The sequence below is a fragment of the Mesoplodon mirus genome (genome assembly GCF_964341445.2).
Source record: "Mesoplodon mirus genome assembly, chromosome: 14".
NCBI classification, from domain to species: domain Eukaryota; kingdom Metazoa; phylum Chordata; class Mammalia; order Artiodactyla; family Ziphiidae; genus Mesoplodon; species Mesoplodon mirus.
In genome coordinates this window covers 53,964,895-54,219,418 of record NC_138990.1, presented here as the reverse complement: position 1 = coordinate 54,219,418, position 254,524 = coordinate 53,964,895, and the positions used below count along the sequence as shown (strand labels likewise).

The window sequence follows — 254,524 nt, the reverse complement described above, 5'->3', positions numbered from 1 at the left end:
CTGAAATTATCCACATGGCGTTGGGTCTGTCCAAATGAATGTTGGTTTGTTGGCTGAAATGACAGGAAAGGATGTGACTATAATTCCAAGAAGATATACTTTGTTTTATCTGTTAATATAATGTTACAATTTTTTAAATGAAAAAAGTAACTATCAGTTTTATCCAACTATATAAGCTCCAATATTTTATATATGTATTTATATTCATAAAAATCATAATTCAGTTTCTAGATGAAGAACTGAGGCCCAGAAGTTAACTATGTTTTCAAGCTCTGCTGCATTTTATTTTTATTTATTTATTTATTTGATTGCATGGGATCTTAGTTGAGGCAGGCAGCCTCCTTAGTTGTGGCATGTGAACTCTCAGTTGCGGCATGTGTGTGTTATCTAGTTCCCTGTCCAGGGCTCTAACCCCGGGCCCCTGTATTGGGAGCATGGAGTCTTATCCACTGCGCCACGAGGAAGTCCCTCTGCTGCATTTTAGAATCAAGGGTAGTGATACACAGGCCACAGTGACCAATTACATCAGAATCTCTGGAGGTGGGACCTTTGTAATATCATTTTTTTTTTTAAAGCTCCCCAAGTTAGACTTGAGAACAAGTGAACTAGGTCACATTAGGTCGGAGGCTAATACGACTCATACTATTGATTATCTTAATTTGGGCAAGTGTAGGTTAGCTTCTGCTATGTTGTCAGGTATGCTGTTTATAATAAAAAGAAGAGACTGATGTCTTGCTCAATGCTACTGAAAGGTGAGCTGTAAAACTGTACAGATGAGGTCACAACTTGATCCAAAGAACAGTCATGCTCTAGTTTAACCTAGAGCACTAGTTCTCATCCACAGGTGAAAATCAGACACATTCTTAGAACTTTAAAATAAATAGATATCCAGAAACTATCCTAGACTAGCTGAATCAGGTCGCTAAGGGTGGCACCTGAGCTTGTGAACTTTAAAAAAGTTCATGATTTTGATGCCCAAACTTAGATGGAGCTCTCTAGAGGTGTGCCACATGGTATGTCTTTAGCTATATCTGGTTAAATTATAGGGAAGCAGAATCCAGCTTAAGACAGAAAAATAACTTTAAAAATGACTTAGAGCTACCCAGCAATGCAATGGTCCATTTTAAGGCAGTGAGCTCTCTGTGGCTGGAGGAATAAAGGCAGAGGTTGGATTACCACCTGCTAGGAATGTTGTCAAAGGGATTAAGAAGTTGGATCACCTGATATTTAAGGTTACTCCTAATTATTGTTTCTTTAGCCAAAATGGGCAATTGTTCACTTATAATGGATATACACATTGCTATGAAAACTCACGATTTTACGGAATATCATAACTACTTTGTTTCTAAAACTGATTAGAATTAAGTACTATTGATGGAACCTTGCCTGACATGACTCGTATTGAGGGGAATACTTTTCCCCTCCTTCTCATGCTTGCATGAAGGGAACTTCTTGCTCCGTGGAAGAGAGAAGTGTGGGAACAAGCTCTGTGAACCTGTATTCATTCCGTCTCAACAGAGAGGTGTCTCATCTGATGAGTGATTTTGGGAAAAGGAACTGAGCATGTATGGCCTCACCCCTGAGGGGTTGGTTCTCTCACCTTGAAAGCTAATGGTCTCCTAATGCAAAGGTGGGCTCTGTCCCTCCGAGGCAAGGTCGGCAGTTCTCTCTAACCAGGGAGATCTCGCAGGGAGCGTGACTGGAGAACAAGTCAACTAGCTCTTTATTCCATTGATAATAAAGCTGATATTTTGATCTCTAACTCCCATGTCTTATTTCTCAATTTGCTCCAAAGTGAAGAAGGGAATAAGAGAGTTGGTGTCCTTAAATCCCATAAACGTCACAAAAGAGTCATAAATTATAACTGCCCATGTCTATAATACTTGTGCTCTGAAATGGCTTTCCATTATGTTTTTGAAGCCAGTGAACAATTATATTCTAAAGTACAAAGTACTTCTAATGTACAAAAACAATGAAACATATAAAGGCCCTCTTTCTTTACTGGTATCAAAAATTTGGAAATTCTAACTGCTCAACTGTCTATCTTTAGGAAACAATAACATTTGCCAAGCTTCTACTTTATTGAGAATAATCTTAGTCATGATCTGCAGAAGTTGGTCCCGGGCAATTTGAAGACAGGTCTTCTTTATCTGTAATTTATGTGAGGAAAAGGAACAATTAATACAAATTGCATAGTATACTAGTCTAGAAAATTATTTCAGCATGACATGTATTTTGTAGCTGTGTTTGCTTCTTACTCTGCTAAACAAACCAGGAAAAAGATACAACAATAACCCCAAATTCTTCACCTCTCATGTACAAAGTCCTTAAATTCAAGTTAGCAAAGCTGACTTGGGCAAGTGTGTTAGAAGAGAAAGCACTTGTATCTGTTAAGACATCTGACACATTTTAAACCATTTCTTTCCTTACAATGAAAAAACAATGGAGTGGATTTCAACATTCTGATTTTTATGGTTCAGGGATAGTATTCTACCTAAATACAGAAAAATTAGTTCTAAAAATTTACTATATTTTTCAGGTAGCTGAAGAGTCATGAAAAATAAAGCATGAAAAAAATTCAACATCCTCAAGTGATTAAAAACACTATTTCTTTTGAAATAGAAGACTGAAAAATTCCCTTCTGCACATTCAGTTTCTGAAAAGTTAAAAGCACCTTTAATCAACCCTCAATTATTTCTCTGTCCACTACTTCTTTAAAGCATTCATCCAACATGGCCATTTGGATGGAATAAAAAAATTTCCATTGTCTATGGGAAATGTGACTTTCATAAAAAATCAAAGCTAAAATCAAAGAGTGTTTGTATTCAATATTTTTAAAAAGTATGAAGTATCTTCTTACCTTCATAGGCTGTTCCACACCAAATACAATACAGATGTTCTTCTCTTAAATAACTAGTCAATATTTGTAATTTTTCCAGTACCTAGATATAGGATACAAGCATATTAATAGTTCACATTGAACAGAACCTTGGTTTTCGGGTCTCTTAGATCATGCTGAATTACCCTAAGGCCCTAAATCTTTAACTAAACGCTCAACCAGTTAGGAGAGGTGTCAAGGGCAGAATATATTAGAACATGTCCCAGTTTACTAGTTACCCTATTTTCACATCTGTCAGACACAACAGAGACCCCTTGTTAACATTTCAACAATAGATCTTGGCTGGCTCTATTAGAATCAGCATCCTTTAAAGACCCCTTCTACTTTCAACAAATCTGGGTGAAACTGTCTCTCTCTACCACTAAAGTTCTCATCGATGGTCTCCCAGTTAAGTGGAACACATGGTTTTCAAATTGTGAACATCTCCTACATACTCTTTTATACAAAGTAACCATAGAAATGTGTATTCTTTTCTTGAATAATCTCTACTTCCTTTGAATTGTGTTTTTTTGCTTTGTTTTGTTTGTGGGTGGGGGAGGGAGGTACTCAGAATCACTTCCAGGAGTTTAGCAGGAAACAAGGTAGAAATTAACATAAGTTACATTTGCAGCTAATCCATCATCCAAACTAAAACTGAGGTGAGAGGGTAGACTGAAGCTAAAGGGGAAAATTATATTAAGTTTTGCTTTGGGGTTCATGAAATAAACCTGTAACGCAGTGGTTCTCAAGGGGTGACTTTTTCCCCTCCGGGGAAAATGTAGTAATGTCTGAAGACATTTTCCATTCTCACACGGGGGAAGTGCAATGGACATCTGGTGGGTGGAGGCCACAGATGCTCCCAGATATCTCACAATGCACAGAACGCCCCCCCCCCCCGACAACAAACAACTGCCCAGTTCAAAATGTTAATTGTGCCAAGGCTGAGACAGCCGGCTTACAGAACTGGTGCCAACACATACACTTAAGTCTTCACTCTCATATTCATCTTCATCTTGTTCTTTTTCTTCCTCTTCCTCTTCTTCAGTTTCCTCTTCAAGCCTCAACCAGTACCATGCCTCCCTGGGAAACTGAATATTCTGAAAATGTAGAATTATTCCCAATTAAACATAGCTAAACATAATTCTATCACAAGTATGTTCCTGTCAACATGAATTCACTCTCTCAATTAAATATTCACTGAGTGCTGCTTTAAGAGTAAAGCACTATGAACTATGGGGATGCAAAACCCAGTTAGAATACTGCCACCCAGTTGCTGACAATCTAGTAGGGAAAAGAAGCTATGGGTATAAGTAGCTTAATGGGTATAAAATGATACATATCAGCGAGGAAATCTTAAGTATCACGACACATATTCAAAACAATGTGCTATGGAAATAGAGAAAAGAGAGATCACTTCCAGCAATCTATTTACATATGAAGGAAATTTTACAAACATTTTTGAGACATTTTTTTTAATTGAAGGAAACTTTTTTATTCTTTTTTTTAAATTTTATTTTATTTATTTTTTTGGCTGCATTGGGTCTTCGTTGCTGCAAGTGGGCTTTCTCTAGTTGTGGTGAGCGGGGGCTCTCTTCATTGCGGTGCGAGGGCTTCTCACTGCGGTGGCTTCGCTTGTTGAGGAGCACGGGCTCTAGGCACGCGGGCTTCAGTAGTTGTGGCTTGCGGGCTCTAGAGCACAGGCTTAGTAATTGTGGCGCATGGGCTTAGTTGCTCCGCAGCATGTGGAATCTTCCTGGACCAGGGATTGAACCCATGTCCCCTGCAATGGCAGGCAGATTCTTAATCATTGCACCACCAGGGAAGTCCCCATTTTTGAGACTTTATTTTATTTATTTATTTTTAAAATAAATAAATAAATAAATAAATAAATAAATAAATAAATAAATTTATTTTTGGCTGCGTTGGGTCTTCGTTGCTGCGGGCGGGCTTTCTCTAGTTGCGGCGAGCGGGGCTACTCTTCATTGTGGTGCGTGGGTTTCTCATTGCAGTGGCTTCTCTTGTTGAGGAGCACGGACTCTAGGCACACGGGCTTCAGTAGTTGTGGCATGTGGGCTCAGTAGTTGTGGCTTGCAGGCTGCAGAGCGCAGGCTCAGTAGTTGCGGCGCACAGGCTTAGTTGCTCTGCGGCATGTGGGTCTTCCCAGACCAGGGCTCGAACCCATGTCCCCTGCATTGGCAGGTGGATTCTTTTTTTTTTTTTTTTTTTTTCTTTTTGCGGTATGCGGGCCTCTCACTGTTGTGGCCTCCCCCGTCGCGGAGCACAGGCTCCGGATGCGCAGGCCCAGCGGCCATGGCTCACGGGCCCAGCCGCTCCGCGGCATATGGGATCCTCCCAGACCGGGGCACGAACCCGTATCCCCTGCATCGGCAGGCGGACTCTCAACCACTGCGCCACCAGGGAGGCCCGGCAGGTGGATTCTTAACCACTGTGCCACCAGGGAAGCCCCCCACTTTTATCTATCTATCTATCTATTTATTTATTTATGGCTGTGTTGGGTCTTGTTGTTGCGGATGGGCTTTCTCTAGTTGCGGTGAGCAGGGCTACTCTTCATTGTGGTGCGCGGGCTTCTCATTGCGGTAGCTTCTCTTTGTTGTGGAGCATGGGCCCTAGAGTGCGCGGGCTTCAGTAGTTGTAGCACACAGGCTCAGTGGTTGTGGCTCACGGGCTCTAGAGCACAGGCTCAGTAGTTGTGGCGCACGGGCTTAGTTGCTCTGCGGCATGTGGGATCTTCCCGGACCAGGGCTCGAAACTGTGTCCCCTGCATTGGCAGGCGGTTTCTTAACTACTGCACCACCAGGGAAGTCCAAAGCCCACCATTTTTGAGACTTTAAATGAAGTTATTTTATTTTGATGGTAATTGAACCATCGAAATAAAAAAGAAATGAAATCAAATCAAAAACTGAATTTTAAGAACCATTCAAATCTGAAATACATAGTAGTCTACCATGATTTTACTAGTTAGAGACACATACGGTATTGGACTGAAAATAGGCTATTCTGGTTAACCAAATATCCTGGTGAACAGAATTTCCACACATAATAGTCCTGAGTAATCAATATTCAAATAAGTGGAGAACAGTTAAGTGTAAAAATGGTATTTTACCCTTAGAGGATAATTCAGACTACTCAGGTTCCTGCAGTAAACAAGTCATTATTATGAGTATCAGTTATCATAGATCAATAGTGCATCTTAAATGAAAGCTTTAGTGGGTAGGTACACCAGGCTTGGAGTTCTCTCTTTCTCTCTCTCTTTTTAACAATAAAAATACACAGCAAATCACACTGGGTACCAAAACACTTTACCAAACTGAAAGCAGGTAAAAAGGCTTACCTTCTGAGTATCCAATTGTTGACAGGCTCTCTGGCTTCTTCTAAGATCTCCTTCTAGCTTCATTTCATCTTGCTTATTTTTAAGTCGCATTCTGATTCAAAGAAAAAAATAGTACACTAGAGGTCTGTGCTCTCTTTATCCATTTTATATGTCCAAGTACCAGAAAACATACCACAATAAAGAAAAGGTGAAACTATAAACAGCTAAAATACCGAAACTGTTCTGCAGCTCTTTCTTCAACTTCTTTTTTCATGTGAATCTTTCTTCTGTAGCTTTCCAATTTTTCCTCTGCTTTCCGTTTTAGTAATGCCTCATGACCAATGCCACTTTTTCCTGCTCAAACAGGACACACCGATGAGAAATGTACTGGCTTTATATTTCAAAACATGACAACTTAAAATTTCTTTTTCTGGCCACACCTTGTAGCTTGTGGGATCCTAGTTCCCCAACCAGAGATTGAACCCGAGCCCTAGGCAGTGAAAGTGCCAAGTCCTAACCGTTGGACTGCCAGGGAATTCCCTAAATACTTACAGATTAAATGCAATACTAATTTGAGTACAATCACTCAAAATCATTTGATAAGGATGGGAGAAAACACTAGAGATTTTTTTTTAACCCAAACACATAATTTGATTTTTACAAAGATAATTGATCTGATCTAATAAGATGTTAATACTATACACATTTTTTCAAATTGGGAAAACAGTATCAACTGTCATACTTACATATAAATATGATGAACAAATAAAGTATATATTTTTTTCTCTTTAATTTGTCCAAAGTATTAAGAAAAACATTTAATGGATACATCTATCTCAGGATACTTTTAAGACACTCAGTGGACAAAAATAGCTTTGTGTTTTTAATGATTACAACACTTTTTCCCCGGTATTTTTATGATTAAAATTTTATTTTATACTGACTAAAACTTTTATTTTTAGTTTAAAAGGTCTAGAAGTTTAACTAAGAAACATTTTACTGAGGGTGTCTTATGATAAGAACTGTAATAGTACCACCATAAAAAGGTATTTATTAAGCAAATATATGTGCTAAATTTAAGTGTAAGTTGTTATTACTGGTAAATAGCCTCAAAAAAAATTACATACCTGTTTTGACATTGAGAGGAATTGGTTCAACAATACCGTCTCCTAAAAAGAAAAAAAGAGAACAAAACACAAACTACTTTAGAAATTCTTCCTCAAACTACAGGTAGGTGCAGTATGCAACTTTATAATGTTCTATACTTATCCCCTTCAGTTTCAATGATACACAGAACTGAAACTGAACATCAGAAGGATTTTAAGAAGTGAAAACACTGATATATATCCAGGAGGGTGGGAGCCACAAGAGAGAGCAAAGCCTTGCGAGGTGAAGGTCAAAGCAATGACAATAAAGGAGAGGAGAGGAGAAAAACAGCTTACGGAAGCTACTATACGTATATGGCCTCTATCTCTTAATAAGCAATCTCATTCCTAAAAGAGAGGTGAGAACTGGGCTTCTCCAGCTGAGTGGTCACTCAGGCAGCTGCCACAGGTACAGAGCAAGCAGGGCAGAGTCCTGCCATCATCTCCGATGTTGCTTCACTGTCCTCTGGGCCACTGTACTTCTTAACCCTTCTCTTGTCACCATTCTTAGCTGCTGCCTCCATTGTAAGCCTCGTCCATCCCACTTGTTAGCGCCTTTGAGGCTGAGCTGGGCAGATAAGCAGCTCTTGATGGCACATGTCTAAAGTGGATGTGGGAGGATCGAAGTTCTCCATAAGCTTGCCAGCAACATAAGAGCCTAGGAAGCTTAAGTTGTTTCAATTTCTGTGTAGAGGGACAGAGATTAAAGAGTCATCACTGATACTCATCAATAAATTACAGCTGTTTATTTCTGGCTGTGACTCACCACTTTTGCCGAGCGCCTGACCACTTTTATATCCCATCTTCTGGAGCAAAGCAAACCCTTTGTTTTCACAGCCTAGTGCATTCTTCAATCCAATGTCACGTCTCTCTTGTTCTTCTTCTTTTAAACTCTTCTGCTTACTTTTCAAATTAGCTTCCTGTTGCTTTTCTTCTTTTCGATGGGCTTCTCGGATTTGCCTCAGCATTGGCAAGCCTGGTCTGACATCTTCTCTGAAGAATGAGGGAAAAGGTTATTTTGGACCAGTACATGAAAGTTTCTCATAGCTTTGCCAGTTACTCACTTGACACTACTTAATATTTCAGTGCTACCTCTAGGAGCATCTTTGTTGTCACCACTGTTAGAACATAACCAATGTCCTTTGAGAATGGCTGTGTTAGTTAAAATGATGAAGGCTGGTACCATATTGTGAGAAACTAAAAGTACAGAGTTGAAGAAATTAGTAGGTTCAGACTAATTTTTCTAAGAGGTTGGCTATAATAAGAAGCAAAGCTGGACAGCAGGTATTAAGAGGCGATGAGATGAAATGAAGTAAAACAGTAAATATCCTTGGAAGAGGGGAATAAAAAGAATCAAGGGCAGGAAAAAAACACATAGCATTAAAAAGGAAGAAGAGATTTCTAGTATCTTTGTACTATAGACATGTAGGAAGTATTTCCATGAAGCAATAAGACTAACTTCCAACCTCACCTTTAAAATCAGTGGCATTGCTTAGGGCTTCCCTGGTGGTGCAGTGGTTGGGAGTCTGCCTGCCAATGCAGGGGACATGGGTTTGAGCCCTGGTCCGGTTGGATCCCACACGCCACGGAACAACTGGGCCTGTGCACCACAGCTGCTGGGCCTACGCTCTGGAGCTTGCATGCCACAACTACTGAACCCCGCTCACCTGGAGCCCGTGCTCCGAAACGGGAGAGGCCACGGCAATGAGAGGCCCACAAACTGCAGTGAGTAGTGGCCCCTCCTTACTGTAGCTGGAAGGGGGCTGCGCAGCAGCGAGGACCCAACGCAGCCAAAAATAAATAAATAAAATAAATAGATTTATAAAAAATAAAAATATATAAAATCAATGGCATTGCTGAAAAATCTCCACTAATGTCTTACACATATCATTTCATGGGGTGTGCACATTTACTTACTGGACATTAATGAAGGAATCAGACATATAGTCCTCTTCTTCTGCCATGTTCTGCTTCATATGGCAAAACCATCTACAAATCAAATAGGATAAAGTAACGATTACTAATTTTCAGTTTACCAAAATGGAAATCAACCTGTACGCATCCCCAGCCGTGACCTTTCTCTAGAGACTACTCCATATTCAAGTGTCCTTCTGACACCCTTCTGGGTGGAGCTCTCAAACTCAACGATCCAAACAACTCATTCTCTTCCCCCTCCCAAGACCTCCTTCATCCCTGTATTTCCAAATTAACGTCACCACCATCTCCCCCTTCCTGACCTCTGATAAACCTCTGTCAACTCTTCCTCCGTATTATCCCCCATAGGCATTTTTTCCTATAGTCGTGACCACTGCTTTCGTTCAGGCATTTTTTTCTCACCTGAACTATTACAACTGCTTCCTAATTGGTCTCATTGCCTTTGGCCTCTCCTCCTCCAACCCATCCTCTAGAACCTCTCCAGAGTGGTTTTTTAAAAACATAAGTCAGGCCATGTTACTTGCCAGTTTCAAACCCTTCCGTAAACGTTACCCTGTGGGTAGGGGAGGAACCATCATTTTCACATGGTAGCCGGAGAGATCCTTCCTAATCTGACCTCTGACTCTCCTCTAGGACTCATTAGTCACGCCACACGGTCTCTCTCATTGCCCTCTGAACACACCAGACAGTTCCCTCTTCCTAGGCCTAGGCTACCCTCCTTCACAAAAGCCCGTCCTGACCACTTCAGGCCTCTCTCCACAGCACTTTATGTTCACGCTGTTCATTTGTAACTTGATAAAGTTAACACTTCACTTATGTGGAAACACTTTTGAGGACAGTTTCTATCCAAAGTAGTTAAGATCATGTAATTATAAAGTACACTTCAAACTTTACTGTGTATATGCATTGCCCTGGGATCTTCTTAAAATGCAGAGTCTGATTCTGAGCTGGAGCTTGAGGTCCTGCATTTCTAACAGGCGCCCAGGTGCTGTCAATGCTGCTGGTCCAGTTGCTGGATACAAAAGCGGAGTCACCTGTTGCAGTGCACATATGCTGTTTTGGCCTGCTCACCATCCTTCCCTTTGGAAACCCGGCCCTCTGCCCTCCTTGTGGTTCTAGTGAAGGGTGGCAATCTTAGTACCATATACTCTCTTGGGCACAAGATGGCCAGTTATAGTATCTTACGTCCTAGCAAAGGCGAGGGGATGACCTAAACAGGGCAAGTAAGCATCTCTTTCCCTAATGATACGAATATATGGATCGCAGGGAAAAGAAGCTCTCTTTGTTGGGGTTTCTAAACTGGAAGTATGTGAAGCTGGGCTGTGGATGGCCATCTTCTTGGCCATTCAAAGAGATCCTGTTCTGCAGAATGAAGCCAGATAGAGACAGGCCTAAAGGCAATGAGTCTCCAACCCTAGTTCCCAAGGCCCTGATTCCTACAGCTCTTTCTTTAATGCTATGACCTACCATTCTTCCCAGCTACATAGGCTGATAAGTTTCCTCTTTAACCTTGTTTGAACAGGGGTTCTGTCAACTGTAACCAAGAGTCTGGACAATTACATTGGATGAAAACAGTATTACTGTACTGGTTTTTATATTTTTAATGTATATCTTCCCAACTAGGCTGTAAACCATAAAGATAAGTCCCCTGTATACCCACTGCCTACCACTGTGTCCCAAACATCATAAATCCTCAGTGTCTAGCTATGATGAGGATAAGAAGGGTCTTTAATTATATTTCTTATTTTGTAGTAACGGAATACTTTCTTCCTGTGTCGCCATGTCTTATTTTTTAAAAATCTTCTTGTAAATCTATCAATACAGAAAACTGCATAAAATAAACGTGTAGCTTAGCGCATTTTTATGAGGCAGACACTCTTGTAACCATGTGGTAGCCTCCAAGATGGCCCCCAGTGATTTTTACCTCTTGGTTTTCAACATCCTTCCACAGTGAACGGGTTGACTTATGTAACCAACAGAATATTGTAGAAATGGTGGAGTGTGACTTCTTGGTCATAAAAGACACTACAGCTCTTAGATCACTCTAACTCTGAAGTTAGTTAGATCACTCCCCTCTGAAGGAAATCAGCTGTTATATAGTAAGGATATTTAAGCAGATCTATGGAGAAGTCCACACAGGAAGAACAGAGGCCTCCTGTTGACAACCAGCACAAACCTGGGAGTGACATGAGTGAGTCACCTTGGAAATGGATCCTCCAGCCCCAGTCAAGCCTTCAGATGCTCACTGTGGGCTGGCATCTTCCTTACAACTTCTTTTTTTAATTTTAATTTTTTGATTATTTATTTATTATTTTTTGGCCATGTGGTGCGGCATGTGGGAGCTTAGTTCCCCAAGCAGGGATCAAACCCACGCCCCCTGCACTGGAAGCACGAGTCATAACCACTGGACCACCAGGGGAAGTCCCCATTATAACTTCTTAAATTCCAAGTTAAGTTAAACCACTAACAAACTCCTGACCCACAGAAACTGTGAGATAATAAATGATTATAGTTATTTCAAGCTGCTAAACTTTAGAATAATTTGTTCTACAGCAAAAGATAATAGAAATCATCACCCATATCAGCAGATAGAACCCTGTCAGCCCCCCAGAAGCCCTCCCTGTCCCCTACCCTATCGCACCCCTTCCAGTCACTTCCTTTTCCTTATGGTTTCACCATCCACACATGCATCCTTAAACATTACAGCTTAGTTTTGCCTAATTTTCCTTTTATTATAATACAATAAGTTAAAAGTATGTAAGATTATATCCAGCACTTGTGGTAATTCACCCACTGTCTCTAAACCTCAGATTCTTCATTTGTAATAATAGTATTTTTATACATAATGATCTAGCACCTACCGAGTGTATCAAACATTTTTATCCCATTTAATTACCATTAACAACTCTGTAAGGTACGGACAGTTAGTCCTGCTTTAATTAAGACTCAGTATGGCTAAATGACTTGCTCAACACCACAAAAAAATCTACGTCTCAGAGCTCTTTCTACTGCAAATAGGATTCGATTATTTTTAAGGGAACTACTTAGCTCTAAAGTGCTATGCAGAGGGGTTACAGGTTTTTTAAACCCCCTTTTTATGGGTACTCTATACTTTAGCATCATCTGTTCCCATAAGGATAAGGATAAACTTCACAAGGCGATAATCCTAGCAGAATGACGGTGGCTTGGATCACAGTGACAGCAGTGTAAGTGGTGAGAAATGATCAGATTCTGGGTATATTCTTTAGATAGAGGTAACGGGATTTGCTGCTGGATTGGCGGTGGTGTGGGAAAGATGGATGTCAAGGATTACTTCAAGGCTTTTGGTCTGAATACCTGGAGGAATGGAGTTACCAGTTTTTGAGAGCGGTTAGACTGTAGCATCAGGTTTTGTTTTTGTTTTGTTTTTTGGCAGATAGTGGGCAGGGAGGTGGCAATAAGAGTGCTGCCTCACATGTACTGAGAGTCCCATTACACATCCAAGTGGAGAGACGGACTAAGTAGTTGGATGTACAGTAGAAAGGTGACAAGAAGCGTGTCAGACCCAAACACTCCTCTCAGGGGCCGCTGATCCCTTCCCTGTCGCGCCCCTCCCAGGTGCAAGCGTGCCACAGACGCGACCACTCACGGGTGGGAACATTGGTGATGGTGTGATGGGTAGTCACAGCCAGTGCACAGATCACCGCCCGTCATCATTCCACCAGGCGCCCACATCTCCTTACCTGGCAGCTCTACTCTCCCCAGGCCAGCTCGCGGAAGCTAGCGCTGCGCAGACGCTCACCAACCTGCGCAGGACCTCTGGGCCTTCGCTCCCACCTGAGTTTCCGCGGCCAGTGTCAATTGGAAACAGGAGGCAGGCGGGGCCAGGCGGACGTGGTTAAGTGCGCTTGCGCAGGATCAGCCTTCCGCGCACGCGCTCTCCTCGCGCTTCCGGCTGGCAGAAGTGCGGGAGGCGGGGCATCCGAGTCCTTTGGCTGCTGTTTCTAGCCTCGGAGCTCAGCTCGTCTGCCTGTGCCGGACTAGGAGGTGAGGCCGACCCGTCCGCCGCCGTAGCGTGCACGTCGACACACACACGCACACACAAACACACACACGCACACACAAACACGCACACGCACACGCACACACACACACACACACCCCCCAAGGCCCCCACTAGGTTGTCAGAGGTCTGGGGACGGAATTCGAGTTCGTAATGAACATTTGCCCTTTTCAGGCGCCGGACTTGGTTCCGAGTCGCCGCCTCCTGGGGTTGACAGCCCGGGTGACCCGGTCGAGGCCTGAGTCGGCCTCGGGCCCGGCGCTGCGCTGCCTTCCTCCAAATAGCCGGGTTTACCCGGACCTGCAGCGCGCGCGGCCTCTGCCAGCTGCGTTCCTGGACCGCCCGGCGTTGTCGCTGAAGCTTCGGCCGCGGGGACCTGGCCTCCCGCCGCCACCTCACCCCCGTAGGAAGGCTCTCGGAGCCTTCCAGTGTGGGATCTGTGTGCTGGGACGTTTTGACCTCCTCCTGGGGCAGGTGCAGCAGGGTAAGCGGAAGGGTGCTGTGCACCGAGCAGTGGAAGAGGAAAAAGGAGGATGGGTTGTCAGGCTCGGCTGGTGTTTGATTTCGGTGCTTCGGTTTTCCCGTTTATGGAATGGGTTAATGACGTGTTTTGCTAGGCATTTTCCTTCTGGAATAATGCCTTATTTGCAATATTTATTTTAATTTTCCTTTGAACCCATTATTCATTCTTCCTCACCAAGCATGACTTTCCTTTGTTTTTGTTTGCACGCTTATCCTTTAAAATTAGGTTCTCAGGTTTTGCCTCAAGGAAGTTATGTAAGTTTCCTCCAAATGAAATGAGAAGTAAAGCCTTATTTTTCATTTCTTAGTGATTACATTTGTTAAGTTTGACTTTTAATATTAACAAGTTCTTACAAGTATTTTAAAATTGTTTATTTAAGGTGTGAAATTAAAACTTCAGTAATGGAGTTAGCCCACAGTTTATTGCTGAATGAAGAAGCTTTGGCTCAAATCACTGAAGCGAAGAGACCAGTTTTTATCTTTGAATGGTTGCGATTTCTTGATAAAGTCGTGGTTGCTGCCAACAAGGTATGGTATTACTTTTTTTCTAGCTGGGTTAACATATATAAAGACTATTATGTGTACCTGATTTGTAAGCAAACACATTATGTTTTGGAGGTTGTGGGTCATTTGTGGAACTTGACAATATTACACTGTACTGTAGTTAGGATTTGTCTGTCCTTTTCTATCCTGTGGCAAAGCCCAAACCTCGTTTAAATCCAGCTTATTGCCTGGATAGAGACTTCATGTTTCTACCTGGACATCTGAATGTGAGTGGAGAAAAACATGATTATATGATTGCTGTCACTTCTTTTTTTTAAATAAATTTATTTATTTTTAATTTTTATTTTTGGTTGCATTGGGTCTTGCGCGGGCTTCTTATTGTGGTGGCTTTTCTTGTTGCAGAGCACAGGCTCTAGGTGCACGGGCTTCAGTAGTTGTGACACGCGAGCTCTAGAGCTCAGGCTCAGTAGTAGTGGCACTCGGGGTCAGTAGTTGTGGCTTGCGGGCTCTAGAGCACAGGCTCAGTAGTTGTGGTGCACGGGCTTGGTTGCTCCACGGCATGTGGGATCTTCCCGGACCAGGGCTTGAACCTGTGTCCCCTGCATTGGCAGGCAGATTCTTCACCACTGTGCCACCAGGGAAGCCCTGACTGCTGTCACTTTAAATTCATTATCTACAACATCAAGTGGTCCCTCAGTGCTGTGTAGCAATTCCAATACCTTCACTTGTCTCTCTGAAGAGTTAATAATAGGCTTTTCTTTCTTTTTCCTTCTTGCTTCACAATCTTTTCACCCAAGTTTTCATTATTTGTGTGTTTATTTTCTGTCTTTAAAATTAGATGCTGTCTTTAAAATTAGGTGCTTTCCTCAAACATCTGAGGAAAATTTGGCCATCTGCTCAAATTTTAGAGTGAGTAGTAAAAGTTTTCTGGTCAGGGTGAAGTGTGCTTCGCCATAGACTAGTCCAATTCTTTGAGGAACCCCTTTAGGTTTTTCTGAGCTAGTCATTCCCTATAAGAGACTTTTTTACTCTAGTGTCCTTGGGTATATGACTAGGTGCCTAGGTTCTAGGATTTGGGGGAGAAGGCTGGGGACTTCAACATTCAGTGTCTAAACTTTTACTTAATCCCCCTGTTTTCAGTGCAGTTTTCCCAGCCCACAGCTGTGCCCGAGCTCACTAAGTTCAGGATGGAGGAGAGAGATGCGGGAGTCTTACAGCTTCTTAAATAGATTCTCAACCATTCCTTCCATTTCTAGGCACAACTTTACTGTCTCTTCCGTAAGCATTTGGGGCCTCAAAACAAGAGCAACAACGAACAAACATGAGCTTTTCAGGGGTCCTCTGTTGGAAGTTGGGGCTCTTCTGAACTTTCCATATTGGGGATACCTGGCTTCTATATTTTGCATTGATTCTTTTTCTGTTTTCTTTGCCCTTTTATATTGGTGCTTTTTTTTTTTTTTTTTTTTTGGTTGCCCTTTAGTATACTTTTAGTTTCTGGAGAGACAGAGTTAATGCATGGATTCATTTCCAGTCTTTAACTAGAAGTTTCTGTTTTCTCTTAAACCCACTCCAGCTGGATATTTGTTGCCTCCATTACACTGAAACAGATCTTGTATTGCCCAAACCAACAGTCAGTATTCTGTTTTAATGGAGCCGTCAGCAGCTTTTGACATATCTGATCCTCTACCTTAAAGCACATATCTAATCCTCTATCTTAGGCACAAAATATCTTTTTTTGTTGTGAAGTTGAAACATACAAAAGAGTACATAAAAAGTATATCCAAATTATGAAGCATAATAATATGGACACCTGTACACCCTTCACCCAAATTAAAACATAAATTGTTATCATTACTGTTGCTGCTCAGTTGGTGTGGAGTTTTTCCTATTTGTGGTTCCCAAGACACTATTTGCTTTTAATTCTACTTCTGCTTCACTAGTTACTCCTCATTCTCTTTTGCTGGCTCTTTCTCAGTCCTGGGCACTCTTTTTTTATTTTTATTTAAAAAAAAAACACATCTTACTCCTTCAGTGATATCATCTAATCTCATGATTTTTACTGCCATCTATGTAGTAATGATTCCCAGTTATCCAACTAGCTACTCCACCTCTTTCTCTTGAATATCTAAGTAGCATCTCAAAGTTAACATATTTAAAACTAAGTTCTTGATTTCACTGTCTCAAACCTGTCCTTTCCCCAGTGCTTTCTATCTCAGGAAATGACCGTATAATCCTTCTGGTTGCTCAGGTCATAAATCTTAGAGCCATTCTTCACTTCCTTCTTTTTCTCAAACTCCACATCATATTTATCAGCAAATCATATTGGTTCTCTCCCCTAAATATATCCAGAATTCAGTTACTTCGCATTATTTCCATTGTTACCACCCTCATTTCTTGTCGGATTATTGCCACAACTTCTTAAGTGCTCACTGTGCTTCCAGCCATGTACCTTGTAGAGTATCCTCAGCTCAATAGTCAGAAAGACCCTGTTAAAGCATTTAATCGTGTCCCTCCTCTGCCTCAGACTCTCACTGGGAATAAAATACAAAGTTCTTACAATGGTGTATGAGGCATTGCATGACCTGCCCCCTTCTGTCATTCTGACTTCATCTCCTGCTACTTCCTCTGTCTTATTTTGCTCCGGCCACACTGGCTTCTTGCTGTCCTCAAGCATGCTGAGTATGCTCCCACCTCAAGGCCCTTGTACTTGTTCCCTGCCTGGAATGTTCTTCTCCCAGATATCTGCATAACTCACATCTTCACTTCTTTTCAGAGATGCCTTTTTCTTACTAATCTGTATAAAACAGGAAGAACTCACAGTATTCATTTGTTTATTTGGTAAACTCTGTTTCTCCCCACTAGAATGTAAACTTCATGAGGGCAGAGACTGTCTATTGTAATCACTCTTGCATTTGCACCCCAGTACCTAGAATAGTGCATGGCACATAAGTGCACAATAAGTATTTCATTAATGGATGGATGAATTCTCAGCATTGATTACGTAGATCTGAATATTTCTTCTGTTGCCTAGAGCTCTTCAGAGTTTCTTTTGGTTTCCTTTACTGACCTATAACTTTATGAACTACTGACTTTGCTTTTACAGGGGACCCTAGCTGAGTTCTAAGATGTCAATTGTCCATACACCCAATATTTTACATCCTTTGACTGACTGTTGGTTTTATTTTTTAGTAAGTCAGCATAGAAACTTTTTGGATATAGAGTAGTCACTTTTATTGGCAGCTAACTTTGTGGAATTGGAGGAGAATGAGGAGAATATTTAATCTAGGAAAGAATGGTTCATTTTTTTACTGAACTCTTCCTTATCTTGAAAATTCTTATTTATGATTTTATGCCTAATGTAATATAGATTTTAATTATTAGAGTGCCTTAACTGTTAAGTATTTTTAAATTTTCACTAAAAGGTAACAAAATTATATATAAGAAAAAAACTGATGATGTTCTTTATTTTTTATATAACAGACTGATGTAAAGGAAAAACAGAAAAAACTTGTTGAACAATTAACTGGATTAATAAGTAGTTCACCTGGACCACCTACGCGAAAATTGTTAGCTAAAAATCTTGCAGCCCTTTATAGCATTGGAGATACTTTCACTGTTTTTCAAACACTTGATAAATGTAATGACATTATCAGAAATAAAGATGACACTGCAGCCTACTTACCAACAAAATTGTAAGTACTTACTTTGAGATTGACCCTTGAAACTTGTTTTTTCAGAGTAATTTATCTTAATAAGGGCCTGCTGATCATAAAGACCCCTGTGTAGATGGAACCTGAGACATGCTGCTGACAGTAAAAGCTCTGAGTAGGTCTGGGAAAGGGGTTCTATTTCAACATATGCTCCATTGCCCCTGGGACTTTTAGCAAACTACAGAGAATTGGTATGATGTCAGCAATTTGCACAGGGGTTTTTGGTAATTTTGGGAGGAGATAATATTCTTGGCTGGGATGGAAAGAAAAGTAAAGATTTTCTAGGTGATGAGATTGAGGCAGGAATGGGCAAACTATAGCCCAAAGGCCAAATCCAGCTTGCCACCTATTTTGTAAATAAAGTTTATTAGAATACAGACATGCTCCTTCATTTAGGCGGTGGCTGCTTTCACGCGTAAATGGCAGAACTGAGTACCTGAGACAGAGACCATTTTGCCTGCAAGTTTGCTGACTCCTAAATTAAGGGCTTGACCCAATTTCAAGCCCATACCTGTGGTCTGGGTCAACGGCAGACATTTTCAGAGCAAGTCTTGAGGATAATGGCGTAGGGATACATCCTGTGAAAAAGTCAAATAAGAAAATCAGGAGTTATTATAGTACAGTGAGGAGTGTTGTGGGCGGGAAAGTAACACCTGAGTAAACTTAGCTGTGGTGTGATGGGAGAGCAGTGTCAACAAAGCCTTCTCAAAGAAGCATCAGCCAAAGAAGATCAACCATCCAGGAAGGAAATATGGAAATGAGTCAAGTAAGGGGTTAAGATGGGAAAAGGGGAAGATGGATGTGACAGTTCATGGACTGGCAAATTTTATGGAAAGGGCCAGATAGTAAATAGTTTTGGCTTTGTGGGGTATCATCTCTGTTGCAACTACTCAACTCTGCCATAGATGGTATGTAAATAAATGAGTACAGCTGCGTACCAATAAAACTATTTACGACAACAGGTGGCAGGCTGGATGATGGGCCACATTTGGTCTGCAGGATGTGGTTTGCTAACCTATTTTCTAGACAAAGGAAACTGATAATTGGAAACAAGTGGCTTATTTATAGCTTATTTACAGTGCTTACAGAAAGATACAAAATAGTGGGGGGAGTAAGTTGAGGGGAAAATGATGAGTCCAATTCTGGGCATGCTGAATCTGGAGTCCAAGTGGGAATATCCAAGTGACAGTGTGTAGTAAGCAGTTGGAAATCCTGGTCTGGATTTCAGAGACCTGAGCTGAGAAGGTCATTTTGGTGAGTAGAGAATGAAGATTTTAGAGTAGGCTGAACCCTTTAGTATGGATAAAGTTACCTAGGAAGAGTATTATAATACTGTGTGAGAAGAGAAGATAGCAAGGATACAACTTTAGAACACCAACATTCAAGGAGCCAGGGCCAGTATAATAGCTTAGGGGAAATGAAGAAATTATTCTGAACCCAGACATTGATTTTTAGGTCTGTTTTCAACTTCATAGATATGTTGTGATTAAGTTTTGTATTGTTTGGGATAGATGTAGCTCTCAAAAGTTTTAGAAGAGATTAGAGTGTATTAGTGTTTTCCAGTTTATTTTGGAGTCTGAAGCTATGTTAATAGTTTTGTGATTTAGTTCCCTACCACTTGGCAAATCCACACGTAATTTTATAGTTCTGGCTAAGTAGACTTTATTACATATTACATATTATTCATACATATTTCCAGTGGATTCATGGGTTCTATTTAGGAATCCACTAATATGTTCTGGCATGTGACCTCAGTCATTTTTAGCTTTGTTATCAGCCTATAGAGTATTGAAAAAAGCATGGGATTTGGAGTCAGAGAAGTGAAGGTCGATTCCCTGATTCTACTGTTAATTGCTTGTACGATAGTAAACTATATTTAATCTCTCTCAGCCTCAGAGTAACTTGCTCAGGACACATAGCTATTGTGTGACAGGTTCTAGGATTTAGGTACAGATCTGCCGGACTCCAGAGGATACACCTTTATCCCCAGCTCCTGCCTCTAAGCTAAGCTCAGAGCTATTCACTTATTTACTGTTTACATGAGTGATGGTAGGGTGATTTCCCTACCATGGGACGAGATGGGCTGCTGTTACATTTCTTCTTCTATGTAGTCAGGTGTTCTGTTAAACCCATTTAGATTAAATTTTACAAGTAATTGCTTATTATTATTTATATATTAAGAGGCAGACACTGTGAGCAATACAAAAATGTATAACCTTCTCTGTTTCTGGACTTTACATTTCCATTGGCAGGGCAGGATAAGATATAGACATATAAAATGGTCAAGTTGCAACACAGGAAACGATATAATTTTGTCAGAATGAGTGGTTGACATTTTACGTATAATGAGAGAAGAGAGGGATCATTGTGGGTGGACATAATTTGGAAAGTCCTCAAAAGGAAAGGTTGGGGGCCTCCCTGGTGGCGCAGTGGTTGAGAGTCCGCCTGCCGATGCAGGGGATACGGGTTCGTGCCCCGGTCTGGGAGGATCCCATATGCCGCGGAGCGGCTGGGCCTGTGAGCCATGGCCGCTGAGCCTGCGCATCCGGAGCCTGTGCTCCGCAACGGGAGAGGCCACAACAGTGAGAGGCCCGCGTACGGAAAAAAAAAAAAAAAAAAAAAAAAAAAAAAAAAAAAGGAAAGGTTGGGTTTCTTTCCAAAGGATGGGTATGGTTTGTTATGTAAATATATGTTTATTCTCTTATTTTCCTAACAAAAATACAATTTGATTATCCATAGTATCTGTTACAATTATACAGAATAAACAAGGTATTCTTTAAAAAATTTTTTTTTAATTGAAATATAGTTGATTAATGATATTGTGTTAGTTTCAGGTATACAGCAAAGTGAGTCAGTTTTATATGTATATATAGTTTTCAGATTATCTTCCATTACAGGTTATTACAAGGTATTGAATATAGTTCCCTGTGCTGTACAGTAAATCCTTGTTGCTTATCTATTTTATGTATAGCAGTTTGTATCTGCTAATCCCATACTCCTAATTTATCCCTCCCCCCTTTTCTCCCTTTGGTAACCATAAGTTTGTTTTCTGTGTCTGTGAGTCTGTTTCTGTTTTGTCTATTGGGTTCATTTGTATTATTTTTTAGATTCCATATATAAGTAATATCATATAATATTTATCTTTGTCTGACTTACCTCACTTAGTATGATATTCTCTAGGTTCATCCATGTTATTGCAAATGGCAATATTGCATTCTTTTTTATGGATGAGTGGTATTCCATTGTATATTTACACCACATCTTCTTAAACCAGTCATCTGTTGCTGGGCACTTAGGTTGCTTCCATGTCTTGGCCATTATAAATAGTGCTGCTACGAACATTGGGTGCCTCTGTCTTTTCGAGTTAGAGTTTTCATCTTTTCAGGATATATGCCCAGGAGTGGGATTGCTGGATCATATGGTAGCTATATTTTTAGTTTTTTAAGGAACCTCCATACTGTTTTCCATAGTGGCTACACCAGTTTACATTCCCACCAACAGTGTAGGGGGGTTCCCTTTTCTCCACACCATCTCCAGCATTTATTATTTGTAGACTTTTTGATGATAGCCAAGAATCAACAAGGTGTTCTTGAAAGTTGAAAATTAAGGATTTGTGGCCAAAAGTGTCCTGCACAAATACAAATTGATTTCTGAAAATAAGTAAAATATTATAAAATTATTAATCTGAACAGTGACTGGTGAAAATGTCACTTTTTACAGGGCTGCAGTGGCTTGTGTTGGAGCATTTTATGAAAAAATGGGGAGAATGTTAGGCAGTGCATTTCCAGAAACAGTAAATAATCTTTTGAAATCCCTGAAAAGTGCGGAGGTAAGTTTTACAACAAATATTATTTACATGTTTTGCTTGTGGTGGGAGTTAGATGTTAGTTAAAAATATATGTTGCCTTTTTTCTGTCAGTGTAGTACTTATATTGCTTAGCAAGAGGGTAATTTAAAATTATTACTTGCAAAAAAATATTACGTGCCCCTTGTTTTAATGTACATTACCTCATATTTCAGGGAGAAGGGAAAGAATGCTTTACCTTGACAAAGAATGGGTTTATGTATTATTTAGCCCTAGGGATATTTTTGTACTGCCATATTATTTTTTGTGCCATAGCAAATGTATTAGTTTCCTATGGCTGCCATAATAAATTACCACAGACTGGGTGGCTTAAAATAACAGAAATTTATTGTCTCACAATTCTGGAAGCTAGAAGTCTGAAATCAAGGTATCAGCAGGGCCGTGCTTCCTCTGATAGCTCTTGGGAATAGTCCTTCCAAGGCTTCTTAGCTTCTGGTTGTTGCTGACCATCCTTGGCTTTGGTGGTATTCCTTGGTTTGCAGATGTATCTCTCCAATTTCTGTCTCCATTGTCATATGGTGTACTCCCTATGCATCTGTGTTTTGTGTCCAAATTCTTCTATTATAAGGATACCAGTCTATTATAAGGATACCAAATTCTTCTACTATAAGGATTAGGGTCCACCCTAATATAGTATGACCTCATCTTTACTTGATTTCATCTGCAAAGACCTTATTTCCAAATAAAGTCATGTTCACAGGTAACAGGGCATAGGACTTGAACTCATCTTTTGGCAGGACAGTATTCAATCCACAGCAACTAATATGAAGTAAAAATAGTTCTGTTTTGTCATGTCAGTTTGGTGTTACTTCTGAAAATTCCTTGTTCATTTGGGGTTAACTAAGAATAGACCAAGCACTTGTCTCATAGTCTAATTCTTTGTCTAGGAAAGCTAAAGATTTCTTGGACAACACCTCTTCTGGGAACTCTTTGTCTATTAATTTATTAAGCAAGAATTGAGGACATATTCTCAGGCATTAGGCATATAAAGATGAATAAGATCTACTCCCTGACCTCAAAGAGCTTACAGTCTAGTGAAAGAAATCTATGTTTGAATAAGTATACTATCAGAAATATGAATCAAGCACAATAAGAGTATAAAAACTAGAGTTCAAACTAGTCTCAAGAAGTTGATAGTTTGGAATATATCTGTGAGAAGTTTTTAAAATGTGTTGGATGTTTTCTTCCTCTTTTAGATGGTTTATATTCTTAAGTACTCTTTACTTAACTTTTCACATTCTGAAAGCTTGGATCCTTGAGGTATTAAATTGAAGCTTTTGAATTTGTCATGTTCTCATTATTTGCACTTCAATAGATCATGGAAACATAAGAATATGTTTACTTATTGTAACCTAATTTCTCAAATAATTGTTTTGTTGAAGTTAATAATTATTTTTACCTTTCAGGTACGTTCTAAAATACTTTTTTATTTTTCATTACTTACTATTTACGTTTAGAGGTAAGACCATTAGGCCCAGAGAACTTTTGTCTTTTGGTATGTTCTTATTTAAACGTAGAATTTGCTTTATGTTCTTATCTAGTCTCAAGGGCGAAGTGAAATCTTAATGAGTCTACAGAAAGTTCTAAATGGACTGGGTGGTGCAGCAGCTTCCTGTCATCGTGATATTTATAAGAATGCGAGGTCTCTCTTAACTGACAGGTCAATGGCTGTTCGATGTGCAGTTGCCAAGGTTAGTACTCGGCTGTTTATAATGTTGCTCCTTATCCTGCTTGCTCTGAAACAGTCAATGATTTTTTTTTTTCTTTGAAAGTTTCAAAATAAGATGGCATGATTTTGGTTCCCATGGATTAGTTTCATTTCATTTTCTAGAATTATATATAAAATGGAATCAGGTGGTATGTGCTTTTTTTTTTTCTTTTTGCCTGGCCTCTTTCACGATGGCATAATTATTTTGAGATTTCTCAGTGTTGTTACATGTATCAATAGTTCATTCCTTTTTATTGCTGAGTAGTATTTCGTTGTATGGCTATGCCACAATTGGTGGATTCCTTCGCCTATTATGGACATTTGTGTTGCTTCCAGTTTTGGATATTACAAAAAAAGCAGCTGTGAACATCTGTGTACTAGTTTTTGTTATCGACACATGCTTTCCTTTCACTTGGGTAAATACCTAGGAGTGGAATGGCTGGATCATATTTTAGATTTACATTTAATTTTTGGAGAAATTGCCGCTGTTTTCCAAAGTACTATGAGATTTCCTCATTCTCCATGTCTCACCAACATTTGGTATTGCCAGTCTTTTTAATTTTAGCCATTCTTACAGATATGTATAGGTATCTCATTGTGGCTTTAATTCACATTTCCAGACTAATGATCATATTTTAGGTGCTTATTTACCATCCATATCTTCTTTGATGAAGAGTCCATTCAAAATTTTTGTGCATTGTTTTATTGAGTTACTTGTTTTCTTATTATAGAGGTTTTTTTTGACATCTTTATTAGAGTGTAATTGCTTTACAATGGTATGTTAGTTTCTGCTTTATAACAAAGTGAATCAGTTATACATATACATATGTAGCCATATCTCTTTCCTCTTGCGTCTCCCTCCCTCCCACCCTCCCTATCCCACCCCTCTAGGTGGTCACAAAGCACCGAGCTGATCTCCCTGTGCTATGCGGCTGCTTCCCACTAGCTATCTATTTTATGTTTGGTAGTGTATATATGTCCATGCCACTCTCTCACTTTGTCCCAGCTTACCCTTCCCCCTCCCCATATCCTCAAGTCCATTCTCTAGTAGGTCTGCGTCTTTATTCCCGTCTTGCCCCTAGGTTCTTCATGACCTTTTTTTTTTAATTTAGATTCCATATATATGTGTTAGCATATAGTATTGTTTTTCTCCTTCTGACTTACTTCACTCTGTATGACAGACTCTAGGTCCATCCACCTCACTACAAATAACTCAATTTCATTTCTTTTTATGGCTGAGTAATATTCCATTGTATATATGTGCCACAGTCAGAATGGCCATCATCAAAAAATCTACAAACAATAAATGCTGGAGAGGGTGTGGAGAAAAGGGAACCCTCTTGCACTGTTGGTGGGAATGTAAATTGATACAGCCACTATGGAGAACAGTATGGAGGTTCCTTAAAAAACTAAAAATAAAACTACCATATGACCCAGCAATCCCATTACTGGGCATATACCCTGAGAAAACGATAATTCAAAAAGAGTCATATACCAAAATGTTCATTGCACCTCTATTTACAATAGCCAGGACATGGAAGCAACCTAAGTGTCCATCAACAGATGAATGGGGGCTTCCCTGGTGGTGCAGTGGTTAAGAATCCGCCTGCCAATGCGGGGGACATGGGTTCGAGCCCTGGTCTGGGAGGATCCCACATGCCGTGGAGCAGTTAAGCCCGTGAGCCACAACTACTGAAGCCTGTGCACCTAGAGCCCGTGTTCCACAATGAGAGAAACCACCGTAATGAGAAGCCCACGCACGGCAACGAAGAGTGGCCCCGCTCGCCGCAGCTGGAGAGAGCCCATGCACAGCAACGAAGACCCAACACAGCCAAAAATAAATATATAAAAAATAAATTAAAAAAAAACAAAAAACAAAAAAACCCAGATGAATGGATAAAGAAGACATGGCACATATATTATAGAGTTTTGAGTCTACTTTGTAGGTTCTTTATTTCTATATCAGATACGTGATTTGCAAATATTTTCTCCTACTCTGTGGTCTGTCTTTTCATTCCCTAAATAGTGCCTTTCTAAGAAGAGAAGTTTTGAATTTTGTCAAAGTCCAATTTATCCGTTTTTCTTATATTAATTGTGCTTTTAGTATTGTATCTAAGAAAGCTTTTCCTAGCCCAAACTTTCTCCTATGTTTCCTAGTTTTATAGTTTTACACTTGGATGTATGTTCCATTTTGAGTTAATTTTTGTATATAGTGTGAGGTATGAATCAAAGATTTTTTGTTTTGTTCTTTGCACATGGATATTCACTTGTTCTAGCACCATGTTGAAAAGACTCTTTTCTTCACTAAATTGCCTTTGCACCTTTGTTGAAAATCAGTTGTTCTTATAAATGTGGATCTAGTTTTGAAATCTCTATTCTGTTTCATTGATCTATTTGTCTATCTTGATGTCAATAACACTTTCTTGATTACTGTACCTTTATAATGTCTTAAAATCAGGTAGTGTTAGCCCTCCAACTTTTTTTTTTTCAAAATAGTTTTGGCTATTCTAGGTCCTTTGCATTTCCATATAAATTTTAACTTGTCCGTTTCTACAAAAATAACATGCTGAGATTTTTATTCAGGTTGCATTGAATCTATAGATCAGTTTGGGGATAGTTGCCAGCTTAACATTATTAAGTCCAACTCATGAATGCAATATCTCTACCTCTCATTCATTTAGGTCTTCTTTGATTACTCTTAGCAACATTTTGTGGTTTTCAAATGCACAGATCTTGCACCTCTTTTGTCAGATTTATCCATAAGTATTTCATTTTCTATGCTATTTTAAATAGTATTGATTAAAAGCTTTTTTTTCAATTTCTAATTGTTCATTACTAACATACAGAAATACAACTGATTTTTGTACACTGGTCTTGTATCCACCAACCTTCTTAAACTGCCTTACTAGTTCTATCAGATTTTTTTTTTTGCGGTACACGGGCCTCTCACTGTTGCGGCCTCTCCCGTTGTGGGGCACAGGCTCTGGAGGCGCAGGCTCAGTGGCCATGGCTCACGGGCCCAGCCGCTCCGCGGCATGTGAGATCTTCCCGGACTGGGACACGAACCCGTGTCCCCTGCATCGGCAGGCGGACTCTCAACCACTGCACCACCAGGGAAGCCCTTGCTTTTTAAATAGATCCTATCAGGTATTCTGTGCGGACAATCATGTTGTCTGTGAATAAAGACAGTTTTACTTCTTTTCCAATCTCGATGCTTTTTATTTATTTTTCTTTCTTGCTGCACTGGCTGGTTAGATCCTTCAGTGCAATGTTGAATAGAAAACATGAGAGGTGACATCCTTGTCTTGTTCCTGATCCTTAAGGGGAAAACATCCAGTCCTTCACCATTAAGTATGATGTTAACTGTCAGTTTTCCTTGATGATCTTTATCAAGTTGAGGAAGTGCCCTTATATTTCTAGCCTTCCAAGAAGTTTTTATCAAGAATGGATTTTGTCAAATTTGATTTCTTGTGTCGTTTCTGTTGTTGCTATTTTCTAATTAAGTGTTTTGGGGGTTTTTTGGGTTTTTTTGGCTGCTTTCTGCGGTTTGTGGGATCTTAGTTCCCCAACCAGGGATTGAACCCAGGCCCCTGGCAATGAAAGCGCTGAGTCCTAACCACTGGATCGCCAGGGAATTCCTGTCTAATTAAGCTTTTTTTTTTTTTTTTTTTTTGCGGTACGCAGGCCTCTCACTGTTGCGGCCTCTCCCATTGCGGAGCACAGGCTCCAGACGCGCAGGCTCAGCGGCCATGGCTCACGGGCCCAGCCGCTCCGTGGCATGTGGGATCCTCCCGGACCGGGGCACGAACCTGTGTCCCCTGCATCGGCAGGCGGACTCTCAACCACTGCGCCACCAGAGAAGCCCCAAATTAAGCTTTTTATTTTAGGATAATTGTACGTTTTCCTGTATTTGTGAGAAATAATATACAGAGATCTTTATAAACTTTTACCCAGTTCCCCCCAATGGTAATATCTTGTAAAAGCATAGTACAGTATTACAAGCAGTATAATACAATATTGACATTGACACAATCCACTGATCTTGTTCAGTTTTCCCAAGTTTTACGTATATTCTGTTAAATGTTTTTTCAGCCTCTATTGAGACGAATTGTATGACTTTTCTTTTTCAGCTTACTAATGTAATGAATTACATTGATTAGTTTTAGAATTTTGACCAATCTTTCATTCCTAGGATAAACCCTACATGGTCGTGATATAGTATCCATTTTATATATTGTTGGATTAGAGTTGCTAAAATTTTGTGTATAATTTTTGCATTGTGTTCATGAGGGATATTGGCATGTAGTTTTCTTCTCTTGTAGTGTCTATCAGATTTCAATATCAGGGTAATGTTGGCCTTATAGGATGATTTGGTAAGTGTACCCTTCTCCTCAATTTTCTAGAAGAGTTTCTATAGGATTGGTATTTCTTCCTTAAACATTTGGTTGAATTCAACAGTACATCTCTCTGGGTCTCCAGTTTTCTTTGGGGGAAGATTTTAAACTACACATTCAATTTTTAAAATAGATATTGGGCTATTTAGGTTATCTGTTTCTTCTTGAGTGAGTTGTCTGTTTCATGTAAGTTGTCAAATATATTGTCCTTTTAATATGTATTGAATCTGTAGTGATGTGACTTCTCTCATTCCTAATTTTGGTAGTTTGTGTCTTCTCTCTCTTTGTCTTCATCTGTCTGGCTAAATTTCTATCAAAATGTATTGGTTGTCTCAAAGAAGCAGCTTTTGGCTTCATTTCTGTTTTCCAGTTTGCTGGTTCACTGATTTCCTCTCTTATCTATATTACTTCCTTTTTTTCCTGCTTACTTTGTGTTGAATTTGCTCTATGTCATCTAGTTTCTTAAGGTAGAAGCTGAGGTTGTTGATTTGAGACATTTCTTCTTTTTTTTTTTTTTCCGGCCACGCCATACGGCTTGCGAGATCTCAGTTCCCCCGACCAGGGATTGAACCCAGGCCACGGCAGTGAATGCCCAGAATCCTAACCACTAGGCCACCAGGGAACTCTCCAGAGACCTTTCTTCTTTCTAATACAGGAGTTTAGGGTTACAGTTTCCTCCTAACTGCTGGAAACTCTCTCAAGGCAGTAAGCTGGGACAAATGTAGGGTTCAACTTGCATTTTCCATCTCTTAAGGATTAGCATCCTTCAGTGCCTGATGTCCAGTGTCTTTGAAACTTGTTTCATATATTTTGTCCAATTTTTTAGTTATTTCAGGAGAGAGAGTAAATCTGGTTCTTGTTTATCCATCTCTGGAAGTGGAAGTTCTAATTTACTTTTTTTTTTTTTTAAATTCCAGTGTCTCCTAGAACTACAGAATGAAGCTGTGTTCATGTGGACTGCTGAACTGGAAAATATAGCCACTCTCTGCTTTAAGGCTTTGGAAAATTCAAACTATGGGGTACGGGTGGCAGTGTCTAAACTCTTAGGAACAGTCATGGCTACAGCATTGATGCCAAAACAAGCAACAGGTATCATTGTTTGCCAGCCCCCGATCTAGACTGTAACAGGTATTTGAAGGTATATGGAATGCTTCCTTCTAAATGACTTATTACTTCTAGGCAAGTCACTTTAAAGGCTTTAAATTAGTATCTTTGTCTACTTTTTCATAAAATAGAAGTACCCAAATGGCATTTTCCTTGATATAGTCAGGACTTTTTTTCTTTTTTTTTTTTTTTTTGCCATACCGTGGGGCATGCGGAACTTCCCCAACCAGGGATCGGACCCACGCCCCCTGCAGTGGAAGCACAGAGTCTTAACCACTGGACCACCAGGGAAGTCCCAGTCAAGACATTTTTTATGATGATACTGTGCAACATTACATGCATCAAGTATGTTGGACATATAAGCAAATAAGATTTATGAAATGGTTTTGTATCATGTTCAAGGGACTGGAATCTGGCACTTTACATGCCTTCTTACTTTCAGTCCCTGATGAGTAGATTCCCATTCATAGCATAGTATTATTTTTCTTCTTTTCTTGACCATTATTATAAGCAGAATCAGAGACAGCATTGATTTTCCCAGTGACTTCTACTGTGCCTCACAGTTCCATAGAGATGCTTCAGGGACAGTTCTGAGTAGATGCTGAGTGAGTCCAGCTCTGCTGTTGTCCCTACCCCTATTCCATGTCTGTATTGTAGAAAGAGAATCAGATCTTACAGATTCAAGTCCTAGCTCTTATGTTTATTTGCTGTGAAACCCTTTGAGCTTTGATCTCTTCATTTTTAATCATGATTACTTCAGTGTCTGAATTAGGTAACGATGATGATGATAGGTAACAATTATTAAGTGCTAACTATGTATAAGGCACTGAATTAAGCATGTAACAGAGTTGTTTCATTTAATCCTCTCAAAAGCCCTAGGAATCCTAAGTACTGTTGTTATTCTCATTTTATAAACAAGAAAATTTAGGCTTAGAGCGGTTGTGTCATTTGTGATGTAGTAAGTGTTCTATTAAGTGAAATTAAAACCCAGGCATTCAAATTCCAAAGCCTGCATAGTTAATTGTGAGCTTTATGCCTCTCCTACAGAATTTTTGTGAGGATTATGTTTGCTACTATGTATGAAAGGACTTTATAAAATAGGAAGCTCTTTACTAAGGATGGCAAGTCGGTTGCAGTCCAGTGACGTTTCAGTCCATTGGTAATTGTTGTATAGAAAGCGTGGTCTTGGGAATTGGGAATTCCCTGGCGGTCCAGTGGTTAGGACTCGGCGCTTTCACCGCCGTGGGCTCAGGTTAGATCCCTGGTCGGGGAACTAAGATCCCACGAGCCACGTGCTGTGGCCAAAAAAAAAAAAAAAAGAAGTACGGTGTCCAGCTCAACTGGGAGTGAGGGCTGCAGTCAGTTAGCAGTATCTGCTGTGAATGTGCGTTGTTTTTGTTGTGTTACACATATCAAGGCTAACATAATTGCTAGACTATTTTGGCATAGATATATTGAATTGTTTTAATTTCTAGCTCCTTTTTTTAGCTTTTTTTTGCTTCAAAATTGAATTTAATTTTACAAATATATTGTAAATTTTAAGATCATAAGAAAATAAATGACCCTATCTCCTTTGTAATAGTTTAAGTATCCTTAAAAACAATTACTTGAATTTTAAAGCTAGATTATTAGAAAATATTATTTAACTAATAGCAAAATATATTTGCTTATAAATATATTTTTCTTCCTGAAAGTAATGCGCCAGAATGTGAAGCGAGCAACATTTGATGAAGTCTTAGAACTCATGGCCACAGGATTTCTACGTGGAGGGTCAGGTTTCTTAAAGAGTGGTGGAGAAATGTTAAAAGTTGGAGGGTCTGTTAATCGTGAAGTGAGAGTTGGAGTTACACAGGTTTGTAATATATATGTATAAAAGAATTCTCTTGGTATCACATGTGAAATTTCATGGAAGACTCTTACTAAGTAACAGCACGTACAGAGATTTTTAATACTGTCTAAAATTAAATAATTTTTAAAATGTCTTTCAAAACATTTCTTTTACTAAATGAATGAATTACATTCAAATCTAAATTGCATCTTATATGGAAAGGTAAGCATTTGATGTGTAAAGAAGCCTATGTCTGCTATATCTATCTGTCTATCTTTAACAAAATTTTTCCAAATTTTACTTCGCAGAAAATCAGAAGTAAAGTAATTGAGTTTTAATTGAAATTGTATTCAAGTAGCTTGAGGCATTTAGATTTTAATGTTTTCCAACAACTCTTGTAGGTAAAAATATTGGTTAGTACTTTGGATTTATCATCATTGATTAATCACCAGTGCAATTATGCAGTTAAACCTGACTTGAAATTATAGTTTCAAAATAATAATTAATACCAAATAAGATGTTATGGTTAATAACCTAATAATAATTAACACCTAATAGGATGAAATGCTTTTTTGTGATCTTAGTCAAAATCATCCAATTATACCTTATTCCAGAAACAAGCATAAAATGGAAGTAAACCATTTGTATCTTACAGTCGTAAGCAAATGTTTTGTAGCTCTAGGTCAGCGTTTATTTAGCATATTAGGGTTTTATTACTATAACTTAATCACCTTCATCACCAGGGTGAATTCACCTTTCCTTCCCTCCTGCACCATACTCTCTTTGTGTTCTTCTTGAAGTTATTATCCTGAGAGCTGTTTTTAGTCAAAGATACTTCAACCAGTAATTCCCATGCTAGAAGTACTAAAAAGGTCTCAAGTTTTAAATTTTCTCAATTTTAATCTCAAAGATAATTTATTTTTCATGCTGTCATCAGTTATTTACGTAGTTGCTTTATCTGTAACTTCATTTCATTTATACAAATTTATCTAAAGCATCTTAATCTATTTACAGGCATATGTTGTTTTTGTAACAACATTGGGTGGTCAGTGGTTAGAGCGTAGCTTTGCCACATTCTTGTCTCATGTACTTGATCTGGTTTCCCATCCTCGGGCAACGCAAACACATGTAGAGGCTGTGTACTCCAGACGGTGTGTCTCCTTTATCCTAAGAGCTACTGTGGGCAGTTTGCTAGGTGAAAAAGCCCAGATTGCAGCTGCCAAAGAAATATGCCAAGCGATTGGAAAGCAAATGAAAGCAGTAGGTAAGAATTTAAAAAAAAATAAATTTACTTATTTATTTACTTTTGGCTGTGTTGGGTCTTCATTGCTGTGCACAGGCTTTTCTCTAGTTGTGGCGAGCAGGGGCTACTCTTTGTTGCAGTGCGCGGGCTTCTCATCGTGGTGCTTCTCTTGTGGGGCACGGGCTCTAGGTGTGCGGGCTTCAGTAGTTGTGGCACACGGATTCAGTAGTTGTGGCCCACAGGCTCAGTAGTTGTGGCTCGCGGGCTCTAGAGAGCAGGCTCAGTAGTTGTGGCACACGGGCTTAGTTGCTCTGCAGCATGTTGGATCTTCCCGGACCAGGGCTAGAACCCGTGTCCCCTGCATTGGCAGGCGGATTCTTAACCACTGCACCACCAGGGAAGTCCCAGTAGGTAAGAATTAATGTCATGATCTGTATTGTTGATTACTTTAGTCATTTAGTTCTTTACTGTTATTCTTAATGAATACTAATAGATCTGATTAGTTCATATATCTTTCTGGACTGTGTTTTAATAGTCATTTTTATTGTGTACTCTTATTTGATATTCAAACAACATAATTACAGTGAAGTGGAGTTTTTCAGTATTTAGATAGTGTGTTTGTAAGGTTAGGCTTTCTGTTTTATATCTAGTATCTACTGATTTTATAACTCTCCTGGTATGCTGCAGCACATTGAGGAATCTTTGAAGAATAATCTATTGTGGTTTTTCTTCTTGGAACCTATTGTTTTATAAATACATGTTGTTTTCCCCTCCGTTAATAGGCTTAATGTGAAAATTTAGAGAGAAACAGTTACAGGTGGTTTTTAGCCCACTATAGGATATACTGTGAAACCTCAGTAATTCATAATTAAAAGAAATCCTTTTCTAGGAAGTGTCAATTTTATAAATTTTTCTGTTTAACAAGTAGTTATTGAGTATTTGAGATTGCAAAGCAGTAATTCAGGTTTTGAACAGTGAGTAAGATAAAGTTCCTGCCTTCCTGGAGCTTATAATAATACAAGTAAGGAACTAATGCAAAGTAAAATATAAATACTATAAGATAATTTACTTTTATCACTCTTGGGAATATACATTAACTTTAATCAAGAAAATTATATTGCTTAACAGCGGTCTTTAGAAATAAGAATTTAATGAATAGAAAATATCCAGCACTTTATATTTAGAGAATATATTGAACATCTTATAAAATTAATAAAAATAAATCCACAAATAGTTTATAGTTTTTGTTGTTTGTAATAGCTTACTAGGCAAACCATATTTTAAATGCATGGGACTAACTGAAAGTTAGGAATTGTGAATTAAAGGGTGTTTAAATTAATGAGGTATCATTCTTTAGGTATGTTAAAATAATAACCTGTCCTAGGTTCACAACTTTATAAATATTTGTACATTTATTCCTTGAAGAAATGTTTGAGTATCAAAGACACTGTGCCAAACATTGGGAGTAAAACAGCGAGCCACATGTAGATAGCACCTGTTCAGGGAGCTTAGAGCTTAGTACCTAAAAGAGAGAGTTTGTGCATTTCCAAGTCCAGAAATGTCTAAGAAGAAAAGAGGCATTTAATTTTAATCCATAGTGTATTAATCTATTATATCCTATTATTCTACAACTTATAGCCTGGTAATTCATAATGAATGTAAATAAGAAAGTTTTACTGTCATTTAAGGGTTATTAATCTTAAGGTCACAGATTTTTAAGCCATTAAGCCATTCGATTTTTAAAATGGTAAAAGCAGAATTAAACATAGTGCTATGTATCTGGAATTTATGGACCAGAATATATTCTCAATTAGTAATTTGACAAGGAATTTTTATTTGTTTCATGATTAAATATGTTTCAATTCTATTGGAAGCTAAAAGGTGGGGCCAGGGACCAGCAAGTTAATGGAAATTTTGGGGAACATCCCAGTAAGAAATTCTAAAGTCACTTTCCTTACAGAGCTTCTTTCTGGTCAGTAATTTGACAGTGATGCTACCAGCACACTACAGCTCTTAAAATAGCCGTGACAATAATAAAGTAAGAATAATAGCTGCTAATGTTTACTGAATGTATATTGGGGGTAGCATTGTGCTAAATTCTTTATATTGACTTTTTATCATTGTGGTTTTGATTTGTATTTCCCTAATTGTTAGAGAGGTTCAGCGTACAAACGGAGTTCTTAACAGTCAGGTATCAGCTGGTATAATTTAAAAACATAAATTGTGTAGATCAAAAAATAATATCACAAATTAATTTACCCACATTCATACATAATTTTGTGTTTCCAGAAGCGGTAGTGAATGACACTAGTGGTGAAAACAAATCTGGAGCAGCAGACATTGCAGCAAGCCAGCATGTGATGGTTTGCGCCTTGCAGGAGCTTGGGAGCCTGGTGCAGAGCCTAAATGCCACTGCATCCCCTCTTATTCAGGAAGCATCTATAGGTATGATATTCACTTATATGCTGGAATATTTTTTTCAATATTTTTAGAAGTCATAGGTGTGATTGATATTTAACTTCTGATTGGTTGCTTATCATGGTAATTAGCAGTTTAGATCATTTGTTAAATGTTGGGTTTTATTTAGGATTCACTGTAATAGTGAATCTTGAATTAAATATTGTAATAAAGTTTGGGGAGACAAATCAAAAACAGTCATGGTAGTTTTGTTTCTAAACTTTATTGAGTACTTTACGCCAACATTTATATTTTATTGGATGTAATTGTACTATGTTCTTTGTAGAAAATGTTCCTTAAAGTACTTTCCTGTTTATGAGTTGATATATGTGTTTTTTGGCACAGTTCTAAATGTATCTGTGTAAAACCATAACAATTATGATTTTAATTATTGTGTTACGCATAGTTCTTTTAACTCATGAAATTGTGTGACTTCATTAAGAGTAATTTTTTGAGTATTTTTTAGGCCTTTTGGAGACGGTGACTTCAGTGCTTCTTCACCCAAGCATGGCAGCTCGACTTGCTGCTGCGTGGTGTCTGCGCTGTGTGGCTGTGGCACTGCCTTTCCAGCTGGCACCATTTCTAGACAGGTGTGCAGAACGACTCAACAACCTGAAAACTTCACCAGAAGCTGTTAGTGGATACAGTTTTGCAATGGCTGCTTTGTTAGGTGGAGTTCATCAGTGTCCTTTGGGCATTCCTCATGCCAAGGGAAAGGTATGACAAAGATCCTAAGATTGTAAGTGCTGTCACATGGACTTTAGTCTTTATTGGAACACCTTCTGTGATTGATGTTGAACTGGGTGATGAAACAAAAACAGTTTTACTGTGATAATAAATGATACAGTATTCTGCTAATATGGAGTCGAAAGACCCTAATTAAAATTTGATATTTAATCCTGATACGGGAATAATAGTTTTTTCTGGGTATAGTATCATTTTATAATTTATTTTAGAGAGAGGGAAAAAAAGCCCTTATAGTAATTCTTTAGAAATCAGAGCTTTTCTTTGGGGTTTTAGAAATAAAAATTCACATTGCTATATTCAAAATGTCAAGAGAATGTGCTATTGCTATAGTTAGCATTTTGGTAATACTTAATAAAAATTGAATGGTTTTCATGAATCAGTTACTTTTTTTTCCCTTTCTCCTATACCTTATACTACTATCAAGATTTTCTTCTTAGGAATATTAAGTGTTTATATAAATATTATTTGCAACTTTATATTGGGGCTAGATCTTTTGTTTTTTGTTTTTCTGGTTTTTTTTTTTCCTGGGTTACCAGGCCCATGTCCATTCATTTCTGTGAGTTCCATAGCTGCTACTCAAATCTGGGCTTCCATCTCCCTTTGTCATATGCTTGCCTCCTCACTGATTATCCTTCTTGGAATCTTCTTCTCCCATCTCTTCCACCCCACTTTCGTATTTTATGTTTGCTCAGAGACCCTTAGGAGCTACCCAGGGATCAGAGAATAAAATATAATCACCTTTGTCTGCTAAACTGGTACCTTCATAATTTGCCTTTATTCTGCCCTTTCATTGTAGTTTCTCACTGCTCTAGTCAGACTAGTCATCTTGCTTTCCTTCCGTGCTTTTTTCAGCCTCCACGTCTTTGCTCTTGCTAATCTCTTACATTAGAATTTCGTCCCTCTTCTTGTTCACCTGCACCAAACTTAGCTGCTTTAGAGGCCCAATTCAAGTTCTGTCTCTTCCATGAATTATCTTCAGAGTTACTATGATAGCCTTTCTCTTTGCTGACCACTACACCTGTACTGTTATTTTATCATTTGATTATGTGCTGCTTGTTACTTCCCATTTTTCCTATGTCTTCTCTCTCTAAGACTATAAGCACCATAAGATTAGCTTAATGGCAGATGTATAATAAGAGTTCAACAAATCTTTAAACGTAGGATAACAGTACTACTAATAATAGCATTTACTGTGTGATTACATGGACCAGCGCTGTTCTGAGTACTCTGCTGTATTAATTGATTAATCCTCATAAGAGTGAGGTTGGCACTCCTGTTATTCCTATTTTAGCAGTGAGGGAACTGAGGCAGAGAGATTGAGTTATCCTAAGTCAGAAAGCTAGGAGATGACAAAGCTGGGATATGGACTCAGGCATTCTGGCTCTAGAACTCACTCTTAACCACTGTGTTGTAATGGGTCTTCTCAAAGTCAGCAGAGCAATCAGGATTGATTAGGTATTGATGTTGCCTCTTTAAAAAAAAGGATAACTTCTTTCTTAATGAAGTATACTAGCTGTGTATTTTCTTACCTGATTTTGTTAAAATCCAATTCTAAACTTCTCTTGCAGATGGTAGTTAGTATTGCTGAAGATCTCTTACGAACTGCTGCCCAAAATAGCAGGCTATCTTTACAGCGCACCCAAGCTGGATGGCTCTTACTTGGAGCACTTATGACTTTAGGTACAATTATATTTGAGTAGGATTTTGTCTTATTCTATAACTGTCAGTAGACTGTAAAGAAATTTTAATTTAGAAGTATTCAACTTCACATTCTAGACTTTGAATGAAGTTAAAAAATGGTAATGATGTTTTTCTCATCATTTGGTATTAGATTTCTCTTTTCGGTAATTTCTGTTTATGTACATTTAGTGAGAAAGGTGTTAGCAAAGTTTCCCCTTTGCCATCAGAATAGCCATGGTCTAAATGATTAGCCTAGTATTAATGAAAAGAGATGAGAGTATGGGGCATATTCCATACCCAAAGTAAAGACCAGTGACATGATTTTAGCAGAGTGATAAAGTCACACTTAAACGGCATCTCCCATTGGTGTTGCTTTCTTGGGGTTATCTTTATGCACTTCACTTTCCTAAGTGCTATGACAAATCTGAGGCGCAGGCAAAGTTTAGCACTGTACATAGAACAGAAATATGTTTTATCATTGTGATAAGGTGTGTCCACTTTTTACTCCACATGTTTGGCTTCTGCTATAAAAAGTATGCGTGTGTGTGCTACAAAGTTACTCACTGCTTGATGCATCTACCTTTTGGAAATTAAACCTTGACCTCATTTTCTAAAGAAAATAAAAAGTGGTAACTTTTTTTTCTAGAAATTTATGTTGTGTGGTATGTTAAATGAATTCCTTAGCAATGGAAATATAGGTGCCTAGTTCTAAATATACTACTCCATAGAACTAAATTAACCATATAAATTGCCCTTAAAATGGAGTAGTAAATATATGTATGTGTTTGGGAGTGGGTGTACATGTTTATATACATATATAATATTTATAGAAAAGGTATCATGAAATATGTCCCAGATACGTTTTATCATTGATAGAATGTAATCCATCATTCTGAATATATTTGGGTAATTTCTTTTAGATGACTTTTTGTGGATTTGTTTTATGTTGGATGCTAAAAATATCCATAGTTTTTAGGGGAATTTTATTATGCTTTAATATGTATTTTACTTACTGAATAAGAAACATTTTGAAAATGTTAATATTAGAGACAAAGATACAGTGAAATGATAGATATTGTTAAAGCTTGTTTGGGGCTCTTTTCTTTGACTTTTGTTTGTAATGCTATATATGTGTATGGTTTTGTGTTCTCATTTTCTCTGTCAGGACCATCTGTTGTTCGTTACCATCTGCCCAAGATGTTGTTATTGTGGCGAAATGTTTTCCCTCGTTCATTGAAGGAATTGGAGGCTGAGAAGGCCCGAGGCGATTCTTTTACCTGGCAGGTAACATTGGAAGGTCGTGCTGGAGCTTTATGTGGTAAGAACTGAAAGGACTGCACTTTCAGAATATTATTTTCTTACTAAAATATTTGTGAAGTGAAGGAAAATCATTACTTCAATTTTTTATTTTAATATATAATGATGAATCTGTACACTTTTGGATTTAGAAAGAAACTTTATAAGTAATCTATACCAGTTTACTAAATTTGTAATAAAAATGAAGCTGAGATTCTGAAAAGGAGCTTAGAGTTCATGATCAATTAGGAGCTGGAACAAGCCAGGCATCTTAATTCCCAGTTATTGCATTCTTCCACCTGAAGAAGCACTGGGTCACCAAGTAAAAAAGCCCAGTGCCTACTTAAAGGAAAAAGAAACAAGATTACCAAGGTTACTGAGTTTACAGTTAGGCTTTTCTTAATGGACAGATAGCTGTTTTCTCCCATCAAATCTGCAAAAGTTGATACGTCTTTTTGATACCAGCATTTTAAAAAGTATGAAAGTTGTTTTTGTTTGGGAGTCAGCAACTTACAGGAAAGGCTCAAGTTTTGTTTTATTTGAAAACTAGAATTACACAGAGTGACCCTGTCCTTTTTTGCTTTATCTGAGGGTGAAAAGTCCTTCTTTTTTCAAACTGTGGGAGACAGATGTACACTTAACCATAAGCACCACAGGGCAAAGTGTTAGTTTTGTTCCCACACATCTAAGAGCTGTTTTAGTCTTAGCTCTACTGCTAAAGAGCCAATAAAGCTATGTCCTCTCACTGGGCCATTATGTCCACTGTTGGTTCTGTTCTGAAACAGCTTTTTTTGTAGTTATCTGAATTCATGTGGGGTCATAGACTTCTGAATTCTCACTCACAGAAATCTTTCTAACAGACATCTTCCCTCCCTCCATTTTTGCTGTCCACTCTTCTAGCCTTTTCTAATGAGTTTTCTCTAAAGTTGCAATTGGTTCTTCTTTTGGTTTGACCTTGTTTTAGAACTTTATATTTTGTAATAATTAAAAATTTTAGGTACCTGTATATAATTTTATAAATTTGTTCATCCTCACAAAAGCTGTTTCAAATATGTCTTTTTAAAATTTTTATCTAGCAATGAGGAGTTTTGTTGCACATTGTCCTGAACTCCTAACTGAAGATGTGATTAGAAAATTGATGACCCCTATTGAATGTGCCATGACTATGATGTCACAGTAAGTAGGCAATTAGGACACATTAACATCCAATCTTATATATTTATAAATAGCCATGTTTTGTAATTCCCTATAGTATCATATAGGAAATGTACTAAATTTTATTTGTGTGAAGTGACTTTAAAAATTTTAGTAGCGGTGTGGTTGGAAATAAAATTGTATTTTATTTATTTATTTTAATTATTATTTATTTATTTATTTGGGCTGCGCCGGGTCTTAGTTAAGGCATGTGGGCTTCTTAATTGCAGCATGCAAGCTCTTAGATGCAGCATGCATGCGGGATCTAGTTCTCCGACCAGGGATCAAACCCGGACCCCCTGTATTGTGAGCGTGGAGCCTTACCTACTGGACCACCAGGGAAGTCCCTAAAGTTGTATTTTATAGTGTTTCTGTTACTAACAGTAAAAGTCACAAAATAAACTAAAAGAAAAATGTAATAATTATCAATGTACTTTGACGGTACATTGATACATGGCTGGAAAAAAATGTAAGTAATGCTTATTCTAATAAGCTAATACTAATTATACTTTTGATATTTTAGCATTCCATCTGTAATTAAAGCCCACGGAGCTCATCTGAAAGCTAGTGCTGCAATGGTCCGTTTAAGACTTTATGATATCTTGGCGTTGTTACCTCCAAAAACTTATGAAGGTAAGTAAAATTTGTGGATGTCTAATAAATATTCTTCAGTATACCTTTGCAGTTCTTCACAATATCATAGAGTTCTGACCATGTAAAGGAAGGCAACCATCTTCCTTTTCTTCATACATAGTAGCTAACACTTGTTGAGCACTACTGTGTTCCAGGCCCCATTCTAAGCCCTTAACAGGTATTAGCATCTTTGACTCTAACCACAACCTTATGAGGCTAAAATATAGCTTTCTTTAAAGATGAAGAATCTCAGGTACTTAGAGGTTGTGTAACTTGCACAAGTCTGGGAGGTAGTTAAGTGGCAGAGCTTGGATTCAAACCCAGTTGGTTCATCTTCAGAGTCTATGCTTTTAATGACTATCCCAACTGTTATAATACAGCCAAAATTTAGGAATCTGGAGGGAGAATAGTAATGTACTTTTGCAGAAGTTAAATGTCATATAAAATGTTAATATTCCAGTGCAACCATGCCCAAGAATTTTGATATGCTCTGGTTCAGTGTTTGCACATCGTTAAGTAATTAATAGTAAATAATAATCATCACATTTAATATATTTAAAATAAAAAGTCTTTCCTCTATTTGAGTTTTTGATTACTTTAAATAATTTGGGCTAAAAGGCATAATACAAGAACAAAAAAGGAAGTGCCATTATTGTGTATTAAAACCAGTGTTAAAATATTTAATACTGGTTTTTCTTAAAAGGGAATGGGGACTTAATTATTTTACTCCTGTTGAATATATTGCTGCTCTTGGTGGGCAGTGATTGTCATTTTCTTAAAAAGTATTCTCTTTAATCTGACCTGAAGTTCTGTTTTTTAGGCTCTTTCAATGCACTTCTTAGAGAACTGGTAGCAGAATTCACTTTGACTGACAACTCAGCCAACACAACTACTTCCCTCCTCAGATCCCTCTGCCACTACGATGATAGTGTTCTTCTTGGTTCCTGGCTTCAAGAAACTGATCACAAATCAATTGAAGACCAGGTAGTAAACTATAAAGTGAAATGAAATACTAGCTTGATTGAAAAACAATGGTACTATTACACATTGTCATTTAAAAAGAAAATATTGTAGACTAAGGTTTAATTTTCATTTAGCTTTCTTAGACATTTAAAGATACCTTCCTAGGGGTGGATAAATAGTTTAAAAAGGTAAGCAGCAACAGTTAGAATTTGGCGAACCGTCTTTATTCCATATTCTGTGTATTTAGGTCCCCTTTGGTTGCATTGGCAAAGATCAGTTTTGACTAGCTTTTTGGTTGTTGGTGTTTGTTTTGGTTTAGTTTATTTTGTGACAGGTGAGAGACGAATAGGATTTAGTAGGTTGAAGATTTAGAACCTTTTTTGCCCACTGAATACATTATTTCTTATGTACTTTTTAAGAAGAGTTACTAAAGGCCGCTTTTAAAAAATTTTTTGTGGGTTTAAGTTATTCCTGACATTATTTTGCTTACATATTTTGAGGTGGGTACTGCAAAAATGTTTTAGAATGAACAAAACTTTAAAAAAAAATTGCATGAACTGTTGTGACCTTTTTTAATGGACAAATTATATCTCTCTATTTAAAAATTTTCAGATTTAATCATTCTGTTCTTTCATTGTTACTTTTTCTCCCTCCTCCCCTGTTTTATTTGTCATGCCCAGTACTTGGTAAGTGAATTTCCCAAAGTGGATTTTGAATGATTTTTATGTCCTTCTTTTGCAGCTCCAGCCAAACAGTGCATCTGGAAGTGGGGCTCTGGAGCATGATCCATCCTCCATTTATTTACGAATACCTGCGGGAGAAGCTGTGCCTGGGCCTCTTCCCCTTGGAGTTTCAGTCATTGATGCTTCTGTGGCTCTTTTTGGTGTAGTGTTTCCTCATGTTTCTTTTAAACACCGGTTAGTATAAAGTCAATAAGGTGATTTTAGTTAAATATAAATTATTTTCAAGCAGTACATTTTCCCAACCAAGCTAACTCTTCAATAAGAAGAGTTTTGGGCTTCCCTGGTGGCACAGTGGTTGAGAGTCCGCCTGCCGATGCAGGGGACACGGGTTCGTGCCCTGGTCCGGGAGGATCCCACGTGCCGCGGAGCGGCTGGGATGGCCGCTGGGCCTGCGCGTCCGGAGCCTGTGCTCCACAATGGGAGAGGCCACAACAGTGAGAGGCCCACATACCACAAAAAAAAAAAAAAAAGAGTTTGAACAATAGTCTCCTAAATGTAATAACATAAGTGGCACATAATAAATTGCATGCAAACTCCACATAATTTGAAACTGTTTTTAAAGTTTGACCCCATGTACTAGCATATGATATCCACTGTATTGTGGACTCAGTCTTAAACAACAAAATTTTCATTATAGTAGTTTGTTTGCCAGTTTATAAGTAGGTTTGCCTGTATCTTTAATTAGGTACACCAGTTTTCCAAGTCTTGTTACTGAGGAATTAAATGAGTGAGAAGTCTACTCCCTAATATGACATTTGTCAGATGGTTAAAGTCTGGAACTTGGAACACTAAAGTAACTGATTCTTTTTTTAATAGGAGCATTTTAGTTTGCTATACTTTATGTCCACAGACACCATACTTAACTTAGTAAGCATTTTATATACTTACAGTGATTTTCCCAAAAGAAGGAGTAAAAATGAATTAATGCAAGACCTTCACAGATAGTTCAGGTTTTACAAACTATGCCTTAAAAACATTGTTGTATTTGCATAGAAAAGATAGCATATCTTTACATATGTAGGTTAGTTGATTAATTGGTTTTTAATTTGAGGGGAAATTTTTAAATATGAAATTTTACTTTATCCAGATATCTTTAAGAACATTTGGTTGCCACATAAATGTTAAAGACCGTTAAAGGTGAAAGAATCTTATAAGGCATCTACTTTAATGTCCTTGTTTTAAATCTAAAGGAATCTAGGTCTAAGAGTTCGTGGTTTGTCAGAAATTATACAGCTAGTTATGAGACCCGTAACTAGAATCCAGGATTATCTTAACTTTTTTAAAAAATAAATGTATTTATTTATTTATGGCTGCATTGGGTCTTCATTGCTGTGTGCGGGCTCTCTAGTTGACGCGAGCGGGGGCCACTCTTTGTTGTGGTACGCAAGCTTCTTGTTGCGGTGGCTTCTCTTGTTGCGGAGCACAGGCTCTAGGCACGCGGTCTTCAGTAGTTGTGGCTCACGGGCTCTAGAGCACAGGCTCAGTAGTTGTGGCGCACGGACTTAGTTGCTCTGTGGCATGTGGGATCTTCCCAGACCAGGGCTCAAACCCGTGTCTCCTGCGTTGGCAGACAGATTCTTAACCACTGTGCCACCAGGGAAGTCCTCTTAACTTTACTAAATCACTTTTGTGGAACCAGATGCAGTAAAAATAGATAAGTTCTATTAAAATATGTAACATAAATATCCAGGGATGGAGGAATCAGTGAATAAATTATGGAAAGTTGATGGACTGGAATACATTTTATAAGAGACACTGTTTTGATATCAGAAAATGCTTATTATATATTGTTAAATGAAGAAGGTAAAAGGCAAGAAGTGATCCCAGTTTGATATTTTAAAATATGCGAAAATGTTCAATGGTTATTTCTAGGTAGTAACTTTTTGTTAATATTTTTCAAATTAAAAGAAATATAGTAAGGAAAAAAATTTGTTTAAGTTATGTATTTGAGGTCAGTTATAGGCACATGATGTTTGATGGCCATGTTGGAGACCATGTGTGTCTTTTCAGGTGTGTGCTTAAAAGCAGTGTGGACAGTGCCCTGCTTCTTCAGCATAGATGTGGGTCTGTGTCAGACAAGGGTACAAGTGTCAGCTTTAGCCCCAAGTACCTCTAACTGGAGTTCCTGCTGGAGGCTGGATGGTTCCTTCCTATGTGATTTTTGAAGAATGCTTTGACCTGAGACCCATGGCCTTTTATAATTGAGCATAAATCCTCCCAGTGAAATTTCCCTAGATTCCTTTGCCCCACCTCTATTCTTTTTAGAAGAATCTGATATGACCTCATTCTCTTTAATCAGAATAGTCTCAAATGGCTGTGATTTGGGGAAGAGGGATAACTGTCTCAGTTTAAAAATTTGAAACAAGAAAACAACCAATTCACCTCTGATTTTTCACATTTAACAAAACTGACCAAAGCTAAATCTTTTTTTAAAAATCTCCCAATTAGCTTCTAAAGATAGGACACGAGGTACTATTTTCTTCTATGTGTGAGAGTATTTTTTAAAAAGAAAAAAATTATGCCACATTTTAAGATTTCCAACTTAAAAATCTTCCACAGAGATGCACAATTAATGATTGTTATTCAAGAAACCTTGAGCACCTACTTTATGCCAGGGGCTTTGTTGCACGCTGAAGACCACTGAAATTATGACATTATTTTGCTGATTGAAACTTAATATTAGTCCCTTGTGTTGTGCCAGTTAGTAGTTCATGTCCGTATATTAATTCAGAAGTAGGAGATCCGGTTTAGACCAGGGAATGAAGTGAAAAGAGATAGCATGGGGCATTATTTGTTAAACAATCAGCTTATACCCTTCTTCTTCTTTGTTTTTTGGGCCAGGTTTGAATAAAAAGTATTGCTAATGTGATCTTTTCTATTTTTTACAGATTACAGATGTTGGATCACTTTGCCGAATGTGTTAAACAAGCCAAAGGTGTTCGCCAGCAGGCTGTGCAGCTTAATATCTTTACAGCTGTTCTTAGTGCACTAAAGGTATTTACTTTTAAAACATAGCAAATATTCTGAACTAAGATTTTAATTAATACCTTTAATATAGTAATTCAGACATAACTAGACTATTACGTTTATATGTATAGCTCTGGATAACTGTGCTTTTATATTATTTCATTTAAATTACTAGAAACTTTATATTAGGCTCATTGTAATTAAATAAGCTTTTATATTTTAGTAATATTAAAATTCATATTTTGATTTGATACCACAAATTTTACAAGGGCTGGTACATTCGGAATTTTCAAACATGTCTGACTAATGAAGTTTGGTATTCTATTGAAGGCTAACTAGATAAAGCTTAAGCTTGATTTGTGGTTTAGACCATAAAGCAGGAGAGGCTATGTTTGTTACGTAGTTAAAAGAGTGCTGCATTTAGAGACTGTGTTCTGGTTTAGCTACTCAATAGGTTTCTGTCTTGTGTAGTTCCTTTAGCCTTTTTTTAAACCTCAAATTCTACATGTATGAAGTGAAATAACAAATATTTTGCTTATCTCTCAGAGTTCATGTACTGTACTATGCAGCTTATAGCCTCTCATGATGTATTTGAAAAGTCATATTATTCAGCACTAAGCTTATTATAAGATATCACTGCTTTAAAAGGGCAACGAGTACAAGTGTTTAAATGGACATGAATTAAATTACATTTTGTAAACTTTGGGGAAAAGGGATGTAGGCATTGGTTATACAAATAAAGGCTTGTACCATTTATATAATCATTAGTATATGCCCTTTTTAGAGATGACCAGCTACCAACATCTGAGTTTTTTAAGAAAGGAGTGGGGTGGTCATGGTTTCCCTCAGTGGTTGGAAGGTTGGTTAACAGCTGTAATATTGCTGTACAGTATGCGTTTCTTCGTATATGTGCTAATGCCTCTGCTGTAGTTAACATTTTCCCTAGCTACCATGACTTATATTTTTGGTCTCAAGTAAGTAATTTAAGTTCCAGGACAGTAAGTGTAACTAGAAGAGAGATATTAACATCTAGTACGATGAACATTCATACTGATTGAGTTCAACATTCAATTACTAATTATTCTTACCTCATTTTGTCTTTAGGTATGTATGGGATATACTGTTTATGACATAATTATCATCTCTGGCATTTTTATATAAATGTATCAAAGTTTCATGTTCATGAGGCCTTTTCCTTCCTTAAAGTTATAATGATAAATTTCAGTCAGTCAAATAACAGTTGATTTAATAATACAGTGTCCTTTATGTATAAAAACAACTTTTAAGTATTTGTCTACAGATAGAGACATTCCCAAGGATTGTTGGTTTTAGGGCTGATTCAACTATAACTGTGTTATGTATCATGTTGTGAAATCCTGTTTAGGAAAGTGATTACTGTCAGTCTAACATGTATTAATTCTAGGCATAGTATATGCATGGGAAAGTTGGCTGAAGAAAATAATGTGTGAAGATATATGCATATTTACAAAGATTGCAGTCCTTTTTTTTTTTTTTTTTTTTAAATAACCATAGGGCCTGGCTGAAAACAAAAGTACTTTAGGACCTGAGGAAGTTCGTAAATCTGCTCTGACACTAGTTATGGGGGCCCTTGACAACCCAAACCCCATCTTACGATGTGCAGCAGGGGAAGCTCTTGGAAGAATGGCTCAGGTAGTTGGAGAAGCAACTTTCATTGCTAGAATGGCCCAATATAGCTTTGACAAGTAAGTGGATCTCTTTATCAACAAGTAATTTTCTCTCATAGGCAAAGATGTCTTTTAAGTTATCAGTAATTATTAACTGGACTGTATATTTTCCACATGGTAGATACTTTCAGTGTGGTGCAGGTTTCTGTTTCAGCTCTTGAATGTTACATAACGGAATCAAGAGGATTGTTAGTGATGGCGTCTCTCAGTTATATGTAGTTTGCTCTGAAATCCTTTTATCTTATCTCTGCCCTCCCACACCCCCCACCATTATTCTTTCTGTTAATTTTCACTTTTTGGGATAAGCCATTCTTTTTCTAACTACTACCAAGTTTATCATTTCTTAAATTATCCCTGAAACGGGGGATACATTTAGCATTAGCTTTTAAGAATTTCTTGGCAATATTAATTTAAAAGAGTGATCTCAGAGATCCAAATAAGTATGTTTAAGATGATAAATGCAGGGCTTCCCTGGTGGCGCAGTGGTTGAGAGTCCTCCTGCCGGTGCAGGGGACGCGGGTTCGTGCCCCGGTCGGGGAGGATCCCACGTGCCGTGGAGCGGCTGGGCCCGTGAGCCATGGCCGCTGGGCCTGCGCATCCGGAGCCTGTGCTCTGCAACAGGAGAGGTCCCAACAGTGAGAGGCCCGCATACTGCAAAAAAAAAAAGATGATAAATGCAGCTATTAGTGACTGTTGATTGTTAATCAAGTACTTGAAGTAGAGCAGTTGAAAATCAAGAGTGGTCAAGAATTAACACTTGAGTTATGTAAATTAATCATTCTTAAGTATTGTGTATTTTGAGGATTAATTATACCAAACTATATCATAATTAACAAGAGAGAAGTTGGGAGAAGCAGTGGTTGTGAAGTAGTGGTTCGGAAGAAATATTTTCTGAATTCTTGCGTATCTGAGGACGGCTGTCCTTGTCTTCACACACAGTGGCAGTTTGGCTGGTTTAGGATGATGCCCCAGTGTATTGTTTGACTCACTAAGGATAATACGAGCAGGCAGAATGTAGCTAAACTATTCCCAGACACTTAATCTTCTGCAGGATGACTTTGCTTATTTTCTAGCAATAGATTAACTTTGCCTTTTCCAAGTGTCTCTCATTAATCCTGAAATCAACTCTTGTTAAAGATTTTTTAAAAGTTAGAACCAGTCTTAGCTACCTGTTTCATGGTTTGTGCTCTGTTAATAATAGGTAAAATAAGAGTGTATTTCTTTGGGGCTTCCCTGGTGGCACAGTGGTTGAGAGTCCGCCTGCCGATGCAGGGGACGTGGGTTCGTGCCCCGGTCCGGGAGGATCCCACGTGCCGCGGAGCGGCTGGGCCCGTGAGCCATGGCCGCTGGGCCTGCGCGTCCGGAGCCTGTGCTCCGAAATGGGAGAGGCCACAGCAGTGAGAGGCCCGCGTACCGCAAAAAAAAAAAAAAAAAAAAAAAAAGAGTGTATTTCTTTGGAAAACTCTCGACTGGTTAATTTTTCTTTAGTTACAAGTGGTTTTAATTTATAAGTGCTTCAATACCTGTAGGAGTATTTATACTTATTCTGGTAAAACATAAGGACATTTCATTCATATTCATACCTGTCTGGTTAATGGTTTGCAAGTGTTCTCAGTGCTTAGTTTCATTAACTTTTCTAAATAATTTATTATGATCTGAAATTAATTATTACACAGATTTTGTTACCTGTTTTTTCACATTTTAAGTTATCTGAAATTGGGATTTGTCTTAAAATCTGTAAAAAATGTCATAATTATTTGGCAGCACTTTTTTCTTTTATACTGTTATATAAAATAATGGTACATTAAGAAAAATCTGTGGTATCTTAGATTTGACAAAATCTGGTTCTATTTTGAAAAAGCTTCAATATCCTGCAACTTCATTATATCAGACTGTTTTTTATCAACACTATCTCTTGCTGATATAATATCCAACTATGAAAAGCCAAATCACCTATACATACAGATCTGTCAGCTGTTTTTGCATGTTAAAATCATATGCCATCTTAGCATTAAGACTGGAATCATTCCTATAAACCGTTCTCAGTTAATAGGGAGTCACTCAATTGCTTAAGACCCAGTTCAGAAAAAAATAAAAACCATTACTGGTTAAATTAGTTCCCATTCAAATTGAAAATCACTCTGAGACCCCTGGGAAAGTATATATATGATATATTCTTATATCTTAGATTACTTACTTACTTTATTTATTTATTTAGTTTTTACTTACTTTATTGAATAGATGACTCACTGAGAAAATTGGCTCAGCTTTTCTTTAGCTCACTGAAATGAACTCTGAAAAGTAGCAATACGAAGGAAGCTTTCTAGTCTGTGTAAGGCTTTTTAGAATTCACAGGTTGCATTCATTCTTCTTTCATTCCTCAAAACAACTGCTATATAGGAGTAATGATAATGTTCATTTTACAGATGGAGAAACTGAGGCATAGAGAGAGATCACTTATCCAAGGATATAGTATATTAGAAATACTGCTAAGGATGGACTTAGTTCACTTCCTTCATTACTACATTTCTTAATGTCTGTTCCATCGTGACAGCACTTAGAATTTTTCTTTCTTTGCCATAGGCAAACTGACCAGCCAGAGTCTTGGTGATGGTTTTTCATATCTTGGCTTTATTTCATTTTTATGAGTTTGTGACAGAAGTTTGATCATGGATGGCTTATTGAGAGTTATAATACAGTTTTGAAAATGCAACCAAAGTTGCTTTCTAGCCTCCTTTGTTATTTTAGGAGTTTTGTTCTTAGTGGTATTTTAATGTTTTCTAATAGTAACTGACTATGTTGGTGCGTGATTATAAGTCATAGTCTTTTTGTCTTATTTGTCTTTTATTTAAAACACCAATGGTAAAAATACATTTCAAATGGCTCTTGTCTTTTCAAGGAATAATTAATATTAAAAGCTGTGAAGTTGTAGGTCCTCTTTCATATTTCTCTAAAGGTAGGCTTTCTTCAGTGAAATGTATGACTTTTAACCAGTTTAAAGTAAATCTCTAACTCTTGTTAGTGAGTAGAGAAAGAAGTAATGAAGATTGTAATCTTTTCTGATTTCCAGAATAAATCCCTTTTATTGTGTGATTCATAAGCTTGTTATTGCCATAGGGAAATAGAAAAAACAATCCCTGAAGCATAACTCTTTTCCAGATTGAAATCAGCTCGAGATGTTGTATCCAGAACTGGCCATTCTTTGGCTCTGGGCTGTTTGCATCGTTATGTTGGTGGTATCGGCTCAGGACAACATCTGAAGACCAGCGTCAGCATTTTATTGGCTCTAGCACAGGATGGGACATCCTCTGAAGTCCAGGTATAATATGGATTTGTTTATTATGAAATTTTTTTGATAAATTTATTTATTTGTTTATTTATTTATTTAGGCTGTGTTGGGTCTTCATTGCTGCACGCAGGCTTTCTCTAGTTGTGGCGAGCAGGGGCTACTCTTCGTTGCGGTGTGTGGGTTTCTCATTGCAGTGGCTTCTCTTGTTGCAGAGCATGGCCTCTGGGTGCACAGGCTTCAGTAGTTGTGGTGCGCAGGCTTCAATAGTTGTGGCGCATGGGCTTAGTTCTTCCGCGGCATGTGGGATCTTCCCGGACCAGGGCTCAAACCCACGTCCCCTGCATTGGCAGGCAGATTCTTAACCACTGCACCACCAAGGAAGCCCTATTATGAAATTTTGAAATATTATTTTTAGGAAAATTATTTGTAAAAATAGTATTGATTCTTATGGGCTGTTAGGAAAAATGTCTTAGAGTCTTTCTCTGTCATTTTGCTTTATGAGTGTATGAAAGGATTTTGTATCTGAACCTAATCCTAAAGTCTTTCTTATTCTGGGAGTTTAACCCATTCACAACATTCCTTGAAACATGGTTTCTTTTTATTATTTATTATCCTTTGTACATGTTTCCTCTTCTTTGTATTTCCTTACATTTGTTGGATGATCAAATTTCTTTTAATAACAGTCTTCTCTCTCTTCTCTAATAACCTAACCCAGGTACAGTGTTGTTGGCTGAATCTTCAGGTGTACTCCTTGAATTTCTTTTTTCTCTCTCCTTAAATATTTTATACAAAATAGGTATAACTACAATAAGAGGCAAGAACTTCACATGTGTGAAAATATCCTATACTCTTGATTTGCCATTTCCCAGTGATGCACCTAAAAATATTGAGTATATGAAACCAATAGCATTCAAGTATCCAGCTTCATATTGGGACTCAGAAGCTGGAAGAGACAAGTTTGATTGCCATTACTGCCTGTCATTAGTTTGTTAATAAATGGGTTCCTTCACCATAAGAAAAGAATGCAAAATCCACCAGAGACTTCTTAGTCCACAGGCTTAGTTTGCCTTTGACTTCTTGGTAAAGGTTTCCAGCTGTGTAAAGCACAAAAGACCCAAAAGGACTAAAATCAAAAATGAAGTAATGTTGCTCCTAAAGAGGTGCTTTGCTGCTTTTTTTTTTTTTTTAACGCTGTTTCCACAGTAATCTGGAAGAAAAGAACACAACTATGAAATTATTTTACCTAAGAAGTTGCTGCTTTCTTCTTTTATGTCAACGAGTAGGTGCTAGTTTTCTTTCCTTTGTCTTCACCTTTTTCTCAGCCCTCTCTTGCTTTAATTTCTTAAAACCACACTCCTGTAAGTGACTGCTTCACATGATTCTTTTTCTATGACATGACATCTTACTGTAATGTGGACCACTTATATTCCCTCAGAGCTTCTGTTTCAGCTCACATCTGCACAAGAATAGTATGGTAGCATTCTTCAGTTTGCTCCAAAGTCTCTTCTGTTATAAGAATCCTAACTCAAAAATTATACTTCGCAGTCAAATTATTATATACATGTATTTAGTTGTAATTACTAGAGATTTAGTCTTCAATAATGTTTTCTTTTTTGTATCCTCAACTCCTGTCTTGAGATCTTTGTTCTTATTTTATTTTTACTTGATAGGAAAACTTCCTTTAGCAATAATAATCTTAGAAAGGGTCGTTGACTGGTGTGCTTTTTGATTCCTTGCATATATATAAAAAAAAAGGCTTTATTCTGTCTTCAAATTTGAATGATATTTGGGTTGGGTATACTGTTCCTGGCACACAGTCCTTTTTCTCATTATTCGTAAATGTTTCAGTATCTTTTGTGTTGCATGTAAGAGGCTAATAGTGGCTTAATTTTTTGAGTTAAATTTCCATAAATATTAACATCTCAATTTTTCATCAGCTATCTACAAAAACTTTCAAATATGTTCTTTAAGAAGTAAAAGATAACATATAAACCAATAATCAAAACAACTGATGTGCAGCTACTCTATTTAAAGTTTCTCTGCAGTGTGGCTTTGAATATTCAGATGTAAAACTTTAATGATGAATTCATTTTCTTCTTTTACACAGTGCATATATTTTGCACGCCCAAAAGACATTGGTTTATGTAATAAATTTCTGAATTAATGATACTTATGGACATCATAGCTGTCTTTTTCCCCATCTTTTTATTGCTAAGAAACTTATCTGAAATATGTCTGTATGTTTGTAACCTTATGTTTTGGTTTCACAGTGTGTAAGAATTTTTCTCTCTATCCTTGCAGCTTAGAAATTTCATCAAGTTCTATATAACTTTATCTTTTCTTTTTCTCTTTCTGGTACTTATTGATATATTGAGTTTCTTGTCTTTATCCTCATTATTTAAATTTTTTTGTACTTTCACTGTTGGTTACAGGATAATCTTCCATTTGAACTTCAAGATAATGATTTTGGTATTTAACAGTAATTCTTTTTTTTCCAGTTTTCTACTGAACAAGTTAATATAAATACTGGGTGTTTGTTTTTTAAAAACACTTCTAGAATCTCCTTTGTGGTTTAATTATTTGTCTTAAAAATCTTTATGATAGTTTTATTAAAATACTTTCTTTTGTTTCTTCCATTAATTTTTTTCTCCAGAATGTGTATTCTGGTTTTCCTCCCTCAAGCTGTTATATCCCTATTACTTTTGTCAATAGGTGTGGTTTCTACACATAACTGTCCAACTCAGGTTGCTAAATTCCCTAGGATTGGAGTAGATTGACAGGTAATAGAAATTAAGGTATGGATTTTTTTCTGCCATGTTGGTAAGTTGGGTAACTTCTCTGTTGAGACCTCTCTGTCCTCAGCCCAGTAGTGCAGCTCTCCTTTGGGGCTGCCAACAGCAAAAATAAAAGGTTCGTTCTTTAACAGGTGGATGTGGGCAGCTTAAAGGATTTTGCGTTTTCTTAAGCCTGTGCTGATTACAGTACATTGCTCTGGGTTAGTTTTGCAAATACTATTAGCCACTAAGATTATTTGTGCTTAGTAAACAAAAATTTGGGCCTGAAGTGGTTTGATGCACTCGAGGAACTGTTTTGTGAATGTCATTGCTTGAGAAATAGATCTGAGTGCAGAACATTGTTTTATTTCAGATTGTTTTATTTCAGACTAGTTTCTTAGTAAAACTCCAACAATACAGGCAATAAAGATGTATTTGATGTCCATAGCAACCACTAAATCAAATACTTGTTATATCAGTCATTGTTTTTTGGAAGTATGAAATACATGTACATTATAACAGAAAAATGAGTTCATCAACAAAACTATCTTTCTGACACTCAAAGCCACACTACAGAGAAACTTGAAACATAGCATTTGTACATCAGTGGCTTTGGTTATTATCTACTGGTAGCTTATGTGCTACCTTTTATTTCTTAAGGAATATATTTCTAGATTATTGATTAAACACTACGATGTTGACCAAAAAAACTACGATGTTGGTGTTTATGAAAATTTAAGTTAAATATCAATTCAGTATACTCTATTACTTACAATAAAATAAAATCATATTTTATTCCAGACTTGGTCCCTTCATTCACTTGCTCTGATAGTGGATTCTAGTGGCCCAATGTATCGTGGATATGTGGAGCCAACATTATCTCTAGTTCTTACCTTGCTGTTGACAGTTCCACCCTCCCATACAGAAGTTCATCAGTGTTTGGGGAGATGTTTGGGTGCTATAATAACTACTGTTGGCCCTGAACTACAAGGTGAGTAAATTCATCTTAAACTAAAGGGACTAGACAGATAATTACTGTCTTTCAACTTCCTGAATGTCACCATAACGTTGCCTAAAGAAATCTTATAACAATAATAATAATTACTATGTATTGAATGCTTGCAATTTACTGAACACCTGGAACTCTGCTTTTTACGTGTGCTATTTTATTTAATCCATGCAACAAACCTGTGATGTGAAGGTGATTTTTGAAGTTATGAGCAGAGAAAACATCTAAGTGAAATGTTACCTGGAGCCCCTTGAAGTCAAAGATAAAAGTGGAGTTCCTTTGGCCTGGAGTGCCATACAATTGTCTTCATGGACTTTAGCTTCACTTTTTTTTTTTTTTTTTAACTCTAAGGAAGATAATATTATCTAGTTTTTCTCTGAGGAAGTAAGCTCAGAGAAGATAAGTAACTCAGCTAAGGAGTAGCAGATTTGTGATCCTAAGGCCCATATTCTTACTATGCACTTCCACAGAAATAATTTTACTAATGGTTAAATTAAACACTCAGGTAAGAAAATTACTGTGAATTTATGCAAAATATATAAGCCACTTTCAGAGCCACTTTTTCCCCCTACCATTTATTAAATCTTCCAATGGATCAAGCTTTTTATTTATATTACCTCACTTAATTCTGACAGCAATCCTGATAAAGGTATATCTCTCTGTTTTACAGATGAAATACTGAGGCTGAGAGAGGTCCAAGGTTTTATATATTTATATATGTGTGTGTGTGTGTGTGTGTGTGTGTGTATAGCCAATGAGTAGTTGGAATCAGAGGTGAAGCTCAGATAAATTTACTTTGCCTGTGTTCTTAATCACTATGCTATATGTTGCCTCCATTTGGACAGATATTAAAAAAAAAAGACAGAAGTGAAAAAAGAAAAAGATGAATGGTAGGAATTGAAAAAATGTGATTTAGACATGTCTCTCTCTTGGACTCAGTGTCCTCTTTGAGAAAAGTTGATAGTTCTTTCTTCCAGTGAATATCACAAGGATGTAGAGAGTATAAATATGTGCCTTTGATTAAGTGTAGGTGTTTACCAAGTACTTTCTGATGAGGCAGTATGTATTTCAGACTAGAATGTGACTCTTTTTTTTTTTACTACTATTTTTTTATTAGTTTCTGCTTTATAACAGAGTGAATCAGTCATACATATACATCTGTTACCACATCCCTTCCCTCTTGCTAGAATGTGACTCTTGTGTGAGTCGATGATTTCCTCGTTTGGTCTCTGTTGTATATAAAATTATTTTGCATTAGTAAAAATTTTAAATCACTTATATTTGGCAATTAAGACATTGTAATCTAGACAGTATATAATACTGCAATTTATTTTTCCTACCTTTGTAAAAATTGCCATTAATTTTTTTTTAAGAAGTAAAACTTTATTCAGGGATGAGCCATTAATCTTGTTAGGAAAATAGGATTTGTCGTTATTATATAATAGATGTGGTATTATTGTTTGAACAGAGAATCAAATACAACGATGGGTTTAAAAGAGAATATAGTTTATCAGGGGATAAATGTAAAGCTAGCTAAATCTAAGAGAGATGCATTATCATCATTCATAAGCAGTTGTGTTTTGAAATCATTTGTATGGATTTTGCAGAATTTGTGTTTTCAAAACAGTCTGAATAGTAATCAGAAATATTTATTTATCTTAAAAGTGACTCCTTTTTTATTTTGATGAAGTATAGTTGACATGCAATATTATATTCGTTTCAGGTGTACAACTGACATTTATATATATTATGAATTGATCACCATATTACGTCTAATAACCATCTGTCATTGTGTAAAGTTATTATATTATTCACTGTATTCCCTATGCTGTACATTACATCCTTTAAAAAGTGACTTCCTGGGGAATTCCCTGGTGGTCCAGAGGTTGTTAGGACTCCTAGCTCTCACTGCTAGGGGCCCGGGTTGGATCCCTGGGCAGGGAACTAAGATCCTGCAAGCCGCGCAGCGTGGCCAAAAAAATAGAATAGAATAAAATAAAATTTTCCTTTTTTGAGGTTGGCTTTCAAGGAAAGGAATTTCTGGGATGACTTTCTTATAACAGGGGATAGGCAGGATAGGCAAATTAACTATGGCCCATGGGCCGAATCTGCTCAGATGCCTGGTTTTTGGTCCTTTTTTTTTTTTTAACAGCCCATGCGGTAAGAATGGTTTTAACATTTTTTAATGGTTATATAGGCACTTACATAATAGAGTAGTGTGGATTTTGCCTCTTGGCTAGCATTGTAAAAAATATTTACTTCTGGCCCTTTAAAGAAAAGTTTGCTGACTCCTGTTCTGTAGGATTTTATTTGCTTGATAAAATGTAAGCTGTCAAAGTGTAAGGGGAAAAAAATTAAGGGCATTTCTTATAGTGATTATTGGTTTAACAATTGCAGTACCAAACCTAACCATAGAGCAAACATACTAGTTAATGTTAATTCAACAGTTATTCTTTTTTTAAATTGAAGTACAGTTGATTTACAGTGTTGTATTAATTTCAGGTGTACTTTTTTGTTTGTTTGTTTAGAAAGAGGGGTTATTTAGAAGATAATTATCTTCTAGGGATATTTTTGGTGTTACTAATAAAAACATTGTACTTTATGTTCTCTTTGACTTTGCTTCTAGGGAATGGAGCAACAATATCCACAATCCGTTCTTCTTGTTTGGTGGGTTGTGCAATAACCCAGGACCATTCAGATTCTCTCGTTCAGGCAGCTGCCATATCTTGCCTTCAGCAGCTTCACATGTTTGCACCACGACATGTCAATCTATCTAGTCTCGTTCCTAGTCTTTGTGTAAGTATAAAGCTATTTCATTCATTGATTTAATTAGGGAGCCCCGAATTTGTTTCCCAAAAGATCAGACTAGGCCAAAACAAAAAAACATGTTTCCTGGGCTATGCATTCTAGAGTTTCAGCTTAGTAGTCATTTTATGACTATTCATTTTACTCACTGATTTTCTCTTTTACCCTTTAAGAAATATTTTAATGAACTGTTCATTTCTTGGCTAAGAATGTATCATATTTTCAGTCTTTCCCACTCAGAATTTTTTTTCCTAAAGTTTGCTTGTTAACTTCTGAGGATCTGTTACTATCATCACAGTTGTTAATTGATTCACTGAACAAATATTTATTGAGAGGTTGCTATATGTCAGGAACTGTGCAAAGTACTAGGGATACATTTGTGGATGAAACAAGATGACACCTCTGTCATAATGGAGTTTATAGTTTAAAGGGAATATGGTCAACAATGATTATTTACAAATAAGTGCTAGAAGAGGCTACAGGAGAGCATATAACAGGGGAGCCTATCATAACCCAGGCATTCAGAAAAGATTTCCCTGAAAAAATGATATGTAAGGTGTGAACCGTAGGTAGGATAAATAGGAGTTAGTTTGGGGAAAAGCGTGACGTTAGAGTAATAGCACTTATGTTTAGGCAGAGGGAAAAATATGTGAAAGGCCCTGAGATGAGAAGGAGGGGACGCATTTAAGGAACCTTTTAGTCAGTGTGGTTAAGGCTAAGAGAGAAGAGGGGGAGGTGGGTCATAGGGTCACAAGATGAAGCTGGACAATTAGCCAGGTGACACATCTTGCAGACTTTCTAGATATGTTAAAACTTTGGACTTTATTCTGCAAGTGATTGGGAACGATTAGAAGGAATTCCACAGGGGAGTAACATGATCAGATTTGCACTTTTTACATTTCATTCTTGCTGCATAGTGGCGAGTGGACTCTGCAGGGTAGGAATTATGGTGGTCTAGGGATGGAGAGGAAAATGACTTTTCCAAGTTAGTAGCAATGGGAATGGGGAAAAATAGATGGATTTGGGTGATACTTAGCATAAAGGATTGATAGAATTTGTTGATTAATTAGGGGATAGAGGAAGGATGTGACCCAGGTTTCTGACTTGAGCAAAGTAATATAACTTCCTGAGATTGGCAACACTGGAATAGGAGAAGGTCTGAAAGAGTGGATATCATTAATTCAGTTTTAGACATTTGAATAGTTACATGGACCTGGAGCTCGGAAAAGAGAAGTCCGGTTGGAGAGGTTCACTTGGGAGGCATGAGCATTTAGATGGTAAAGACATAGGAGTAGATGAGATCGCCAGGGAGAGAGTGCTGGATGAGGAACCCAGTATATAAAATCCAGGAAAGGAAGAAGAGTCAGCAAAAAACATGAAAGAGCAGTCAGAGAGTTAAAAAGGAAGATAGAGGTGGTGGTGTTCACAGAGGCCAGGTGGAGAAGCAGAGTGGTCAGCCATATCAAATCTTGTCAAGAGATCAAATGAGATGACGGCTACAGTGTGTCCTTTGACTTGTGTCACATGGTGTCCTTAGCAAGAGCTCATCTGGTAGAGTGGTACAAACAGAAGCCCAAATATACCGGGTTACATATGGAATATGAACGGGAACTTCTTTCCAGAAGTTTGACTGTAAAGGAGAGGACAGAGGATAGACAATAGGTCAAGTGGGTGATGGGGTCAAAAGAGATGCTTTTACTTCTACAGTAGTGAGAAGAGTGAACGTGTTTATATGTTGACAAGATGGAGCCAGTAGGTTGGGGGAGTTAAAGGTGTAGGACAGAGAGGGAATAGTTAATCCTCCAAGGTTTCCAGTGACATAGTTTCCAGGACACAAGTAGGGGGGTATCTCTTCCAGTGCAAAATGAAGAAAGGAGGAGAGGATGAGTGTAGACACGGAGAGGGTGAGTGTAGACACAGGTGGGTTTTGGATTTGGTGACTGGAAGTTGAGGGAGTTATATAATGACTGGTACTTTCTTAATCAAGTAATAGGGAAGATCAGGTTCTGTGAATGAGGGAGCAAAGAGGAGGATCAGAAGTTTGAGGAGAATGGGGTGTGGGAGATTGAAGTAACTGCAGAAATAAAAGATTCTGTTATCACAGAATCTTCCAAGGGTTCAGTAGAGGTTAGTGACCCTCTTCAGCTCCGTCGTGTGATTTATGATGGTACCAGTGCATCTAGTTGTGAGATTTTTCTCCAACAGCTGTAAACATCTTAGGTGCAGGCATTGAGCAGATATGTTGATACATTCATAGTTGGACTTTGGCCAAGCAGATTCACTTAAATGACAGCAGGATGGAGGAGGGAAGGATATTAACAAGACAGTGCTGAAATGATGAGTTATGGAATCTCATTTGGGTGAGGGAGGAAGGTAAAGACAAGAGGAGCAAAAAGGGCACCATAGTGGTAACCGTGGGAGAATATAGTTGAGGAAAGGGAAGAGAAGGTTATCCAGGAGGAGGTGAAGGAACTGAAAGGCCAAGATCTTAGCCATTAGATCTGGTGTGGTATATTTAGCTTTACTCAACAAGATTTGCTCCTTTTCACCATAGACCGGAGGGAACTGAATCAGTCCCAGACCGTCAAGGAGTGTGCTGCAGGGTGGAAACCAGATGCACATGAAATGTTTACAGAGAACATCCACAAAGAAAATAGTCAACTAATAGTATACACTAGATTGCATTCTGCAACCAGATATGTACCATCCTGCCAAAAGCCATGGCCTAATGCCAAGTTCTGAGGGCACAGATGGCATCTCTTGAGCAAGGTGAACTTGTTACATTATACAGCTCTGATAGGCAACTGATAAACGTAATGAAGATGCAGACACACACTCCTCAAGTTGTCTGCTTCCTCTCTCCATTTTTTTCCTCCTTAAATGTAATTATTCTGTGAAAGTTGACCTTATGAGATGGAACACATTTAAGAGGATCTGGTCAAGTAATAACATGAATTTCTTTATCTCAGTGGAGGTTATCAGTAAGCTGTAGGGAACACAATGAGTTTCCTATGTGTTAACGCAGATAATGTTTCCAAAATGATTTCCGTAGCACATCAAGGGTTTTATTACAAGACATGTTGGAGTACTTTCCTGAACCTCTTCCAAAAAACTGGTGGGAAGGAGATGGCATGGCAGATAAAGATGAGACGGAGGGCCACTCAAGTGGCTAACTTGTTTGCACGTTGCCAAATGCCCTTCGAGCTGTATTCATTACCAAATCTTTGACACTCTCTAAAAATCAGTCCACACATGGATTCATCCAAATTAGTGAAATCAGTGATGATTTTTATCAATTTCTACTCCATCATTGCCACCAGAAATGGCCATATCATGTGATACCACGTGTAATACCTAACACAAATGAAATACGATTTTTTTCAGCAAATGTATTAAGAGGTAAGTTTCACCATAGTAATCTTTATTAAATGATCTAAAAGTATTAAAATGTATCTAATGATAGAACTGTTCAACATGTGTTTTTGAAAGAACAACCACCACTCTGAATTAGTGTTATTTCCCTCCTGTCAAGTGGGTGCTTTTTATACCATGTGACCAGTCATTCTCCTGTGCAGATTTATTCCACACATGGCATTTACGTCACCTGGGAAAATTATAGATGTCAGTGAGAGGAAGACTTGAGCTGAATGCCCACGTCGTCAGTGACAGAGCAGGGATATCCAGTTGACCATGATATAAGTATATGGCAGGCACAGAAGGGATAAGATAGCAAGGTGACATAAAGTTTAAATAACAGAGCTTTTTATAGGAAGGTAGAGGTCTTAATTAGGAGCAAGCAGCACACAAATTCCTAAGGTTTGTGGAATGTAAGGGGAAAAAAAAGCTTCTTTGGAAAACAATGAGGCACAATCTACAAAAAGTTGAAAGTGTGCATACAGTATAACCCAGCAACTCCACTCTAAAGTAAATACCTGACAGAAATGCATGCACATGTGTGCCAAAAAACATGTACAGGAATGTTCATTGTTTGGTTATTCATACTAGCCAAAACCCAGAAACAACCTAAGTGTCCACCAATCAGCAGAGTGGATAAATAGTGATATAATTCTTCAATAAAATATTACACAACAATAAAAATGAATGAACTGTTACATGGAATCACATGGATGAATCTCACAGACATACTGCTAAAAAGAAACCAGACACAGAAGAGAACAGACTTCATGGTTCCATTTATATAAAATTCAAGAGCAAAGCTAAACCAAGCTATACTGATGGATGTCACAGTAGATTGTGATTATATCTAAGCAGCTAGGAAGTCTGCACGAAGCCATATATTTTTATCAAATTTAATATGGTTTATTCCTGACGTTTTGTGGATTTTACCAGGAAGTGTCAAGGGGAAAGTTTTCAAACAAATACAACTTTATTGTTACCTGGTTTACAGTGGCTGCAAGACACCATTAATGATCATTTGCATCTCTAATATCAGAGATGTTAAAATGGGGTGGGAGAGTACACCTCAGAATCGTTGAAATTGAGTTTTGAAAACACTTTGTTTACAAAGTGTAAATGTTAAAATGTTTTATTTCTTTCACTTTGATTCTGCTAGTCAGCATTTGTTGAGTGTATTTTCTTAGCTATAATTCTATTTAGTTGTAATTAAAGGTATGGTGTTCTGCTTCATATATATTTAATCCTTTGATCTTACCACAGTTGTGTAAGATAGAGGTAAGGTGGACATTGTCCCCATTGTACAGATAAAAAGACAGAAACTCTGAGATACTTGTTCTTCCCATCTCATATGATCATGCTTAACTTTTCTAATTATAGGATATTTGCAAGTTCCAAAATGTCTTTATTTTCAGGAAGAGACGTGAAAAAAAAAATTCTGTTGAAAAAAATCTGATCTGTCAGGTTTTCTCAGTTATATTTTCTTCTTTTAATACTTGGCATAATTTCATGGGCTGTGAGTTTTACACAAAAATAAGTTACAAATGCTATATTAAGAGCATAAAAAATATATTATCTAGCATTGTGAAGGAGTTATGTATTCCACATCACTTATTTATTATTTTATTTCCCCCCCCATCATTTCTGGATGAGGTTCTTTCTAAAATACATTACTTACTTCCTTGCTTAAAAAGCAGCATATGGAACATAATTTAATATTTTCTCAATGAGTCAGATTTATAGTAATAGTGATAATAGCTAACATTTATTGGGCAATTACCATGTGTCATCCACTGTTCTAAGTAAAATACTTATTTTAACTTATTTTCACTATATTCCTGTGAAGAATTACTATCCCCATTTCACATATGGACAGACAAGGCAGAGAGAGGTTAAGTAACTTGTCTAACGTCTCATCACACAGGGGTAAGTGCAGAGCCAAGATTCAAATCCAGTCTGGCACCTGGGGCCTGAGCTCTTAATTATTATGCAGCACTGCCTCTTATACTTTACTTCATGTATTAGAGTGTACTGTATTTATTCTTTCACTAACTTGTGAGATTTAAAAAAATGCTATACCAGAAGGATCCATTTTGCAGTTCTTTTCAGATATTTATGTTTGCTTGATTTTGGTTTTTTATTTTACTATACACCCCCCTTTGCTTTCAATTCTTACTATGTGTTCTGCCCCCTAACTGTTCATTCACTACAGTTAATCTCTGTGCACTTAAAAAATTTCATTGACAGAATTTAGTACGACCATGTGTAAAATAAGATGTGAAAAAGATCTTTTTTTTTTTTTTTTTTTTTTTTGCGGTACGCGGGCCTCCCACTGTTGTGGCCTCTCCCATTGCAGAGGCTCCGGACACGCAGGCTCAGCGGCCATGGCCCACGGGCCCAGCCACTCCATGGCTCGTGGGATCCTCCCGGACCCGGGCACGAACCCGTGTCCCCTGCGTCGGCAGGCGGACTCTCAACCACTGTGCCACCAGGGAAGCCCTCTGGATTTTAATCTAAGTATATTTTGTGATCTTTAGTGCCCAAGTCTTGGGGCAGTTATTTTATAGGCTACTAAAATATTCTTCATATATTTTATTGGTATTACTATTTTTTGAAAAGGCCATTATTTGGCTATATCTTAAACAACTGAGGTGGTAAAATGAAGAGCCTCTTCACAAGTAAGGTGTTCATATATATTCATTAGGCAAATGATATTACAGCTTTTTTTAAGAAAAGTCTAAAACTGTTGTGGTTTACAGGTTCACTTATGTAGTTCCCATTTGTTACTTCGACGAGCAGCTGTGGCATGTCTCCGGCAGCTTGCACAAAGAGAAGCAGCTGAAGTATGCGAATATGCCATGAGCCTAGCAAACAATGCGGGGGACAAAGAGAGCAGTGGTGCTAGTAAGTTATATTATTGGTGAATATTCTTTTTGTTTAAGTATTTTAACATTTCAAATGAGTATTACTTATTAAATAATATTTTTGCATTGAAATATGGTCAATTTTCTTATTCTTTTAGGTAAAATAAAACTTATCACTTTTAAAATTCCCATATAGTTTTCTTGGTAACTTTACATTTTTACCTTTTTTAAAATTTCATAGCTTAAAAATTTTTTTTGTAGCATTTAGTATCAGGACACTTCTGCCATCCCTTGAGAATGTTTTAGCTGTATAAGGGATGACTAACTCTAAGGATATTGCCTTGTATCATTAGTAGGCTTCTGAAAAGAGAAATTATCTATTTTACGGTTACCTGAAAGCTTCCAGTCTTTGACAGTAGCTAACCTTTTGTGATGTAACTTTTCCTTGAAGAAGGTAAGACCAAAGTAACCAGTATAACTGTGAAATGTCAGTAGATGTTTGGGTAACGGAAGGTGGATCTTTGCTTTCTTCAGTTCTTTTTGCTTTGGGGAGAGTTTTGGGGGTTTTTTTTGTTTTTTTTTTTTGAGGTACGCGGGCCTATCACTGTTGTGGCCTCTCCTGTTGCAGAGCACAGGCTCTGGACGTGCAGGCTCAGTGGCCATGGCTCATGGGCCTAGCCGCTCCGCAGCATGTGGGATCTTCCTGGACCGGGGCACGAACCCATGTCCCCTGCATTGGCAGGTGGACTCTCAACCACTGCGCCACCAGGGAAGCCCTTGGGAGAGTTTTAAGTATAGCTTGAATTTGTAGCTGGTCTTCTGATTCTAGGGGTAGGTGGTTTGGGAACTTTTTCAGAGCTTGACAGAGATTTCCCCTATTGTGAGAGAAAAGTTTTACTTATAAGAGCTTCCTAATGCATAGAAGTTGCTTGGATACTAAGAAGCAACATACCAAAATAGCTTCAGTTTTAGCATAGTGTAATAAGAGCTCTATTAACAAGCATACTGTACTGTAGAATGTAAAAGAAGTTTATTATAAAAGTCTAACAGTAAACATTACTGCTTTTGGAGAGAAAACATAGCGCCAAAAGTAGTTACAGAATTCTCCTGAATGCGTGTAAAATTTCAAAACTTCTAGATGTCAGTCACCATAATCAAAACCGAAAGAGGCAAACTAAGAGAGGGAAAGTAGTTTCAAAATATGCTTATTGTATTAAAATGTGCACATGTATATTTTAATATTTTTAAAGCTTTTACAAATTAGTGTGCCAGGGGGCCTAAGACCACCCCTCAGGTTTGGTGATTTGCTAGGACTCAGCATATAGTCACGCTTATGGCTGTGATTTATTACAGCAAAAGGATACAAGGCAAAATCGGCAAAGGGAGAGAATAAATGGAGCGAAGTCTAGAGCAAACCAGGCACAAGCTTCCAAGAGTCCACTCCCCATGGAGTCACACAGCAAGGAGTTGTGACAACACATGTGAAATGCTGTCTGCTAGCGAATCTTGCTAGATACTCAGTGCACAAGATTTTTATTGGGGACTGGTCAAATAGGCATGGTCTGCCTAGCACATACCAAAAGTTCAGACTCTCAGAAGGAAAGCAGATGTTCAGCATAAACTATATTGTTGGTACAGATGATTTAGGCACAGTAAGCCACTTTTATCAGGAAATGATGGGAACCCTCCTGAAACCCAATTCCCGTAATATCAGGCCTTAATAGGGTAGTCTCGGACCTGCTATGGTAACTCTTCTATGCATCTGTAAAAATCATGAGGCACACAAAAGAGGTGTTTTATCAAAGGAGAAATATCAACATATGAAATACCTTTAACCTCTAGTGATTGAATAGTTGCACGTTAATACAATCATAAGATAGCATTTTTCTTCTATAAAACTGACTGATAATAAAATAATGATTTTAACCAGTGTTGGGGGAGATATGAATAAGAGAAATTTCTTATACTGCTGATAGAAATGTGAAGTCATACAGCTTTTCTGGAGGATTTTCTTGTCAGTGTATCCTCAAAGTTTTCAAACTGCTTACCCTTTGACCTAGCAATTCCTTTTTTTTTTTTTTAATTTGGAGAGATCTTTATCAGTCAAGCAAGAGAAGCTACAGATAAGTGGGTACAGAAATTAAGTAATTTTGCTGGATATCAGACCGATATAAGAGCAAATTATTTCTATATGCTAGTAGTAATGTACAAAACCTATTTGGGATCTTAGAAGTATAAAACACAGAATCTTTAAAACTACAAACTTTTCCAGGACAAGAGAAATATATTAAAAGAATATAAGAAGAATGGAAAACAGTTGGCTCTTTTGGGAAAATACCACCCCAAACCCAGCAATAAAGTTAAACCATTTGCCAACCTGCTCATTCAAAAAGAGGAGGGCGCCTGATCATTGTTCCCCATCCTGTGTTCTGGATCCAACAAAGATTTGTCCACATACAACTACTGGCTAGATTCCCCCAAAGGGGCCAGAGCTGCCATCCAAAAGAGGTCAAACTGGGTAGAGGGTTGTTGTAAACTAGTATGGACACTAGGTCCAAAACCCTGTAAACAAAACAAATTTAGCAATTACTCTATTAAGGGGGTTGTGGGGAACAAGGGTATGGGCAGTGGTAGGGTGCCCGGAAAAGGATGGCTTTTTAGAGAAAAGTGCTGGCGCTTAGGTTCGAAGCGAATGGGAGGGGGGTAGAGCTGCTTAAGGGTGCCCTGCTTAGAGAAAATCTAAGGAGCAGTCTGGCTGTCGGAAAGCAGAGTGTATTTCAAGCGGCTTTTCTTTGCCCGGGTGAGCTTCCTTTCAGGTGTTTTAGTCAGTCACTGATCAAAATTCTGCAGTGCAGCCTGCATCCATAAAGCATCTGTTCGTATGATTCTTACGGTGTGTGCAAGGTACACACAGCCAATGTCAGAAGACTCTTTCCTGGTCCCCGTTGAGTTGGCCAGGAATTGTGGGAGGCAGTTGGTTCAGGGAACAGGCATTTCCGGGTCTTGCGTGGAGGACCATGAGGGCGTTGGGGCCGCTGGTGAGGACCCGGACTTGGAGAGGGAGGTAGAGGTTGGAGTGGTGAGTCAGGGAAGGGCTCTGGAAGGTGCAAGTCCAGGTTGTCGTCGTGGTGAGGAGAGCATCTCTCTGGAGTAGTGTTGGGGGCCCGAGGGGACGGCTCTGAGGCTTGGCCCAACAGGTCGAAGCCAGACATACATCCCGCCGAGGGGCGGAGCCCAGCGACTGAGACTGCAGCAGCATCCGTCCCAGCCGGCAGGAAGTCGGCGTCAGCGTCTGCGTCTTCCTCGTTGACCTCTTCTTGGCAGGAGATCTCTGGGACGGCTGCGCAGAAGAATCCCGGCTCCAGGGCCACGTACTCCCCGGGAGCGCTCAGGAAAGCACCCCGTCCCAGGCCCTGTACCCACGGGCCTTCCACACCCGAGCCCAGGAGGGCCTCGGGGACCAGCATGAGGATGCGATCTCCAAGAGACACTTGCCTCACGGACGTTGGCTCGGGCTCCAGCAGCAGGTCGACGTCGTCCAGGGGCACGTGCAGGGCACAGCCGGTGGGCAGGACCACCACGAAGATGAGCGTGTCCGCGGTCGGGGGCCAGGTCAGCTTGTCCAGGCTGGGCGCCGCCCTGGACTTGGACTCGGGGCCCGCGGGCTCCTCCGTTTGCCGGCGCTTGGCGGGGCCCCGTCCTCTGGGTTGCGGTCCCCACCGGCCCGCAGGGGAGGCGCTGGGGCTGCGGGGTCGGCTGCCCATCTTCTCAGTGTCGCAGCCGGCCTGGGGCCTGGGAGAAGGCGAGGAAGGGCTGGGTCCTGCAGGCTGTGACAGATAGGTTCGACAGGTGAGGCCGAAGCAGGGCGGTGGGGCGCAGGACTGCGGGACGAGGGAGGAGCCTTCGGAGCTCTGGGGGCGCCTCTCGGGATCCCTCAGTCCTGGCTTCTAGGGGAGCTGCTGGGCTCGGCTTTGCGTGTGTGAATCTTCAGGTCCTCACGAGGACTGGTCTGCGCGGGAGTGCGCCAAGGATGTTGTGAGCGACGCCGGCGGAACCTGAGTCGCAAAGCATCCTCACGCTAAGCTCCGCCCCTTCCTAGGCTACGCAATTCCTTTTTTAGGAATTCATCCTCAATGGTTAATCAGTTAATGTACTCCTAATTCAATGGTTTGCTATGTAGTCGTGAAAATTCACATCGTGGAAGTAAAATTCTTGATACGGGAAAATACTCACTGTATACTGCTAAGTGAAAAATAGGCCTCTGTGCCTAATCTGTCCGTAATGTTCCCTCCTTGGAACCTTCCCTTTCCTACTGTCTTTGAATTCCCCTCACTGTGGCTATTTTCTGCAAACCTCCCCTTATTCTGTCTTTGGAGTGACTCAATTTTAAAAAGCCACTTTTCAGCCCTCATCCCTCTTTATCACTGTCTTCAAGGTTCAGAGGGCTTTGGACTTCTGGGAGCCTAATAGTATTCATTCTTAAAGGCTGCCACTTGTTCTACTCCTACTATTTATAAGAATAAAAAGAGTTTCAGATAAAGCAAGAAATTTAACTACTATTTCATAACAACTTTTGATTGGGCAGGATTTTCCCCATTTTTAAATAAACTTTTAGGATATAATCTATTTATAATTTGTGTTCTAGCTTTATAGATTTGTAAAATCTGAACTAGAAGACTAAATAAGTTTCAATTCGTTCACGCAACATATATAGCAATAATTTTTTCAGACTATTAAATCTATTTAAAAATATGTCTCTTGGGCTTCCCTGGTGGCGCAGTGGTTGAGAGTCCGCCTGCCAGTGCAGGGGACATGGGTTCGTGCCCCGGTCCAGGAATATCCCACATGCCACGGAGCGGCTGGGCCCATGAGCCATGGCCGCTGAGCCTGTGCGTCCGGAGCCTGTGCTCCACAACGGGAGAGGCCACAACAGTGAGAGGCCCGCGTACCACACACACACAAAAAAAGTCTCTTTCCCACACTTTTTGTTGTTAAAATCAAATATATATTTAATGAGCATTCCCTGGAGATTTGTTTAAAATACCACAGAATAATCAGTCTTAAAGATCAGGGTTTTTACCTTTATTGTCAGATAAAATTCTAATTCTAAAACTAAAGATAGGTAAATTGGAGACCATAGTTAAATTGTGTATATAGCTAGCTGGTTTTGTTGTTATTGTGAATTTACATGTAAATCATGGTCTTTAACATAATTGTTACCTGTAGTATACGATAAAATCCTACACAAGTTCATTTGTAAAAATTGTTTTTCAGATGTCAGTCCTTTTGCACCTGGAGTTAGTTCTCGAAGTGATGTCCATTGCCGGCACCAGGGTGTTAATATAACAGAAACTGGTCTTGAGGGACTTCTTTTTGGAATGCTAGACCGGGAGACAGATAGAAAATTATGTTCTGATATTCATGATACTTTGGGACATATGCTGTCATCACTGGCTGTAGAAAAACTTTCCCATTGGCTAATGCTTTGTAAAGATGTCCTAGCAGCTTCTAGTGGTATGTATTTAATATATAAAATATATTCTTAAGATAATGAAAATTATTTAATTTTGATATATATCTATAGATATATACCATGTATAGATATAGATGCATATATAGATATATACCATATATAGATCTATTTAGATATATATATTACATTACAGATATATAGAGCTTACACTTTAAAATACTAATAATTTTTAATCTGTAAATCCTTGTAAAATGTTGAAGATTAAATTATATTACAAACTAATGAACTTTGGTTATTTTTTGACAAATGACTAAGTTCAAACTAATTTTCATATATAAAAATCCCAGGCTACTCTGTCATTTGACATAAGATGTAAAACTAGTGAAATATGTAAAATATTTTTATGTTATTCTTTCCCAGGTTTTTTAATTTCTATTTTTATTTATTTTTAAAATTAAATATATTTATTTTAAGGAGAGACTTTATATGGCTATCATAAACAGAACAACCATCATAGCTTTCATAAAAGTAAAGTCATTGTGAAAGTACATACAATGAATACAAAACAATATTATTGAATTTCAAGTTGAAAACTGATGGCTGCTATCTTTTTAATTTTTCGTTTATTGTAAATTTTTATATAATTTTAAAGATTACTTTCCATTCACAGTTATTACAGAATTATTGGCTCTATTCCGCATGTTGTATAATACATCCTTGAGTCTGTCTTACACCAACTAGTTTGTACCTCCCACTCCCCCTCCTTGGCTTTTTATTGATTGTTTAAAAGAAAAACCTTGCCAATTCTACTGTTTTCTACTGGTTTTAAATTAGATATCATCAAACAGTACTATTTCTAAAGCATCGTCTTTGCTATATGTAAGGTTGTTATAATATGCTTTTATTTTTGTTACAGATATGAGTACTGCAACTCCCTTAAGTAGTGGAAAAGATGAAGAATTTGAAAAGAAAGATGAGATGGATGATGATACCATGTTTACCACACTAGGAGAAGAAGATAAATCAAAGCCCTTTGTGGCACCTCGCTGGGCCACTCGAGTATTTGCTGCTGATTGCCTGTGTCGAATCATCAATCTGTGTGAGAATGCAGACCAGGCTCACTTTGATCTTGCTATGGCACGTTCTGCTAAACTGCGAAACCCTACAAGTAAATTAAAAATCAGTACTTCTTTTCCCCAGAATATTTTTATAGGTTTGAAATATTTTACTGCTTTGTAACATGCTTTAGACTATGCCTTTCATTTATTGTACGTTTTCTTGCCTTTTACCTTTGTTTTCTGTCCTCTCTACATACTGTCCAACTTCTGATCCCTATTGGGAAGATAAGTTGAGGAAAGCGGTCCAAAGTTATATATCTATCTATCTTAAGATATATTAATCATTTGCCCTAAGGATAATGATGGCCCTCAGCATAATGATGGCAATAACTTATGTTTCCTTGGTACCTTATCCTACTTTTAGCAAAAGTTTAAGGTGAATAAATAAAGTGAGTTTTGCAATCCTCAGCCTTTGGGAATGTCAGAATTCATGAATGCCATGGCAGATTTCAAACTCTCAGATTTCAGAACTTCTATTAGGTATATTTGAAAAGGTGAAAACTGTTTATTACTGAAACCTTTTACTTTTTGATCACTTATAAGCTTTTATACCGTATATCCCCTGGATCAGATATTATAGGGAATTTACAAAGAGATCATCAGGCCAGTATCTTCACTTACAAATGAAGAAACCCAGAGAAGCTGAGAGGTGGTAGAGTAACAGACTGTCTTATCTTATGCTTTGTTGTCTCTTCATCATCATGTCATTTTTTTAAATATCTGAAGACACATCGTATATCTTCTCTGTATTGAAGTCTATTTGTTAAAAATGCCTTTCAGTTTACTTTGTTGTGTATAAGAAGCAGTAAAACTCACAAATGGACTAAAAAACAAAAAGTAAAACAGTATTATACTATGTATAAAATTGGAATCTGAATATAGGATACCAGCAAAGCACAATATATTATGAACAGGGTGTCTTTAATCATGTCATTATTCATCAGATATTTACCAAATCTTGTTCTTTACTTCCCATTGGGGATCCAAAGAAGAAAAAAGCATAGTCCTTGCTCTTGAAGAATTTCTAGTCTAGAAGACAAAGAGACAAAGTTATCACTCAAAAATAATCATATATCCCAATAGTGGAAGGATAGAGTACTTTGGGAACATAAAAAACTGCTACTCATTTCCTGAAGTGCCAGGGAAGACCTCACAGAAGGGATCATTTTGAAGCTGGGTTTTAGAGGCAGAGAGAGGGTTTTCCAGGTAGCAGAGGCTGGATGTATTAGTTTTCTATTGTTGCTATAATAAATGACTACAAACTTAGTGGCTTAAAATAACAGAAGTTTATTAACTTATAGTTCTGTGGGCCAGAAGATCCCAGAATGCAATAAACCTCTATCAGTCCCCTAATTTTCTCCCCATTTTGGAGTTTCTGCCCAGTGCCCCTTTCTTCTCCCCCACATTAGGAGTTCATCACCTTGGATTTGGGAAAAAGATAGAGGTCTTGATTTGAGAGAGGGTGTAGGTAGAGACTGTGTAGAGAAGCAATAGCAGTTTCATTCTGGGAACAATTGCCTTGCTTTTAAGCTTTGATAGGACTGATCTAGGGCAGCCTTTACTCTAAGGCTAAAAGGAAAAAGGCTTCCCTTTTCTACATCTTGTCCTTATAAAAATCTTTTCCAGAGTAGAGGTTGGTAAACTACAGCTTGCAGTCCAAATCCAGCCTGCAGTCTGTTTTTATAAATAGTTTTATTGGAGCACAGTGTAACCATTTGTGTACATATGGTCTTTGTACATACTACAACAGCAGAGTTGAGTAGTTATGTTAGAAATTATATGGCCAGCAAAGCCAAAAATATTTACTATCTGTTTCTTTAAAAAAAAAATTTGCCAACCCCCACTGACAAAAAAATTACAAACTCTTTTGGGGAAAATTATGGTAATCAGTTATTTTGCTTCAGATGTCAGTTTACAATGTCGTCAGTGTTATTGTATAAAGGTTTACCAATATTCTTGAGAGATTATGATATGGAAACTTTCTTGAAAGTATCTTTGTTATTTTAAACATGGTGAAATATGTGGATCATAAATGCTTTTTTAAAGAAGTTTATTTCATTCCGTATTTTTATGTGATTACACTTAATTTTGGAAATGTTTTCCTTTTTGCCTTCTATTTTTATTTTTAGATGACCTCTTGGTACTTCATCTCTCTGACCTGATTCGCATGGCATTCATGGCTGCAACCGATCATAGTAACCAGCTGCGGATGGCTGGGCTCCAAGCACTTGAAGACATTATCAAGAAGTTTGCATCTGTGCCTGAGCCAGAATTTCCAGGTCATGTGATTCTGGAGCAGTATCAAGCCAATGTGAGATATTTTATTTGTTTCAAAATTAAAACTGATCTTTTGAAAAGTGAAGATTAAAGAAGTGAAGATCCCCTGGAGAAATGTATTTGGACCTGTAACCTATTTATTCATGTAGAATGCATATCTTTACTCCCATTGCCTGTTACACAGTTTGAATCAATTCACAGTTGAAGAAACAATTGTATAAAACTTGTCACTATTTTTAAGTCATGATGTAGTATTAGTGATAAAACTAGAATAGATGTTCCAGCCTGGCTTTCCAGTCTTATGTTTAGATATTTAGCCATGCCATTTAAAAGATAAAAGGAACATTTAAAGAGTGTTGTGGATTCACTGCTGTTATTTTATATGCCAAGACTTGATAAGCATTTTTAAAAATAAAAAGCAATTGCCTTGGGACTTCCCTGGTGGTCCAGTGGTAAAGAATCTGCCTTCCAATGCAGGGGACGTGGGTTCGATCCCTGGTTGGGGAACTAAGATCCCACATGCTGCAGGGCAAGCAAGCCTACGCACCGCAACTACTGAACTCATGTGCCTCAAGTAGAGAGCCCATGTGCCGCAAGCTGTGAGCCCACGTGCTCTGGAGCCTGCGCACCACAAAGAAGCCTGCACGCCACAATGAAAGATCCCGCATGCCGCAACTAAGATCCCGTGTGTCGCAACTAAGACCCAACACAGCTAAAAATAAATAAATTAATTTTTAAAAAAAAGCAATTGCCTCTTGTATGCTGAAGGATAAATTAACTTTTAATAATAGTGAAAAGTATTACTGAAAGAATTGTATATTTTCAAAAGATTTTTTTATTATATTCTAAACAGAGATATACTTGTTTCCCCTGAAATTTATGCCTATATTTATGTTCTTCAAAAGAGGCACAATAGATGTAATCCTAGTAATGGATTATGTGAAGGCGGAAAAGACTTATGTTAGTAAGAAAAGAACAAACTTTTTTTTTTCATTGTGATTATACCAAAATCTTGACTCTAGACACATCATACTTCATCTAAAATCTATGTTCAAACATACACAAAATTAAAAAGTGAGGATAATGTATAGTCCATTTTTTCCATCATAACTATAGGTAAAGAAGTTACACTTTCTAGGCCAAATGGCTGTAGAAAACCTGTATATAATTATTTACTCCCAAATACCCAACCTATCAGAATGAAGGTCTTTTTTTTTTAATCTTTCTATTTAGAAATAATTTCAAACCTACAGAAATAATTGCAAGAATAGTACAAAAAAACCTGTCTTATACCCTTCATCCTTCATTCATATTTGCCAATTGAGAATTTTGCCTCATTTCCTTTAACATTGATTTTTTTCAACATACATACACACACACTCTCACTCTCTCACTTTTTTTTTCATAAACCATTTAAAAGTAAATTATCTAAATCAGGTATCTTTACCTAGTGTAATGGAAGAAATCTCAAATTAGGAGTTGACTATATATTTAATTCCTTATTCAGCTCCTACATATTAAATGTAATATATCTAAGAATCTGTGACTGATACTGGCTTATTAAAACTAAAGCTCTAAGCAGGCTGGACCTGGTTAGTACTTGGATAAAAAAATTAAAGCTCATATTTCTTCACTTATTACTATGACAACAGTACATTAATATTTCTTGAGCAACCTTCTTTTAAAGCGTCTCTTTTTGAGGTGAAATGAGTTTTAAGGTCTTTTAGTGACTATGTAAATTTTTAGTACTACTCAGTTATTTAAAGAAATTGAGCCTTTAATTTCAGTTATATGAGATTCACCCATGAAGTAAATACTGTTAGAAATATGTTCAGGAATATAGATAGAAAAAAAATAGCAGTTTTCTGTTATCTCTGGGAACATGTGGCTTTGTCAGAAAATCCTATTTACTATTAAAAATAAATGAAAAAAGAAATAAGATTAATTTCCTATTTGGTATAGGATCCTACAGATTTGATAATGATAATCTCCTGGAAATCAAAAGAAGAATGGTATAATTGAGTTTATTGTCACCAAAAAGAGAGAGAAGAAGGAAAGGAACAAAGATGTGTTTTGTGTGTTTTCATCTCCAAAGACACAAGAGGTTTACTACTTATCTTTAAAAATAAAATGCTTGTATTCATTTTTCTAGGTGGGAGCTGCTCTAAGACCAGCCTTTTCACAAGATACTCCATCAGACATAATAGCAAAAGCTTGCCAGGTAAGAAGAAAAATAGAATTTTCTATAGTTATCTTCTATAAATTTATAGATATCTTAGAATTTCACTTCCAAGAGAGAAAAATCAAATAGTATATATATATATTTTTTGCGGTATGTGGGCCTCTCACTGTTGTGGCCTCTCCCGTTGTGGAGCACAGGCTCTGGACGCGCAGGCTTAGCGGTCATGGCTCATGGGCCCAGCTGCCCCACGGCATGTGGGATCTTACCGGACTGGGTCATGAACCCATGTCCCCTGCATCGGCAGGCGGACTCAACCACTGAGCCACCAGGGAAGCCCCAAATAGTATTTATTTTTATCTCAGAAATACAACAGTGACAGTTTCCTTTTTTATTCTGTATGAAATGATGAAGTACTAACTATTAATCACTTTTTTTTTTTTTTTTGCTGTAGCTGAGGACATGACTTTGGAATACATAGCCCTTACATTGTCCAGTAGTCAGTGGAGATGTAAAGTCATAAGAGGGACTAGAATAAAAGTAAAATCTCAAAATCTACAATCATTGAAAAATATATAGTAATAATAAATAGGTAATAAAAGGGTTTTTGACCACAGGTTGTGAAAATTCTACAAGTTTCTGTGTACTAAATTATCCTAAAGACAATTTCACAATATGGAAGTGTTATTGCAAAATTGATTCTAGGGGATTATTCTCATACTATTTTTTCTGAAGAGAGTTAAAAAAGCACCTATGTTCCTACACCTTTAATAAGTTCATCTTTTTCATGCTCCATCCTGAAAAAGGATTTGTGCATTAAGCTCTAATCTTTCAGAAAATCCAATTCTTTGTCTGCTAACCTAAGGATAGAAGAGAAGCAACTCCATCCTTCTCAGTTTTCCGGAGTACAGGGCTGTAGGCCATCTTTATTGCTTAGAATTCATAGTCAAGCTACATGTGTCCTCTATGCAGAGAATGTTCTGCTGTTTGCAATGATAGGTTTGAAATTCTGACTTTGATCACTCTGTGGCTCAATGAGTTGCCTCCTCCTTCTGTTAGAATTTGTTTTTCTGAAGCCTGCTATCTTAATGGTGGCCTTCAGAGAAATGAACTCCTCCCACCAACAGCAGGCCAGAGAGAGAAGAGGAAGCCTTGTTTAAGACAGAAGTCTGTGGATCATGGTACAAACCTTGGAGTTAGAGTAGGTTAAGTCATTTAGATTGGGATACTGGCACACAAACATCAGAAATCACAGTCACATACAATTAAATGTATTGTGGTAGTGTTTCAGATCATAATATTTAAGCAGACAAAACATCCTATAAAGCTCCTGATCATCAGAAAGGCAAAAGCTATTAGAATTTCATCTTGTGAATGAGTAGTATGAAAATTTCCTGTTACTGAATTTGCCTTAAACTTCTTATTTCTTGGACTTCCCTGACAGTCCAGTGGTTAAGACTTTGCCTTCCAATGCAGTGCATGTTCAATCCCTGGTCAGGAAGCTAAGATCCCACATGCCTTGCAGCCAGAAAGTCAAAACATAAAACAGAAGCAATATTGTAACAAATTCAATAAAGACTTTAAAAATGTTCCACATCAAAAAAATCTTAAGAAAAAAAAACACTTCTTATTTCTTATGTGGCCCTACCTGCTTTCTGAAGTTTCTTCTTTTCTAGTGGCAGGCTTAAATTTTTGACCTCCTGTCCTTCTGTTTCTGGGAGGAAACCTGGTTTTGAAATAGCTGGAGCATTGGGTTGCAAGTTTCTTTCTTTAAGGTTACCGAAGGAGTTGGCTTCGGGCAGATCTTGAAACATGGCATCCCAGATTGTTTACTAGAGTAAACATCATGTTGAACCTGAAAATCAAGTAATTCTTAGATATTATAGGAAAACCCTCAAATGTTTTCAACTGAGAACAGTTGGGGACAGTAATCAGTAGGTTAATAAATCATTTAAAGCAACATTGGAATCGTAAGCATAATACATACTTTAGATATTTTATTTCAGTCTAAAATTTGTAAGTGTACATTCATTCACCACTCTTTTGATATAAGGCCAGAGTCTTTTCTCTAAGTATGATTTTGCTGATTCCGTTTTGCTTTGTCTTTCTTCATAAACCAAACCTATAATGCAGTATCTGCAGTTTCTGGTTTCATGTTCTTTAAAGTGGAGAAAGTACTTAGGTTTTTGCAAAGCAAACTTAGCACCAAATTCTCGATTTTGACAGTTTCCCCCAAATTTCAGTTATATTTCTACCAAAATTCACAGAAATATTATCAAATATCTCCAAAATATTGTTATTTTCCTTAGGAATACCAACTCTTTATTTTCACATTCATATTTAATCTCTTTTCACTTTAAATTTCATTATATTTTCAGCATTGTTGTGGCTGGTATTTTTTTTTTGCCATCAGTATTGGTAACAAACAGTTTTTAAATGTCATTATTGAATTTTATTTAATTTAGTTTTGAATTCTTTGAGAATAAGATTATTATAAGAGAATGAAATAGTTTACATATATATTTATTCTCAACTTTTTAAACGTTTCAAATATAGGGACACAATCCATTAACCATGATTCAGTATCCAAATGCTCTGAAAACCAAAAGCTTTTTCATAATTTATTTGGTAACAAAGCCTGAACTGACTATACTCACCTGGCCCTGACATGAAGCTGAGTGAGACAATAGTAATGATTGATTTATTTTTTTTTTAATTATTTATTTAGTTAGTTAGTTAGTTAGTTTTGGCTGGGTTGGGCCTTTGTTGCTGCGCGTGGGCTTTCTCTAGTTGCGGCAAGTAGGGGCTGCTCTTCGTTGCGGTGCATGGGCTTCTCATTGCGGTGACTTCTGTTTGTTGCAGAGCACAGGCTCTAGGTGCGCGGGCTTCAGTAGTTGTGGCACACAGGCTCAGTAGTTGTGACTCACGGGCTCTAGAGCACAGGCTCAGTAGTTTTGGCACACGGGCTTAGTTGCTCCGTGGCATGTGGGTTCTTCCTGGACCAGGGCTCAAACCCATGTCCCCTGCATTGACAGGCGGACTCTTAACCACTGTGCCACCAGGGAAGTCCCTGACTGATTTCTTATAGTGTGATTCGTACTACATTTCATTACGGAAATATCCATTTGTTAATTATGGGGTGCTGCTACACATCTTGCTTCATCCCTTAATTAAGTTCATCTACCTTATTACCTTTTACGAAAATGTTGTGAATTGTGCAACATGTCTTAGCCTAAGGATTTCAGGTAAGAAAGTGAGGACTTGTAACTGTTGAGTAAAGTTGGCACTATCAAATATCTTCTCCCATTCAGTAGGTTGTCTTTTTGTTTTGTCGACAGTTTCCTTTGCTATGCAAACTTTTAAATTTAATTAGGTCCCATTTGTTTATTTTTGTTTTATTTCCTTTGCTTTAGGAGACAGATCCAAAAAAAATATTGCTGCAATTTAGAGTATTCTGCCTATATTTTGCTCTAGGAGTTTTATAGTAACAGGTCTTACATTTAGGTCTTTAATCCATTTTGAGTTTATTTTTGTGTATGGTGTTAGAGAATGTTCTGGTTTCATTCTTTTACATGTAGCCGTCCAGTTTTCCCAGCACCACTTGTTGAAGAGACTGTATTTTCTGCATTGTATATTCTTGCCACCTTTGTCATTAATTAATTGACCATAAGTGTGTGGGCTTATTTCTGAGCTCTCTGTTCTGTTCCATTGATCTCTGTGTATGTTTTTGTGCCAGTACTATACTGTTTTGATGACTGTAGCTTTGTAGTATAGTCTGAAGTCAGGGAGCATGACTCTTCCAGCTCTCTTCTTCTTTCTCAAGATTGTTTTGCTTTTTGGGGTCTTTTTTGTTTCCATACAAATTTTAAAATTATTTGTTCAAGTTCTGTGAAAAATGCCATGGGTAGTTTTTTGTTTTTTGTTTTTTGTTTTTTGTTTTTTGTTTTGTGGTACGTGGGCCTCTCACTGTTGTGGCCTCTCCCGTTGCGGAGCACAGGCTCCGGACGTGCAGGCCCAGCGGCCATGGCTTACGGGCCCAGCCGCTCCGCGGCATGTGGGATCCTCCCGGACCGGGGCACGAACCCGCGCTCCCCACATCGGCAGGCGGACCCTCAACCACTGCGCCACCAGGGAAGCCCTCCATGGGTAGTTTGATAGGGATTGCACTGAATCTAGATTGCCTTCAGTTGTATGGTCATTATAACAATATTAACTCTTCCAAACCAGGAACACAGTATATCTTTCCATCTGTTTGTGTCATCTTCAGTTTCTTTTATCAGTGTCTTATAGTTTTCTGAGTACACGTCTTTTACCTCCTTAGGTAGGTTTATTCCTAGGTATTTTATTCTTTTTGATGCAATGGTCAATGGGATTGTTTCTTCAATTTCTCTTTCTGATAGTTCATTGTTAGTGTATAGAAGTGCAACAGATTTCTATGCATTAATTTTGTATCCTGCAACTTTACTGAATTCATTGATGAGCTCTAGTAGTTTTCTGATAGCATCTTTAGGATTTTCTATGTATAGTATCATGTCATCTGCAAACAATGATAATTTTACTTCTTCCTTTCCAATTTGGAATTCTTTTATTTCCTTTTTTTCTCTGACTGTTGTGGCTAGGACTTCCAAAACTATGTTGAATAAAAGTGGTGAGAGTAGACATCCTTGTCTTGTTCTTAATCTTAGAGGAAATGCTTTCAGGTTTATACCATTGAATATGATGTTAGCTGTGTGTTTGTCATATATGGCCCTTATTGTGTTGAGATATGTTCCCTCTGTGCCCACTTTCTGGAGAGTTTTTATCATAAATGGGTGTTGAACTTAATCAAAAGCTTTTTCTGCATCTATTGAGATGATCATATGGTTTTTATTCTTCATTTTGTTAATGTGGTGTACACACTGATTGATTTGCAGATATTGAAGAATTCTTGTATCCCTGGGATAAATCCCACTTGATCATGATGTATGATCCTTTTAATATGTTGTTGGATTTGGTTTGCTAATATTTTGTTGAGGATTTTTGCCGCTACATTCATCAGTGATATTGGCCTGTAATTTTCTTTTTTTGTGCTATCTTTGTCTGGTTTTGGTATCAGGGTAATGCTGGCCTCATAGAATGAATTTGGAAATGACAGATTTTGGATCAGGTTTTTCCATTAAAAAGTACTGATTTTAAAAACTAATAACTTAAAGCTGCAACACACAAAACAAATGGTAAATAACCTACTGAATGGTAGAAGATATTTGCAAATGATATGACCAATAAGGGGTTAATATCCAACATATATAAACAGCTCATACAACTCGACATCAAAACAAACAACCAGATTAAAAACTGGGCAGAAGAACTGACGAGACATTTTTCCAAAGAGGAAATGCAGATGGCTAATGGGCACATGAAAAGATGCTCACCATCGCTAATCATCAGGGAAATGCAAATCAAAACCACCATTAGCTATCACCTCACACCAGTCAGAATGATTATGTTAAAAAAAAAAAGCATAAATAACAGATGGCGAAGATGTAGAGAAAAGGGAATCCTCGTACACTGTTGGTGAGAATGTAAGTTGGTGCAGCCACTGTGGAAAACAGTATGGAGGTTTCTCAAAAAACTAAAAATAGAGTTACCATATGACCCAGTAATTCCACTCCTGGGTATGTATCCGAGAAAAACAAAAATACTAATTTGAAAAGATACATGCACCTCAATGTTCCTAGCAGCATTATTTACAGTTGCCAAGATATGGAAGCAACCTAAGTGCCCATCAACAGATGAATGAATAAAGAAGATGTGGTATATATACACAATGGAATACTATTCAACCATAAAAAAGAACAAAATTTTACAGCAACATAGATGGACTTGGAAGACATTATGCTAAGTGAAATAAGTCAGAGAAAGACAAATACTGTATGTTATCACATATATGTGGAATCTAAAAAAAGATTACAACAAATTAGTGAATATAACAAAAAAGAAAGAGGTACAGAGAACAAACTTGTGGTTACCAGTGGGGAGAGGAAAGGGGGAGTGGGGCAATGTAGAGATGGGGGGGAAAATGGTTATTATGGGATTATATGAAATCATGTGTGTGAAGATTATAAAGCACAATAGAATTTAAAGAATCATTCAATTTAAAAAAAAGTTGGCACTATCAGACAGCCCCTTCTTTTTTTTAATATAAATTTATTTATTTATTTTTGACTGCGTTGGGTCTTAGTTGCTGCACGCAGGCTTTCTCTAGCTGTGGCAAGCAGGGGCCACTCTTTGCTGTGGTGTGTGGTCCTCTCATTGTGGTGGCTTCTCTTGTTGCGGAGCATGGGCTCTAGGCACGCAGACTTCAGTAGTTGTGGCTCATGGGCTCTAGAGCGCAGGCTCAGTAGTTGTGGCATATGGGCTTCGTTGCTCTGCAGCATGTGGGATCTTCCTGGACCAGGGTTTGAACCCGTGTCCCCTGCATTGGCAGGCGGATTCCTAACCACTGCACCACCAGGGAAGCCCAGTCCCTTCCATCTTGACATTCTTCCTTTGGTTCCAGTATCACCACACTTGCCTGGTTGTCCTATTGCTTTTCTGGTGTTTTCTTTTCAATTTCTTATTCTACTTGTCCCTGAAATATATTTTCCCTGTGTTCTGTCCTTAAGGCTTTTTTTTTTAATACCTCAGTCCTTGAAGAAAGTTACCTAGGACCATCGGTTTAGTGATCATCTTTGTGTGGAGAATTCCTAGATCGACTTAGTTACCTCTGTCTTTGCTCCTGAAGTCCAAACCCACGTTTCCATCTGCCCACTGAATATCTTTCCATGTGTCTCTCGCTGGTACTTTGAACTCAGCATGTCACAAAGTTCACAGTCAAAATCATGCTCTCCAAGTTCTCATCTCCACCAAACTTCCCTTTGTTCTTATGTTATCTCTCTTAAACAGTGGTGTCACCTTCCTTACATTCATCCAGGTTAGAAACTTTGACAGTCAAAATTTGGTAGTGTTTGATTATCGCCTCATACTGTTTACATGTCCGTGCCTTCACCCCCTAAAAATATGTAATTGGTTTCCAAATCCTGTGATTTCTACTTACAAGTCTTTCTCAGATGCCTCTTTCTCTTCATTTGATTCTCAGTTTGATCCGTATCATCTCTGTTCCGTGGTATTATAATAGTCATGTGACTGAACACAGTGCTTACTGTCTAAACACATGCTTTCCTATACTTAGTATTGGAGCAGTTTTCCTAAAGCACAATTCTAATAATATTCCCCTGCTCAGAAGCCTTAGAAACTCATGATTGCCTACAGAACAAGTCTGAATTCAGTTCACGTGGAATTTAAATTGTACTGTAATCTGATCCCAGTTAATTTTCATAATTTTGTCTCTTCCTCCATGAAACTCCCCTGTATCTATACACATAAAATTTCCTGATATCTAAACATTCCCATTTCTCCTTCTAGAATTAATCTCTTCTTTCTCTCTTCTTAAGTGCAGTATGACAGTCATAAAACATTCTCATGTGTTCATTTAATCTGAGTTTACCTACTTGAGGACAGGGACTAGATTTTTTCCCTTTACTTTTTTTTTTTTTAACTCCTCTATAGCACTAAGAATAACCTTTTGCCTATAGTAAACAGAAATGTTGAATTGAAGAATTATTCATAACCAAACCGATTTGGGTGGAAATTCTTTTCTGTTAAAATTTTTGGGAAATTAGATAGTGGAAACATGTTAAGTATATATTGTTTTGTTTTCTACATAGGAGTACAATAAGTTCCATACTTGCTGTTGATATTTTATTAAAAAAATAATATTAAAGCATAGCGTTGAGGTTTTTTTGTTTTGTTTTGTTCATTGGTTTTGTTTGTGTTTCTTCCCCTTGGGAAAAAAATCATATTTACTCCATTCTTTTATATGTTTAATGTTAACTTTTTTTTAAAATTAACTAACATTTTATTTTTTTGGCTGCATTGGGTCTTCGTTGCTGTGCACAGGCTTTCTCTAGTTGCGGCGAGTGGGGGCTACTCTTTGTTGTGCAGTGCGCGGGCCTCTCATTGCAGTGGCTTCTCTTTGTTGCAGAGCATGGGCTCTAGGTGCATGGGCTTCAGTAGTTGTGGCACAGGGCTCAGTAGTTGTGGCTCTCAGTCTCTAGAGTGCAGCATCAGTAGTTGTGGTACATGGGCTTACTTGCTCCGCGGCATGTGGGTTCTTCCCAGACGAGGGCTCGAACCCATGTCTCCTGCATTGGCAGGCGGATTCTTAACTACTGCGCCACCAGGGAAGTCGCTGATGTTAACTTTTTACTATAAAAATAAAAGTTTTTTTTCCTTTGGCTAGGTATGTAGTACATGGATTGGAAGTGGAGTTGTCAGTGATCTCAATGATCTCCGTCGAGTACACAATCTGCTTGTTTCTTCACTGGACAAAGTTCAGGCCGGAAAAGGATCTTCCAGCCAACTCTACCGCGAGAGTGCCACAACCATGGAAAAACTGGCTGTTCTCAAAGCATGGGCAGAGGTAACCATGACCTATTGTTTTTAACCATTTCTCCATCCATGAGAAAATGTTCCCCTACTCCTGTAGGTAAAAAAAATTTTGTTTGATTTTTGTTTAAAACTGACCTGTGATATAGAGTGCTTTTTTTTTTTTTGCGGTACACGGGCCTCTCACTGCTGTGGCCTCTCCTGTTGCGGAGCACAGGCTCCGGACGCGCAGGCTCAGCGGCCATGGCTCACGGGCCCAGCCGCTCCGCGGCATGTGGGATCCTCCCAGACCGCGGCACGAATCCATGTCCCCTGCATCGGCAGGTGGACTCTCAACCACTGTGCCACCAGGGAAGCCCTAGAGTGCTTTTTAAAAAATCTGCTATTTGCTCTTTCTCACTGAAATGCATATACATTTATGTCTCAAAAGAACTCTTATTGAACCTTTGAAAATTATATTTTTAATCAGTGTTTTAAAAACATCTGTGTTGAAGAAGGGCTCTTCTTACTTACTATGGAAAAACTAGGCAGGGAAAACCTACAAATATAAATAAAATAAAAAAAAATTTATGCCAAGGATCTTATTTGATTAAATTTCAGGAGACATGCCACCACCCATTGATACTGAGGCTGTAGGGTTTTTTGGTTGTTGTTTTGTTTTTTTATAGCTGTTTTTACCTCTTTTATTCCCATAGCCACTTTTTAAAAATAATAATACTGTTTTAAATTCACTTTTCTAAATCTCTTCTGCCAGTTGTTTTCAAATACTTATTTGTCTGCACTCAGGTACTTCAAGTAGCTCTTCATTCCTTCCTCTGCCAACCCAGTATCTCACTTACCTATTTCCATGGTATCAGCAGCCTGTGACCACCCAGCAGACAATTGCTGGCTCAAGGCATGCAACATCCAGATGATATAGTTTAGATAAAGGACCTCTGGGTTTTTGTGGATTATTTCTGTCACAGAAGGGGGGGAAAAAAGGAAAATGTAGAGCAATAAGATATTGTATAAATTAGTTTTTCTCTCTGATTTTTAGATCAAGTTGTTTTCATAGAGTATCCCTGAGTGTTCCTTTATTTTCACTCTGCTGCCATCTTTTGGCGTAGAGAAGTAAAATAATATTTGCATTGATAAAATATTTGTTTTTATTGATAAAATTTTAGTTTTTTTCAAATTAATGCAAATCCATAGTTTTAGGTGGAAAGTAGTGTTAGAAAGATACTATAATGTGATTGTTTTCTCACTTTGAAATTCACAGAAATTCTATGTTAATTTTCACATATCTGATTTTTAACTAAAACTTGCTATTACTTTTCTTGTCTGTAGAAATTACATTCTAAATGATTGAATGATTTTTATTTTTAAAAAGGTAGCTTCCAAAATTGTTCTTAATTCTCCAGCCCCATTCATTAATTTCCCAAACATAGAGACAGGTATGTAGTTGGATGATCATAAAACCATTTGCCAGTTAGTTGGTTCTCTGCTGACTTGCATTAACGTGCTTGATTCACCTACTAAGAAGTCTGACATAGTTCAGTATAAAAAGCATTAAATGTTGAATCAGAGGCCCTAGAACAAGTTCTGTCTCTGTAATTCACCATCTTTGTGACTTTGTTCAAGTGATTTGATCTCTCAGATACTCAGTTTTTTCATTATAACATGGAAATTGCAGTAATATCTTCTTCTAAGGTGAGGTATGTAAAAGGACCAAGCATTGTATCTGGCACTGAATGGAAGATAAGTAATTGCTTTTAACAAATTAGATCAAAACCTCACATAACTAAATTATTAATGCACATTTTTTGAGACGCTTTTCTTATTTGGGGGTAACTTGGTTCTATAATTAAATAATTTGCACTTCAAGCCTCAGCCTGTAATATTGTCTAGTAAATCTTTTCCTTGCTTAGCGTCCTTTCCTTCATCCTTTTCCTCAAAGGCCCAATATATTCTAGATTTCTCTACTCAAGATCTATCTTTGCTTCTACTTTTTACTCAAAAAATTGAGGATGTTAGTTTTTCAGCTCCTCAGATTGTTATCTTCAAGTCTTTAGATGAATGTGAGTTGAAAACTCCTTTTACCCATGTGACCTTGGGTGAGTTATTTAACTGCTTCTCTAAACCTCGTTCCTCAACTCTAAAGTGTGGATAATAATTATGCACATTTCACAGAATTACATTTTGAAGTAAATGAGGTAATAATGACTTTGTTCAATCACTACCTTATTTATATGCACAGTGAATGTTACCTGTTGTTATTAATATAATAATTATTATTACTTTAAAGTTTTCCTCTAAGCTAGGATTACCTTTTCTCATTCTCTTACCTCCCACTCTCCGATTCATTCAACGGTGTTACTAAACATCGGCTCTGTGCCAGGCTAGACGTTGAGAATACAGTGGTGCACAATCCAGATGTTCTACGTTTACTGAGAAAAACAAACTAGTGAACGAGTATATGCAGCAAAAATAATGACTGTTATAGGAGAAGTCTAGACTGTGGAAAACACACAGCAGAGGCACCTAAAATAGTCTGAGGGCTCAGAGGAGGCTGCTTGGAGAAAGCGACACTTAAGCTGAGACCTGGAGGATGAGAGTAGATGTTAGTAAACATAAGGCTCAGGAGGGGACTGTTTCAAGCTAAGTGCTGTCACTTACCCCGCCTCTGTATCTCACTTACTCCGCCTCTGTATCTCACTTACCCCGCCTCTGTACCTCACTTACCCCGCCTCTGTATCTCACTTACCCCGCCTCTGTATCCCACTTACCCCGCTTCTGTATCTCACTTACCTCTGCCTCTGTATCCCACTTACCCCGCCTCTGTGTCTCACTTACCCCCACCTCTGTATCTCAGTCACCCCCACCTCTGTATCTCACTTACCCCCATTTCTGTATCTCACCATCACCCTCTACTTGCTTGTCCTCTTCTATTCACTCTCCTCTTCACACCTCTGTTCATTGAACGAGTTTCAGTATCTTCACGTCCTCAGCTAGTCACTCACTTCTCAATCCCCTGCAATCTGGGTTTACTCTCAGCATTCCATTGAAATTATTTCGCTAAAGTTACAAATAATATAATTCTCCAAATTGCTGGACACTTTTCAATCTCTCTCTTACTTAGCCTCTCTATAGCATTTGATATTATCTCCTCTGGAAATTTTGTTTTTCTTGACTTCCATGACACTACTCCCTTGGTTTTCTTCTTTTCTTTTATTGTTCATTCTCAGCATCACTTGCTGGCTTCTCTTTGCCTGCCTGCTCTTTAAATATTGGCATTTTTCTTGTCCCTTTTCTCACTCTTCATACTCTGTGGGTAGCGTCATCTACACCCATACCCAGTAGCTGTTACTTGTATATGAGTTTCTAATTCTACTTTTCTAGCCATACTTCTCTCCTACATTCCAGTCCCATATTTTTAGCTGTTTATTAGACATGTAGTACTGCAGTGTTTACTATTGAAAAAAATCCATGGATAAGTGGGCCTGCACAGTTCAAACGTACGTTGGTTCAAGGGTCAACTGTATTATCAAAGCACTTTCTAAAATTGTACACATTAGTTGACCAATTTATCCTAAGGAATATCAAGGATATACACAAAGATTCTGCTATGAGGATGTTTGCTGCGATGTTGTTTATCATTCTAAAAAAAAAGGCAATATATGAATAATTGTATTTCTTGATCCAAAGATGATGGTATTAAGTGAATAGAAAATTGAGTATAATATTATATGCAAACATAGTTTTTAAAAGACTGAGTATGTATATACAACATGGCTAGAATGTTAACAGTATTACATCTGAGTAGTAGGATTGTATCTGGTTTTATTTTCTTCATTTTACTTATGCTTCTGATTCTTCTATATTTTGTGTGTAATATCTCATAAGAAAAATAAACCCAATTTTTTTTAAAAAACGAGTCTAAATATATTCTCATATTGCAAGTAGCAATGTAAAATACAGAACCCTTTTAGAAAGCATTTGGCAGTATCTCTTCAGAGCCATGGAAGTATTTATAATCACTGATCCAGTAATTCCATTTCTCAAACTTTATCCTAGGGAAAAATATCCAAAATATGAAAAAGAGAGAAATTTACAAAAATGTTTAGTTGGAACCTTACTTATAATGTGAAGAACTGAAAACCTTTGTCTTTGAAAACTATGTCTCGTCTTTCTAAGATTCCCAAGGCTAAAAAGAATCAGAAAAAAATATATAAGTTCAACTACAGGAAAATTGTTAGATGTATAATGTCTTCCATTGCAGCCATTAAGAATAACAGTTATGGGGCTTCCCTGGTGGCGCAGTGGTTGGGAGTCCGCCTGCCGATGCAGGGGACGTGGGTTCGTGCCCTGGTCCAGGAGGATCCTGCATGCCGTGGAGCGGCTGGACCTGTGAGCCGTGGCCGCTGGGCCTGGGCCTCCAGAGCCTGTGCTCTACAACGGGAGAGGCCACAGCGGTGGGAGACCCGCGTACCGCAAAAAAAAAAAAAAAAAAAAAAAAAAAAAGAATAACAGTTATGAAGACTAGTATTCATATGGAAACCCTTATGATATATGAATAGATAAAATTAAATACAAAATTCTCTGTACAACAAAATTATAACTTAGAAAGTTGGAATATGAAAACCTGGAAATTAGAATTATGAGTAATTCTAAAAACTCATTTTTCAAACTATTTATGGTATAATTTTTTAAATTAAAATTTGAGGAAAAATACATACAACTGACCTTTAAATACTGCAGTGACTCCTTCGCTTCCCCATTACCAACAGTCTTCAGCTACTTGTGCCTTATATTCTACGCTCAGTCTAATACCAAACACTTGCAGTTTCCTCAGCATGCCTTGCTAGTTTCTGTCTCTTGTGCTCTTGCTCTTTATATTCCCTCTACCTGGAATTCCCCCTTCCATCTTTGCCTGTGAACAGGTGAACTTTTATCTTTGAATCCAGTCTCACCTTTTCATAGTCCATTAAGATTCTTCCATCCTTGGTGCTTCCTGTGATTCATTCATTCATTCATTACTCAAACCACTGAGTGTTCGTTAGGTGCCAGGCAGTGTACGTAGTCACTGCATGTAGTGAGGTGGGAAGATAGGTCATTTAAAACAAATTTAAGAAAACATCCCTTTCTCTCAGCAATTTTCTCACTTTCCTTTCATTGTATCAGTCTGTGAGTCCATGGAAGGTGAAAACCATGTATTACTTGTCTTTGTTGCCTCAGGCCCTAGCACAATAGTAAATGCAAGGCAAGAGTAAGTACCTAAGAAGGGTTTGATGAGTGAATGGCTGAGTATACTTACAGTGCTTGTTGAGATATTGTTGTATACTTTCTAGTATCTGTACTCACTTTCGATGATTCAGCTGTATAATAACAACTTAGAATATGTCATTTCTTAATATTATGCCTTGTTATTTTCTCCTCCTGAATATCTTACTAGGTATATGTGGTTGCTATGAATATTAAAAAAGAAGCAGAGTCAAAACCAAAAAGAGCAATTAAAAATACTGATGATGATGATGATGATTACAGTACCATAGATGAACTACCACCAGACAGTTTAATAACACTCGTACAACCTGAACTGCCAACACTCAGTCGCCTGTGGTTGGCAGCATTAAAAGACTATGCGCTTTTAACTTTACCAGCTGAATTTGCTAGTCAGCTACCCCCAGATGGTAAGTACTGCATTTAGAGTTTTGCTTTTAATAGAGTTCAAAGTAGTAATTAAACAAAATGGAATTGGTGGAGACTAGCGACAATCGTAATACTAACATTTAAAATTTCTGTGAACTTAAAACTTGACATTCTCTCATTTAGAGCATGTTCTCCATACTGAATTTGTGAATTCATATATGGCATTAAACTTGTTAGCCCAAGCAAAAATGTTCTCACTGTTATAGTAATAACTGTACGAGCTAGGTTACTCTAACTGGGCATAACAAGTCATTATTCATAACCATGAGGAAGCATATTGCTGTGTTGGTCAGTGTGTGTATGCAGGGACAGATGTGGCAGTCCTCAGTTTGATAGAGAAAGCAGGAGGAGGGGAAGAATTGGCAGAAGAGTGAAAAAGAAAGAAGAGACAGAGTTCCCTGGCTATGAGAGAAAGGGAAGGTGATGAGGGTTTTAAGAGTTGCTGGCAACAGTGAAGAGGAAGCCTGAGGAAGAGGACCACGGGTAGGGAAAGGTAGAGGGCATTCAGAGGCATCAGCATTTGCAGCGAAAAGGCTGGAAACCCTAACATCAGCGAGGAAGTAACAGGCACTCCAGGTCAGCAGCTGCAGGAAAGACGTTAGTTTTGATAACTCTGTACAGGAAACCCTTTGCCAAATTGCTCTTTTATGTGTGCTATGATCTAAATATTTGTGTCACCTCAAAATTCTTATGTTGAGACCTAATCCCTATTGTGATGGAATTAGGAGGTGAGGCCTTTGGGAGGTGCTTAGGTCATGAGGGTGGAGCCCCTAGGAGTGGAAGTTGTCCCCTTGTAAAAGAGAACCCACAGAGCTCCCTGGCCCCTTCCACCTTGTGAGGGCACAGCAAGAAGGCACTGGCTATGAATCAGGAAGAGGGCCCTCACCAGACCATGCTGGCACCCTGATCTCGGACCTCCAGCCTCCAGAACTATGAGAAATAAATTTCTGTTGTTTATAATCCACCCAGTCTGTGGTATTTTCTTATACCAGCCCAAATGGACTAAGACAGTATGTAACGGTTATTTTTTAAGGTAGTTGTTCATAAATGAGTATAATAGAAGTAACGTTTTTGATTGCTTTATAGGTGGAGCATTTTATACTCCTGAGACTATTGATACAGCTAGACTTCACTATCGGAATTCCTGGGCCCCAATTCTCCACGCAGTGGCACTTTGGTTAAATAGCACAGGATTTACATGTTCAGAGTCAGCAGAAGCAGCAGCAGTAGCAGGTTTACAAAAACGTTCTACACCCATCAATTTAAACCAAGCATCAGGAGCAACGCCTAGTGCTAAATCTTTGCCAGAAATTAACAAAGACAGAATGCATCTGATTTTAGGTAGGTGAGCCATGTTAATGTATTTCAAGATGTATCACTTCTGAAAATGTGTATCTGTAGGGGAGAAAAAAACTTCTTTCTACCCTCTTAAGATCTGTGACTGGCTTAAGAATAAAACTGACCTAAGACACATTAACAGGAGGAAAGCATACAAATTTATTTAATATTTTTACATGTACACAGGAGTCTATAGAAGGAAAATGAAGACCTGAAGGAGCCGTTAGGTCCAGAAGATTGTATACAGTTTTACACAAACAAGAATAAATTGTAGGGGCTTCCCTGGTGGCACAGTGGTTGAGAGTCCACCTGCCGATGCAGGGGACACGGGTTCGCGCCCCAGTCCGGGAAGATCCCACATGCCACGGAGCGGCTGGGCCCGTGAGCCATGGCCGCTGAGCCTGCGCATCCGGAGCCTGTGCTCTGCAATGGGAGAGGCCACAACAGTGAGAGGCCTGTGTACCGCAAAAAAAAAAAACAAAACCAAAATGATTGTCAAAATAAGCAGCCAAACTTAACACAGGTTGTACCTCTGCAAGGAGGCTAATAATCACATTCCCGGACACGGGGCACGAACCCGTGTCCCTTGCATTGGCAGGCGGACTCTCAGCCACTGCGCCACCAGGGAAGCCCTTGGCAATCATTTTGAACTCACTTTAAGGCATTAATATATGTTAAAAGTAATCTGTAAAAAAAAAATAAGTAGGTGAAAGTGGGAAAAAAATGGTGTCAAAGCAACAAAGTGTTTTATATTAACAAACCTGTGTGTTTATTTTGTACATTGCAGGCGTGAGTATACAGTTCCTTTGTTCCCCAAGACCTGAGGAGCCTGTTGAACATGTTACAGCTTGTCTACAGGCCTTACACACCTTGCTAGATTCTCCTTATGCCCGAATCCATATTGCAGAAGATCAGGTACAGTATATTTCTATAATAGATAATTTATGCTTTGTATACATCATATTTATCTTAAGATAATTTTCTCACATATGAAATAAATATTATATAATAAGCATTCAGGATTTTGGCTTCATCTAAGACCCTATATTGAAAGTTGGATGACCAGGCACAGCTAGACTAGAGATCGTCACTGTACCTTCTTTGATCAGTTCATCAGCAGTCAAGTAAAACTAAAAATTTAAAGGATGTCTTCAGGGACTTCCCTGCTGGCGCAGTGGTTAAGAATCCACCTGTCAATGCAGGGGACACGGGTTCGAGCCCTGGTCCAGGAAGATCCCACATGCTGCGGAGCAACTAAGCCCGTGCACCACAACTACTGAGCCCATGCGCCACAACTACTGAAGCCTGCACGCCTAGAGCCCATGCTCCACAAGAGAAGCCACCGCAATGAGAAGCCTGCGCGCCGCAACAAAACGTAGCCCCTGCTCACAGTAACTAGAGAAAGCCCGCATGCAGCAATGAAAACCCAGTGCAGACAAAAAAATAAATAAATAAAGGATGGCTTCAGTCCCAGTTAATGATTCTACTAATAAAGGGCTGAAGTGATTCATAAGGCTATTAAATAAACTGTCACTTTTAAATGATTAGGTTTTATCTCAATGAAATTTTTATGCGCTGACTCAAGTACTTATTTAGAAAGTTTAATGAATTGCTTTTTCTAATTTATGTATGGAATATTTAGAGGATTTTATTCATGTTACAGAACCAAGTTACCACTGGATTTGTTATTCTTTTTAATTAGGAATTTTATTTTCGTAATAATAACCATTTCTTTGAACACCATACTACCAAGTGGTATCACTTGGGATAATTTTCCATAAAACACAAACAGATAAAGAGCAAAGTTCTCATTATTGTATTATATCAAAATTAGTTTTGCACATGGTGCTGCTCAAAAAAAGAACCCAAATGAAACGAAACAAAGCATGTGCTGTGTGATTACAAGCTTCACTTACTGATGAACTCTTCTTGTACCCCAGCCTTGTAGCCTGAAGCTATGCCTCAGGTAAACTACATATTACTGCAAGAAACTTGACCGTTGTTTTCAAATGGTCAAACCAATAAAATTTAATCTATGAATGAAGGTGTGTGACATATTATGTTAAAACCAAAATAACTGAGTGTTAATGTAGTAGATAGAATGACATGGTTGTGTATTCCAGAAATACAGCAGACATAAATTTGATCACCCCATCAATCTTGTAGTGGTTGATTTTTAAGACATGAAAAGGGAGGAGGGAGGTCAATTATGAGGCCATTTTCATAATTTCAGGGAGATAATGAGTCCACTGGCCTCGGAAAACTGAATAAAGGAAGAAGGAAAGAGGGCCAAGACTGGAACCTTAGGGATAAATAGCAAATAAGGATTGAGATGAGGGGAATAAATCAGCAGTGGAGACTACTAGAGAGGAAGGAGGAGAACCAAAAGAATCCAGAATCCAAGTCTGAGTTAATCACCACTAAGTCCACAGCACGGGGCATAGGACTTAGCATGTTGTTGGTGCTCTGATACTGACTAAATAAAGACCAGATGCCAGTTTAAAAAAAAAAAAGTTATCAAAGATGAGAGAGTTTCAAGGACAGACAACAGTCTCAAAAGGGACAGAACCCAGTAAATAAGGACAGAAAAAGAGTCCCATGGAGGTTATTGGTGACCTCAGGCATAGCGTTTTCTCAGGTGGATCAAGCCAGATTATAGAAGATCGAGGAGTAAATGAGAGTGAAGGAAGTGGCAGCATTCGGTCTGGGAAAGGAAGAAACAAGACAGAGACAGAAGAGAACATGGGGGCAGATGGAAGGATCTGAGAGGTTTTTTGAGGTGTGGGAGGAAATTAGATAGGAAGGACTTGAGCAGGTACTTATCCTGGGGAAGAGGAGCTTAGCTAGAGAGCGAGGTTGACAACATACGGGGTATGATTGATGTCCTTGAAGAATCCTTGGGAAGTCAAACAGGATGGGGTAGCAGGCATATGAGGAAAGATTAATCAGTCTTGGACAGGGGCTGGACACTTGATCTGAAGGAAAAAGGTAAAGGTGGCTTCGGTTGCAGTTAAATTTTTTTCTCCCTCTGAAATTTGAGGTGGGTTCATTGGATGGGTTTGATGTGGAAGATTGTAAGAGACTTTTTAAAGTGAGTAGTAAGTGGTAGAAGTTTGTAATAGTTCTGAGATGAATCTGAGAGGGACTTACCAGAATGCCTAGAATTTCTGGTAGACTACTCTTGGGTACTCAGGTTGGAAATCATAAATTTTACTGGCACTGGTTGCTAGGAATATTGTTTAGTCCTAAAGAGAAAAGAAGTAGGAGAATGACCATTTTTAAATGAAAAAATTATTTAAGTACATAATAAAGTAATTTTTGACTGAAAATATGTTTGGATAAAATATGACTCTTTTTCAAGATTGTTATAATATTTGCTACATAGTCCAATATATTAATTTCAGCTACCAAATTTATTTATTTTTACATGTATATTTTCTTAGATTTAATAATATAAATGTATCCTTTGAAATTAAAATTAATTTCTCTGTATTAATTTATAACAGCTGATTGGTGTTGAGTTGCTGAGTGTTTTACACCGCCTCCTACTGACCTGGAATCCACCATCCGTCCAGCTTCTGGTGACTGGAGTTGTACAACAGATAGTAAGAGCTGCTCAGGATTATTTGCAAGAAAAAAAAAACACACTAAGTAAGCACTAGAAATTACACTAACATTGAAGTAGATTTATTTGTACTCTAATTTTTAAAATATTAATACCAGGAAGTTGTTAATTAAAAAATTTAACCATACATTTAGAAGCTTTGCAATTGATTTTGCTTTCATTAGCATGATGCAAATGGAATTGCTCATATTCAGCTATCTTTCACCTTCAAAAGGGCCAACTTCACGTTTCAGCCTAACATATGTGTTACTCCTATTATGAAATACATTCCTAATAAAAAATACCTAATAAAAATTTTCGAAGTAAAAAATGAATTGTCCGTTACTTTTAAGGAGAGGTAAATAAACAATTCTAGTCAGGCAGGAATTATTCTGAGAAAGACATACAGCATCAGTTAAACATTTAGTTGTAAATTCTTTTGAAAGAATTTATTAAGTATACTTATTGTGTTGTTTCATCTACTGTTTTTTATTTTGTTTGCTGAGAATTTCACCAAATTTTCTTTTACCCAAGATGAAGATGATATGGAAAAAGAGTCCTGTCCTGTATTAGGAGAAGGAGGTGACAGTGGTGGTCTTATTCCTGGAAAATCTCTTGTGTTTGCAACTATGGAGCTGTTGATGTTCATTTTAGTGCGGCACATGCCACATCTCAGTACCAAGATGTCGGACTCTCCAAGTCATGTAGCCACTAAAACTCGACTGTCAGAAGAAAGTGCTCGTCTGGTGGCAGCCACAGTTACCATACTCTCTGACTTACCATCCCTTTGTTCACCTGCTGGTACGGTATTGATCACTATTTGGAAATGTGTTATACTGTATTAGAGATGAGGTTGCCTTTGATTTTAAGTGCTATTATGATTTATTTCCCTCTTAAATCTTAAAGGAGAAGGGTTTTTTTTAAAGGGTTTGTTTACCTTTAGGAGCCTATAAAAAAAGACTGAAGGGCTTCCCTGGTGGTGCAGTGGTTGAGAGTCCGCCTGCCGATGCAGGGGACACGGGTTCGTGCCCCAGTCTGGGAAGATCCCACATGCCGCAGAGCAGCTGGGTCTGTGAGCCATGGCCACTGAGCCTGCGCGTCCGGAGCCTGTGCTCCGCAACGGGAGAGGCCACAATAGTGAGAGGCCCGCGTACCGCAAAAAAAAAAAAAAAAAAAAGACTGAAGATTTAAGAAGTCAAAGACCCAGGATACCCCTTTCAGATACATGTCAAACAAACTTCAGCAAAGAACCACAGTTTGAGGGAAGACATCGAATGTTAGCAGATAGACATAAAGTGGGATTACTAAACCCTTCATTTTCTGATCTGGTTGCTACTCTTGAGCAACACTGACAAACTAACAAATGTCAGAGGAGAGTGACAACCTACTTTAAGGAGCAACTAAAAAAATTATAGCTGAAAAAGTTAGCAGATAGACATAAAGGGGAATTACTAAACCCTTTATTTTCTGATCTGGTTGCTACTCTTGAGCAACACTGACAAACTAACAAATGTCAGAGGAGAGTGACAACCTACTTTAAGGAGCAACTAAAAAAATTATAGCTGAAAAAGATAATAGCTGTCTGCAGACACCTGAAGAACTAGTGGATGGAAAAGTAGACTTTCCCTCTGTTGTATCTAGAAGGTAGAGATGGTATCAGGATATATAAAGGTAAATTTCAGTTCAACACAAGCCTACAGATATGAAAACAATGAATTCTCCATCATTGAAGTTGTGTAGACAGACTACAGTGGCTGCATGTCAGAGTGGTGAAGGGAGTCTTTCATTAAGTGGGTGGTTGATTTGATTATCTTAAAGTTCAGCTACAAATCCTAGGATTCTTTCATCTCTTTTTGGCTTACCTGTATAGTCTTCTTATCTGTTTCCTGACTTGGTTACTATATTGACTGACTTAGTAATAAGGCTCACTTAGTACAATGAGATTGATTACTTGTCTTGGAATTGCTACATGATTCACCAAGTTTCTCAGGTACTTCTCAAAGTATTTGGTAAGGTTTTCCTTGTTTTTCTACCTTCCTTATTTTCATTATGAAGGGCATGATTATTAAATAGGTGAAATACTAGAAGTAATAAAAAACAAGGCAAGCTGGGAAAAGAAAGAAAATATTTCCTTTGAAATAACTTGTGACTGTTTTTCAAACACTGAATTATAGTAATAGTAATGCAGTAAATTTTGTATAAATACAAGGAAAAGAAATAATATTAAACCATAAAAATATAAACAATTGAAATAACTATAATATGGGAACTATTAATTATGAGGCAATCTGATTTGTTTTTATTTCAGGATGTATGACAGTCCTGCCCACAATTCTGTTTTTAATTGCAAGAATATTGAAAGACACAGCGATAAAGTCTGCAGATAATCAGGTTCCTCCACCGGTCAGTGCAGCTCTTCAAGGGATCAAAAGTATTGTGACACTTTCAATGGCCAAAACTGAGGATACTCAAAAACAGTGGACAGCTCTAATTCGTAGCACTCTTGCATGCATCCTAGAATATTCTCAACCAGGTAATCTAATCAGTTTAAAATTTTTTTCAAGTTTATTAGGATATCTGTTCCCTAATAACTAATTGAATGAGCTCATCAGAAAACTGCTATATAACACTCAATCAACTCAGAGAGGTATTTTAGTCCCATCTTTCAGATGTGAACTTTTAGTTCCCCATTCTGGATATTGACTCTGAACGCCCTTGTCTTAGCACTTATATACATTTGGGGAGGTTTCCCCAAAAAGAAAGGATGTATGCATATAAAACTCTTATACATTGTTTTGAACTCCTATATAGTTGTCCATCACTTATATTTATCAACTATTATTCATTCCCCTAACAGTGGATATTTTTGCTATTTCTGATTTTTCCCAATTATAAAAAAATTATCTCAGTGAACATCCTTATAAATTCCTTATGTTCTTTGTGCTGTGAGATTTTCTAGGGCATACCCCTCTAAGTGGAATTGATGACACATTTTAATTTTATCAGACATTGCCAAATTGCTCTCCAAAGTAGCTGTATGAATTTGCACTCTACCAGCAGTGCCTGATCCCCACCAATACATGGTATTTCAGACTCCTAAATTTCATTATCTGATAAGTAAAACGTACTATCTTACTGTTTTAATTGGCATTTCTCATTTTCCTAGTGAGTATAAGCATGTTTCATGTTTGTGTCTAATTTGGGGGGAAATGCTTATTCACATTTTGGTCCATTTTTCTTCTGTGTTTGACTTTTTCTTTCATTTTATTTCTGTTGTAAATGTGAAAGGATTGAAAACAAAGAATAATAATTAAAGACTTGCCATATTGCCTATTAAAACATTTCCACACTATCTAAAACTGTGGAAAGGGCCCAAGAATGAACAGATAGGGCAATGAAACAGAACAGATTGTTTTAAAACAGACATTCATCCACATGAGAATATAATACATGATAAGGGCACATTCATTATTCTTCAAATGGTTTGTGTCAATTAGCCATTTCAGATATCAGTTCCAGTTAGTCTCTCCCCTTATATCATGACTCTAAGTAAATACGAGGTAAGTTAGAATGATAATGTAAAATTTTTTAAACAAGTAAATAAAGAAAATATAGGTGACTCCTTTATGTCAGAATGACAAAGGACTATGTAAGTGTAAGTGAATGGTAAATATCACAGAGGAAAATATCAGTGTATTGGACTATAGAATTTAACATCTACCTGTCAAAAACAACGGCATTAAAAAATGGTGGAGGGCTTCCCTGGTGGCGCAGTGGTTGAGAGTCCGCCTGCCAGTGCAGGGGACACGGGTTCGTGCCCCGGTCCAGGAAGATCCCACATGCCGCAGAGCAGCTGGGCCCATGAGCCATGGCCGCTGAGCCTGTGCATCCAGAGCCTGTGCTCTGCAACGGGAGAGGCCACAACAGTGAGAGGCCCGCGTACCGCAAAAAAAAAAAAAGGTTGATAAATCCTAAAAATTCTTATCAGAAGGAAAAAGATTTTTTTCCTATTTCTTTAATTTTGTATCTATATGAGATGATGTATGTTCGCTAAACTTGTGATAATCATTTCATGATGTATGTAAGTCAAATCATTATACTGTGCACCTTAAACTTATATAGTACTGTGTGTCAATTGTATCTCAATAAAACTGGAAGAAAAAAATTTAAAAAATAAAAGATAACTGAAAAAAATATCAAAAACTGAAAATAATATTTATGTCAGTGTTAATATCATTAATGTACAAAGAAGTCTTTTAAGAAAGAAGGAAAGAGCACGCATTGTTAAAAAGGAAATAGAGATGCCCACCAAGTATGTAAAAAAGTTAGCCACATTATTATATAAGCAAAGAAATACAAACAAAAACAAACTAATATAAATTTTTACCTGTAAAACTGATTTAAAAAAATTGTGAGTATGTACAGGTGGAATTGATACCAGGAGAACATTTTCATACTTTGCTGAAGGGAATTAATACAGTTTAAACTTTCAGGGAATCAATTCTGCAAAATACACACAGAGCCTTTAAGAATTCATACTCTGACCTTATTGATCAAAAACTTGTGTTCAAGGTTAATCACAGTCTATTTTATAATAATGAAAATACAAAAGTGATAAATATAACTATCTGGCAGTGGGAAAAAATATTAAATATATCATGGTATACTCATTTGAATTATATATCCATTATATCTATTAAAAATCATGTTTATAAATAATTATATATAAAAAAACTAACCCAGACCAGAAGAAATTAATCAAAAACCTAGAAATTAAACTATCACTAGATGGTAGTATTACAAGTTTTATTTTCTTTCCCATACACTTGTTATATTTTAAACAAACCATGTACTACTTATATCACCTGAAATTTTTTAGTATTAATATTTGGAAGGGAAAACTTTAACTAGTTTTATTAATGCTACTAAAACTATCTTAGCTTTATCATGAGTTAATATTTTTCTTTTTAGCATAGATTTTTAACAAACTAAAGAAACATTAAATGCCATAATTATATACGAATGTAAATGTATATGTGTGTACATTGATAGAACAAGAAAAAGTAGTTAAGAATTCATTTAAAAGTATAAATATTGGGCTTCCCTGGTGGCGCAGTGGTTGAGAGTCCGCCTGCCGATGCAGGGGACATGGGTTCGTGCCCCGGTCTGGGAAGATCCCACATGCCGCGGAGCAGCTAGGCCCGTGAGCCATGGCTGCTGGACCTGCGCATCCAGAGCCTGTGCTCTGCAACGGGAGAGGCTACAACAGTGAGAGGCCTGCGTACTGCAAAAAAAAAAAAAAAAAAATATATATATATATATATATATATATATATATATATATATATATATATATATATATATATATTGTTTCAGTTTTCATGGGGGTGTCCATAATCAATAATCATGTTTTTTAAATTGTCAATTATAAGAGAAGGTTTTGATACTTTATCCTAGTTCATTCATGTTAGATTAATTTAAAGGTATATGATAAGATAATTAACTTGCCTAAGATAACCTGTCCAGAGCTGAATTCTCAGTAGGCACAGTAAGTATGAAGTAGGGATCAAAGCCATGGGTGTACTTTTATAGTATTTGTAAGCAAGGCAAGCAGAATTTCTTGCTTTACTAGAAGAGTTTTGTAATAGAGAATTTCCTTTATGGAAATCATATTTCTTATTATAAAATCTGAGACTTCCACTTTAAAAAATGTGCCAGTGTATGTGTGTAACACACACATACACACACACACCTCCATGGATGTAATGAATCACTCTTAAGATTGCTATAATATTTTTTTTCATTTTTAAAACATTCAATTGTGAAATAGATTCAAACTTTTAAAAATGTTACAAGAATAATATAGTGAACTTCAGCATACTCTTCTAGATTTCACCAATTGTTAGCATTTTCTGCATGTTTTATTTTTTCTATAATCCATATATTATTATTGTTGATATTATTATTATTAATTTTGCTGAACCATTTGAGAATACATTGAAGGCATCATGACTCTTTACTCCTAAATACTTCACAGATATCCTAAGAACAAGAACAGTCTCTTACATAACCACTGAAGAATTATCAAATTGAGGCAATTTAACATTGATACAGGGCCTCCCTGGTGGCACAATGGTTGAGAATCCGCCTGCCAATGCAGGGGGCACGGGTTCGATCCCTGGTCCCGGAAGATCCCACATGCTGTGGAGCAACTAAGCCCGTGCACCACAACTACTGAGCCTGCGCTCTAGAGCCCGTGAGCCACAACTACTGAGCCTGCGCTTTAGAGCCTGCAAGCCACAACTACTGAAGCCCGTGCGCCTAGAGCCAGTGCTCTGCAACAAGAGAAGCTATCACAATGAGAAGCCTGCGTGCAGCAACGAAGACCCAACACAACCAAAGATAGATAAATAAACAAACTTGTATATATTAAAAAAAAAGTCAGAGAGAGAGGGTTATTGTTCAAGAATGAAAGATTTTTTTTTTTTTTTTTTTGTGGTACGCGGGCCTCTCACTGTTGTGGCCTCTCCTGTTGTAGAGCACAGGCTCCGGACGCACAGGCTCAGCGGCCATGGCTCACAGGCCTGGCCGCTCCGCGGCACGTGGGATCTTCCCAGACCGGGGCACGAACCTGTGTCCCCTGCATCGGCAGGCGCACTCTCAACCACTGCGCCACCAGGGAAGCCCTAGATTTTTTTAAATTTTTGTTTTATATTGGAGTTTAGTTGATTTACAATGTTGTGTTAGTTTCAGGTGTACAGCAAAGTGATTTAGTGTTACATATACATATATTCTTTTTCAGAAGAATTAAATTTCAAAACATTTTAGAAACAGCATATTGCTTTCATTTTTATATGTGTCAATATTTCATTATTCATATATTTCAGAAGATTCTATGCCTGTGCCTGATGAAGTAAGCATGCTAACAGCAATTGCACTCTTCCTGTGGTCTGCTGGCAGTGAAATAATAGGAGTCCAGTCACTGCAGAATGGCTGCATGAACAGATTTAAAAATGCATTAAATTCATGTGACCCATGGGTAAGTTACACTTAAAACATAGTGTTAAACCTTCCACTTCATCAAGAAAATTTCAGATTGATTCATTAAAGTGATACATCAAATGAAAACTTAAGTATTTGCTATATGACTTTTCAACAGAAAACTGGAAAAGGTTTAAGCATTAGGAGAGACATGTATATGTTTATTTATATCTACAGAAATTGCCCAGTATCTAAAATATTTGCTCAACCCTGGCCTATATTGGTAGAGACTTTACGTGCTTCTGTTTTTCACTGTTTACTTAATGACACCATTAAAGGATAAATATATATTATAACATGTTTTAATGGGCCTATTGGAAACTCTGTTTTCTAGAAAATAAGTTTTATTGTTTTACAGTGTTAGTGTCTAAACTACTGATTCTCAAACCTGCTGCACATCAGGAAAAAAAGCAATTTAGTTACATCTACCACTATCTTCCTAAACCAGAGTCTCCAGAAGTGTGGTCCACAGATCTGTATTTTAAAAATATTCCCCAGGCATTTTTTATGTCCAGCAATGTTTGGTAGCTTTTCTTCCACCAAAGCACTGAAACAGTTTCCCCTCAATATTTTTCACGTACGTTGATGTGTTGATGGACCTTCCTTTTTTGTATGTTTGTTTCTTATAACATGAAGTCTTTCTAATCTAAAGTAGAGCCACTGAGACCTTATTTTCTAGGCCTGGAACACTTAAATTGGTTTAAGCAGTCATTTCCAGGGAATCCAAATAGAGTTGAGGTGTCTAAGTAATATATTTTTATAGCTTTATTTGGCATCATTCAAATATTAGCCTTCCATACTAAATATATTAGGTTAAAGTGGGAGAGAGGTTTGTAAATTAAAGAAAGAATTAAAAACACAAATTAGTATTCCTGGTCTCTGATTTCTTATACACTATAGAAATACACAAATTATATTGGCAGTGGTAATTTGGGAGTTAACATATAAGGAATGTTTATTGGATTAATTTCTTTTCAGTTTTATTTAGTTAGCATGTTGGAAGTTTTATTACTCCATTTCTGTAAGTAGAAATGGCATTAATTCTTCCCACATTTCTATTTTCATCCTGCAGTATGCTTGTTTTCAGTATATATTAAGATGCAGTGTGATGGTAGAGCAGATAAGAACTGTCACACATGTAAATTAATAAAATGATTTTCTTGTGTAGGTTCAAGCCAAATGTTACCAGCTTCTCCTCTCAGTCTTTCAGCATTCCAATCGTGCCCTTTCAACCCCCTACATCCATTCATTAGCTCCTATAGTGGTTGAAAAGCTAAAAGCTGTTGAAAGAAACAGACCAGCCAGTAATACAGAACTCTTAGCTGTTCAAGAAGGAATCAAAGTTCTTGAAACATTGGTTGCTCTTGGGGAAGAACATAACAGTAAGTATTTTTCTCTAAAAAGCCACTAGTCTAAAATGAAGATTTGTATTATATATAAATCTTCTTTGCTATTTGACACAGGCCATTGCAACAGTAAGTTTACTAAGGGTGGTTACTATCTGAAAGATTAATGTTTTTGCGCGTGATGCTAACAAAATTGAGTTGATTTATGTTTATTTTTTAAGAGCAAGAGGTTAAACTACCGATGGCATTTGAACCCACAGATTGTTTTATTTTCTAGGAATGTACTCTTTAAGAACCAGGGAAAATATGGCTGCCTAATAGATTTTTTTAAATAATACATTTTGTTGTTCATAATAGAGGTATAAAAAGCTTTTTAGCAGATAGGACAAATAGGACCAGATTAGCATTAATGATGCCAAACATCATTATTAAAATACTTCAAGGGCTTCCCTGGTGGCACAGTGGTTGAGAGTCCGCCTGCCAATGCAGGGGACACGGGTTCGTGCCCCGGTCCGGGAAGATCCCACATGCCGCGGAGCAGCTGGGCCCGTGAGCCGTGGCTGGCCGCTGAGCCTGTGCGTCCAGAGCCTGTGCTCTGCAACAGAAGAGGCCGCAGCAGTGAGAGGCCCGCGTACCGCAAAAAACAAACAAAAAAAACCTCAAAATTTGAAATTTTTAAATTATTGTTTTTTAATTTAATGAAGAACTACCACATACATCCATTTAACCAGAGACTTATGCAGCTTAACACTTACTCCTCTTTATTCCCTGCTAAATCTTAATTTCATCACAATCTAAAATTTATCTTAAAAAATATGACTTATTACAGAAAGACTGTATTTTTTAAACTACTACCTTATGATTGAATGTTAAGCTGTTTCCAGTTTTTCAAGATCATAAATAACTGAGATAAGTATTTTTTTTATATAAATTTATTTTATTTTATTTATTTTTGGCTGTGTTGGATCTTCGTTGCTGAGCACGGGCTTTCTCTAGTTGTGGCTAGCAGGGGTTGCTCTTCATTGTGGTACGCGGGCTTCTTATTTTGGTGGCTTCTGTTGTTGCAGAGCACGAGCTCTAGGCACACGGGCTTCAGTAGTTGTGGCACCGCGGGCTCAGTAGTTGTGGCTCACGGGCTTAGTTGCTCAGTGGCATGTGGGATCTTCCCAGACCAGGGATTGAACCCATGTCCCCTGCATTGGCAGGCAGATTCTTAACCACTGCGCCACCAGGGAAGTCTGAGATGAGTATTCTTGTACAGGTATCTTTGCACACATTTTTAAATTATTTCTATCAGGTAAATTTTTTTAAGTGAAATTACTGGGCCAAAGGGAATGCACATTCTAAAGCTTTTAATATATATTGCTAGATTACTCTCCAGGTAAAAATTACATCAGTTTTTTCTATCATAAAATTGTTCCTCTTCTCTTGAAAGAATTTCACACAAAATTGGAAAGGTAGTGGAGATCTTTTAAAAGCTATTGCTGATAGCTTACGTATAAAATAGTAATCCAGAACTATTACAGTGGAAGAGAAGAATACAGAAACGATTATGAAAAAAAAAAGTTGCTCTGACTTGACGAGTAACTGGTTAGGGGGACAAGAGAAAGAGAAGAGCCAAATATTACTGTGTTACCTGGAAGAAGCATGGAAGCAACGTTAAAACTGGAAAGGTCAGGAAGAAGAGCTGTTTGGAAGGAGTTGATAAGTTTAGTTGAAACTAGATATTAACAGATTATTTGGGTAGAAATGTTATGACTGACATCATGGCCCGTGTTTGGTAACTCAGCATAATTTTATCTTTATTTTTATTTTACTCACTGTAAACTCCATAAGCATGGGCACTAAATCTTATTCATTTTGTAATCTTAACACTGAGCTTATTGACTTTTGCATAGTCAGTATTTAAATATGTTTGAGTTGAGTTGACTCTTGGGATCAGTTCCTGAACAGGTGCCCTAATTTAGGTAGGGAAGAGAGTCTTATACTTTTTCAAATAATTCTCTATTGTTTGAATTCTTTTAACAGCAGAATATATTTATATATTATTCATGAAATTAAATATAGTTTAATAGTTAATTAGACTTCAGTAAGGTTCATTAAATAAATAACCCTTTAATTTTCCATTTAAGAGTCAATTAATTTAAGGTATGAAATAACCAAAGCAGTGTAGCTTCAATTCTCCAACCAATTTCTAGTATTTAGTATTAGTGAATTACATCAACAATAAGCACCATCACGATTTCTTCATTTTTTAAGGGACTGCTTCACTCAGATAACAGATGTTTTGTACTATAACAAGACTTCTAAGAGGTAGAATAAGCAATTGTCATTTTTTAAAAATTAAAACCAAATCTGAGTCTAAGTGCCATGCAAAAACCAAAGGGAGATGGTTGCCATCACATTAATGTATACATACATTCACTCATTCCTTTGATGGTATCCTCCTAATGAATGCTTCAGGTTTCTGTTCCCTATTCCCTCTAATCTCCAACCTCCCTATTCTGGAATACCCTTAAAATTTTCATAATTTTATTCTCAAAATACATTTTACCAGATGACAATTATAAAGTGTTCATTCCTTTTTAACCTTTTAGCCAGTATTTTTTTAATAAAACAAATTAATATAAATGCAAAATATATAATCTTAACAAGAAATCAAACCTGATTTCCTCCCCTAACATGGCTTGGACAGTTAGTAAGTATTCAGTATTAATTATGAATAATTATTGAGGTCTAGGGCTTCCCTGGTGGTGCAGTGGTTGAGAGTCCGCCTGCTGATGCAGGGAACGCGGGTTCTTGCCCCGGTCCGGGAAGATCCCACATGCCGCGGAGCGGCTGGGCCCGTGAGCCATGGCCGCTGAGCCTGTGCGTCCAGAGCCTGTGCTCCGCAATGTGGGAGGCCACAACAGTGAGAGGCCCATGTACTTCAAAAAATAATAATAATTATTATTATTATTATTGAGGTCTAAAATTAGATCGTGAACATTTACTTCTATTTTATTGTAATTCAGACTACCGTAGTAATTGCCTAGTTTTTAAATAAAGGTTTATTGTAATTTTCAGACTTTATCTTTGTTATTTGCAGGAGTCCAATTACTTGCTCTTTTAGTTCCCACTTTGATCTCTTACCTGCTGGATGAAAATTCTTTTGCCTCAGCAAGCACAGCTTCCAAAGATCTTCATGAGTTTGCTCTCCAGAATTTAATGCATATTGGACCTCTGTATCCACATGCTTTCAAGACAGTAATGGGAGCGGCTCCTGAGCTGAAAGTACGTTTGGAAACTGCTGTTCGAGCAAGCCAAGCCAGCAAAGCTAAAGCAGCCGCCAGGCAGCCGGCCCCAGCCGTGCATTCTGCACCAACAATTAAGCTAAAAACAAGTTTCTTTTAATGTGCTGTTTCATTCGTTTTTGTTTATTTTGTCAATTAGCACCTAATTATTGATAGCCACTGTATCATTCCAGTCTATAGGTTCTACTTTATTTGTTTATAGGAATTACATGCTTCCAAGTAGGGTAAGTCAAATAATGCTCACACTGGTTTCTGATTTTGAAGGAATGATTTTTTTTTTATTATGTGGTGAATGTGCTTTCATTTTCTTCCTAATAATGCTTCTCTTTTATTAATTTATTTTTTAAACACTGAGCCATAGCCTTTTAAATTAAATGCAAAAACATTGTATCGTGTAGTTGAGCAGCCTATTGGTATTGTCAGGGGAAAAATAGGTCATATTCAGCATCTGTTATAAAAAAAATTAATTGAAAAGCAAGCTGAATTTAAATTTTGAAGTAATCAAAATAATGTAAAGTGTTGGTTTCGCGGTGTATCTATTAAGAATAAAGTTACATTTTCTTAGCATTTCTCAGAAAGTCCTTACCTTTCAGATAGATCTTTTTACTTTCATATTAGATTACTAAATTATACTTGTGTATATTTTAGTTAGCTAAATTAAAACTCATTTAAACATTCATTAAAATGTTTCAAATGTGGAATAATGTTCTGGGTTTTTTTAATGGCTAAAATTTGGCCTCACTTATGCTTTGTAATTACAGAGCCTTGCGTCTGGCTCTGATGGTTAGTTTCATTCATCAAATATTTATTGACTTCCTACCGTGTATAAGGCATCAAGCTAAGTGCTGCAGGGCATACAAAAATGAATTAGTCATAATTATAGTTATGCCAATCTCTCATGCAATGGGAATTTTACCACGTCAAATAGATAATTGATGACATGAATGTTTGCCACAGTGTTTAGCACACTTTAAACACCAAGTTTTACCACACAGTGTAATATAGACTGAACCTTTCTGAACATTCCAAAGGAATACCTATTCATCATCTGCTACCTCCTACTTATTCTCTCTCATACCCTCACTGATTGGCAGCTAATACAGCCTTGCCTTCCTCATTTAGTCTTTAGATCTCAGATAGGTGCGTTCTCACCTATTTTCTTATTCACTTTTATTTCTGCAGGGTTTTCTTTGTATTTTACACCTGCTTTTCCAAAGTTATTCTCCTTGTTTTTTAGAGTTTTTTTGGTAACACTTATCGAGATACAATTCACATACCATACAATTTGCCCATTTTAAATGTATAATTCAGTAGTTTTTAGTATGTTCACAATGTACTGTAACCATCACCACAGTCAGTTGTGACCACTTTCGTTACCCCAAAAAGAAATCTGGTACCCTTTAGCTGTCGCCCCACAAGCTCTCTGCTTCCCCCCAGCCTTACACTATTGCTGGTCTGCTTTCTGTCTCTATCAATTCTCCTATTATGAACATTTCATATAAATGAAATCATACACTATGTGGTCCTTTGTGGCTGGCTTCTTAACATTTTTAAGGTTTATCCATGTGGTAGCATACATCAGTACTGCATCCCTTTTAATGGCTGAATACTATTCCATTCTATTTATATTATATTTTGTTTATCCATTCATTAGTTGATGGACGTTTGGGTTGTTTTCACTTTTTGCCTATTACAAATAATGCTGCTGTAAACAGTTGTGTACAAGTGTTTGCGTTACCCTGTATTTTCATTTAGCTTGAGTGTATACCTAGGAGTGGAATTGCTGGCTCAATGGGAATTCTGTGTTCAACTTTTTAAGGAACTGCCAGACTGTTTTCCAATCTCCTTGTTTCTTGCACACATAACCACTTTTCACTCATCTATTTATAAAGTATGTTTATTTCTGCCTTGGCTATTTTCTGCTGTTCTTCGAACCCAGGCTTTTCCCATCATTTCCTACTTCAGGATTCATGCAGTAGCAATGGTTTTCTCTCTCTCTCTTTTGCCTTCTCTCCCTCTGTCTCTCTCTTTCTCCCTTTCCTCTCCCCAGTACATCTTTATACTTTAAACTCTTCTGAGCCACTGACAACTTCTAGTTTTCTATAATCATATCTATAAAAGGAATATCTGTTTGAAGAATTATATTTATTAATTTGTTTCACTGCTCAACTTAATATAAGAAAATACCTCTCGTTTCATTTGTGAAACAGAAAAGGGCCTTAATCTTACCTGATGAACATAAAAGCAGAGTCAGAGGCCAAAGGAAAGTCAATTTTATACATTATTATAAATTAATTTTAATTATAAAATTTGCATTTATTAAATTTTGGGGAAAATTACCACAATTCACCACACAGACCAAATTACTGTTGATATTTTAATCTGTTTCCTTCCACATTTGTAGCCATCCTGCAGGTAGGATGTTTTATCCACTTATTTTATAAGCATTTTCCCATAGAATTATTCTAATAATATGGGATAGATTTAGTAACCATCTTTTTCATAGCTACTTAGTAACAAATGTACGATTATTGACTTAGCCATTATCCTATGCTATGGTACTTGGTTTCTAGTTTTTATATTAAAATAAGTAATGCTGCGTTTGACTTTTTAAGAATGAAACTGTAGATTATTTCCTTGGGATAGATTTCTTAAGGGGGTTATAAAAATATGACAGGTTTGGGCCTCCCTGGTGGCGCAGTGGTTGAGAGTCCGCCTGCCGATGCAGGGGATACGGGTTCGTGCCCCGGTCTGGGAGGATCCCATATGCCGCGGAGCGGCTGGGCCCGTGAGCCATGGCCGCTGGGCCTGCGCATCCGGAGCCTGTGCTCCGCAACGGGAGAGGCCACAACAGTGAGAGGCCCGCATACCGCAAAAAGAAAAAAAAAAAAAAAAAAAAAAAAAAAAAAAAAAAAAAATATGACAGGTTTGAATTTTGATACACATTGCTGAATCTTAGAAAGTGACCCTTTTTGAAATAGCAGACATGAAAATGAAACTGGGTCATTGTTTACCAAATTCCTTGGAGTGCCCTTAAATCTCCCCAAATATTTTGATATACCTAAATGTTTTTTAAAATGGCATTTTAGTTGGCTGTGAGTCATTATTAAGTGAATAAGAAGGACTTAATGAAGTTGGGCTGTTTTTAGTAAAACTATACTTGTTAAACAAGGAAGTTGACAGTCCTGCTCTACACACTGTGGGCCCTCAGTGTGTGTGAAGGAGGAGGCCGACTGAGGGAGTTGGAGGATCACCTTCAGATGCCACATGTCAAGGGCAATGACAAACTGGTGTGTATCCAAGCCAAGTGATATAGAGGAACTAAGGGTAAGAAAGGGCAACATGATCATTAACCATCAGATAGGAGGGTCACATAGTGGGCTACACCAGTAAGTCAATGTTTCAAGTAAGTGGTTTGAAATAGAACTTAAAAGAATTTTCTAAGAGACCCGTTGAAAAATGATTGCTTTGTGATAGTGCATTCCTTGACATTGGACACGTACAAGGAGAACTTGAATCCCTGTCTGTCAAAAGATTTTGTGATAAGATTCTGTAATGCTCTCTTATTCATTCATTGGACAGTTATTAATGGGACACTATGATGTGCCAGGCATTGGGAATACAATAGTGAACAGTCAAGCAAAGAATCTACAATGATATGTTTACATTCTGCCTGGGGACAGAGAGAAAATAATCACAGGTTGTGATAACTAGGAAAGAATGGTATGAAGCAAGGTGTGATAGAGGATAATAGGCAAGGATTCCTTCATGGGGTTGTCTGGAGCCCTAGCCTCCCTTCTGCTCTTCAGATTGCATAAGTGACTACCTACCATTGGTTGTCTCAGAAACTCCTCAAACTCAACTAATTTAAAATTGATTTTAAATTTAACTCTTCACCTCCTTATCTAAAACCTGCAACTCATGGTCTCCCAGTAAACCACACAGCTATTTTATCCTGATGAGTAAGCTGTTCATAAATTTTGGTATCATCCCTGGCACTTCCCACTTTCTCCCTCACTATGCTTAGTTCATCACCAAGTTTCCTAAATATCTCCATGTGTCTTTATTGTCTTTATTACCATCCTAATCCAGCACCACATTTGACTGCAGAATAGCAAAGTGGTTGTTGAGGATGGTAGGGTCAGTCTGCCTGGGTTGGAACCTGGCTCTGTCACCTACAAGATGTGTAAACTTGGGCAAGTCACTTGTTCTTACTGTGCCTCAGTTTCTACGTTTGTAAAAAGAGAAGAATTCCTATTTTATAGAGTAGCTGTGGGTTAAATGAGTTAATACTTACAAAGGGCCTTAAAATAGTGCCTGACCCTTAAAAAACAATTTAGAAATGTCAGCTAATATTATATTGCTCAGGCAGGAACTAAAATCATCTTTATATATTCAAATCTGATACCTTGCTGAAAACTCTTCAGTTGGTTGCCTTACCATAAAGACCAATTCCATAAAGTACCCTCAAGCCCCTGCATAATCTGGCCCCTGCCTACTTCATCTCCGCATTTTATTTCATCTGATCCTATAACCATATGCAGTATACCTACGTGTCAAATGAAGATAACCTTGGTACTTCCACATAGGGACATTGTAAGGTTCAAGTTAATGCATATAAAATGCATTATTTTTATTGAGTAAATGCTTAATAAGTACCAGCTGTAAAAAATAGCAATTATTACTTCCTTTGTGTCAGCTATATTGGCCTTCTTTCAACATGTCAAATACACTACAATATTTTTTCATTAGGTGTTTGAATTTTGCTAAAAAGCTCCATTTCACCTTCTTCTAGCTAGTTTATACTCATTGTTCATGTTTTAATCTGGTTACATTCTCATAAAAATGTTGCAGCATTAATTTGATTATTGCCGTATACTAAACACTGTATTATTTAAATTATCTTTTTCTCCTGTAATGAAAATGTATGTATTGGTTCTTTAAGCTTGAATACAATCAGCTCATGGGTTGTAATGTTACACATTTTGAGTGCGTGTGAAAGTGTATACGAGCTGGTTCAAACCACTCCTCTTGTTACTTCATGTCCTGCAGCTGGGGGGAAATCTGGGCCAGGAGATAACATAGATAATGGTAGGATTTTCCATCACAGAGGACAACTGCAAGTGCTAAAATTAACGCATATTGAACAACAGTAGCATATTGAGGGCCTGCAGAGTAGAGGGAGAGATGCATCACACACAAAATAAGTTAAATCTTTTTTGAAAAATCTTAAGGACACATGGTCTTCAAAAATTAGAACACAAATGTACTGAACCTCTTTAACCTCATTCATTTTTCTTATTTTTCTAGCACAATGCCCAGATTTGTCCCCCACATCATGTTTATAAGAAAATAACATACCACATTTAAATTCTTTTGAGAACTGACTTAACGTATGTTAAAGGACTGGACTATCAGATGGTAGTTTGGGGTGGGAGGTGCTGTCCTGAGCAATTCAAGCCTAAATGAAGATTGGGTGTTTCTGCTGAGAAAAGTCTCCACCTGGGAAATGAGTGGTCCCTGTTGCATATTTGGCAGGAATAGCCAGCTTATAAAAATGTCCTTCTCTCCCCACCCCCCCACGGTTATTTTTATGTAATGAAGATTACATTAGTTGTCTGAAATTCAATTCCTGCCTTAGAAATAGGGGCACCATAGTTATTTTTTTCTTAAAAGAAAGAAAAGAAAAAAAATCTGTTGAGTAGAACTTTCATTGGCTGGAAAATTTAAAAAGAGAAGGGTAGAGAAGCAAGGGATGAAGTTGATGGGGAGAAAGGATAGGAATGTGTTTTTAGGAATAGTTTATCTTTGCTTATAGAAATAGAATCTTCAGTTGATCACCATCGATATTCCAAGAGAAGTCTTACTACAGCTTCAGAGCTATATTATCATTTTATTGCCTCCCTGTGTTAGATATTTAGATTTCTTAAAGCAATCCTGAGTTTAGATTTTAAGTATTTATTTCTCTAAATATCAGTCACTACAAATTTAAAACCAATGTTAATTTCAAGATTAATTTTTGTTTAGTTATTTATTAAAATGAAATTTAATTTTGAAATTGAAATTAGGTAACTACTTTCAACCAAAAAAATAATAGTAATAATAATTATAGTAAACAATAGAAGCTATTTCCCCACCCTATCAGAAGACTGTGATGTAGATTTAACTTCTGGACTCCAAGAAAAATTTCAGATAATAGAATTCCTTGTTTCCCAACTTGTGATTGGCTGTTTCCCCAGCCCTGTCTTTACCAGACTTCAAATCTAGGGAGTAAAGTTTGGAGACTCAGGAAAGGTGGAAGCAGGGACTGGCCCCATGAATCAGGCAGAAAGAAGAGGTGAGAGAAATTAGGGAGCAGGCAGATGGTAGAAGAGACATATACAGTGGGCTATTGCATGCCCCTCTGCCCCAAAGTTCTCTTCAGCCTAGCAGAGCCCTCTCTACAGTCAAGTGGTCTACCCTTCTTTTTTTCTGGCCAGAATTTGCAAAGAGCTATCAAGTTCAGTTTGAAGGCTTTTCTTTGAGCCGTTAAATAGAGATCCAAATAACTGGTCATTTTGGATAGTTTTTTTTTTTTAATAGCCACTCATTTCAGTAAAAAAATTTTTTAAGCAGATGAATTATTTGTCATTTTGGGGAACCATAATCCCCACCCCATAAAACACACACATATAAACCAAAAACTAGCAAACACTCCAATTACCTAAATAACCTTTGAGCGTTTCACAATTTCTCTCTTTACACTGGTTATACTAATATATAAATCAACATTTCAGCAGCTGCTCTCTGCTTGGAAAGGAAATCCTACTTTTTGTGTCACAGGCTTTATTAATCACAGGATGAAGTGATCAGAAAACCAGCAGCAACACCCTGAGGTCTGAAGACTTCATGGTTGAGCACAGATGTTACTTTTTTTTAAAGATTATTTTAACTCTGCTGGATTAAAGTTCTGAATAGGGGATGAGAAAAGAAAAAACAATTATTGAGCCCCCAGTAGTCATGATTTTCAGTTAGTCTGTGAACTCGTACTACAGTAAAAACTATCATATTCAGTATATATTATACTGTCAGGCACTATGCTAAGGGATTTACATTTCTTCTCTCATTTAATCTTCACAATAACTTTGTGAGGTAAATACTATTCTCATATTAAAAATGAGAGAACTACCGCTAAAAAAAGTTAAACCATTTGTCCAAGATTTCCAGGTTTTGAAAGTTGTAAAGTGAGGGAAAAGATTTAGATTTAACTCATTACAAATACCATGTCCTTTCTAGTTATTAATGTTTTCAGTATATTTTTTTGAAATTCAAAAACATTTTTGCTGTTGTATCTGAAAATGCACATCCAGAGAGGACTCCAAGAGGTTTGCCATATTCAGTTTCATGTTCTGGGTGGTAGTTGCATGCAATTGTTCAGTTTGTGAAAGTTCCCTGAGATGTTTACTTAGCACTTCTGAGGTTTTCTGTACCTGTGTTATATGCGATAAAACTTTTACTTAAAAAAAGTAATTCCTGCTGAACACAGAAAATGTGACAGACAGGCACAGAGAAAACAAATCACTGGTAAGCTCACTACTCAAAAATTAGCATTTTCAGGAGCGGATTCAGTATAGGAAGAAGTGATGAGATTCATGGTCCTTATTTTCTTAAAGCAATTTAGAGCAAAAGAACTCTAAGGGAAGTTCTTTTAAAAGTAATGATGTTTTGGGGCTTCCCTGGTGGCGCAGTGGTTGAGAGTCCGCCCGACGATGCAGGGGACACGGGTTCGTGCCCCGGTGCGGGAAGATCCCACATGCCGCGGAGCGGCTGGGCCCGTGAGCCATGGCCGCTGAGCCTGTTCGTCGTCCGGAGCCTGTGCTCCGCAACGGGAGAGGCCACAACAGTGAGAGGCCTGCGTACCGCAAAAAAAAAAAAAAAAAAAAAAAAAAAGTAATGATGTTTTCTGTTAAATGACAAAAGAAATATTACCAGATGTGGAAATTTGGGGGGGGGGGGAAGTAAATTTCTTTAATATAGCCACTCTTAATAGTTTGGTGTACTGAGTGAAGGTTTGTAACATGATAGATCATAAATACTATTTTATGTGTAAATAAGTCCTTGAAAGGCAAAAAGGTATTATAATAAGGTCAAACTATGAATTAAAGCAGTGCTGTTGTATATATGTGATAGTCCAAGTTATCTCTATATTTATTTATTTATTACCTTTTGACCCCACTCATCCATTTCTCCTACCCCCCACCACTGACAACCACGAATCTGTTCTTTTTATCTATGAGATTGATTTTTTAGAGTTTTTTGGTGTGTGTGTTTTTAAATATATGTATAAGAGAGATCACATGGTATTTGTCTTTCTCTGACTTATTTCACTTAGCATTGTGCCCTTGAGGTCTATCCATGTTGTTGCAAATGGCAAGATTTCATTCTTTTTTATGGCTGAATAATACTCCATTGTATATATATACACTGCATATTCTTTATCTGTTCATCCTTTGATGGACACTTAGGTTGTTTCCATGTCTTGGCTATTATAGATAATGCTGCAATGAACATGGGAATGCAGATATATCTTTGAGATAGTGATTTCGTTTCTTTCAGATATATACCCAGTAGTGGAATTGCTGGATCACATAGTAGTTTTATTTTTAATGTTTTGAGGAAACTCCATATTGTTTTCCATAGTGGCTGCAACTATTTATATTCCCACCAATAGTTCCCTTTTCTTCACATCCTTCCCAACACTTGTTATTTCTTGTCTTTTTGATTATAGCCATTCTAACAAGTGTGAGGTGATATCTCATCTTAGTTTTTATTTGCATTTCCCTGATGAGTAATGATGTTGAACATCTTTTCCTGTGTCTGTTTTGGCCATCTGTGTGTCTTCTTTGGAAAAATGTCTATTCACATCTGCCCATTTAAAAATCTGATTGTTTTTTACTGTTGAGTTGTATAAGTTCTTTATATATTTTGGACATTAAACCCTTATCAGATATATGATTTGCAAATATTTCTCCCATTTAGTAGGTTGCCTTTTTATTTTGTTGATGGTTTCCTTTGCTGTGCAGAAGCTTTTTAGTTTGATATAGTCCCACTTGTTGATTTTGCTTTACTTGCTTTTACTTTTGGTGTCAGATTAAAATATCATCACCAAGACCTATGTCAAGGAGCTTACCAGTCAGACAGAGAAAAACAAATATCATATGATATCGCTTATATGTGGAATCTAAAAAAAAATATTACAAATGAACCTATTTACAAAACAGAAATAGAGTCACAGATGTAGCAGACAAACTTACGGTTACTAGGGGGCAAAAGGGGGGGGATAAATTGGGAGATTGGGATTGACATATACACACTACCATAGATAAAATAGATAACTAATAAGGACCTGCTGTGTAGCACAGGGAACTCTTCTCAATACACGGTAGTATATGCATATGTATTTGTAAAACTGATTCACTTTGCTGTACAGCAGAAACTAACACAACATTGCAAATCAACTGTAGTCCAATAAAAATTAATTTTAAAAAAGGAGCTTACCACTTATGTTTCTTCTAGTTTTATGGTTTCAGGCCTCCCATTCAAGTCTAACCCTTCTTGAGTTAATTTTTGTGTATGGTATAAATTAGTGGTCCAGTTTCATTCTTTTGCATGTGGCTGTCCAGTTTTCCCACCACTATTTATCAAAGAGACAATCTTTCCCCATTATATATTCTTGGCTCCTTTGTTATAGTTAATTGACCATGTATGTGTGGGTTTATTTCTGGGCTCTCTACTTTGTTTTATTGATCTATGTCTGTATTTATGCCAATACCATACTATTTTAATTACTATAGTTTTGTAATAGAGTTTGAAATCGGGGAGCATAATGCTTCCAGCTTTGTTCTTCTTAGGATTGCATTGACTATTCAGGGTCCTTTGTGGTGTCATACAAATATTAGGAATACTTGTTCTATTTCTGTGAAAAATGCCATTGGAATTTTGATAGGGATTGCGCTGAATCTGTAGATTGCTTTGGGTAGTATTTAACAATATTAGTTCTTCCAAGCCATGGGCATGGAATATCTTTCCATTTATTTGTGTGATCTTCAATTTCTTTCTTTAATATCTTATAGTTTTCAGTGTACAGGTCTTTCACCTCCTTGGTTAAATTTATTCCTAGGTATCGTATGCTTTTTGATGCAAATGTAAATGGGATTCTATTCTTTTTTTTTTTTTTTTTTTTTTTTTGCGGTATGCGGGCCTCTCACTGTTGTGGCCTCCCCCGCTGCGGAGCACAGGCTCCGGATGCGCAGGCCCAGCGGCCATGGCTCACGGGCCCAGCCGCTCCGCGGCATATGGGATCCTCCCAGACCGGGGCACGAACCCGTATCCCCCGCATCGGCAGGCGGACTCTCAACCACTGCGCCACCAGGGAGGCCCGGGATTCTATTCTTAATTTCTCTTTCTGATAGTTTGTTGTTGGCATAGAGAGATACAACTGATTTTTGTATATTGATTTTTTTTTATCCTGCAACACTACTGAATTTGTTTATTGGTACTAACTTTTTTGATGGCATATAGTATTATGTCATCTGCAAAGAGTGACAGTTTTACTTCTTTCCTTCCAATTTGGATGCATTTTATTTTCTTTTCTTACTTAATTGCTCTGGCTAGCACTTCCAATACTATGTTAAATAACAGTAACAAGAGTAAATGTCCTGTCTTATTCCTGATCTTAAGAGGAAAAGCTTTCAGCTTTTCACCATTAGTATGATGTTAGCTGTGGGTCTGTCATAAATGGCCTTTATTATGTTGAGGTACATTCCCTCTATACCTGCTTTGTTGAGAGTTTTTATCATAAATGGATGTTGTACTTTGTCAAATGCTTTTTCTGCATCTATTGAGATGATCATATAATTTTTATTCTTCATTTTGTTAATGTGATGTATCACATTGACTGATTTGCAGATTTTCAATCAGCCTTGCATTCCTGGAATAAATCCCACTTGATCATGGTGAAGGATCCTTTTAATGTATTACTGAATTTTGCTAATATTTTGTTGAGGATTTTTGCACCTATGTTCATCAGGGATATTGGCCTGTAATTTTCTTTTCATGTGGCATCCTTGTCTGGTTTTGGCATCAGAGTAATGCTGGACTCATAAAATGAATTTGGAAGAGTTCCCTCCTCTTCAATATTTTGGAAGGGTTTGAGAAGGATTGGTATTAATTCTTCTTTGAATGTTAGGTAGAATTCACCAGTGAAGCTCTCTGGTCCTGGACTTTTGTTTATTAGGTGGTTTTTGATTACCGATTCACTCTCCTTACTAATAATTGCTTGGTTCAGATTTTCTATTTCTTCCTGATTCAGTCTTAATAGGTTGTATGTTTCTAGGAATTTGTCCATTTCTTCTAGGTTGTCCAATTTGTTGACATATAATTGTGTGTAGTTGTCTCTTATGATTCTTTGTATTTTTGTGGTATCAGTTGTAACATCTCCTCTTTCATTTCTGATTTTATTTATTTGAGTCCTCTTTCTTTTTTCTTGGTGAATCTAGCTAAAGGTGTTATGGGTTCTTAAACAGTTACCATTAAATTTAATCATGTTTTATAGTATGTTATAAATGTATTTAAAGGAATTGTCAGACATGTCTTCTATTAGAGGGGGAAAAAAACTTTTAACATTCAAAACTTGTAAGATTACTTAAATCCTTCAGATGAAAAAATATGCCATTGTTGCATTATTGTCCCCTTGATACTCTGATAGATCTGACAAGTAAGAGAGGAGGCAACCTGTTAACAGAACTAGCAATCAGGAATTCTGGTTTCTAGTTTTGACTGTGCCACTCACTCAAAGCCTCATTGTGAACAAGTTCAACTTCTTTGGACTTTAGTTTCCTAAACTGTAAAATGAGAGGATTGGGTAGTATCTCAGAGGACGCTTACAGCCAAAATAATTTACGACATAGGGAATTTGGTCAGGCCTGGATTAAACTTTTATTACAATAAAGAATGAATTCATAAAGCTGAAAAGTTCAATTACTGGGAGAGAGAGCTAGCCATCTTTGCAACCAGATTAGATACAATGTGTTTCCTGTCCTTTCCACAAGTAGCAATGGGAAGAGGGGGAGGGGGGAGCACAGGGACAGGATGTCCTTCCCTGACATGTCACTCACCAGCCTATATCTTTACATTTTTTCATGGCCATAAGGTCTGATATCCCAGAATTCCATCCCACAAAAAGAAGTACAAAATGACTTGCTATGGGGACAAAATAAGTGGTTAATTTCAAGTTCATTTGTTAAATTTTTTTCAGGTGCCGTCCTTTCATTATCGTTGTAGTGTGAATTTATAGTGACATAACTTCAAAGACTTGGGAGAAGGATAACATTTAGAGAGAAACACTTGAAAGGACTTCGGTGTGCTTTCGGTAGGCTAATACTATCGCCAGTTTGCAAATGAACCGTGGAAGAAACTGGGAACCCGACAAGTGAAAAGGGAGAAGTGCCTGGATACCTAAGATAGCTCTAGGGAGCAGAAAGGGACTTTTGTTTTTTCAGGTAGTTGAACTTTAAGGCACTGTGAGAATTGACTGTATATTTGCCAGTCTCCCTTTGATGACAGAAATGGTGTCATTTATCTTTATATCCCCAGTGACAGATAGCACTTAGAGTCAAATATTTGCTGAAATGACTATAAATTGCCCGGGAATAAGAAAAAATGAGATTGAAGTAACAGAGCCTTGGCTATCCGAAACTTTTACAGGATTTACTGCAAGATTAACTACAAAGGGAAAAGGACTTCAGCGGAGTAGTGTTTCAGATGAAGTGTCAACAAACCAGAATTTGGAATAAGCAGAAAGCTGCTGTATTGAGTCCAGGAGAGAGATGATCAGAGTTCCTTCTAAGTGAAAACTGATCAGGCAACAGGTTTGATTGAACCCTAAGTGTAAAAGAAAGGCAGGAGCGACAGCGATACGGAAATGTACAGAACTCCGGAGTGTCTAGGGTCAGAGAATCACCCAAGTCGGAGTAGAAGGGAGAGGTCTGAATGTGCTGGCTGGAGAACCCCGGTCCAGGCGCCGGACTGGCGAAGCTCGCTTTGAGCTTGTTTCTTAGCAGAACTACCAGGAAGCCCTAAAAGATGTGCAGCTCGGGCTGGCATTGCAGCGCGATAACTTCCGTGTGTGTGTGTGTGCAACAGCGAGCGCCGCCCGAGAACTTCCGCGTGCGAGGGAGACTGCAGCACCACCCGCCAGCGCCCTGCCCCTAGAGTGAGGAAACCCGCGCTCCCCGCCGGGGGGAGGCCCCCTCCGTCGCGGACATGGGCGGGACTGGGGCTGGGGCTGGACCGCGGCCCCGCCCCAGCCGATTGCAACCCCACAGGCCGCCCGGGCCGCGCTCGCCGGCGCCACGCCCCGCGACTACATTTCCCAGCAAGCCCCGGGAAGCCCGCGCGCCGCAGTTGACCCATTTCCCGGCCCGTCCCGGGCTCGGTCGGCCCCCGCGCCCAGGCGGCTGCTCCCTGCTGACTGGGGTGTGGGCGGGGAGCGGCGGAGGGAGGAGGAGGCGCTGCTGGCCGCTGCAGTTGCCTCCGCTGCTGGGCGCCTGGGCAGCTCCCCCGGTTCCCGCGGCCGCCATGGACGAGCAAGCGGGTCCCGGCGTCTTCTTCAGCAACAACCACCCGGGTGCCGGCGGTGCCAAGGGTCTCGGGCCTCTGGCGGAGGCTGCCGCGGCCGGCGACGGGGCGGCTGCGGCGGGGGCGGCCCGAGCCCAGTACAGTCTCCCGGGGATCCTGCACTTCCTGCAGCACGAGTGGGCCCGCTTCGAGGTCGAGAGAGCCCAGTGGGAAGTGGAGCGGGCGGAGCTGCAGGTAAAGACCCTCCCGGCCTGGCCGTCTTCATCCCGCCTCTTCGCTCCCTTCCGCCCCGCCCCGGACCCTTCCCCCTCCCCCTCTCAGCCCTCGCTCGTCCCCTCCCCCTTTGCTCCCGCCCATCCCATCCAGAGCCTTGTCCCCCTCCTCCCTTCACCTTTGCCTTTCGCTGACCCCACTTCCTCGACCCAAGTTCCCACTCCCGCCCGTGATGCGCTGTTTACCCTCCCCGCACCTTTTCATCTGCTCCTTCCCACTCTTAACTCTCAGGCTCATTTCAGCGCTCTTGCCATTCCACATCTTAGGTCTTCCCTTTCAGTTTACCAATTGGGCTGACAGTAGTTTTGCGAGACGAGCAAGTCATCTCCTGTCCTAGTGAGTCCCATCCTAGGTCTAGAGACGGTCCCCGTAAAAGGTATTGACAGTTGGCGCCTGTCTGTAAGGAAGGTGATCAAAGAAGACCAGAAGTTGTGTCCGTGGGGCCTTGACTTTAGCCAAGAAGCTGCTCTTGGGCCAAAGTGTTACTAGGAATGTCAGCTCCCTTTTTATATATGTAAATGTTTCTTCTCTTCCTTCTCCCTCACCCCCTCCCGCGTTTCTTTTAGCTATTTCAGGTTCGTGGATTTTGAATGAAGGACCTAGAGGATCACAGTCAGATGATGGTTCAGGGATGGTTTTCAGTTCTCAGGATCTGAAACTTCCTAAGGGTTAATTTTCTGTTCAAGGTTTTGTGAGATTGACTTGTAATTTAAAAGGAACTAAAAGGGGCTTTAAAGTTGATTACATTTCCTTTCATAATCTGCAATGTAAAGTATTGGGTTGGCCGGAAGGTTCGTTCGGTTAATGAATACGTTGTTCAATAAAGTTCTTGGTGAAAATGAAAAATGTGTCTCTTATTTTTACTGAAAACCGAACGAACTTTTTGGTCAGCCCAGTATATCCAGGGAGGAAGCTATTGTGGGCTCTTAGAAGAATGAAAGTGAGGCAGATATTTTGCAGGCCATTCTGAATTGGTAAGTAGGTTTCAGTGGTTGTTCTTAAAACTTCCAAGGCACTTCCAAGGCATATACCAATTTCACAAAGAACTTAAAGAACTCTGAGTGGCTGTGCCTTTCTGTTTTACTGGCTAATCCTGTATGCTTATGAAATCTGAGTGTAGTTTTGGTTGGTGAAACACTTTAAGTTAAAATGCTACCCACGGTGTCACCGTTTTGGGTAGCATGTATTTTCTTTGGCACTTAAAAAAAAGAAAAGGAGAAATAGAATCATGTGCTGGAACAGGCTGCTTTGGTGGAGTGGAAGTGGTCATGGAAGACGCAAGCAGAAAGGGTTATAATACAAGCTGTGGTTGCTGCCAGCTCTGTGACCTTGAGGAAATCCTTTAAGCTCTTTGAACTTCACTTCCATCATTTATTCAGCATATTCATCGAGTGCTTATACTGTGCCTCTAGGCCCTGGGATTAACAAAACTGACAAAGCCTCTGCCCTCATAGAGCTTATGTTTTAGTTGGGAGGCAAACAGTCAGCAAATGCAACTATATAGTATACTGATCCACAGTGCAGCTGCTATGGGAAAAATAAATCAGGGTACAAGTGTAGAGTGTGATTATAGGGGCAGCTGTTTTAGATGGAGTGGTTAGGGAAAAATTTGTAATTTTTCTCATCATGAACTAACAATGCATTCCATAAGTGAGCTTGTGGATTTCAGACTTAACGGAAGTATTAAAGGCAGGCTTTAACTTTAATGTTGTACAGTTGTGGATAATGATTTTTGTATGCAGCTGCTTAAACTTTAATTTCTTATCCAGTTTAGGGAATGTAAGATAAATCACACTACTTTGTTCAAAAACAAACAACAATTCTTACCTCCTTACCTGGGAAATTTGAGAATTTCCAACCTATCTCAACTCCTTTCCCCCCCACCCCCACATTTAACTTTTCAATTTACCTGTAACTGTAGTTACTCTTTAGTTACGCCCCCTCTATGCCTTCCCCCAATGTATACACACATACACATACTACTTACTGGGTTATTTATCGCAAATCTTAAACTTCTGGTAGGTTTCCCATTGGTGCTCATCATATTAAGGGCACTACATTTTTACAGTATCTTTTGGTTTGTGCTCCAGTTAAATTAAGCATCCATGGAGAAACTTAGAAAATGTGCCATAGTTTTTAAACAAAACAAGTATGTATTTTGGAAGGAGAGAGTTCACAGGAATCTGTGGTCTTTGACCCTCTTATTAGCATAATTGAAAATATATTTTAAAAATCATCTCTTTGCATCAACATCATTAAATTTGACCATGTCCTTTATTTTTCTTTTCCCATTGGAATTTTTCTAGAAAAACAGTAGGAAATAAGAATTGAATGAATGATGATGAAATTTGGATCAGTTGGTATCCTCCTTTTATTTTTAAATCTCTGCTTAAGTCATTAACACCAGAGTCAACAAAAATACCTTTAAGATTAGGTCTAATTTGTCCCTTCAGGAACCTGTCAGTCCTGCTCTTTCAAGTTGCCAGGGCAGAGTTGTGAAAGGCAGTCCAAGCTCTCATCTCCCTGGCCTGCCGGCACCACTTCCTCCTTCCTTCAGATCTTGGGAGTAAGGAACTGGCCACATTGTGCCAAAAACTTATTGGTCATTTTTTGCCCCCTTGCCCATCTAGGTTAATATAAAATTCTCTCTTTACTTTTGGCAATCCCCCTCCTCCCTCACCACCACCATTCATATGAGAATAGGTAATTCATGGGAAAAGAATGGTTAAGGTTATTATTGAGCTTTATATTTGTGAAAGGAATTGGAGATAGAATACAAATCATAACATTTGAGAGAATTTTCTGTGTATGAGACATTGTGCTAGATGATTTCAAAGAAACAGTCTTAATTGGAGTGATAGAAGAAACAAAATGCAGTAGAATCAGTGTTTATCATTTGGGGGCTTTACATTTTCTTAGGCTAGCATAAGAGAGGAGGGCTAGTACTGAATGGGGAGATTAGCAGGAAGAAAGAATTTATGAAGTAATGAGAACCTAAGGCTCAGTATTTGAAAATTACTGACTTCTGGGAAAGAAGCATGTAAGTAAAAAATAGAAGGTATTGTTCCTAGATTTAGAAGTTTGTGTGTGGTCGGGGAGGCTCTGCTCTCTACCTGGAAATGCTGAATTGCACGAAAAAAGGTGATATGATTGAATATTAGGGCACATGGTACGGAGGGTCTGTACTGGAATGTTTATGAGTCTGGGTTTTGGCATTATTGGTTCATATTTTCATTCAACAAATGTTTTCAAGTACCTACTTCATACCAAGTCCTGTTCTAAGGCACTGGAGAAACGATAACAATTAAAACAGATCCTACCTGCATGAAGCTTAAATCGTGGGGGAAGACGGGCAGCAATAAATGAATACATTCATCAAACGTTGGGTGGTAATAAGTGCCATGATAAGGTAGGGTAAGGAGGCTATGGAGCGCTTGAGAGGGTGGAGTGGGGAAGAAAGGCTTTACTATTGATAAGGTGCCATTTAAACAAAGACCTGAAAAGGTGACATCTGAGGAACGAGTGTTCTAGGCAGAGGGAACAGTAGGGGGAAGGGGAAACATGCTCTGAATGTTTACAGTGTAACGAGGCAAGTGTGGCTGGAGTAGAGGAGGAGAATGGAAGAAATGATGTCAGAGGTACTGAGTCTTGCTCATTGTAAGGACTTTATTTTTAAAGCAACTGTTGAAATGTTTTGAGCAAAAGAGTGACACCATCTTTAAATGGAACCCTTTGCAAGGATCCAGAATAGAATTGGAGGGGAGAAAGGGGAGACAAACCAAAGTCTAGTTAGGAGGCTATTTTAATAATCCAAGCCAGAGATGAACTAGGGTAATAGTGACGGGATAAGTGAATAATATTCACACGTGATACATCCTCAAAATATAATGGATCCTGAATACATTTTTGGAGGTAGAACTAGCAAGATATGCCGAAGGATAGGTTGTGAGATTTGAGAAAAAGGGGAGTCAATTATGACTCAATTATTTTGACTGAGCAGCTTCATAGGACTATTGTGAAGGCTTACTGAGCATTTATTTATTTATTTATTTATTTATCTTTGGCTGCTTTTGGGTCTTCGTTGCTGCACGCGGGCTTTTCTCTGGTTGCGACGAGCAGGGGCTACTCTTCGTTGCAGTGTGCAGGCTTCTCATTGCGGTGGCTTCTCTTGTTGTGGAGCACGGGCTCTAGGCACGCGGGCTTCAGTAGTTGTGGCTCGTGGGCCCTAGAGCGCAGGCTCAGTAGTTGTGGTGCATGGGCTTAGTTGTTCCGCGGCATGTGGGATCTTCCGGGAGCAGGGCTCGAACCCATGTCTCCTGCATTGGCAGGCTGATTCTTAACCACTGCGCCACCAGGGGAGCCCTACTGAGCATTTAAATGGACAAAATAAGCACTTAAAATGACAGTTTATTTTTTATTATTATAACTATTATTTCCAATTACAGTGAAAGGCAACATGGCATAGACCTGGATTTAAATCTTTGCTTTAAAACTTACTATTTTATTTCATGCTAAAAATATATGTTTACCGTAATTCTGACCTCTCAGGACCTTAGTGTCCTTATTTGTAAGGTGAGGCTGATAAACTACCTTGTGAGAATTAAATGAGATATTTTAAAATATCTAGCAGAGGTCTGGTACATAACACAAAGTAAGTGCCGAATAAATAAATGGTAGCAAGTGCATGATGTTAAGTTTGTACTCCAGTTTGTCTCCTTGTCCCCAGAGAAAAGCAGAATCTTCAGTCATAAATCTTCTAAGGCTAGAGCATGTTAAGTGTCATCCTGGGACCATGCAGTCTAATACTCTGGGTCTCATCGTGGTGCTCAGGGACATTTATGGAGGAGTGAATTATTGCCATTCCACAGCAATCAGTCTCTCTCCCCGCTGCCCTCGGAGCGCCCAGACAGGTAGCATCAGGGCCACTGTGAGGGGGGACACGGTGAGGGAAGGCCGGGAGGAAGTGGGGGCCACCCTGCGGTATCCTGTCCCCTCCTGAGGCACCATCAGGTGGGATCCAGGGTGGGACTCAGTGTCCAGGAGCCCAGGAGAGGCCACGGGGACCCTCAGGCCAGGAAAGGCAGGCCCGAGGCGGGCTGCCCTGGGGCCCAGGGGAGCAGAGGCAAGATTCCTGGGAGGAGCGGACTCCCCCGGGCAGCCGGCCACCACGCTCCTGGCCTGGTGGGTGGTCACAGCCCATCTTTCTGTTCCCCAAGGGGACTCGCCGAGAGGGGGGGGTGGCCAGCAGTGTGACCCGTCTGTCACGTGAGCTGGGCGCCCAGGCTGGATGTGAGCTCCCTCCAGAGCACGTAACAGGCGGGGTTCACTCACGGGGCTGGCCGCCCCGACCCAGCCCTTCGGCGCCCTCTCGCCTCATCTGTCCGTCAGTCAGCCTCAAAACGTTGACTGTATACTTGAAATGTTCTTGCTTTTCTTTATAATCCACTATGTGTCTGTTGTTTGGAACATATAAATTTCTCTGAATATGTTTGTCTTAATCTTGCGTGACTTTTTGGATAAATTATATACATTTACCAGCCACTCTATAAAACTAATCTTTGGTATTATTTGGCCTTTTTAAACCACTTCCTTTTAACTTGGAACAGGTGAACCCCATTGTGGTATGGTATAATTTTGTAAACAGGTTCGTTTTTCATTCTATTCATATTCTTGACAATTTATAATCTTTAAATATATTTTGGAAAGATTATAGGGGTTTTACTCTTTTAAAGCATATCCTACTGTTTGTCACTTTAGTTCAGTGTTTTTCAACTTTAGCTGCAATCTTAGAATAATCTGGGAAACTTTAAAAAATATTCATTTCCTGGCCTGTACCCCAGATCATTTAAATCAGATAAGAATTAGGGGGGCCATGGCATTAGTATTCTTTTCAGTTTCCTGGTGGCTCTAATATACAGCAAGGATTGAAAACCATTGCTTTAGTTATCCTTTTCTGTTATTATGTATGTTGGTGATTTCAACACTTGTTTTTGTATTCCAGATATGGATGACTTTTTATATAATTTGGGATATAATTTCTGTTATTTTCTATTATTCTTTCTGATGGTACCTAGCATTTTTAGGCAGTAGAATATTATAGTTTGAATCACCTCCTGCTGAATGAGAGATATAATGATATAGTAATCTTTGAGCTGGAATAAACTTTGGAAGTAATCACCTACAACTTTCTTTTAGGGGTAAAGTGAAGCCCAGAGAGGGGTTAAATGACCAAGAATGAAATAGGTTTCATACAAGCCCTGTCACTTAAATCTCCAGATACGTTTATGGTTTTTAAAAAACTTCTCAAATACATTATCTTCCTTGATCCTTACAACCTTCTCAGTTAATCAAAGTCACACTAATGTGACTTATCATTTCCCTTTTTATTTTAAAACAACAAACATGGAGATTTTACTGTGTTCTATATACTGTTCTCTAGCTTATTTTATTAGCTACATTTAAGATTTCCTCTTGACTTTGGTGTTCTGTAGTGTCATTGTGATGTGTCAAGGTATAGATTTCCTTTTATTTTATTTGGGAATTTGTTAGGCTTGAATCTCTAGATTGACATCTCATTAGTTCTGCAGAATTCTTGGTCATTATCTCTTTAGATTTCTCCTCTAATTCTCTTTTCTTTTCCTTTTGGGTCTCTGATTACATGTATCTTAGTCCTTCTTTATCTGCTCTATATTTCCCATTTTTTTATCACTACATGCTTTATTCCAGATAATTTATTCTGATTTATCATCCAGTCCATTAATTTTCTCTCCAGTTGAATCTAGTCTTTTAAGGTCATCCAGTGAGTTTGTGATTTTGGTTATTCTTGAACTTCAGTTTTGGTTCCATTTATAAATCTGCTGCGTCTTTTCTTAGCAGCCTCCTATTCCCTGAAGATATTTTCAGGGTCATCTTTTATTCTTTAAACCTAGTAAGTATAGTTACTTCTTTTTCTTTTGTTTTTAATTAATTTATTTATTTATCTTTGGCTGCATTGCGTCTTCGTTGCTGCATGCGGGCTTTCTCTAGTTGCAGCGAGCGGGGACTACTCTTTGTTGTGGTGCATGGGCTTCTCATTGCGGTGGCTTCTCTTGTCGCGGAGCATGGGCTCTAGGCGCACGGGCTTCAGTAGTTGTGGCAGGTGGGCTCAGTAGTTGTGGCTCGCGGGCTCTAGAGCGCAGGCTCAGTAGTTGTGGCGCGTGGGCTTAGTTGCTCTGCAGAATGTGGGATCTTCCGGGACCAGGGCTGGAACCCGTGTCCCCTGCATTGGCAGGCGGATTCTTAACCACTGTGCCACCAGGGGAGTCCCCAGTTATTTTGAAGTTGGTGTCTCTCTTCTTCCTATGTGTGAAGTCTTGGAGGTCCCTTTCTGTGGTCTGCTGTTTTTGCTGGCTTCTGCTCATGATGACTTGTTTCTTTGTATGCATAGATATCTGTGTGCTGCTCGCTGTCCTTTAAAAAGTATAGGACTAAATCAGGCCTCAAATAAAGGTATCTTCTTCAGAAAGTTTTGCCTTTGTTTCTGGTGGGTTTCTAGAGGCATTACCTAGACTGAACCACTTTAAAGCAAATTCGTTGCTTGAAGTTTTGGACCACCCAAATAGTTGACGCCTATTTTGGTTGTAAATACTTTTGTGGACCAGTATACTTCTGTTTCACCTTTGCCTTGAGGGTATAGGCCCTTTAGGGCCTTAGCTAAATGTATATCTCCTATTAGACTGTATACTCTGGATGGTTCTGGTCTTTGCATTTTGCCTTTTGGGTCCTGCAAAGCTGTCAAAACTGAAGCTCGGATTTGTTCTGATTGGTCATCACCAAAGGGCAAAAGTAGCTTTTGTTCCCTTACCTCATGGGTTCCCATTTTCCCTTCAATTTTGGTTAAATGATTCCTTACTTTCTTACCAGCTTTGCTTTTTAAGATGATTGTAGAAATATTTGATCTAGAATTTTTAGCTCTTTTCAGTAGGAGAGTTGTTTCACGGCGTTGTTACTAGAAATTAAATTCTCTTATATTACTTTCAAAAACTGACAAATAAAAATGGCCCCAATAATTATTTGGGGAGAAATATCGTTGATAGCATTTCTTTATCAAGAGATGTGCCTATTTAGCCCTAAATATTATTTACTATCTAAATTACTTTTCTTTGTATTGGTAGGAGGATACTTACAACTTTTCTCCAAAATTTTGGTAATTTAGGCAGAATTTAAAACAAACCCCTTTACTAATCAGCCTTTGAAAGATGTTTGAAAGTCCAAATAATTGGGACTGGTTTCCCTTTGTCAGCCTACTATGTACTTGATGTCAGCTACACTTTTTTTTTTTTAATACTTTTTTTTTTTTTTTTCTTTTTGCGGTATGCGGGCCTCTCACTGTTGTGGCCTCTCCCGTTGCGGAGCACAGGCTCCGGACGCGCAGGCCCAGCGGCCATGGCTCACGGGCCCAGCCGCTCCGCGGCATATGGGATCCTCCCAGACCGGGGCACAAACCCGTATCCCCTGCATCGGCAGGCGGACTCTCAACCACTGCGCCACCAGGGAGGCCCTTTTTATACTTTTTGATTTATGAAAGTTTTAATTCTGGGCCATTAGAAATAAAATTGCCCTTGGGATCTTTGGAGTTTCTTGCTTTGGTTGCCATTTTTAAATTAAATTAAATTTAATTTAATTTTATTTAATTTTATTTATTTATTTATTTTTTGCTGTACGCGGGCCTCTCACTGTTGTGGCCTCTCCCGTTGCGGAGCACAGGCTCTGGATGCGCAGGCTCAGAGGCCATGGCTCACGGGCCTAGCCGCTCCGCGGCATGTGGGATCTTCCCGGACTGGGGCACGAACCTGTGTCCCCTGCATCGGCAGGTGGACTCTCAACCACTGCACCACCAGGGAAGCCCCTGGTCGCCATTTTGATAAAACAATTTATTGACCATCATAATTTGACAGTGGAAAGTGTGGATCTTCTAGTCAGACAGCTCCATAACTTCTGATTTATAATTTTTTGGACCTCATTTTTATTTATTTTATTTTACCTTTAAAATTTTTATTTATTTAGTTTTTGGCCACGCTGCTTGTGAGATCTTAGTTCCTGACCAGAGATTGAATCTGGGCCCTCGGCAGTGAAAGCACGGAGTCCTAACCACTGGACCACCAGGGAATTCCCTGGACCTCACTTTTATTTGTAAATTGTAGATAACATATCCACCAAGCAGAGTAGTTGTAAGGTTTTTAAAAGATAAACTATGCACAGTACATGGCCCATAATAGGTGTCCAATAAATGGTTTGCTCTTCTTGGTTGAAATTTCTAGGGACAGAATGCATTTGATTGTATTATTTATTTAAATCATGTTTTAGAAGCCATGAACTAGTTTCAGTGATCCATTTGGCATAGTAGCTGCTTACATTCTCTTTGCCCTATTAGTAGTGATTTAAAGGACAATAAATTGACAGTAGTGAAAGCAGGGAGCAGCCCAGAGATGGCAGTAGTAGGCGGTAATAACTTGTAGGCATTGCAGACTGGAGATATAATAGAGGAAAATTGTAGTTTGGGAGAGAAACCTGAGGAAAGAAAGAGAAGTTGAAAAGGGGATAGATGAAAAGAATAGACAGGGAAAGGAGCAGAGAGGTTGAGGGGAACATAGGCAGACAGGAGGCAGAAACTGCACTGCACACATTCACCTGTTCTTAATTCCTAATGGATGTATTTTCTATAGTCTTCATTTTAGCACTTAATTTTAAGGCTGACAGGGATAGACACTAATCATATTTTTACCTCCTGAGGGACCTTAGAACTTAAGCAGTCTCATCCCTTGTTTTATCATTTAGAGCCAGAGAGAGGAAGTGAATTGTCTTAGATCACTCTGTGAGTTGGTGTAGATTGAGGTTGGAACTCAGGAGTCCCAGTACTCAGGCCAGTTCATTGTTCTCCATACCACATTGTCTCCTTTTATTGATCCCTCACCCTGAATGACTGCTTCTGATCTGAAATAGACAAGAGAATTATAATATTTACTTGAAATCACTACTAATAGGGTGAAGAGAATGTAAGGAGCTACTATGCCGAATGGATCACTTAAACTAGTTCGTGGCTTAACTGTTTAGGTATGCTTTGAATAGCTGTCATAATTTAAAGAAAATTCTTATTTATTTTAAGCTTTTCTTCAGGTAAAATAATTTAATGAAACAATTATATTGTAAGGGGCTTAGGAAGAGTCTTCAACAATTTATGTTCCTCAAATGTGTTTAATAATGTATCACTCTAGTTTCTTTTAATACTTTTATTTATTTTTGTGTAGTGAATATTGAAATAAAATGTTTATTTCTTTTTTAAAAATGTCTGCAAATTTGGGACTTTTGCATCTTGCTCTGAGAATAGCCTAATTAAGTTCTGTGTATATTTATTAATATAGTTTGTATTTATTGATCATATGTCAAATTTTGTGTAGTGCTTTAGTTATTAGGTTACTCTTAGCTCACCTACTTTACATATGCTATATTTGAACAGAGTAATATGTCAATAATGTATTTGCTCTTATGCAGTAAGGTATTTGAGGAAATAAAAATCACCTTCTTTGGCAGACTTTAATGCTGTTTAACCTTTATTATAAAGATACCCTATCTGAACAAGATGATGGGATATTAGAAAATACTGTTATGTAAGAAGGAAAATTTGTCATAGAGTTAGTTAGAAGCAGTATGGCCAAAGGAAAATGAGTAGGTATTTTGTTCTGGAGATAAGATAGGGAGAAAAATAAGGGAGCAGAAGCCCTGGAATTCAGGTGAGCTCTGGGAAATATTGAGTAAGGTTGGGTGGAATAGGTATTTTGGGTGTGGTGAATACGTTCTGGCATAACTGCACTACAGGGATCCAAAGAAAGGGTGGGGCCGGGGGGGGGGAGTGTTTCATCACTGTACACACAGGTTTTATTAGCACTCATTTACATGTGACAGAAATTGGATCCAGTACCAGCATATCTAGTTAGGAGAAATAAACACGATGTCAAATTCCACAAGGGTGATACCAGTTTCACCTAATGGAAAATTACAGCCCAGTCTGGGACTTGTTCTCAGTTTTTTTGTTTATACCTCCTAAATGAGAAAGTTAAGCTGTGAGCTAAGGAGCCTAAATGATAGGCACAACTAAAACCTGCTCCTGAGGAATGTGGGTTCCTATCAAGCTGAAAGGAGGGAATAGGAGGAGCCTGGGGATCTGGGTCAGCATACTTACTGAACTTGAAAAAGCAGTCAGTCAGGGAAGATGGTGCCCTGGTCCCAGTAATAGAACCCATACTCCATCTGTTGTTTTCTCTCTTTTGTTTCTTCTTTACCCTCCAAAAATAATAATAGTTTTATTTACTCAGCACTTGCCATGTGCCAAGTATGGTGCTAAACACTTTACATGTATAATCTTTTAATTAATTAATTAATTAATTAATTTATGGCTGCATTGGGTCTTTGTTGTGGTGCACGGGCTTTCTGTAGTTGCGGCGAGCGGGGGCTACTCTTCTTTGTGGTGCCCGGGCTTCTCATTGCAGTGGCTTCTCTTGTTGTGGAGCACGGGCTCTAGGCAAGCAGGCTTCAGTAGTTGTGGTGTGCGGGCTCAGTAGTTGTGGCACGTGGGCTCAGCAGTTGTGGCTTAAGGGCTCTAGAGTGCAGGCTCAGTAGTTGTGGTGCACAGGCTTAGTTGCTCCACAGCATGTGGGATCTTCCCGGATCAGGGCTCGAACCCATGTCCCCCTGCATTGGCAGGCAGATTCTTAACCACTGCGCCACCAGGAAAGTCCCTATAATCTTTTTTAATCCTTGCAAAACTATATGTGGTGGGTATTCATAATTATTCCCTAATTCATAGATGAGAACAGAGGTTAAATAATTTGCCATGAGAAAAGTTTGAGTGATGGCCTGGGCATAGTAAGTAGAAGGAAATATTTTGACATTTTTCTTGTTCTCTCATGCTTCTGAGTCAACGTACAGGCCTGGATATTTTCCTCTCCCTTGTCTGGTGAATTTCTAATCATCTTCCAACATTCATTTTACTTTCTTTGGGAAACCTCTCTAATCTCCAGACACAGTGAAGCTTCATGCTCCCCTAACAGTTTTGTATATATAAGAAAGAAGCTTTGTTATCCAATACCATACAGACTGGTTGGTCAGTAAATCCGAAAAGATGGTTAAAATGACACTTGAAATAATTTAAGTTAAAAATATATAAACATACGGTCATTTGCCAGCATAAGACCAGGCCCACTGACCCTTCACTGTTGTTTTTTAGAATGCTGATCGGAGTTCTGTGTTGTCATTCTTGAACAAGCTACAATTATAATGTATTGTTAATGATTCCTGGTTTTGGTTTTCCTTGAGTAAAGCATAGTGAGTGTAAAACCGTAGATTTTTAATGACCTTTCTCCAGTCTTTTACAGTTGTTTCCCCCACATCTAATTTGACAGCAGTATTTTTTAGGGTGTCTCCTTTACTGTCTTGTCTTTCTGAAGCATTCAACATAGTCTTTGTCTTCATACCCGTATTTTGCTGGTTTATTTAATATTTAATTGAATTATCTAATCAAAGTAACAAGTGCAGCTGACGTAAACAGGTTTGGGAGGAAATCTAGTTGACTCTTGGTCAACCAATGTGTATGAGTAAACTACAGAGAATACCATACTCTAGCTTTGAATGTTTAACATACCTTGGGCTTTGGGCAGTGTTTTACAAAGGGGCTAGAGAATACTGGTTAATCCATAGGGTTGTTTAAGAGAGGATTAGTGGTGAGAACTTCTACTGTATCTTGATTATACCACCTATCTCATACTTTCCTCACTAGATTGTGAGTCACCTTAAGGGTGTTCTTATTTCCCTAAGGTTCAGCCGAATGACTTGCATATAGCAGTTGCTTATTAATATATGGTTCTTGAATGAATCATGTATTAGGTTACATAGTTACATGAATATGTATTAAATATGTGTCTCTATATGTATACCTTGTCTCCCAGCTAAATTGTGTCCTTAAGGGCAAGTCTTGTGTCCTACACTTCTTTGATATTTACAGTGTTTGTCATTGTGATGTACAATGGTTGTCCCTTGGTGTCTGCAAAGCGTTGGTTCCAGGACCCCACCCCCATGGATACCAAAATCCACAGATGCTTCAAGTCCCTCATATAAAATGGTATAGTACGGTAAGCCCTCCATATCCAACTTTATGTTGGTATATAGAGGAACAGTGCATCTGTCTCTTGCTGCTAGCTATGACTTCCACTGGAGGGAGCCTTTTAGAGCAAAGTTGTGTCTGAATTCTGCTGTTTAGAGCATTGCCTGAGCCCTGCCACGTAATTCTGACAGAGCTCATTTTCAGGGATGCCGCTGGCTTCATAATTGCAGCCTGATGTTAGCTGCAGAGAATGGTGCTTGGGTTTTGGTAGTTTTGCCTGTAGGTTTGTTTTCTACTCCCTTTGTGTGTTAAACACTGACTGCCAGGAAGTGTCTTTGGCATCATGTCCTAAGAAGTCTTTACAATCATCAGGATAATGTGACAATTTTTTCTTCTTTTCTACAGTTCATATTCCTTCTAAGTAGATAACAAATGGAATAGTTCTTCTGTGAAGATAAATCTAATTTTAAATAAAATATCTAGTCATCATTACTTTGTATTCTACTTTTCTTCTTGTTTGTAGTTGCATTACCAATATGTTGTGATTTCAAACATTTTTGAACTCTGCTTCTTTAAATAATAAAATAGAAATGCTTCCATTATCCAGAATTCAGAATGAAAAGTTCCGATTTCCTTATCACTAAGCCTGCATCTTTTCATCAGAAATTAAAGTTTAGCCTTTCGGATCCATGTAGCTAGCCAACTAAGTGAGAATGAGCACAAAGAGACTAAAATATGAAAATACCAAAGTTGCCAAAAGCTCATAGAAAATTTGTTGTGGATTAAAAAAAAATTATGCTTTTGCTTGCAAGGTTTTTGGTTGGAACCCTAGGCACTTATTGAATACCTGGCATTCCTCCTACGCTTTGGAGACACCATGGAGAACAGGCAGATATGGTTCCAGCTCACACAGAGCTTATAATCAAGCAGTGATACTTAACTTCAGGTAGAGCTGAGTCCATCATACCTATGGTAATATCCACTTTGCCAATGCCATTTTAGTTTTTCCTATTTAAAAACCAACCAACCAGTAGTAACAACAAAAGGAACCCCCTTCTTAGCTCTTATCCGTTAGTATGGTCCCCCTATCCCTTATTCTCTTTCATTTCTCTGTACAGGCCACATTTACTCCCTTCAGTTTTATACTAATCTCATCTTTCTCTCAGCTTCTTTGTTCTCTTTCTCTTTTTTGGGTTATTCATTTCTCAGTCTCTTATGATCTTGCTTCCCGTTCTCCAGTCAGATAATTGTTCACCAGATTATACTCTTTTTTCCAGTAGTTACACTTTAAAAAAATAATTTTATTTTATTATTATTATTATTTTTCATGCCACGTGGCTTGTGGGATCTTAGTTCCCCGACCAGGGATTGAACTCACACCCTTGGCAGTAAAAGTGTGGTGTCCTAACCACTGGACCGCCAGGGAATTCCCGTCAGTAGTTACACTTTAAGTCCTCTCACTCCAGTTGATTGCTTTTGTTTAGATGGCTCATAAAATTATATCTTTAGTTAGTCCTGGTACTTTACACAGTTACAATTCTACATGTCTAATTTCTTGCTAAAATCTTCACCTGGATGACTTATCACTTGAAACTCAATCGTACTTTCTAAAATCCTTCTCCCAAACCAACTTGACCTTCCTCCCCATACCCAACCTCTCATTTACCTTGTCTAAAAACCTAGATTCAGCTTTCACTGAACATTGTACTCTCTTGTCTTCACTCTCCCAGCCACACATCTGATTTTATAAACTCTGTGTAGTTTTAAATCCATTTAATTAATTAATTTTAAATTTTATTTATTTATTTTGTGTTTGCGCCACACAGCACGCAGGATCTTAGTTCCCTGACCAGTGATCGAACCCGTGCACCTTGCAATCGAAGCCTGGAATCTAAACCACTGGACTGCCAGGGAAATCCCTAAATCCATTTTCAATTATTTAATTCCTAATACTGTTGTTACCCTGGTTCAGACCCTCATCACCTCATATCTGGATGACTGCAGCAAGGGACCTTCCTGATTTTTTACCTCTGGTCTGTCCTTTGGCCAAGGCATTCTGCACAATATTGCCTCTCAAGCTTCTAAAAATATTGATTTGTTCAAGACATTCTTTTTTTATTTTTCATTTTTTCCTGTAGAAGATTTCAAATCTCTCCATAATTAGGCTGTTTATATTTCCTACCTATTTGGTCTTTCCAAACCAAAATAGTGTAATCTTGCTTTGCGCATAAGCCATGTCTACTTTTTCTTTTTTTTTTCTTTAAACCATTGCTCAAAAGGGTTTGCATTCTGGAATGTCCCTCCACCGCCTCATAGTTTGTATTACTCTTTCAGATTTATGGATTCTTTATTCAGATTTAGCTTAAGTCCCATTTCCAACATGAAGAGTTTTTAGATACCCTTAGTTTTTAGTGGTTGTTCCTTTTTTAGTACAGTTGATCCTTGAACAACACGACTTTGAACTGTGTAGGTCTACTTATACGCAGATTTTTTTCAATAGTAAATACTACAGTACTACACCATCCGAGGTTGGCTGAATCCGCTGCTGAGGAACCACGGATGTACAGGAACTGCCAGTATGGAGGGCCAACTATAAGCTATACGAGGATTTTCGATTACACGGAGGGGAGATGCCCCTAACCCCCTGTTGTTCAAGGGTCAAGTGTACTTGCTGTGTCATTTGGCACTTAGGCTGTGTTACCTTATACTGTTTCCTTTTTAAGAATCTGTTCATTTAATTTAACAGATATTTATTGGGTATCTGCAACATGCAAGTGACTTCTGGGGCTTGGGGATATAGCAGTCAATAGCAGAAACAGTACCTTTCCTCTTGGAGCTTTAGCAACTTCCTCTGAACCCAATTAAAAAAAATTTTTTTTTTCTAGCACCTATCACAGTACATGTTAATAATGACGATGTTAGAATTGAGTTCAAATTTGCAGGAAGGAGCTCCTGGACTAATAATGCAGAGCCCCCTTTCCTGCCCCTGCTGCCTTACTACTGACCAAAACACAGATAACTTTAGAGAAGAGGATGATTATTCTGTAGGATGAGGATATCTTTTGGAAGGTGGCTGTTGTCTTGGATTCAATAATAAATTTTAAAAAAATTAGCCAAATTAATACTGCCTTGGAAAACATTAACTCAATTGTATACCATTAGTCTCCCATGAAAAGGATGCAAATAAGTAGAATGCAAGCAAATAGAAATCTTTTTAAAAAGAATTTTCTTCATCTTGGGATCAGTACTTATTCAGTTCTGTTTTTCACACATGTCATCTTTGGTTTTATAGAAGTAAAGAATGTTAAACTGTTTCATTTTATGGTTGATGGAACTGAGGCTCAGAGCAGTTAAATAACTTTAATAAGTTACACAGATTAGTGAGAGAACCAGGAGTAGGAATTTCACATCACATCAGAGAACACTGAAGTTTTGTACCATACAGTTCAATAGTTGATGTATATAGTATGGCCCTGAGTTATCAGGAAAAATTAAGTTATGTTCACTGACTTTTTTGGAAAGTGAAAGCAGGAATTTATTGATCTTTTAGATTCAATATACTTCAAAGCTTAAATGATTTAATTTATATCAAATATTTTTTATATATGTCTATGAGTCTTCCCTATTTTACCTACTTTGTGTTCTCTTTTGTTTGCTTTTCAGACTGAGTAAAGATTGTTACTCTTGACATTTTAACCTAATTTTTTATATTAGTTTTTTGTTGTTGTTTGTTTGTTTTTTGGCCACGCCATGCAGCATGTGGGATATTATTTCTCTGATCAGGGATTGAACCTGTGCCCCCTACAGTAGAAGCACAGAGTCTTAACCATTGGATCACCAGGGAAGTCCCTTATATTCGTTTTTTTAAAATCAGAAAATTAACGTATTATGATCATTGAAAGTCAGGTAGTTGTTAATAAAAGCTTGTTTTAACAAAACTTGACTTCCCTAGTTAAGGAATCTACTTATATTGATTTTTTTTAAGCAATGTTTTTGTAAACTTGCTATAACATGAACTAGAGAAGAGATTTAGAGCATGAAACATTGACTAGAAACAACTAATTTTTTTACAAAAAAGAAACAATTTGAGTCCTTATTTAGAATTCAGAGTTAAATTTAGATTTTATTTTTAGAAACTGTCTAAATTTTACATTTAGCAGTTTTAAAGAAAACCAGAGCTGGACAGCGGTTAAAATGGTAAAAGCAGATTTTGATCAGGAACCATTGAGGTAGAGGGAAAGAGACCTTAATATGGAACTGGGCTCAATCCCGAGTACAACAAGGAAAGGTGGGATATGTGGCCAGTGAGGAGGGTGTGTGTGCGCATGTGTGTTGCGGGGCAGGGTGGGGCGGTAGGTGGACGGAAATTACGAAGAACATCAGGGATCAGGGGGGTTTCTGACTAAACTGACCTGACAGGATTCTTGCTGAAGGCAGGCCAGGGTGATCAGATATCACCCAGGGGATGGTAGGGATGAGGAATTTGATTGATAATGAGGTTGGTCAGATATTGGAGGTGATGGGTTCTTGCTAAACTGATTTAGTAAGATTCTTTTTTTTTAAAATTTTATTTATTTATTTATTTATTTATTTATTTATGGCTGTGTTGGGTCTTCGTTTCTGTGCGAGGGCTTTCTGTAGTTGCGGTGAGTGGGGGCCACTCTTCATCGCGGTGTGTGGGCCTTTCACTGTCGCGGCCTCTCTTGCTGCGGAGCACAGGCTCCAGACGCGCAGGCTCAGTAGTTGTGGCTCACCGGCCTAGTTGCTCCGCGGCATGTGGGATCTTCCCAGACCAGGGCTCAAACCCGTGTCCGCTGCATTGGCAGGCAGACTCTCAACCACTACGCCACCGGGGAAGCCCCGATTTAGTAAGATTTTTGATAAAATTGGGCAACGTAAAGATGGCCATGGAAATCCAAAGATTGGGTCTAATAGAAGAGAGAACTCAGAGAAGCCTGACTAAAGTTTTGTCAAGGAGAGAATCTTTGTCAGAAGAAATGATTTATTTAAAATAAGAAGAGCTAGGGACTTGCCTGGCTGGTGGCGCAGTGGTTAAGAATCTGCCTGCTAATGCAAGGGACACGGGTTCGAGCCCTGGCCCGGGAAGATCCCACATGCCGCGGAGCAACTAAGCCCGTGAGCCACAACTACTGAGCCTGCGCTCTAGAGCCTGTGAGCCACAGCTACTGAAGCCCGTGCGCCTAGAGCCCGTGCTCTGCAACAAGAGAAGCCACCACAGTGAGAAGCCTGCGCACCGCAACCAAGAGTAGCCCCCGCTTGCCACAACTAGAGAAAGCCCGCGCACAGCAACGAGGACCCAACGCAGCCAAAAATAAAATAAGTAAATAAAATTTAAAAAATAAATAAATAAAATAAGAATAGCTGTATATTCAAACCACAAGAAATATATAGAAATATAAAAAGTAGATAGTACTCCTTCCTCTCCAATCCTTGTCACAAATCTGTTTAGACATACATTCTACTAACAATCTAATGTGTGTCCCTCCAGAATTTTATGTATATACACATGTAAACACACACAGTTGGGTTTTTTATTGAACTCGCATTTGCCTTGGCAATAATTGCATCTTTACATTTTAAGTTTTTCCAACTAAGATTTCTCTCTTTCCTTAAGCAGAGATATCCTGTACTTAAAATACCTAGGAATAAACTTAAGAATTTATAGGTTTTATTACTTTTGTGAGTGGGATTCTTTTTCCATTACATTTCTAACTGGTTATTTCCAATATGTGGGAAAGCTGTGCTTATGTGTGCAAAGTCATCTAGTTACCTTGCAGAAACACCTTATTCTTTCTAATGTTTGGTTATTTTAGCTAGAAAAGCCAAGTGTAATTATTTCCAATATTTATTCCTCCTTTTTTCCAGTACTGGTTATCAATCCCAGAACCTTATATTATGATAGTGGTGCTGGAGAGTCTCCTTTTGTTCCTTTAAAAAAAAAACTTAAAAAAAAATTAAATGGAAACTGTGTAACTGTTAAGTTGTGGTATTTGTTAGTGGTTTCTAAAAATTACTATCTAGGGCTTCTCTGGTGGTGCAGTGGTTGAGAATCTGCCTGCCAATGTGGGGGACAGGGGTTCAAGCCCTGGTCTGGGAAGATCCCACATGCCTCAGAGCAGCTAAGCCTGTGTGCCACAGCTACTGAACCTGTGTTCTAGAGCCTGCGAGCCACAACTACTGAGCCCGTGTGCCACAACTACTGAAGCCCGCATGCCTAGAGCCTGTGCTCGGCAACAAGAAGAGCCACTGCAATGAGAAGCCCGCGCACTGCAACAAAGAGTAGCCCCCGCTCACTGCAATTAGAGAAAGCCCGCGTGCAGCAACGAAGACCCAATGCAGCCAAAAATAAATAAATAAATTTATAAAAAATAAAAATTACTATTTAGCATGTTAAGGAAGTTTCTTCTTAGTTTTCTAGGAGTTGTTAACAGAAATAGATAATAAACTCTGTTAATTGATTTTTTGCATCTCCTAAGATAATATGTTATTTTTTCTCACTTATCTTACTAATGGCATAAGCCTGGTTGTGGAGTATTTTTCCTTTTGATATACTGATGTATTTGATTTGTTTATATTTTATTTAGAATTTAGGATTTTTGCTTCTGTATTCTTAAAGTCATTATTTTTGGTAATCTTGCTTTGAACTCAGGTGCAGAGGGTTGAGTTCTCATACTTTTCAATTCGTTGCACATTATTATTGGTCTGTACCCAGTCCCTCTCTTCTTTAATTTACTTGTCCATTTTTATCTCCATTCCTCTCATATTCTCCTTCCATTTTTTTATGTATCTTTGTAAAATATTATTGTTTTTCCTGTGCATGTATTTTTTAATTTACAAAAATCAAATTGTATAATTTTCTCTTACTTTTTAAAAACATCTGTGATATGTTATGGACATGAAAGCCATTACTTTTAACTGTTTGAGAATTTCTGTGACATATTAATGGGTAATGGAATTACTGGTTTGTTGGGTATATGTAGACTTAATTTAAGTAATTTGCTGATTGGTTTCCAGACTGATTGCCCTTGTCTACGTTTCCACTAGCAGTGCATGATCGCACATTGCTGTTAACACTTGGCATTATCTAGAGTTCTAGTTCTTGCTAGTCTGATAAATGTGAAGTTATATCTCCTATTTATATTAATTTGTATTTTTCTGGTTATCACTGAGATTAAGCATCCCTTCCTAAATTTGTTAGCCTTTTGGATTTCCTTTTCTCTAATTTGCTTGTTTATGTTGTTTGTAAGAGCATGGAATGTCCGTCTCTTCATTTATTGAGATTATCTTCTATCTGTAGTCACAAGCAGGATTAGTTTTCTTTTTTCCTATAATTTATTTTTGGTAATTTTTCAGATTAGTGTCACAATTTTAACAGGAAACAGAATGATAGTTTTATTTATTAAAGCTAAATAAATCTAATACTTGTAAAGTAGGCTAAGATGAAGTCATTGGATTTGTATTTATATTAGGAACATCACTTAAAATAACAGGCATTGTTTTATGTAATGGATTTAATTTTAAAAAGCCATCTTTTCTGGATCTTATTTTTAAAAATTAATAAAAGGAATATATATACACACACTCTTATAGCTACTTTAATTGTTTTGGGAAATGTTATGGTTTTGTGTGTATATGAAAACCAAGATTACCAAATATATTTCTAGTCTGGAAACTCCAGCCTTGTGTTACCTACCACCTACATGGAATGCCCACCTTAACAGTAAAATCAGTAACATATAAACTTATATTTCAGTCTTACCCTCCTTCCTTACAAGCTCTTTTCATTATATTCTTATTGCCTTTGTATATTATTTATATATAAGGCAAAATGTCTTAATAAAAACTTAACTCTAGCATCTATGTTTTCTTCAGATCTCTGTTAGTGTACACATTTATGTTTTAAATATGATGGGTTTGTACATAGTTATTTTAACTTTTGTTTTTGTTTGTGTGACAATGAAATGAGTTATAAAACACTTATTCAGAGCAATATAACATAGGAAGAGCTCAATAAAAGTTCGATTTATTAATTTTATATATTTTCATGTGTATAAGTCCCTATACTTATTTTTAGTAATTATGTAGCCAAAACAGATGTTATTTTTGCTTATCTTTCTACTTCTGCATACAGGAAAGTTCAGAAGGGACTTCAGCAAACTGTTCACATTGGTTATCTCTAGGTAATGAAATGGGGGTAAAGGAGTGATCTGTTGGTTGTTCCTGTATATCTTTATATATAGTTTGAATTTTTTTTCCATTTTACAGTATTTTTAATAAGGAGGAATATTTTTAAAAAGCAAACAAGATATAGCTTATCAAACTGATCTCTTTATGAGTTTGGATGGCTTTGTTATAGGACAATGGTCAACATATGGCAAAATGGTCCATATTAATAATTCTCGTCAAAGAAATATACATTAAAGCAATGAGGTACCCTTTTCTGTCTATGAATCTTCCTTCCTTCCTTCCTTCCTTCCTTCCTTTCTTGCTGCATTGGGTCTTCGTTGCTGCGCACAGCCTTTCTCTAGTTGCAGTGTGTGGGCTTCTCATTGCGGTGGCTTGTCTTGTTGCGGAGCATGGGCTCTAGGCATGTGGCCTTCAGTAGTTGTGGCTTGCTGGCTCTAGAGCGCAGGCTCAGTAGTCGTGGTGCACGGGCCTAGTTGCTCCACAGCATGTGGGATCTTCCTGCACCAGTGCTCAAACCCACGTCCCCTGCACTGGCAGGCAGATTCCTAACCACTGTGCGATCAGGAAAGTCCCTGTCTATGAATTTTTTAAAATCAATGATAACACTCAATGCTAGGGAAGATGTATTAAACTTTACTTTCATACATTGTTGTTTGTATTGTCAACTGGTTGGTATCTATAAGGAAACAGTTATACTTTGACCTAGTAATTCTATTTGTCGTAGTCTATCCCAGAGAAGTAAACAAAAAATTACCTTAAAAATGTGTATACATGGGGCTTCCCTGGTGGCGCAGTGGTTGAGAGTCCGCCTACTGATGCAGGGGACACGGGTTCATGCCCCTGTCCGGGAAGATCCCGCATGCTGCGGAGTGGCTGGGCCTGTGAGCCATGGCCACTGAGCCTGCGCGTCTGGAGCCTGTGCTCCACAATGGGAGAGCCACAACAGTGAGAGGCCTGCGTACGGCAAAAAAAAAAAAAAGTGTATACATGAAGATCATCATTGGCAATTTATTTTGTAATAGTGAAAAATTATAATATAAATGTTAAAGTGTAGTGAAATTAGTATCATTTAGGAATGCTTTTGGCTGCGGGTAAACCCTGTTAACAGTGACATAACAACTAAAGATCATGTTTCTCACAAGTCTGGTGGTGGGTAGTCCTTTTATCTGACATAAGCTGGTACAGTTGCTCAGTGAGGACATAAACTTTTTCTCCTCTGCCATCTTTCACCCTCAGGGTGTGGGCTTATTGTCTTCCTTCTTGTTACATTATGATTACAAGAGTGCTATAGTTAGAGACATCAAGACCACAGTGAAAAGCAGCAAAAAGGTTTGTTTGTGGTTTTTTGTTTGTTTGTTTGTTTTGGAGTGAGTCTCCTTTATCAGTGAATGATAAACTTTCCCCAGAAGTACCTTCTTTCCATCCCCAGCAGACATCTCATTGGTTACTTGGATATGCGTGACTATAACAGAATCTAGGAAAGCAGTCATTTGGCTTTCCAGATTCTATAGTGGGAAGTTACAAGCTGGGTAAAAAAGGGATTAGGAATGTGTGTTTTGAATAGCCATTCCACAAGATCTGCTACAATGGTTAAATAAGTTATGGTAAATTTACTTGAAGTTGTATAATAAACCCAATAAAAATGATGGTATAAAGACAGTAATAACACGGAAAGTGTTTTCATGACAAAAAGTAAGCTATAAAATTTTGCACCATGATTCCATCTACGTAGAGAAATGGATTGAAGGGGAAATTAGAAGGAAATAATTCAAATGACATAAATAAAAGCAAAATTAGAGTGTATCTGAATAGCTTTGCACATTACTTTTTGTTTGGACAGTGTGGAGGAAAGGGCTGGTGTTCTTTTGTATATCTAAAAGCAAAATTGCCAAATCATAGAGTATGTGGGTAGCTTTGTCAGCTCCTTTTTGCAAAAGAAATTTAATTAATTTGCATTGCCACCATCCATATAAAGATATATCTGTAATTCATCTGCTTGTGAACATTGGGTTTTAACACTTAATTTACCTTTTTAATTTAACAGGTATATATGGGATACATCAGGGATAAAACTTTTTAAAAAATTTATGGGACAAAACTTAAAAAAAAATTCAAACTTATAGGAAAGTTCCACAAAGAGTACACAAAAATCTTCACCCAGCTTTACCAGTTGTTAATATTTAAAACTGTTATAATTTGTATTTCTTATTACTATTTAGGCTCTTCAGTTTTCCGTGTAGTGATTTATCATCTTTATAAGTCTCATGGCTCTTCATCAGTCTCATTTGTTTTTAAGTTGAATCTGGTTATTGTGTTGATTAATATTGACCTTTCTTTAAAGGTAGATTTTTTTTTTAAGTTATTTCTTTCATTTATATTTTCTATTACTTTTCCTTTGTAGCATATCTTATCACACATATATCATTATGCAAAATGTCTTGCAGTTGAATAGTTTACTACATGTATCTTAACTCTGATTATAATAATTTCTTCAGAAGTTATAAAGGCTTATGCTATATTTATAAGAATAGGGCTTCCCTGGTGGCGCAGTGGTTGAGAGTCCGCCTGCCGATGCAGGGGACACAGGTTCGTGCCCCGGTCCAGGAAGATCCCACGTGCCGCGGAGCGGCTGGGCCCATGAGCCATGGCCGCTGAGCCTGCGCGTCCGGAGCCTGTGCTCCGCAACGGGAGAGGCCACAGCAGTGAGAGGCCCGCGTAACGCAAAAAAAAAAAAAAAAAAAAAGAATATAAAAAACTACTCCTTAAAAAGAACAGTATTTTATGTAGATTATAAGCTCTGTGAAAAAATGGACTATGTCTGTCGTGGACTGTGTCCACCCCAGCACAGTTTCGTTACATGATAAGCACGGAATAAATGGGTGGGTGGATTTTATTTATTTATTTATTTATTTATTTATTTATTTATTGGCTGCGTTGGGTCTTCATTGCTGTGCGCGGGCTTTCTCTAGTTGCGGCGAGCAGGGGCTACTCTTCGTTGTGGTGCAAGGGCTTCTCATTGCGGTGGCTTCTCTTGTTGCAGAGCATGGGCTCTAGGTGCACAGGCTTCAGTAGTTGTGGCATGTGGGCTTCTTTAGTTGTGGTTCGCGGGCTCTAGAGTGCAGGCTCAGTAGTTGTGGTGCACGGGCTTAGTTGCTCTGCGGCATGTGGGATATTCCCGGACCAGGGCTTGAAACCGTGTCCCCTGCAGTGGCAGGCGGATTCTTAACCACTGCGCCACCAGGGAAGCCCCTGTGTTCCTTTTAATCCTCATGTTTTTGTCTCTATATCTTATTGCATGGAGCCTTTTCTCAAATGTCAAGGTTGACCATTTTTAAGAGTGTGGCACTCATAAACTGGTGGGAAGTCCTCTATTTCTAGACTAGCTGTCTGACATGGAGGCTTCACTACAGGATGATCAGGCCTTCACTGAAGGATGATCTGATTTAGGTGAAATGGTTTTTTTGTTGAAAGACCCCTGAATGTCATACTTAAATGGCATTTAAGTTTTTTTCTCTGAGTTTATTCAGTTTTCTAGAAAATGGTATTCTAATCATCTGCCTTGGAGAGAGAGCCTAGCTGCAGAGGTAGATGGAACCTGGCTAGAGAAGTAGATTATAGATCTTACCTTTTAAAGCTTTCACTTAGTCATCCTGTTTTGTTTTGTTCTTTTTGTCACTGCCTCATTCTTGCCCTCTACTATTCCTGGCATTCTGAGTCAAGACCTTTCTGTTTACATTTCTTCAGAGGCTAAATGTCTAGTATCTTGGGGAGGTGGGTTAGAAGTAGTTGTTTTATTTCAGGGAGTAGAGGTGGGTTCCTGTAGGTTTGACTGCACTTCATATACTTTTAACCTTCCCCCCTGTTTTAAGCCCTGTGACACACCTGCCCCATCTGTGAATCTCATACCTCTTAATTTCTGAGCTTTTCAAGGTGCTTTGGGGGAAATCTACTAGCTTCTCATTGAACTCCCTCTGCAGGTACTTAGGTTTCTGAGCTGCTGAGTTAGTACTCTTTCTTCATCTGTTTTCCACCTTCTAAATATTTATCATCCCTTGACCCCTGTTGCCTCTGTATGTTCACTTTGATCTTGTGGTTTTATATCTTTAAAAAAGTTATTTAATGCTCCTTGGCAAGGAGCTATTCTGTCTTGTTATGTTATGTTATGTTATGTTATGTTATGTTATCTATTTATTTATGGCTGCATTGGGTCTGCTGCTAGAGAAAGCCTGCGTGCAGCAACGAAGACCCAACACAGCCAAAATAAATAAATAAAATAAATAAATAATTTAAAAATGTGGTCATAGGGTAGTTTTAAAAAAAGAACCAAATGGAAAGTTTAATTAAAAATACACACACAATTTTTTTTTATAAATTTATTTATATATTTGTTTATTTATTTTTGGCTGTGTTGGGTCTTCACTGCTGCGCGCAGGCTTTCTCTAGTTGCAGCGAGCAGGGGCTACTCTTTGTTGCAGTGAGCAGGCTTCTCATTGCAGTGGCTTGTCTTTGTTGCGGAGCATGGGCTCTAGGTGCGTGGGCTTCAGTCGTTGTGGCACGTGTGCTCAGTAGTTGTGGCTCATGGCTCTAGAGCGCAGGCTCAGTAGTTGTGGTGCACGGGCTTAGTTGCTCCACAGCATGTGGGATCTTCCTGGACCAGGGCTGGAAGCCGTGTCCCCTGCATTGGCAGGCGGATTCTTAACCACTGAGCCACCAGGGAAGCCCCTCTAGGTGATTCTGATGCTGAAGTTTGATGCTGCCAAGTGAAGACACTGTCTTTAGGAGAGAGGGCTAGCTAGAGGCAATGATTGTGTGCCCAGAGAAAAACAACTAGCAGCCTAGATGCAAGAGAATAATGTAATCCAAAGCTTTTCAGAGGAAATAGGTATAGTTTATAGAAGACATTAAGATATAAAGCAGATAATTGAAATTTCACTGTATGCTCTTCTTTAGGTTAAGTAAACTATTTTATTGACTTTTACTTTTCATGGATTTCTCTTGTTATTTGTGAGTTTGTGCTCAATTGACAGAACCTTAAATTAGTTGTTTTCTGGCACTTTATTATAGATCTTTGTAAAAGTGAGTGCTCATTCTCTCCCATAGCAGATGACAGAAAAACAACTGAAAAATATCCAACCCAGACTAACATTTTATGTACTTTTCTTTTTGAATATACTTTTCAGTGATTTTGTTTGTTAGTGTTTTGTTGAGGATTTTTGCATCTATATTCTTCAGTGATATTGGTCTGTAATTTTCTTTTTTTGAAGTATCTTTATCTGGTTTTACTATCAGGGTGATGGTGGCCTCATAGAATGAGTTTGGGAGTTTTCCTTCCTCTGCAATTTTTTGGAAGAGTTTGAGAAGGATGGGTGTTAGCTCTTCTCCAAATGTTTGATAGAATTCACCTGTGAAGCCATCTGGTCCTGGACTTTTGTTTGTTGGAAGATTTTTAATCACAGTTTCAATTTCATTATTTGTGATTGGTCTGTTCATATTTTCTGTTTCTTTGTGGTTCCATCTTGGAAGGTTATACCTTTCTAAGAATTTGTCCCTTTCTTCCAGGTTGTCCATTTTATTGGCATCGAATTGCTTGTAGTAGTCTCTTAGGATGCTTTGTATTTCTGCAGTGTCTGTTGTAACTTCTCCTTTTTCATTTCTAATTTTATTGATTTGAGTCCTCTCCCTCTTTTTCTTGATGAGTCTGGCTAAACGTTTATCAATTTTGCTTATCTTCTCAAAGAAACAGCTTTTAGTTTTATTGATCTTTTCTATTGTTTTCTTTGTTTCTATTTCATTTATTTCTGCTCTGATCTTTATGATTTCTTTCCTTCTGCTAACTTTGAGCTTTGTTTGTTCTTCTTTAGTTCCTTTAGGTGTAATGTTAGATTGTTTATTTGAGATTTTTCTTGTTTCTTGAGGTAGGCTTGTATAGCTATAAACTTCCCTCTTAGAACTGCTTTTGCTGCATCCCAAAGGTTTTGGATTGTCGTGTTTTCATTGTCATTTGTCTCTAGGTATTTTCTGATTTCCTCTTTGATTTCTTCAGTGATCTCTTGGTTATTTAGTAACATACTGTTTAGCCTCTATGTGTTTGTGTTCTTTACGGTTTTTTCCCTGTAATTGATTTCTAATCTCATAGTGTTGTGGTCAGAAAAGATGCTTGATATGATTTCAATTTTCTTAAATTTACTGAGGCTTGATTTGTGACCCAAGATGTGATCTATTCTGGAGAATGTTCCATGCGCACTTGAGAAGAAAGTGTAATCTGCTGTTTTGGGATGGAATGTCCTATAAATATCAATTAAATCTATCTGGTGTCTTATGTCATTTAAAGCTTCTGTTTCCTTATTCATTTTCATTTTGGATGATCTGTCCATTGGTGTAAGTGAGGTGTTAATATCCCCCACTATTATTGTGTTACTGTCGATTTCCTCTTTTATAGCTGTTAGCAGTTGCCTTATGTATTGAGGTGCTCCTATGTTGGGTGCATATATATTTATAATTGTTATATCTTCTTCTTGGATTGATCCCTTGATCATTATGTAGTGTCCTTCCTTGTCTCTTATAACACCTTATTTTAAAGCCTATTTTATCTGATATGAGTATTGCTACTCCAGCTTTCTTTTGATTTCCATTTGCAGGGGATATCTTTATCCATCCCCTCACTTTCAGTCCGTATGTGTCCCTAAGTCTGAAGTGGGTCTCTTGTAGACAGCATATATATGGGTCTTGTTTTTGTGTCCATTCAGCCAGCCTGTGTCTTTTGGTTGGAGCATTTAGTGCATTCATATTTAAGGTAATTGTTGATATGTATGTTCCTATTACCCTTTTCTTAATTGTTTTGGGTTTGTTTTTGTAGGTCCTTTTCTCTCTTTTGTTTCCCACTTAGAGAAGTTCCTTTAGCAATTGTCGTAGAGGTGGTTTGGTGGTGCTGAATTCTCTTAGCTTTTGCTTGTCTGTAAAGCTTTTGATTTCTGCATCAAATCTGAATGAGATCCTTGCTGGGTAGAGTAATCTTGGTTGTAGGTTCTTCCCTTTCATCACTTTAAGTATATCATGCCACTCCCTTCTGGCTTGTAGAATTTCTGCTGAGTAACCAGCTGTTAACATTATGGGAGTTCCCTTATATGTTATTTGTCATTTTTCCCTTGCTTTCAGTAATTTTTCTTTGTCTTTAATTTTTGCCAATTTGATTACCATGTGTTTTGGCGTGTTTCTCCTTGGGTTTATCCTGTATGGGTCTCGCTGCACTTCCTGGATTTGGGTGACTATTTCCTTTCCCATGTTAGGGAAGTTTTTCAACTATAATCTCTTCAAATATTTTCTCAAGTCCTTTCTCTCTCTCTTCTCCTTCTGGGACACCTATAATGTGAATGTTGTTGCGTTTAATATTGTCCTAGAGGTCTCTTAGACTGTCTTCATTTCTTTTCATTCTTTTTTCTTTATTCTGTTCTGCAGCAGTGAATTCCACCATTCTGTCTTCCAGGTCACTTATCTGTTCTGCCTCAGTTATTCTGCTATTGATTCCTTCTAGTGTATATTTCATTTCAGTTATTGTATTGTTCATCTCTGTTTATTTCTTCTTTAATTCTTCTAGGTCTTTGTTAAACATTTCTTGCATCTTCTTGATCTTTGCCTCCATTCTTTTTCCGAGGTCCTGTATCATCTTCACTATCATTATTCTGAATTCTATTATTCTGAATTCTTTTTCTGGAAGATTGCCTAGCTCCATTTCATTTAGTTGTTTTTCTGGGGTTTTATCTTGTTCCTTCATCTGGTATATAGCCCTCTGCCTTTTCATCTTGTCTATCTTTCTGTGAATGTCCTTTTCAGTGATTTTCGTTTAAAATTTTAACCCTTTAAAATTTTAAAGTACAAGATAGTTTAAATGGTTTCAAAAAACTAAATGATACATTTAAAATAATTTAATTATTAGATATTCCCATGTTTGCAGGTAAACCTGCTTAGATATAGCAGACTTATATTCCTTATATATATCCTTTTGATAAGTTAGAATTGAAAATAATAAAGGTAAATAAATTTCCTGTTTACCATGTAGGCTTAAAATGTAAAATATCTAGTTACTATTGTTTTCATCTTTTTTTATTTCTAATGGTTAGGAAATTGGAGGCCTAAATTTAGGTATATAATATAAAAAACTTATGGAATTTTTAACATTTATTTTCCTTGAAGATAATTCCAAACTTTTCTTTTCAAAAATATGTGCCATCACCATTAACTTTACTAGTAGAGATAAATGATGACTTAAAATTTTAAAAATATTTTTTTGTAATACTTAAAAGCTATTTTCATACCTTATCTACTTGATCAGATTGAATCTTTAGTTTTTCTAATTTTTTCTTAAGATTTCAGTTGTATGTCTCAATCTCACTTTTGTTCCTGGAACCCTAGAAAGTTTAGGAGACTTTAATTTGTGAGAATGTTGAGGTGACAGTGTAGGCTGACGCAAGTTTTCTAAAAAGAAGTGGTCAAATTGTAGCTTCATGGAGAAGTATACCAATAAAAGAAAAAAGTAAATAGCTGAATTCATCACTATTCCATATTACTGGTTAATACTGGAGGCTAGGAATATATTTGGTAACTAGAGACCTGTCTGTTTTATTTCAGAAGGAATTTTGTTGTGGTAATGTTCAGGGAGAACTTTTTTTTTTTTTTTTTTTTTTTTTTTGTGGTATGCGGGCCTCTCACTGTTGTGGCCTCCCCCGTTGCGGAGCACAGGCTCCGGACGCGCAGGCCCAGCGGCCATGGCTCACGGGCCCAGCCGCTCCGCGGCATATGGGATCCTCCCAGACCGGGGCACGAACCCGTATCCCCTGCATCGGCAGGCGGACTCTCAACCACTGCGCCACCAGGGAGGCCCAGGGAGAACTTTTAAGGAGCCTTTTCGGCCATGTATTTTCTGTCATGTCCTTGTTGCTAATACCCCCATTACATTGGGTGTGTGCCTTGAGTTTCTAAGTGGTGATTCATTCATGGTCTTGGACTATCACCTTAGTTCACTTGTGAGAATGATGTCCCCTTTAGGGATACACCATTTAATCTCTTGGAGCTTCTTTTTTCTCCCTTGTAGAAATAATGAATTTGGATTGAAACATCCAAGACAGGGTCTACAAACTGGTGGCTTATAGTGCCATATGTGGTGAACGAGTTTTGTTTGGCTTTAAGTCTTTAAATTCTTCAGTTAAGAGACTTTTATGTGTAGCAACATGCCTATGGTACAGCATTCAGCAGGTATAAAGGGCGACATGTACATTTAAAGGTAGATTTAACTCCTGTTCCTCTCCCTCTCAGCCACCCAGTTGCTTTCTTTGGAGACATTCACATTTACTACATACTTCTGAATCATTCCAGAGTTATTACCTATGCACAGAAGCATAATGGTATGTTTACCTTTTTTTTTTCAAAAACTAAATGGTTACAAACTACATGAAATGTCTGTCTTCTTTTTTCACTTAATCTATCTTAAATATCATTATCAATATATTTAGAGCTATCTCCTTTGTAACAACTGCGTAGTATCCCTTTCTGTAGATGTATCCCACTTTTCCTTCTATTTTTCTTCTTTTCTTTCTTTATTTCTATTCTTCTTTCTTCCTACCCTTTTATTCTTCCTTTCAGTCTTTTCTTCCCTTCTGTCCACCCCTCTCCCCTGCCTTTGCAATTAAACAGTCCAATTCAGAAAACAGTATCCTGCCATATTAGGAGAATCTGTACCTGGGACTTAATCTTTATTCTCAAAAAGAAGGATTTATACCAACTACTGTGTTTTAGACTCAGGTTGTTATTTTTTTTAATAGATCTTTATTGGAGTATAATTATTTCACAGTACTGTGTTAGTTTCTGTTGTACACCAAAGTGAATCAGCCATATGCATGCATATGTCCCCATATGCCCTCCGTCTTGAGCTCCCTCCCATCCTCCCTATCCCACCCCTCTAGGTCATCACGAAGCACTGAGCTGATCTCCCTGTTCTATGTTGCTGCTTCCCACTAGCTAACTATTTTACATTCGGTAGTGTATATATGTTGATGCTACTGTCACTTTGCCCCAGCTTCCCCCTCCCACCCCCTGTCCTCAAGTCCATTCTCTATGCCTACATCTTTATTCCTGCCCTGCAACTAGATTCATCAGTACCTTTTTTTTTTTTTTTTTTTTTTAGATTCCATATATATGCATTAGACTATGGTATTTTCAGGTTGTTTCTACAGAAAGAATTAGCTTTCTTCTGTAAGAACATGTGTTTTAAGATGTTTGTTTCTAACTTTCTGAGTAGAGTTTCCGGGGGGGAAAATGTAAAAAATTGACTTTTTCTTCCTCTGTTCTTGTAGGTCTTAGTTAAGGACCTAATGTTTTTCCAATTGTATTTATAATTTATTTAACTAGTTCTCTGTAGGTGGACGTTTAGATTATACATATATTCTTGTCTGTATTTTTTCAGTATATCATTTCACATATGTACAGATATATTTGAAGGATAACAGTGTAGAATTAGAATTGCTGGGTAAAGGGTATATGCATTTACCAAGACTTCCCTGGTGGCACAATGGTTAAGAATCCACCTGCCAATTCAGGGGACACAGGTTTGAGCCCTGGTCCAGGAAGATCCCACATGCTGCGGAGCAACTAAGCCTGTGCACCACAACTACTGAGCCTGCGCTCTGAAGCCTGCGAGCCACAACTACTGAGCCCATGTGCCACAACTACTGAAGCCCATGCACCTAGAGCCTGTGCTCTGCAAGAAGAGAAGCCACTGCAGTAAGAAGCCCGCGCACCTCAACGAAGAGTAATCCCTGCTCACTGCAACTAGAGAAAGCCCGCATGCAGCAGCAAAGACCCAACACAGCCAAAAATAAATAACTAATTAAATAAAAAGAGTATATGCATTTACAAAGTTGATAGATATTGCCAAGTTGTCCACAGTAGTGGTGAAACTGATTAACACCACCACAGCCAACATACGAATACATTTTCTCCAATATATTATCAAATTACTGAACTTTATTAATCTGATGGAAAGGGGGAAATGTGATTACAATTTTAGTTGGCATTTCTCTTGTGAGATTAAACATCTTTTTAATGTGTTTGAGCCTTTTTATTTCCTTTCAGTCAACATGTTCTTAGTGTTTTTTTTCTGTTGAGTTCTTGATCTTTTCCTTATTAATTTGTAGGTGCTCTTTATACATCAAGAAAAGCAAACTTGTGATTTGTGATATGACTGCTTTTCTGATTTTGTTTTGATATTTGTCAAAAAAGAGCTGTCTTATTTCTCATGATAGGTTTTCAGCAACTTTTAAATTACCATGTATAAATATTTTCTTTTTGAGGTGAAATTTATTAGTCTTTTATGACTTTGGGTTTTGTCTTATTTTCAAAAAGACATTCCTAACCCTGAGATTATTAAAAACAAACTCTACCTTTTCTTCTAGTACTTTGGGGTTCCTTCAAATTTTTTGATCCTTTTGGCATTTGGTTTTGATGTGAGAAATAATTTCTAGATGGCTACCCATCAACATTTATTGAATAATTTACATTTTCCCCAATGATGTGCAATGTCACCTTTAGTTTATACTAAATTCCTGTATGTATTTGGGTTTGTTTTTGGATTGTCTGTGCTATAGATAGGTCTGTTTGTACATCAGTACCACTTTTTAAGTGACTATAAATCATAATGTTTTAAAATATTTTAGAGCTTTAAAATAATTTTTTTATTCTTGTTTATTTTTCCATATATACTTTAGACTCATGTATGATTTTTTTTAATGTATGATATTTTCTAAAAACATTGTACTGGTATTTTAATTGGGCTTGCATAATTTTAAAAGATTAATTTAGGGAGAAATAAAATCATTGTAATGCAGAATCTTCTTGTTTAAGAACATGGGTTTGCTTCTCATTTGTTCAAGTCATTTTTTGTGCTCTTTAGTAGCATTTAAAACATTCTTTGTATAGCTCTTATTTTTTTGTTGTAAGGTTTATTCTAATTATCTTATCATTTTTGTTATTATAAATGGGATTGTTTTCTTTCATTATATCATCTAACTAGTTTTTATAGAAGCCATGGGTTTTGATTTATTATTTTTATATGCAGTTACTTTACTAAAATTCCTCTATTTTTGTAATAGTTTATAGTCTATATTTTCTTGGATTTTCCAGATATCTGGTCATATCATTTGCAAATGATATGATTTTATTTTCTCTTTTTTATTTATAAACTTCTTTCTTTTTTTCTTAATTGAAGTATAGTTGATTTACAGTATTATATTGTTTTTAGGTGTACAGCATAGTGATCCAGTGTTTTTACAGATTATACTCCATATAAGTTATTACAAGATAATGCCTATAATTCCTTGTGCTATACAATATGTTCTTGTTGCTTATCTGTTTTATACATAGTTTGTATCTGTTAATCCCAATCCCCTAATCTGTCCCTCTCCACTTCCCTCTCCCCTTTGGTAACCACAAGTTTGCTTTCTATATCTGTGAGTCTGTTTCTGTTTTGCATATATATTCATTTGTATTATTTCTTTAGATTTCACATATAAGTGATATCACACAGTATTTGTCTTCCTCTGTCTGACTTATTTTCCTAAGCATAATATTTTCCAGGTCCATCCATATTGCTGCAAATGGCAGAATGTTGTTCTTTCTTATGGCTGAGTAGTATTCCATTGTATGTATATATATGGAATACTCCTCTCTCTCTCTCTCTCTCTCTCTCTCTCTCTCTCTCTCTATATATATATATATATATATATATATATATACACCACATCTTCTTTATCCATTTATTTGTTGATGGGCAGTTTGGTTCCTTCCACGTCTTGACTGTTGTGAACAGTGTTGCTATGAACATTAAGGTGCATGCATCTTTTTGAATTAGTGTTTTCATTTTTTCCAAACTTAATTCTTTCTTGACTAATGACATTGGCCACCACCTCCAGAGCAATGTTAAATATTTGTGGTAAGAAGTGGAAACATCCTTGTTTTGTTCCTATTGTCATTACTACTCGGGTTTCTCTATTACACATGATACTGGCTTTGAATTGAATTGTTTGTATCTTATCATATTAAGGAAGTTGGCATAGTGTTTTTTTTCAAAAACAAAAATCTTATATTGACAGAAAAGTTGCAAGGGCAGTACAAAGAATTTTTTTTTTCTGAACCATTTGAGGGCAAGGTGCCAGGCAACCTGATGGCCCATTGCCACCCACCAAATACTTTAGTGTTTGTCTCCTATAGACAAGTACTATCCTATGTAACCACATGCAGTTGTCAAAATCAGGAAATTAGCACTGATGTATTACTACCATCTAGTCCTCAGACCCATTCATATTTTGCCATTTGTCCCAATAATATCCTTTTATAGCCAAATCTAGTCCAGAATCATGCATTACATTTGGTTTTCATATCTTTTTAATCTCCTTCAATCTGAAACAGTCTTTCCTTGACTTTTGTGACCTGATGCTTTTGAAGATTACAAGAAAGTTAATGTAAAATGCCCCATAATTTTAGTTTGCCTGATGTTTCCATATGGTTGATTTCATATTATGCATCTGTGACAGAAATGTCACAGAGATATTCTTTGATCACCAAGGAATATCACATATATTTCTATTATTCCTTTTTGTTTGTCTTTTCTAGGCACCTCCATCTTCTTTGTGATTTTTCTCTCCAACAATTCTGGGTCTTTTATTTTTTATTAAATAATTAAGTAGTCCACTGTGTGAATTGATAGGAGGATGGGGAAGCAAGTGTCTTGGAAGTATAAGGAGTAGTTGGTAGGCTGGGGAATGAGTTGCAGTAAAGACTTTTGAATATTATATGCTGAAGTGTCAGAATCACCCAGGACCAATGATGGTGACAGAAATAGAAAGCTAGTCAAAGGGTATAGAAAGGAAGAAATTGATAATTTTATTATTACTTTAGTTATATGATTATACTGATTAAATTATTAAATTATTACAGCCATTTTGAAGCCTGTCTTCTAGGCCAAAACATTGTTTGACCAAACAAGGTGGCCTGTTAATATCCTTTTGACAGGACATTCTTTTTTTTTTTTTTGCGGTACGCTGGCCTCTCACTGTTGTGGCCTCTCCCGTTGCGGAGCACAGGCTCTGGACGCGCAAGCTCAGCAGCCATGGCTCATGGGCCTAGCCGCTCCGCGGCATGTGGGATCTTCCCGCACCGGGGCACGAACTTGTGTCCCCTGCATCGGCAGGCGGACTCTTAACCACTGCGCCACCAGGGAAGCCCAGGACATTAATTTTTGTCAGCTTTTAATGCATGTATTATTAATTCTGCTTATATAAAATAATGATCTCATTGTAGAACATACGATTTCAAAAGGTTATATGATCATTAAATATAGATATTGTAGATATTTGATGCCTTTTCCTCTGTGTATACAACTGAACTATCTTTAGCCTGTTTTTAAATATTTCAATAAGATAAAAATAATCCTTCTTATAATTGCAATATAAATTTTAAGAGCTCATTGAAATGAGAACAAAAACATGACAGTACCTACATTCTAAAAGTTATAAGAAGCTCGGTGAGTTGGATTTTGTGTTTATTATGGTACTGAAAAAAAAAGAAATGAGTGTCATTTAAACCAAATAGAAGTAAGTTTAATGGTTCATTCACTAAACCTTAGTTGGATAATCCACAGTTCCTTAGGGATGTGGTAAGATCATCATTAAATGTAAATTTTTGCTTTCTTAAATGGAAAGCACTGTGGAAATATAAATAACGTTATCTGAGTTAATATAATAGAAATGAGAGGGGAAAGAATGTGAGAATAGTGAAACTGATAGCTATTTTTGAGGGCCCTTAAGTAGATCTCCTCCCACACTCCTAGTGGTGTTATGAGTTACTTTAACAAGTTAGTATTTGCAACATAGTTTTAATTCCTTAAGTGGAAAGTATTATTTCAATTCTAAATGTCTTTTTAATTATTATGGAGAGCTGCTCTTTCCTATCCCCTTTGTCTAACTGAAGACTAGAGTTTTACAGTTTGTTTCATGTTAAAATGTAGGTTTTTTCTTTTTCTCATGTTTGGGAGGGGCCAGGAACTTATAGAGGGCCATTTTCTCTGATTTTCCTTTTCCCAGCTTTCACTTTCTTTCCCCCTGCATATCAAATCTAAATGGGGATGGGGTGAAAGGTGGAGATTGAGAAAAGGCAGCTATTTCTTATTTGAAGGGGAGGTCCAGGATAAAGTCTCTCAAGACAAGGAATCCATCATAAAATTTAAGCAGATGGTGAAACTCAGAGAACTCTTACTTTACAAGGCTTATTATAAGAACTCATGATTCTACTTTACCCCCTTTCCCCATCTTCACTCTTTAAAAAAAATTATGTAAGTTTCAGGTGTACAGCACTATAGTTCAGCATCTGTATAAACTACAAAATGACCACCGCCACAGTCCAGTTACCATCCATCACCATACAATTGACGCCTTAGACCTATGTTGCCTGCCCCCCCCAACCCTTTTCCCCTCTGGTAACCATTAATCTCTTCTTTGTATCTATGAATTTGTTTTTGTTTTGTTTGTTCATCTTTATTTTTTTTAAGATTCCACATGTGAGTGAACTCATACAGTATTTGTCTTTCTCTATCTGACTTATTTTGCTTAGCATAATATCCTTGCGTTCCATCTATGTTGTTGCAAATGACAGGATTTCATTTTTTTTTATGGCTGCATAGTGTTCCGGGGTGTGTGTGTGTGTGTGTGTGTGTGTGTGTGTGTGTGTGTGTGTACACCACATCTTCATTATCCATTCATCCATTGATGGACACTGAACTAGTTTCCATATCTTGGCTATTATAAATAATGCTGCAATGAACATGGGGGTGCATATTAGTGTTTTGAACTAGTGTTTTCATGTTCTTCAGATAAATGCCTAAAAGTGGAATAGTGGGTCATATGGTAGTTCTCCATCTTCACTTTTTATAAAGGAGAATCTCCCTCAATACCTTAAAAGACAAACACTTGAGCAAACTGTACTGTATTTTGTATATGTCTGCACTTATATTGGTTGTTTTAAATTATAGACTCTTAGAGGATATGGACTATGTGTTGTAACATCCCTAGTCTGAAGTGACATGTATATAGATGTCCTTTTTTTAAAAAATAAGTTAAGCATTTCCCCCACTTGCAGTCAGTGCCCTTCTGTATACTTTGTGACAGATCTGTAAAAAGAAATGTTTTTACATCTAATTGTTTTATCTTCCAAAGGTTCTTTCTTCAGCTGAGTTTGAAAAAGTTTATTTCGTCTAAACTGAGTTTTGTCTTTTCCTTACTCAGGCTCAGATTGCCTTCCTTCAGGGGGAAAGGAAAGGTCAAGAAAATTTGAAGAAGGATCTTGTGAGGAGGATCAAGATGCTGGAGTATGCTCTTAAACAGGAAAGGTAATTCAGTGACATGGAAGGTAGTATTCTCTTAAATATTGGAGTGATTTTTCTGTTATTCCTACAACAAATCCACATTGTAATGTGTTCTACTTTTTAATTCAGGAAGTAGTATTTGTAATAAACATTTAGAAATGGTTGTAATATGTTAATTTGTTAATGAATGTTTAGTAATAATGACCAAAAAACTGATTTATATGATTTTTAAGATTTTAGCAACATTTTCCCCCACTCTGTCCTTTCTAAAGAAATGTATGTACTTCCTGAACTGTTGATATCTATTTCTTTATAGAATTGAAATAGTTTTTGAGTTGTAAAGGAAATTTCTATAATACTTACTCTCTTTTCCTTATCATCTAGTGTTATTCAGTTTGGTGTATTTTCTATGGAAGAAACCTACTCTGGCAGACTGTGTTGAGAATCCTTTTATAGACATTTTTGGTATTTTGATCCTTTGCTATCAACTATTCATATCTCTCCAGAAGTGAATCTTACCTTTCTATTCTGCTAGTGTCTAAGATATTCAAGAACTAAACTTGGTTCACAAGTAAAGGACAATAAGTCATGGATGAGAATTTTGGAAGTTTTCATATGAATTAAGTTTGTTTGCTTTAGTGGATGGTCTTTGGAATGTTTTGTCAACAGTATAAGACAGTTCTTTATTTTAGATTATTGAGTACTTGTTAGGTGATATTGAAATTCTCTATTTTGCTTTGTTTTTGATCACATGTCCTTTTCAGTTTTTTGAAGCATCTTCTACCGTTTAGAAGATGCTACTTATGGATATCAAGAAATAGATAAAACTTTATTAGAAGTTGTGTTTACCTCCACGTGGGATCTCTAAACGACACAAGAGGTTGAAAACAGATTGACCTCTTAGTGAAAAATTGGTGATTCTTTTCATTCCTTGAGAGGTTGACTGAAAACTGTATTGCGGAGATGGTGGGGGAAAAATTTTTTTAAGTGTGTAATTTGGGAATATTTGAGATCTTAAGCAATCTAAATGATAGGCATAATCAAAGAGAGAGTGTAATAACATAAATAATGGCAACTATTTATTAACTACCATGTACCAGCCCCTGAGGCTTAAAAACTAAGTAACTTACGTAGAGTTGCAGAGTTACAGTAGAGCTGTGATTCAGATCCCTCCAGTCTGTCTGATTCTGAAACTTGTACTCTTTACCAGTACATTATACTATCTTGTAAGTCAGAAATATTAAAATATACAAATATTAAACTAACCAAGGATACGGTGTATATGTGTGTGTGTATGTGTGTGGGTGTGCGTGTGTGTGCATGCATTCTCATTAACATATTCATTAATCTATCCATCCAACTTAAGTACTGTGCTGGAATTGAGAAGAAGCAAGTCACAAACCTTGTCCCTTCAGGGCCTAGAGTAGTGGGACACAGACTTGGAAACCACAAAAGTACAGTGCAGTAAGTTAGGTGCTGTGGGAGAAGTCAGCACAGGGTACAGTGGGGTCACAGAGAAGGGAGTGGTTGTTTGGATCTGGAGGCAGTGAAAGTAGAAAGGAGGGTGTGATTAGCGGGGCTGAGACTTGAACAGCATCATAAAAAATAAGGTGTTTGGGGTTTCCCTGGTGGTGCAGTGGTTGAGAGTCCGCCTGCCAATGCAGGGGACACGGGTTCGTGCCCTGGTACGGGAAGATCCCACATGCCGTGGAGAGGCTGGGCCCGTGAGCCATGGCCACTGAGCCTGTGCGTCCGGAGCCTGTGCTCCGCAACAGGAGAGCCCACAACAGTGAGAGACCCGCGTACTGCAAAAAAAAAAAAGGTGTTTGCCAGATGAGCAAGGTTCAAGCAGTAGAGAAGATACGTTTGACATGGAACAAAGCATTTTGGTGTGTTCAGAAATTTGTGATTGCTGTGTATGGAGGGTAAGGTTAATTGTGATTTATAAGCAATAATGGTAGCGATGGGCAAGAACCAGATCATGGAGAGCCTAACTAAGGAGTTCAAACTTTAATCTTACACTGCAAGTTTTTAAAAACATTTTCTTCTAAAATAATCTCAAACAAATAGAAGTTGCAGGAACTATATAACCTTCACCCAGATTCACCAGTTGACAACATTTTGCTGTATTTACTTGTATCATGTTCTCTCTGTATACTCATTGTTTTTTTTCCCTGAATCATTTGCTGCTTCTTTGCAGACTTATACCCCTTTGCCCCTAAGTACTTAAGGGACCATCTTCTAAAAGCAAGGACATTCCCTTAAATAATTACAGCTCATTATCAAATTAAGGAAATTTAATGTCTATATAGTTCTGTTATGTAATATAGCCCATATTCATGTGTTCCGCTGATGATCTTTATAGCATTTTTTTCTACCAAATGTCCTAATAATGATCTTTGTAGTATTTTTTTTCCTGGTCCAGGATCCAATCTAGGAATACATATTACATTTAGTTGTCATGCAGTTGAAAGGTTTAAGCATGGAATAGTCTAAAATAGATTTTAGAAAGATCACCCTGACCTCAGTTTAGGGGATGGACTGAAAAGATCTGTCAATAGAGGCAGGAAGATTGTAATAGTTTAGGATGAGAAATGATAACGTAGTAGCTGCTAGAACAGAGGAGTTAGCCACTATGAAACATTTTATTTTAGTTTTTATTTTTATTATTTTTTTTTGGCCGCGCCTCGTGGCTTGCAGGATCTTAGTTCCCCAACCAGGGATCGTGCCCCTGGCAGTGAAAGCCTGGAATCCTAACCACTGGACCTCCAGGGAATTCCCTATGAAACATTTTAAATAGAAAAAAAAATGCATAAAATTTGGAGATGATTTGGTATAGGGGATAAGGAAGAAAGATAATTCAAGAATGAGTCCCAGGTTTCTGGCTTGAGTGAGAAGTTTGAAAATTATCAAGTGAATTAAAGATAAAGAATTAGGGTTGAAAAGCCACTATGGGAGGGGGACTCATGACTAGAGATGTGTAGTTGGGAATCATCAGTATTGTGGGTAAAATTATAAGAACTCTGAAATAAACGGAACAGGTATTGTGGGACAAGAAGAGATTACTAGCGGGAGCCACAGGAAATGGAAATGTTTGAGGAAAAGACAGAGAAAGAAGAGCCAACAAAAGAATGGTAGAGAAGGAAGGAGAGAGCAGTATACTGGAAGCAAGCTAAAGCAGGTGGGAATTTGACAATTGCAGATGCCAAACAAATCGCAAGTAAGTTGTATACTGAAAATAGTCCTGGATTTGCCAGTTAGGCGCTTGTTGGTATCCTTGCCAGAAAGCTTCAGTGAGGTAGCAGGAACATAAACCAGATCACAGAGGACTGAGAGGTGAGAAGGGTAGATAAAGGGGAGACAGATAGAGTTGTTTATTGTTTCAAGTAGTTTGACTTTGGAGAACAGAAAGATAAAGAGAGATAGTGGCTGGGTCTAGGGAAGATTGTTTTTTTGTTTTTTGCTTTTTAACTTAAAGGGATTCTCCTGGAAAAGTGTCCCTGATTTTGTATCTTTGGAAGTCCATGGAATGATTTGAGATTATTCCTGATGTAATGGCACCACTGAAGTGTAATAAATTAAGGAATAAAAAAAAATTCTGTGGATTAGAGCTCTTAAACATTTGAGGTCTTTTCACTGTGAAATTATTTTTAATTAATGCAAAGGAATTTTTTAAAAATTGGAACATTTCAGTTCTTTTGATTCTGAAGTTATTTTTTCTGACACATTAAGCCAATTAAAAAAATTTTTTTTTAATTGAGGAAAATTTGAAACATAGGTGTACAGAGACTAATATCTTTTATATACACCTCCAAGCCTCAACAGTTAACATTTTTTGTCAATCTTGCTTCATCTCAATCTATTTTAGAGCAAATTTCAGACATCTTGTCATTTAACTTGTAAAAACCTAAGTAGGGATCATGGTTTTAAATTGCTGTATTACAGATTTTCTAAGTCATCCCACTTAAAAAGGTCCAAAGTTAAGTAAAACTGAATATTTAACATTAAAGAAGGATTACACACCTAGCAGTGGATTTTTTTTATGCTATTGATTTTTTTTAAATTAATTTATTTTATTTATATTTTTGGCTGCACTGGGTCTTTGTTGCTACGTGCAGGCTTTTCTCTAATTGAGGCGAGCAGGGGCTACCCTTCGTTGGGTTGCGCAGGGCTCTCACCCCAGTGGCCTCTCCTGTTGCAGAGACGGGCTCTAGGCACGTGGGCTTCAGCAGTTGTGGCTCGCGGGCCTCAGAGCGCAGACTCAGTAGTTGTGGCTCGCAGGCTCTAGAGTGCAGGCTCAGTAGCTATGGCGCACGGGCTTCCCAACCACCGTGCCACCAGGGAAGCCCCTAGCAGTGGATTACAAAGCATTCCTTAAAGTGTGATAAAATTTACAAAATGAGAAAATTTACATATAATTTTCCAAGAACACACAGGGTATAACCTAAGGTTTATTCAGGAAGTTCTATATTGAAGAACCTCAAACACTATGTAAAATATAATTCTGAAACATTTCTTCCCTTTGCTCCACGTATCTCTTGTGTCTGCACCACTGTAAAAACCCAACTGTCCTCCTTGCCTCTAATACATTTTCTCATTCTTTAATTTTCCACGTCCATGGAATTCGGTTTCTAAACACAGATGTTATATCCCTGCTTTAAAATATCTAGCTAATTTCAGAGTTCTTCTTAGTAAAACCTTCTACATCCAGGCTCCTTTCTAGTCCTATACAAACACCCACACCACTGTGTACTTTTTTCCACTTTTAAGATGTTCCTTCTGACCAAAATACCCTCTTCATCAGTCCATTTGTCTGATTGTGGAACTATAGGTTTTGAGGTTTAGCTAAAATCTCATGTGTTACCTTCTTTTTGGTAGCTCTCCTTGACTACTGTCAGGACCTTTGACAGAATTAGATAATCCCTTATCTAAATTCATATAACATTTGATATAACTCATAGCTCTTATCCACCATGTGCTAGAGTTATTTATTTACATTTCTGTCTCTTCTTTATCTCCTTGCCTTTATCCTTAACTGACTACAAGCTGCACATTATTCCCACCAGCCAGTACAGTGCCTGGCATGTCATAAGAATTCAATAACAGTTCGTTGGATTTTATCAAATTATTATTATTTTTTTTACATCTTTATTGGAGTATAATTGCTTTACAGTGGTGTGTTAGTTTCTGCTTTATAACAAAGTGAATCAGCTATACATATACATATATCCCCATATCTCTTCCCTCTTGTGTCTCCCTCCCAGCTTCCCTATCCCACACCTTTAGGTGGTCACAGAGCACCGAGCTGATCTCCCTGTGCTATGCGGTTGCTTCCCACTAGCTATCTCTACGTCTGTGTCTTTATTCCTGTCCTGCCCCTAGGTTCTTCGTAACCTTTTTTTTTGTTTTTTTGTTTTTTTTTTAGATTCCATATATATGTGTTAGCATACGGTATTTGTTTTTCTCTTTCTGACTTACTTCACTCTGTATGACAGACTCTAGGTCCATCCATCTCACTACAAATAACTCAATTTCTAATCAAATTATTTTTAAGTATCAACGTTTAAACTGTGATTGGAATTCTGTGTTATATTCCAGGCATATTATATATAATAACTGACTTTGAAAACAAAGCTATAATGGGACTTCTTTAATATATTATAATTATGTAATTTTATGCTGTTTTATCTAGTAAAGACCAGTTGGGAGGCCAGCTATGTATCAAATGTAGAGTTCTTAGGCATGAGATCTGCTATTTAACTTGCAGTCAGTCAGATTTAGACAGAAAAAGCTTAGGGAACAAGAGTATTGCTAACAGTGAGATGAAGTGTTAAAACAATTGGAAGCAATATGAGTGGGAAGGTATTTTAGCATATTGACTTCAAAAGGAATGTTACTAAGTTGAGTTCTGTGAGTAAATTATTTTTCAGTGAACTTAACAATTCACTAGGGAGACCCTGATTCATGGGAGCACAGCTTGTAGCAAACACAGCAGTTCTTTACTTATTTTGTCTTTATCTAATTTTTTATGAAATGTTAGTTCATAGTGTGTTACTACATATGTTGTATAGAATGTTTTCTATTCCCTTTTCTATAAGCTCTGTTGTAGTTTTTCCTAAGACCACTAGAATGCACTATAGTGCAGTATTTTGTGTTTGAAAATGTTTTCCTCATATATCTATGTGTGTGTATATATATGTGTGTGTGTGTGTATATATAAATAAATATGTATATATATGTAAAACAAAAATACATAAGTTAACACCATAAAACTTTATTGCTGCTTTTATTCTGTCCTCAGGCCAGTTACTTTCTTTTTTTTTTTTTTTTTTTGTTCTTTTTTCACTTTTTTTTTGGGCCAGTTACTTTCAATTGCTATTTTGCCTTATAGGAGGTATTGTTAGTTTGTCTTATGGTAGATGAAGTGTGTTTCTAAAAAATCTGAAGATTGACAGTTATACTTAAAAACCATAACACACATATAAAAAACACACAGAGGTGTACACGCGCACACACACACACACAGAGTATTTTGTACCTTGTTTTTTTACTTAAGCTTAAAGATCAATCCCATATCTGCACACAAAGATTCTTTATTCTTTTTAATGGATGCATATTATTACAAAACGTTTATTATATATGCAAAACATATAAAGACTAATATAAAAAATACTCATGTACCTACCACCTACTTTAAGAAACAGAACATCAGCTATCTGTAACTTTCAGAGGTTTTAGGATTCCCCTCTGTATAAAATGTTGATTTTTTTTGTGTTGTAACTGCAAAATAATTATTGCAAAGTAATATGAAGTATTCCAGTATTTTACACATTCGAGCAAATAATTTTCATTTTCTTGAAATATAAAAACTTTAAAGTAAGTGCTCAGTATTTTATAAAGAAAAAAATGACTTTCAAATTTTGGCTATTTGGTTACCCTTTTATGCCTTCTTTATTACTTTGGTTTTTCAAATTATTTTTGTTGTTATTATCCCAGTCTTATTACATTGAATATTTATTGTAATAGCCTCAATATTTTGGGGAAGCAAACAAGTCAAAATATACAAATACATTAAGTATGGCCATTTTTAGTTAACCTTTAAATTTTTTACCTTATCTGGATTATTTTTTTGGTCTCAGATGGTTAAATCTGAGATGGTTAAATTGGATAAACCAGAGATAATAACATCTAGTTAGCTTTTAAAAGAAGATATTCCTGTTCACAGTTCTTCCTGAAAAGGCAAAAGATACCTTGGCTACTAAAAAATATATTTATTCCTACTAGAATGCCTTATTCAACATTGATGATTTAGGCTGGTTCCCCCTCCCTCCTTTGGATTGTTCACTCTAATACATACTTGGCAAAGCATAATTGCCTGACAATGCAGAGTATTATGAATGACCTTTTTATTAAAAAAAAAAAAAAACAACGAAACTCAATTTTGAGAATGATTAGTCTTTCTCAAGTTTATTTCACAATCCAAACTTATCTACTGCTTTTGATAGAATTGTACTCTGGCAGTCATCAAGAAAATTTGAATACTGCAGAAACTAGAATGTTATCTGGTTCATTTGTAACTATAGAAACAAGATTTATGATTCTCAGTGTTATTCCTTTATTTATTATAACAGGACTTGATGGTATAACAACAACAAAATAATAATGGCAAGCACTTTTGTATTAGGACTTTGACACTGTGGAAGTCTTTGAACTGTTGAAAGTCAGGAGTACTGCCTACTGATGACTACTCCTGTTACATATCTTAAAGTTCATTTAAATATGTTTTAAGATGGTTTGTATTTTCTCATTTCTTTGGTAGAGCTAAATACCACAAGTTGAAATATGGAACAGAATTGAATCAGGGAGATATGAAGCCGCCAAGCTATGACTCTGGTAAGCTAATTTTAAAGGAAGTTTAAATGATTAAAAAGAAGTTAATATCTAGTATTTTGTAACAACAGTATTTATAACTGCAAGTTAATTTCTAATTATTTGCATATTAGTTATTTTTTCTGACCTACTTATCTTTGGGCACTAATCACTAAGTGTCATTTAGATCATTTTCTACCACCTTCCTTCTGTTTCCCTCTTCCCCATTCTTTTAGCTCCTCACTTTCTGCTTATGTTCTGCACTTACTGGAAGGATCAGAATTCATGGGCTAACATGCACCAACATAACTGTGTGTTGCTGGGTCCCTCCAGTATTAATGAGAACTTTGAGATGTGTAATACAAAGTACATCTTGCCCTTGAAATCCTGAGAGAAAGGGTAGAAACTATGGAGGTAGGAGATTTCTTCTTTAAGTACAAGAGAATTACTCATCCTTTAAGTCTGATCCCTCAATTTCAGGTGCAAAATTGTTTTAGACTTAACCCACAGGATGTTCTGTAACCAGAACATCTTTTAACTGCTGAAACATTCGTTATCTTTTTGTGCTATTTCTTCTTTTTCCTTCTCCTATATTCCTCATCACCCCATCAAACAATACAAAAATAGTACTTGTAAAGATATTAAGGAATATAATTGACTTATTAGTAGGTGTTAGGAAAAAGTAAGAAAAATTGTTGAAAACTTATCACCATGTTTCAGATGAGTGTGTTTTTGACATGATGTCAGGTTAAATTCCTGGATCAAATGTCTGATATAACTATCACATACTGAAATACCTTTCTTGGTTACTGTGGGCTTTATGTATGTTAACTTTAATTCTTAATATAGTTATTCAATAAAAATAATATTATTTTCATTTTACCTGCATGAAATTTAAACTCAGAGAAGTGGAGAAACTTGCCCAAGGTCGCACAGCTATTAAGTAATGGGAATATGGATCTGAACCCAGGTCCATTGACTCCAAAATTCAAATTCCCCCCATTTTTCCACACTGTTTCTGTGTTTGACAGTGTATGAAAGAAGAAAATTATTCTGAATGTGCCACCAATTTTATAGTTCAATTCAGTGTAGTAATGTAATTAACACGTTTCCACAGCTGAATATTGAATCCTTGACGTTTAGAGCAATACCAATTGATCACTGACATTTTTTTCTTTCTTTTTTTTTTCATTGTTCTATCTTTTACTTTGGCATCTCTTCTTTTAACTTGAGATGCACTTAGATTAAAAAAAATTTTTTTTTCTTGTTTTTAAATCTAGGCTATTTGTTGAAGACTATCCTAAAAGTACATTGTCTGAATCAAAGGAGTGATTTTAATCACTACTTTTACAGAAACATGTTTGTTTTCTAATTTTTAGATATCGATTTAGGAGTATAAAGGCCTAGTTGCAGTATATACAAAATGCTTATAAGTAAAGAATGTGGCTCAGTAGAAAAAGTTTGGGCTTTGAAATTGGATACATGTAAGTCTGACTCTGTCCTAACACTTTAAATACCTGTGATATTACTTAGTCTTTCTGAGGTTGCTCCATTCCTTATCTGTAAACTGGGGAAAATTCTGGAAATAATTCCTAACTTCTAGGTTCATTTTCTTAGTATGTAATACCTGGTATCATTCCATCTGTCCATCTTTCAAACTACTGTTCAACTTTTAAATATGAAATATGTAATGCTTGTGTCAGAGCCAGAATCAAATTCTGTGAATAAAAATATAGTACCCTGTTGGATTTTTACAGGGAAGATGAAAGAAAAAAGGGATTACAATAAAATTATATGGAAAAGTAATAGGTGTTGTGGAGTATAGTAGCAGGAGAACCAAATCTAGTTGTAAGTGATCAAGGAAGCCTTCTTGCAGGAAGTGATATTTGAAGTTGACATTTGAAAGACAAGTAAGAATTAACCAGGGAAAGAGGACCGACTAAATATTTGTTGAATGAGAGGTAGAAGAAAGGCAGAGCATTAGTGGTAAAGTTTCTGAGGGAAGAATTTGCCACATTTGAGAAACAAAATAATTAGTTAGTAGAGGGGGAGAGGGAAAGAGTGTTTCTAGATGCAGCTAGAGGGTTAACCAGGAGGGCAGATTAACTAAGAGTTACGAGAAGGCTTTTGAAGGGTCTTAATCAGGGCTCTTGTGATCAGATTTGCTCTTAGATCATGCTGACAGCAGTGTGGAAGATGGGTTAGAGAGGAGTAAAACTGGAGATGGGGAGACTGGTTAGAGGACTTTGCAGCCACCTGGGTAAATGAGGAAGGTTACCTTGACAAGGATACTAACAATGTAGTTGAAGAGAAGTGGGTGTGTCCAGGAAATATTTAGGAAGTAAAATCTGCAGGAAATTAGTTCTTGTTTAGATGTAGGGGATTTAAAAAGGAGAGAATCAAGGATGACTCCCACACTTCTAGTTTAAAAAACTAGACCAGAAGTACGTTTGGAAGATGGTGGGTTCACTTTTGGATTTACTTGTTAGGGCATCCAGCAGAAATGGCTAGTAGACAGCTGAGCATGTGAGTGTGGAGCTCAAGCCAGAGACATGGGTTTAATATGTAGATTTGAGAGCATATAGCATTTAGTACTAATGACACTCATTGCCACTGGGGTGGAAGAGCTCAGCCAGGGACCTTATGCAGAGTAAGAAGAGGGTCTAAAATGGAGCCCTGAGGAATGGCAACATTTAAAAAACTGGTATGGGCCTCCCTGGTGGCGCAGTGGTTGAGAGTCCGCCTGCCGATGCAGGGGATACGGGTTCGTGCCCCGGTCTGGGAGGATCCCACATGCCGCGGAGCGGCTGGGCCCGTGAGCCATGGCCGCTGAGCCTGCGCGTCCGGAGCCTGTGCTCCGCAACGGGAGAGGCCACAACAGTGAGAGGCCCGCATACCGCAAAAAAAAAAAAAAAAGAAAAAAAAATAAATAAAAAACTGGTAGAAGAATAGAAACCTGAAAAGGAAACTGATGAGGATTATTTTAATGGTAGGAGGAAAATCAGGAGCATGGAGATAAAGAGAAGAGAGGGTTTCCAGAAGGAAGGATCCTTCAGCACTACTGAGTAATGCCCAGGGGTCTGAAGAGTATCTCTAGGATTTAGTGACACACAGCTCACTGGTAACTTTATTGTGAGCAGTCTTAGGAGAGAGTTGAGGGCAGAAACAAAGACTGTGCGTAGAAAGTGAAGACTAAGTGCAGTAAGCTTTAAGGAAGCCTAGATTGTGGAGGTGAAGTTGAAGGATTAGGGGGAAATAGCTGAAAGGACCCATGGGGTCAAGGAAGAGAGAGAATGGGTGTGCGTGTATGTGTGTGTGTGACATGTTTCTTAGAGGAGGAGCAAATAAAAAGGAGAGAGCAGAGATACGATATGAAGGTATCTGAAGAAATGATAGGGATTGGATTCTGAACATAGCTGAGAATGGCAGGAGGAGCATGTCTTTTATTGTTACCAAGAGAGAATATAGGAAGTTAGGTGATAGGTGTGTAGATGTGGGTTTCGGTCTGGTCGTGGGTATTTAATACGATAGCTTTATGTATGAGACTGGATTATCTGCTAAGAATACATCAGAGGTTTAAGAAAAGTGGAGAAGGTTTAAAATAATAATGAACAGAAGAACAAATCTACTAAGAAATAGTAAGATTGAGAAAAGCTAAGGGTCCGATTGAGGTGTGTAATCCTAAGTTTATGTAGAAGTGCTGCTGGTCTGCACAGTTGGCAGCCTAGGTAAAGGATAATAGAATGAAAATAGTTAACAGTTGAATTCATGGAGAGACGAGGGGACATGAAGACACTGTCAAAAGAATGGTTGAATTGATAGACACTGAACTAAAACTAGAGAGGAAAGAAAGTGAAGGCAAAGGGAGGCTAAGGGATCAAAGTAAGGGGATAGGCAACAGTCTAGAGCAGGTCAGAAAGCTCTTTTGTAAAGGGCCAGATAGTAATATTTGGGCTTTGTAGGCCATGTGTTCTCTGTTGAAACTACTCAACTCTGCCATCATAACATGAAAGCAGCCACAACACATAAATGAATGAGTGTGGCAGGCTGGATTTGACCTGCAGGCCAAAATTTGCCAGCCCCTGATCTAAGGTCCCACCTAAATCAAAGTGCCTGGTGAATTAGGGGTATTGAGCCTGAAGGATATGCTCAGAGAGTGAGTTTGCATCAGTGACAGTTCTTCATAATGACATATCTAAGGCATGACAGAGAGGGTGGTGGTTGTGCAGAAGCTGAAGTGGATCACCCACATGAATATTAACTTCACTCAAGATGATGTAAAAGTTTGGTTACAGAGGAAGGATGCCTGGTTTAGAGCGTTATCAAGGGATTTGTAGATGACAGTGATGAGGACAGTGACTAGGAGAGGGTAGAAGGTGGTGTATCCAAATTAAAGAAGCAGGCATTTTTCCTTCTTCATTCTTTTATTCATTTACTATATTTTCCTGAAACTGATAATCCAGATGTTTTCTGAAACGTTTTTCAAAAAAATTCGTTTCCCCTCTGACATTTTTTCTGTTTTGTTCCACTTCCAAACCTTCACATTTCTACTTCAGGAGAACATTACCCTAAGTTACGTTAAAATCTATTTATCTTTCATATTTCAGTTTCTCCTACTTAATATTAGAAGCCAGATACTTATTAAAAATAGAATATCTTTATCCAGAGTAACAAATTCTGCCTTTTAACTGAGATGTTTAGACCATTCACGTTTAATGTGATTATTGATACAGTGAGCTTTAAACCTGTCACCTTTGCTGTTTGGTTTCTATTTGTTAAATCTGTTCTTTGCTCCCTTTTCCTCATTTTTTGATTTCTTTTGGATTAATCTAGTATATATTTTCAAAAATTTATTTATTTTATTCATTTATTTTTGGCTGCATGGGTCTTCGTTGCTACGTGCAGGCTTTCTCTAGTTGCAGTGAGCGGGGGCTACTCTTCATTGCATTGTGTGGGCTTCTCCTTGCAGTGGCTTCTCTTGTTGCAGAGCACGGGCTCTAGGCGCACTGGCTTCAGTAGTTGTTGTGCACGGGCTTAGTTGCTCTGTGGCATGTGGGATCTTCCCAGCCCAGGGCTCGAACCTGTGTCCCCTGCATTGGCAGGCAGATTCTTAACCACTGCGCCACCAGGGAAGCCCCTAATGTAGTATTTTTTATGATTTCTTTTTATCTCTTTTGCTGACTTATTAGCTACAACTCTTATTTTATTGGTTGCTTTAGGATTTATAGTATATGTTTTTAAGTTATTAGAGTTCTGTCTTTAAGTGCTAGTATACCGCTTCATGTGTAGTATGAGAACCTCCTAACAGTGTACTTCCATCTCTACTTTCTGTCTTTGTGCAATTGTTTTCATATATTTTACTTCTCTGTATATATATAAACCATACACTACATTATTATTTTTGTTTCAGCAGTCAGTTCTCTTTCAAAAAGATTTAAATAACATAAAAAGCATATATTTCCAGTGCTCATCATTCCTTTGTGTGCATCCATATTCTCTGGTATCATTTTCCTTCTGTCTTAAGGACTTTCTTTAACATATTTTGTAATACAGGTTGCTGATAATGAATTCTTTGAGCTTTTGTGTGTCTGAAAAAGTCTTTATTTTGCTGCTTGCATTGTTTCTGATGGGATATCTTCTGTCATTCTTATCTTTATTCCTCTGTATATGAGTGACCTTTTTCTCTGGCTGCTTTTAAGGTTTATCTCTCTATCATTGGTTTTAAGCAATTTTATTATGATGTGCTTTGGTGTAGTTCCCCCCCCACCCCAGTGTTTCTTATGCTTGGGATTTGTTGGGTTTCTTGGATCTATGGGTTTATAGTTTTCATGAAATTTGGAACTTTTCAGCCCCTGTTTCTTCAGATATTATTTTTGTTCTCCCTCCCTGTGCTGTGATCGGGAAACTCTATCAAGGCAGTAAGCTGGAACAATCATAGGCTCACCTGTTTGGTTCCCTTTTCTCAGGGATTGCTGCCCTCTGTTGCCTGATGTCCAATGTCTTAACCATTTTGATTTATAGTTGCTTCAAGCAGGAGGGTAAATTGGGTCCCTGTTACTCCAACTTGACTGGAAGTGCCAGTCAGACACTTTTAACATTACCAAGAAATTCAGTTCTTACCCACTTTAAAATCCTCACTTTTGTATAATGTCACTTTTTGAACTTGATAAGGTAAGAATGAATCTGATAGTTGATGAATACTTACTAACCATTGAGATAACTAAGTGTTTAGCCTGGATAAGGAAGTGTGGGGAAAAACAAGTTCACATGTGACCCAGAGAGTCAGATTTTTTTTTTTTAAATAGAGAAAGGAAAATTTACTTTGGAGAAATTTATCCAGAATCAGGATTTCTGTCTTTATAATTACTTTGCAGGCGTTGAAACTTGTTGCTCTTACAGAAGGCTATGCCACTGATTATTTCTCTAAATCAGTGGAAAATAGATTTTGGCAATGTTGAAAATAGATTTTGGCAACGTTGAGTAAAGAGCCTGTTTTATGTTTGTGTAGTTAAATCTATGAATGCAGACGTAATCTTAGATCATTATTTCATACACTAATCTAATAAAAGAATTAAGGTAAGCAGTTTTCCTCAAATCCATTACCAAGGAGATAAGGACTCCTCAAGCTCTATAGGTCTTTGAATCTCTTCATTCTTAGTAAGTGTTGTGACTGGTTATATTTCCATGAGGTTTTGTTTGCTTCCTTGCAATCATCTGGAGCCTAGTCATGATCCAGAGTGGAATAATATAATAAGCAGCAGTCATAGCCTTTCTGTTTTTGTCATATAGCTGGGTTAACTGAGTCAAGACTGAGTGCTTGCTTTCTTTTTCTTTTTCTCTTTTTCTTTCATTGAAGTATAATTGACTTGCAATATTATATTAGTTTCAGGTATACAACATAGTGGTTTGATATTTTAATATATTACAAAATGATCACCCAAGGAGTCGGATTTTATCTCAGTATAAGAATACACTTTTTAAAAAGAGGGTGAGGGTGCATTCTTATTTGATTTGGCTTAATTTATTTTTTATTAAGGTATAATTTACATACAGTGAAATTCACCTTTTTGGTGTTTTCATAAACACATACAGTCTTGTTACTAATACCCTTTGTAGTTAACCCCTCCTTCCCTACTCTAATTCCCTGGCAACCACTAATATGTTTTTTGTTCCTACAGTTTTGCCTTTTTGAGAAAATCATATCAATTCCAGAATCATACAGAATGTAGTCTTTTGAATCTAGGGTCTCCCGTTTAGCATAATGCATTTGAAATTCTTATATGTTGGTGTGTGTCAGTAGTTCATTCCTTGTTCTTGTTGAGTAGTATTCCATTGAATGGATGTACCACTCCTTGGTAACATCACTAGCTGCCAAAGTAGGCAAAGGCAGTTGAGTATATCTGAGGGTGGTGTAGAAAGGATTTAGGCATATTTATTTATTTATTATTTATTATTTTTAGCTGCATTGGGTCTTCATTGCTGCACGCAGGCTTTCTCTAGTTGTGGCAAGTGGGGGCTACTCGTTTCGGTGCATGGGCTTCTCATTGTCGTGGCTTCTCTTGTTGCGGAGCATGGGCTTTAGGTGCGCGGGCTTCAGTAGTTTTGGCACATGGGCTCAGTAGCTGTGGTTTGCGGGCTCTAGGGCGCAGGCTCAGTAGTTGTGGCACACGGGCTTAGTTGCTCCGCAGCATGTGAGATCTTCCTAGACCAGGGCTCGAACCTATGTCCCCTGCATTGGCAGGCAGATTCTTAACCACTGTGCCACCAGGGAAGTCCTTTATCATCTTTTTGAAAGATTCGGCTTCTACCAAATGATGAATTGAAGCTTTACAGGGCCTAGGAGGTTTTCATCTAAAGAATGTCTTAAAAAGAGAATGCTTGAGGTTTTCATTTAATAACTAGTGAAGGAAATAGATTTGGCTTGGGATTATTTCTTTTTTTTTTTTACTTGTTCCTGAAGTAAAAATTCAGTTTATTCATGTTTATGACACATTACTCAGAAGGCAGAGTGTTTCACATCATAGATTTCACTTCCAGCTCCTTGGAATGTTCATTTCTTTGACTGTAAAGAGAGACTAGACCAGAAAGCCACGTAATGCTTGGGCAACTAAACTAAGGATGGAGCAGGTGGGGTGGGCAGTGCTAACATCATCCTCCCAGGGATGGACACAAGGGGGCTGTTAGCCACAAGCTGACTGTGTAGAACTGTTAGCTGGGAGTGCGGAGCAGCTGTCCTGTACCCTCGGGCCATTGTGGGCTTCAGTCATCCCCACCACACAGGTACAGCGGCGCTTTCTGGTAGTCGCCCTTGATGTCTTGCTGAACGTAGTAGTACAGGGACTTGCCATACTTTTTCTTGAATTCAGATCTAATTTTCAACATGTCCACTTCACTGTGGTAGATCATGATTCTAATCAGGACCTTATCACGAGTGCCCTTGCCCTTCATGGAGTCGTACAGTCTGTCAGCAAAATACAGGGGCTTGTTCTGAATGCACTGGACTAGGTTCAGGAAGGCATTTTCCAGGTCTCCTTTGACCTCCTTCTTGATGCTCTCCAGCATGTCATAAGGGCTGTAGCTCTTATACCTTTCAAATACTTTCTGGAGGTGGCACACACTCCACTCGGTCATCATGCTGATCCACTTGGGAACATCAGTTCCTCTCCTCTTCTGCCAGCATCATAGAGATCCCGGGCATCTTGGTCAATCAGTTCATAATCAACGACAGAGCCATCCTCTGCTCTTCGACCCTTCGATAGGGCAACCATCAGCTTGCGGAAGTCACCAGATGTGTCAGAAATGATATCCTTCTCCAGATTGGTCTTGTACATTTCCTTGTCAACTCTGTTGATTTCCTGCAGCTCCTGGTTGGTCCTTGAGCAGATGAACTCAATGAGGGAGTCCTCATCGGTCCCCAGCCCCTTCATAGAGGCTTTCAGCTCGGAAGCATCATACTGAGCAAGTGTTTTCAGTAGGCCCAAAATCACTGTCTTCCAGGTGGCCGGACAAGGCTGACTTCAGTGCTGATGCACGTTCCTTTTTGGTCCTTCTCTCGTAGGCGAAGGCAATATCCTGTCTCTGTTCATTGCTGCGGTTGATCAAAATGTTGATGATGGTGACCTCATCCACACCCTTAGTCTTGATGGCCATTTAAATGTTCAGAGCATCCCGCTCAGCATCAAAGTTGGTGTACGCTTTGACTGACCCGTATGGACTTGGAGGTGTGGAGTGATCACCCTCCAAGCTGAGCTTGTAGAGAATTTCATGAACAGTAGACATTTTGAAAGAAGCTGGGCCGGATGCGGTGCGCTGCGAGCATCGCCAGATGCAGAGCAGGGATTATTTCTTATCTATCTACTCTTTACCAGATTGGCTTTTTTTTTTTTTTTGGAAACATCGTTCCTGGCCATTTTGTTCTAATTCTGATGTGGTGCTTCGTAATACTTTTGACTTGTGTGACTTGATTTGTCCTGAAGGAAAATTCTCAGGTTACCTAAAAATTGGGGAAAAGTCTTTATTTTAGTTCTGAAATTCTCAGGGTAATCTAGTAGCAATAATGAATTTATATTAGAGCTTTGTTATGGAAATTAAACTTAAAAACAGAATTTCCATTGTCCTAAAACATATCTTACAGTGTAGTGTTCTTAATCTTATAAATTTTTATTGGACATTTTTAATTTATTGAGATACCCTCTAATGTATATAACGTCAGTTTTTTTATGATTTAATGTTTTCCAGATGAAGGTAATGAAACAGAGGTGCAGCCACAGCAAAACAGCCAGTTAATGTGGAAACAAGGTCGACAACTACTCAGACAGTAAGTATCTCATGAAAGTATCTGCTGTGAAAAAGCTTCTTTGACTTACTGTTCCTTTTTCATATTAAATACTTTTTCCCTATGGAGGAATTTATTTTTTCATTAAATATTAGTAAGAATTTTTAAGAATAAGTTCTCTCTCCATAATTTTAGATTTATCGGAAGTGTACAGCTTAAAGCTTCTAATTTATATATGCTTAAATTTATAGTTTAAAGAATTCTGTACCCTTAAAGTTACTCTTTTCCTTGTACCTTTTATACATGAATATACATACGTTTTAATATAAGTCTAATCATGTAATTTTTGTGTTATGTTTTTAAACTTTATTTTAAATAGATGGAAGAACTTCTTGGATTTCCCAAGTTTGTAAATTTTATGCTAACATATAGTTTCTCCTATAAAATGTGAACTTCAGAGTATAAAGAGGGATCAAAGCTAGGTTGAGGTTCAGATGTTCAGAGTGGGGTAGACCCACTCACCAGCTCAGTGCCTGACCCTTGCATATCACATTTGAAATTGGTATTTTGATTTGTGCCTCAGTAAAATGAAATTTGCTACCTGGTTTAAACTTTTGCAGTTGCTTGTGAATAGTCTAAACCTGTGGTTTCCAGAGAAGATTGCATGCCAGCCATTTCTTTTGATGATGGGAAGAGAATATTAAAGTGTCTCCTTACATCTATTTTTTATCTCCTCAAAGTGAGAAGGAAATGAGACTTCATTACTATTTATTTATGTTTTAAATTTTATTTATTTATTTTTTATACAGCAGGTTCTTATTATCTATTTTATACATATTAGTGTATATATGTCAATCCCAATCTCCCAATTCACCCCCCCCCCACTTTCCCCCCTTGGTGTCCGTACGTTTGTTCTCTACATCTGTGTCTCTATTTCTGCCTTGCAAACTGGTTCATCTGTACCATTTTTCGAGAATCCACATATATGCGTTAATATATGATATCTGTTTTTCTCTTTCTGACTTACTTCACTCTGTATAACAGTCTCTAGGTCCATCCACGTCTCTACAAATGACTCAATTTCGTTCCTTTTTATGGCTGAGTAATACTCCATTGTATATATGTACCACATCTTCTTTAACTATTCGTCTGTCAGTGGGCATTTAGGTTGCTTCCATGACCTGGCTATTGTAAATAGTGCTGCAGTGAACACTGGGGTGCATGTGTCTTTTTGAATTATGGTTTTCTCTGGGTGTATATGCCCAGTAGTGGGATTGCTGAGTCATATGGTGATTCTATTTTTAGTTTTTTAAGGAATCTCCATACTCTTCTCCATGGTGGCTGTATCAGTTTACATTCCCACCAACAGTGCAAGAGGGTTCCCTTTCTTCCACACCCTCAGCAGCATTTGCTGTTTGTAGATTTTCTGATGATGCTCATTCTAACCAGTGTGAGGTGATACCTCATTGTAGTTGTGATTTGCATTTCTCTAATGATTAGTGATGTTGGGCAGCTTTTCATGTGCCTCTTGGCCATGTGTATGTCTTCTTTGGAGAAATGTCTGTTTAGGTCTTCTGCCCATTTTTGGAATGGGTTGTCTGTTTTTTTAATATTGAGCTGCATGGGCTGTTTATATATTTTGGAGATTAATCCTTTGTTGATTTGTTAGCAAATATTTTCTCCCATTCTGAGGGTTGTCTTTTGGTCTTGTTTATAGTTTCCTTTGCTGTGCAAAAGCTTTAAAGTTTAATTAGGTCCCATTTGTTTATTTTTGTTTTTATTTCCATTACTCTAGGAGGTGGGTCAAAAAAGATCTTGCTGTGATTTATATCAAAGAACATTCTTCCTGTGTTTTCCTGTAGGGGTTTTATAGTGCTGTGTCTTAAATTTAGGTCTTTAATCCATTTTGAGTTGATTTTTGTGTATGGTGTTAGGGAGTGTTCTAATTTCATTCCTTTACATGTAGCTGTCTAGTTTTCCCTGTACCACTTACTGAAGAGACTGTCTTTTCTCCATTGTATATCTTTGCCTCTTTTGTCATACATTAGTTGACCATAGGTGTGTGGGTTTATCTCTGGGCTTTCTATCCTGTTCCATTGATCTATATTTCTGTTTTTGTGCCAGTACCATACTTTCTTGATTACTGTAGCTTTGTAGTTTAGTCTGAAGTCAGGGAGTCTGATTCCTCCAGCTCCATTTTTTTCCCTCAAGATTGCTTTGGCTATTTGAGGTCTTTTGTGTCTCCATACAAATTTTAGATATTTTGTTCCAGTTCTGTAAAAAAAATGCCATTGGTAGTTTGATAGGGATTGCATTGACTCTGTAGATTGCTTTGGGTAGTATAGTCATTTTCACAATATTGATTTTTCCCATCCAAGAACATGGTATATCTCTCCATCTGTTTGTGTCATCTTTGATTTCTTTCATCAATGTCTTATAGTTTTCTGCATACAGGTCTTTTGTCTGCTTAGGTAGGTTTATTCCTAGTTATTTTATTCTTTTTGTTGCAGTGGTGAATAGGATTGTTTCCTTAATTTCTCTTTCTGATATTTCATTGTTGGTGTATAGGAATGCAAGAGATTTCTGTGCATTAATTTTGTATCCTGCAGCTTTACCAAATTTATTGATTAGCTCTAGTAGTTTCCTGGTGGCATCTTTAGGATTCTGTATGTATAGTATCATGTCATCTGCAAACAGTGACAATTTTACTTCTTCTTTTCCAATTTGGATTCCTTTTATTTCTTTTTCTTCTTTGATTGCTGTGGTTAGGACTATGTTGAATAATAGTGGCGAGAGCGGACATCCTTGTCGTGTTCCTGATCTTAGAGGAAATGCTTTCAGTTTTTCACCATTGCGAATGATGTTTGCTGTGGGTTTGTCATAGATGGCCTTTATTATGTTGAGGTAGGTTCCCTCTATGCCCATTTTCTGGAGAGTTTTTATCATAAATGGGTGTTGAATTCTGTCAAAAGCTTTTTCTGCATCTATTGAGATGATCATATGGTTTTTATTCTTCAATTTGTTAATATGGTGTATCACATTGATTGATGTGCGTATATTGAAGAATCCTTGCATCCCTGGGATAAATCCCACTTGATCATGGTGTATGATCCTTTTAATGTGTTGTTGGATTCTGTTTGCTAGTATTTTGTTGGGGATTTTTGTATCTATATTCATCAGTGATATTGGTCTGTAATTTTCTTTTTTTGTAGTATCTTTGTCTGGTTTTGGTATCAGGGTGATGGTGGCCTCATAGAATGAGTTTGGGAGTGTTCCTTCCTCTGCAATTTTTGGAAGAGTTTGAGAAGGATGGGTGTTAGCTCTTCTCTAAATGTTTGATGGAATTCACCTATGAAGCCATCTGGTGCTGGACTTCTGTTTGTTGGAAGATTTTTAATCACAGTTTCAATTTCATTACTTGTGATTGGTCTGTTCATATTTTCTGTTTCTTCCTGGTTCAGTCTTGGAAGGTTATACCTTTCTAAGAATTTGTCTATTTCTTCCAGGTTGTCCATTTTATTGGCATAGAGCTGCTTGTAATAGTCTCTTAAGATGCTTTGTATTTCTGTGGTGTCTGTTGTAACTTCTCCTTTTTCATTTCTAATTTTATTGATTTGAGTCGTCTCCCTCTTTTCCTTGATGAGTCTGGCTAATGATTTGTCAATTTTATCTTCTCAAAGAACCAGCTTTTAATTTTATTGATCTTTCTATTGTTTTCTTTGTTTCTATTTCATTTATTTCTGCTCTGATCTTTATGATTTCTTTCCTTCTGCTAACTTTGGGTTTTGTTTGTTCTTTCTCTAGTTCCTTTAGGTGTAAGTTTAGATTGTTTATTTGAGATTTTTCTTGTTTCTTGAGGTGAGATTGAATTGCTCTACACTTCCCTCTTAGAACTGCTTTTGCTGCATCCCATAGGTTTTGGGATCGTTGTGTTTTTGTTGTCATTTGTCTCTAGGTATTTTTTGATTTAGTCTTTGATTTCTTCGGTGATCTCTTGGTTATTTAGTAACGTATTGTTTGGCCTCTCTGTGTTTGTATTTTTTGCATTTTTTCCCTGTAACTTATTTCTAATCTCATAGCGTTGTGGTCGGAAAAGATGCTTGATATGATTTCAGTTTTCTTAAATTTACCGAGGCTTGATTTGTGACCCAAGATGTGATCTATCCTGGAGAATGTTCCGTGTGCACTTGAGAAGAAAGTGTAATCTGCTGTTTTTGGATGGAATGTCCTATAAATATTAATTAAATCTATCTGATCTACTGTGTCCTTTAAAGCTTGTGTTTCCTTATTAATTTTCTGTCTGGATGATCTGTCCATTGGTGTAAGTGAGGTGTTAAAGTCCCCCAATATTATTGTGTTACTGTCGATTTCCTCTTTTATAACAGTTAGATTTGCCTTATGTATTGAGGTGCTCCTATGTTGGGTGCATATATATTTATAATTGTTATATCTTCTTCTTGGATTGAACCCTTGACCATTATGTAGTGTCCTTCCTTGTCTCTTGTAACATTCTTTATTTTAAATTCTATTTTATCTGATATGAGTATTGCTACTCCAGCTTTCCTTTGATTTCTATTTGCATGGAATATCGTTTTCCATCTCTTCACTTTCAGTCTGTATGTGTCCCTAGGTTGAAGTGGGTCTCTTGTAGACAGCCTATAGATGGGTCTTGTTTTTGTATCCATTCAGCGAGCCTGTGTCTTTGGGTTGGAGCATTTAATCCATTCATATTTAAGGTAATTATCGATATGTATATTCCTCTTACCATTTTCTTAATTGTTTTGGGTTTGTTTTTGTAGGTCCTTTTCTTCTCTTGTGTTTCCCACTTAAAGAAGTTCCTTTAGCATTTGTTGTAGAGGTGGTTTGGTGGGGCTGAATTCTCTTAGCTTTTGCTTGTCTGTAAAGGTTTTGATTTCTCCGTTGAATCTGAATGAGATCCTTGCTGGATGGAGAAATCTTGGTTGTAGTTTCTTCCTTTTCATCACTTTAAGTATATCATGCCACTCCCTTCTGGCTTGTAGAGTTTCTGCTGAGAAATCATCTGTTAACCTTATGGGAGTTCCCTTGTATGTTATTTGTCATTTTTCTCTTGTTGCTTTTAACAATTTTTTTAAGTCTTTAATTTTTATCAGTTTGATTACTATGTGTCTCGGCATGTTTCTTCTTGGGTTTATCCTGCCTGGGGCTCTCTGCACTTCCTGGACTTGGGCGGCTATTTCCTTTCCCATGTTAGGGAAGTTTTTGACTATAATCTCTTCAAATATTTTCTTGAGTCCTTTTTCTCTCTCTTCTCCTTCTGGGGCCCCTATAATGCGAATGTTGGTGCATTTAATGTTGTCCCAGAGGCCTCTTAGGCTGTCTTCATTTCTTTTCATTCTTTTTCTTTACTCTGTTCCACGGCAGTGAATTCTACCATTCTGTCTTCCAGGTCACTTGTCTGTTCTTCTGCCTCAGTTATTCTGCTATTGATTCCTTCTAGTATGTTTTTCATTTCAGTTATTGTAGTGTTCATCTCTGCTTGTTTGTTCTTTAATTCTTCTAGGTGTTTGTCCTTTAATTCTTGTAGGTCTTTGTTAAACTTTTCTTGCATCTTTTTGATCTTTGCCTCCATTCTTTTTCTGAGGTCCTGGATCATCTTCACTATCATTATTCTGAATTCTTTTTCTGGAAGGTTGTGTATCTCCACTTCATTTAATTGTTTTTCTGGGTTTGTATCTTGTTCCTTCATCGGGTACATAGCCCTCTGCGTTTTCATTTTGTCTGTCTTTCTGTGAATGTGGTTTTCGTTCCACAGGCTGCAGGATTGTGGTTTTTCTTGCTTCTGGTGGATGAGGCTGTCTAAGAGGCTCGTGGAAGCTACCTGATGGGAGGGACTGGTTGTGGGTAGAGCTGGGTTTGCTCTGGTGAGAACAACTCAGTAAAACTTTAACCTCCTTGTTTGCTGATGGGTGGGGCTGCTTTCCTCCCTGTTGGTTATTTGGCCTGAGGTGACCCAGCACTGGAGCCTGCCCAGCTCTTTGGTGGGGCTAAAGGTGGACTCTGGAGGGCTCATGCCAAGGAGTACTTCCCAGATCTTTAGCTGCCAGTGTCCTTGTCCTCATGGTGGGACACAGCCACCCCCTGCCTCTGCAGGAGAACCTCCAACACTAGCAGGCAGGTCTGGTTCAGTCTTCTATGGGGTCACTGCTCCTTCCCCCTGGGTACTGACACACACACTACTTTGTGTGTGCCCTCCAAGAGTGGAGTCTCCGTTTCCCCCAGTCCTGTTGAAGTCCTGGAATCAAATCCCGCTAGCCTTTAAAGTCTGATTCTCTGGGAATTCCTCCTCCTGTTGCTGGACCCCCAGGTTGGGAAGCCTTACGTGGGGCTCAGAACCTTCACTCCAGTGAGTGGACTTCTGTGGTATAAGTTTTCTCTGGTCTGTGACTCATCCACCCAGCGGTTGTGGGATTTGATTTTATTGTGATTGCGCCCCTCCCACCATCTCACTGCGGCTTCTCCTTTGTCTTTGGATGTGGGGTATCTTTTTCTGGTGAGTTCCAGTGTCTTCCTTTTGATGACTGTTCAGCAGTTAGTTGGGATTCCGGTGCTCTTTGCAAGAGGGAGTGAGCGCACTTCCTTCTACTCCACCACCTTGAACCAGTCGCTCCTCTGGTCTCAGTTTTTCAAAGTTACTGGATTTTTTTCCAACTTTACTCTACTTTCCTCATAGTAAGTACAGCGGTGAACCATATAATAAAATTTTATAAACTTGAACCACAGTCATCCCAAAGGGCCTCATGAGCTCCAGTCTCCAGTGAGTTCCGTCTCTAGCTGAATTCAGTCTCCAGAGACTTCATTACTATTTAATAAATGGGTTTTCACTTTGGTCTTAAATGTGATTTTTGCATTTTCCTTTTATAAATGAATAATTTCTTAAAGTGCTGCTTTTGTTTTTTTTTGTTTTTTTTAATGACAAGTGGTTATCATAGTGAGCAATCCAAGAAATATCTTTTAAAAGACTCGGGCTTCCCTGGTGGCGCAGTGGTTGAGAGTCCACCTGCCGATGCAGGGGACACGGGTTCGTGCCCCAGTCCGGGAGGATCCCACATGTCGCGGAGTGGCTGGGCCCGTGAGCCATGGCCACTGAGCCTGCGCGTCCGGAGCCTGTGCTCCGCAATGGGAGAGGCCACAACAGTGAGAGGCCCGCGTACCGTAAAAAAATAAAAAAAAAAAGACTCGTAATCTGCCTCTCAAAGGTGACATTTTATTAATGAATAAGGAAGTAACTATTTAGTAAAGCCAACTTATCTATGGAATGAGCAGTTTTGGAAACGGTTATATGTAATGTGATTTTGTTGCCAAAGTGAGTTATGTATCAAGTATTATTTGTTAAAAATAGAAAAGCATAATACCTTTGTGTTTGTTTGCAAGAACCAACTGATTAAAATCAGGAACGTTTGAAATTTACTATCCAAATTTTAATCAAAAATTTTCTATAGGTACTGGATAGGATTGAAAAATGAGTACCTTGACTTGATAGGATACATTTATTCCATTTTGGTCACATATCTTTGTGAGGTATCTCTTTGAGCTATAATAACTCTTAATACCAGATCTTAAAGTGGTCTTAGATCAGACTGGTTATCTTTTTGATCTTTGTTTTCTCTTTCATCTCATAGACTTGATACTTACCTCTAAGTTAGTGCTTATAAGTTAATGGTAGACATTTGTCTATCATGTTTCTTAACGACATTATTAGTGGCATTTGCCTTTTTCATGTTCTTGCCACTACCACTTTTCATCTTTTTTGGTCATCTTTTTTGTTAATAGATACTGAGCACCTTCTATATGCCAGACACTGTTCTAGGTGTGTCTCTTTTAGGAGAAGGAAAACTAAGGTTCAGGAGAATTAATGTTACACAGGAAGAAGGTGGAAGAAATGGGCTTTGAACCCAGGTGTAACTCTCCATACAAAGCCTATTCTCTGTTTTCTATGCTGCTGCCTTTCTGCAGCACACACACCCCTGTGCACCCACTTATCTCACATCCCACAATTGAGTTGTGGTCTATTTTTATTTTAGAGTTGTCGTCAGGATAGAAGCTTCCCTTCTGTGGAAGTGACTCTTTGGAATATACTGTCTTTTTTATGTCATGGAGGAAACCATATATGCTAGAAACTTTGTATGTCATGGAGATATATGCTAGAAACTTTCTCTCTAGATTTCAATTTATCCAATGATAGTTTAATATCAGAAGTGTAAAAAGACTATTGGTTATTATAGTTACTATTATAAAATAGTAACTCAGTAGAATCTGAGAGTGAGTTTACTCCAACCCTGCCTAGAAGAAAGAATGTGCCATTAGGTATATTAAGGAATAGCTTCTTCTTATGATAAATGAATGGTGTATTGTATAGTTCTTTGATTTTTCTCAGTGACCATAGAGGCTGGTACTGCAAGAGACAGCTCCATCTGCAGCTGGAAGATTATTTGTTAGCAAGTCTTACTAGCATAGTACTGTACTGTTAAGTCTTATGCAGGCATAAGAATTTAAAGAAATGTTTTTATTTACATATTCAGCAATAGAATACTGATTCCAATATGACTGAATTGTAAAGATCCTCTTCACACACAGGTATCTACAGGAGGTGGGTTACACAGATACTATTCTAGATGTGAAATCCAAACGAGTGCGAGCTTTGTTGGGCTTTTCAAGTGATGTCACTGACAGGGAAGATGACAAAAATCAGGACTCAGTTATAAATGGCACAGAGGCTGAGGTTAAAGAGACAGCAATGATTGGGTAAGTATTTTGTCTGGAAAGTTGTTTGGCTGTAGTTTTAGTTCTTATTAATGTTTTTGGCTTATGGGTGACACTTGTGATACTTGTACTTTTAGATACTGCTACAGAAGTAATTTAATGATAAAGTTTAATAAAAAAAATTTTATTTGGTAGAAGATAACATTACAGTTATCATTTATGATTACTTTAAGAATATTTTTAAGATTTTTTAATTGCTTGAAATTTATGGATTTAATATAGATTTTAATATCTTGAAGCTCAGTCACTATTAGAACTTCATAAAAGATCTTATTTGGAAATTCACTTCAAATCAGTAAGAGTGAAATTTCATTCCTGGTGACCCAGAGATCATATAAATGCTTAATTCTTTCGATGTAAACCTTTTCTTAGCCATTTGCATGTATCTAATAATGCTGTAACTCATCTTCCCCTTGAAAAGTATCTATTTCAAGTATATATTTTTTAATTGATAGAATAAGTGAAAAATTCAATAGCAGAAATTTTTTTTGCTTTTTGGATTATGTATCATACAATTATATGTAATTCTGCTTAAAATGAATGTGGACAGTTAAATAAGGAGATGCTTCTTTATTGAAAAAAATTGACATGATTCTTAAAGAAATAAAAAGCCAAATTCTTAAAGAAATAAAAAGCCAAAGATTCTTTGAAAGTCTGAGTATGATGTTACTTTATTTTAACTCATGTTTAGGCTGGAAGAATGGTTTTAATTGCGCTCTATACATTTTCTAGTGAGAACATAGTTTCTATTATTTGGAACATAAACTAAAATTATGGGGTTTAGGTAAAGGTTTAAAAATACGACTTTTATAAACAAATGTCACTGGAGCCTTCTTAAGTGTATTCATTAATAGTTAAGGCTATATAACTTGTTTTAATAAATGTAAAATGTAGATTGTTTCTCTGTGTAGAAGTAGACGATGTAGGTATTAATCCTGGTTATATTTTTACCTAATGAATTAGCTCAAATTATTATAAAGACCCTCAGGAAAGACCACTCTAGTTGTCTTGTGTTTTGGCCTTGACCTCTCTTTTGAAACTGATAAAGGTATTATTCTGAATCTGACTTCTATAGGGATGGAGCGTAGTAGGTTGGAAAAAAACAAAAACATAGCTCTGAGCAGATTTGAAATTTAAGATTTATCTGTTTTGAGAATTTTGCCCATAGTTGTGGCTAAATTTTTTCAGGAAAATGTCTTCTTATCTATAACATTTCCTAATGAGAGAAATCATTCTTTTCTGGCTATTAAGAAATTTTTTGTTAAAATTCTTTAGAGAGAACTAAAATAAAATCTTACATATTTGAAAAGTCAATCATTTCAAAAAGGTTTAACCAACAGCATCAAGTTTTGTAGTAATATTAATTTGACTACAATATTGTTTTTAGTAACTTTATGTACACATTTGCTTTTTTGAGCTCTTTAGCTGTTCAGAAATGCAAGATTGCATCAGAGAAAAAATGATGTATTTACTAGTTATTTTCTTAGTTATGGAAACTTCTGTGTCAGAGGAAGAGTTGCAGAGAGGATAAGAAATAGAAAAAAAAAACAGTGGTAGAGATAATAAGAAAAATATTTTTAAAAGAAATGCATTAAGTTTGGCTTAAAAATCAACATAATAGTGAATCAGGAGGGGGAGTTCTTTATATTGGATTGCCATTAATCTAAGTAGTAGGTATGATTACAAAGTACTTTTAAAAGAGTAGGCAGGGCTTCCCTGGTGGCGCAGTGGTTGAGAGTCTGCCTGCCGATGCAGGGGACACAGGTTTGTGCCCCGGTCCGGGAGGATCCCTCATGCTGTGGAGCGGCTAGGCCCGTGAGCCGTGGCCGCTGAGCCTGCGTGTCTGGAGCCTGTGCTCCGCAACAGGAGAGGCCACAACAGTGAGAGGCCTGCGTACCGAAAAAAAAAAAGAGTAGGCACTTCCTTCCTATATTGCTTTTCCAGTTAGAATCCATGGAAATGTAATAGATAAGAATCAATGTAGATCATAATATGATTTGGGGGTGTCATAATACAATATAAACAGAAGTTAGTACTGTATATCATGGATTAATTCTTATGTCGAGTTTAAAAAATTAACTGAGCAAGGTGTATATGTTTTAAACCAGAAAATCTGAGTTAACAGATTCTGCCTCCGTGCTGGATAATTTTAAATTCCTTGAAAGTGCAGCTGCAGATTTCAGTGATGAAGATGAAGATGATGACATTGATGGAAGAGAGAAAAGCATCATTGATACTTCAACGGTGAGTTGAATAACTCAGATATAAATATTTTTAGGGACCATTATGCATACTTTAATCCATACCCTTCAACTTCAACCCTTAACTTTTTTTTTCCATAAAGAAAAAAAAGTCTGGGGAAATTTAATCTAATAAAAGTTTTTGTATTGATTTCAAATTCAAGACTTTGTAGTATAGCAGCTTTTTCTTATAGGCCTTCATTCATTAGCTTTTTGTTAATTCATTAAACATTTCAACATTTTTATAGGGTTAGTGAACGTGGTAAATGTGTGTTATAACAATGCATTGTTATTGGTGCTATACGACAATAGAACTGACAGACCCATTATGGTGCCTGATGGTGACTGGCGTCAACTCTAATCGGTGTGGGTTTTGTTTCTCATGTCAGGGTTGCTTTGGTAGGCAAGTCCTACATGTTTTCAGAACTCTTCCATTAGATTTCTCCAAACTTGTTTAGGGTTATTCTGTGGTTTTGTTTAGATTTTTGCAAGTTTATTGTTTCCATGGTAGAGTCCTGGAATAAGAAGTATCTAAATTCGCCCTTCTCTTCCCTTCTTTATTCTATCCCCTTCCACCCTCTCCCCTTTTTAACCTCTCCCTTCTTTTCTTTCTCTCCTCATATTCCCTCTTCTCCTTCCTTCTCTCTCTTTCTCCTTCTCCTTTTTTTAAGTAAGAGATGAGGGCGTGCTTCTCTTTGTTTAGGAGAGTGTTCACATTTCCTCCTTCACGTTTATTTAAGAAGAGGGAGGAGAAAGTAAGGTAGTGTAAATAAAGCAGACTGGAATGAGTCAAAGCCTTGGGCTAAAGTCCCAGTTCTGTCACTAATTATCTGTGCTTCTTAATCCTTCAGGCTTAGTTTTTCAGTTTGTAAAATGGGGATTATAATAAGTAACCATCTTATCCCCAGAGTATTTTGTGAGGAATAAATGAAACACTATGTATGAAAGTGATGTGTTTAACTATAAAGTGCTTTCTAAGTGTAATTTCTCTGTTCTCTTTATGTCCTCTGCTTTCATCAGAGACTCTCAACTTACTACTTCCAGATTAATGTTTCCCCGGGCCACTATTCAGTAGTACTGTGCTAATACAGCCCTGCCATGGATATTATTTGAACTTCACATAGTTAACTCCCTCTTTTTATTATTCAAACAAGTAGTTATAGCACATGTTTAAATATACTGTAGTAAAAGAAAATGCCGAAACTTGTATGATAACTTTTCTCTGTCCTAATCATTTGGAAATTCTGTGCTGACTTGTGATTTCTATGGGATGATTGTACTGAGATATTATTTTTCCATCAGAATACGTTATTCATAGCTCAGTGGTTAATAACTAATTATGCTTTATGTTTTGTTGTTAGTCATTATATCAGTGTAAATATTAAAAAATCTATAAGCTGTTTATTATAACTATCAAGTGTGGTCTTAATAGAAATTCCTAACTGTAAACTGGTTTCTTTTTAAATAATTGAATTCATAAATATCTTGACCTCCAATTAGTGCAGATAATAGCAATTCTGTGACCAAGCAATGAAGGCACAGCTAATATAAACATACTTAACCCCATTTAAATATTGGACCCAAAATTTTTTCTAGTTTTTCCTTTAGAAAAATATTTCTAAACAAATAATTGGTTTCTTTATAATAGTTTTGCTAATTTTTATTATATATTACATTGATTTTCACAGCTGCAGTATAATAGCTACCTGCCAAAAGACTTTAAAAATCTAACTCTATGTAGCAATGTATAAGCAGGACTTAGAAGATTTATTGCAGTGCTGTATAGAGAGAGAATGGCTGAAAATTATGCTGTTAAAATGTTTAGTAGAACAAGCAGGTTCTTAAAATGTTATTTTATTTCTTTAATCAAAAATAGTTCAATAGATTCAACTAAGAAAATACAGAAACATACGGCTCTTAGTAGCTGTTGGTTGTGTTAAGTCTATTTTCTTCAGGCATTTTCTTCAAAAAGCTACATATGTTCATTGTCCTTTCTTGCTCTTTGCCCTGTATTGGAGTTTGATTTTTCTTTGCATTACACTCTGGGTTATTTTCCTCCTCCCCATCTCCTTCTCTTTTCTCATGTTTGATCTCTTCACCTTATGATTCCAGAGATATTTCTAAATGTATAAAAATGAGACATAATGGCCCTTGTCAGATTCGCTATTAAATCTAGATTATGTCTCTAAAAGATCAATATTTGAAGAAAAATTTGAATATATAGACAATTATTAGAGGAAATTGATGCAAGGTTGGGACAGTAGAAATAATAATGGGCATTGTTCCCCCTGCCCCACAGAATACCTTCTCAGTCTTGTGGCATGCATTTCTGAGTTTGTAGCTTTTGTGATTTTAGCTTTTGTAAGGGAATGATGTACTAGAGTTAAAATTTATCATGGTTATATTCTGAAAAACTCTTACAATGTTTTATGAAGTGTTTCTTTCTTTGGTTAGATTAGAATATCTGCTTGCTGCACAGACTACATCCAAGAAATGTAAGATTTGGTTGTGGTTCTCATAGTACAGTATGTCAGGGACATTTTTCATCTATCTGTAATTTAAATGCATGTCTTATATTCCAGTGTTTTCAATATATGATTCCATTTGTTTATTTAAAACAAACAAGCCATCATTTAACAAAGTTTAAATTACTACTTTAAAATGTATAATGTATATCTTTGTAAAATGACATCTGTGTTTTCTACTGAATTGGATAGGTATTACAGTTATTTAACACAACAAAGATGCAATGAGAAATTGGGTTTTCTCATTCAGTGGTAAAAGGATATTGTCTTCTTTACTTAAATTAATCCCATAATATATCCTAATATTTTAATTGAGCATGTTTTTTTCATTAGATTGTTAGGAAAAAAGTATTGCCTGATAGCAGTGAAGATCGAGATACAAAAGAAGCTCTAAAGGAGTTTGACTTTTTGGTTACATCAGAAGAAGGAGACAATGAATCCAGAAGTGCAGGCGATGGAACAGACTGGGGTAAGAAAGCATACTGGATCCAACTAGAGATGTTATATAAATGAACGAAACTAATATTTTACTAGGAGGGCAACATCTTGAAGAACACTTTAAATCTCTTGTAATGTTGAAATGTTGAACATTCTGTGGACTTTTTTCTATTGTCACCTTTTTTCCAGGGTATGTGTGTGTGTGTTTAAAGGTTGTACAACTAGTTACCTCATCTTTTAACATAAGCAATACAGTATGAAAATAATTTGAATTCATATATAGAATGTTCTCTGTTTTCTGCCTAGACAGTAGAACTTGCAAATCTAGATTTTGTGGAAATTGAGTATGAGAATGTAGTAGAGGATTTTAGCTATCTCATCTTTGGCATTTTCTGTGCAAAAAGAAGTATAAGTTAAAAAGATGTAGTTATTCATTCATTTTAGTCAAGTTTCATTATTTTGTACAAGGCATAGAATTTTTTTGCACAAATGGTTCTAAACAAATTTAATATTTTAAACATCTAATAAGGGTTCAAACAAGTATTTTAGGGCAAACTTCTACAGCACAGATCATTCTAGGCGTTTGGAAATGAATTGTCCTATCAGTAAGGTAGGATTGTGATAAATTCTTCAAAAGTGATCAGTTCTATCAGGTGTGTGTATGTGTGTGTGAGAGAGAGAAGGAGAGAGACAGAGAGAGAGAAGGCATGTAGATACTGAGAATGAGAAAATTTTCTTCTGAGGTTGAAGAATTCCAGGATTCCCTTGGCTTACAGTCTATGTACTTTAAAGACAGATATGGTTAGGGAAACAGTAACTATCTTAATTTTTCCTTGAGGCTTTGCCTTCAGGGACTCTGATAGCGATAATGCCACTACTTTTCCTTTTTTGTGGTAAATATTTGAAGAATTATTTGGGATAATTACTTAGTCATTGAAGAAAATAATGGCTATTTAGTGACTGGCTTTCCCCCCCACCCCAACAGAACAAAGATTGGAAACCAGGGGAAGTTAAAGTGAAACGAATCTCGCTTCTGTCTTATTCCTTACTGAGCTTATGTATCAAGTTATTTATATATTTTAGGCCTCAATTCTTCCAATATAGTTAGATCCACTGTGCTACACTGAGGTCACTCTCTGAGGAGTCACACATCTGTATAAATAATAGTTGGCCTTTTCTTTGCCAATCTTATTACAAGGGTAATTGGGATTCATTTTTCTGCAAAGACAGCTGCATTGTCCCTTCATAACTTCCTTTGCTTTAAGGTGTGAGTCATGGCCTGGAGTATTATGTGATACAGGTCTGTAACCTGCTGTGAATTTACTGGTGAAAATGAGTGACTGTTCCCACATCTGAGCTGTCTCACTCTTTAGTAGTGTCTTGGACATTTCTGTTTATGAGTGTGAGTGAATGGAGTCTTTCAGTTGACTGAAGGTTTCTTTACCAGGAGTTTGGCCTTGTATGTGTTAAGGATTTTATAATTCAAATTCAAGTCATTTCACTTTTAATCAATTAACAAAACTAGATTGCAAATCCTGTTTAGTTGAATGGGCATTTAAATCACTTTAAGGGCTTCCTTTATCTGTTCCCCATACCCCTAAAAAAAGCATTACTGTGCTTATGTTAAGAATCTCCTTAGTTTCTCACAAGCAAACAGATTTTACCACAGTTCTTCCGTGATCTTCCATTACTGTTGTTATCAGTATAACACCTAGTTAAGAGTATGATATAGCTAAATTTTTACTTTAAAAAGCTGAAGACATTCTAGGATCCAAGAGCCAACTCAGTTTAATTTATTATTAAGATGTGATTGATGAAAATTAACATTTTTGATTGTTAGACTTTCTGAAAAAAGTAGACTATTTCTACTATTGTTAGTAGAATATATTGGTAGTTATATCTATAAAAATGTTTAACCTATAAAAACTCAATAAAAATGTTGAGTTTATATTCAGAGACCCAATTATCTGTTTTTTAAACTGTGGATTGAAACTTGTTAAAAATAGATTTCTGTTTATTCTGGTTCATTTTGGTTTATTCCAATCACTGAACAAATATTGATCACGTGCCTTCTATGTGCCAAGTCTTCTAGGTGAAGATCTCTACCCCGGTGGTCCTACATTCTACTAACACGATAGGGCAGTAAGGGACAAACATGATAAATGATATAGTATGTCAGAATATGATAAATGCTATGGGAAATAGAAAAAAATAGAACAGAGTAAGTGGGATAGAGAGTGCTCGGGTCAGGGTGGGGTGGAGGGGAACAGGTTACAATACGAAATAGATTGGTCATGGTAAGGCCCATTGAGAGGGTAACATTTGAACAAAAGACAATATTGATGAGGGAGTTAGCCACATGGTATCCAGGGAAGGAGTGTTCAAGAAGAAAACCAGAGCAAATGCCCTAAGATAGCCGTAGCCCTGGTATGCTTGAGGAATTCAAAGAAGCTAGAGTGGCTGGAGCAGAGTGATTCTGAGGGGAATGTAGTAAGAAATGACCAAATCAAGTGGAGCTATGTAGACCACTGGTGAGATGGGGAACCATGGGAACGATTTGAGCTGGAAAGGTGACATGATCCAGCTTTTGTTTTAAAGCATCACTTTGGCTGCTGTGTTGAGAATAGACTACCCAGGGCAATCAGTGTTGGCAGTAGACTTGGAGGGGAGAGTGGGAAAACATTTGCAGTAATTCTAGCAAGAGCCAGAGGTTAGGGAAGTAGTGGATATGCTGAGAAGTGGTCAGACTCTGGATGTGTTTTAAAGGTAGAGAAAACGGTATTTCCTGAAATATTTGATGTGGGGTTTGGAAGAAAGGGAGATTTTTGGTCTGATCAAATGGAAGTGTGGAATTGCCTTCAAATAAGATGGGTAACCCTGTAGTTGGAACAGATTGGATGGGGAAGATTGGGAGTTTGGTTTTGTATGTTTGGTTTGAATTTTGACTTCCTAATGGAAATATAGAGTAAGCAGTTGGGTATATGTATGAGTCTTGAATTCAAGTGAGTGTTCTAAGCTAACACTTATATAGCATTATATGTATATAGTAAATTATTTTATAGTAAGTATAAAATATATAACATATTTACTCTTTAAATTTTCTACTCCTGAAATAGTGAAAATTACTGATTGAATTTCTTTTTTACTAGAAGCTCAGTTTCCTGATTTAAATATTTTTAAATTAACAGGTCACTTAAATTGTTTTAAATATTGAATGCCAGGTTGATTAATAAGTTTACAAAGTGCTATTTATAAAGCCTATAAAATAAAAATGATCATTTGCTGATAAACCCATGCCAAAAATATACAATTTTTGAAATGAAAAGATCACTGAAGACTATTTTGTACAAATGCTTAATAATCTTCTTTCATTACATAACTTAATAAGAAATGGGTTTTTTTGTGAGTCAATCCTAATCAAATTCAGAAAATGGGATGAAAATGAGGGGTTCTTGAATATAGACTTTTGGGGCTTAATGTACTAAAAGTAGCTCAAATCTTGCAGGGTTTTTTTTTTTTTTCTATGTCTATTTCAAGAGAGATTTAATATTATTACCTAGGAAATTGAATTGATCACTTGTTTCTTGGATATTATATTTTATGTGACATGTATCTATCTAATGAATAAGTAATGACCTTAAAATTAGTGCTACTATGAAGAAAATGGTTGTTATGTCCATCCATTGACATAACAGTGAATTTACTGTTCACTGTTCAATATTTTATTGAATATTGTTCAATATTGTATTGAAAAAGGCTGTTTCATTTGTTTCACTCTGTTTAGAAAAGGAAGACCAGTGTCTCATGCCTGAAGCTTGGAATGTGGACCAGGGAGTAATTACCAAACTCAAGGAACAATACAAAAAGGAGAGAAAGGGGAAAAAGGGGGTGAAGAGTAAGTGGAAAACATTGTATCTGTAAATCATAAATCTTACCTCTTTCATATCCCCCAATTTTTTTCTCCAATGTTTTCCTAAAACTACTTACTCTTTTTCTTTTCTGCTCCTGACCTCTTTCCTTTTCACTTGTTCTCAGGGGTTGAAATTAAATGGTTAGCTGTTTGATTATGAACTTTAAAAAAAAAAAAAGGCTGTGCGTATAATTATGGAATTATAATATATTCCAGTAATAAATCCAGAGTGTCATGAGTATGTGGAACTATGTTTTCAAACATATTGATCACTTGATTTTTAAAATTAGATGTGCTTAATTACAGTAATGATTTTTCACTGTTGACAATTTTAAATCTCGTCTAGTGTGACTGACTCTCTGGCAAGCCACCAAAATTATTACTTATAATTTTAAGTCTTGGAGACAGAAAGAAAGTTAATTTCTACCCCTGAATATTCTATAGTTAATTTCTACCCCTGAATATTCTATGTGTTCATAACACACAGTTCATTTGCTCTCATCACTATATGCTATACAGGGCACAGAGTCAGATACACAACTTTTTTTAAGTATTTATTTTTCTAATTTAAATTTTTGGCCAATTTCATTTGTAATATTACCAATTAGATTTTTTTTTCCAACAAAATGAGTGCCACATCAAAAATGGAAGCTAAAATGAAATTTCTAGCCCTGTGAATTATATCTATATAACTTATTCAAATTATTAATAAAGTTTAACAATAGATCTAGTTAAGTATTTAAAATAGAAATACAAAAGCTTTCAAACATCCCTGAAAACCATCTTAAACACCTTCTTAGGAGAGCAAGCCTGAACTATCTCCTTGTGTTACCACTGTTATTGACAGTATGGACATGGGTTTCCCTTTTATCGCAATAGGAATTTCATCCTTTGGGATATTAAAGTAGTGTAAAGTAGGATTAAAATCCAACTGGAGTGAGGCATGTGTTTAAAGTTGCAAAAGGCTAGAAGGATATGCCTTTTCTTTTTCTCTTTTTATAGTGATGCTAGGGATTATAAAAGGCCAGTCATTCTTTTAAATCTAGTAGTTACCGATAAATACGTAAATTTTTATTTAAAATATCTTAGAATTTACAAGTATTTAGCTTTAATGGATAAAAAGTCAGTGGCCATTATTGACGTTAGTACTGTACCAACCATTATGTAACTGAGAGAGAATGACATTTGATGCCTTCTCAATGTAAATTAAATCCCAATGAGGAAGGTTTAATATTAAAACATAAGAACATTTTATACTTTTTATTAAAAAATAAATGTAAATTGATACAGCCACTATGGAGAACAGTATGGAGGTTCCTTAAAAAAACTAAAAATAGAACTACCATACGACCCAGCAATCCCACTACTGGGCATATACCCTGAGAAAACCATAATTCGAAAAGAGTCATGTACCACAATGTTCATTGCAGCTCCATGTACAATAGCCAGGACATGGAAGCAACCTAAGTATCCATCGACAGATGAATGGATAAAGAAGATATGGCACATATATACAATGGAATATTACTCAGCCATAAAAACGAACGAAATTGAGTTATTTGTAGTGAGGTGGATGGACCTAGAGTCTGTCATACAGAGTGAAGTAAGTCAGAAAGAGAAAAACAAATACCGTATGCTAACACATACATATGGAATCTAAAAAAAAAAAAGGTCATGAAGAACCTAGGGGCAAGACGGGAATAAAGATGCAGACCTACTAGAGAATGGACTTGAGGACACAGGGAGGGGGAAGGGTAAGCTGGGACAAAGTGAGACAGTGGTAGTGTATATCTGGACATACATACACTACCAAATGTGAAATAGATAGCTAGTGGGAAGCAGTCACATAGCACAGGGAGATCAGCTCGGTGCTTTGTGACCAGCTAAAAGGGAGGGTGGGAGGGAGGGAAACGCAAGAGGGAAGAGATATGGGGACATATGTATATGTATAACTGATTCACTTTGTTATAAAGCAGAAACTAACACACCATTGTAAAGCAATTATACTCCAATAAAAATGTTTTTTAAAAAAGGACAAAATAAGCATTCTCAGAAGAACAAAAAAAATACTGATAAAAATTTAATCTTAAACAATAGTGAGACATGGTTTGTTATGGCTTTTCAGAGCCATGATAAAAGCAGTTAAACTGAAATTTTAAGGAATATTTGTCTGTCATACACAAGAAACAAGGAGAATATTTTAATTGTCAGATTGACTTGAAGTTGATATATTTAAGCCATTATGCTACAATAATGAATGTCTTAAAATGTACAAGATCTTTCAGTTGGAAAAGTATCCAGGACTTATGTCCATCTACTATTATATTTATTATTAGGTTCTTGTCAAATAGCAAGGCATCACTATAGTTGGAATTTAGCATTTAAGGTCTAAAACTGCACCATTTGACTGGAACAGTATTCCTGCTAATAGAAGCTATTGGGTTTCCTGGACCTGGGGATTTTGATCACTATTCAGGCATATGGCACATAGCTTTTTAGTATGGTGAAGAAAAATGATTCTTTAGGAGGAGAAATTTTAATGTCTTTCACTGAAGAGAGAGGGACTGTAGACTGAGGTTCAGCACATTTTGTTTATCATCAGTTCAGGTTATCTTGATAAAATGATAGTCTGGGAACGAGTGAAGACAATATAAAAACAGAACTGGAAGACTTAAAATGAAAATAGAACTGAAGGAAAGCTTTGAATTGATATATGGAGCATTAATTTATAAACCACCATGGGTATTTTTAAAATTGAACTGTTACTCATTGGAAGAAGTTGAGTCTTTCTAATATGGTCTAGTAGAAATATTTCCAGTCAAATTGTGTTCTTCAATCATACTGTCTTAGAATATATTTCTAGGTAGTAGTTAAAATTGCTTTAAAATAGTTGTATTCTTTGCTGGTATAGGAAAAAAACCATAATGGACTATGGGTAAGATTTTCCCATTCTTAATTAAACTTATAACAGGAAAAACTACTGAAGATCTGTTTCAGCCTCTATCCTATATAAAACAATCAAAACAGGGATGTGGGAGAATGCAGCATCAAAGTACAGGTAAGTAATTGGCAGGGCATGAGACTTCACCTCGGATACCATAGCTTCAGGACTTAAGGCAATGAATGCAACTTAATATAAACAAACAAAAAAGAATGTGATTGTTTAATTCAATGTACACAGTAGCTTCACAGTCTGTGGTATCTGTCTGCCTTTAGAGCAGTATACAAGGATTATAGAATAATATTATTTTTAATGGTCCAAATTGCACATGAGCATTTTTTCGTGCAAGTAGTGATGTTATTCCATTAGCTTAATCTAAAAAATATATGTAAAACACAATTTTTTCAAGAAATAATAAACTTTTAAAATAATTTGAAAACTTAGAAAATAATTACTTTTTAATATAGTATAGTAGGGTAGTTTTAAAGGTGAATGTTGGCAGATGTGAGTAAGGTTTATGACTCCATTTTGATGCAGTTGGATAATTCTATTTCCTCTTTTTTGTTCTCTCCCTCCCTTTTTGGGGGCTAGGGCCCAATAGGTCAAAACTGCAAGATATGCTTGCTAATTTGAGAGATGTTGATGAACTTCCCTCATTGCAGCCATCTGTGGGTTCACCTTCCAGACCCAGCAGCTCCAGGCTTCCTGAACATGAAATAAATAGGGCAGATGAAGGCAAGTATTTTAGACACTAGAGCACAAAAAGCACTTGGATGTACTTATATAAATTAAGTTATTAGAAAGGGCTCTCTAAGAGAAGAATTTTATTCTACAAATGTTTGAACTACGTAGTACTCCCCATATGTAGGCTTTCTTATATTCAAGGGGGTTTGATTCCAACTGTAATCTCTAAGATTTGAAAAAGGATGCATAAACTTAAAAATCAACTCTAAATTATAGTTTAGCACATCCCCTAGCTCCACAGAAGCCATGTATTTGGTGTGTACACAGGTAATTCTAATTATACCATTCCAACAAAGAGAAAGTTACTTTAAATTATTATTACTATAAATAGTAAATGTTTGAGACTCACGTAAATATTTTTAAATATTTAAGCAATTTATCATTCACAAATGAAAAAGGGAAAAAAGACACCTGAAGGTCTAGTCACATTTTCTACTTTCTGTTTTTCCTTGTTCTCTTTCAGTCCTTGTCTATGTGCATATACTTTTTGCAGAGTTATAGTCACCATGTAGAATAATTCAATTTTATTTATTTATATGAAATCATAAAAATAATCTTTATAATTGTAATTTTAAGATTATTCTATTTTAGACTTTATTCTTAACCATTCCCCCCTTTTTAAATATATATGTGTGTGTGTGTGTGTGTGTGTGTGTATATACACACATTTATTTATTTATTTATTTATTTATTTATTTATTTATTTATTTATTTATTTTTGGCTGCATTGGGTCTTCGTTGCTGTGCACAGGCTTTCTCTAGTTCTGGCGAGTGGGGGCTACTCTTCACTGTGGTGCGCAGGCTTCTCATTGCGGTGACTTCTCTTGTTGCGGAGCACGGGCTCTAGAGGCGCACGGGGTCAGCAGTTGCAGCATGTGGGCTCAGCATTTGTGGCTCGCGGGCTCCAGAGCGCAGGCTCGGTAGTTGTGGCGCACGGGCTTAGTTGCTCCACAGCATGTGGGTTCCTCCCAGACCAGGGCTCGAACCCATGTCCCGTGCATTAGCAAGTGGATTCTTAACCACTGCACCACCAGGGAGGTCCGCCTCTTTTGGATATTTAGGTTGTTCCCAGTTTTTTACAGTACAGTCTTATGGTATATAAATAGAGTTTTCTGTCTTTTAAGTTCTGATATATCTATTTATAAATGTATATGTTTAAATTGATTTTAAAATATATATATTTACATTAGCTGAAAGTCCAGAATGACATAAAAGTAATCTTAATGATTAATGAATATATTTCAAATTTTATTTTTTTTAATTTCCTTGAATTTAAGTATTATAATTATTTGCAGTAGATATGCCTCTTCACATTATTATTTAATGAACAAAACAACCTGGGAAAAAGCCACAGAAAAATCATATGTTTTATTCTTTCTTGGCTTTAAATTCAGCTATGTTTTAGAGAGACATAAACTGACGGGACCTTGATGAATAGAGTTTCATGTTCAGAATACTTTTTCAGTGAACTGTTTGACCATTACATGGTTAGTTATTTGTTAGAGTTAATTACAGTATACTGGGAATTCATTTTCCATACGTTAAATAATGAAAAACCACATGTTAACGCCTTTATATTCTAGGTGAACAATTTATTTGATGTAGACATGTGTCTTTTGAATTAAGATGTGAAGTCATAGGCCTCAATAGGTATGTTTGCTGTTCACTAGGATATTCATTCAGTTGACACTTATAGATGTGAGAATTTTAATCAATTTCATTTATTCTAAGGTCAGGTCTAGATAAGAAGAAAAGTTAGTTTTTCTCTTATTCTAATAACTCCAAAAGAGTTTTATCAGATATTTCATCTTGCAGAATTCTAATAATAGAGGCAGAATATGCACTAAATGACATATGTATAAAAAAGGGTGATATAAAGCAAAGAAAGTGCCCTTGATAGGAAAAAAAATGTTAAGAATCTTAGAACTGAAGCATTGAATATCTAACTTATGATCTGTAGGATTGGTCCTAAGTCTTCCCCCTCAGTGCAGGATTTTCAGAAATAGATAGGGCACTTAAGAAATATGCTGTAGATTTCATTGCCTGTGACTGATGCTTCTTGGTCTCCAGTCCAGTTTCAGAAAAAGTTTCCATAGCTTGTGTGTGCTGTATAAGTTTATTACTTGTACATTTTTCTCTATAGTGAAAAAGAAAGGACAATGGATTTGTTTCATGTTGTACTTTTCTTAGATGATAACTTTATATGGTTAAGATATTTTAAAAAGTAAGCAATTCTTCAGGATTTTCTGCTCACTGAATTTTATTGTGTTTAAAAGCATTTAAAAATAATCAAATGTAGACATGCCCTTATGAGACTAATTGTTGACTATTTACATGTTTTTTTTAATGTTTCTTTTGTCTTTCCCCTTCAGTGGAAGCATTGACGTTTCCTCCTTCTTCTGGAAAGTCATTCATCATGGGAGCAGATGAAGCCCTTGAAAGTGAACTGGGACTTGGAGAATTGGCAGGCCTTACAGTGGCCAATGAAGCAGACTCATTAACTTATGATGTGAGTAGTAGTTTTAGTTTTGTTGTTTTTATTTATTTTTTAAAAATAAAAAAGTTAATTTTATAGAAAAAGTGACGATGGTAAGACTTCTTCACAAGTGTAGAATTTGGTTCAGTTTTAATCACAAACTTTGAAAATATGAATATATTATAAACAATAATACTTTTCACATCATGCAGTGACTAAAATGGGCTTTACCTAAATTCATGAATTAGTATAGCTTATTCATTGGTTTTAGATAAGGGAAAGAATTCCCTTTTCTATCACCAAATTTGGATTTTGTCTTATGTTTTAGGGCACCAGTGATTAGTTGAAATTCTTGCCTGCCTAAAGGCAACATTTGTCTTGCTTCTTTAATACATCATCAGTATCCTGCTGAGAAGTAGTTTTAGCTGTTGTTAGGCAAGGGTGTGTACAGGATGCTTTCCAGATGTTAAGGCTGACCTATCAGTGATTTGGACCAAAATTGGAATCTTTACACCTTTATGCATGCATGCATTTACTTAATCTCAAATACAGTTGTTTTATAATTGTTCATCATAATCATTTATCAGAAAAACAGTTGCTTATTTCATAAAGTAGTCACAGCCTATCTTAGCTCTTCATTAAAATCCTCTCACTTTGATATTCATTATCTTTGTTGGGGAATACAATGTAGCTCCTGCCACATGGAGGATGTAGGATGGATCCCTAAGTGAACCTTGGAAGTGCTCAGAAGAGGAACCCTCGCCACTCACTCCTTCCTGCAAATCAAAAACTCTCTCCCTCTATGCTAAGTCCTTTAGTAAGTCTTTTGGGTTTTACCTCCAAAAACAACTGAAATCCATATAGTACGTCTTTTTACCTCCCCTCCTAGTCCATTTTTTCTTCACCTGGAACTACTACAATAACCTAATCTAAACGGCCCCTTGCACTCCATTCTCCACATATGCGATACAAATTTTGAAAAAAAAAAAGAAATTTCTGTTTTCAGTGTTTTTATATCCTTATATTTTACATGTCTTTTAAAAACACCATTTAGTTGGCTTTTATTTTTTAACCTTTGACAACCTTTTTAAATTAGAAAACATTTAGTCCATTTCTTTTTAAAATAGTTAAGGATATAATCCTTAATTTGGATTTAATCTTGCCATCTATTTGTGGCACCTGTGCTGTTTGTTTTTCTCCTATTTTTGCCTGAGTTGGGGTTGATTATTTTTTATTATTCACCCCTCCCCATTATTTGGAGTTTATGCACTCTTTCATTACTTTTTAGATTAGAGATTACCACACACATCCTTATCAAAATTTTACATGCAAAGATCTTTAGAACACTTTATTTAAAAAACTCTCACCCTGCGTATATGTCATTCTTGTTATATATTTTATTTCTGTATACATTTATGTCCTACAAGCTTCTGTTTTGTACACTCAATAGTCAGTTAGAATTACCCATTTAAATTATCTATTTTGCTTTTTTCCATTCTCCCCTGCATATCTGACTGTCCATCTGGGATCACTTTTCTTTTACTCTAAGAACATAATATTTCTCTTTAGTGAAGATCTACTGGTGCCCAGTTCTCTTAGTTTCTGATTTTCTTAAATTGTCTTTGTCTTTTTTCGCCTGAGTAGGTTAACTGTTATCTCTGATTTTGAATTTCACTTGGCAAAAATTTTTTTAGTGCTTTAAATATATTGTTTCATTATATTTTGTTGTTGTTTTCTGCTAAAGTCAACTGTCAGTTCTATTTTTGGTTATTCAGTGGTAATCTGATTTTTTTCCGTGACTGGTATTTCTCTATGCCTTGATTGTCAGCTAAGGTTTAATTTTCTTTTTATTTAACCTCCTTGAAATTCTTAGAGCTTCTTGGCTTAATATGTTTCCATTAGTTTTGTAAAGTTCTCGGCCATTTCTCTTCAGATACTGCTTTTACACCTCCCTCCCTCCCTCCCTCCCTCTCTCCCTCTCTCCCTCTCTCCCTCTCTCTCCCCCCTTCTCCCTCTCTCCCTCTCTCTCTCTCCCTCTCCCCCTCCCTCCTTCCCTCCCCCTCTCAGCTCTCTCCCTCTCTCTCTCTCCCTCTCTCCCTCTCTCTCCCCCCTTCTCCCTCTCTCCCTCTCTCTCTCTCTCTCCCCCCTTCTCCCTCTCTCTCTCTCCCTCTCCCCCTCTCTCCCTCTCCCCCTCCCTCCCTCTCTCCCTCCCTCTCCCCCTCTCCCCCTCTCCCCTCTCTCCCTCTCCCCCTCCTCCCCCTCCTCCCCCTCCTCCCCTCCTTCTAGAACTCTAGTTATATTGTTAGATCCCCTTTTTATATTCTCTCTCTCCGATCCCCTTTCGTCTGTATTTTCCATCTTTTGTTTTTCTGTACTTCAGTCTGGATTTTTTAAATGACTCATCTTCTGGTTAGCTAATTCTCTCTTCAGTTATGTGTAATCTGCAATTGAACTCATCTATTGAAGTCTTATATTTTTTGCTTCTAGAACTACTTTTTAAAAATGGTTTACAGATTTCTTCCAGAATTTTCAATCTTGTCTTTTATCTTCTTGAACATAGTAAGCATGATTATTTTAAAGTTTGAATCAGAGACTCAGTAGTTCTGTTACTATTATGTGTTGTTTCTGCTTGTTTTCATTTATGCTGTGTTATCTCATATGGGTACAGTTATTTTTTAGTATGCCCAAATAACTGTATTTGAAAAATTGTCTGTAGAAATAACTTCAGGCCTAAGTTTATCTTCCCCCAGAGAGTATATTTTAATTTTCTTCTCTCATATGTCTGCAGCCACTAGAAATCTGGATCACCTGACTTGTTTTTCAATTTTTGAGATGATCTAAAGTTGATCTATGGTCTTTGTAAGGACTGTTGTTCTTCCAGTTCACTCTTATGTGTAAGATACAGGCCCTTGAAATTAAAACCTAAAGCAAGGTGTTCTGCTGAGCCCTACTGTCTTGGCAGGCACTGGACACCAGTTTATATCCCCCTGCATCGCAAAGCTGTCAGAAGCACCGCTCAGCCTCTCAGCCACCCCCTCTGGAATCAGTAAACACCCTCTGGGGAAAACAGCTCCAGAGATCAGGCTCACTTCCTGAGGCCTCTGTCTTCCCCTGGATCCTGGGTTTTTTCCCACTATTTTGTTGGATCTTCATTTTTTTATTTTTAGCTCTGCTTTACTACCTGTCCTCAGTACACAGTTGGTCCTAATGATCTAGTCCATCATGGCCAGAAGCAGAACTTCCCATTAGATGCTTTTGTTCCCTCTGCACTAACTGCACAAAGAATTTGTCTAATACATGATAGAACTCAGTCCTCTCTCTAGAGAAAGCTCATTCTTTTTTCATAGCTCTTAATTGTTAGAAAACTTAGTGTTTGCTTCTAAAAGTAGTTCCTAGTTTTACTAAGCATATTAGCAGTCTATTGCTATGTAACAACTTGCACCATGCTTAACAGCTTAAAACAATAAACACTTATATCTCATAGTTTCTGTGGGTCAGCAGTCTGGGGGCAGCTTAGCTGTGTAGTTCTGGTTGTTCATGCAGCTGTAGTCAAGATGTTGGCAAGGGCTGCAGTCTTACACAGACCTGACTTGGGGAAAATCTACTTCCAAGCTCACTCACGTAGTTGTTAGAAGGCCTTGGTTTCTTGCTGGCTATTGGCTGGAGACTAGTTCCTCACCACGTGAGCCTCTCTGTGGGCTCCTCAGCAGAGCAGCCGGCTTCTCCCAGTGTGAGTGCACCTGAAAAGATAGAGAGCAGGGACCTTCCTCCCCACGGATACACCAGAAATACAGCTACACGTGGAACAACTCCTACAGAACACCTACTGAACGCTGGCAGAAGACCCCAGACCTCCCAAAAGGCAAGAAACTCCCCACATACCTGGGTAGGGCAAAGCGGAGAGATCCCCACACAGAGGATCAGTGCCGAGCGGCACTCAGCAGCCCGAGAGGCTTGTCTGCTCGCCCGCCGGGGCGCGCAGCGCTGGAAGCTGAGGCTCGGGCTTCGGTCAGAGCGCAGGGAGAGGACTGGGGCTGGCGGCGAGAACTCAGCCTGAAGGGGGCTAATGTGCCACAGCTAGCCGGGAGGGAGTCCGGGAAAACTCTGGAGCTGCCGAAGAGGCAAGAGACTTTTTCTTCCCTCTTGGTTTCCTGGTGCGCGAGGAGAGGGGATTAAGAGCGCTGCTTAAAAGGGCTCCGCAGACGGGCGCGAGTCGCGACTGAAAGCGCGGAGCCCAGAGACGGGCGTGGGACGCTGGGGCTGCTGCTGCCGCCGCCAAGAAGCCTGTGTGCGACCGCAGGTCACTGCCCACACCGCCCTTCCGGGAGCCTGTGCAGCCCGCCACTGCCGGGGTCCCGGGATCCAGGGGCGGCTTCCCTGGGAGAACGCACGGCGCGCCTCGGGCTTGTGCAACGTCACGCCGACCTTTGCCGCTGCAGGCTCGCCCCGCACTCCGTGCCCCTCCCTCCCGCCCGGCCTGAGTGAGCCAGAGTCCCCGAAGAGGCTGCTCCTTTAACCCTGTCCTGCCTGAGCGAAGAACAGACGCCCTCCGGCGACCTACACGCAGAGGCGGGGCCAAATCCAAAGCTGAGACCCAGGAGCTGTGAGAACAAAGCAGAGAAAGGGAAACCTCTCCCAGCAGCCTCAGAAGCAGCGGATTAAAGCTCCACAATCAACTTGATGTACCCTGCATCTGTGGAATACATGAATAGACAGCACATCATCCCAAATTGAGGAGCCAGGAGTCAGTGCTGTGCCTCTGAGGTGGGAGAGCCAACTTCAGGACACTGGTCCACAAGAGACCTCCCAGCTCCACATAATATCAAACGGCAAAAATCTTCCAGAGATCTCCATCTCAACACCAGCACCCAGCTTCACTCAACGACCAGCAGGCTACAGTGCTGGACACCCTAAGCCAAACAACTAGCAAGACAGGAACACAACGCCACCCATTAGCAGAGAGGTGGCCTAAACTCATAAAAAGTCTGCAGACACCCCAAAACACACCACCAGACGTGGACCTGCCCACCAGAAAGACAAGATCCAGCCTCATCCACCAGAACACAGGCACTAGTCCCCTCCACCAGGAAGCCTACACAACCCACTAAACCAACCTTAGCCACTGGGGTCAGACACCAAAAACAACGGGAACTTTGAACCTGCAGCCTGCAAAAAGGAGACCCCAAACACAGTAACATAAGCAAAATGAGAAGACAGAAAAACACACAGCAGGAGAAGGAGCAAGATAAAAACCCACCAGATCTAACAAATGAAGAGGTAATAGGCAGTCTACCTGAAAAAGAATTCAGAATAATGATGGTAAAGATGATCCAAGATTCTATTTCCCAGATCCAAAATCTTGGAAATAGAATAGACAAAATGCAAGAAACAGTTAACAAGGACCTAGAAGAACTAAAGATGAATCAAGCATCGATTAAAAACACAATACATGAAATAAAAAATACTCTAGATGGGATCAATAGCAGAATAACTGAGGCAGAAGAACGGATAAGTGAGGTGGAAGATAAAATAGTGGAAATAACTGCTGCAGAGCAAAATAAAGAAAAAAGAATGAAACGAACAGAGGACAGTCTCAGAGACCTCTGGGACAACATTAAACGCACCAACATTCGAATTATAGGGGTTCCAGAAGAAGAAGAGAAAAAGAAAGGGACTGAGAAAATATTTGAAGAGATTATAGTTGAAAACTTCCCTAATATGGGAAAGGAAATAGTTAATCAAGTCCAGGAGGCACAGAGAGTCCCATACAGAATAAATCCAAGGAGAAATACGCCAAGACACATATTAATCAAACTGTCAAAAATTAAACACAAAGAAATCATATTAAAAGCAGCAAGGCAAAAACAACAAATAACACACAAGGGAATCCCCATCAGGATAACAGCTGATCTCTCAGCAGAAACTCTACAAGCCAGAAGGGAGTGGCAGGACATAATTAAAGTGATGAAGGAGAAAAACCTGCAACCAAGATTACTCTACCCAGCAAGGATCTCATTCAGATTTGATGGAGAAGTTAAAACGTTTACAGACAAGCAAAAGCTGAGAGAATTCAGCACCACCAAACCAGCTTTACAACAAATGCTAAAGGAACTTCTCTAGGCAAGAAACACAACAGAAGTAAAAGACCTACAATAATGAACCCAAAACAATTAAGAAAATGGGAACAGGAACATACATATCAATAATTACCTTAAATGTAAATGGACTAAATGCTCCCACCAAAAGACACAGATTGGCTGAATGGATACAAAAACAAGACCCATATATATGCTGTCTACAAGAGACCCACTTCAGACCTAGAGACACATACAGACTGAAAGTAAGGGGATGGAAAAAGATATTCCATGCAAATGGAAACCAAAAGAAAGCTGGAGTAGCAATTCTCATATCAGACAAAATAGACTTTAAAATAAAGACTACTAGAAGAGACAGAGAAGGACACTACCTAATGATCAAGGGATCGATCCAAGAAGAAGATATAACAATTGTAAATATTTATGCACCCAACATAGGAGCACCTCAATACATAAGGCAAATACTAACAGCCATAAAAGGAGAAATTGACAGTAACACACTCATAGTAGGGGACTTTAACACCCCACTTTCACCAATGGACAGATCATCCAAAATGAAAATAAATAAGGAAACACAAGCTTTAAATGATACATTAAACAAGATGGACTTAATTGATATTTATAGGACATTCCATCCAAAAACAACAGAATACACATTTTTCTCAAGTGCTCATGGAACATTCTCCAGGATAGATCATATCTTGGGTCACAAATCAAGCCTTGGTAAATTTAAGAAAATTGAAATTGTATCAAGTATCTTTTCCGACCACAATGCTATGAGACTAGATATCAATTACAGGAAAAGATCTGTAAAAAATACAAACACATGGAGGCTAAACAATACACTACTTAATAACGAAGTGATCACTGAAGAAATCAAAGAGGAAATTAAAAAATACCTAGAAACAAATGACAATGGAGACACGACGACCCAAAACCTATGGGATGCAGCAAAAGCAGTTCTAAGAGGGAAGTTTATAGCAATACAATCCCACCTTAAGAAACAGGAAACATCTCGAATAAACAACCTAACCTTGCACCTAAAGCAATTAGAGAAAGAAGAACAAAAACATCCCAAAGTTAGCAGAAGGAAAGAAATCATAAAAATCAGATCAGAAATAAATGAAAAAGAAATGAAGGAAACGATAGCAAAGATCAATAAAACTAAAAGCTGGTTCTTTGAGAAGATAAACAAAATTGATAAACCATTAGCCAGACTCATCATGAAAAAAAGGGAGAAGACTCAAATCAATAGAATTAGAAATGAAAAAGGAGAAGTAACAACTGACACTGCAGAAATACAAAAGATCATGAGAGATTACTATAAGCAACTCTATGCCAATAAAATGGACAACCTGGAAGAAATGGACAAATTCTTAGAAATGCACAACCTGCCAAGACTGAATCAGGAAGAAATAGAAAATATGAACAGACCAATCACAAGCACTGAAATTGAAACTGTGATAAAAAATCTTCCAACAAACAAAAGCCCAGGACCAGATGGCTTCACAGGCGAATTCTATCAAGCATTTAGAGAAGAGCTAACACCTATCCTTCTGAAACTCTTCCAAAATATAGCAGAGGGAGGAACACTCCCAAACTCATTCTACGAGGCCACCATCACCTTGATACCAAAACCAGACAAGGATGTCACAAAGAAAGAAAACTACAGGCCAATATCACTGATGAACATAGATGCAAAAATCCTCAACAAAATACTAGCAAACAGAATCCAACAGCACATTAAAAGGATCATACACCATGATCAAGTGGGGTTTATTCCAGGAATGCAAGGATTCTTCAATATACGCAAATCAATCAACGTGATACACCATATTAACAAATTGAAGGAGAAAAACCATATGATCATCTCAATAGATGCAGAGAAAGCTTTCGACAAAATTCAACACCCATTTATGATAAAAACCCTGCAGAAAGTAGGCATAGAGGGAACTTTCCTCAACATAATAAAGGCCATATATGACAAACCCACGGCCAGCATCGTCCTCAATGGTGAAAAACTGAAACCATTTCCACTAAGATCAGGAACAAGACAAGGTTGCCCACTCTCACCACTCTTATTCAACCTAGTTTTGGAAGTTTTAGCCACAGCAATCAGAGAAGAAAAGGAAATAAAAGGAATCCAAATCGGAAAAGAAGAAGTAAAGCTGTCACTGTTTGCAGATGACATGATACTATACATAGAGAATCCTAAAGATGCTACCAGAAAACTACTAGAGCTAATCAATGAATTTGGTAAAGTTGCTGGATACAAAATTAATGCACAGAAATCTCTGGCATTCCTATATACTAATGATGAAAAATCTGAAAGTGAAATCAAGGAAACACTCCCATTTACCATTGCAACAAAAAGAATAAAATATCTAGGAATAAACCTACCTAAGGAGACAAAAGACCTGTATGCAGAAAATTATAAGACACTGATGAAAGAAATTAAAGATGATACAAATAGATGGAGAGATGTACCATGTTCTTGGATTGGAAGAATCAACATTGTGAAAATGACTCTACTACCCAAAGCAATCTACAGATTCAATGCAATCCCTATCAAACTACCACTGGCATTTTTCACAGAACTAGAACAAAAAATTTCACAATTTGTATGGAAACACAAAAGACCCCGAATAGCCAAAGCAATCTTGAGAACGAAAAATGGAGCTGGAGGAATCAGGCTCCCTGACTTCAGACTATACTACAAAGCTACAGTAATCAAGACAGTATGGTACTGGCACAAAAACAGAAAGATAGATCAATGGAACAGGATAGAAAGCCCAGAGTTAAACCCACGGACATATGGTCACCTTATCTTTGATAAAGGAGGCAGGAATGTACAGTGGAGAAAGGACAGTCTCTTCAATAAGTGGTGTTGGGAAAACTGGACAGGTACATGTAAAAGTATGAGATTAGATCACTCCCTAACACCATACACAAAAATAAGCTCAAAATGGATTAAAGACCTAAATGTAAGGCCAGACACTATCAAACTCTTAGAGGAAAACATAGGCAGAACACTCTATGACATAAATCACAGCAAGATCCTTTTTGACCCACCTCCTAGAGAAATGGAAATAAAGACAAAAATAAACACATGGGACCTAATGAAACTTCAAAGCTTTTGCACAGCAAAGGAAACCATAAACAAGACCAAAAGACAACCCTCAGAATGGGAGAAAATATTTGCAAATGAAGCAACTGACAAAGGATTAATCTCCAAAATTTATAAGCAGCTCATGCAGCTCAATAACAAAAAAACAAACAACCCAATCCAAAAATGGGCAGAAGACCTAAATAGACATTTCTCCACAGAAGATATACAGACTGCCAACAAACACATGAAAGGATGCTCAACATCTTTACTCATTAGAGAAATGCAAATCAAAACTACAATGAGATATCATCTCACACCAGTCAGAATGGCCATCATCAAAAAATCTAGAAACAATAAATGCTGGAGAGGGTGTGGAAAAAAGGGAACACTCTTGCACTGCTGGTGGGAATGTGAATTGGTACAGCCGCTATGGAGAACGGTATGGAGGTTCCTTAAAAAACTACAAATAGAACTACCATATGACCCAGCAATCCCACTACTGGGCATATACCCTGAGAAAACCATAATTCAAAAAGAGACATGTACCAAAATGTTCATAGCAGCCCTATTTACAATAGCCCGGAGATGGAAACAACCTAAGTGTCCATCATCGGATGAATGGATAAAGAAGATGTGGCACATATATACAATGGAATATTACTCAGCCATAAAAAGAAATGAAATTGAGCTATTTGTAATGAGGTGGATAGACCTAGAGTCTGTCATACAGAGTGAAGTAAGTCAGAAAGAGAAAGACAAATACTGTATGCTAACACATATATATGGAATTTAAGAAAAAAAAATGTCATGAAGAACCTAGGGGTAAAACAGGAATAAAGACACAGACCTACTAGAGAATGGACTTGAGGATATGGGGAGGGGGAAGGGTAAGCTGTGACAAAGTGAAAGAGCGGCATGGACATATATACACTACCAAACGTAAGATAGATAGCTAGTGGGAAGCAGCCGCATAGCACAGGGAGATCAGCTCGGTGCTTTGTGACCGCCTGGAGGGGTGGGATAGGGAGCGTGGGAGGGAGACGCAAAAGGGAGGGGATATGGAAACATATGTATATGTATAACTGATTAAATTTGTTATAAGGCAAAAAAAAAAATTAAAAAAAAAAATCTTATATCCATACAATGGAATATTATTCAACCATTAAAAAGATTGATGTATGGATACTGCAAAAAAAAAAAAAAAAGTTTATTATCAAAGACAGAGTCATCCTTTTATGTCTATATTCTAACTTCTTTTGAAACTACCTAAACCTTTCTTCCTCTCTCTTGAACTTTGCTTTGATGAATACTTTTTGACCAGATAAAATAAACTGTAAGTAAGCATTCTTAAATTAAAAAAAAAAAAAAAAAAAAAAGATAGAGAGCAGGAACACTCAAGGTGGAAGGTTTTATAACCTAATTTTGGAAGTAATTTGTTCCAACTTCTACTGTATGCTGTTAGTCATACAGAGCAGCCCTGTAATGTGGAAGGCGACTTCCCAAAGGTAAAAATAAGTGGGCTGATTGGGAGCTATGTTAGTGGCTGCCTACCACATTAAGATGCTCGGAAGGAATCTAAGTGCTCTTACATGTGAAAACCTTTTAGCTCTTTAATAAGAGTGGGCAGGAGTCAGTTCAGTTGCCCTTGTCTTCTTCACCTCCCCCTGCAACCCCGCTTGCCCCAAAGATAACCAGCCCCACTTAGAAGAGTTCCTTGCATAGTGTGTTTGTCTTCACTTATTGCCCCAGTTGTGACATGTCCTGTCCAGATTTTTCTGCAGATTTCTAAACTTCTGGGCTCTGAAGTATAGTTTATATTAATACATAGCCTCTGAAGCCAGACTGATTGATTTTGAATCCTGACTCCTCCATTTACTAGACAGCAAGTCACTTAACTTCTCTTTCCCTAACATGCCTAGTCTGTAAAGTGGGGATAATGTTAATTCCTACTTCATAGAGTTGTTGTGAGGATTAACTGAGTTATTGCATGTTAAGCCTTTTGGAGTAATGTACAAAATAATGAATAAGGCTCAAAATAGCAGCTATTGTTAGTATCATTGATGATTTTTGTCATTGTAAGTCTGGTTAACATTTCTCCAGTGTGTTACCAATACTTGCCCCACTCTTGCTTAAACCTAGCATGATTGTTAGCCTTGGAGTGTGAGGAGTTCATTCATGGTGCTTGTGTAAAGTCAAATAGTAACCTCTTTGGCTTTCCTATTACTTGGAATGAAAAAACAGAGCATTTTTTTCAGTTGTTGAGATGGAGATTCTGTGGAGAAAAGGAACATAATAATGTATTTATTTTACCAATGGAATCTTTTTTTGTAACATCTGATTGTCTCTTCCAGTTTTAACATTTTATATTTCTGGTTTGTAAACTATGTTACCAATTTGAAGAAAATTTAGCTTTTGTCAGAAAGCATTGAAAATTTCAAAAGTATCATCATATTCTGTAATGTTAACAGGTTTAAAGATAACTTAGTTTTTCAACTCTTACCCCAAATTAGTTTCTATTCTATAATTTAGGTTGAAATTACTTGTCTTTTAAAAAAATCATCTTAGTGAAGATCTATTTTATGTTATTATTTGATCCTCTTTCTGTATTGAATTATGTTGCCTGTTTTCTTATTATAGCGTTCATATTTCTTCAGAGAAAACCATTGCTAACATATTGCTAATTTTGCCTATTGATTTGGTTATTTATGTTTAAAAATTATATTGTTTTGAAAGTTGCAAAATGTGATGGTTTGATGATAAATCAGTAAGAATTAATGTTGAAATATAGTTTTTTTCCTATCCTGAACTAAATGTATTGGTATTTTTCTTTTGTTTCTTTAATAGATAGCAAACAATAAAGATGCATTGAGGAAGACATGGAACCCTAAGTTTACATTAAGAAGTCACTTTGATGGCATTAGAGCCCTTGCTTTCCACCCCATTGAGCCTGTTTTGATAACAGCATCAGAGGATCACACGTTAAAAATGTGGAATTTGCAGAAAACAGCCCCAGCCAAAAAGTGAGAATATTCTCCTTTAACTGTATTTAAATATTTTAATTAATAGTTTTTCAGAAGAAAAATGCTTACTTTATCATTTGCTGTTAAGTTCCCCAAATATCTCTTCTAATTCTTTCTTCTTTACCATGTCACATAATTTAGGGTGTTTTTCCCTTCATACTCACAAGCTAATTTAGGTTGGAAAACTGACCCTTAGGGAGAATTGGTATTATCTGATGGTTTGTGAATGCTGATTGTAATCTTTATATAGTGTTTTAAATAACTATCATATTTGGGGGGCTCTTTATCTGCACTGAAGGTTTCTGCTGGTGTTGTATACAAGTATGTGCATGTTTAAAATCATCAAACCTGCACCCCAAGCTTGTCCTGTTGTTTACTAGGTTTGGACTTATGGAGTGGGAGGGAGGGAAGGCTGATGGGGGATAGGGGGACAGGCAGAGGTGAGAGACCTCTCTTTGGTCTTTTCTTTTGACCTTGACCAAAATGTCTAGACTGAAAGACACTGTTGTTGCTCTCATTTAACCACTAATCCTTGCCTTGGCCTCTTGGTTCCTCTCTAAGCATGGACAGACATGAGTTGGTATAAATCCCTTTTATCAGTCACCACGCTAGTCCTGATCCCACTTGGTGGGGTCCTTATTGGAACTCCTCTCCTTTTTTCCTTGGGTCACATGGTCCAGAACCCAGCATCTGCCAGCAAGGGCCCTTCTACAGTGTTTGACACCTCTTTTATTAAAGAGTAGAAATGAACATCAAATGGAGGAGATTATGGAAGTTTTACTACTGGTAGAGAATATCTATTGCCCAATTTAAAAGAGATCAATGACATTCCTGCTGTGAGTCATATATAAACTAGATAAAATACTTGATTCATCAGATAGCTCAACCAGATCTTGCTTAAAACCAAGTGAATCCTCATGTAGATTAGGTGTCTTCAGCAGAGAAGAAGTATTTCTTGGTTATAAATTGTGCCTTTTGTCTTTCAAGTTCTTTAGTCACAGTGGACATCATATTGGACCAGAGAATGTGAATGTCTCATCATATATTCTTGACTAAAATTTAGAAAAATATTGAAATAAATTTTTTGCTGGTGATAGCTTAGCAACAACATCTTCACATTGCAAGTAACAGTAGCCTGTTTACCTTTGAACTTAAAACTTTGGTAATGAGGAGAGATATCATATGCCTATAAAAAAAAACTACAATGCAGTCCGATTTTAAATCGAGTTTCCATTATCAGTCATGGCCAGTATTAGGCCCTGTAGAGTACCCATATACTCAGTGTTCTGAGTAATGAATAATCTGATGATTTGGACAGTTTCTGCAAGTATTAAGGACAGGCATGTTAACCTTTATGCAAATGCAAGGAAATTAAAGTACTTTTGATTGAAATTCTACTATGTGTATGGTTCTGTCCTAGGCTCTTTTACCATGTAGAATCTCATTTAATCCTGTGAATATTTGGTGTTATCCCTATTTTTCTGTTTTATTTTAAACATAGAGGAATCTGGAGTTCCAAAAGATTAAATAATTTGCCTAAAGTTAGCCAGTTAGTGACAGAATTGGAAATTGAATCCAGAAATTTCTCTCTTCAAAGCCCATGTTTTTTCCCCTGAGTGAGGCTATCTCCTCCTTTAGTCAAATAGATTAGGACAATGCTAAAAGCGCTGTAACAAGGTATTGTTACTAAACAAGAATTTTGTTTCTTGAAGTCACAAATATATGTGATCCATGTTAAGTAAGCTTTCTTGTGTCCTGGGGTTGAGAATGGTATATTATCATAGTGTTGGTATTTCTAGGGGCAATTTTGTGACATACATTGTCATACTGTTTACTACTGAAAACTCAGAGTGGTAAAAGTCCTCCTCTCTCTGATTTAGGAGCACTTCTCTTGATGTGGAGCCTATCTATACATTCAGAGCTCATAAGTAAGTATGTGCTTTTTCTTTGTGTTAAATCAACATCATGGGCTTCCCTGGTGGCGCAGTGGTTGAGAGTCCGCCTGCCGGTGCAGGGGACGCAGGTTCATGCCCTGGTCCAGGAGGATCCCACATGCCGCGGAGCAGCTGGGCCCGTGAGCCATGGCCGCTGGGCCTGCGCGTCTGGAGCCTGTGCTCCGCAACGGGAGAGGCCACGATAGTGAGAGGCCTGCGTACCGCAAAAAAAAAAAAAAATCAACATCATTGTAAATCAGCCTAATTAGCACATTTTCTTTTCTTTCACGTATGTATTTGTGTTATGTATTTTTTGTATTTAGTAGTGTTTTTTGTAAATGTAAAAGAAACTGGCAGGTAATATAATGCTAGAGACAAGTTTATCACTACCAAATTGGGATCCTTGCTGAAATTAGATTTTATTTGCATGATGTGTAGATGATGTATATATCTCTCTTACAATGAAGTTGAGGCAATTAAGTTTAACCATGAGAAATCCTGATCTTTTTTCCTTAAAAATATCTGAGACTTTTTTTTATTGTGATCACATGTTGCACGCTTTTCCTGTTTCCATTTAAGTTTAAGGAATGTACCTGTTCACTTGATTTAGCACAGAGATTGGCATACTTTTTATAAATAAAGGGCCAGTTAGTAAATGTTTTTAGGCTTTGCTGGCTGCATATTTAATGTTGTACATTCTTGTTTTTAGTTTGGTTTTGTATTACAACCCTTTAAAAGATGTAAAAGCCATAAATGCTTGAGGACTGTACGAAAGCAGCCCACTGGTTGGATTTGGTCCATAGGCCATAGTTTACCAACCACCGGTTTAGCAGAGGAAGAAAAATGAATAATGCTATGATAGTTTTTTATTTGTTATCCAAAGCAGAAAAAGAGAAAGCCTTTTGAATAATTAAGCATTCTTATTTTTAACAAGTCCTATTATCAGATAGATTTTTGAGAATAGAAATTGATTTTCCTTCCCAGAGGTCCAGTGCTCTGTGTGGTAATGAGCAGCAATGGTGAGCAGTGCTATAGTGGCGGGACTGACGGACTGATCCAGGGCTGGAACACCACCAACCCCAACATCGATCCCTATGACTCTTACGGTATGTGATTCCCCAAAGATATGAAAGAATAAAATATTTTCTTTTTATGCATTTTACATAGCATATATAAGGATAAAATGAGATTTTTTGAAAATAAATTGGTAAAAGGGAACCATATATTTATTTTGTTAAAAAGGACTCCTATATTTGGGAATCAATTTGATATACATAATGCTAAAAGAAAAGAGAAAACAATGTATTTTTCCCAAGAAAACAGTTCCCACCCCCAGAAGTCTTACTTGGATTGTAAGAAGTCTTGATTGGAAATGCTGGCTTGATTGACAATTGTTTTCTTCATTGTAGGCATCTGTACAGTACTTGATACATTATTACTAATCTGTAATCATATTTTGTCACTATTCTTGACAAATAACTTTGAAGGAAAATGAATGGTGGCATCATCTTCTTGATCAGTTATTGGAGGGTATAGAGGCTAATGATTTTTAAAGTGTATGGTGCCAAAATATTTAAAAGGCCTTAAAAAATTAAGAAGTGCCCTTTAGATTTGGGAACAGCACCATGAAACAAAAAACTGTATTATAATCTATCACTAGATATGATCATAAATTCCCTTGCAAAAACTGTTTAGGAACTATTTTGGTTTCCTCTTAAAATTCTCCTTAAATTCTAGAATGGTATGAAGTGTCAAGTATGTCATAAAACCATATTTTATTTTTGTTATCATTGAATTAATTTTACTAATAAACCTAAGTAAAGATAAGAAATTCAGTAACTAAAAGTTTCTTCTAACATTTATTTAATAAGCATTTAACATATATTTTGTGAAGGGTAGCACCCCCTCTCCCTCCACGATTCTCTTACAGATTTATCTGTCTCATGCTTTTCCTTACTTACTTTATCCCTGTACCAGATATCGGTGACCTCATTCTGTAGTGATAAGCCAACCCTTCCCCTTTGCTCTTGACCTCGTTCTCTTGTTTCCTTTGAGACTTCACTCTAATATCATTCTTCTTCTCTGTTTCTGGCTGACTCTTTCTCTTCTGCTCTCTCTTGCCCTCATCTGAAGCTTTACCCTCTTTGTTCTCTTTCCATCCCCTCAGCATGTAAGTAAATTCAGGTGTCTCCCATCCTGGGCAAGGAGAAGCCTTTTCTGACTCTCTGGCTTTTGTTTAGTCTCTCTTTCCTTCATTTCTTTCATTCCTGTGTCTCTTTGGTGATATTGTCTAGGAAACACAATTATTAGTTACTAATTTCATGTCCTTTCCCTGTGCATGATCCCTCTGCATTCTACCTTCTGGCTGTTCCACTTAAATATAACAAGATATCAGTATCTACCTAATTTGGCTGATCCAAGGGGTATTTTACAGTCCTTATTTTACTGGGTATACTGGCTATCTGAAACTGTGGACCACTCCGTCCTTTTTGAAATCTGTTCACTATAGGCTTTTTTGACACTTGACTCTATGACAGTTTCTATTCCCTGTCCATCATAAACTCCTTTTATTTTTCTCACCTTAAATATTAACATTTATCGAGGCCAGACCCTAACTCATTCTGTGCATTGCACACATCTTCTTTGGTAGATTGAATCCACTTTGTGGTTTTATATGCTATTGACTCATAAATCTCTTCTTTAGGCTGCAGACTACCTACAGAACATCTCAAAGTGGCTGTCTCATTGTACATAAATCCCTACAAGCATTGTTTCTTCTTCCATATATATATATTTTGGGAGGGCAGGGGTGGCATCGCGTGGCTTGCGGGATCTTAATTCCCCGACCAGGGATCGAGGTGAGAATGCCGAGTCCTAACCACTGGACTGCCAGGGAATTCCCTTTCCATGTATTCTTTATCAGTTGGTGGCACTACCAGAATTATTGAAACGAGAAACCTAAGAGTTATCCTTGATTCCTGTACCATTTTACTATCTATACCTTATTAATTATCTCCCCCTAAATATTTCTTGAATTTACTCCTGCTCTGGCCCTTTTATCACTGTCCTCGTTTGGGTCTTCATCTTCACTCTCCCAGTCTTCTGAAACAGTCCCCTTGCCTTCATCTTGATTCTTTCCAATCTGTCTTCTACACTATAATCAAAGTTACCTTATTAAATACTTACTTCACCCTGCTTCTCCTGGGAAACCCTTCAGTGGTTCCCTATTGCTTTTAGGATAATTTCTTTAATACGTCATAGAAATCCCACCATAAACTAGCCACTCTCATCTCTTCCACTTCTTGCCTCAAATTTCACAGTCCAGTAATACTGACTTTCTTACAAATTTCCTCACATAGCGTGCTATTTTTCCTTCTGTGATTTTGTAGGAGCTGCCTCCTTTGCCAGGAATGGCTTCCCTCTGTCCTTTGACTGGCCAACATCTGTACTCTAGGTGTCATTCTCTCCAGGAAGCTTTCATTCATCCCAGTCGGTCTCCATGGTAACAGATATCTGTCACTATTATTGTACTTACCACATTGTCTTTTGAAGACAAGGATGGTACTGTGTCTTGATCATCTGCATGGCCGCTGCATCTAGCATAGTGCCTACTACATAGTATATCTTCAATAAATATTTTATGGTATGACTAAGAGAGGATATAGGACAGATAACACCACTGGCATTTTCAATCTAACATCTGTGAGCCATCTTGAAAGTACCACTTCATAGACTCATTGTGAGGGTTAACAAGTAAAATTTCAAGGTTGGCTTTTATCAGGAAACAGTGCTAAGCAAACCCCCTCCCCTGCCTTCTCCTTGCCCCTCCCCCATATGCACATCATTCATGTGTCACATCTTGCTGTTTGAGCATTTAGGGATTCCTGTAGGTCTCAGTTCACGTCCATTAGGGATGACAGAGGCCTCTTGCTCCCAAGAATGACTGCCATTCATAGCACAAATGGCCTGAAGAGTGTATCCAAAGTGCTGAAGGACATCAGAGGAGGGAAAGGGTCTCTGTTCACTTCCTCGGGGAATGTGAGTTGTGGTTTCTCTGAAAGTAGATTAAATTCAAATGGTTTATGTTAACATGCTTTTTAAAAAAAATCAAGACAAGTGGAAAGAAAAAAGGGAGGGAGAAGGAAATATGTAATTTTTTAAGGAGAAATATATGTACTTTAAAATTTTAATTTAGACATTTTAAACCCTACATTTGCATGTTTCCAAGCCTGTTTTTGCCACATTTCAGAAGAAAAAAAGAAACTAGGAGGTGTATTTTATACTTTTTGTTTTGTATATTTTACTTTCCTTTGGAATCTAAGTACCTTTATGATTTGTGCTTTTTTCCCTGCATTCTTGCTGTTCTTATAGATCCTTCTGTTTTAAGAGGCCCTCTCCTAGGCCACACCGATGCAGTCTGGGGTTTGGCTTACAGCGCAGCACACCAGCGTTTGTTGTCCTGTTCAGCAGATGGCACTCTCCGTTTATGGAATACAACCGAGGCTGCTCCAGCCCTGAGTGTATTTAATGATAATCAAGGTACATACTTTTTTTCCCTTATTTTACTCAGTGTTTTATAAAATTATTCTAAAAAAAAACAAATAAATAAATGATTTTACAAACTCTTACTGTTTAAATTTAATTTGAAGGTTGTTTTTAAGCAGTAAAAATATATTTGCTTGAATTTCCAACTTAGTATGTATAAGTTTAAAAAGCATACTGTTTAGCATGCCTTTTTTGAATTTTTAAAAATTGAGATATAATTTCTATACAGTAAAAAACAGATATTAAGGGTACATTTTCATGAGTTTGACAAATACATAAAACTCTTGCACCTATCAAGATGGAACATTTCCTTCACTGCCCTAAGGTTTCTTTGTGTTCTTCCCAGTCATCCCCCTTCCCCACTCCTAACCAGCGGTACCCACTGTTGTGATTTCTTTCATTATCAATTAGTTTTATCTATTCTTAAACTTCACTTAAATGAAATCATACAATGAGTGCTCTTTTTGTGTCTGACGTTTACCTCTCAATGTAGTGTTCTTGTGATTCATCCATGTGGTAATAAGCGTTAATAATTTATTTTTATTGTTTAGTAGTAAGTATTTCCTTAAACCACTGTTTATCATTTACCTCTTCATGAACATTTGGGTTGTTTCCATTTTTTCCTATTATGAACAAAGCTGCTGTGAACTTTTTTTTTTTTTTTTAAATCACAGGCAGGTAAAGACCTGGAAATAGAATTTCTGGGCTTTAGAATTAGAATTGTGTGTTTTAACTTTATGTGAAATTGCCAAACGTTCTTTGAAAGTAGTTGTTCCATGTTACACCACTGACTGCAACGTGTGAGAATTCCAGTTGCTCTGTATCCTTAATGACAAACATTTGGTGTTGAGGATGTATTTAATTTTAGCCATTTTGGTGGGTGTGTAGCAGTATTTCATTGTGATTTTAATTTGTATTTCCTTGATGGCTAATTATTCTGAGCACCTTTTTTGTGTGCTCATTGGCCATTAATGTACCTTCTGGAAGATACACATTTTTGAACTGTTAGCTTACTTAGATTTTGAACCAGATTTTTAAAATCAGATTATATTCACATATACATAGAATTATTTTTTTTATGTTGATAAATAAGTTCCAAGTTTTACCCTATTCTAGATGATAAATAAAAATACCTTCTTTATTCTTGAGCTGCCATAACTTGTGCCTAGGTTTTGATGAGTTGCCTGCATTTGATATTTGCATAACTCTACCAATAAATAACAATTTGAGTTTTTACTTCTCAAATTCCATACTTTTAGAGAGTTAGAATTCCTATTAAGAGATGGGCTTTTAAAATGAAGAATTTCTGTGATGCCCCTCTAAACCCCAGGTTGATTTGAGGTGGAAGCAGAAAAACTTGTAGTCCATATGTATTCCATTTATTTCTAAATAAAGGCTTGGATTCAGTGAATACAGTAGCTGTGAGTGACTGGTAGAAGATGTGGTAAACAAGTAAGGATGATAAAATAGACTAGGACTAAGAGTAACGGAAGAAACAATCTGCACTGAATGACTATGAGCTAATTCTTATTCTAATGCTGAGCCTTATTTACTTCTTATACCACCGTTTGTTTTGCTATATTCTAAGCACATTGTGAAGTAGACCCTCTAACTGCCATTCTCTTCTAATATGTTCTGACTCTTAGAATTGGGAATCCCTGCCTCTGTGGATCTAGTGAGCAGTGACCCGAGCCATATGGTAGCATCATTCAGCAAAGGATACACAAGCATCTTTAACATGGAAACACAACAACGCATTCTCACTTTAGAATCCAACCTAGATTCAAGTATGTATACCAATTTTAAGTAGTCTGTGTTTGGATCAATTTTTTAAACGTTATCAGAATTATAACTACTAGAGTCAACTATGAAAAACACTTGTCATTATAAAGTGTTCTGCCTCAAAATCATATAATACAGTTATTAGAAGGATATAATGATTTACAGTTGATTTTAAGTCTTTAGGTTAAGTTTATTCACATGTATGACTGTACTGTTTGAAGTAGCATTTGAGCTATTCTAAAGAGAAGTCAAGTTTAATTTTATACCAAATGCTTAGTTTTCAATTCTATTTGAAGGCAATAATATTTATTCTGAATACAGGCATATCTTGGAGTTTTTGTGGGTTCAGTTTCAGACCTGTGAAATAAAGCAAATATTGCAACAGAGTGAGTCACATGACGTTTTTGCCTTCCCAGTGCATATAAGAGTAATGTTTACACTATACTACAGACTGTTAAGTGTGTACATATCTTAATTTAAAAGTACTTTATTGCTGAAAAATGCTAACCACCATCTGAGCCTTCAGTGAGTCATGATCTTTTTGCTGGGGGAGGGTCTCGCCATGATGTTGATGGCTGCTGACTGATCAGCGGGTGGTTGCTGAAGGTTGGGTGACTGTGGTAATTTCTTAAAATAAGACAGCAGTGAAGTTTGCCGCATCGACTGACTCTTCCTTTCATGAACAACTTCTCTGTAGCATGCGTTGATGTTTGATAGCATTCTACCCACAGTAGAACTTCTCGAAATGGGAATCAATCCTCTCAAACCCCACCGCTGTTTGATCAACAAGATTTTTGTAATTATGTAATCCTTTGTTGTCATTTCAACAGTCTTCACAGCAGCCTCACCAGGAGTAGATTCTATCTCAAGAAACCACTTTCTTTGCTCATTCATAAGAAGCAACTCCTCATCCATTCAAGTTTTATCATGAGATTACAGCAATTCAGTCATGTCTTCAGGCTCCACTTCTAATTCTAGTTCTCGTGCTATTTCCACCACACCTGAAGTTACTTCCTTCACTGAAGTCTTGAACCCCTCAAAGTCATCCATGAGGGTTGGAACTAACCTATTCCAAACTCCTGTTCATGTTGACATTTTGACCTCTTCCCATGAATCACAAATGTTCTTAATGGCATCTGGAATGGTAAATCCTTTCCAGGAGGTTTTCAGTTGGCTTTGCCCAGATCCATCAGAGAAATCACTAGCTATGGCAGCTGTACCCTTACGAAATGTATTTCTTAAATAATAAGACTTGAAAGTCAAAATTACTCCTTGATCCATGGGCTGTGGAATGGAGGTTGTGTTAGCAGGCATGAAAAAAACATGAATCTCACTGTACATCTTCATTAGAGCTCTTGGGTGACCAGGTGCATTGTCAGTGAACAGTAATATTTTGAAAGGAATCTTTTTTTCTGAGCAGCAGGTCTCAAGAGTGGGCTTATAATATTCAGTAAACCATGTAGTAAACAGATATGCTGTCATCCAGGCTTTGTTTTTCCCTTTATAAAGCACAGGCAGAGTAGATTTAGCATAATTCTTAAGGGCCATAGGATCTTCAGAATGGTAAATGAACATTGGCTTCACCTTCGAGTCACCAGCTGCATTAGCACCTAACAAGAGAGTCAGCCTGTTCTTTGAGGCTTCGAAGCCAGGCATGACTTCCCTCTAGCTATGAAAGTCCTAGGTGGCATCTTCTTCCAATAGAAGGCTGTTTCATCTACATTGAAAATCTGTTGTTTAGTGCAGCCACCTTTATTCATTATCTTAGCTAGATCTTCTAAGTAACTTGCTACAGCTTCTATATCAGCACTTGCTGCTTCACTTTGCACTTTGATGTTACAGAGACAGTACTTCTTTCCTTAAATCTCATGAACCAACCTCTGCTAGCTTCAGACTTTTCTTCTGCAGCTTCCTAACCTCTCTCAGCCTTCATAGAATTGAAGAGGGTTAGGACCTTGCTCTGGATTAGGCTTTGGCTTAAGGGAATGTTGTGGCTGGTTTGATTTTCTATCCAGCCCACTAAGACTTTCTCCATACTGTTTTGCTTTCTTATCATTCATGTGTTCACTGGAATAGCACTTTCAATTTCCTTCAAGAACTTTTCCTCTGCATTCACAACTTTTGGCTAACTGGAGCAAGAGGCCTAGCTTTTGGCTTATCCTTTCCACATGCCTTCCTCGCTAAGCTTAACCATTCCTGGCTTTTAATTTAAAGTGAGAAGTGTGCAACTCTTCCTTTCATTTGAGCACTTGGTCATTGTAGGGTTACTGACTGGCCTAATTTCAATATTGTTGTGCCTCAGAGACTAGGAAGGCCCAAGGAGGAGAGAGATGGGGTTACAGCTGGTCGGTGGAGCAGTCAGAATACACACAACATTTATCAAGTTCACCATCTTATATGGGTGCAGTTCATGGCACCCCAAAACAAATACATTAGTAATATCAAAGATCAGGGACCACAGATCACCATAACAAATATTAATAATGAAAAAGTTTGAAATGTTGCGAGAATTACCAAACTGTGACATAGACACGAAGTGAACAAATTCTATTGAAAAAATGGAACCAATAGACTTGCTAAATACAGGGTTGCCACAGACCTTCAATTTGTAAAACAACACAATATCTGCAAAGCACAATAAAATGAGATAGGCCTGTATAAAATAAATCTGTTGTTCATTTCTCATAATTTTACTTTTTGAAAGAATAGTTGCTGTACAATATTATATGTTATAGGTGTACAGTATTGTCATTCACAATTTTTAAAGGTTATACTCCATTTATAGTTATTATAAAATATTGGCTGTATTCCTCATGTTGTACGATATATCCTTGTAGCTTATTTTATTTTTTTATTTTTTATTTTTTTAATGTCTAAATACTTTTTTTAAATAGGTCTTTATTGGAGTATAATTGCTTCACAATACCGTGTTAGTTTCTGTTGCACAACAAAGTGAATCAGCCATATGCATACATGTGTCCTCATATCCCTTCCCTCTTGAGCCTCCCTCCCATCCTCCCTGTCCCACCCCTCTAGGTCATCGCAAAGCACTGACCTCTAGGCACAAGACAATCAGAGCTCCAGCTCCATTTCTCTGATTCATCTGGCTGCCTTCCTCCTTTGTGTGCTGGCTTTTTCCTCAGACTAACTTGCCCTGTGGTCACAACATGGCTGCCAGCATACCTGGAACAACCTGCTCCCTTGTTCATTTCCAACAAGAGAGGCGACCTCACCCTGAAAAACATACGATTCAAGTTTTTCCTTCCTGTCTGCTTGATACATCTTGGGACACAGCCCACCCTTGAATAGTCACAATCAACTGGAGAGAGCCCTGTGATGATGGGCTCAAGCCTGCGGTCCTGAAGCAATCACCAGCAAGGGGGACACTACACACACACATACACACACACACACACACACACACACACAAAAACATCCTTGGCATAGACTTGGAATTGGGATCCTCCCCAGGAGCTGGGGATGGACCAGCTTCCTTTGAACCCTCTGGCTACATTTATTCCATTTACCAAGTTGGGTTGTGTTATGAAGGAGGAAGCAGGGAAGCAGGTGTTCTGCTTAGGCAACCAAGAGTGTTCCGTCCAGATAGCTTGACTCAGGGCACATCTTCAAGGAGCCTGGTGCATCCTTAGGAGCCAACATATGGAGAAAAGGCAAAGATTTCCCCTGCCTCCCTTGCCTGTTTGGCTTGCACTTTTCTTTTGGTGTTTCTTTGAGATAAAAGAAGGAGAGAATTGGAAAAAGAAGGGAAATAAGAAAGAAAAACTACTGTCCTCTCTGGCTTTCTCTCTCTCTCTCCTTGACAGAATCCTGGGGATTGTAATAGTGACCACGGATGTCATGGCAACAGGAAATGCAGTGTTATGGGCTGAGCCCAGAGGAACATGATCTGTATACGGTTGTTTTTTTTCAGTGACTATGAACTTCTCTTTTGTATTTTTAATTTTTTAATTTTTTTAACATCTTTATTAGGGTATAATTGCTTTACAATGGTGTGTTAGATTCTGCTGTATCAAAAAGTGAATCAGCTATATGTATACATACATCCCCATATCCCCTCCCTCTTGTGTCTGCCTCCCACCTTCCCTATCCCCCCCGCAGGTGGTCACAAAGCACCGAACTGATCTCCCTGTGCTATGCGGCTGCTTCCCACTAGCTATCTATTTTACACTTGGTAGTGTGCAAATGTCATTGCTGCTCTCTTACTTCGTCCCAGCTTACCCTTCCCCATCCCCTTGTGCTCAAGTCCATTCTCTACATCTGCGTCTTTATTCCTGTCCTGCCCCTAGGTTCTTCAGAACCATTTTTTTTTTAGATGCCATGTATATTTGTTAGCATACAGTATTTGTTTTTCTCTTTCTGACTTACTTCACTCTGTATGACAGACTCTAGGTCCATCCACCTCACTACAAATAACTCAATTTCGTTTCTTTTTATGGCTAATATTCCACTGTATATATGTGCCACATCTTCTTTACCATTGGTGCTTCCATGTCCTGGCTATTGTAAATAGAGCTGCAATGAACTTTGTGGTACATGACTCTTTTTTTTTTTTTTTTTTTGCGGTACGCGGGCCTCTCACTGTTGTGGCCTCTCCCGTTGCGCAGGCTCAGCGGCCATGGCTCACGGGCCCAGCTGCTCCGCGGCATGCGGGATCCCCCCAGACCGGGGCACGAACCCGCGTCCCCTGCATCGGCAGGCGGACTCCCAACCACCGCGCCACCAGGGAAACCCCATGACTCTTTTTGAATTATGGTTTTCTCAGGGTATATGCCCAGTAGTGGGATTGCTGGGTCGTATGGTACTTCTATTTTTAGTTTTTTAAGGAACCTCCATACTGTTCTCCATAGTGGCTGTATCAATTTACATTCCCACCAACAGTGCAAGAGGGTTCCCTTTTCTCCACACCCTCTCCAGCATTTATTGTTTGTAGATTTTTTTTTATTCACTTAGTACAGTAAGAATACCTTTCCATGTAATTAAATATATTTCTACAGAATCTTTTTTTTAACATCTTTATTGGAGTATAATTGCTTTACAATGGTGTGTTCGTTTCTGCTTTATAAGAAAGTGAATCAGCTATACATATACATATATCCCCATATCTCTTCCCTCTTGCATCTCCTTCCCTCCCACCCTCCCTATCCCATCCCTCTAGGTGGTCACAAAGCACCGAGCTGATCTCCCTGTGCTATGCGGCTGCTTCCCACTAGCTATCTATTTTACATTTGGTAGTGTATATATGTCCATGCCACTCTCTCACTTCATCCCAGCTTACCCTTCCCCCTCCCTGTGTCCTCAGGTCCATTCTGTTGTAGGTCTGCGTCTTTATTCCTGTCCTGCCCGTAGGTTCTTCATGACCAGTTTTTTTTTAAGAATCCATATATATGTGTTAGCATACAGTATTTGTTTTTCTCTTTCTGACTTACTTCACTCTGTAGGACAGACTCTAGGTCCATCCACCTCACTACAAATAACTCAATTTTGTTTCTTTTTATGGCTGAGTAATATTCCATTGTATATATGTGCCACATCTTCTTTTTCCATTCACCTGTCGATGGACACTTAGGTTGCTTCCATGTCCTGGCTTTTGTAAATACAGCTGCAGTAAACATTGTGGTACCTGACACTTTTTGAATTATGGTTTTCTCAGGGTATATGCCCAGTAGTGGGATTGCTGGGTCATATGGTAGTTCTATTTTTAGTTTTTTAAGGAACCTTCCTACTGTTCTCCATAGTGGCTCTATCGATTTACATTCCCACCAACAGTGCAACAGGGTTCCCTTGTCTCCACACCCTCTCCAGCATTTATTGTTTGTAGATTTTTTGATGATGGCCGTTCTGACCAGTGTGAGGTGATACCTCATTGTAGTTTTGATTTGCATTTCTCTAATGATTAGTGATGTTGAGCATCTTTTCATGTGTTTGTTGGCAATCTGTATAGATCCTCTGCCCTCCCAATGGTTCCCCAATTTCTCCCTTTGGCATGGGATCCCTTCCCTCCCCCATCCATCCCTCGGGGGTCCAGTCCCATCCTGCCTCCACTTCTCCCCCTTCACTCCCCCCAAAGCCCCACATCCTACCAGGTCACTGGGGGTTCCTCCCATCCCCTTAGGTGTCCATGGTCCCCCACCAGTGCCTGGTAGGTGCCCTAGTTGTGAGGAGATGCAAATTCCACGTCCTCCTAGTATGCCCTCTTGACTTCGCTCTCTCTTAGTAAATTTAAAATCATGCTTAGATATATGACCTAAAGCTACTGTAATAAAATAAAAAGCCAATATGAAATTAAGAAGGATATGAACATTTTTCAAATTACCTTCAGAGAGTATGGTCAATTCTTTGAACGTCCTCAATGTAAATGTTGATTTTAATGACTGCTACAAATTAATAAGGTCTCAAGTCAGTGAGTGAGATGGATAAGCTAAACTAGGCAATTCCATTTCTCCCTCACGATGTATAACTGTAAAGTCATATGACTTTTCGCCTGATACTAGAAGCATTTTCTAAAGAAGAATGCGAGAATGTTTTGAGCAAAGGCAGCATTGTTGGAATTATTGATAACTATTTCGAGTTATAATAATATGTCCTGACATTTCCTAAGTTATCAGTTTGATTACTTTAGAGTTATATAAAGCACATTTATTTATTTTTACTGTGACTCCCTCAGCTGTTTATATTTGACTATGTTATTGTATTCTGGAATTTAGCAGGTGTTTTTTTAAATTAAAGTTCAGACCAAACATGTTTTAAGGTAAAAGTGAATTTCGTATAGTTTAAAAGGATGAAAGATGTTTGTTGTTAGAATCAGAATAAATCACCTTTCTTCTTATTGATGGCAGTGGTGATTTGACTATTATTAAGTCAAAGGTAGTTGAAGCAGGCAATTGGGTACTTGTGAACACATTGGAAAGGTAAACTATTTTTAGGTCATAAGCTGAATATAAATATTTGGAGGATTCTTTTAGACTCATTGTTAGAATGATGGCTAGTAGACCTACAGTTTATTTCTAGTGTTCTTTGTATTTTGCTTACTTTTACTTGTCTGATTTACCATCACCTGGAGAAATTTCCTTAAAAAGTATTACTAAATAAGATCTTTCTTTTGTCTGATTTCTATCATGCTTCTTTTCTAGATTTCAAAGTAATTGAAGCTATTCTCAGAAACTTCTCTCCCAAAATATATCGGATACTTTACTTAAAGTATTTGTATTTTGTTGTTATTCTCCTGCTAGACCTTACAGCAGATATTGGTCAGTGGTGTGTTATCTCTGGAGGAAAAAATATCCATAGGCTGAATTTTTAATCTAAACTCTTTGTTTAAGACCATTTAAAATGAATATAACTGACCCAGAGCTTACTCCACATGGTCAAGTGACTTTTTGTTGTGCACTTAGATAACAGGCTGGGTGGCCACCTGCCATTAGCATTGGAAAAAGACTACCTTTAGCTTTTAAAATGTCATATTTCTAGGTACCACATGAAAATCTAATAGAGTAGACTAATATTGGAGCTATTTTTAGCTATGCATCACGATATTTTCTATTATGAGTGTAACTTCATGATACCTATTCTAAGATTTAAAAAATTTTAGGAACTCTTTATTTTTGAAATAATTTTAAATTTAAAGAAAAGTTTCAAAAACAGTACAAGAATTCTTGGTTAACCTTCACCCAGATTCACCAGTTTTTAACATTTTGCCATATTTGTCACATTTACTTTATCATTCTCTGTGTATGTGTATAATTTAAAATTCTGAGCCATTTAAGAGACATTATATTACCTATACCCCTAGATCCTTTAGAATGTAATTCCTAAGAATAAGGACATTCTCTGACAGCACATTACATTATCAAAATCAGGAAATTTGACAATGACACATGCTGTTATTGTTTACACTCAAATTTGCCAGTTGTCCCAATAATGTACTTTATAAGGACATCCCTTCTTCTCCCAAGACCATGATATAATAATTACTTTTTAACTTTGACATATCTTAAATTAGTGTTATCTTTGTGTAGATTTTCCCTTTTTTCTTGTAAAAAGTATTGTAACAAAAATCACTAATTAAACTTAAGTTCTTAATAATTGATTTCCATTTCATAAAAGGCTGTCAGGAAGAACTTGTGATAGTTTAGGTAGCAATTTTGGCAGTTGCCTGATTTGCATGAGTCATCTAGTTGGGATAGAGATAGAAATTAGAATAGGTACTAGCTTTGTTACCATGATTTTGGGGAAGTCACAGATGTTTTCTAGACCTTGGTTCATTCACTGTGTTATGAGCCTAATGACATGTGGCCTGCCTGTCTCATTGTGTGTATAATTAAGATCTCTTTGAACACTATTAAATAGTGTGCAAAAAATACTATTAAGATGCTATTTTCAGATTCCAAACATGGTAGACTGTCAAATGACCATTTCTATTATGAGAAAGAGAAGATTAAAGAGTTAAAAATTCTCTTTGTCATGTTTATCTTTAGATGATAACCATGTGATAAAGAGCTCTGTATCTAGAATGAGCTGAGATTTAAATTTGGGAATTATCTACATAAAGTAATGGAATTTTATTAAAGTAGCAAAAGTATCATAGAACACTGTAGAATGAGAAATGTCAGTGGCTCTGGGCTAAGCTCTAGGCGGCATCCATTGATAGCAGGTGGTGGAAAAGGAAATTCTAATTCCCAGGTACTCTAGATTTGTCAGTAGAGTGTTGCTCAGGTAATTCTTATTTCCTAACATCGCAATTATGAACACAATTGCAGAATAAATGAACTAAAGACAAGTTAAAGTCAAATCATTTACTTTTCCAATCTCTTAGGTGATATTCAGTTCTCTTTTGTGTGAAGAAATAGTAGCTTTGACAAATTTGTATTGCTCTTTAATTTTTTCTTTTTAGCAGCCAACTCTTCCTGCCAAATAAATAGAGTCATCAGTCATCCCACTCTTCCCATCAGCATCACTGCTCATGAAGACAGGCATATCAAATTCTACGATAACAATACAGGTAAGAACTTATTTAAATTGATTATTGTTAAAGCAAAAAAAAAAAAAAAATCCCAGCTGGAATTTTGGTGTCTGTCAGTGGCTTTATAGTCAGCGAATAGGCACTGAAACACAAATCCTCTCCCAGATCAGTTTCTTTTTACTCCATCTAAATCTGCTAAGAACGATAGCATATAAAATCATCTTGGTTTATTTAATAGTAAATAGGTGTTATATTTTGGCCCTAGAGCCAAGGTTATTACTAGGAACACAATGAAAAATTCATTCAGATACCAATAAAATGATCTCTTGTTTTGAATATATTGTGGAAAAGTAGAAATTTGCTGGAAGTAGATGCATATGATCGTTATATTTTGTTTAAAATTGTTTGATTTTTGAAGAGCCTTAGTGTTGCAGATGGCAAACCCCTGAGTCATTTGATTTATTTTATTTGTTTTTCCATGGACTAATTTTTTTCTGTATTATAATACTGATTATTTGGTCCTGACTGATTTGCACTGAGGTATGGAGGCTTTCCCAATTTTTATTAGCTTATATTTCACTAGTCTAAAGGAAATGCATGAAGAGCTGGTTGGGAGAACAACTCACTGTATTAGCGGCCATATTTACCTGAGTATCTGCTACTGGCTTTGTAAATGTGTTGACTTTTGCTAACTTTGCTTAGCTACAAGTGATGAATAACTTAACATTTTTAATCTCTTTCTATATACTGTTTCCAGCAAAATTGTGGCCAGGTTTTCTCTCTGTTACTTTGTCATTGTGTCAGTATTTTCTTCTGCTTCTGTGTGTAGCTAAAGGATGCAAAGTCAGTGATGAATAATGTCTGAGTTTTAGTTAATGAACATGGCTTAAAGGAATATTTGTGTACAAATATGACTTTGTACTTCCATATTGTGAAAGACAAAAATATAATCCGAAATTTGAGCTTTTGTTTCTCATCACCATCATGGCCAGAGCAGGGAGGGAGACACATGTTGTTTTAGCAGTTGGAAAAGCTATTGATGTAGAGACTACACAAAGAGGGGTGACTGGCGAAGCCAGTACAGCGAGGTAGCTGGCTTGTATTCAGGATAAGGTAAACTATTACTAAAGAGTAACAATCTCTTTTTCCAAAGGCAAACTGATCCACTCGATGGTAGCCCACCTAGAAGCTGTTACAAGTTTAGCAGTTGATCCAAATGGCCTGTACTTAATGTCTGGCAGTAAGTACAACTATGGATTATTTATTTATTCTTACCATTTTTATATTTAATGTAATTTTTCTCTTAATTTCTTTTCTTTTGATATAGGTCATGACTGTTCAATACGTTTATGGAACCTAGAAAGTAAAACGTGTATCCAAGAGTTCACAGCTCATCGGAAAAAGTTTGAAGAATCAATCCATGATGTAGCTTTCCACCCATCCAAATGCTATATAGCCAGTGCTGGGGCTGATGCACTGGCTAAAGTCTTTGTATGACACAATGCATCATCTTCACCTTCTAGCTCTTTATAAATAATCAACTGCACAAAAGAGATACAGAAGACCGGGGCAAGAGTCAACCCATCCAGCCCTTTTGTTCTGCTGAAGGAGCACAGAGAACATTTGTTAAAGTATAGTTTTGCAATTCGTTTTCTAAAACTAAGGTTTGTTCAGGTTGCTGCAAGCTCAGCTGAATCTGTGAGCCTGAAAACTTTAAAATTTTTCCCAAAATAGGAGCTTTTATTTCTGAGGTTGTTCTAATTCGCTAGGCAGGCCTGAGCGAAGAACATAGGTTTAGCTTGCCCCTATTGAGTAAATAGGGCACATTATAAGGGATAACTAAAAAGGTTGATGGCTGGGAATGAGTAGAGGAAGAATGGAAATTTAGACCTAGTTCTCCCCTGAGAAATCTTGTTAAACATATTAGGTAGACAAAACAGTAATCTTTATCATATCTGCTGTACTAACCCCTATGTGCATAATGACCAGGCAGTGTTAAAATGCGTTTTTAATTTAGCTCTCCTTTCAGCTGTTCTCATAAAGCACCTGGCAAAACATTTTACCTATTAGAGGGAAAAAAAGAAATGCAATAACATGTTAAATATATTATTATTCAGAAATGCTAAACAAATATTTAGTTTTTAAGCAGATTTCTATATTGTATTACATTTTTGAAAATAGATTTGGTACCATTCTAAAGTTTAGCTGTCAAAAACACTCACCATTATGAAGAATAGTTGATAGAATCTGCTTTTACTAAAGGATTTAACTTATTCAGGTTTAAGATTCTGTTTATTTTTAATGGCAAGCAGGTCATATCTTTATAATAATTTCTGTTAATTTTAAAATTCATTTCATTCATGTGATGTTTGTAGTACCAGAGTGATTATTTCCTATCAATGAAATCTTACTTTCAGTGGTTGAAAAGCTGGAAGTTATTTGCAAGTACTTATTTATCAAAACCCACATAACCATGCTTCAGATGATCTCTACTCTTTGTCTCTTATATTCAAATTATCTGACACCTACCAAAAATAGTTCATAATTATTATGTTTTAATAGGCCAAAGGATATGGTTAACCTTAGGCAGCTGCTTTTGCAGAAGTACTAAATAAAGCAAATGTTTTGTGCCCCAGGAATTCCCTTATTAATATCTCCAAAGAGAAGAACCTCTTGGAAATCTGGATGGAATAGTTTGGTGTATAATATTGGCTAAAGGGTTCTCTATTTCTTTCCCTCTCCCTACCCCACCTCCGGTGTCTAACTGGAATACACAGCATGTTTTAATAGGCAGTGAATCAATACTGTTTCTGGGGAAAACCATTCTTGAAGGACCAGGGTTCCCTGAGCGCACCTTACCTATGACCCACATATGGTCAACTCTTGGGATTTCCATGACCCCACTGGACCCAGTATATACACCTCATCCCTACAACTGTCTCAACTCTCCTCACACTCTTTCTTATTTGCCCAAAATGTCAGAGACCAATCTGGAAATTAGAAATAAGTTACTAATACCCAAATTTTCAGCAAAATGTATTTTTAATAGGCTCTCAGCCTTTAAAAAAGTCCATATCCATAAATATTTTAACCTTTTAATATAATTCCTACATTCCTATGCCCTTGTATTCCATTAGCATAACAATGTCACTTCTGATAATATGTACGTCTACTCCCTGAAGAAGTATTATCACGATAGTGTCAATATTAATCGACAGTTTTTCTTTAAAATTTCTGCTTATCTGCCTCTGGAATTCTGTAGTATACAGGCAAGTTTTCTTTAAAGACCTGTGTTAAATTTGCCTAATTGATATACAGATATGCTTTAATATTTTGACACAGCTACCTTGTCATTTCATCTGTGCTTTGGTTCACAGTGGGCTCAAGGGACTCCTTTGTGTATTCAAATGATTTGACCTGGATATGAGCTACCAGTTAAATGTTTATATTCCCATGCAGGTATAGAATTCCACATTGTGTTTGGCGAATTCCTCTTTTGGTTGTTCACAAAGTAAATAAATGATGTTGCTGACCTAACATTTGTAGAAGGATACTGGAAAATTCCAGTCAGGTGCTCTTAATTGGCCTATTTGTGATGGATGACTACAGGCTATTGTTCTACCAATTATTGCTTTAATTACTTTCCAAGGTCTGCAGTGCCTGCTTTCCTTCTGTCACTGGAATTCTCAAAACCAAACCACTCTCTTCACCTGCGTTTTATGCCACATGGTTGAAATGCATTTTTCTGTTAGTAAGTAGAAAACAACCATGAGATATGTAGACTATAGTGCAAATGATGGAACTGTTGAAAGTTCCTTAGAAATCCAGTGCTGTGCTCTTGGAGATTGTCCCCAGAAACAGAGATTCTTCTCCACTAGCACTGTTATGATCTCAGTGTAGAAATGAGCCAAAGCTGTCTTCCAACCAGATAGAAGCATATATATGTGTCTGATTTTTCCCTCAGCTTATCAAAAATTCAATGAAAATTGACAAAATGAACAAACACCAGATTTGAACAGTCACTGAAATGCTGTCATAGTGCTTCATTTGTAAATATTTTGTATGAAATGTATTGGAATAATATGGAAATCAGCAGATGTGGGTCCCTGCCTTATCTTCACATGCTATGGATACATCTCTGGGAGCTTGCAGCACCCTTCTCAAAACTCAGCTGTCATATGGAGCTCGTTTGCTACTTGAACCATAGACAGATATCTAACATAAGTGATATAATGACCTTCAGTATTTTTCTATTGAACAAGTTTAGCAATTTTTGCCATTAAACAGATAATTAGTTATGCAAAGTATTTAGCTTTTATAATCATTTTAGTTATGACTAAAAGGGGGGAAATTGAGCTGCATCACTGATAACAAACTTTGTGAGAAATTTTTTGTTTATCTGACTTTCATTCCTTCAGTATTCTTGCTATAAATTTCTTTTGGAGATAATGATGAAGATTTATTTGAAAATGTCTAAAATGTATGTATATTTTATAAATATATATTATATATATTGTAGGAATATATATAATATATATAGACTATATATATATATATATATATATAAAACCATAGGTGCATTTTACTGTTTTGTATGTTCATTTTTGGAGGTAGTGTACACAGCAGGTAATGATGAGTATGATGAGTGTTGTGCTGTTTGCTTTTGCAGTATAATATATAGTTCTAAATGTTTAAATTACTGTATATACTATATTCATTATAGGCTAGCATGCTTGTTTTAAAGACTGTCATTCTAGTTTATTAAAATCTGAATGTAAGAAAACCTGGCTATTCAAATGTGAATTGAAAAGTATTCCATTCTCAGTACTGAACTATTTCCATTGAACATTCAGGATTTTTGATGAAACAGATATCATCAAGAAGGCAATAGCTAGAGAAAGAGAGGTGCCTTTAAAACAAAAAATACAAATGCAGCCTTACAGTGAGGATGAGGATTGAGTTTCTTTGTGGGGGAAGGGGTGGGAGAGAGGGAGAGAGGGAGAGAGAGTGCGTATGCATGTGTGTGTGTGTGTGTGTGTGTGTGTGTGAGTGTTTGCCAATCTGTGAAGGTCCTGATTTGTGACCATCAATGTCTTTTTAATGTATCTGTTCAACTTCTAGGACTTCAGGGGACATTTCATGCGCTGTCTTCGTGCTCTTCTGAGCACCATAAGTACTTTCCAAGAATTTTGAATGTGAATTCCTAGAAATTTCAGTAGAGAAGAAAATGGCTATTCTTTCATTGTGAGTCAAGTTCAGGTAGTAGGAGAAATTATTGATTCACCAAAATTATGGGATCTCTTTAACGTTGGATAAGTAAATGTAATTTTTAAAGGCTCACTTTTTTAGCACTTCATATATTTCCCCTTTACACAAGAGCATGTCATGATTCTTATGTGATGAAGATTCAACTAGTAAAAATCATTTTTAATGATTTTTAAACACCTGAACTAGTTAAAATTCCACCTAAGAATAGTATTTAAATGGCATCTTTCATATCTACCTCTTTGTCATTGCTGCCATTTTGACTCAAGCAAATCTTTATGACATCTAAAATAATGGATGCAATTTAAAAATCTGTGTTGGTGCTTTTCTCAGGCTTTGTCATTTAAGTTATATTGAACAAAGATGTCACAAATCAGATTGAAAGGCTTAGAATTACTTTTGATTTTCTTTTGAAAGAACTGCTTAAAATTTATCATCAATGTTGATAGTGAGTTGGAGATAGTCTCTGGTTAGTATATATCTGTGTGATGCTTTCAGCCAAGAGCCAAACTGTTATTGATTTACATGGGAAAAGAGCTCTTAAGTATAATTTTCTTCAGCTTACTTTATTCTTTGAAAGCTATTTCAAGGCTATTAAGTACGTAATCATTAATTTTATTTACTCAGAAGTTGCCTCTGTTACTGTGTTGTTTAGTTATTTATATAATTGCATTATTTTGTTTAACACTGGGATTCAGGTTGTACAAAAGTAGTAGCTGACAGAAATTGTATGTATATTTTTCTGAAACGTATCAATTCCTTCAGTTCATTTTAGAAGAAGGTCCAGAAAACTAACATATCTGTGTTTAAAAAACAAAGGACAGGTCAGGTCCTTGGTAGATGATTTGAATCATTCTACTTTTGCCACTGAAAGTTTTTTAATTGGTTATATATCCATCATCCAACTGGATCTCAGTGTCATTGTAAGGGATGCCGGGTTCACAGAGTATTAAACAGATTGCATCTTTTTTTTTTAATCCAAAAAAAAGTGAATATAAAGCCAAACAGAGATCTCTAGATCCCACTTATTTATTCTAGGAGTATTCCTGAAGTGGTGCTTAAGGGTGCTTAAGAATTTTCTGGATCTTTGCTAGTCAAGCTTTAGATTTGATTTAACTGGGACCACATGCCCGTCATCCCTTGGATGCAAATTAGAAACTTCATTTTAATTTAGATTAACTGTAATGTCTGCCTGGGTTTTTAACAGGCTGTGAACCAGTGAGTGCCTTGTTAACGTAGAATGATTTTTCCCTGGTTGTGTGTTAGCTCCTCTCTGAAAATGTCTTAGAGAATGGTATTTTAGTTGACTTGTAGAGAGCTGCTAAATTTGGTGTTATCAGCAATCAGAAAGCCTTCAGTCTACCACATACCACCCTCCGTACTTTCTTTTCATTGTTTGGCTGAAGTTTGCCTCTTGTGAGAAACTAATACAACCCCCTTCTCCACACAGCTTTTTTCCAATCCATATGCCCTATACCTATCCCAACTATATGATCTAATACCTGTTTTTAGGAGGAACCACTTCTGGTTTTGTAATCCAGAAGGATTACAAATCCTGTAATCTACTGGTTATTTTATGTCTTCTCCACTTCAGTTTACTAGAGCTGACCTCAGGGCATCATCAGTTCAGATTCATCAATAACTCCTTTTCTCCACACCCCTTCACCCCTCCAACTGGTGATCCCTGGGCCAGATTGTTTGATCTTCAGGTATTTTAAAATTTAGGTGTAATATCAATTAATGTAAATTAATCCAAATGCTAATTTTTGTGGTGCAAGAAGTTTCTTCTGTAAATTCAGGGTATGGATAAGCTAATTAAGATATCCTTTTTTGGTGGCTCTAAGTGTATTATTTGTTTTTAAATAAAGTACAAATATAGATAATGTGCTATAGGTGTCTCATGAATTGAAATATTTGTCAGATTTGGAATCTAGTGGGTTTGCAGTTAAAATACTTAAATACAACCTGATTTTGTTTTGGGGGTTAGGTAGTAAAGGGGTGCAGAGAAATAAAAGTGTATTAGACAAAGTAGATGTGAATCCAAAGTAATGAACCAATCTTAATTATTGATTGTAAGGAAGGTGGAGAAATTTATCATTATAGAGAGTTTGGGGCTTTGTAAAACCAGTAAAATTAAAATACCCCACACGATTGGATCATGATACTTTCAGGGACATATGTATATTTTTTCTCAAGTGTTCAGTTACATAATTTAAAAAATTATACATACACATACACATACAAATTTTATGTGCTTTTATTTTTTCTTTGTTTGGCTACTTAACAGGCAAGCATAAGCCTTCTACCCCTTGCTCCTTCAGATCAACATTATTTTTCAAGGGCTTCTGCTCAGAACTCACTGTCTCTTTGTTCCAACCTGGAGCCACAATAATATAAAGAATCTAAAAGGTACCGCTTCTGGTGTCCTTGAAACTATCCACTGTTCTATGATGTTTCATATGCTGCTGTAGTAATAAGTGTTCTATTCTTTGGTATGTACACATTTTTCAATAGTGTCAGAAATGTCCCTTTTGTCCCTTGTAATGAGAACTGAGATGTGATTTGCTGGAGTTGTTTTAGAGTCATCTAGCTCAGAAGGTCAAGAGGCCTCCAAAAGTTTTTCAGGGATTGATGGACCCTCTGGGGTCAGCCCAGGTTCAGAATGGTATTCTAATCTGCTTTAGGTTTCCCAAGGGCACCACTGAGGTGTTGAGGGGTCCTAGGTTGTCCTGGCACTTAAGAGTATTCCCCAGGAACACCTGGAAATCTGGTCTCATCCAACGCTGTAACCATAACACATCCCTCCACTTGTTACTTCTCAGTTACACCTGTCGTTTACAATGATGGGGACGCTCTAGCTCTGTGGAGAAGCACTGACATGCAACTTTGAAAATTAGATTCCATGTTTTCTGAAACACAAATTCTAATTTAGTATATTTTGTATACTTTCAAAACCAAACAGAATCCAAAACCCACCAAACGGAAAATTACTCATTTCAAGTTTCACTTAGATCTTAGAAAACCCTAAGCCCTTTCTTATTCTTAGTTGTTATTAGACTAAAGGTAATGGTGTTTTTGGTCAGACTTGAAGAAGGATCTGACTATTTGGGAGAATAAAATCTGCAATATCTTTCCTACTGGAAGGGTCTGTTTCATAGAAAATTCTCTCGTCCTTGGTTATTTAGCCATTCACCTTACAGGAAGACTGGTCCAGATGCTAATTCTCTTTTGACTTTTCCTGTGTGCCTCTTTAAAGAGATAATTAATCCAGTGATATAAAGGAGAACCCACAGCAAAACATCTGTTAAATAGCACTTGGAGTACTAGAATTAGTATTATTAATTCACATGCCAAAGTTTTTCATGTCCTTATAAGATCCAGGGTGTGTATCAGGTTCCCAATCTATAACCTCAAACCAAAGATATTTTTGAATTACCTCATATAACAGCATCATCAAAGTAAGGGTAATGATAGGGAAACCCATCATTCACAAATGAGAATTCCCAAAGTGAAAAACTTTCTTTAATTAAAAAAAAAAACTGCATGCATGGAAAGCAAAATTTTATATTAAGCATATGTTGAGAAAATAAGCAGCTTGTGGTTGTATTTAAAATGTGTTGAAATGTTAATGAATACTGACATCACCTACTCCTTCCTTATGGAAGTGGGACCAAGGCAGTAATTTTTCAGAAATAAATAAGATTAACTTACCTTAAAGCAAAAGAAACTCATCAGAAAGTTTACTTTCGGTGCTGGATAACTTGGGTGAGGGTGTTGGGAAAGATGTACCACACTGAAAAGGAAAACACAGTTAGCCTCTGATCTGGACCCATCACCCATTGTCTTCCTTTCTCCTTAAAAGACTTGTAAAGATGACCTCTAAGAGCCTTTTGATCTGTAAAAGTGAATGGTTCCAGTTCTGGCTTTTTTTCATTGATCCCCGTCATCTAAATTAAAGATTTTGGGGAACTACGTCAAAAGTATCCAGGAGTCCCCCGGTTAAAGTGTCAGACAACATAGCTTTTTATTATATTGTAGGAAGCTATGTTAACATAGGCCCAGGTATGCTGTGTCATCTGCATATGTCAGAATGAAGACCAGACATGTAAGAAATGTCCTAATGTAGCCAAGTGGTAATCTCATGAAAAGATAGAATCATTTTTATAGAATGAGTTCTGTTGTTTTGAATGACTTTGTGCTTTTAGAAGCATTTAAAAAAATATTTACATATTTTTCTACAAGCTTTGAGTCCACATATTTCAGAATATCCTATTGATGGAATTATTTCAGTGTGTATTTTAGAAAAAGAACTCAATGGTCTCACGTATCTTTTTGCAGTAATTTATGGATAACACGCCTGACCCCTGCTCACCACCAATACTCAAGTGCCATGTAGGAATTATTTCATATGTGGTAAATATCTTAGTATTTTGCTGACTGAAAAAGCAGTATTTTTATACATAGCTTGCAGGTAAACCATGGAGCCTTGTGCATCTGATAAATGTTTAAATGAATGGAACATTAAGATAGAGCATGTATACCACGTAAGTAATGTTAATAGTGTCCCTTCAGAGCTAACAAGGATAAGGTTAGATTCTGCCAATTGCCATTCACAGATTTTGAAAGTATGCTTGTTTAGCCAAAATACCATTTAACAATCAGTTCGTTTAAGAGGAAACTTTTTCAATGAAATAGTACCTGTTCAGTTTCCTTGTATATCTCGGGGTCAGAAGAAATGAAGTTTTTTCCCAACTCTGAAACATTCAGACTTTCTTTTATTCCTTTGATCAGCCTTTTAAACAAGCAGGACAATAAGCTCCTTGTTTCTCATTGTTGTAGGATACCTAGGAATATATATCTGATGATTACAATAAAAAAAAATAAAACTTGCAAGCAGACTTTTTTCTCTTAGAAACGTCATTGCTTTCTGGAGGCAGAAATAATTTTACTTTTGAACTTGAAGGTTGTAGATCAAGGCAGTTTTATACCCTTGATGTATGCAAGTTATATACAGCTTGCCTCTGCAGATAATCACATTTTGTGTGAATTTTAGAATTGTTTTGGGAGTACAAAGATTGGCAAGGAATATACTATAAGTCTAATTTACATACATATCTTTCAAAATCTTTTGGATTTTTTTTTTTTTTTGAGGCATGAGGAGCAGGTAGTGATGAGTTTTATTCTGAATGCTTTGATTCTAACCCCATTCTCAACTCAGATTTTACATATTAGGTATTGCTCACTTGTCACCTAAAAAATAAGAGTTGATGGTTATTTGTTTGCTGTTGTCTCTAAGCTCCTTGAGGCAGGGACCATATTTGTTTTTCTTATATTCCTCAACACTTCTCCTGGTGCCTTACCATATAGAAAGTACTCGATAAATATTTATTGGTTGAGTGATCAGAGAACACATTTTGAAACTCTAAATCTATCCAGATCACCAAAAACAAAGGAAAACATCCCTGCCAGTCCCTTGGCAATCTCAAGTGTATTTAGGTCTGTGGAGCTGACAGTAAGGTTGAGGTCTGCACCCTCCTTGGGGAGGAATTTGGACCTCACCTGAAAGGTGGCAACAGAATGCCCAAGGCAGCACCCTCTTCTGCTACGCTCTTCCAGTTTTGGCTGCTTTGGAACTGAGCAAAGCATGTCGGGGAGTAGGAGATCTCTCTAAGCCCTGTTGTGGTATCCCTTCTGTCCCCCTATCCTCCTGAACACCAACCCCCTGGCCTCTGATCCCTTGACGGGGAACTCTCCAGCCTGGAACCTAACCCTGCCTTGACTGTCTTGGGCCCAGACAGGGTCCACCACTCTTTGCCCTTGTGACCCTCAGATGGTCCTGCTCTTCCTGACTGGCATTTTTCTCCGAAGAGGTAGGAAGCTTCTCCCAGTAGAAGGTTGTCAAGAAAGACATTTCTCTGGGGAGCTTGCTTTGGAGTTGAAGAGTCTGGGACAAAATCCCTCAGGACGTTCTTAGGGCTGATTTTGTCTTGAAGATTTGATGGTAATTGTCTGAATGTTTATTACCTCTCCGAGGAATAGTTCTGTGTTGCCTTGGTGTGCTGCTATCACTCCAGCAGGGCCCAGGAGGCTTGAGACCTGGAGCTGAACAGCTTAATTGTTTCAGGAACACTAGTTAGGGACAGGGTATTTATATTTAACAGTCAAACGACTTTTAAATCATTAATAGAATCATCAACAGAGCAGTGAATTATGTGACTATGAAATATTCAACTAAGTAAATCTCAAAATAATATTAAACCTATATATTATGTAAGAACTGTTATCTCTTTTTTAATTATTGAAACATGATTCCTTTACGATCAGTATAGCAGAGGAGAGAACAGGATTTTGGCCTGGGCACAGGACATTTATTGGCCATGAGACTTTAGATAAGCTAATCTGAGTTGGTTTTTCATCTACAAAATGAGTATTATATATCTGCCTACTTAGATTGACTTGAGATAATATATAACACCTGATAAAATGTCAGGCAGTGGGCTTCCCTTGTGGCGCAGTGGTTGAGAGTCCACCCGCCGATGCAGGGGACGCAGGCTCGTGCCCCGGTCCGGGAAGATCCCACATGCCGCGGAGCAGCTGGGCCCGTGAGCCATGGCCATGGGGCCTGGGCGTCCAGAGCCTGTGCTCTGCAACAGGAGAGGCCACAACAGTGAGAGGCCCGCGTACAGCAAAAAAAAAAAAAAAAAATGTCAGGCAGTAATAAGTATCAAAGAAATAACTATTACTAACTCCCTGAATTCAGTCTTCTTATCATGTAATTCTGTCACACTCCTGATAGCTTCTGAAAGGTTTTTTAGGAGAAATCAGGTTAAAATGAACATCAAGAGGAGCCCTTAAATTATACATAAAATATTAGTTTCCTCAATGGTTGAGTGTCTGCTATGTGCCAGAGAGTTCTAGGTGCTGGCGTTCAGCAGTGAACAGATAAAATCCTTTACCTGTAGCTGACATTACAGTTGGGGAAAACAAAAAACAAGTAAGTAAAATACATTGAATATTAGTGATAAGTACTGAGGAAAAACAAAGGGAAGGGAGATGATTTGATGTTAGATTAAAAGTGATACAAATTAATAGTACTATAAATTAATACAGTTAATTAAAAGAACATCACAAAAGAGCAATAAATGAAATAATAAAGATGCATAATGGCAAAACTAATCATATCCCGCCATACCATTTCACTCCCACCTCCCTTGTAGCAGCCTGATATATCTATTCTTATTCCTACGAATATGTATACACAAACATTGCATACAGGGTTTTGTCTTTTTCTACAGTTACTCTGCAACTTCTAAAATGTAATGTGTATTGTGAGCCCCTTACAAGTCTATACATATATAATCGCTTTTAAATTTCTTAATATACACACACAATTTTATATAAAATGAGATTTTTGGGGTGGGTCAGTTTGCTTTAAATGGGATCATATATATCCTCTGCACCTTTTCTTATCCAACAATGTATGATAAAAATCCCTCCAAGTCTGTCTTATAGCTCTTACTCTTTTTAGTGCTGGGTAATACTGTATGATGATGAAGAGGTTATTAAACCTCTTCCATATTGATGGGCATTTACTTTGTCACCATGTTTTTACTGTTATGGTAATTGTGCCTGTGCACATATTCATGACCGTGATGATTTTACTTCTATGGAATAGATTCCCTGGTGTAGGATTGCTGGGTTAAGGGGTATGTCGATTTAAAATGTTTAAATAAATGTTGACAGGTTGTCTCCCAAAAAAGCTGGGACAATTTATATTTCCATCAGTAAATGTATAAAAATACTGTTACCCTTTATACCCATTAGCAAAAACTGTTGTAGCATTTAAAAAAAAGAAAAGGAAAGGAAAAAAAGCCTGGTGGTGGGTATAGTGATTTCGCAGTGTTTTTTAATTTGCATTTTCATTACTACTGTAAATCTGGAAAACTTTCCATATGTTCTTTGGTCATTTGGATTTCATTCATAATTATTGTATTAGTTTTCTATCTCTGCATAACAAACTACCACAAATTTAACAGCTTAAAACAGCACCCCACTGATTATCTCATGGTTCTGTGGGTCAGAACTTCAAGCAGGCTTTGATTGGGCTCTCTATTTAGTTTCCAATAAGGCTGGAATGAAGGTGTGTGCCAGGCTGGGCTCTTAGCTGAAGGCTCTGGGGGAGAATTCACTTCCAAGCTCATACATGTTGGCAGAATTCGCTTCCTTGGGATTGTAGGATGGTTGCAAGATGGAGGTCTCTGTTCCCTTGCTGACTGTCAACTAGGGTTGTTCTCAGCTCCTAAAGGCTACCCTCCAGTCCTTGCACATGGTCCCCTCCATCTTCAAAGCTAGCAGGCATTCATCGAACCCTTCTCATGCTTTGACTCTGTTTTCTGCTACCAGCCTTTTTAAAGGGCTCATGTGACTAGGTTAGGTCCACCCAGATAATTTCTGTATGTTACGGTCAACTGGTTAGTATCCTTAGTTACATCTGCAAAGGCCCTTTGCCCTGTAAATATAGCATTATCATAGGAGTAACAGCAGGGGCAGAGATCATGGGGACCATCTTAGAATTCTGCCTACCATAAATATTCATATTTTTATTTGTACCTTTATATTCATTTTAATTTTCATATTTTTGCTCATGTTTCTATTGTGTTTGTCTTTTATCTAGTTTGTAGGAGCTTTTTGTATATTAAGCCTTCCTACTCTTGGTTGCAAACATTTTTTTCTAACTCTTATAAGCTGTCTATTAACCACATTAATAAGTACTTTTTCCATAGAAAACTTAGCCATTTGGATTTCACTCTTAAGGTGAATTGCATATTTGTATTTTTAAATTCACATTTAAATTTTTAATTCATTTTTATTCATTTTTATTTTTCATTTTTATTAACATTTCGCCCATATTTGCAGTCTTTTAAAAAAATTATAAGTGCTCTTTGTGTATTATAAACTCTTTCTCTTATTATTTGCAAATATTCTCCAGATCTTTGATTTATCTATTGACCATATTTATAATATCTTTTCTCATTCAAAGCTTTATACTAGTATATATCCTATATATTATTTTATTTTTCAAAATACAGACATTTGTGAATATATAAACATTTTGAAGTATTCTGTGTTGTTTAAGGTCTTCACCCCTGCGTGGCATGTATAGTCTCCTGGAATGGCTTCTGCATTTTATTTATTTATTTTTAATTTGTCTACTCCATTTGGAATTTGTTTTTGTATACAATGCAAGCTATGGATGCAACTTTACTTTCTTCCAAGTGAGTTGCCAATTGTTCTAGCACCCTTTATTAAATAAACTATCTTTTCCCAATGAATTGAAACACCAACTTTGTCGTATATTAAATTTTCACATATGATGAGATTTACTTCTCAATATGCTATTCTGTTTCACTTCTAGTTCTCTTTACATATGGCAGTATCATGGATTCAGTTACAGTGGTTTTCTATTCTGTTTGTGAACAGTGGTTTTATAAAATGATCAGGCAGAACATTTTCCTACTCCACACGCCTGCCTACTGTTCTTTTTACTACTTGTCTTGGCCATTTGAAATTTGTGATCACTTTATCCAATTAAGGGTTGAAATTGCATTAAATTTTCAGATTAATTTTGGGAAATTTGACATATGATATTGTCTTCTAAGGACTAAGAAAATTGTATCATTTTCAGTTTGCTCAGGTCTTGTCTATAGCTTTAGTAAGATTTGAGAGTTTTCTTCATTCAAGTCTTGCGTCTTTTTTATTAAATGTATTCTTATTTCTTAGCCTTTTGGTCATTACTGTGAATGGATTCTTTTTTCCATTTCCATTTCTAAAAGCTTATTATAAATAAAGGAAAAGCCTGTTTTTTTCTGTGTACTTATCTTGTATACAACTTTACTATATATACTTACTAAATTTTCTCATTAATTTCAGCAGTTTTCACTAGTCTCTTGGAATTTGTAGAAATATAATGATGACACAAAAATAATTCAATGTTTTTTGCAATGTTTGACAGATTCTTTTCTAGAATCTTTATTGTCTGTAAACTCCATCATAGTATTGAGTGATAACAGTGATAGCAGGCATCTCTGTTATTGATTTTAGCAAAAATAGTTTGAGTATTTAGTTACTTAGAATACTTGTGTTGCTACTTGGTAAATAATCTTTATCTTATTTAAATACATTCTTTCCTGTTTTACCAAGAGATTCTGTTAGGTATAGCTGCTAATTTTATCAAATGTTTTTTCAGCATCTTTTGATGTGGTCATGTGTTACTTTCTTTTAATCTGTTGCCTAGCTGGATTATGTGTGGAGTTGCTGACATGAAACCACTCTTGTCTCCTTTTAATAAAGCCTGCTTGGTCATAATGTGTTATTCTTTTCTTATAAATCAGTATTCCAGTTGCTAATCTTTTATTTAGAACTTTAGCATGAATATTCATAAGTGAGATTAGTCTATAGATTTCTTTAGTGGATTATTTTATTAGGTGTAAAAAATTATGCAGGTTGGCAAAATATGGGAGTAATCAGAAGGCTTACCCACTGCTGGTGAGAAGGCAAATTTTTTCAAATACAGTTTCCAGTTTATTGGAAAACCATTCGGCAGAATCTACTAAAGTGAAAATATTCATACCATGGAATCTAGTAATTCTGCTTCTAGGCATACACCCAATAAAATGCATACATATGTTCACCAAAAGATATGTTTCAGAATGTTTATAGCAACACTATTAGTAATAGCCTCAAACCTGAAACTACCTAAAAGTCCATCCACCTGTAGAATGGATAAATACATTTTTGTGTGTTCATACAATGGAATATGATCCAATGAGAATGAACAGTTTATAACTATGTGCAACATATGGATGAATCTCAGAAGCATTATGATCAACCTAAAAAGCCAGATATAAAAGAATGCTATATGCTTTCCTTCATATAAAGTACAAAAACAGGCAGAAGTAATCTATGCTGTTAGAAGTTAGGAAAGTGGTTATCCTCAGTGGGAAGTAGGCAGGGGAGGAGACAGTGTCTGAAAGGAAGTCTGAGGGGGACTTCTGGAGCGCTGGTAATGTTTTGTTTCTTTATCTGGATGCCTGTTTACGGTGCATTGTTAATGAAAATTCATCTAACTTACATGTACACATTTTTTTTCAATAAAAAGTTTTTAGAATAATGCTGTTTCATAAAATGAATTGGGGAGATTTTCATCTTTGTCTATGGTTTAGAATTGTTTATATATGAGATCATTGAAATTACCTGTTAAAGGTTAGGTGGAACTTGGCTGAGAAATCTTTTGGTCCTGAGGCCTTCTTTATTGTGTAGGACTGTCTCATGCATTTTGCCTCCCTAGCTCTTGGCTATATACACATATACACGTATATTAAGGTTTATTGCTCACCCCTATTTCCCTCTGCTTCCTTTATTTTCCTCTACATTGAAGTCTCTCTTCTAATTAATATCTTGTTTGATTCTTAGTATTTTCCTCAGGTGGGGTAATATACTCTCTGAATCTCTGGTAAGCCACAGTTCTTTTTTCATCCTAATAGGTAAGTGATACCTTGGTTGGGTATAGTATTTGGGATTACAGCTCTTTTTGTCCAGTGGCCTAAAATACATCATATTCTTAGTTGCAGTTGAGATGTGTGATGCTAACCAGAATCTTTTTGCTTCGCATGTCACTTGCTCTTTTTGTCTGGAAGTAATTTTTAAAAATTCTTCTGGTTAAGGAATTAATGTTGACCTATGATTTGAGATACTTTTCCACTTTCAGGCCACAAATTCCCATCTCATGCATGACCTTTCTCCTTTCCTTTTGTTTTTTAAGTTTCAGGGACTCTTTTGTGTATGTTTGTTGTAATTTAATCTACTTACATGGACCTAATTATTTTTGGAAGTTGTCCCTCACATCCACAACCCTATTTCACTGAAAACTTTTTCTGATCTGTTGGTTTTCCCCCCATCTCTGATAACTTGTCTTCTTGTATGTGTTACTGTCTGTTCATAGGGCTCAGCTGCTAGGAACTATGGTGTGTTCCAGAAGTGGTGGAAGACATGGCAATCTCTGCTCTGAGTACTAGTTGTTTGGAAGCAAATGGGTTGTCATTGTGCTACGAAAGCCATGGAAGGAAGGCTTTCTGTGTCTAAGCCTCCCGATAATTCTTCCTGCCTCAGAGACATACAGAGGACTCAGTTCATCTCTTAGCTTCTTCTCACCTCCTTGAGGATTAGGATAATTAGTTATGCTCAAGTTGGCCAGTGTTGCTTGCCATGTGAATTGCAAATTGTGAAGGTGCCCTACGTATATATGAAAGGCTCAGTTTTGAATGAAGCAAAAGTTACAACAAAGATGATAGCCTGGACTTCCCTGGTCACGCAGTGGTTAAGAATCCACCTGCCAATGCAGGGGACACGGGTTCGAGCCCTGGGCCGGGAAGATCCCACATGCCACAGAGCAACTAAGCCCGTGTGCCACAACTACTGAGCCTGCACTCTAGAGCCTGCGAGCCACAACTACTGAGCCCACCTGCCACAACTACTGAAGCCCGTGTGCCTAGAACCCGTGCTCCGCAACAAGAGAAGCCACCACAATGAGAAGCCCACGCACCACAACGAAGAGTAGCCCCTGCTCACTGCAACTAGAGAAAGCCCGTGCTTAGCAACGAAGACCCAATGCAGCCAAAGATAAATAAGTAAATTTATATAAAAAAAAAGATGATAGCCTGCTCACTGTTGGGCTCTATGATTATAAATGGTGAACGGTTCAAGCAAAAGAAGTACTCATTTTTCATACTGAATTCCCCATGGCAACTTGAAGGACAAGGAAGAGAAAATTAAGGTAGATCAAGAACTTGTTCAGAATCTCATCTGAAGATTCCTGGATCAGTAACTGAGGAAGTGTGTTACTCTTTTTCTCCATTTCCCTTACCTTTGAAAACTAACGACACCAATTCTTTTTTTCCCCTCTCCTCGAACCTCATTGCTGCATCCAAACCTCTCTTGTTTCCATGCCATTCGGAAGAGTGTGCAAAGTAGTTTGGTTTCTGATACTATACAGTCAGTGGACAAGTTCTCAAGAATTTGAAAACTCTTCTTAGGTACAAACATGTAAAACAAATGGCAAAGAATAATCTGGAATGAGTCATGAATACTAGCCACCTTATCTATCTTATTCCAAGTGCGTTTGGTCATTATTACTGGACCATTTGTTTTCAATATTCAGACAAAGTGCAGCCCTGCCAATTTGCTTTCTGTTTCTGTTTCAGCAAGGAATGGAATTAGCCTTCATGCTTAAGAAAACCAAACAAATAATGGCCTAAAAATTAGGGGTTATTCCTCCCCTATAATAAGAAGGAGGAGGTTATTGGCATTGGTTGTACATGTTCAAAATGTGAAGAAAGATCCAGACTCTTTTTATTTCTCTTCTGCCATTCTTAGAGTAATTTCATCTTTTTTTTTTTTTTTTTTTTTTTTTTTTTTGCATTACGCGGGCCTCTCGTGGCCTCTCCCGTTGCGGAGCACAGGCTCCGGACACGCAGGCTCAGCGGCCATGGCTCATGGGCCCAGCTGCTCCACGGCATGTGGGATCTTCCCGAACTGGGGCACGAACCCGTGTCCCCTGCATCGGTAGGCAGACTCCCAACCACTGTGCCACCAGGGAAGCCCTCATCTATTGTTTGGCTTCAGGATGGCTCCCACAATACCAGTCATGTTATACAAGTTCAAGGTAAGAAGAAGGTAAAAAGGGGGAAGGGCAGTACTAGTTAGGACTTTTCTCCTTTTGACAGTAAAGGAAGTATTCCCAGAGGCCCTCCCTCTGGCAGATTTCCCCACGTATCTCATTGGCCAGAACATTGCCTCCCTACATTTAATGCATGTTGATAAAGTGAGTATCTCACTTCTTCAGCTTCTGGTGGTAGGCGATGGCAAGTGATAAGTCAGTTTCAAATGCTGTTAGGTTAGACAACAAACCTTTGTCTAGAAGGTTATCTCTAGATAACCTTAGAAGGGAATCTCCTTAGTCACTCATTTCTATTTTGCATTTTCCCTTATCTTTCCTCTCTCAACCTGATTGTGAAAGGTAATATATGTAATTTGTAGACAATGAGTCCTAATATCCTGATATTCTAATATCTTGAAAATAGTGTCTCCAGTCACCTCCCAAATGAGACATTTGCTTCCTCCATAGGACATCACAATCATTCTAACCTTGTTTGTCCATTCCCTGCTTTGAATACACTCATTCTCTGAAGAATGATCAAACATCAAAGCCTGGTAAGTAGGCTTCCTTTCACACAAATCTTGAAGAAATCTATCATCTTACATATAGCCTTGAGTTCGTCCCAAGGTTGTTGTTTAAATTTGTTGTTTAAGGTTGTTTAAGTTTGATGTATGACTCTTCTTGCGTTCTTTCTACCCCAAGAGGATTATCTTTTAAACCTTAGAAGAGGTTGGTTTGTTTTCCAGAAGATGCTAAAAAACACTTAAGAAATGCCATAAAAAATAAACATGTTTAGGCATAAATACTTGGAGCCAAGCAATTTGAAAAAAAAAAAACGCAAAACTTTCTAACCTTCTGATATAAAAAGTGGACTTCCTTTGCTCTTTAAAATTAGACCAAGATGGAGTAACATATTTACACAACTTTTAAAAATAGAGAAAACAACAACAACAGTTTTCAGATATTGAACAGCAGCACAAGACAGTAATCCCTGACAGGAAAACAAATTGTTGCCCCAGCTTTCTGCCTCGAGAGACTGTCCATGACTCAGTACAGGGAGTTAAAACCCAGGCAGAGCCTAGATTGTCTCTGTGAGTGAGTAGAAAAGATGGAGTTGAGAGTTTGGTGAGTCCAAAGGCAGCTAGAGTTTGCAAGGTGGAATATACAGATCTTTTGAGATCTCAGCTGGGCCCTCCCCAAGTCTTCAGCTGAGTATAAGTATAAGCATGTGAGGAACATATCAGAAGCTGAAGAAAGAGTCACCCAAAAGGTACAGATAGAATAATCCTATGATGTTACATAGGGTTGGGAATAGCTCATGTTTCCACCAGGCATAGTGGAAATACAAAATTTGAGGCATTAGGTAGAGGACTCAGAAGGGTATTATTACTTCATGACTGTGAAAAAACTCAGTCCTAGGCTAAAGGTTGCTTTGGTTCTGCCATAAAGCTTAAACATAAGACCTGAAAGGATCAAATTATTTTCAAGTAACTTAACTGTGACCCAGAACAAAGCTCAAATATATACATATATGTATATAAATAAATTTATATATATATATATTTGTGTATTTATTTAAATATACAAGAATATCTAGCACTCAACAAAGTAAAATTCATAACATTTGGGATCCAATTATCAGGTATGCAAAGTGACAGGAAAACACAACCCAAAATAAGGAGAAAATGTAATCAATTGAAAATGACTCAGAATTAATGCATATGATAGAATTAGTAAACAATGACAATTAAATGTTATAACTATACTGATATGCTAGAAGGCAGTGGAACAACATCTTTAAAGTACTGAAAAGAAAAAAATCCTGTCAACTTGAAATTCTGTACCCAGTAAAATTGTATTTCAAAAACAAAGGCATACAAGAGCCAAAAGTATTCATGAGTAACAGATGTGTTAAAGCAAGTACTCAGGCAGAAGGAAATTGATACTAGATGAAAACAGAAAAAAATTACTTCTTTTTAAATCACTTTAAATGATAATTGACAGTTTAAAGCAAAAAATAATATACAGAGGGTTGTAAAATAAATGTAGAAGTAAAATATATGAGAACAATAACACAAAGACTGAAAGAGGGTAAATACAAGTATACTGCTGTAAGATTCTTATACTGTGTGTGAAGTAGTATAATATTACTTGAAGACAGACTGTGATAAATTATAGATGTATACTATTGAACCTAAAGCAACCACTTAAAAAAACATAGCTAATAAGCCAATAAAGGAGACAAAAGATAATAATAATACATATCCAGTTAATCCAAAAGAAGACAGAAGAAGGAAAAGAGTAACAAAGAACAGATATGACACATAGAAAACAAGTAACCAGATGGTAGATTTAATCCCAACAGTAGAAGTAAACACATTAAACGTAGACCATTAAATGTAGATGGTCTAAACACCATAATTAAAAGGCAAGATTGACAGATTAGGTACAAATAATGAGACCTTGCCTACATCGAACGCTGTGTACAAGAAGTCCACTTTAAATAAAAAGACTCAAATAGGTTAAAAGTAAAATGATAGAAAAAGATATGCCATACCAAAAGAAAGCTTCAGTGACTATATCAGACAAAATGAATTTCAAGGAAAAGAATATTATCAGGGATAAAGAGGTTCATTTCATAATGATTAAGAGGTCAATTCATCAAGAGAACACAACTCCTAAAAGTTTATGCACCTAATAGCAGAGCTTCACAATAAATGGAGAAAAAAACTGATAGAAAGAAGGGAGAAATAGACAAATCTACAATGTTGGTTGGCAATTTCAACACTCCTCTCTCAATAACTGATAGAACAAGGAGACAGAAAATTAGTCAGGATATAGAAGACTTGGGTAACACTACCAACCACATTGACCTACTTGACATTTATAGAACATTCTGCCCAACAACAGCAGAATATACTTTTTCCCCAAGTGCCAAGAACATTTACCAAGATAAACCATATTCTGGACCATAAAACAAGTCTCAATAAATTTTAAAGGATTCAAGTCATACAAAGTATATTCATGGACCACAGTGAAGTTAAATTAGAAGCCAATAAAAGAAAGATGTCTTGAAAATCCCCAAATATTTGGAAACTGAATAACACACTTCTAAATAACCAAAGGGTCAAAGGAAAATTAAAAAGTATTTAGCCTGGCAAGGATGTGGAGCAACAAGAACACGCATTTATTGCTGGTGTGAATGTGAATGGTACAGCCACCGTGGAAGACAGTTTGGCAGTTTCTCACAAAACTAAACATGCTCTTAGCATATGATCTGGCAATCATGCTCCTTGGTATTTACCCAACTGAGATGAAAGTTTATAACCACACAAAAACCTGCACAAGGATGTTTATAGAATCTTTATTCATAATTGCCAAAACTTGGAAGCAACCAAGATGTCTTTCAGTAGGTAAATGGATAAATAAACTATGGTATATCCAGACAATGGAATATTATTCAGCGCTAAAAAGAAATGAGCTGTCAAGTCATGAAAAGACATGGTAGAAACTTAAATTCATATTACTAAGTGAAAGAAGCCAATCTGAAAAGGGCTACATAGTGTATGATTCCAATTGTATGACGTTCCGGAAACTCTAGAGATAGTAATAAGACCAGTGGTTTCCAGGGATTCGAGTGGAGGGGGGGATGCATAGGCAGAGCACAGAGGGTTTTTAGGGCAGTGACACTGTTTGTCTGATGCTATAATGGTAGGTACCTGTCATGATACATTTGTCCAAACCCACAGAATGTGGACCACCAAGGGTGAACCCTCATGTGAACTGTGAGCTTTGGGTGATAATGATGTGTTAATGTACTAAATTTATTGTAATAAATGCACCACTCTGGTGGGAGATGTTGGTGGAGGCATCTGTGTGTGTGGAGGGGGACTGGGAGTGTATAGGAAATCTCTGTACTTGCTGTTCAGTTTTGTTGTGAACCTACAACTCCTCTAAAAAAATAAAGTCTATTTTAAAATATTGGGGGGAAAAGTATTTTGAACTGAATGAAAATGAAACCATACCAAAATGTGTGGGATGCAACTAAAGAGTGCTTAGAGGGAAATTTATATAGCACTAACCTCCTGTATGGGAAAAGAAGAAACCTCTCAATTTGATGATCTCGGCTTTCACCATAAGAAACTAGACAAAGAAGGGTAAAGTGAACCCAAAGTAAGCAGAACAAAGGGAATGATAAAAATAAGAACAGAAATCAATAAAATGTATAAGAGAAAACCAATGGAAACAGCTGATTTTCTTGAGAAGATAAAAGGAAACCTATTCTGGCAGGTTCTTCAGACAAACTCCTGCCCAAATAGATCAAGGAGGGGGCTTGCAACACCAACTCACATCCAGGAAAAATGACAGGAGAGGTCTCTGGGTAACAAGAAATACCTGTTTTCCTACGTGCTGGGAGTGAATCAGTTTCCAAAATCAAGTAAGACCCAGTGTGTTCTTCAGTGAGGAAAAAGCACAGGATTTCTTTATTTTTCCAGGAAAGTTGTTCGGACCTAGTCATTTAAGAAGTTCACATATATACTGTATTTGAGAGTTCTAAAACAGTATTTCTTTAAATAATTCTATACTCCCAGCTTCATACTTTAGAAATCCTTCTTTCATCTTCATCCCCTGTTATTCAGAATTTATGAATTTGAACCTTCTTCAGAGCTTCCCTTTATTTATTTTTTAATTTCTTTTTGGTGGAGGGAGAAAGAGATCATTTGCTATGTTTATTCTTGCTTGAACAGACACATTCTAAATTGATCATCAGTGAAGAATAGGATAAACATTCAGGGGCAAATATGTCTATTCTCTTAATCCTGACGTTTGAAGAAAATGTATGAGGAACCTTTATATAAAATAAATCAGATATTCAATAAAGGCAGTATAGTTCAGGAATCTAAGGTCATGATGACTATCCCAAGCCAATGAAGTAATGTTTTTCAATGAAACCATTACTTGATCATTTAACCTCTAAAAACAGCACCATCAAGCAGACGATCAAAATTGTCCCTGGGGAGTACACTGGACATACAAAGACGAGTAAGTCATGGACTCGGCTCCATAGAGTTTTTTGTTGTTTTTTTTTTAGTATTTATTTATTTGGCTGCACCGGGTCTTAGTTGCGGCACACGGGATCTTCGCTGCGGTGTGGGGTATATTCTAATTAGTTGTGGCGTGCATGTGGGACCTAATTCCCTGACCAGGGATTGAACCTGGGCCCCCGGCATTGGGAGCTTGGAGTCTTAAACACTGGACCACCAGGGACGTCCCCTCCAAAGAGCTTTCTTTTTTTTTTTTTTTTACTCTTCTTTCCTTATATGAAAGGTAGCACACTATATTCTCTTTTGCACTTTGCTTGCTTTTTTAACCCATAGCTTCACTTTAATTTGTTCCATGGCTTTTTTTAGCTTATTGGCTTTCTGTTTTCCTCTATGAGGAGCAAACCTTAAATGACTGTTGTTTTCCCAAAATTACTGCTGCATAGTTTTATTGCATTTACTAAAATCATACTGTACTTACTTAAATCTTTTATTTTTTCCGAGAAAAGCTTGGATTTAAACCTGCCAGTTATCAGATGTGTGACTCTGGGACAAGTAAAATCCCTGAGTGTCTATTTTTCCTTCTAAAAATGGTGCCTTCACATCTACTATCCCAATTAAATCCCTCAAAGATAGAGCCAGGCTCGTGAAAGCCCCTCGGGAAGGCCAGTTTCTCCCCTCCCTTCCTCCTCATCCCCACCCCCTGCAACCCTTAGGCCACAGGGAGAAACTTCACTGTGGAGAATTCTGGACCTGGTAACCAAAAGCAACACATTACAAAGACCTCTTGTTTTTAGGAAGCTGCATAATCTGAATGTCTCCAGGTGATTTATTTAGAAACCTCCTTAGAAAAGGAGTCAAACTAAAGTAAAACTAATTTTCTCCATTCCCAGTTTTTTCCAGAAAATAGATTTATTTAAGAGAATTTATAGGCAAAGCTCTATTCAGGAGGAAAAGCTAAGAAAGCTCCCTTTTAGTTCCCCAAGTATGCTTTGTCGAGATGCAGCCTTACTCCTTAAACCATGGAGAGGGGTGAACACCAACTGGGAGCCGACACTGCCCCATCCCTCTCCCATGACACACATTGAGAATCGATTTTAGTATAGCTTGCTTTAAGGACCTTGGCCTCAGAGCCAGTCTTTCTGCATATGGTTCTTCAGGCAGTGGCTCCTACCTGATCTACCCAGGCAACACCTAAGCACCATCCCAGCCCAAAGGCTGCCAGGGCACCACTCCAGGTGTGGTGAAGGCAGTGTAGTTGCAAACATTCATAGATCTGAAGAGGGAACTCTTTGTTTGCACTTTGCTCCTTAGTAAGAAAAAGTTTCCCAATCACTGGCAGATCATTTGTAGCCGGGGTAGGTGACTGGGGTAGGACTTGGCATTGTTGTGGATATGCAGGATCAGGGGCACCCAGAAACCTTTTGGGGGACAGTGTTGTGGTAGGGAGGGCTTCCTAGGGCATCTGGAAAAAAACAGCTGCTGGAAAGTGGCCAGGCAGTCCCTATGCAACAGGGATCACTGCCATGGCCAGGTGGGTGCCACGCTGCAGTAGGTTTGGCAGGTCAGACACAAGGACCCAAGTGGATGAGGTCAGTTTACTCCACAGTCAGCCCCCTTGTGCCGAGGACAACACAAAAGCAAAAGGGGCCAGACGACAGGCAACATGACTGGGGACAGGGCACCAATTCTAGAAGGCAGTGAATTCACTTTATAGGCTGCAGCTGTACCCTAAGGAGCGGTCAGGTGGAAAGTCCCCGGCTGAGAAGAATGTTCTGTGAATGCGTCCTACTAGATGGAGAGGTGGACAAAGTGACTGTGACAACTCCTCACAAACTGCCCGCCTTGCCATGTTCCTGGGATGATGATCTCAGGCCATTGCAACAAGACAAGGGGCAGCCTGCAGCCGAGCCTTGCCCACGCGACCTATGTGGAGGTGTGCAAGGTTGCCAGGGCGCCACGGCAGAGCCATTTTCCTCAGGCAGCCACCCCATCATGTTCCATGGAAGGAAGCGGATATGAAAAAGGTTTTTACCATTGAGTCTGCAGTTGGAGGGTACGCCTGACAGTCCTGAACTTCCTTTCACCCAAGGATATTATCCGCAGATATAATTAGAGTTTGGTCAGAGGAAATTTCTTAGAGCCACTTGTTTCTAAAAGGCTTAGTTTTTGTAAATGTCCAGAGTCCCTTGAAAGTCAAAACAGTTCCTTTACCAAATACCTTCTCTTTAAAATAAAAAGGTTGAGGGAGGCTCCACACTGGGACTCCTTCCTTTTCCTCCTTCCTTCTCCAGATGGATATATAGTATCTGCCACTTATTCTGTGTTTAAGGGCCTGTCAGCAGATGGACTAACACTGCCTGAGCTGGTGAGTAGCTCCTACGTAATGATCAGGAAAATAGGAAAAGGGACACAGAAGGCAAAAGGCAACTTAGAACTTCAAGTAACAGTCCAGCCTCCCAAGATCTTGGATTTGATGCTGCAGAGTAGAAAATAGAGTTTTGTGTGTTTTCGGTGATATGCTAACACCATTCATGGAACATTGGGACTGCGTAAGTGATGTCTCAGATTGATTTTACCCTCGTCACCAGAATATCCCTAGGCACCCCCAGCCTGGGTGCAAACGAAGTCATATGAACGATAATTACTCAGTGGTGTTGGCTGGCCCTCAGTGATATACTGCAGGACCAAGTATTTTGCGGGGGTCGGTGAGGGATGCCCCAGATCCGCTCGTGAACAAGCCTTGCCAGGACCGTCTAGGCTGTCACGCATGTGGGCGGCTCCCCACTGAGGCTGCCAGGGCTCGACTGGTATTTGTCTTCAGAGACCTTTGCTAACTGGCCAGGATTAGAGTGAATCTGGGATGAAAGGGTTGGTTTTCCACTTCAAGAGAATGCCTCCTCTCTGTAGGTAGAAGCATGTGGGTATTCCAGGCCTTGCATTTAGATCAGAGGAGCTGGAAAGATCCCCTGGAGTTTCCACACTGTCCCCCAGTTCAATGAGGGTATTCTCCTAGGAGGAAACTAAATTACACCACCACTTTGCCATTTAGAAAACCTCGTCTGCTCGTTTATTTTGCTTGGTGCATGTCTTAGTCATAACCACAG

The 254,524-nt window shown here is 37.6% G+C and overlaps 4 protein-coding genes and 1 pseudogene across 9 annotated transcripts; 2 read left to right on the top strand and 3 right to left on the bottom strand.

Moving 5' to 3' along the window:
* Positions 1–1,984: 1,984 nt before the first annotated feature.
* On the bottom strand, positions 1,985–13,178 carry GPATCH11 (G-patch domain containing 11). 2 transcript variants are annotated; one of them, XM_082641989.1, is made up of 9 exons: positions 13,012–13,178; positions 9,272–9,343; positions 8,121–8,347; positions 7,337–7,378; positions 6,443–6,563; positions 6,231–6,321; positions 3,859–3,975; positions 2,861–2,942; positions 1,985–2,150 (listed from the first exon to the last, which is right to left on the bottom strand). In XM_082641989.1, exons 2-9 carry the CDS (start codon positions 9,328–9,330, stop codon positions 2,095–2,097), a joined length of 795 nt encoding a protein of 264 aa, XP_082498115.1. In that variant the 5' UTR covers positions 9,331–9,343; positions 13,012–13,178; the 3' UTR covers positions 1,985–2,094. The 2 variants fall into 2 exon arrangements, with proteins under 2 accessions (XP_082498115.1, XP_082498116.1); XM_082641990.1 differs by lacking the exon at positions 13,012–13,178 and having other exon boundaries at positions 9,272–9,325.
* On the top strand, positions 13,110–105,277 carry HEATR5B (HEAT repeat containing 5B). Of its 2 annotated transcripts, XM_082641982.1 has the most exons (36): positions 13,110–13,315; positions 14,234–14,381; positions 17,838–18,049; positions 21,788–21,896; positions 23,474–23,623; positions 28,952–29,123; positions 30,833–30,990; positions 31,981–32,230; positions 34,499–34,654; positions 35,133–35,383; positions 36,982–37,093; positions 38,259–38,411; positions 39,466–39,565; positions 40,107–40,216; positions 41,037–41,200; positions 41,921–42,096; positions 44,811–44,916; positions 46,423–46,613; positions 49,755–49,914; positions 53,460–53,649; positions 56,294–56,463; positions 62,646–62,790; positions 68,025–68,264; positions 69,140–69,391; positions 71,471–71,652; positions 73,771–73,839; positions 82,118–82,297; positions 87,695–87,932; positions 89,038–89,292; positions 90,077–90,204; positions 92,796–92,940; positions 93,428–93,694; positions 95,202–95,426; positions 99,781–99,932; positions 101,103–101,316; positions 104,369–105,277. In XM_082641982.1, exons 2-36 carry the CDS (start codon positions 14,256–14,258, stop codon positions 104,671–104,673), a joined length of 6,213 nt encoding a protein of 2,070 aa, XP_082498108.1. In that variant the 5' UTR covers positions 13,110–13,315; positions 14,234–14,255; the 3' UTR covers positions 104,674–105,277. The 2 variants fall into 2 exon arrangements, with proteins under 2 accessions (XP_082498108.1, XP_082498109.1); XM_082641983.1 differs by lacking the exon at positions 101,103–101,316 and having other exon boundaries at positions 13,246–13,315; positions 104,369–104,523.
* Positions 65,491–66,514, bottom strand: LOC309815289 (proline-rich protein 23C-like; the record flags this gene model as incomplete). The annotated part of the gene is made up of 1 exon (XM_082641988.1): positions 65,491–66,514. The coding sequence occupies one exon, from the start codon at positions 66,512–66,514 to the stop codon at positions 65,639–65,641; it is 876 nt and encodes a 291-aa protein (XP_082498114.1). The 3' UTR covers positions 65,491–65,638.
* A 12,749-nt stretch (positions 105,278–118,026) lies between the features above and the next one.
* Positions 118,027–234,551, top strand: STRN (striatin). Of its 3 annotated transcripts, XM_082641986.1 has the most exons (19): positions 118,027–118,424; positions 156,132–156,235; positions 164,031–164,104; positions 173,819–173,897; positions 182,472–182,639; positions 184,766–184,901; positions 187,756–187,891; positions 191,645–191,755; positions 194,742–194,828; positions 195,303–195,446; positions 197,828–197,964; positions 209,980–210,155; positions 212,036–212,083; positions 213,074–213,195; positions 216,461–216,628; positions 218,281–218,421; positions 227,328–227,435; positions 228,550–228,636; positions 228,724–234,551. In XM_082641986.1, exons 1-19 carry the CDS (start codon positions 118,191–118,193, stop codon positions 228,891–228,893), a joined length of 2,430 nt encoding a protein of 809 aa, XP_082498112.1. In that variant the 5' UTR covers positions 118,027–118,190; the 3' UTR covers positions 228,894–234,551. The 3 variants fall into 3 exon arrangements, with proteins under 3 accessions (XP_082498112.1, XP_082498110.1, XP_082498111.1); XM_082641984.1 differs by lacking the exon at positions 194,742–194,828; XM_082641985.1 differs by lacking the exons at positions 194,742–194,828; positions 195,303–195,446.
* Positions 172,309–173,400, bottom strand: LOC309815755 (annexin A2-like; annotated as a pseudogene). Its single transcript has one exon. The product of its transcript is annotated as an annexin A2-like (transcript).
* Positions 234,552–254,524: the final 19,973 nt, after the last annotated feature.

Excerpts from the sequence above, each read along its gene's own strand:
- HEATR5B (XM_082641982.1), top strand. The coding sequence starts at position 14,256 with ATGGAGTTAGCCCACAGTTTATTGCTGAATGAAGAAGCTTTGGCTCAA. Across the intron at positions 14,382-17,837 it reads TCGTGGTTGCTGCCAACAAG|ACTGATGTAAAGGAAAAACA; the intron begins GTATGGTATTAC and ends TTTATATAACAG. Across the intron at positions 99,933-101,102 it reads TAAATTCATGTGACCCATGG|GTTCAAGCCAAATGTTACCA; the intron begins GTAAGTTACACT and ends TTTCTTGTGTAG.
- GPATCH11 (XM_082641989.1), bottom strand. The coding sequence starts at position 9,330 with ATGAAGCAGAACATGGCAGAAGAAGAGGACTATATGTCTGATTCCTTC. Across the intron at positions 8,348-9,271 it reads GATTCCTTCATTAATGTCCA|AGAAGATGTCAGACCAGGCT; the intron begins GTAAGTAAATGT and ends CTCATTCTTCAG. Across the intron at positions 6,564-7,336 it reads TCCTCTCAATGTCAAAACAG|GAAAAAGTGGCATTGGTCAT; the intron begins GTATGTAATTTT and ends CTGTTTGAGCAG.
- STRN (XM_082641986.1), top strand. The coding sequence starts at position 118,191 with ATGGACGAGCAAGCGGGTCCCGGCGTCTTCTTCAGCAACAACCACCCG. Across the intron at positions 118,425-156,131 it reads TGGAGCGGGCGGAGCTGCAG|GCTCAGATTGCCTTCCTTCA; the intron begins GTAAAGACCCTC and ends TTCCTTACTCAG. Across the intron at positions 210,156-212,035 it reads AAAACAGCCCCAGCCAAAAA|GAGCACTTCTCTTGATGTGG; the intron begins GTGAGAATATTC and ends TCTCTGATTTAG.